The sequence below is a fragment of the Hypanus sabinus genome, chromosome 13 (genome assembly GCF_030144855.1).
Source record: "Hypanus sabinus isolate sHypSab1 chromosome 13, sHypSab1.hap1, whole genome shotgun sequence".
Lineage (NCBI taxonomy): Eukaryota > Metazoa > Chordata > Chondrichthyes > Myliobatiformes > Dasyatidae > Hypanus > Hypanus sabinus.
The window spans coordinates 5,817,116-6,052,154 of NC_082718.1; the positions used below are offsets into that span (position 1 = coordinate 5,817,116).

At 44.1% G+C, this 235,039-nt stretch overlaps 6 protein-coding genes across 17 annotated transcripts; 4 read left to right on the forward strand and 2 right to left on the reverse strand.

Moving 5' to 3' along the window:
* Positions 1-2,232: 2,232 nt before the first annotated feature.
* LOC132403432 (small lysine-rich protein 1) lies at positions 2,233-3,407 on the forward strand. Its single transcript, XM_059986836.1, has 3 exons — positions 2,233-2,294; positions 2,401-2,459; positions 3,119-3,407. Exons 1-3 carry the CDS (start codon positions 2,261-2,263, stop codon positions 3,362-3,364), a joined length of 339 nt encoding a protein of 112 aa, XP_059842819.1. The 5' UTR covers positions 2,233-2,260; the 3' UTR covers positions 3,365-3,407.
* Positions 3,408-5,188: 1,781 nt separating this feature from the next.
* Positions 5,189-61,004, reverse strand: LOC132404298 (carboxypeptidase A1-like). Its single transcript, XM_059988471.1, has 11 exons — positions 60,940-61,004; positions 59,269-59,350; positions 56,207-56,341; positions 55,494-55,592; positions 20,149-20,250; positions 19,659-19,760; positions 17,133-17,243; positions 12,554-12,644; positions 10,490-10,689; positions 7,048-7,132; positions 5,189-5,373 (listed from the first exon to the last, which is right to left on the reverse strand). The coding sequence occupies exons 1-11, from the start codon at positions 61,002-61,004 to the stop codon at positions 5,189-5,191; spliced, it is 1,257 nt and encodes a 418-aa protein (XP_059844454.1).
* Positions 61,005-63,766: 2,762 nt separating this feature from the next.
* On the forward strand, positions 63,767-92,520 carry tmem209 (transmembrane protein 209). 5 transcript variants are annotated; one of them, XM_059987036.1, is made up of 15 exons: positions 63,767-63,807; positions 64,538-64,670; positions 69,399-69,457; positions 71,113-71,244; positions 75,935-76,176; positions 79,475-79,679; positions 81,106-81,281; positions 83,047-83,118; positions 84,450-84,546; positions 85,128-85,253; positions 86,025-86,122; positions 87,531-87,645; positions 89,181-89,278; positions 90,771-90,844; positions 91,324-92,520. In XM_059987036.1, exons 2-15 carry the CDS (start codon positions 64,540-64,542, stop codon positions 91,376-91,378), a joined length of 1,680 nt encoding a protein of 559 aa, XP_059843019.1. In that variant the 5' UTR covers positions 63,767-63,807; positions 64,538-64,539; the 3' UTR covers positions 91,379-92,520. The 5 variants fall into 5 exon arrangements, with proteins under 5 accessions (XP_059843019.1, XP_059843021.1, XP_059843023.1 ...); XM_059987037.1 differs by having other exon boundaries at positions 63,777-63,903; XM_059987038.1 differs by lacking the exon at positions 90,771-90,844.
* A 4,172-nt stretch (positions 92,521-96,692) lies between these two features.
* Positions 96,693-159,351, forward strand: cax1 (cation/H+ exchanger protein 1). Of its 3 annotated transcripts, XM_059987034.1 has the most exons (20): positions 96,699-96,931; positions 105,668-105,802; positions 110,809-110,936; positions 113,373-113,478; positions 114,406-114,522; positions 124,807-124,868; positions 125,657-125,797; positions 127,299-127,484; positions 131,882-131,984; positions 134,255-134,396; positions 143,764-143,947; positions 145,319-145,418; positions 146,298-146,416; positions 147,879-147,913; positions 148,936-149,048; positions 152,454-152,596; positions 153,535-153,629; positions 154,191-154,269; positions 155,453-155,561; positions 156,620-159,351. In XM_059987034.1, exons 1-20 carry the CDS (start codon positions 96,868-96,870, stop codon positions 156,691-156,693), a joined length of 2,235 nt encoding a protein of 744 aa, XP_059843017.1. In that variant the 5' UTR covers positions 96,699-96,867; the 3' UTR covers positions 156,694-159,351. The 3 variants fall into 3 exon arrangements, 2 of the variants coding, with proteins under 2 accessions (XP_059843018.1, XP_059843017.1); XM_059987035.1 differs by lacking the exon at positions 105,668-105,802 and having other exon boundaries at positions 96,698-96,931; XR_009515302.1 differs by lacking the exons at positions 154,191-154,269; positions 155,453-155,561; positions 156,620-159,351 and having other exon boundaries at positions 96,693-96,931; positions 148,936-149,071.
* A 149-nt stretch (positions 159,352-159,500) lies between these two features.
* klhdc10 (kelch domain containing 10) lies at positions 159,501-210,283 on the reverse strand. 6 transcript variants are annotated; one of them, XM_059987044.1, is made up of 11 exons: positions 209,875-210,283; positions 206,690-206,821; positions 192,543-192,635; positions 182,635-182,856; positions 176,141-176,295; positions 174,844-174,992; positions 169,491-169,575; positions 167,435-167,501; positions 166,176-166,223; positions 161,351-161,490; positions 159,501-160,491 (listed from the first exon to the last, which is right to left on the reverse strand). In XM_059987044.1, the coding sequence occupies exons 2-11, from the start codon at positions 206,739-206,741 to the stop codon at positions 160,282-160,284; spliced, it is 1,221 nt and encodes a 406-aa protein (XP_059843027.1). In that variant the 5' UTR covers positions 206,742-206,821; positions 209,875-210,283; the 3' UTR covers positions 159,501-160,281. The 6 variants fall into 6 exon arrangements, with proteins under 6 accessions (XP_059843027.1, XP_059843026.1, XP_059843025.1 ...); XM_059987043.1 differs by having other exon boundaries at positions 206,681-206,821; XM_059987042.1 differs by lacking the exon at positions 206,690-206,821 and having other exon boundaries at positions 209,875-210,282.
* Positions 210,284-215,019: 4,736 nt separating this feature from the next.
* On the forward strand, positions 215,020-234,155 carry zc3hc1 (zinc finger, C3HC-type containing 1). Its single transcript, XM_059987041.1, has 10 exons — positions 215,020-215,172; positions 217,813-217,927; positions 219,445-219,595; positions 221,832-221,915; positions 223,024-223,151; positions 224,947-225,104; positions 226,236-226,479; positions 226,565-226,771; positions 229,551-229,775; positions 233,675-234,155. Exons 1-10 carry the CDS (start codon positions 215,066-215,068, stop codon positions 233,741-233,743), a joined length of 1,488 nt encoding a protein of 495 aa, XP_059843024.1. The 5' UTR covers positions 215,020-215,065; the 3' UTR covers positions 233,744-234,155.
* Positions 234,156-235,039: the final 884 nt, after the last annotated feature.

A 235,039-nucleotide genomic window follows, 5' to 3' on the forward strand; every position in this document is an offset into this window, starting at 1 on the left:
ATCTTTTCTCACCTTTTCCATTTTAACGATACCCGCGCTATAGCAATGTAACCAGTTCTGCCCACGAAATACAAAACATAACTTGGAAAGATCACTCACCAGAACCGTTTCTGCCTTCAATAATGTTGTTTCCAGTGTTTCCCCGCAATACCATTGGGTTTATTTCAGGTTTTCTGCTGCGGCAGAATTTTGCTTTTGTTTTAGGATTATTTTAGCCTTGTAGATCTCATCCACCTAGATGTCCTGGACACTGACGATCTTGCCTCAGGTTCCCTGTGAGCTTGGGTCAGCTGGAAATCAGTTCTGGTCTGATATGGATCAATGTTGATAGCCAAAGGTTTTGAGGGAGGCAAGTCAATGAAGGAGGACAGAACTGAGGAGGCATTCTTCATGCACAATTGAGTGACCTTCTCAAGTATTGGGAATATAGAAGCAAGGCCAGAGCACTGAGTCTTTGAAGCTGGTTCTTCCACCATTCGGGAATCCCTGGGGGATGAAGGGTGGTTTGTAAAAGGGTTCAGACTGAACATGTCCCTGGGGTATGAAGGGTGGTTTCTAAAAGGGTTCAGATTGAACATGTCCCTGGGGGATGAAGGGTGGTTTCTAAAAGGGTTCCGACTGAACATGTCCCTGGGGGATGAAGGGTGGTTTCTAAAAGGGTTCAGACTGAACATGTCCCTGGGGTATGAAGGGTGGTTTCTAAAAGGGTTCAGACTGAACATGTCCCTGGGGGATGAAGGGTGGTTTCTAAAAGAGTTCAGACTGAACATGTCCCTGGGGTATGAAGGGTGGTTTCTAAAAGAGTTCAGACTGAACATGTCCCTGGGGGATGAAGGGTGGTTTGTAAAAGGGTTCAGACTGAACATGTCCCTGGGGTATGAAGGGTGGTTTGTAAAAGGGTTCAGACTGAACATGTCCCTGGGGGATGAAGGGTGGTTTGTAAAAGGATTCAGACTGAACATGTCCCTGGGGGATGAAGGGTGGTTTCTAAAAGGGTTCAGACTGAACATGTCCCTGGGGGATGAAGGGTGGTTTCTAAAAGAGTTCAGACTGAACATGTCCCTGGGGTATGAAGGGTGGTTTCTAAAAGAGTTCAGACTGAACATGTCCCTGGGGGATGAAGGGTGGTTTGTAAAAGGGTTCAGACTGAACATGTCCCTGGGGTATGAAGGGTGGTTTGTAAAAGGGTTCAGACTGAACATGTCCCTGGGGGATGAAGGGTGGTTTGTAAAAGGATTCAGACTGAACATGTCCCTGGGGGATGAAGGGTGGTTTCTAAAAGGGTTCAGACTGAACATGTCCCTGGGGGATGAAGGGTGGTTTGTAAAAGGGTTCAGACTGAACATGTCCCTGGGGGATGAAGGGTGGTTTGTAAAAGGGTTCAGACTGAACATGTCCCTGGGGTATGAAGGGTGGTTTCTAAAAGGATTCAGACTGAACATGTCCCTGGGGGATGAAGGGTGGTTTGTAAAAGGGTTCAGACTGAACATGTCCCTGGGGGATGAAGGGTGGTTTCTAAAAGGGTTCGAACTGAACTTGTCCCTGGGGGATTAAGGGTGGTTTGTAAAAGAGTTCAGACTGAACATGTCCCTGGGGTATGAAGGGTGGTTTGTAAAAGGGTTCAGACTGAACATGTCCCTGGGGGATGAAGGGTGGTTTCTAAATGGTTCAGACTGAACATGTCCCTGGGGGATGAAGGGTGGTTTGTAAAAGAGTTCAGACTGAACATGTCCCTGGGGGATGAAGGGTGGTTTGTAAAAGAGTTCAGACTGAACTTGTCCCTAGGGGATGAAGGGTGGTTTCTAAAAGAGTTCAGACTGAACATGTCCCTGGGGGATGAAGGGTGGTTTCTAAAAGGATTCAGACTGAACATGTCCCTGGGGGATGAAGGGTGGTTTCTAAAAGGATTCAGACTGAACTTGTCCCTGGGGGATGAAGGGTGGTTTCTAAAAGAGTTCAGACTGAACTTGTCCCTGGGGGATGAAGGGTGGTTTCTAAAAGAGTTCAGACTGAACATGTCCCTGGGGGATGAAGGGTGGTTTCTAAAAGAGTTCAGACTGAACATGTCCCTGGGGTATGAAGGGTGGTTTCTAAAAGGATTCAGACTGAACTTGTCCCTGGGGGATGTAGGGTGGTTTGTAAAAGGGTTCATGAGGGTAGTGGGAGCTTGGTGTGTTGAACAAGGTTTGTTCACAGGTATTTGTACATTTACAGTTGACGATAAGCTGCTGTCCATACACTGGAATAACAGGGTCTGACCATGGCACAGACCAGGAGAAGGGTTAAGGCAGAAGGTGGGCTGAACTGGGAGATACAATGGAAGTTGTTTTGGTGATAGAGATTAATTGATTTGGCATTGACTGCAGTGACAGAGACTGTTCAATTACTGTTTCTCTCCAGGATATGATTGTCTCCGATTTGGACTAGAAGGATACTGTGATTCAAACATTTTTATAATGGTACAGTATTAAATAAATTCTTCTTAAAGGACATATAATTAATTAAAGAAGGAAAATGTTCACAATCCATAACATGCCCATTATATCACTAAGTCCTGTGCCTCTGAGGCAAAAAGTAACTCTGAAGACATATCCACCCCCTTTGTTGACCAGTGACAGTTGTGTAATATTCATTTACTGACAGTCTTGACCCTCCACCTCTCTTTTTCCCAGATCCCCAGTAGTGAGAATCCATAGATTCTGATGCCACTTTATGCTGGCAGTGCCTTGGATAATAACCTTATCTGTGCCTCTCATGCTTTTATGAACTTCTGTTAGGTATCCCTGACGTCTGCCCTCCAGGAAACAAAAGTCCCAGACTATCCAATCTCTCCTTATAAGTCAAACCTTCTAGTCCCCGTAACATCCCTCTGAATCTTTCCTCACCCTTCCCAGTTTAATGACACCTATCCTATAGCAGGGCAGCCAGAGCTCTCCATAGAATACCGTACAGAACTTGGAAAGGTCCGTCACCTCTGAGGCGTGGTTGGACAACAACTAAGGAAGTTAACAGATCCCCAAGGTTCTGTTGGGCTAGTGGTGGTGGTGGTGGCTGTAGGACCTTCCATCGTGTGCAGCCATTCGGTGCAATTAACCAAGTGGCCTGCTTTTTGTTGCAGCCTGCCAAGGGCAGCAAGCCCAAGACACAGAGTACAGGAGCCAAGAAGAAAGGTGGCAAGAAGGGTGCAGGCGGCAAGAAGAAGAAGAAGAAGCAGGAGAAGTCTTCCAAAGCCCAGGCGGAAGTGGATATTCTGAGTCCTGCAGCCATGTTCAACCTGTACTACATCGCACACAATGTGCCCTCCGCCCTTGCCTATCGAGGTTACCCCTGGCCAGGGAGACCCAAAAAGAAGGGAAGGAAATAAACTGATTAAATAAGAAAATATAAAGAAAAATAAACATCAGTTATTCTAACATAAGATAATGCATCGTGAAAATCTTCATTTCCCAAGCCAAACTGATTATTGGTATACTTTACTTCACACCCTATCCCATTGTCACTATCAGGCCTGTCAAGAACTGAGAGCTTCCTGATATCATTGTAGAAATGCAGGAGAAAGATTGAGGTTGTGGGCAGGATAAAGAGAGACAGAAAACTGTTGGCAGTAGTGTGTGGTACTGTCACTGTTCTGTTCTAGAGCTTTAATTGTACACTTGCTACTGAGCCACTTGTGAGAAAGGATTCCTGCTCCAACCAGGCAACTAAAGGACCAGATGGCAGCGGATATACAAAGTGACATGAGGCAAACTGAGGAACTGTAGAGTAATCTGACCAGCGTTCATTCTTCAGCTTGTAGCACTTCAGAAAGGAGGCATGGTCATTTGTGCATTTTCCTGCATTAGAGCAGTGACTGCATTTGCCAAATAGTTCATTGCCTGTAAGATATTTTGGGATGCCTGGAGAACACGAAGGGGACAGACTTCTGTTTCTTCTATTCCAGATGGTTGATGCAATGCAATGTGTTGACTTGCTGATTTCCTCTAGCATTTTTGTGTGTTACTCAAGATTTACAGCATCTGCAGAATCTTTTGTGTTTGTGACACAATGCAAGGTCAGTTGTAGAAGGACTTCTCCAAGGGCAGTGGCCATTTTCTTTTATTGTGATTCAATGGGTATCTAATGGGAAAAGGTCACCAAACACAGTTGGGTTTGATAGGAACTAGCAGTGACCTAATGTATAGAAGAACTGGTCCGAGAAGTTGGATGGCCTAAGTTCTTCATCCTAACACAACACATCCTTTTATATAAAATGTGATCTATTTAACTAAATGACCTCCAAGAGGACTGCAACCTTGTTGTGGTTTTGAAGCTTGTGTGCCTCAGTGACCTGGAGAGCTAGTTTGGCTGGAGTCAGGGCTTCATGCTTTCTCTCTTGGTAGGGGTGACCCATGCCAAACAGGTCAAAGGGTAAAGGCCTGACTGGTGTGCTCCATCAGTCCTCCAGGTTCAGGGTTCAGCTCAGGGGTAACCACCCTGACTGATAAAACAAAATTGTTGCAGAAACAGTAATGAAGAATCCTTCAAACAGTCGAATGTGGGTATATTCCTGAGTCTCCACCCAGAATTGACGGTAGTGAAAACTGAGAGGAAGCTACTGACACGATGAAGGAAACCCTGAACACCGACAGACCCCAAGACGGAGGACATTCATTGCTACTTTAAATGCCAACCATGCAATGGGCAGTAAGTAAGTAAGGTAACTAAATGTGGTGAGGATGACCCTTTGCTTCTCTCATCTGAAAAGCAGTGACTACTGGGAAAGCAAGAGGAGAGGAACAGGAGATTCTGCAAACACTGAACATTCCCTTTCATAGCTGCTGCCTGACCTGCTGAGCTCCTCCAGTATATTGAGTGTGTGTGTGTGTGTGCATTTCCAGCATCTGCAGAATCTCTAGTGTTTTTAAAGTGTTACACCATCAGCTCTTGGTTCCTTTTCTGTAATTAAAATCCACATCTCATACAGAACAGACTGAATTCCAGGCATCAGCAGGTTTTATCCCTTTCCGATCTTTGTTTTATTGAAATAGATCTTCTTACATTCCATGACAGAAGCACACATAATACCAGAAGCAACACAGAAGGCTCAGATTATTTGGTTGAAGGAGTAAGTAACCATTGTGGGCCAAGATTGAGCCCTGATCTAAACTCTGCTTCACCCTGTGTGTTTTGGTACCAGTTGGTTGCGAAGTCAAGAGCGGTCGGCAACGTATCCCATGATTGTCTGTATTGCCCTCCAGGTCTCCTGGGCCGTTGGAATTATCTCTCGGGATGGCAGCATGAAGCCATATCTACCCTCGTCACGCAGTTCGAAGGCAAATGAGTACTTGATGCCCTGGTTGTAAGTCCAGTCAATGCTACCTCCACTAGCCTGATCTGAAAAGAAAGAGAAAGAGAAACATTTCAGGCTCTGAGTGTTTTAATATTTGTCTTTATAAATCAAAGAATAGACTTGCATGAATTTAGTGCCCTAGGCTGATCCAAAGTGCTTTTCAGTCAAATGATGTACTTTTTGAAACATAGTCATTGTCATAAATTCTGAAGGGCAGCAAATTTCTGCAAACATCGACATAGCAATGATCAAGTAATCTGCTTAAACGAGGTTAGTTGAAGATTAACCATTAGACAGAATGGGTGATCTTTGCTGTCCTTTCGTGTCTACCTAATATAATTAATGCCAGTTCTTTTTTTTATCCAGTATTACTCTGGGAGTATTGATAAAATCCTTAGAGTGGTCCTTGAACTCACAACAGGAACCACCTGATAATGGTGGAATTCTTCCACCTGTCCTGAGCTGATTCCTGACGGGACCAGTCACACGTGGATCAACCGTGCTCTCATTCAGTAATCCATCTTTCTGTCCTGAGGTGAGATTGACTGATTCAACTGGACACAAGTGCCACGATAGTGAATATGGTCCCGGCTCAGTTTGACAGCGGAAATCACCAGAGACCTATTTTACAGTGGACACCTCATCCTTCACCAGCCCAGATCTGTCTAGTCCCATTTCCCAAGGGAAGTCATCCCCATCAGTGCGGTGGATCAATTTAGTATTGTTACATTACTTTTGGAATTCCTCTATAGTTTCTCCTTCACTATCTCTATAATCTCTTTGACATGCCTTCACTCTGCCAGATCCTGTGTGCTGGTTTATTTCTGGAATTGGGTTGTTATGGTCACCAAGGTACCGTGAAAAGCTTAATTTCCATACAGATAAATTCATTACAACAGAGTACTGAGGTAGTGTAAGGTCAAACAATAACAAAATGCAGAATAAAATGGAATAGCTGCAGAGAAAGTGTAGTGCAAGTCGACGACCAGGGGCACGATCATAACGTGGTAGATTGTCAGGTTAATAGTTCACCTGTTCAGTAGTCTTACAGGAGGTGGTACATGCATTCAGGGGTTTGTATCTTCTGACTGACAGGCAGAGAAAATGGAAGGGAAAATGTTAAGATGCATTGGGTATTTGGTTATGCTGGCTAGTCAGGCTGCAAGAGGTACAGACAGAGTCCATGCAGAGGAGGCTGGTTTCCATGATATTCTGAATTTAAATTGCTTCTCTTCTACAACTGGTCATGCTATGAGCTGTCCAGACCCTAAGGTTAGTAATGTTCTCCAAAAAATCATCTTGCCTCTTCTCCCTATGCTCCTCAGGCCTTTCACCATCTTATGTGGTTTAGGATCAATTACTATTTTGTTTAGTAAAGCTCCTGTGAAATTATATAATATTTTGCTACATTATGGAAGGTGCATAGATGGGGTTATTTGTTGTAAATAGTTATCTATCTGGGTTTCTATCAAACTGAGAACATGAAGACCACAATAACGGAAAGGTCAACTGAAGGAGTAGTCGATCAAGACCGAGGCAAGCAAATGGGGGCCTATACCGTATAAACACGAGCATTCCCAGAGAGAAACATTGACAACTACGCTTTGAGTGACGCATTAACGTCCGCAAGCTAATTGCCAAGCTCTGCAATCACTGCAACATCAACCAGATTTACCAGTATTCACTACCATCTTAAATGACCAGATTACTCAACTTACAGATTATATTACAGATGGTTCCAGCCCTGTAACGTGTTCCATACAGCGAGGTTAAAGACCTGACAGCAGCATTAGCAAGTCCTTCCTGAAACAAAGAACAAACAGAGTCAGAACGAGATCTTACTGCTACAGTCCATTCAAAAAAATCTGAGAATATAATTAAGAAAAGCTGTTCAGCCTTTTCAATTGGTTCCTTCCAGATCAAAAGCCATTAAACTGCTTCCTTCATCCACGTATAATTTATATTAGATTATAAGACATAGAAGCAGAATTAGGCCGTCTGGCCCATTGAGTCTGCTCCGCCATTCAATCATGGCTGATCCTTTTTTTCTCCTCCCCATCCCCACTCCCTGGCCTTCTCCCCGTAACCTTTGATGCCATGTCCAATCAAGAACCTATGAAGCTCTACCTTAACTACACCTAATGACCTGACTTCCACAGCTGCATGTAGTAACAAATTTCACAAATTCACCACCCTCTGGCTAAAGAAATTTATCTGCATCGGTTTTAAATGGATGCCCCTCCATCCTGAAGCTGTGCCCCTTTGTCCTAGACTCCCCCACCATGGGAAACATCACTTCCACATCTACTCTGTCTAGGCCTTTCAACATTCAGATTGCTTTAATGAGTCCCCCCACCCCAATCCTTCTGAATTCCAGTGAGTACAGACCCAGAGCCATCAAACGTTCCTCATATGATAACCCTTTCATTGCCAGAATTATCCTTGTGAACCTCCTCTGAACCCTCTTTAATGCCAGCACATCTTTTCTTAGATAAGGACCTCAAAACTGTTCACAATGCTCAAGGTGAGGTGTTGCCAGTGACTGAACCTGCAAGTTGACCTTTAGGGTGTTCTGCACAAGGACTCCCAAGTCATTGGCAGCTCAGGTGTATGGATTTTCTCCCCATTTAGAAAGTAGTCTGCACATCTATTTCTTCTACCAAAGTGCATGGCCAGAACCATACATTTTCCAACATTGTATTCATTTACAACTTTCCTGTCCATTCTCCCAATCTGTGTCGAACTGTTCATTGGATTCATATACTGTAATCTATGTATTGAGTTACAGTGGATTAGCAATTAACACAATGCTTTGCAGTGCCAGTGTTCAGGAGTACTCTGGAGTTATGTGAACAGAGCAGATATCAATTCAATTAAGAGCCAGTCTTCAGTTTTTAAATATAAATTATGTTAAAAGCACACCTTTACAAATGAACAATAGTGCCTGTTGAGCACAGGCAGACCCACAGACCGAGAAATATGGCTTACATTGATTCAGCAACTGTCGGTTTAAGTCATTTGCACCACTGTAAACAAGTTCACAGAAGGCTACAGATGAGACTGTTGTTACCATCAAATAGCCAACCTCTCAATAGTGGGTTGGCCATCCCATTGCCACTAATTCTGTACACCACTATCATGCTTCAAACCATGTAATGTTTAAGCATTTTTTGCTCACCTGAGATATTATTATGATGAGGGAAATGGTCTGCATGATGGAAATAGCTGGTCTTTATAGAGCAGCAGGAAGTTTAATTGTAGAGCCTTTCAAATTTGGGATTGTAACGGAATATGGAATGAAGAGGAAAATAGGGGCCATATTGATGTGTGGTATTGGTCAGATTTTCACTTTGCATGGTACAGATTTGCCATCAGCAAAACAGCATTCAACAAAGTTTTATAATAATCCATTTCTTTATGTACCATAAGCATGTATTTTGACCAGATGACTACATCATATTTGGGTTACAAAGAATTACCACTGTTTAGGTGGGATTATGCTGAGGGAAGATTTTTGAATCTCCAGTTACTTTCTGGAAGTGCTGGGATTTTGTAGGTAGATGCATCTGCCAAGGTTTCCACTTTTCAATCCCGTGCTGGTGGCAGTTGAAAGATCAATGTTAGCCAAGGGTCAGAACTCCCTGTTTTCCTTCAAAAATGCACCACACAATCTTTCAAATTTAGCCAAAGGACCTTCAGTACAAAGTTCGAAATATTATCGCAGTACATTATATGTCACCGCATGCAGCTTGAGATTAATCTTCTTGCAGGCATTCAGAGAAATACAAAAGAATTGAAGCATACAAGCAAAGAGGGGTAAAACCAATGTGCAAAAGACAACAAAATATGCAGATACAAAAAAGGAGAAACTAAATAAACAATTAATAATGAATATTGCAAGCAAGATTTGTAAAGTCCCTCCTTGAAAGTGAGTCCATAGGTTGTGGAACTAATTCAGTGCCAGGGCGAGTCCAGTTATCCACACCGGTTCAGGAGCCTGATGGTTGAGGGATTCTCAGCATCTCAGCCGAGCAACAACATCCTTGATACTCCAGTACGACATGAATTTGTACTCTGTGTATGTCACTGGAATGGGCCTAAAAACTTCCCAGTTCTTCTAACTTAGAGGCAAAGATAGCCCCAGATGAAACTTGATGTCATGGTCTGTTATTAATAAACAGTCCATTTCATAACATTTAATTTATCTGTGAGGCAGTGAGTCTTTACAGCAACCTCCACTGAAGAGCCTCCAAGAAGACCACAACCTTGTTGTGAGGTTTAGAGGCTTGCGTGCCTCAATGACCCAGAGAGCTAGGTTGATGGGTGTCAGGGCTTTATGCTTTGGCTCTTAGTAGGGTCACTCATGCCAAACAGGTCGAAGGGTAGAGGCCAGACTGGTAGAGGTCGTGGTCCACTGGTCCTCCAGGTTCAGGGGTTCAGCTCAGGGCCAACAACCCTGACTGGTAAAACAAAATTGTTATGGAAACAGCAATGAAGAATCCTTCTGCATCTGAGTGTGATGGTATTCCTGAGTCTCCAACTGGGAGTTGCATCATTGACAGTAGTGAAAACCGAGAGGAAGCTACTGACACGATGAAGGAAGCCCTGAACACAGCCAGAGATGGAGAACCTTCATTGCTGCTCTAAACACCAGCAGTGTAATAGGCAGCAACAATCACTGAAGGTTTTTTGGTAATGCACTAAATAATTGGACATTGCTTCTTCCTTCCCTATCCACTCCAACCCTCACAATAATTTAGTGGGCAAAAACAGCAAGGAGAAACCTCCAAACTGGTCAGCCAGTGGACTACTGGGTCAACTTGTGGTCAAAATTGAGATGACCAACTCCCATGGTATTGGACCAGAGACACTAACATTGATTTCTGAATCTCTGGATTGAGAAGGGGAATGTTGAACAGGTCCATTTCACTGTTTGTATCATGTCTCTTACACAGGATAGGACAACATTGTAATATATCGTTGTATGCTCAGAAGCATTAACTGAGGTATTTAGCCTCACCTAACCAAACCTCTCCCTTATGCTGTAAAAGGCAGTGCCTGACTGGAGAAAGGAGGTGAAGGAAAGATAAAAATTATGGTTTGGTGAGAAAGAAAGATGGGGAATGAAGAATTCATCAATATTTGTAAGGTTTGATATACCAGCTCCTGGTAATCAACGGGTTCCACACACTTGTACCCAAAGGGGACCATGAGGAGCTGAGAGTAACTGTGAATGGTGATGAAGCTCTTGATGTTCTTGTGGTTCTGCACGAAGTTCACAATGGCTGCGACCTCAGGTTCGGAGTTGGCGTGCGGTCCTCGGTATGTTTCCCTGCACGGATTGCTACTGGTCCCAGGACCTGTCAACAGAACCACAGGCATAATAAATCCTTCCACAAATACACGACTCTCAGCCTTACGTATCTCTCTCTCGGCTGAGCATGCCACCACAGGTGATGATGTTCACCATCCATTTGTGTGAACCTGGAACTTCTTGTCTGGTTAATCAACTGCACTCAGTGCGATTCACTGTTTGAATTCCACTACATGCTCATGGGATGTGGGCCAACAGATTTAACGCCCATCTCTAACTAGCCTTGCTTTCTGAAATCAATTCAGAGTCAGACTAGGTGAGATTTTCTTCATATTACTGAATCGTTATAGCAAGAAAGAGGGTATTGAGACTGTTGAATTTCCTTTAGCACATTGCTATTACAACTTGGGGTCTCTATACATCTGTCCTGTGGGGAGTGTGGGTTTCCCTGGGCGCTCCAGTTTCCTCCCACAGTTCAAAGACATGCCAGGTAAGTTAGTTGATCATTCTAGATTGTGCCGATATTAGGTTAGGGTTAATCGGGGCCGCTAAGGCAGTGTGTGGCTCGAAGGGCTGGGAGAGTCAACTCTGCACTGTATCACTAAATAAATAAAAATAAACAAGAACTCTTCAAAATCAGATCTACAAAACAACAATCCAGCTGGTCACACTCTCTTGGCCACTTCCCATAGCTATTCCTGTTATTTCCATTAAGATTCAACTCTCTTTTGACTCTAGCTGGATTGTAGTTCATCTGCAGCTGCACTTGAGTGAGATGAGAAACTGCTCTGGGGTTGTTCTGCAGAAACATGGCTCCAAGCCAACATCCATACACTATCAGACTATAGGCTGTGACACACAGGGACTTCAGCTAGATTAGTATTTGTTTTGTAACTGTTTTTCACCTATCACAATTATGTGTGCAGTATGTGTGACTGTTGGTATTGTGTTTTACACCCTGGTCCCTGAGGAACACTGTTTCGTTTGACTGTAATCATGTGTATGATTGAATGACAATTAAACTTGAACTTTCAATAGAATCTGCCCCCACTGCTGCCCTGGCAATGTGTGCCGGCCCCTGACTGTAACTAAAAAGTCACTATTGTTTCTTCACCAATCACCTTTATTCTATGTCCTCTCGTGCTTGATCCTGCTGCCAATGGAATAGTTCTATCTGTTATGTCTGTACAATTTGTGGTTTGTATCAAATCTCCTCACAGCACCATATGGCCCTGAAGATCTAAGGAGCTTCTCCAGGTTACAACTGAAGTGCCTCAATCTGAGAATCATTTTGACAAATCCTTTCTGCATCCTTTCCAAAGACTTCACATCTTTGCTTGAACTTTTCAAGAACTGAACCGAACCTGTGCTTTCTAATGGTTCACCATGATTTAATTTCTATTGGGCTTTGTGCCTTTGTTTTTAAAGACTAGGATCTTACATACTTATAAACCCAATTTCTCAACCTGCAACATCACTTTCAATGAACAATGCATTTATTATTCAAACTTTGTATGGTTCTGTATCTCTATTCAACTGTTCGTTAAGATGAAGTTCCTCACAATTCTCAGCATTACACTTCTTCTGCCACTTTTCCACCCAAACCACCAGACTCTGTGTGATGTCCATCTGTCTATTAGACGTGCTTTCACAACTATGCCTCTCATTGTTGGTTTAAGCCAGGTTTAGACACAATAGTGATGGCTACAGTGGCCCAATAGCTCTCTAGATAATACTGATCTTGTCCAGCCTTGTTCTTATTTTAAGGCACTTCAAACTTTCCTCAGAACACACTGCAAAAGCATCAGCTCTACTGAAAAGCACATCCTTTAAGTCATAAATGTAGACTTTAACTTGTGGAATAAGGGTGTTGTGGAGCCAAGGATGAGGAAAAAAATCAGCTCACGAACCTCCAAAGCCAGCATCGAAATTCCTGTTGGCATCAACCCCAACACATCTACTTCCAGGAACCTTGGACCTAGTCTTGCGCCACATTCGGTTCTAAAAAGGACACATGGTACTCATCCTATTAGTAAATAGACAGCAGTGTTATAAATTCTATTCTCAGCTCAGAAAGAATACCAACACCCAGCCATCGGGAAACGGTAGTATTTGTCCTTTGACCTCACAGGGATGCTCTGGTACCCAAATTCTCCAGCTAAATGTTCTTAATGATTTTACAGCCTTTTCCTTTGATCTAATGAATCTTCCTCTTGTTTATCAAGATAGCTTAAGTGGATTTTAGTTTTGTTTTCAACCAGTATGACTACATGTAAACAATGCATTAAATCTTTAAAACATTACTCATCACCAGTACAATGTCATGGCCTTTAATGTAATTTTCCATCCTGTCAGACCCAATTCACACCTCAGTAGTTTTTTTTCTATGTATTTAGCAGCTTAGTTTTCAATAGAATTATCGATTTTTCCTTCCGGTGAACAAATTCCCCCTCCCCCTTCCTCTATACCATACTCTGACATCTTCTCACCTGCCTATAACTTCCCCCTGGGGCCCCTACTCCTCCCCTTTCTCTCATTGTCCACTCTCCTCTCCAATCAGATTCCTCCCCTCCTCCTCCCCTTTCTCCCATTGTCCACTCTCCTCTCCGATCAGATTCCTCCCCTCCTCCTCCCCTTTCTCCCATTGTCCACTCTCCTCTCCGATCAGATTCCTCCCCTCCTCCTCCCCTTTCTCCCATTGTCCACTCTCCTCTCCGATCAGATTCCTCCCCTCCTCCTCCCCTTTCTCCCATTGTCCACTCTCCTCTCCGATCAGATTCCTCCCCTCCTCCCCTTTCTCTCATTGTCCACTCTCCTCTCCGATCAGATTCCTCCCCTCCTCCTCCCCTTTCTCCCATTGTCCACTCTCCTCTCCGATCAGATTCCTCCCCTCCTCCTCCCCTTTCTCCCATTGTCCACTCTCCTCTCCTATCAGAGTCCTCCCCTCCTCCTCCCCTTTCTCCCATTGTCCACTCTCCTCTCCGATCAGATTCCTCCCCTCCTCCTCCCCTTTCTCTCATTGTCCACTCTCCTCTCCGATCAGTCCTCCCCTCCTCCTCCCCTTTCTCCCATTGTCCACTCTCCTCTCCTATCAGATTCCTCCCCTCCTCCTCCCCTTTCTCCCATTGTCCACTCTCCTCACCTATCAGAGTCCTCCCCTCCTCCTCCCCTTTCTCCCATTGTCCACTCTCCTCTCCGATCAGATTCCTCCCCTCCTCCTCCCCTTTCTCCCATTGTCCACTCTCCTCTCCTATCAGATTCCTCCCCTCCTCCTCCTCCCTTTTCTCCCATTGTCCACTCTCCTCTCCAATCAGATTCCTCCCCTCCTCCTCCCCTTTCTCTCATTGTCCACTCTCCTCTCCGATCAGATTCCTCCCCTCCTCCCCTTTCTCCCATTATCCACTCTCCTCTCCGATCAGAGTCCTCCCCTCCTCCTCCCATTGTCCACTCTCCTCTCCTATCAGTCCTCCCCTCCTCCTCCCCTTTCTCTCATTGTCCACTCTCCTCTCCGATCAGATTCCTCCCCTCCTCCCCTTTCTCCCATTGTCCACTCTCCTCTCCGATCAGATTCCTCCCCTCCTCCTCCTCCCCTTTCTCTCATTGTCCACTCTCCTCTCCGATCAGATTCCTCCCCTCCTCCCCTTTCTCCCATTGTCCACTCTCCTCTCCGATCAGATTCCTCCCCTCCTCCCCTTTCTCTCATTGTCCACTCTCCTCTCCGATCAGATTCCTCCCCTCCTCCTCCCCTTTCTCTCATTGTCCACTCTCCTCTCCGATCAGATTCCTCCCCTCCTCCCCTTTCTCCCCTTGTCCACTCTCCTCTCCGATCAGATTCCTCCCCTCCTCCTCCCCTTTCTCCCATTGTCCACTCTCCTCTCCGATCAGATTCCTCCCCTCCTCCCCTTTCTCTCATTGTCCACTCTCCTCTCCGATCAGATTCCTCCCCTCCTCCTCCCCTTTCTCCCATTGTCCACTCTCCTCTCCGATCAGATTCCTCCCCTCCTCCTCCCCTTTCTCCCATTGTCCACTCTCCTCTCCGATCAGATTCCTCCCCTCCTCCTCCCCTTTCTCCCATTGTCCACTCTCCTCTCCGATCAGATTCCTCCCCTCCTCCTCCCCTTTCTCCCATTGTCCACTCTCCTCTCCGATCAGATTCCTCCCCTCCTCCTCCCCTTTCTCTCATTGTCCACTCTCCTCTCCGATCAGATTCCTCCCCTCCTCCTCCCCTTTCTCCCATTGTCCACTCTCCTCTCCGATCAGATTCCTCCCCTCCTCCTCCACTTTCTCCCATTGTCCACTCTCCTCTCCGATCAGATTCCTCCCCTCCTCCTCCACTTTCTCCCATTGTCCACTCTCCTCTCCGATCAGATTCCTCCCCTCCTCCTCCCCTTTCTCCCATTGTCCACTCTCCTCTCCGATCAGAGTCCTCCCCTCCTCCTCCCCTTTCTCCCTTTGTCCACTCTCCTCTCCTATCAGAGTCCTCCCCTCCTCCTCCCCTTTCTCCCATTGTCCACTCTCCTCTCCGATCAGATTCCTCCCCTCCTCCTCCCCTTTCTCCCTTTGTCCACTCTCCTCTCCTATCAGAGTCCTCCCCTCCTCCTCCCCTTTCTCCCATTGTCCACTCTCCTCTCCGATCAGATTCCTCCCCTCCTCCCCTTTCTCTCATTGTCCACTCTCCTCTCCGATCAGATTCCTCCCCTCCTCCTCCCCTTTCTCCCATTGTCCACTCTCCTCTCCGATCAGATTCCTCCCCTCCTCCTCCACTTTCTCCCATTGTCCACTCTCCTCTCCTATCAGATTCCTCCCCTCCTCCTCCTCCCCTTTCTCCCATTGTCCACTCTCCTCTCCAATCAGATTCTTTCTTCTCCAACCCTTGACCTTTTCCCCCCACCTGGCTTCATCTACCACCTTCCAGCTGGCCTCTTTCCCCTCCCCCACCTTTTTATTCTGGCTTCTTCCTCCTTTCCAGTCCTAATGAAAGGTCTCAGGCTAAAACATTAACTGTTTACCTATTTCCATCGATACCTCCTAATCTGCTGAGTTCCTCCAGCATTTCGCGTGTTGCTCTGGATTTCTAACATCTGTAGAATCCCTTGTGTTCTCGATGGAATTAATTCACTTTGAATTTGTATATGATATTCATATTGTGATCACTGTTCCCTAATAGTCATCAATTAACCCTTACACAATGGTGGATCTAAAGTACCCCAGTAAAGTCCACGTATTACAGAAATATAAAGCAGCAGATGCCGGAATCGGGAGGGAAATGTAGTCCAGATGAAGGTCTTGACATGAAACGCTGACTGTCCATTTCCCTCCACAGATGCTGCCTGATCTGTTCAACTCCTCCAACAGCTTTTTTTTTGCTCAATATTACAAAATTCTTTTCAATTCAGAGAGGGTCAGTTCAATGAAAAGAAATGAACCAGAATGTTCAGGTCAGGGAGAAACGGGATTAATGCTTCAGGTGAAAAATGAGTGAGAGGGATGCATCTGTGGCAATGGGAAGGTGGAGAGGGCTTTGAACTAAATCTGTTTCCCCTTCCACAGATGTGTCTGACCTACTGAGTGTCTCCAACATTTTCTGTTTTATAATGAATCTTACAGCACCCAGAGCCACAGGGCACTGTATTACGGCTTTGTCTTGAGGCCATCTTGAAAAGGGCCAGTAACATCATGAAGGATCCCATACCTGGTCAATTTGTCCCACTTCATCAGGGAGGGGGCTATGTAGCGTCCACACCAGGACCCCTGGACTCAAAAGCAGTTAGTTTCCCCAAAAATAAGACTGATCAACACCTCCACCACTAGGTTATTACTTCCTGTCAGTCACTGGATATACAGCCTAGTGACACTGTATGGGCATACAACCAATCTGTGTATATAAGCTCTCACATGTATTTATATTTATGTGTGTTCATGTATTTTTTCTTGTGTTCTTTATCTTTCGTGTGTCTTCTTTGTGCTGCATCAGTTCTGAGTAATAACTATTTCGTTCTTCTTTACACTTGTGCACAGGAAATGAAATTAAACTATCTTGAATCTTAAAAGGCAACCAAACAAAAGTTCAAGATAGTTGAAGTTCATGAAAATGCCTGGGCAGAGCAGAGAGAAGAGAAAGAGACAGCGGTTTTCATAGCTTTTACAGGCTCTGAATTTTCCAAATCATTTCACAAGAGTGAGAGCAGTTTCTCTGGAGCTATGAAGACAACAGATAATGTTCACAAGACGAAAGAGTCCTGGCCACATTCACTGGTGAACAAGTGAGAGAGAATTTGTGGCAGCTGCTCTCTGCTCATTTTCTGGGGTCGGGTTAAAATGGGATAAATCACAGGCAGGTGGATTTCCTGAACCCTTACTTGTTTTCATCAGCCTTCATAATCACGATAAGGTGAAAAGGGATGGAGGTGGGGTTGTGCTGGTCTGCCTGCTCCAGGGGTAATTTACAACAAATCAGAAACGATCAAGCAGGAAGCCTGTGTTACTGACCTCAGTGTATGTGTACACATAGCCGTCAGGGTTCACCAGGATCTCCATGTAGATGTCCACCTTCTGCAACAGTGAGGTGATGAAGTGATCCTGGCCGTACTCACTAGAGATCTGTCAGAGAGAGAAGACATGGTGTCTGGTCCTGGGTTAAAGTCAGACTAACACTAGCAGACCCAATGCTCCAGAGGGAAAGGGGCACAATCCTGGCATATACAGGTCTGTACGGTGGCAACATTACACCCCTGTGGAAATTCACCCCGTGTAAGCATTAGTGAGGAACGTTGAACCCCTGTGGAAATTCACCCTGTGTAAGCATTGGTGAGGAACGTTGAACCCCTGTGGAAATTCACCCTGTGTAAGCATTGGTGAGGAACAGAACAGCAGAAAAGAGACACGGACGGAGTAAGGAAAACAGGTAGAGCGGCTGCGTGAACAATACACGGCAAACAGTGAGACTGAACAAGACACCAACAGGAAAGGTGAAGATTCACTTTACTTGTCACATGCACATCTGGCCCCACTGCCTCGCACGCTCCCAATGAGCCGTCTGTTACTAGTCACGCGTGTGTCTGGCCCCACTGCCTCGCACGCTCCCAATGAGCCGTCTGTTACTAGTGACGTGTGTGTCTGGCCCCACTGCCTCGCACGCTCCCAATGAGCCGTCTGTTACTAGTGACGCGTGTGTCTGGCCCCACTGCCTCGCACGCTCCCAGTGAGACGTCTGTTACTAGTGACGCGTGTGTCTGGCCCCACTGCCTCGCACGCTCCCAATGAGCCGTCTGTTACTAGTCACGAGTGTGTCTGGCCCCACTGCCTCGCACGCTCCCAATGAGCCGTCTGTTACTAGTGACATGTGTGTCTGGCCCCACTGCCTCACATGCTCCCAATGAGCCGTCTGTTACTAGTCACGAGTGTGTCTGGCCCCACTGCCTCGCACGCTCCCAGTGAGCCGTCTGTTACTAGTGACGCGTGTGTCTGGCCCCACTGCCTCACACGCTCCCAATGAGCCGTCTGTTACTAGTCACGAGTGTGTCTGGCCCCACTGCCTCGCACGCTCCCAGTGAGCCGTCTGTTACTAGTGACGCGTGTGTCTGGCCCCACTGCCTCACACGCTCCCAATGAGCCGTCTGTTACTAGTCACGAGTGTGTCTGGCCCCACTGCCTCGCACGCTCCCAATGAGCCGTCTGTTACTAGTCACGAGTGTGTCTGGCCCCACTGCCTCGCACGCTCCCAATGAGCCGTCTGTTACTAGTGATGCGTGTGTCTGGCCCCACTGCCTCGCACGCTCCCAATGAGCCGTCTGTTACTAGTCACGAGTGTGTCTGGCCCCACTGCCTCGCACGCTCCCAATGACCCGTCTGTTACTAGTGACGCGTGTGTCTGGCCCCACTGCCTCGCACGCTCCCAATGAGCTGTCTGTTACTAGTGACGCGTGTGTCTGGCCCCACTGCCTCGCACGCTCCCAATGAGCCGTCTGTTACTAGTGACGCGTGTGTCTGGCCCCACTGCCTCGCACGCTCCCAATGAGCCGTCTGTTACTAGTCACGCGTGTGTCTGGCCCCACTGCCTCGCACGCTCCCAATGAGCTGTCTGTTACTAGTGACGCGTGTGTCTGGCCCCACTGCCTCGCACGCTCCCAATGAGCTGTCTGTTACTAGTGACGCGTGTGTCTGGCTCCACTGCCTCGCACGCTCCCAATGAGCCGTCTGTTACTAGTCACGAGTGTGTCTGGCCCCACTGCCTCGCACGCTCCCAATGAGCCGTCAGTTACTAGTCACGAGTGTGTCTGGCCCCACTGCCTCGCACGCTCCCAATGAGCCGTCAGTTACTAGTCACGAGTGTGTCTGGCCCCACTGCCTTGCACGCTCCCAATGAGCCGTCAGTTACTAGTCACGAGTGTGTCTGGCCCCACTGCCTCACACGCTCCCAATGAGCCGTCTGTTACTAGTGACGCGTGTGTCTGGCCCCACTGCCTCGCACGCTCCCAATGAGCCGTCTGTTACTAGTCACGCGTGTGTCTGGCCCCACTGCCTCGCACGCTCCCAATGAGCTGTCTGTTACTAGTGACGCGTGTGTCTGGCCCCACTGCCTCGCACGCTCCCAATGAGCTGTCTGTTACTAGTGACGCGTGTGTCTGGCTCCACTGCCTCGCACGCTCCCAATGAGCCGTCTGTTACTAGTCACGAGTGTGTCTGGCCCCACTGCCTCGCACGCTCCCAATGAGCCGTCAGTTACTAGTCACGAGTGTGTCTGGCCCCACTGCCTCGCACGCTCCCAATGAGCCGTCAGTTACTAGTCACGAGTGTGTCTGGCCCCACTGCCTTGCACGCTCCCAATGAGCCGTCAGTTACTAGTCACGAGTGTGTCTGGCCCCACTGCCTCACACGCTCCCAATGAGCCGTCTGTTACTAGTGACGCGTGTGTCTGGCCCCACTGCCTCGCACGCTCCCAATGAGCCGTCTGTTACTAGTCACGAGTGTGTCTGGCCCCACTGCCTCGCACGCTCCCAATGAGCCATCCATTACCTTCTTCGCCATCCAGATGGCGCTGGCGGGGGACACCCACTCACGGGCGTGGATTCCGCTGTCGATCCAGATGGCGGGGCGCTGGTTCCCTCCAGTGCTGAACTGCCAAAGTGAAGGAGAGGTGGTTACAACAAGAACGGCTGTCCAAGAGGATATTTCAGACATGGCGACGGGGAGCTGGTGCAGCTGAGGCAAGTATGGACGACCCTCTGCATGTCCCAGAGAGGAGACCAACCAATCCTGTTTTCATCTGCCAGGAGTTGGGGTGATGTCCACCAGGGAAATGGAAATGTAGGAATATTTTCCTTTCGTTGGTGCCGGAACATTCTCTGGGAGGGCCTTTTTTTAAAATCACATGAAGGTAGTTGGAATAAGAATCACTAGATAAAAGGTCATCAATGGGGAGGTGATCTGGAATGTCATTGAGCTTACAGGTCTATTGATAAAGTGTGTTCAGGTCACAGCAGCTCGCCGTCAGCCATCCCCATACCTTCAGCACGTAGAGTGGGCGGCCTTCGAAGGATGTCCCAATCTGCAGCTTCTGAACCAAATTGGGAAACTCGAGAACCAAACTGTCCATCCAGCTGTAAATCTGCAACGAAGGTGGGAGGCAGATTAAAAATTAACTACAAAGGAAAATACATTTAAATTCTTGAAGCCAGGTTGTCCACAAGGTATTGAAGCTGGGGAGGGCAACGTAGTGAGGAGATATATTGGCAGGGGTCTGAACAGCTAAACAGAAGGCTGGCTATCCAGGATTAGAATGGAGGCTTGAAATTGGCTATGTGTCTTTACAGTGAGCCAATGAAAACTTCCTAACCGGACGCATTGCATCTTGGTGTGGCAACCAGTCTGCTCACGTCTGCAAGAAATTACAGAGTCCAGTCCATCACAAAGAACTAGCCTCCATTCCACTGACTTGCCTACACTTCCGGCTGCCTCCGGAAGACCGCCACTCTCATCTCGTCCCCTCCCACCGCCTCACCTCACTCTTCCTTGGGGGAGACAATAGAAAAGTTTGAAAGCAGCATCGACCCCGCTGTTCTCAGATTCCTCAATGGCCCTCCCAAACATTCACAAACAAACTCCTGATCTCCCCAGTCTACCTTGTCATGACCCCTGACAACCTGCTCTGCACTTTCTCTGTAACTGCGACCTATACTCTGCATTCTGTCTGTCTTTCTTCTGCCTCGTCGGACCTGCCTGGCTGTCGCAACGTGACAATCATAAGCCAATAACTGAAGCTGGTTTATGGAGGGCCAGGCCCCCAGCTCCCCTCCTCTAGCTGAGCGGGACAGCCGGACCAGGTTACGGACGGAGTTTTCTGTCAGGCAGATCAAACAGGGGCCCGAGGGTGGGTGATCATTTGAAAAGGCTTGGGATGGAATATATTGGTGTGTGGCCAGACATGAGTGTGGGAAGAGGAATGTGCACCAGAGAATGCTTTCAGATTATTGGAGGAACGGAAGGAAATTAACAGGAGAGAAAAACTTGTCCTGGAATCACAGCCTCTGTTGGCTTGGGGAGGGGTGCTATTAGACTTCAGACACTAACACATATTCGGTCCATGACTAAGTACAATGCATTAAGCAGTGGTCTGCAGCGGTCTTCTGAGGATATGTGACAACTTACTGGTAAACCATAAGGCAAGAGAATCAGCTAAAAACACGACTTGTAACTTCTTTCATGAAGCAAATTGTGGTTCACTGTTGCCACAGACTGTAAGGAGGCAGGCGGAGGTGAGGCTGGTTTGAGATGCCAGCTTCGCTAACAGTGTTGGTATTGCTACTGGAGATGGGTGAGTGATTTGGAGAGCAGTCGACGCAGAGGAGTTTTCATGCCCGTCCACATAATCTGGGCGCGAGGTTGGATCGAACGAAGCACTGAGCTGATGTGGTGTGACTGAGACAGCTTTGGGCAGGGCAGTCCAGGCGATTTGGGGCACCAGGATTACAGTTCTAGAACGTGGAACTGCTCGGTGCTTGGAAAATTTCAATGTCGACCCAGACAGACTGGAAGCCCCGAGTGTCGGGTACGGAGACAAGGGACAAGCTAATTTTGCTCCCTCTCCCACGAATGTTCATTCCTTCACTGATGTGAAAACTGGGGACCGAGGCTCGGCCTGGGCCTACTCTGGCTGCTCCACGAGCAAATCTCGGACCCAGTCTGGCTCATAATGCTGTTGGCTTGTTTCTGTTGTTTACACGATGTATTTTTCACTTCTCTCTTTCTCTGTGCTTTGTGGCTGCCTGTAAGCAGACAAATCTTACAGTCCATGATTTATACATTCTTTGATAATGAATGTGCTTTGAATCTTTCCTAAATGTTTTCCGGTGGGGATATACTAATCAATCTGACCGGAGGCTGGCAATTCAAATAGGTAAGTTGCCAGAGGTGTGGAATTTTGCTCTAGGTACCCAACAGAATGCAGAAAAATGAGCTTTGCTGATCGCATTTACATCGAAACATCCTGCTGAACGTGTTGTTTTGCGTCAATGACCGTCACAGTCCAAGGATATACTTGGGGCAGCCCACAAGTATCGCCGTGTTTCTGGCGCTAATATAACATGGCGATAAGTTACTAACCCTAACCATATGTCTTTGAAATGTGGGAGGAAACCGGAGCACCCAGAGGAAACCCACATGGGCATGGGAGAACGTACAAACTCCTTACAGATAATGACGGGAATTGATTGTGAGAGTGGATCTTATGCACCAATTATTTTTACCAGTTATTTAATGCTTTTGTTCCACCTGCTCTGGACTGAAAGGTTTAGGAACATTGGCCAAGCATGGGCACATGGGATTAATTCAATGATGGACCTCGTTTGGCATGGACGTTGGACTGTTCCCCGGTTGTCCAGCTCTATGACCCTGGAGTTTAGCCCTGTTGTACAGCTCTATGACCCTGGAGTTTAGCCCTGTTGTACAGCTCTGTGACCCTGGAGTTTAGCTATGTTGTACAGCTCTGTGAGCCTGGAGTTTAGCCCTGTTGTACAGCTCTGTGACCCTGGAGTTTAGCCATGTTGTACAGCCCTGTGACCCTGGAGTTTAGCCCTGTTGTACAGCTCTGTGACCCTGGAGTTTAGCCATGTTGTACAGCTCTGTGAGCCTGGAGTTTAGCACTGCTGTACAGCTCTGTGAGCCTGGAGTTTAGCCCTGTTGTACAGCTCTGAGAGCCTGGAGTTTAGCCCTGTTGTACAGCTCTGTGAGCCTGGAGTTTAGCCCTGTTGTACAACTCTGAGCCTGGAGTTTAGCCCTGTTCTACAGCTCTGTGAGCCTGGAGTTTAGCCCTGTTGTACAGCTCTGTGAGCCTGGAGTTTAGCCCTGTTGTACAGCTCTGTGACCCTGGAGTTTAGCCCAGTTGTACAGCTCTGTGAGCCTGGAGTTTAGCCCTGTTGTACAGCTCTGTGACCCTGGAGTTTAGCCATGTTGTACAGCCCTGTGACCCTGGAGTTTAGCCCTGTTGTACAGCTCTGTGACCCTGGAGTTTAGCCCTGTTGTACAGCTTTGTGAGCCTGGAGTTTAGCACTGCTGTACAGCTCTGTGAGCCTGGAGTTTAGCCCTGTTGTACAGCTCTGTGACCCTGGAGTTTAGCCCTGTTGTACAGCTCTGTGAGCCTGGAGTTTAGCCCTGTTGTACAGCTCTGTGAGCCTGGAGTTTAGCCCTGTTGAACAGCTCTGTGAGCCTGGAGTTTAGCCATGTTGTACAGCTCTGTGAGCCTGGAGTTTAGCCATGTGGTACAGCTCTGTGACCCTGCAGTTTAGCCCTGTTGTACAGCTCTGTGACCCTGGAGTTTAGCCCTGTTGTACAGCCCTGTGACCCTGGAGTTTAGCCCTGTTGTACAGCTCTGTGAGCCTGGAGTTTAGCCATGTTGTACAGCTCTGTGAGCCTGGAGTTTAGCCCTGTTGTACAGCTCTGTGACCCTGGAGTTTAGCACTGTTGTACAGCTCTGTGAGCCTGGAGTTTAGCCCTGTTGTACAGCTCAGTGACCCTGGAGTTTAGCCCTGTTGTACAGCTCTGTGACCCTGGAGTTTAGCCATGTTGTACAGCTCTGTGAGCCTGGAGTTTAGCCATGTTGTACAGCTCTGTGACCCTGGAGTTTAGCCCTGTTGTACAGCCCTGTGACCCTGGAGTTTAGCCCTGTTGTACAGCCCTGTGACCCTGGAGTTTAGCCCTGTTGTACAGCCCTGTGACCCTGGAGTTTAGCCATGTTGTACAGCTCAGTGACCCTGGAGTTTAGCCCTGTTGTACAGCTCTGTGAGCCTGGAGTTTAGCCATGTTGTACAGCTCTGTGAGCCTGGAGTTTAGCCCTGTTGTACAGCTCTGTGAGCCTGGAGTTTAGCCATGTTGTACAGCTCTGTGACCCTGGAGTTTAGCCATGTTGTACAGCCCTGTGACCCTGGAGTTTAGCCCTGTTGTACAGCTCTGTGACCCTGGAGTTTAGCCCTGTTGTACAGCCCTGTGACCCTGGAGTTTAGCCCTGTTGTACAGCTCTGTGAGCCTGGAGTTTAGCCATGTTGTACAGCTCTGTGAGCCTGGAGTTTAGCCCTGTTGTACAGCTCTGTGACCCTGGAGTTTAGCCCTGTTGTACAGCTCTGTGAGCCTGGAGTTTAGCCCTGTTGTACAGCTCTGTGACCCTGGAGTTTAGCCCTGTTGTACAGCTCTGTGACCCTGGAGTTTAGCCCTGTTCTACAGCTCTGTGAGCCTGGAGTTTAGCCCTGTTCTACAGCTCTGTGAGCCTGGAGTTAAGCCCTGTTGTACAACTCTATGACCCTGGAGTTTAGCCCTGTTGTACAGCTCTGTGAGCCTGGAGTTTAGCCCTGTTGTACAGCTCTGTGAGCCTGGAGTTTAGCCCTGTTGTACAGCTCTGTGAGCCTGGAGTTTAGCCCTCTTGTACAGCTCTGTGAGCCTGGAGTTTAGCCCTGTTGTACAGCTCTGTGAGCCTGGAGTTTAGCCCTGTTGTACAGCTCTGTGAGCCTGGAGTTTAGCCCTGTTGTACAGCTCTGTGACCCTGGAGTTTAGCCATGTTGTACAGCTCTGTGACCCTGGAGTTTAGCCCTGTTGTACAGCTCTGTGAACCTGGAGTTTAGCCCTGTTGTACAGCTCTGTGAGCCTGGAGTTTAGCCCTGTTGTACAGCTCTGTGACCCTGGAGTTTAGCCATGTTGTACAGCTCTGTGACCCTGGAGTTTAGCCATGTTGTACAGCTCTGTGAGCCTGGAGTTTAGCCATGTTGTACAGCTCTGTGACCCTGGAGTTTAGCCATGTTGTACAGCCCTGTGACCCTGGAGTTTAGCCATGTTGTACAGCTCTGTGACCCTGGATTATAGCCCTGTTGTACAGCATGTGACCCTGGAGTTTAGCCCTGTTGTACAGCTCTGTGAGCCTGGAGTTTAGCCATGTTGTACAGCTCTGTGAGCCTGGAGTTTAGCCCTGTTGTACAGCTCTGTGAGCCTGGAGTTTAGCCCTGTTGTACAGCTCTGTGACCCTGGAGTTTAGCCCTGTTGTACAGCCCTGTGACCCTGGAGTTTAGCCATGTTGTACAGCCCTGTGAGCCTGGAGTTTAGCCCTGTTGTACAGCTCTGTGAGCCTGGAGTTTAGCCATGTTGTACAGCCCTGTGACCCGGGAGTTTAGCCCTGTTGTACAGCTCTGTGACCCTGGAGTTTAGCCATGTTGTACAGCTCTGTGAGCCTGGAGTTTAGCCCTGTTGTACAGCTCTGTGACCCTGGAGTTTAGCCCTGTTGTACAGCTCTATGACCCTGGAGTTTAGCCCTGTTGTACAACTCTGAGCCTGGAGTTTAGCCCTGTTCTACAGCTCTGTGAGCCTGGAGTTTAGCCCTGTTGTACAGCTCTGTGAGCCTGGAGTTTAGCCCTGTTGTACAGCTCTGTGACCCTGGAGTTTAGCCCGGTTGTACAGCTCTGTGAGCCTGGAGTTTAGCCCTGTTGTACAGCTCTGTGACCCTGGAGTTTAGCCATGTTGTACAGCCCTGTGACCCTGGAGTTTAGCCCTGTTGTACAGCTCTGTGACCCTGGAGTTTAGCCCTGTTGTACAGCTTTGTGAGCCTGGAGTTTAGCACTGCTGTACAGCTCTGTGAGCCTGGAGTTTAGCCCTGTTGTACAGCTCTGTGACCCTGGAGTTTAGCCCTGTTCTACAGCTCTGTGAGCCTGGAGTTTAGCCCTGTTGTACAGCTCTGTGACCCTGGAGTTTAGCCCTGTTGTACAGCTCTGTGACCCTGGAGTTTAGCCCTGTTGTACAGCTCTGTGACCCTGGAGTTTAGCCCTGTTCTACAGCTCTGTGAGCCTGGAGTTTAGCCCTGTTCTACAGCTCTGTGAGCCTGGAGTTTAGCCCTGTTGTACAGCTCTGTGACCCTGGAGTTTAGCCCTGTTGTACAACTCTATGACCCTGGAGTTTAGCCCTGTTGTACAGCTCTGTGAGCCTGGAGTTTAGCCCTGTTGTACAGCTCTGTGAGCCTGGAGTTTAGCCCTGTTGTACAGCTCTGTGACCCTGGAGTTTAGCCCTGTTCTACAGCTCTGTGAGCCTGGAGTTTAGCCCTGTTCTACAGCTCTGTGAGCCTGGAGTTTAGCCCTGTTGTACAGCTCTGTGACCCTGGAGTTTAGCCCTGTTGTACAACTCTATGACCCTGGAGTTTAGCCCTGTTGTACAGCTCTGTGAGCCTGGAGTTTAGCCCTGTTGTACAGCTCTGTGAGCCTGGAGTTTAGCCCTGTTGTACAGCTCTGTGAGCCTGGAGTTTAGCCCTGTTGTACAGCTCTGTGAGCCTGGAGTTTAGCCCTGTTGTACAGCTCTGTGAGCCTGGAGTTTAGCCCTGTTGTACAGCTCTGTGAGCCAGGAGTTTAGCCCTGTTGTTCAGCTCTGTGACCCTGGAGTTTAGCCCTGTTGTACAGCTCTGTGACCCTGGAGTTTAGCCCTGTTGTACAGCTCTGTGAACCTGGAGTTTAGCCCTGTTGTACAGCTCTGTGAGCCTGGAGTTTAGCCCTGTTGTACAGCTCTGTGACCCTGGAGTTTAGCCATGTTGTACAGCTCTGTGACCCTAGAGTTTAGCCATGTTGTACAGCTCTGTGAGCCTAGAGTTTAGCCCTGTTGTACAGCTCTGTGACCCTGGAGTTTAGCCCTGTTGTACAGCTCTGTGACGCTGGAGTTTAGCCCTGTTGTACAGCTCTGTGAGTCTGGAGTTTAGCCCTGTTGTACAGCTCTGTGAGCCTGGAGTTTAGCCATGTTGTACAGCTCTGTGACCCTGGAGTTTAGCCCTGTTGTACAGCTCTGTGAGCCTGGAGTTTAGCCCTGTTGTACAGCTCTGTGACCCTGGAGTTTAGCCCTGTTGTACAGCTCTGTGACCCTGGAGTTTAGCCCTGTTCTACAGCTCTGTGAGCCTGGAGTTTAGCCCTGTTGTACAGCTCTGTGAGCCTGGAGTTTAGCCCTGTTGTACAGCTCTGTGAGCCTGGAGTTTAGCCCTGTTGTACAGCTCTGTGAGCCTGGAGTTTAGCCCTGTTGTACAGCTCTGTGAGCCTGGAGTTTAGCCCTGTTGTACAGCTCTGTGAGCCTGGAGTTTAGCCCTGTTGTACAGCTCTGTGAGCCTGGAGTTTAGCCCTGTTGTACAGCTCTGTGAGCCTGGAATTTAGCCCTGTTGTACAGCTCTGTGAGCCTGGAGTTTAGCCCTGTTGTACAGCTCTGTGAGCCTGGAGTTTAGCCCTGTTGTACAGCTCTGTGAGCCTGGAGTTTAGCCCTGTTGTACAGCTCTGTGAGCCTGGAGTTTAGCCCTGTTGTACAGCTCTGTGAGCCTGGAGTTTAGCCCTGTTGTACAGCTCTGTGAGCCTGGAGTTTAGCCCTGTTGTACAGCTCTGTGAGCCTGGAGTTTAGCCCTGTTGTACAGCTCTGTGAGCCTGGAGTTTAGCCCTGTTGTACAGCTCTGTGAGCCTGGAGTTTAGCCCTGTTGTACAGCTCTGTGAGCCTGCAGTTTAGCCCTGTTGTACAGCTCTGTGAGCCTGCAGTTTAGCCCTGTTGTACAGCTCTGTGAGCCTGGAGTTCAGCCCTGTTGTACAGCTCTGTGACCCTGGAGTTTAGCCCTGTTGTACAGCCCTGTAACCCTGGAGTTTAGCCCTGTTGTACAGCTCTGTGAGCCTGGAGTTTAGCCATGTTGTACAGCTCTGTGAGCCTGGAGTTTAGCCCTGTTGTACAGCTCTGTGACCCTGGAGTTTAGCCCTGTTGTACAGCTCTGTGACCCTGGAGTTTAGCCCTGTTGTACATCTCTGTGACCCTGGAGTTTAGCCCTGTTGTACAGCTCTGTGACCCTGGAGTTTAGCCCTGTTGTACAGCTCTGTGAGCCTGGAGTTTAGCCCTGTTGTACAGCTCTGTGAGCCTGGAGTTTAGCCCTGTTGTACAGCTCTGTGACCCTGGAGTTTAGCCATGTTGTACAGCTCTGTGACCCTGGAGTTTAGCCCTGTTGTACAGCTCTGTGACCCTGGAGTTTAGCCCTGTTGTACAGCTCTGTGACCCTGGAGTTTAGCCCTGTTGTACAGCTCTGTGACCCTGGAGTTTAGCCCTGTTCTACAGCTCTGTGAGCCTGGAGTTTAGCCCTGTTGTACAGCTCTGTGAGCCTGGAGTTTAGCCCTGTTGTACAGCTCTGTGACCCTGGAGTTTAGCCCTGTTGTACAACTCTATGACCCTGGAGTTTAGCCCTGTTGTACAGCTCTGTGAGCCTGGAGTTTAGCCCTGTTGTACAGCTCTGTGAGCCTGGAGTTTAGCCCTGTTGTACAGCTCTGTGAGCCTGGAGTTTAGCCCTGTTGTACAGCTCTGTGAGCCTGGAGTTTAGCCCTGTTGTACAGCTCTGTGAGCCTGGAGTTTAGCCCTGTTGTACAGCTCTGTGAGCCTGGAGTTTAGCCCTGTTGTACAGCTCTGTGGCCCTGGAGTTTAGCCCTGTTGTACAGCTCTGTGACCCTGGAGTTTAGCCCTGTTGTACAGCTCTGTGAACCTGGAGTTTAGCCCTGTTGTACAGCTCTGTGAGCCTGGAGTTTAGCCCTGTTGTACAGCTCTGTGACCCTGGAGTTTAGCCATGTTGTACAGCTCTGTGACCCTAGAGTTTAGCCATGTTGTACAGCTCTGTGAGCCTGGAGTTTAGCCCTGTTGTACAGCTCTGTGACCCTGGAGTTTAGCCCTGTTGTACAGCTCTGTGACCCTGGAGTTTAGCCCTGTTGTACAGCTCTGTGAGCCTGGAGTTTAGCCCTGTTGTACAGCTCTGTGAGCCTGGAGTTTAGCCATGTTGTACAGCTCTGTGACCCTGGAGTTTAGCCCTGTTGTACAGCTCTGTGAGCCTGGAGTTTAGCCCTGTTGTACAGCTCTGTGACCCTGGAGTTTAGCCCTGTTGTACAGCTCTGTGACCCTGGAGTTTAGCCCTGTTGTACAGCTCTGTGAGCCTGGAGTTTAGCCCTGTTGTACAGCTCTGTGAGCCTGGAGTTTAGCCCTGTTGTACAGCTCTGTGAGCCTGGAGTTTAGCCCTGTTGTACAACTCTATGACCCTGGAGTTTAGCCCTGTTGTACAGCTCTGTGAGCCTGGAGTTTAGCCCTGTTGTACAGCTCTGTGAGCCTGGAGTTTAGCCCTGTTGTACAGCTCTGTGAGCCTGGAGTTTAGCCCTGTTGTACAGCTCTGTGAGCCTGGATTTTAGCCCTGTTGTACAGCTCTGTGAGCCTGGAGTTTAGCCCTGTTGTACAGCTCTGTGAGCCTGGAGTTTAGCCCTGTTGTACAGCTCTGTGACCCTGGAGTTTAGCCATGTTGTACAGCTCTGTGACACTGGAGTTTAGCCCTGTTGTACAGCTCTGTGAACCTGGAGTTTAGCCCTGTTGTACAGCTCTGTGAGCCTGGAGTTTAGCCCTGTTGTACAGCTCTGTGACCCTGGAGTTTAGCCATGTTGTACAGCTCTGTGACCCTAGAGTTTAGCCATGTTGTACAACTCTGTGAGCCTGGAGTTTAGCCATGTTGTACAGCTCTGTGACCCTGGAGTTTAGCCATGTTGTACAGCCCTGTGACCCTGGACTTTAGCCATGTTGTACAGCTCTGTGACCCTGGATTATAGCCCTGTTGTACAGCATGTGACCCTGGAGTTTAGCCCTGTTGTACAGCTCTGTGAGCCTGGAGTTTAGCCCTGTTGTACAGCTCTGTGAGCCTGGAGTTTAGCCCTGTTGTACAGCTCTGTGAGCCTGGAGTTTAGCCCTCTTGTACAGCTCTGTGAGCCTGGAGTTTAGCCCTGTTGTACAGCTCTGAGAGCCTGGAGTTTAGCCCTGTTGTACAGCTCTGTGAGCCTGGAGTTTAGCCCTGTTGTACAGCTCTGTGACCCTGGAGTTTAGCCCTGTTGTACAGCTCTGTGAACCTGGAGTTTAGCCCTGTTGTACAGCTCTGTGAGCCTGGAGTTTAGCCCTGTTGTACAGCTCTGTGACCCTGGAGTTTAGCCATGTTGTACAGCTCTGTGAGCCTGGAGTTTAGCCATGTTGTACAGCTCTGTGACCCTGGAGTTTAGCCATGTTGTACAGCCCTGTGACCCTGGAGTTTAGCCATGTTGTACAGCTCTGTGACCCTGGATTATAGCCCTGTTGTACAGCATGTGACCCTGGAGTTTAGCCCTGTTGTACAGCTCTGTGAGCCTGGAGTTTAGCCATGTTGTACAGCTCTGTGAGCCTGGAGTTTAGCCCTGTTGTACAGCTCTGTGAGCCTGGAGTTTAGCCCTGTTGTACAGCTCTGTGACCCTGGAGTTTAGCCCTGTTGTACAGCCCTGTGACCCTGGAGTTTAGCCATGTTGTACAGCCCTGTGAGCCTGGAGTTTAGCCCTGTTGTACAGCTCTGTGAGCCTGGAGTTTAGCCCTGTTGTACAGCTCTGTGAGCCTGGAGTTTAGCCCTGTTGTACAGCTCTGTGACCCTGGAGTTTAGCCCTGTTGTACAGCTCTGTGAGCCTGGAGTTTAGCCCTGTTGTACAGCTCTCTGACCCTGGAGTTTAGCCCTGTTGTACAGCTCTGTGAGCCTGGAGTTTAGCCCTGTTGTACAGCTCTGTGAGCCTGGAGTTTAGCCCTGTTGTACAGCTCTGTGAGCCTGGAGTTTAGCCCTGTTGTACAGCTCTGTGAGCCTGGAGTTTAGCCCTGTTGTACAGCTCTGTGAGGCTGGAGTTTAGCCCTGTTGTACAGCTCTGTGAGCCTGGAGTTTAGCCCTGTTGTACAACTCTGAGCCTGGAGTTTAGCCCTGTTGTACAGCTCTGTGAGCCTGGAGTTTAGCCCTGTTGTACAGCTCTGTGACCCTGGAGTTTAGCCATGTTGTACAGCTCTGTGACCCTGGAGTTTAGCCCTGTTGTACAGCTCTGTGACCCTGGAGTTTAGCCCTGTTGTACAGCTCTGTGAGCCTGGAGTTTAGCCCTGTTGTACAGCTCTGTGAGCCTGGAGTTTAGCCATGTTGTACAGCTCTGTGAGCCTGGAGTTTAGCCCTGTTGTACAGCTCTGTGACCCTGGAGTTTAGCCCTGTTGTACAGCTCTGTGAACCTGGAGTTTAGCCCTGTTGTACAGCTCTGTGACCCTGGAGTTTAGCCCTGTTGTACAGCTCTGTGACCCTGGAGTTTAGCCATGTTGTACAGCTCTGTGACCCTAGAGTTTAGCCATGTTGTACAGCTCTGTGAGCCTGGAGTTTAGCCCTGTTGTACAGCTCTGTGACCCTGGAGTTTAGCCCTGTTGTACAGCTCTGTGACCCTGGAGTTTAGCCCTGTTGTACAGCTCTGTGAGCCTGGAGTTTAGCCCTGTTGTACAGCTCTGTGAGCCTGGAGTTTAGCCATGTTGTACAGCTCTGTGACCCTGGAGTTTAGCCCTGTTGTACAGCTCTGTGAGCCTGGAGTTTAGCCCTGTTGTACAGCTCTGTGACCCTGGAGTTTAGCCCTGTTGTACAGCTCTGTGACCCTGGAGTTTAGCCCTGTTCTACGGCTCTGTGAGCCTGGAGTTTAGCCCTGTTCTACAGCTCTGTGAGCCTGGAGTTTAGCCCTGTTGTACAGCTCTGTGAGCCTGGAGTTTAGCCCTGTTGTACAACTCTATGACCCTGGAGTTTAGCCCTGTTGTACATCTCTGTGAGCCTGGAGTTTAGCCCTGTTGTACAGCTCTGTGAGCCTGGAGTTTAGCCCTGTTGTACAGCTCTGTCAGCCTGGAGTTTAGCCCTGTTGTACAGCTCTGTCAGCCTGGAGTTTAGCCCTGTTGTACAGCTCTGTGAGCCTGGAGTTTAGCCCTGTTGTACAGCTCTGTGAGCCTGGAGTTTAGCCCTGTTGTACAGCTCTGTGACCCTGGAGTTTAGCCATGTTGTACAGCTCTGTGACCCTGGAGTTTAGCCCTGTTGTACAGCTCTGTGAACCTGGAGTTTAGCCCTGTTGTACAGCTCTGTGAGCCTGGAGTTTAGCCCTGTTGTACAGCTCTGTGACCCTGGAGTTTAGCCATGTTGTACAGCTCTGTGACCCTAGAGTTTAGCCATGTTGTACAACTCTGTGAGCCTGGAGTTTAGCCATGTTGTGCAGCTCTGTGACCCTGGAGTTTAGCCATGTTGTACAGCCCTGTGACCCTGGACTTTAGCCATGTTGTACAGCTCTGTGACCCTGGATTATAGCCCTGTTGTACAGCATGTGACCCTGGAGTTTAGCCCTGTTGTACAGCTCTGTGAGCCTGGAGTTTAGCCCTGTTGTACAGCTCTGTGAGCCTGGAGTTTAGCCCTGTTGTACAGCTCTGTGAGCCTGGAGTTTAGCCCTCTTGTACAGCTCTGTGAGCCTGGAGTTTAGCCCTGTTGTACAGCTCTGAGAGCCTGGAGTTTAGCCCTGTTGTACAGCTCTGTGAGCCTGGAGTTTAGCCCTGTTGTACAGCTCTGTGACCCTGGAGTTTAGCCATGTTGTACAGCTCTGTGACCCTGGAGTTTAGCCCTGTTGTACAGCTCTGTGAACCTGGAGTTTAGCCCTGTTGTACAGCTCTGTGAGCCTGGAGTTTAGCCCTGTTGTACAGCTCTGTGACCCTGGAGTTTAGCCATGTTGTACAGCTCTGTGAGCCTGGAGTTTAGCCATGTTGTACAGCTCTGTGACCCTGGAGTTTAGCCATGTTGTACAGCCCTGTGACCCTGGAGTTTAGCCATGTTGTACAGCTCTGTGACCCTGGATTATAGCCCTGTTGTACAGCATGTGACCCTGGAGTTTAGCCCTGTTGTACAGCTCTGTGAGCCTGGAGTTTAGCCATGTTGTACAGCTCTGTGAGCCTGGAGTTTAGCCCTGTTGTACAGCTCTGTGAGCCTGGAGTTTAGCCCTGTTGTACAGCTCTGTGACCCTGGAGTTTAGCCCTGTTGTACAGCCCTGTGACCCTGGAGTTTAGCCATGTTGTACAGCCCTGTGAGCCTCGAGTTTAGCCCTGTTGTACAGCTCTGTGAGCCTGGAGTTTAGCCCTGTTGTACAGCTCTGTGAGCCTGGAGTTTAGCCCTGTTGTACAGCTCTGTGAGCCTGGAGTTTAGCCCTGTTGTACAGCTCTGTGAGCCTGGAGTTTAGCCCTGTTGTACAGCTCTGTGAGCCTGGAGTTTAGCCCTGTTGTACAGCTCTGTGAGCCTGGAGTTTAGCCCTGTTGTACAGCTCTGTGAGCCTGGAGTTTAGCCCTGTTGTACAGCTCTGTGAGCCTGGAGTTTAGCCCTGTTGTACAGCTCTGTGAGCCTGGAGTTTAGCCCTGTTGTACAGCTCTGTGAGGCTGGTGTTTAGCCCTGTTGTACAGCTCTGTGAGCCTGGAGTTTAGCCCTGTTGTACAACTCTGAGCCTGGAGTTTAGCCCTGTTGTACAGCTCTGTGAGCCTGGAGTTTAGCCCTGTTGTACAGCTCTGTGACCCTGGAGTTTAGCCATGTTGTACAGCTCTGTGACCCTGGAGTTTAGCCCTGTTGTACAGCTCTGTGACCCTGGAGTTTAGCCCTGTTGTACAGCTCTGTGAGCCTGGAGTTTAGCCCTGTTGTACAGCTCTGTGAGCCTGGAGTTTAGCCATGTTGTACAGCTCTGTGAGCCTGGAGTTTAGCCCTGTTCTACAGCTCTGTGACCCTGGAGTTTAGCCCTGTTGTACAGCTCTGTGAACCTGGAGTTTAGCCCTGTTGTACAGCTCTGTGAGCCTGGAGTTTAGCCCTGTTGTACAGCTCTGTGACCCTGGAGTTTAGCCATGTTGTACAGCTCTGTGACCCTAGAGTTTAGCCATGTTGTACAGCTCTGTGAGCCTGGAGTTTAGCCCTGTTGTACAGCTCTGTGACCCTGGAGTTTAGCCCTGTTGTACAGCTCTGTGACCCTGGAGTTTAGCCCTGTTGTACAGCTCTGTGAGCCTGGAGTTTAGCCCTGTTGTACAGCTCTGTGAGCCTGGAGTTTAGCCCTGTTGTACAGCTCTGTGAGCCTGGAGTTTAGCCATGTTGTACAGCTCTGTGACCCTGGAGTTTAGCCCTGTTGTACAGCTCTGTGAGCCTGGAGTTTAGCCCTGTTGTACAGCTCTGTGACCCTGGAGTTTAGCCCTGTTGTACAGCTCTGTGACCCTGGAGTTTAGCCCTGTTCTACAGCTCTGTGAGCCTGGAGTTTAGCCCTGTTCTACAGCTCTGTGAGCCTGGAGTTTAGCCCTGTTGTACAGCTCTGTGAGCCTGGAGTTTAGCCCTGTTGTACAACTCTATGACCCTGGAGTTTAGCCCTGTTGTACAGCTCTGTGAGCCTGGAGTTTAGCCCTGTTGTACAGCTCTGTGAGCCTGGAGTTTAGCCCTGTTGTACAGCTCTGTGAGCCTGGAGTTTAGCCCTGTTGTACAGCTCTGTGAGCCTGGAGTTTAGCCCTGTTGTACAGCTCTGTGAGCCTGGAGTCTAGCCCTGTTGTACAGCTCTGTGAGCCTGGAGTTTAGCCTTGTTGTACAGCTCTGTGACCCTGGAGTTTAGCCATGTTGTACAGCTCTGTGACCCTGGAGTTTAGCCCTGTTGTACAGCTCTGTGAACCTGGAGTTTAGCCCTGTTGTACAGCTCTGTGAGCCTGGAGTTTAGCCCTGTTGTACAGCTCTGTGACCCTGGAGTTTAGCCATGTTGTACAGCTCTGTGAGCCTAGAGTTTAGCCATGTTGTACAACTCTGTGAGCCTGGAGTTTAGCCATGTTGTACAGCTCTGTGACCCTGGAGTTTAGCCATGTTGTACAGCCCTGTGACCCTGGACTTTAGCCATGTTGTACAGCTCTGTGACCCTGGATTATAGCCCTGTTGTACAGCATGTGACCCTGGAGTTTAGACCTGTTGTACAGCTCTGTGACCCTGGAGTTTAGCCATGTTGTACAGCCCTGTGAGCCTGGAGTTTAGCCCTGTTGTACAGCTCTGTGAGCCTGGAGTTTAGCCCTGTTCTACAGCTCTGTGAGCCTGGAGTTTAGCCCTGTTGTACAGCTCTGTGAGCCTGGAGTTTAGCCCTGTTGTACAACTCTATGACCCTGGAGTTTAGCCCTGTTGTACAGCTCTGTGAGCCTGGAGTTTAGCCCTGTTGTACAACTCTATGACCCTGGAGTTTAGCCCTGTTGTACAGCTCTGTGAGCCTGGAGTTTAGCCCTGTTGTACAGCTCTGTGAGCCTGGAGTTTAGCCCTGTTGTACAGCTCTGTGAGCCTGGAGTTTAGCCCTCTTGTACAGCTCTGTGAGCCTGGAGTTTAGCCCTGTTGTACAGCTCTGAGAGCCTGGAGTTTAGCCCTGTTGTACAGCTCTGTGAGCCTGGAGTTTAGCCCTGTTGTACAGCTCTGTGACCCTGGAGTTTAGCCATGTTGTACAGCTCTGTGACCCTGGAGTTTAGCCCTGTTGTACAGCTCTGTGAACCTGGAGTTTAGCCCTGTTGTACAGCTCTGTGAGCCTGGAGTTTAGCCCTGTTGTACAGCTCTGTGACCCTGGAGTTTAGCCATGTTGTACAGCTCTGTGAGCCTGGAGTTTAGCCATGTTGTACAGCTCTGTGACCCTGGAGTTTAGCCATGTTCTACAGCCCTGTGACCCTGGAGTTTAGCCATGTTGTACAGCTCTGTGAGCCTGGAGTTTAGCCCTGTTGTACAGCTCTGTGACCCTGGAGTTTAGCCCTGTTGTACAGCTCTGTGACCCTGGATTTAGCCCTGTTGTACAGCTCTGTGAGCCTGGAGTTTAGCCCTGTTGTACAGCTCTGTGAGCCTGGAGTTTAGCCATGTTGTACAGCTCTGTGAGCCTGGAGTTTAGCCCTGTTGTACAGCTCTGTGAGCCTGGAGTTTAGCCCTGTTGTACAGCTCTGTGACCCTGGAGTTTAGCCCTGTTGTAAAGCCCTGTGACCCTGGAGTTTAGCCATGTTGTACAGCCCTGTGAGCCTGGAGTTTAGCCCTGTTGTACAGCTCTGTGAGCCTGGAGTTTAGCCCTGTTGTACAGCTCTGTGAGCCTGGAGTTTAGCCCTGTTGTACAGCTCTGTGAGCCTGGAGTTTAGCCCTGTTGTACAGCTCTGTGAGCCTGGAGTTTAGCCCTGTTGTACAGCTCTCTGACCCTGGAGTTTAGCCCTGTTGTACAGCTCTGTGAGCCTGGAGTTTAGCCCTGTTGTACAGCTCTGTGAGCCTGGAGTTTAGCCCTGTTGTACAGCTCTGTGAGCCTGGAGTTTAGCCCTGTTGTACAGCTCTGTGAGCCTGGAGTTTAGCCCTGTTGTACAGCTCTGTGAGCCTGGAGTTTAGCCCTGTTGTACAGCTCTGTGAGCCTGGAGTTTAGCCCTGTTGTACAGCTCTGTGAGCCTGGAGTTTAGCCCTGTTGTACAGCTCTGTGAGCCTGGAGTTTAGCCCTGTTGTACAGCTCTGTGAGCCTGGAGTTTAGCCCTGTTGTACAGCTCTGTGAGCCTGGAGTTTAGCCCTGTTGTACAGCTCTGTGAGCCTGGAGTTTAGCCCTGTTGTACAGCTCTGTGAGCCTGGAGTTTAGCCCTGTTGTACAGCTCTGTGAGCCTGGAGTTTTGCCCTGTTATACAGCTCTGTGAGCCTGGAGTTTAGCCCTGTTGTACAGCTCTGTGAGCCTGGAGTTTAGCCCTGTTGTACAGCTCTGTGAGCCTGGAGTTTAGCCCTGTTGTACAGCGCTGTGACCCTGGAGTTTAGCCCTGTTGTACAGCCCTGTGACCCTGGAGTTTAGCCCTGTTGTACAGCTCTGTGAGCCTGGAGTTTAGCCATGTTGTACAGCTCTGTGAGCCTGGAGTTTAGCCCTGTTGTACAGCTCTGTGACCCTGGAGTTTAGCCCTGTTGTACAGCTCTGTGAGCCTGGAGTTTAGCCCTGTTGTACAACTCTGAGCCTGGAGTTTAGCCCTGTTGTACAGCTCTGTGAGCCTGGAGTTTAGCCCTGTTGTACAGCTCTGTGACCCTGGAGTTTAGCCATGTTGTACAGCTCTGTGACCCTGGAGTTTAGCCCTGTTGTACAGCTCTGTGACCCTGGAGTTTAGCCCTGTTGTACAGCTCTGTGAGCCTGGAGTTTAGCCCTGTTGTACAGCTCTGTGAGCCTGGAGTTTAGCCATGTTGTACAGCTCTGTGAGCCTGGAGTTTAGCCCTGTTCTACAGCTCTGTGACCCTGGAGTTTAGCCCTGTTGTACAGCTCTGTGAACCTGGAGTTTAGCCCTGTTGTACAGCTCTGTGAGCCTGGAGTTTAGCCCTGTTGTACAGCTCTGTGACCCTGGAGTTTAGCCATGTTGTACAGCTCTGTGACCCTAGAGTTTAGCCATGTTGTACAGCTCTGTGAGCCTGGAGTTTAGCCCTGTTGTACAGCTCTGTGACCCTGGAGTTTAGCCCTGTTGTACAGCTCTGTGACCCTGGAGTTTAGCCCTGTTGTACAGCTCTGTGAGCCTGGAGTTTAGCCCTGTTGTACAGCTCTGTGAGCCTGGAGTTTAGCCCTGTTGTACAGCTCTGTGAGCCTGGAGTTTAGCCATGTTGTACAGCTCTGTGACCCTGGAGTTTAGCCCTGTTGTACAGCTCTGTGAGCCTGGAGTTTAGCCCTGTTGTACAGCTCTGTGACCCTGGAGTTTAGCCCTGTTGTACAGCTCTGTGACCCTGGAGTTTAGCCCTGTTCTACAGCTCTGTGAGCCTGGAGTTTAGCCCTGTTCTACAGCTCTGTGAGCCTGGAGTTTAGCCCTGTTGTACAGCTCTGTGAGCCTGGAGTTTAGCCCTGTTGTACAACTCTATGACCCTGGAGTTTAGCCCTGTTGTACAGCTCTGTGAGCCTGGAGTTTAGCCCTGTTGTACAGCTCTGTGAGCCTGGAGTTTAGCCCTGTTGTACAGCTCTGTGAGCCTGGAGTTTAGCCCTGTTGTACAGCTCTGTGAGCCTGGAGTTTAGCCCTGTTGTACAGCTCTGTGAGCCTGGAGTCTAGCCCTGTTGTACAGCTCTGTGAGCCTGGAGTTTAGCCTTGTTGTACAGCTCTGTGACCCTGGAGTTTAGCCATGTTGTACAGCTCTGTGACCCTGGAGTTTAGCCCTGTTGTACAGCTCTGTGAACCTGGAGTTTAGCCCTGTTGTACAGCTCTGTGAGCCTGGAGTTTAGCCCTGTTGTACAGCTCTGTGACCCTGGAGTTTAGCCATGTTGTACAGCTCTGTGAGCCTAGAGTTTAGCCATGTTGTACAACTCTGTGAGCCTGGAGTTTAGCCATGTTGTACAGCTCTGTGACCCTGGAGTTTAGCCATGTTGTACAGCCCTGTGACCCTGGACTTTAGCCATGTTGTACAGCTCTGTGACCCTGGATTATAGCCCTGTTGTACAGCATGTGACCCTGGAGTTTAGACCTGTTGTACAGCTCTGTGACCCTGGAGTTTAGCCATGTTGTACAGCCCTGTGAGCCTGGAGTTTAGCCCTGTTGTACAGCTCTGTGAGCCTGGAGTTTAGCCCTGTTCTACAGCTCTGTGAGCCTGGAGTTTAGCCCTGTTGTACAGCTCTGTGAGCCTGGAGTTTAGCCCTGTTGTACAACTCTATGACCCTGGAGTTTAGCCCTGTTGTACAGCTCTGTGAGCCTGGAGTTTAGCCCTGTTGTACAACTCTGTGACCCTGGAGTTTAGCCCTGTTGTACAGCTCTGTGAGCCTGGAGTTTAGCCCTGTTGTACAGCTCTGTGAGCCTGGAGTTTAGCCCTGTTGTACAGCTCTGTGAGCCTGGAGTTTAGCCCTCTTGTACAGCTCTGTGAGCCTGGAGTTTAGCCCTGTTGTACAGCTCTGAGAGCCTGGAGTTTAGCCCTGTTGTACAGCTCTGTGAGCCTGGAGTTTAGCCCTGTTGTACAGCTCTGTGACCCTGGAGTTTAGCCATGTTGTACAGCTCTGTGACCCTGGAGTTTAGCCCTGTTGTACAGCTCTGTGAACCTGGAGTTTAGCCCTGTTGTACAGCTCTGTGAGCCTGGAGTTTAGCCCTGTTATACAGCTCTGTGACCCTGGAGTTTAGCCATGTTGTACAGCTCTGTGACCCTGGAGTTTAGCCATGTTGTACAGCTCTGTGAGCCTGGAGTTTAGCCATGTTGTACAGCTCTGTGACCCTGGAGTTTAGCCATGTTCTACAGCCCTGTGACCCTGGAGTTTAGCCATGTTGTACAGCTCTGTGAGCCTGGAGTTTAGCCCTGTTGTACAGCTCTGTGACCCTGGAGTTTAGCCCTGTTGTACAGCTCTGTGACCCTGGATTTAGCCCTGTTGTACAGCTCTGTGAGCCTGGAGTTTAGCCCTGTTGTACAGCTCTGTGAGCCTGGAGTTTAGCCATGTTGTACAGCTCTGTGAGCCTGGAGTTTAGCCCTGTTGTACAGCTCTGTGAGCCTGGAGTTTAGCCCTGTTGTACAGCTCTGTGACCCTGGAGTTTAGCCCTGTTGTACAGCCCTGTGACCCTGGAGTTTAGCCATGTTGTACAGCCCTGTGAGCCTGGAGTTTAGCCCTGTTGTACAGCTCTGTGAGCCTGGAGTTTAGCCCTGTTGTACAGCTCTGTGAGCCTGGAGTTTAGCCCTGTTGTACAGCTCTGTGAGCCTGGAGTTTAGCCCTGTTGTACAGCTCTGTGAGCCTGGAGTTTAGCCCTGTTGTACAGCTCTCTGACCCTGGAGTTTAGCCCTGTTGTACAGCTCTGTGAGCCTGGAGTTTAGCCCTGTTGTACAGCTCTGTGAGCCTGGAGTTTAGCCCTGTTGTACAGCTCTGTGAGCCTGGAGTTTAGCCCTGTTGTACAGCTCTGTGAGCCTGGAGTTTAGCCCTGTTGTACAGCTCTGTGAGGCTGGAGTTTAGCCCTGTTGTACAGCTCTGTGAGCCTGGAGTTTAGCCCTGTTGTACAACTCTGAGCCTGGAGTTTAGCCCTGTTGTACAGCTCTGTGAGCCTGGAGTTTAGCCCTGTTGTACAGCTCTGTGACCCTGGAGTTTAGCCATGTTGTACAGCTCTGTGACCCTGGAGTTTAGCCCTGTTGTACAGCTCTGTGACCCTGGAGTTTAGCCCTGTTGTACAGCTCTGTGAGCCTGGAGTTTAGCCCTGTTGTACAGCTCTGTGAGCCTGGAGTTTAGCCATGTTGTACAGCTCTGTGAGCCTGGAGTTTAGCCATGTTGTACAGCTCTGTGACCCTGGAGTTTAGCCCTGTTGTACAGCTCTGTGACCCTGGAGTTTAGCCCTGTTGTACAGCCCTGTGACCCTGGAGTTTAGCCCTGTTGTACAGCTCTGTGATCCTGGAGTTTAGCCATGTTGTACAGCTCTGTGAGCCTGGAGTTTAGCCCTGTTGTACAGCTCTGTGACCCTGGAGTTTAGCCCTGTTGTACAGCTCTGTGAGCCTGGAGTTTAGCCCTGTTGTACAGCTCTGTGAGCCTGGAGTTAAGCCCTATTGTACAGCTCTGTGAGCCTGGAGTTTAGCCCTGTTGTAGAGCTCTGTGAGCCTGGAGTTTAGCCCTGTTGTACAGCTCTGTGTGCCTGGAGTTTAGCCCTGTTGTACAGCTCTGTGAGCCTGGAGTTTAGCCCTGTTGTACAGCTCTGTGAGCCTGGAGTTTAGCCCTGTTGTACAGCTCTGTGAGCCTGGAGTTTAGCCCTGTTGTACAGCTCTGTGAGCCTGGAGTTTAGCCCTGTTGTACAGCTCTGTGAGCCTGGAGTTTAGCCCTGTTGTACAGCTCTGTGAGCCTGGAGTTTAGCCCTGTTGTACAGCTCTGTGAGCCTGGAGTTTAGCCCTGTTGTACAGCTCTGTGAGCCTGGAGTTTAGCCCTGTTGTACAGCTCTGTGAGCCTGGAGTTTAGCCCTGTTGTACAGCTCTGTGAGCCTGGAGTTTAGCCCTGTTGTACAGCTCTGTGAGCCTGGAGTTTAGCCCTGTTGTACAGCTCTGTGAGCCTGGAGTTTAGCCCTGTTGTACAGCTCTGTGAGCCTGGAGTTTAGCCCTGTTGTACAGCTCTGTGAGCCTGGAGTTTAGCCCTGTTGTACAGCTCTGTGAGCCTGGAGTTTTGCCCTGTTATACAGCTCTGTGAGCCTGGAGTTTAGCCCTGTTGTACAGCTCTGTGAGCCTGGAGTTTAGCCCTGTTGTACAGCTCTGTGAGCCTGGAGTTTAGCCCTGTTGTACAGCGCTGTGACCCTGGAGTTTAGCCCTGTTGTACAGCCCTGTGACCCTGGAGTTTAGCCCTGTTGTACAGCTCTGTGAGCCTGGAGTTTAGCCATGTTGTACAGCTCTGTGAGCCTGGAGTTTAGCCCTGTTGTACAGCTCTGTGACCCTGGAGTTTAGCCCTGTTGTACAGCTCTGTGACCCTGGAGTTTAGCCCTGTTGTACAGCTCTGTGACCCTGGAGTTTAGCCATGTTGTACAGCTCTGTGACCCTGGATTATAGCCCTGTTGTACAGCATGTGACCCTGGAGTTTAGCCCTGTTGTACAGCTCTGTGAGCCTGGAGTTTAGCCCTGTTGTACAGCTCTGTGAGCCTGGAGTTTAGCCCTGTTGTACAGCTCTGTGACCCTGGAGTTTAGCCCTGTTGTACAGCCCTGTGACCCTGGAGTTTAGCCATGATGTACAGCCCTGTGAGCCTGGAGTTTAGCCCTGTTGTACAGCTCTGTGAGCCTGGAGTTTAGCCCTGTTGTACAGCTCTGTGAGCCTGGAGTTTAGCCCTGTTGTACAGCTCTGTGACCCTGGAGTTTAGCCCTGTTGTACAGCTCTGTGACCCTGGAGTTTAGCCCTGTTGTACAGCTCTGTGAGCCTGGAGTTTAGCCCTGTTGTACAGCTCTCTGACCCTGGAGTTTAGCCCTGTTGTACAGCTCTGTGAGCCTGGAGTTTAGCCCTGTTGTACAGCTCTGTGAGCCTGGAGTTTAGCCCTGTTGTACAGCTCTGTGAGCCTGGAGTTTAGCCCTGTTGTACAGCTCTGTGAGCCTGGACTTTAGCCCTGTTGTACAGCTCTGTGAGGCTGGAGTTTAGCCCTGTTGTACAGCTCTGTGAGCCTGGAGTTTAGCCCTGTTGTACAGCTCTGTGAGCCTGGAGTTTAGCCCTGTTGTACAGCTCTGTGAGCCTGGAGTTTAGCCCTGTTGTACAGCTCTGTGAGCCTGGAGTTTAGCCCTGTTGTACAGCTCTGTGAGCCTGGAGTTTAGCCCTGTTGTACAGCTCTGTGTGCCTGGAGTTTAGCCCTGTTGTACAGCTCTGTGAGCCTGGAGTTTAGCCCTGTTGTACAGCTCTGTGAGCCTGGAGTTTAGCCCTGTTGTACAGCTCTGTGAGCCTGGAGTTTAGCCCTGTTGTACAGCTCTGTGAGCCTGGAGTTTAGCCCTGTTGTACAGCTCTGTGAGCCTGGAGTTTAGCCCTGTTGTACAGCTCTGTGAGCCTGGAGTTTAGCCCTGTTGTACAGCTCTGTGAGCCTGGAGTTTAGCCCTGTTGTACAGCTCTGTGAGCCTGGAGTTTAGCCCTGTTGTACAGCTCTGTGAGCCTGGAGTTTAGCCCTGTTGTACAGCTCTGTGAGCCTGGAGTTTAGCCCTGTTGTACAGCTCTGTGAGCCTGGAGTTTAGCCCTGTTGTACAGCTCTGTGAGCCTGGAGTTTAGCCCTGTTGTACAGCTCTGTGAGCCTGGAGTTTAGCCCTGTTGTACAGCTCTGTGAGCCTGGAGTTTAGCCCTGTTGTACAGCTCTGTGAGCCTGGAGTTTAGCCCTGTTGTACAGCTCTGTGAGCCTGGAGTTTTGCCCTGTTATACAGCTCTGTGAGCCTGGAGTTTAGCCCTGTTGTACAGCTCTGTGAGCCTGGAGTTTAGCCCTGTTGTACAGCTCTGTGAGCCTGGAGTTTAGCCCTGTTGTACAGCGCTGTGACCCTGGAGTTTAGCCCTGTTGTACAGCCCTGTGACCCTGGAGTTTAGCCCTGTTGTACAGCTCTGTGAGCCTGGAGTTTAGCCATGTTGTACAGCTCTGTGAGCCTGGAGTTTAGCCCTGTTGTACAGCTCTGTGACCCTGGAGTTTAGCCCTGTTGTACAGCTCTGTGACCCTGGAGTTTAGCCCTGTTGTACAGCTCTGTGACCCTGGAGTTTAGCCATGTTGTACAGCTCTGTGACCCTGGATTATAGCCCTGTTGTACAGCATGTGACCCTGGAGTTTAGCCCTGTTGTACAGCTCTGTGAGCCTGGAGTTTAGCCCTGTTGTACAGCTCTGTGAGCCTGGAGTTTAGCCCTGTTGTACAGCTCTGTGACCCTGGAGTTTAGCCCTGTTGTACAGCCCTGTGACCCTGGAGTTTAGCCATGATGTACAGCCCTGTGAGCCTGGAGTTTAGCCCTGTTGTACAGCTCTGTGAGCCTGGAGTTTAGCCCTGTTGTACAGCTCTGTGAGCCTGGAGTTTAGCCCTGTTGTACAGCTCTGTGAGCCTGGACTTTAGCCCTGTTGTACAGCTCTGTGAGGCTGGAGTTTAGCCCTGTTGTACAGCTCTGTGAGCCTGGAGTTTAGCCCTGTTGTACAACTCTGAGCCTGGAGTTTAGCCCTGTTGTACAGCTCTGTGAGCCTGGAGTTTAGCCCTGTTGTACAGCTCTGTGACCCTGGAGTTTAGCCATGTTGTACAGCTCTGTGACCCTGGAGTTTAGCCCTGTTGTACAGCTCTGTGACCCTGGAGTTTAGCCCTGTTGTACAGCTCTGTGAGCCTGGAGTTTAGCCCTGTTGTACAGCTCTGTGAGCCTGGAGTTTAGCCATGTTGTACAGCTCTGTGAGCCTGGAGTTTACCCATGTTGTACAGCTCTGTGACCCTGGAGTTTAGCCCTGTTGTACAGCTCTGTGACCCTGGAGTTTAGCCCTGTTGTACAGCTCTGTGACCCTGGAGTTTAGCCCTGTTGTACAGCTCTGTGAGCCTGGAGTTTAGCCCTGTTGTACAGCTCTCTGACCCTGGAGTTTAGCCCTGTTGTACAGCTCTGTGAGCCTGGAGTTTAGCCCTGTTGTACAGCGCTGTGAGCCTGGAGTTTAGCCCTGTTGTACAGCTCTGTGAGCCTGGAGTTTAGCCCTGTTGTACAGCTCTGTGAGCCTGGACTTTAGCCCTGTTGTACAGCTCTGTGAGGCTGGAGTTTAGCCCTGTTGTACAGCTCTGTGAGCCTGGAGTTTAGCCCTGTTGTACAACTCTGAGCCTGGAGTTTAGCCCTGTTGTACAGCTCTGTGAGCCTGGAGTTTAGCCCTGTTGTACAGCTCTGTGACCCTGGAGTTTAGCCATGTTGTACAGCTCTGTGACCCTGGAGTTTAGCCCTGTTGTACAGCTCTGTGACCCTGGAGTTTAGCCCTGTTGTACAGCTCTGTGAGCCTGGAGTTTAGCCCTGTTGTACAGCTCTGTGAGCCTGGAGTTTAGCCATGTTGTACAGCTCTGTGAGCCTGGAGTTTACCCATGTTGTACAGCTCTGTGACCCTGGAGTTTAGCCCTGTTGTACAGCTCTGTGACCCTGGAGTTTAGCCCTGTTGTACAGCCCTGTGACCCTGGAGTTTAGCCCTGTTGTACAGCTCTGTGAGCCTGGAGTTTAGCCATGTTGTACAGCTCTGTGAGCCTGGAGTTTAGCCCTGTTGTACAGCTCTGTGACCCTGGAGTTTAGCCCTGTTGTACAGCTCTGTGAGCCTGGAGTTTAGCCCTGTTGTACAGCTCTGTGAGCCTGGAGTTTAGCCCTGTTGTACAGCTCTGTGAGCCTGGAGTTTAGCCCTGTTGTACAGCTCTGTGAGCCTGGAGTTTAGCCCTGTTGTACAGCTCTGTGTGCCTGGAGTTTAGCCCTGTTGTACAGCTCTGTGAGCCTGGAGTTTAGCCCTGTTGTACAGCTCTGTGAGCCTGGAGTTTAGCCCTGTTGTACAGCTCTGTGAGCCTGGAGTTTAGCCCTGTTGTACAGCTCTGTGAGCCTGGAGTTTAGCCCTGTTGTACAGCGCTGTGAGCCTGGAGTTTAGCCCTGTTGTACAGCTCTGTGAGCCTGGAGTTTAGCCCTGTTGTACAGCTCTGTGAGCCTGGAGTTTAGCCCTGTTGTACAGCTCTGTGAGCCTGGAGTTTAGCCCTGTTGTACAGCTCTGTGAGCCTGGAGTTTAGCCCTGTTGTACAGCTCTGTGAGCCTGGAGTTTAGCCCTGTTGTACAGCTCTGTGAGCCTGGAGTTTAGCCCTGTTGTACAGCTCTGTGAGCCTGGAGTTTAGCCCTGTTGTACAGCTCTGTGAGCCTGGAGTTTAGCCCTGTTGTACAGCTCTGTGAGCCTGGAGTTTAGCCCTGTTGTACAGCTCTGTGAGCCTGGAGTTTAGCCCTGTTGTACAGCTCTGTGAGCCTGGAGTTTTGCCCTGTTATACAGCTCTGTGAGCCTGGAGTTTAGCCCTGTTGTACAGCTCTGTGAGCCTGGAGTTTAGCCCTGTTGTACAGCTCTGTGAGCCTGGAGTTTAGCCCTGTTGTACAGCGCTGTGACCCTGGAGTTTAGCCCTGTTGTACAGCCCTGTGACCCTGGAGTTTAGCCCTGTTGTACAGCTCTGTGAGCCTGGAGTTTAGCCATGTTGTACAGCTCTGTGAGCCTGGAGTTTAGCCCTGTTGTACAGCTCTGTGACCCTGGAGTTTAGCCCTGTTGTACAGCTCTGTGACCCTGGAGTTTAGCCCTGTTGTACAGCTCTGTGACCCTGGAGTTTAGCCATGTTGTACAGCTCTGTGACCCTGGATTATAGCCCTGTTGTACAGCATGTGACCCTGGAGTTTAGCCCTGTTGTACAGCTCTGTGAGCCTGGAGTTTAGCCCTGTTGTACAGCTCTGTGAGCCTGGAGTTTAGCCCTGTTGTACAGCTCTGTGAGCCTGGAGTTTCGCCCTGTTGTACAGCTCTGTGAGCCTGGAGTTTAGCCCTGTTGTACAGCTCTGTGAACCTGGAGTTTAGCCCTGTTGTACAGCTCTATGACCTTGGAGTTTAGCCATGTTGTACAGCTCTGTGAGCCTGGAGTTTAGCCATGTTGTACAGCTCTGTGAGCCTGGAGTTTAGCCATGTTGTACAGCTCTATGACCCTGGAGTTTAGCCATGTTGTACAGCTCTGTGAGCCTGGAGTATAGCCCTGTCGTACAGCTCTGTGAGCCTGGAGTTTAGCCCTGTCGTACAGCTCTGTGAGCCTGGAGTTTAGCCATGTGGTACAGCTCTGTGAGCCTGGAGTTTAGCCCTGTTGTACAGCTCTGTGAGCCTGGAGTTTAGCCCTGTTCTACAGCTCTGTGACCCTGGAGTTTAGCCTTGTTGTACAGCTCTGTGACCCTGGAGTTTAGCCCTGTTGTACAACTCTGAGCCTGGAGTTTAGCCCTGTTGTACAGCTCTGTGACCCTGGAGTTTAGACCTGTTGTACAGCTCTGTGAGCCTGGAGTTTAGCCCTGTTGTACAGCTCTGTGACCCTGGAGTTTAGCCCTGTTGTACAGCTCTGTGACCCTGGATTTAGCCCTGTTGTACAGCTCTGTGAGCCTGGAGTTTAGCCCTGTTGTACAGCTCTGTGAGCCTGGAGTTTAGCCCTGTTGTACAGCTCTGTGAGCCTGGAGTTTAGCCCTGTTGTACAGCTCTGTGAGCCTGGAGTTTAGCCCTGTTGTACAGCTCTGTGAGCCTGGAGTTTAGCCCTGTTGTACAGCTCTGTGACCCTGGAGTTTAGCCCTGTTGTACAGCTCTGTGACCCTGGAGTTTAGCCCTGTTGTACAGCTCTGTGAACCTGGAGTTTAGCCCTGTTGTACAGCTCTGTGAGCCTGGAGTTTAGCCCTGTTGTACAGCTCTGTGACCCTGGAGTTTAGCCATGTTGTACAGCTCTGTGAGCCTGGAGTTTAGCCATGTTGTACAGCTCTGTGACCCTGGAGTTTAGCCATGTTGTACAGCTCTGTGACCCTGGAGTATAGCCCTGTTGTACAGCTCGGTGAGCCTGGAGTTTAGCCCTGTTGTACAGCTCTGTGAGCCTGGAGTTTAGCCCTGTTGTACAGCTCTGTGAGCCTGGAGTTTAGCCCTGTTGTACAGCTCTGTGACCCTGGAGTTTAGCCATGTTGTACAGCTCTGTGACCCTGGAGTTTAGCCCTGTTGTACAGCTCTGTGAACCTGGAGTTTAGCCCTGTTGTACAGCTCTGTGAGCCTGGAGTTTAGCCCTGTTGTACAGCTCTGTGACCCTGGAGTTTAGCCCTGTTGTACAGCTCTGTGAGCCTGGAGTTTAGCCCTGTTGTACAGCTCTGTGAGCCTGGAGTTTAGCCATGTTGTACAGCCCTGTGAGCCTGGAGTTTAGCCCTGTTGTACAGCTCTGTGAGCCTGGAGTTTAGCCCTGTTGTACAGCTCTGTGAGCCTGGAGTTTAGCCCTGTTGTACAGCTCTGTGACCCTGGAGTTTAGCCCTGTTGTACAGCTCTGTGAGCCTGGAGTTTAGCCCTGTTGTACAGCTCTGTGACTCTGGAGTTTAGCCCTGTTGTACAGCTCTGTGAGCCTGGAGTTTAGCCCTGTTGTACAGCTCTGTGAGCCTGGAGTTTAGCCCTGTTGTACAGCTCTGTGAGCCTGGAGTTTAGCCCTGTTGTACAGCTCTGTGAGCCTGGAGTTTAGCCCTGTTGTACAGCTCTGTGAGCCTGGAGTTTAGCCCTGTTGTACAGCTCTGTGAGCCTGGAGTTTAGCCCTGTTGTACAGCTCTGTGAGCCTGGAGTTTAGCCCTGTTGTACAGCTCTGTGAGCCTGGAGTTTAGCCCTGTTGTACAACTCTGAGCCTGGAGTTTAGCCCTGTTGTACAACTCTGTGCCTGGAGTTTAGCCCTGTTGTACCGCTCTGTGAGCCTGGAGTTTAGCCCTGTTGTACCGCTCTGTGACCCTGGAGTTTAGCCCTGTTGTACCGCTCTGTGACCCTGGAGTTTAGCCATGTTGTACAGCTCTGTGACCCTGGAGTTTAGCCATGTTGTACAGCTCTGTGAGCCTGGAGTTTAGCCCTGTTGTACAGCTCTGTGAGCCTGGAGTTTAGCCCTGTTGTACAGCTCTGTGACCCTGGAGTTTAGCCATGTTGTACAGCTCTGTGACCCTGGAGTTTAGCCATGTTGTACAGCTCTGTGACCCTGGAGTTTAGCCCTGTTGAACAGCCCTGTGACCCTGGAGTTTAGCCCTGTTGTACAGCCCTGTGACCCTGGAGTTTAGCCCTGTTGTACAGCTCTGTGAGCCTGGAGTTTAGCCATGTTGTACAGTTCTGTGAGCCTGGAGTTTAGCCCTGTTGTACAGCTCTGTGAGCCTGGAGTTTAGCCCTGTTGTACAGCTCTGTGAGCCTGGAGTTTAGCCCTGTTGTACAGCTCTGTGAGCCTGGAGTTTAGCCCTGTTGTACAGCTCTGTGACCCTGGAGTTTAGCCCTGTTGTACAGCTCTGTGAGCCTGGAGTTTAGCCCTGTTGTACAGCTCTGTGAGCCTGGAGTTTAGCCCTGTTGTACAGCTCTGTGAGCCTGGAGTTTAGCCCTGTTGTACAGCTCTGTGAGCCTGGAGTTTAGCCCTGTTGTACAGCACTGTGACCCTGGAGTTTAGCCCTGTTGTACAGCTCTGTGAGCCTGGAGTTTAGCCCTGTTGTACAGCTCTGTGAGCCTGGAGTTTAGCCCTGTTGTACAGCTCTGTGAGCCTGGAGTTTAGCCCTGTTGTACAGCTCTGTGAGCCTGGAGTTTAGCCCTGTTGTACAGCTCTGTGAACCTGGAGTTTAGCCCTGTTGTACAGCTCTATGACCTTGGAGTTTAGCCATGTTGTACAGCTCTGTGAGCCTGGAGTTTAGCCCTGTTGTACAGCTCTGTGAGCCTGGAGTTTAGCCATGTCGTACAGCTCTGTGAGCCTGGAGTTTAGCCCTGTTGTACAGCTCTGTGAGCCTGGAGTTTAGCCCTGTTGTACAGCTCTGTGAGCCTGGAGTTTAGCCCTGTTGTACAGCTCTGTGACCCTGGATTTAGCCCTGTTGTACAGCTCTGTGAGCCTGGAGTTTAGCCCTGTTGTACAGCTCTGTGAGCCTGGAGTTTAGCCCTGTTGTACAGCTCTGTGAGCCTGGAGTTTAGCCCTGTTGTACAGCTCTGTGAGCCTGGAGTTTAGCCCTGTTGTACAGCTCTGTGAGCCTGGAGTTTAGCCCTGTTGTACAGCTCTGTGACCCTGGAGTTTAGCCCTGTTGTACAGCTCTGTGACCCTGGAGTTTAGCCCTGTTGTACAGCTCTGTGAACCTGGAGTTTAGCCCTGTTGTACAGCTCTGTGAGCCTGGAGTTTAGCCCTGTTGTACAGCTCTGTGAGCCTGGAGTTTAGCCATGTTGTACAGCTCTGTGAGCCTGGAGTTTAGCCATGTTGTACAGCTCTGTGACCCTGGAGTTTAGCCATGTTGTACAGCTCTGTGACCCTGGAGTATAGCCCTGTTGTACAGCCCTGTGACCCTGGAGTTTAGCCCTGTTGTACAGCTCTGTGAGCCTGGAGTTTAGCCATGTTGTACAGCTCTGTGAGCCTGGAGTTTAGCCATGTTGTACAGCTCTGTGAGCCTGGAGTTTAGCCCTGTTGTACAGCTCTGTGAGCCTGGAGTTTAGCCCTGTTGTACAGCTCTGTGACCCTGGAGTTTAGCCATGTTGTACAGCCCTGTGAGCCTGGAGTTTAGCCCTGTTGTACAGCTCTGTGACCCTGGAGTTTAGCCCTGTTGTACACCTCTGTGAGCCTGGAGTTTATCCCTGTTGTACAGCTCTGTGACCCTGGAGTTTAGCCCTGTTGTACAACTCTGAGCCTGGAGTTTAGCCCTGTTGTACAGCTCTGTGAGCCTGGAGTTTAGCCCTGTTGTACAGCTCTGTGAGCCTGGAGTTTAGCCCTGTTGTACAGCTCTGTGAGCCTGGAGTTTAGCCCTGTTGTACAGCTCTGTGACCCTGGAGTTTAGCCCTGTTGTACAGCTCTGTGACCCTGGATTTAGCCCTGTTGTACAGCTATGTGAGCCTGGAGTTTAGCCCTGTTGTACAGCTCTGTGAGCCTGGAGTTTAGCCCTGTTGTACAGCTCTGTGAGCCTGGAGTTTAGCCCTGTTGTACAGCTCTGTGAGCCTGGAGTTTAGCCCTGTTGTACAGCTCTGTGAGCCTGGAGTTTAGCCCTGTTGTACAGCTCTGTGACCCTGGAGTTTAGCCCTGTTGTACAGCTCTGTGACCCTGGAGTTTAGCCCTGTTGTACAGCTCTGTGAACCTGGAGTTTAGCCCTGTTGTACAGCTCTGTGAGCCTGGAGTTTAGCCCTGTTGTACAGCTCTGTGACCCTGGAGTTTAGCCATGTTGTACAGCTCTGTGACCCTGGAGTATAGCCCTGTTGTACAGCCCTGTGACCATGGAGTTTAGTCCTGTTGTACAGCTCTGTGAGCCTGGAGTTTAGCCATGTTGTACAGCTCTGTGAGCCTGGAGTTTAGCCATGTTGTACAGCTCTGTGAGCCTGGAGTTTAGCCCTGTTGTACAGCTCTGTGAGCCTGGAGTTTAGCCCTGTTGTACAGCTCTGTGAGCCTGGAGTTTAGCCCTGTTGTACAGCTCTGTGAGCCTGGAGTTTAGCCCTGTTGTACAGCTCTGTGAGCCTGGAGTTTAGCCCTGTTGTACAGCTCTGTGAGCCTGGAGTTTAGCCCTGTTGTACAGCTCTGTGAGCCTGGAGTTTAGCCATGTTGTACAGCTCTGTGAGCCTGGAGTTTAGCCATGTTGTACAGCTCTGTGAGCCTGGAGTTTAGCCCTGTTGTACAGCTCTGTGAGCCTGGAGTTTAGCCCTGTTGTACAGCTCTGTGAGCCTGGAGTTTAGCCCTGTTGTACAGCTCTGTGAGCCTGGAGTTTAGCCCTGTTGTACAGCTCTGTGAGCCTGGAGTTTAGCCATGTTGTACAGCTCTGTGAGCCTGGAGTTTAGCCATGTTGTACAGTTCTGTGAGCCTGGAGTTTAGCCATGTTGTACAGCTCTGTGAGCCTGGAGTTTAGCCCTGTTGTACAGCTCTGTGAGCCTGGAGTTTAGCCCTGTTGTACAGCTCTGTGAGCCTGGAGTTTAGCCCTGTTGTACAGCTCTGTGAGCCTGGAGTTTAGCCCTGTTGTACAGCTCTGTGAGCCTGGAGTTTAGCCCTGTTGTACAGCTCTGTGAGCCTGGAGTTTAGCCCTGTTGTACAGCTCTGTGAGCCTGGAGTTTAGCCCTGTTGTACAGCTCTGTGACCCTGGAGTTTAGCCATGTTGTACAGCTCTGTGAGCCTGGAGTTTAGCCCTGTTGTACAGCTCTGTGAGCCTGGAGTTTAGCCCTGTTGTACAGCTCTGTGAGCCTGGAGTTTAGCCCTGTTGTACAGCTCTGTGACCCTGGAGTTTAGCCCTGTTGTACAGCTCTGTGAGCCTGGAGTTTAGCCCTGTTGTACAGCTCTGTGAGCCTGGAGTTTAGCCCTGTTGTACAGCTCTGTGAACCTGGAGTTTAGCCCTGTTGTACAGCTCTATGACCTTGGAGTTTAGCCATGTTGTACAGCTCTGTGAGCCTGGAGTTTAGCCCTGTTGTACAGCTCTGTGAGCCTGGAGTTTAGCCATGTCGTACAGCTCTGTGACCCTGGAGTTTAGCCATGTTGTACAGCTCTGTGAGTCTGGAGTTTAGCCATGTTGTACAGCTCTGTGAGCCTGGAGTTTAGCCCTGTTGTACAGCTCTGTGAGCCTGGAGTTTAGCCCTGTTGTACAGCTCTGTGAGCCTGGAGTTTAGCCCTGTTGTACAGCTCTGTGAGCCTGGAGTTTAGCCCTGTTGTACAGCTCTGTGAGCCTGGAGTTTAGCCCTGTTGTACAGCTCTGTGAGCCTGGAGTTTAGCCCTGTTGTACAGCTCTGTGACCCTGGAGTTTAGCCATGTTGTACAGCTCTGTGAGCCTGGAGTTTAGCCCTGTTGTACAGCTCTGTGAGCCTGGAGTTTAGCCCTGTTGTACAGCTCTGTGAGCCTGGAGTTTAGCCCTGTTGTACAGCTCTGTGACCCTGGAGTTTAGCCCTGTTGTACAGCTCTGTGAGCCTGGAGTTTAGCCCTGTTGTACAGCTCTGTGAGCCTGGAGTTTAGCCCTGTTGTACAGCTCTGTGAACCTGGTGTTTAGCCCTGTTGTACAGCTCTATGACCTTGGAGTTTAGCCATGTTGTACAGCTCTGTGAGCCTGGAGTTTAGCCCTGTTGTACAGCTCTGTGAGCCTGGAGTTTAGCCATGTTGTACAGCTCTATGACCCTGGAGTTTAGCCTTGTTGTACAGCTCTGTGACCCTGGAGTTTAGCCCTGTCGTACAGCTCTATGACCCTGGAGTTTAGCCATGTGGTACAGCTCTATGACCCTGGAGTTTAGCCCTGTTGTACAGCTCTGTGAGCCTGGAGTTTAGCCCTGTTGTACAGCTCTGTGACCCTGGAGTTTAGCCTTGTTGTACAGCTCTGTGACCCTGGAGTTTAGCCCTGTTGTACAACTCTGAGCCTGGAGTTTAGCCCTGTTGTACAGCTCTGTGAGCCTGGAGTTTAGCCCTGTTGTACAGCTCTGTGAGCCTGGAGTTTAGCCCTGTTGTACAGCTCTGTGAGCCTGGAGTTTAGCCATGTTGTACAGCTCTGTGACCCTGGAGTTTAGCCCTGTTGTACAGCTCTGTGACCCTGGAGTTTAGCCCTGTCGTACAGCTCTGTGACCCTGGAGTTTAGCCATGTCGTACAGCTCTGTGACCCTGGAGTTTAGCCATGTTGTACAGCTCTGTGAGTCTGGAGTTTAGCCATGTTGTACAGCTCTGTGAGCCTGGAGTTTAGCCCTGTTGTACAGCTCTGTGAGCCTGGAGTTTAGCCCTGTTGTACAGCTCTGTGAGCCTGGAGTTTAGCCCTGTTGTACAGCTCTGTGAGCCTGGAGTTTAGCCCTGTTGTACAGCTCTGTGAGCCTGGAGTTTAGCCCTGTTGTACAGCTCTGTGAGCCTGGAGTTTAGCCCTGTTGTACAGCTCTGTGACCCTGGAGTTTAGCCATGTTGTACAGCTCTGTGAGCCTGGAGTTTAGCCCTGTTGTACAGCTCTGTGAGCCTGGAGTTTAGCCCTGTTGTACAGCTCTGTGAGCCTGGAGTTTAGCCCTGTTGTACAGCTCTGTTACCCTGGAGTTTAGCCCTGTTGTACAGCTCTGTGAGCCTGGAGTTTAGCCCTGTTGTACAGCTCTGTGAGCCTGGAGTTTAGCCCTGTTGTACAGCTCTGTGAACCTGGTGTTTAGCCCTGTTGTACAGCTCTATGACCTTGGAGTTTAGCCATGTTGTACAGCTCTGTGAGCCTGGAGTTTAGCCCTGTTGTACAGCTCTGTGAGCCTGGAGTTTAGCCATGTTGTACAGCTCTATGACCCTGGAGTTTAGCCTTGTTGTACAGCTCTGTGACCCTGGAGTTTAGCCCTGTCGTACAGCTCTATGACCCTGGAGTTTAGCCATGTGGTACAGCTCTATGACCCTGGAGTTTAGCCCTGTTGTACAGCTCTGTGAGCCTGGAGTTTAGCCCTGTTGTACAGCTCTGTGACCCTGGAGTTTAGCCTTGTTGTACAGCTCTGTGACCCTGGAGTTTAGCCCTGTTGTACAACTCTGAGCCTGGAGTTTAGCCCTGTTGTACAGCTCTGTGAGCCTGGAGTTTAGCCCTGTTGTACAGCTCTGTGAGCCTGGAGTTTAGCCCTGTTGTACAGCTCTGTGACCCTGGAGTTTAGCCATGTTGTACAGCTCTGTGAGCCTGGAGTTTAGCCCTGTTGTACAGCTCTGTGAGCCTGGAGTTTAGCCCTGTTGTACAGCTCTGTGAGCCTGGAGTTTAGCCCTGTTGTACAGCTCTGTGAACCTGGAGTTTAGCCCTGTTGTACAGCTCTATTACCCTGGAGTTTAGCCATGTGGTACAGCTCTATGACCCTGGAGTTTAGCCCTGTTGTACAGCTCTGTGACCCTGGAGTTTAGCCCTGTCGTACAGCTCTGTGACCCTGGAGTTTAGCCCTGTCGTACAGCTCTGTGACCCTGGAGTTTAGCCCTGTTGTACAGCTCTGTGACCCTGGAGTTTAGCCCTGTCGTACAGCTCTGTGACCCTGGAGTTTAGCCCTGTCGTACAGCTCTGTGAGCCTGGAGTTTAGCCCTGTTGTACAGCTCTGTGACCCTGGAGTTTAGCCCTGTTGTACAGCTCTGTGAGCCTGGAGTTTAGCCCTGTTGTACAGCTCTGTGACCCTGGAGTTTAGCCCTGTTGTACAGCTCTGTGACCCTGGAGTTTAGCCCTGTTGTACAGCTCTGTGAGCCTGGAGTTTAGCCCTGTTGTACAGCTCTGTGACCCTGGAGTTTAGCCCTGTTGTACAGCTCTGTGAGCCTGGAGTTTAGCCCTGTTGTACAGCTCTGTGAGCCTGGAGTTTAGCCCTGTTGTACAGCTCTGTGAGCCTGGAGTTTAGCCCTGTTGTACAGCTCTGTGAACCTGGAGTTTAGCCCTGTTGTACAGCTCTATTACCCTGGAGTTTAGCCATGTGGTACAGCTCTATGACCCTGGAGTTTAGCCCTGTTGTACAGCTCTGTGACCCTGGAGTTTAGCCCTGTCGTACAGCTCTGTGACCCTGGAGTTTAGCCCTGTCGTACAGCTCTGTGACCCTGGAGTTTAGCCCTGTTGTACAGCTCTGTGACCCTGGAGTTTAGCCCTGTCGTACAGCTCTGTGACCCTGGAGTTTAGCCCTGTCGTACAGCTCTGTGACCCTGGAGTTTAGCCCTGTTGTACAGCTCTGTGAGCCTGGAGTTTAGCCCTGTTGTACAGCTCTGTGAGCCTGGAGTTTAGCCCTGTTGTACAGCTCTGTGACCCTGGAGTTTAGCCCTGTTGTACAGCTCTGTGACCCTGGAGTTTAGCCCTGTTGTACAGCTCTGTGAGCCTGGAGTTTAGCCCTGTTGTACAGCTCTGTGACCCTGGAGTTTAGCCCTGTTGTACAGCTCTGTGAGCCTGGAGTTTAGCCCTGTTGTACAGCTCTGTGAGCCTGGAGTTTAGCCCTGTTGTACAGCTCTGTGAGCCTGGAGTTTAGCCCTGTTGTACAGCTCTGTGACCCTGGAGTTTAGCCCTGTTGTACAGCTCTGTGAGCCTGGAGTTTAGCCCTGTTGTACAGCTCTGTGAGCCTGGAGTTTAGCCATGTTGTACAGCTCTGTGACCCTGGAGTTTAGCCCTGTTGTACAGCTCTGTGACCCTGGAGTTTAGCCCTGTTGTACAGCTCTGTTACCCTGGAGTTTAGCCATGTTGTACAGCCCAGCGACCCTGGAGTTTAGCCCTGTTGTACAGCTCTGTGAGCCTGGAGTTTAGCCCTGTTGTACAGCTCTGTGAGCCTGGAGTTTAGCCCTGTTGTACAGCTGCAGGATTTGATCTACAGTAACGTCACATTCTGACCAAAGGCACCAGAAGCAGCCTGGTGTCAGTACTCTATCTACCAGGCTAGCCCTCCTGAGCATCCCCTTCCCCACTGCAGTGTTGCCATTGTTTAGCAGATAAATATGAAGCAATTTCCCAAGCATGTACACACCTCCTCCAGAGTGTGGTATTGGCCGTAGTTGAAGGTGGTAGAGGTGAGTTCCATCAGCGTTGACTGCTCCGCTTCAATTCTTTCATTGTCGATCATCACCTAAAAGATGAAATGTGGATTTGTACAGGCCTTTCAAACTCTGACACCATGGCACCAAACCCCCAGAAATATTTGTTTGAATGATGTTGGAGGGGAAGAGATATTAAGTACAATATCGGAACAATAATTCTTTTTTAAAGCATCATCTCTATCCCAGCAAAAGTCCAGTCTAATCCTGAATCTGTCCTACACTGACATACCTCACTCTACAACACACCCATTCCCAGCTCACTGAATCACACACCTGATCTGCGTGTGTGTGTCCCACACACACACACACACACACACACACACACACACACACACACACACACACACACACACACACACACACACACACACACACACACACACACACACACACACACACACACACACACACACACACACACACACACACACACTGCTTGTTGTATAGTTCCTAATAGTTTTAGGAACTGTTTATTCCCCTCCATCAGATTTCAGAAAGGTCCCAGCACCCACGAACATTACAGTACTACTTTGAAGCTCATTGTCATTTTTTACGCCTTGCACTGTACTGCAGTACAGTTCTGATTCTCCTTTAGCATTGGCCTCTGGAAATATTTCAAACGGTTTTTCTCCCAGTGCTGTACCTGCAGGTCTTCAATCATTGTGGAATACTCGATAGCATTGTGTTCCAGGAACACCTTGAAGGACTGGAGACTCCCTTGAGGAACACGCACATCCATGGTGAGGTCGGTCCTGACGGGACTCCGCCAGATGTCAAGCTGGGTGCGAGGAAAAACAAATATGGAATTTACATCATAAATATCTTCCCTGGGGTGTCACTATAAGAGGTGAGGCCATCTGTAACCATACCTTGGGCTATATCGACCAGCTCCCGGTATGAGCCACCAAATATCCTTCTGTCAGATCCATGAATGTTTTGATAGTCATGGGGGTGGTTTCAAAATGCAGGGGGGAGTTTAGGACAAGAGGGTACAGCCTCAGAAAAGAGGGACATCTCTTTAGATGAGAGATGAGGAAGAATTTCTTTAGCAAGAGGGTGGTGAATCTGTAGATTTCATTGTCACCGTTAGCTGTGGCATCCAAGTCTCTTGCAGGTTGATAGGTTCGTGATTAGTAAGGATGTGGAAGATTACGGTGAGAAGGCATGAGAATGGGGTTCAGAGGAATAATAAATCAGCTTTGAATTGAATTGACTTTATTTCTTACATCCTTCACATACATGAGGAGTAAAAATCTTCACGTTACGTCTCCATCTAAATGTGCAATGTGCAATTTATAGTAATTTAGTGTGTACAGTAACATAGGAGAGTCAATAGAACACAGAAATACTGTTGTGTCAGAGCGAGTTAATCAGGAAGAAGCTGTCCCCGAGCCTGTTGGTCCTGGCTTTTATGCTGCGGTACCGTTTCCCGGATGGTGGCAGCTGGAATAGATTGTGGTTGGGGTGACTCGGGTCTCCAATGATCTTACGGGCCCTTTTTACACACCTGTCCTTGTAAATGTCCTGAATAGTGGGAAGTTCACCTGTGTGAACTGGCGGAGCAGCCCCGACTGGTCGATTGGCCGAATTCTGCTCTTATATCTCATGATGTAATGAGATTATGCGGCAGCGTTACACGAAGGTGCCAATCCCAACGGGACCGACCAAGCATCAGACGGCGAGTGTAACACGCAGGTAATCAGTTACCACCCTATCCCTCCTGTCAGCTATCTCAGAGGCAACGTGGTTTTGTTTCCTACCGAGGGGGATTCATTCAATGAGATGGCTTCTGGTAGCCTGGCTGGAAAAGCGCTTAAGGACCGATTTCGCCAGGTGAAGAGATCACAACAGATCACATCACCTGACTGTGCGGGTGATGCCTCCCTCCCAGATGCGCTGAATAACTTCTACGCCCGGTTTGAGGCGGAAAATGACGTGGCGGCGAGGAAGTCCACCCCTCCTGCAAATGACCAGGTGCTGTGTCTCTCCGTGGCCGATGTGAGAAGAACCCTGTGCAGGGTCAACCCAGGGAAGGCTGCTGGACCAGACAACATTCCTGGTAGAGTGCTCAGAGGATGTGCAGACCAGCTAGCAGATGTTCTCACTGACATCATCAACACCTCCCTGAGCAGTGCCACCGTTCCAACGGGCTTCAAGGCTGCCACCATTGTACACGTGTCGAAGAAGTCTTCAGTGTCCTGCCTCAATGACTACCGTCCCGTTGCACTCACATCCATCATCATGAAGTGTTTCGAGAGGCTCGACATGAGGCATATCAAGACCCTGCTGCCCCCCTCACTGGACCCCCTGCAGTTTGCGTACCATCCCAACCGCTCAACAGACGACGCCATTGCCACCACCCTCCACCTGGCCCTAACCCACCTGGACAAAAAAGACACGTACGTTCGGATGCTGTTCATAGACTTCAGTTCAGCTTTCAACACAATCATCCCTCAGAAACTGATTGGAAAGCTGAGCCTACTGGGCCTGAACACCTCCCTCTGCAATTGGCTCCTAGACTTCCTGACTGGGAGACCTCAATCAGTCCGGATTGGGAGCAGCATCTCCAACACCATCACACTGAGCACGGGGGCTCCCCAGGGTTGTGTGCTCAGTCCACTGCTGTTCACTCTGCTGACCCACGACTGTGCTTCAACACACAGCTCGAACCATATCATCAAGTTCGCCGATGACACGACCGTGGTGGGTCTCATCAGCAAGAACGACGAGTCAGCCCACAGAGAGGAGGTGCAGCGGCTAACGGACTGGTGCACAGCCAACAAACTGTCTCTTAATGTGAACAAAACAAAAGAGATGGTTGTTGACTTCAGGAGGGCTCAGAGTGACCCCTCCCCGCTGAGCATCAACGGCTCTTCAGTAGAAATCGTTAAGAGCACCAAATTTCTTGATGTTCACCTGGCGGAGAATCTCACCTAGTCCCTCAACACCAGCTCCAGAGCAAAGAAAGCCCAGCAGCATCTCTACTTTCTGCGAAGGCTGAGGAAAGTCCATCTCCCACCCCCCCATCCTCATCACATTCTACAGGGGTTGTATTGAGAGCATCCTGAGCAGCTGCATCACTGCCTGGTTCGGAAATTGCACCATCTCGGATCACAAGACCCTGCAGTGGATAGTGAGGTCAGCTGAGAAGATCATTGGGGTCTCTCTTCCCGTCATTATGGACATTTACACTACACGCTGCATCCGCAGAGGAAACAGCATTATGAAGGACCCCACGCACCCCTCATACAAACTCTTCTCCCTCCTGCCGTCTGGGAAAAGGCACCAAAGCATTCGGGCTCTCACGGCCAGACTATGTAACAGTTTCTTCCCCCAAGCTATCAGACTCCTCAATACCCGAAGCCTGGACTGACACCTTACTGCCCTACTGTCCAGTTTATTATTTATTGTAATGTCTGCACTGTTTTGTGCACTTTACGCAGTCCAGTGTAGGTCTGGAGTCTAGAGCAGCTTTCTCTGTGTTGTTTTTTTACGTAGTTCAGTCTAGTTTTTGTACTGTGTCATGTAACACCATGGTCCTGAAAAACGTTGTCTCATTTTCACTGTGTACTGTACCAGCGGTTGTGGTCGAAATGACAATGAAAGTGACTTGAACAGTGCTTTCACTCACTGGGCGGGACGGGGTCGCTTCACGCTCGGTTGCCGGACACTTGCGAATCCAGCCGCCAGTGAAGATGGCCTTACCTGCAGATGGTCTTGTTCCTCCATGGACATCACCAGGCTGGCTTGTTCCTCATCTCGGAGTGTGATGCGGAGTACCTGGTCTCTGCAAACACACCAAGCAGAAACAGGACTTCACAGTCGCGCCTGCTCTGTTATGAACCACAAAGAAAGAGAGCCTACCATTTTACCGATATCTCCCCCTCCCACCTCTGAACCGCCTCTCCAATCATCTCTCTCCCTTCGTTTGGCCTGTTAAGAGTAATTTCCCTCTCGTGGCCAGTCCTATCCTCAGCTGTGAATATTTAAGATCTGGAATCGTCCCGCTCAAGTCCCCAGCTTCTCACTTCAGTCCCAAATGTCCTCTTTAAGCTTCCTCTTTGACGGAGTGAATGTGTTGTTTTGTGGTACTTTGATGTACAGTGGGGCCACTCCACAGGGTCCGAGGGCACAAGCGTGCAGGTCACCTTCAAAAGGCGATGCCTCAGCATCCCTCGTCAACTTGCCGCCCCAGGCAGGACCTGCCCTCTCTGCTCATCACTACCGTCAGCGAGGAGATACAGGAGCCCGAAGACAGGCACTCAACCCTTTGGGAACATCTTCTCCCCCGCCACCGTCAGATTTCTGAATAGACAATGAACCCTGGACGCTACCTCGCGATGTCTGCTCGCTTTTTGCACTAATTTATTTTGTATACATTTCTTACTGTAATTTATAGTTCGGTTTTAATTATTGAAATGTACTGCTGCTGCAAAACATCAAATTTCACGACATATGTCAGGAACATTGAACCTCGTTATTTCATTATTCAAATTCTTTAAATCAGTTATTCTGGACCAATAAATCTTGCTATGTCTTTCGTTTCAACGCCCCCACAGATAGCCCGCTGGACAAGAGACTGCCCGTGCCCGAACGCAGACAAACTAGATGCTGCAGGAACTGAGCGGGTCGGGCAGCATCTGTAATGGTGGGGGGATTGGACAGTCGGGGGTTCGGGTGGAGACCTTTCGCCCGATCACAATATCAGGGAGAACCACCGTTGTTCTGACCGATGGTCAGTTAGACTGGCGGCCACGGACAACGAGGCCTCGGCCCGAAACGTAAACCGTTACTCAATTTCACAGATGCTGCCTGACCGACTGAGCTCCTCCAGCATTTTGTGTGAGGTGCTTGGATTTCCAGCGTCTGCCGACAGTGAGAGGCAGCCAGAACACTTCTCCCCCCGTGGCCGCCTCCGGCTTCTTGTGGATGAGAGAGAATGATGGCAGAATTACACAGCACGGGAAGAGCCCCATTCGTCCCACCGTGTCTGTTCGAATCCACACTGCAGTGTGGCGCTTGTCTCAGGAATCATTCGATATCTGTTTCCTCCTCTTGCCTTCGAATTTCGGATTGTGCGCCGCAGGATCTGGGCCAGGGGTTCCCAACTTTGCTTAGGCCGTGGACCAACGCCGTTCAGCTAGGGGTCCATAGAACCCAGGTTGGGAACCCCCGATCGAGGCTCTCTCATTCACGCACTGACCACCTGTCTTCCTACATTCCGAGCGAGCCGAGGTCAACTAACTCGGCCAAGGTCGGACATGGGATCAGGCACATTTACAACCCCGTGTCTATCCGCCTCCTTCTAGTCTGATCTGTAAACCCATTGTCAGGGAACGCGTTTGAAAGTTACACTACCACGGGGTAAGAACTCACCCCTCGAAGCCTCCTTGAGCGCGAACGAGCACCAGCAGAGCCGAGAAGAGCAAAAGCATCCTCATGGCCAAGTCTTAGAACAGAGACTCGTGGACAGGCGGGAAGTCCCGGAAACATTTAAAGGGCGAGAGGAGCAGGGGCAGCCTCCTTGCCCGGAGATTAATGACTGACATCAATCTGCAGCAATCTGGAGACATTCCCACACAATATGTTGTATCAAAACTGTTGACTTTTCCAGAAAAAAACCCTAATGGTTCACAGTACCAATACACACCAACATAATGACTTGATGACGTACCAATAAATTGGACACATAGGGGTGTACAATCAATTTATTCAATGATCACTTGGGGGTATTGGATTATCTGAGAACAAATAATTATTGTATATAGCCGTGTGCTCCAGACAGCGGTGCCTCGACTTCAGGCGGAGGCAGACTTTATCGGGGAGTGCTGGCGGGGACCCAAGTCCTTGATTTTTAATCTTTTTAATGGGATTTTTAAGAGGATAAGAACCATTCTCTGCAATTGCCCCTCTAGATTGACAATCTAAGCTCCAGTATCATTATGATAAGCGCGCAACACCGCTCCAAGGCTCGGTCACTGGAATTCAGTCCAACAAAGTTGTGTGGATGGGAGTAGGAAGTCACAACGCCAAGCGGACCTTTCAATAGACAGTAGGTGCAGGAGTAGGCCATTCGGCCCTTCTATCTCCTATGTGGGACTTTATCAAAAGCTTTCTGGAAGTCCAGGTACACTACATCCACTGGCTCTCCCTTGTCCAGTTTCATAGTTACTTTCCTAATTGCCCCTGAACTTATGCAAGTTATTCCTTTCAGGATCAACAATTGAATCAGGATTCACATATAATCTGAGCTGGACAGTTCAATCACCGTCTGGTTTGGAGAGGTCACTGCACAGGGTAGGAAACGCAGCCGGCTCCATCGCGGGCACTGGCCTCTCCACATCTTCAAAAGGCGACATCCATCATGGAGGGTGTCCATCACCCTCTTCTCTTCTCATTTAGGTGGAGGTACAGGAGCCTGATGGTGCTGGTTAATGGTTTATTGTAGGGTTGCATGGCGATATGAGATGATAATTGCTAATACACAATTTATTTCTATCAATATGTCTTAACGTTGTCACTTTTGGGTAAAGACAATAGTGAATTTTATCTTAGAAATTTGTCACGGAAGAATATTTTGCTTTATAACTATAAGACTTAATCACCTTTGTCCCTGTACCAAAGAAGACCAAGGTAACATGCTCAAATGACTGGCGTCCTGACGCACACAGCTCAATAATAAGCAAATACTTTGAGAGGCTGGTCAAGGACTACATCTGCAGCTTGCCACCACCCACACTGGACCCCCTACACTTCGCCTACCGACACAACCAATGGACAGATGATGTAATAGCCACAGCTCTACACACCATCCTTACACACCTGGAGGAGAAGGATGCTTATGTGAGAATGCGGTTCTTGGACTACAGTTCAGCATTCAACACCATAATTCCATCCGGGCTCGACAAGAAGCTCAGAGACCTCGCCCTTCACCCTGCCTTGTGCAGCTGGATCCTGGACCCCCTGTCCGATCGCCAGCAGGTGGTAAGAGTGGGCTCCCTCACCTCCACCTCTTTGACTCTCAAAACAGGAGCCCCTCAGGGCTGTGTACTAAGTCCCCTCCTTTACTTCCTGTGGCCGTGACTGTGTTTCCACCCACAGCTCAAATCTGCTAATTAAATTTGCCGATGACACTACACTGATTGGCCTTATCTCAAACAATAACGAGGTGGCCCACAGAGAAGAAGTCGTCACCCTGACACAGTGGTGTCAAGAGAAACAACCTCTCCCTCAATGTCGCAAAAACAAAGGAGCTGGTTGTGGATTCCAGGAGGAATGGAGATGGGCTAACCCTTATTGACATCAATGGATCTGGGATTGAGAGGGTAAACAGCTTTAAGTTCCTCGGCATACACATCACCGAGGATCTCATTACAGCGCCTCTTTCGCCTCAGATGACTGAGAAAGTTTGGTATGGGCCCGCAAATCCTAAGAGCTTTCTACACCGGCACAATTGAGAGCATCCTGACTGGCTGCATCACTGCCCTGATATGGGAACTTAATCGCAGGACTCTGCAGAGAGTGGTGCGGACAACCCAGTGCATCTGTAGTTGTGAACTTCCCACGATTCAGGACTTTTACAGCGACGGGGGTGTAAAAAGGGCCTGCAGGAGTCACCCCAACCACAGTCTATTCCAGCTGCTACCATCCGGGAAGTGGTACCGCAGCATAAAAACCAGAACCAACAGGCTCCGGGACAGCTTCTTCCAGCAGACTATCAGACCGATGAACTCACGCTGATTTGAGTGTACTCTATATTACACTGACTGTTCTATTTATTATAAATTACTATGATTGAATATTTAGATAGAGAAGTAACGTAAATATTTTTACTCCTCACGTATGTGAAGGATGTAAGAAATAAAAATAAAGTCAATTCAATTCAATTCCTTCCAGTATATTATTTAATTCCTTTATTTAAAGTTCTTTTGGTGTTGGCGGAAGAGTCAGTTATCCGATAACACGTTATTATGCAGCCTGCGGTAGATGTGGGGACTGCCGGGGGGCACGAAGAGAAGGTTTCAGGGTGCAGGCAGCGCGTCCGGCAATCGGACTGCGGGGCCGGTCCCTGTCGTGGATGTGTCCGGGCGGCAGAGGGAGCCCGTGAGCAGCTCCGGCTCCCGCGTTACCGCTTCTGTTCAAATCGCCCGGCGTCCTGTGACGCTGCAGTGACGTTTGCCAGCGGAAGCGTGCTTCACTTCCGGCGGCAAGGCTGCGAGTGTGGGGACGAGAGGTGGCAATTAAGTGAGTGAGTGAATGAATGAAAGGAAGGAGAGAGTGAAAGTGAGAGGTGAATCAGGAGGAGGGCAGAGGGTGGAGGGAATGGAGAGGAGGCAGGAGGTAGGTCAGGCCATTGCTTCCCGCGAACTGCACCCGTTTCCAGGGCAATGGGTGGCGGGTTCAGGTTTGCTGGCGAACCAGAGGGGAAGAGGCACTGTAATGGGTTTTGTTGGGTTTCCGGGAGGTTTCTAATGGCTGCAGTTTCCAAGGGAGGGGGCAGAGCAAATGTATAAGATTTGATGACGGTTTGAAGAGGATGTTCTCTCTTGTAGGGGAATATGGATTTAGGGGTTACAAACATGAAGTAAGGGATTTTTTTTCCCTCAAGTGAGTCATAAGAAATATCAGAATTAACACCAGGAGGAGGTTAGCTCGCCCATTGAGTGTGCTTCTCACTAAGATCATGACAGATCTAGCCCCCTCCACTTTTCAGTACCAACTCGATTTTCATTCCCCTAAAGAAAGAGGGAATGAGGTGGTGGGACCTTGAAGATGTTCCTCAGAGGGGATTGGAAGCTTTGTAGAACTGGAGTGTTTGTAAGCACACTTGCTGTGTGCTTGATTTATGAATAATATCTGCACAGAGTGATTGTGCTTTCAATCTCCAAGCACTTTGTCTTGATGGTTGGATTTGGGGAGTATATCCATTCTGTGATTTATCCTTCACTGATGATGATCATTTTGACATCCACAGAGATGGATCGGGTGCCTGGCACTGTCCTTATTGACCACACCATACAGATGAGGAAGGAGGCACAGACCAGGAAGGTGATACTACTGTGGGGCTTGCTTAATGTAGGTCTCGCAGGGATGGTCTACATGGAAATGTAAGTCATTGTTCCTTTACTTCTGGTTTTCTCTTATAGCCAAAAGCTTTATAATTTGTTGAATAAACTCTTCTGATTGATCCTCACCAGCCTGGTCATGCTAGACAAGCCCAGGCATTGTCCCCGAAGAAGATGGCAGAATTTGTCATTGAAACGTCAGTTTTAGTTGATACTTGTACCTGGCTGGAAGCCCGAGAAGAGTTTATTCATCATATATGCCGGGAAGGCCCTAGATCCTTTTTCAGCTTTATAATTTACACGAAACAGAAAACAGTTACACTTCAATTGCACTTTTCTCAATCTCTGGATATGTCAGGATAATGAAAACATTTTGATGTATATTAATTGTACCATGAGATCAGCAGTTATGCTCTGATATTTGATTGAGGGGAATTATTACTTCAGGACATATACTTAGAGACCACTTTTTTATGAACTTTTCCACTTCAAGGTTTGACGAGTTGGGCCTTTAGAGATACCCTTCTGCACATCACTGTTGTAACGCGTGGTTATTTGAGCTACTGTTGCCTTCCTGTCAGCTTGAACCAGTCTGGGCTTTTTTCCTCTGACCTCTCTTGTTAACAAAATATTTTAGCCTATAGAACTAGGAAGATTTGAGGAAGTAGAAGGGTGTGTTAGTAAGTTTGCTAATGATACAAAAGTTGGGGGTGTTGTGGACAGTCTGAAGGGCTGTCAGTGGTTACAGCGGGACTTCGATAGGATGCAGAACTTGGCTGAGAAGTGCCAGATGGAGTTCGACCCAGGTAAGTGTGAAGTGGTTCATTTTGGTAGGTTAAATTAGCAGACAGAATATAATATTAATGGTCAGACTCTTGGCAGTGTGGAGGATCAGCGAGATCTTGGGTCTACGACCTTAGGACACTCAAAGCTTCTGAGCAGGTTGACAGTGTTGTTAAGAAGACATATGGTGTGTTGGCCTTCATCAACCATGGGATTGAGTTCAAAAGTTGTGAAGTAATGTTACAGCTATATAAGACCTTAGACCCCATTTGGAGTACTGTGCTCAGTTCTGGTCACCTCACTACAGGAAGGATGTTGATGCTGTAGAGTAGTGGTCACCAACCTTTTTAAGCCCAAGATCCCCTACCTCGGCTGTAGTGAAAGGCAAGATCAACCCCAGGTCGATTAGTTACATGCACGCACACCGGGGCAGAAAAGACCAGAAGTAAAACCTTGTAACCTGGAAGCAGAAATAATGTGTAAACACCAGGGGTACCCACCCTTTTTTGCACTGCGGACCTGGGGGGGGGGGGGGGGTAGGGTGTTAAATATGACGGGAATACAGTGATACTCGAAGCAGGTTCCTTATGTCCAGTCTATTCTGCAATTTAGTTTTCGTGGCTCTCGGCACTTAGCTGCTCACCCGCACTGCTCACGTTTTTTCCGCTCACAAAACTCAACGGGTTTGTCTTTAAGCGCAGGGTGCTTGGACTCAGGGTACCGAAGCAGTTTTGAGGGCTTCATTGCCTCATTAGACAGCCTCCCGGCGCCAGACGCCTTGGCCAGCTGTGCTGGTCGTGGGTGGGGTGAGAGGATAAGGTCAGGGCCGGAGGTCTCTGTGCCGGGGCTGCGGCTGTCGCCGTCTGGAGAGAGCGACTGAGCGAGGAGGAATGCAACAGGATGCGTGCCCACCCCCCCCCCTTGTAGGATCTATTGGCCGACAAAAGTTTGTTTCAGGAGATCGCAGCGAGGTAGCTGCTCTGCTACTGACTAAACCCTGAGCCCGAATTAGGTCGTCTGCGAATATTTTAGCACCGGGTTCCCCACGAACATTCGGTGTGGTAAACAGATTCAGAGGCGGCGCCCATCTGTCCGCGCTCCAGGCTGGTAGCAACGGCACTTCCTGCCGGCCGCGTGAGGGTATCACTGCGTTTAGGCGACTGATGACCTTGCGTGGGTTCAAGTTCAACAGTGGGCTGACAAGGAATGAGGAAAGGTGCAGCTGACTCCTATTGTTTCCTTGCGGCTTGGTGGTTGGGGACCACTGAATTACACTGTGTAGTGCGGGGGAGCTACACGCATGCCCACTGGGCAGAAAGAACGGAACCAAAACCCTGCAACCCGGAAACAACCTCTCAACAGTATTTGTGTATTTATTTTTCGGTTTTTTTCGGGATCTACTGGGAAAGTCTCAAAGTCGATCGCGATCGATGGGTTGGCGACCACTACTATAGAGAGAGTGCAGAGGAGATTTACGAGGATGTTGCCTGGATTGGGGAGCATGCCTTATGAGAACAGGTTGAGTGAACTCAGCCTTTTCTCCTTGAAGTGACAGAGAATGAGAGGTGACCTGATAGAGGTGTATAAGATGATGAGGGGCATTGATCATGTGGATAACCAGAGGTTTTTTCCCAGGGCTGAAATGGCTAACACTAGGGGGAATAGCTTTAAGGTGCTTGGAAGTAGGTACACGGTGGGTGTCAGAGGTAAGTTTTTCACACAGAGTGGTGGGTGCGTGGAATGCACTGCCAGCGAAGGTGGTAGAAGAGGATACAAAAGGGTCCTTTAAGAGACTCTTAGATAGGTACATGGAGCTTAGAAAAACAGAGGGTTATGTGCGAGGGAAATTCTAGGCAGCTTCTAGAGTAGGTCTCATGGTCAGCACAACATTGTGGGCCGAAGGGCCTGTAATATACTGAAGATTTGTGTTCTGACTGCCGCTCACTGGACATGTTTTGGTTCTGGCACCATTTTCTGTAAGCTGTAGGGCAGGGGTTCGCAACCTTTCTTGTGTCATGGCCCCTATCATTAACCGGATCTATGGACCCCATACTGGGAACCTCTGCTCTAGAGATTATTGTGCATAAAAATAGGTTGAGTGAACTTGGCTTTTTCTCCTTAGAGTGACGGAGGGTGAGAGGTGACCTGATGGAGGTGTTTAAGATGAGGGGCATCAATCATGTGGATAACCAGAGGCTTTTTCCCAGGGCTGAAATCGTTAACACGAGGGGGTATAGTTTTAAGGTGCATAAAAATCCCAGGAGATCAGCAGTTTCTAAGATATTCTTCCACCCTGTCTGGCTCCAACAATCATTTCACAGTGAAAGGCACTTAGATCACATTTCTTCCACAACTGAACCTCCTGACCATGTCTGCATGCTTTTCTGTATTGAGTTGCTGCCACGTGATTGGTTGACTAGATATTTGCATTAGCATGCAGGTGTAGCTAATGAAGTAGCCATTAAGGGTAGTTTCCCTGCCCTCCCTTTCAAGGTTAATTAAATCTATTTTTATAAAAAAGCAAATAAAAATATTTGTTAGACATCTGAAATATTAAAGGGACAATGGATTGGCACAATGGTACTCTGATAGAGTGGCTGCTGTAGTGCCCGGGACCCAGTTTCAGTCCGACCTGGGGGGATGTTTATTTGCAATTTGCATGCTCCACCTTTGAGTGTGGGTTTACGTGGTATCTCATTTTCAAAGTTCAAATTTATTATCAGAGTACAAACCTGCCACCACATACAACCCTGAGATTATTTTTTGCAGGCATTCTTAGCAAATCTATAGAACAGTGACTGTAACCTGTAAACATCAGGAACTGTAAACAAACTGTGCAAATACAGATATAAATAAACAGCAATAAATAACAAGCATGAAATCACAATATAAGAGTCCTTAAATGAGTGTAGCTATCCCCTTTTGATCAAGATCAAGGGACTGTGGAGCCTGCTTTCCACCACACTCCTTCCGATGTTCCTGGCCTGGCCTCTGCTTCTCTTGACCCTCCCTGCCTGTACGTAGGCCCTCTGTTGATCAGGATTGACCATAGATGCTGCATTCTTGCTGTCTACATTGGTGCAGCGTCATCAGTGGATATGCACACCAGAGCAGTATGACATGCAGAGCAAGCTGTTGCCCATGCAGCAGACTCCCCCTCTCCACACAGCTGATGAATCCAAAGGAACGGCACCGGTAGTGTTGTAGGAGTTGCCAGTCAACATCGAATTCAACGTAGGACAGCCTTAGGGACTCCCATTCTGGATTTTTCCCTCGAAGTTTACTCCCAATGCTTTCACCATGAGTGGGTGTAGCTGCAAGGCAGCGGAGGTTTGAGATCAGAGTTTTCCTTCTCCTAGATGAGCTGCCAACCACGGCTGATGAACTCCATCTGTCTGAAGTGACTGGTTTTAAGGTACCAGTAACCTACTTTTTGCTCCTTCTCCTGTCAGTAGAAACAGTTCTGCCAGGCTCAGTAGCTAAGCCCACACATGACGGCCAGGAGCTTGTCTATTTGAAACGCACACCATTGGGAGCATTTGATAGGTAGTGGGATTTAATCCCCACCACCACTCCCAGCTAAAACAATCTTAACTACACTAACTGTTGATAATTCACAATGTACCAGCATAACCCATCAAATAAACAGGATTCACCACTCAGCACAGGAGAGAGCACTGCTGGAACTCCCTGTACTTACACACTTCCAGTGGCAAATGGCTGATCTGTTAATAGTCAGCTAATAACAGGGGTTTGTAATTTCAAAACTCATTATCTGCTTTCTATATTTACTGAACTAATGATGTAAACGTAATGGGCCAGGAAACTTTCACTTGTGCTGAGTGAGCACATTAGTCATTAAACCCCCTGTCTGAGCCCTGTCAAATTATCCCATTTCCATGTAGAGTGGAATTTTTGGGGGGAAATCAGTTATATTGTGTTTTTTTTTTAAAAAACAATTTTTTGTTTTTAAATCTCATTTTGCAGGACTGGCAAATTGCTGTACAAATTCTACAGGATCAACTACTGGCCCCTGTGGTATATTGGTGAGTATTTCCAATTTCTAATGACCCTACTGCCCCGATTCAATTCAAGAGGGCTGAACCTTGGCATGATGGAGTCGCAGTTAGGCTATGCCGTGGGTTTTGCCTGCATGCTTCAGATTAGCAGCCTTTTCACCGCTTTATTTGAAAATATACAGAATCCTCTTGCATGTCATATGGCTGCTGCTCTGCCCAGGTTCCTGCCTTCAAACTAACCTCTGCTATGAGGTCAATTTATGTCCCAAGAGGCATTCTGTCGTGGTTTTTGCAGCCTCCTGCACTAGACACGGCCTCGTTCCACTTTTTGTATTTATTATTGAAATTATTTACTTAAGTTGATTTATTCAGGATTTGGCTTCCATCAGTAATGTAGCAGTTAGTCTGATGCTGTAACAGCACGAGATGTCAGAGTTTGTACGTCTTCTCCATGGATTGTGTGGGTTTCTTCCAGGTGCTCTGGTTTCCTCTCACTGTCCAAAGATGTACCGGTTGGTAGGTTAATTGGTCATTGTAAATTATCCTGTGATTAGGTTGGGGTTAAGTCAGGGTTTGCTGGAGGCGCAGCTAAAGGGCCTATTCCACACTGTATCTCTAAGTACATAGAAACAAAATTCTGCTTGCTCTTTCCATAAAACATACTGTAGGAACAGAATTGGACCATTTGACCCATTGAGTCTGCTCTGCCATTCGATCACGGCTGATTTATTACCCGTCTACCCCATTCCCTGCCTTTGGTACTCTTACTGATCAAGAACCTATCTACCTTTGCTTTTGATATACCCAATGACTTGGCTCCACAGCTGTCTATGGAATTGAATTCCACAGATTCCCTACCTTCTGGCGAAAGAAATTCCTTATCTCTCTTCCAATGTCTTAGAAGACATTTCTGCCATTAATGACTATGACATTAATGTCATAGGAAGTCATTCCTGCCTGTGGCCATCAAACTTTACAACTCCTCCCTCGGAATGTCAGACACCCTGAGCCAATAGGCTGGTCCTGGACTTATTTCCACTTGGCATGATTAACTTATTATTATTTATGGTTTTATATTGCTATATTTCTACACTATTCTTGGTTGGTGCAGCTGTAATGAAACCCAATTTCCCTCGGGATCAATAAAGTATGTCTGTCTGTAATCTGCCTCTTGAACATCCACTGGCTGATTGTATAGTAATCCAGTGGAAGAACCGGCACGTGATTCTTGTGTCCATGCCTATAGCTGAAAGCAGTCAGCTTCTCACAGACCATGTGATGGATATTACGAGCATTGTGTTCTGTCTATGTTACTTGGAATGTTTTAAATATTAAGAAGTAAAAATTGTACATTCATGTTGATCTCTTCTGTTGCAAGTCTTTGTAATGGCGCCACAGTAGCGTAGAGGTTAGCGCCACACGATTACAAGTTGGGGCGTCAGAGTTCAATCCCAGTGCCCTCTGGACATCCTCCTCATGAAATGTGTGGGGTTTCCCCTCACAGTCCAACGACAAAGCTGGTGGCTTAATTGGTCTCTGTAAGTTGTTCTATGATTCGGTTAGGGTCAAATTGGGGCTGTTGGGGGTTGCTGAGGGAGTGTGACTTAAAAGGACTGGAAGGGCCTGTTTCTCTAAATAAATAAAAAAAAACTTTACGATTTACTTCTCTCCTTTTGTTCCAGAGTTTGGTCTGGTTGTCTTGTTTTGTCTTAATGCCCTGACTGATTTCTGGCGTTACTTCCGGAGTGCTGTAGTTCCAGCCAACCTTGTGATGACCCCACAGCAGCAAATACTACTGGGAGTAAAGAATCCGGGTAAGTTCGACCATAGCTGAGGCACCTTTGAAGGAAAGAGTACTGCTTGGATTAAAGATGTTCTCTTTGTTTAGTGCCATTTGCAATCATGGATGACTGAGTTCAAAGGCGTTTGTTGCCTCTTCTGCTCCGGGTGCTCTGTTTTACTGAGTGGTTAATTGGGCAAACACATTTACTGCTGTGCGTGTGAAGACAGCCGTGGCGTTGTGGTTGTTGTCCTTCTGATGGGGACCTCCATTGGGCGGGGTTGGCGGCGGGTGTTGCATTCTAGCCGTCAGAGTCGATGTGCAAGCGAGGTCAGTACGATATGGCGAGCAAGCTGTTGCCCATGTAGCAGGATCCCCTCTCCTTACAGCTAATGAATCCAAAGGAACAGCAGAGACCGATAGAGTTTGATACCAGCAGCATCGTGGAAACTATCAGTCAGCATTGAACTCAACGTAGGGACTCCAGCTCCAGACTTTTCCCTCAGGGTTTACTCCCAAAGACTCCCCCCCCACCCCCAGAATGGGTACAGCCGCAAGACAGCAAAGGTTTGAAATCAGAGTTTTCCTTTTCCTAGAGGAGCTGATGAGCCCCACTTGCCCGTAATTAGCCTTGTATTGACTACACATGTTGACCTCTTGTACTGTGGACCAGCATTGGGGAAAAAATCAGCTCGGTATTGTTCACAACCAGAGAATTTTAAGGAATGTCATAATGGGATCAGGATAGATCACCTTTTGATAACTTCTGAATTGATACTTCTTTTGACGACACCGATGCCTGTGCCTCATTCAAAGCTACTTTCTTCCTATCACTGCATTCAGTGTCCATGTGAATCGGGTAGTAATCCGTAAGTTACTACTGCAGTGGTTGCTTTAAGCGTTAACTCTTTGTAATTCCCCAGCGACCCTTTACCTACATCAAAGTGACGGCAGCTTGATCTCCTTCGTCCAAATTCAGTTTTCAGCAAATAGCAACTGCAAAGTGTATGTTACCTTGGGGGGGGGGTGGGTGAGGGTGTCAAATGTGTGATAAGCTCTTTATTTCCCCCTCCCTTGCATATTTTAACTTGGTTTGATCTGTAAAGCTCTTTTTCCTTACCACAGTTGAAGGAGTCAAAATTATTTGTCCATTTACAAAGGGATCTGGGAATACAGGTCCATAAATAATTGAAAGGACAGTATTGGGTCCTTTTTCTTAGAAAGGATGTGCTGAGACTGAAGAGGGTTCAAAAGAGATTCATGAAAATGATTCCATGATCGAACAACTTGTCATATGAAGAGTGTTTGATGTCTCTGGGCTTGTATTCACTAGAATTCAGGAGATTGAGGGGTGACCTCACTGAAACCTATCGAATGGTGAAAGGCCGTGATGGAGTGGAGGTGGAGAGTACGTTTATATGATGGAAAGTCTAAGGCCAGAGGACACAGCCTCCGTAGCCTGTTTCTTTGCTGTACTTTTCTATGATTCCATAACTGTAATAAGCTGTTGTTATCTTGAAACTATCCGTGCACTCTAACCCCTATATCACTGCACTGCATGGAAACTCTCGCTTTTTCAAATCTTTTTTTGTTCCCAGCCTTTCACCGTACAAATCTCTACTGCACCTGTCCATTACTTTAATCTCTATCTGTAGTAGAAAAAGTCAAAACTGTACCTAATGATCCTATCAGCATCCTGACTGAAGTTCTACCACAGTATCCTTGTTGTTAATCTCTCTGCTCCACACGTCAAAACTAAGGAAGAAATGGAAGACTAGCAGAAGATGTATTGAGGTGGTGGCTAACGTTGAGTAGTATGGTATCATAGCGGTTAAAGCAACGCATTACCACCAGCGATCAGTTAGGATTCAATTGCCGCCACTGTCTGTAAGGAGTTTGCACATTTCCCCCTGCCCCAGGTGCTCCAGGTTCCTCCCACAGTCCAAAAAGATATGCGAATACAGTTAGTGAATTGTGGGCATACTATGTTGGCAGCGGTAGCGGGCTGCCACCAGTGGGCATGCCATGCTGGCAGCAGTAGCGGGCTGCCACCAGCGCTTTGGCAGACTGTATTGGCCGTTGACACAAATGATGCATTTCACAAACAAGAGAAAATCTGCAGATGTTGGAAGTCCAAAGCAACACTCACAAAATGCTGGAGGAAGTCAGCAGGTCAGGCAGCATCTCTGGAAAAGGTTATAGTCCATGTTTCAGACTGAAACCCTTTGATGGGGCTCCAGTGTGTTTCTTGTACATGTGACAGATAAAGTTAATCTTTAAAGTAAGAAACAAGGGAAACAACCACACATTCTGTGAGGATGCAGGGCAAAGCTAGCGCACGTAGGTTGGAACTTTGAACTAACAGAGAGGACATCTAGTGTTGACTGTTTTAGTACGAAGATGAAAGCCTGGCAGCAGAGAGGCCAGTCTTGGATTTTTGTATAGCTTTTAACCTTGTAACATGTGCCAAGGCCCTTTACAGGAACATTTACATGTGGCATCGGGAGATGAAGATGACAAATAGTTTGGTTTTCAATAAGGAGGCAAAGCTTGCTGAATTTCAAAGCTTCAGGCTCAGGCAGTTACAGTCATTGGAGGGCTGAATTTGAGTAATGTGATCCTGAGGCATGTAGATCTGGAGAGGAAAAGGAGGGGCAGAGTCACGGGTAGAATTAAAAATGATAATTTTAAAATTGATGTGCTTTTGGACAGGGAGCAGTTTAGATCTGTAAGCATAGGTGATGAATGAATCAAAGTCAGTATAAGTTAAGAAACTGAAGGGTGGAAATTGAGAGGTTGATCAGGTTAGGAAGGTTGCTTTTATTAGTCGAGGCATTGAGTTCAAAAGCCAAGAGGTTATGTTATAACTTTATAGGCCACATCTGGAGTATTGCACACTGTTCTGTTCACCCCACTGCAGGAAAGGTGTTGCTGCTTTGGAGAGGGTGCCAGAGAGGTTTACCAAGATGCTGTCTGGTTCAAAGTGTATGTGAGCTGGGATCAACTTGGGTTTTTTCCTCTGGTGTATCGGAGGCTGAGGGGAGATCTGACTGAGCTTTGTAAGATTATGAGAGGCAGAGATAGAGTAGACAGGGAGTCTCTGTTTCCCAGGGTTGAAATGTCTAATACCTGAGGGGGTAGGTTCAAGGGAGATGTGAGGGGTATATTTTTTACTCAGAAGATGTAGATGCTTGGAATGTGGTATGGTGGAAGAGGCAAATACACTCGAGGCTTTAGGAACTGTTTGGATAGGCACGTGAGTGTGAGGAAGATGGAGGGATTGGAGCAGGCATGGGCAAACTACGGCCCGTTAAGCTTTTTAATCCGGCCCACAGAACTTGATGAAATTATATTAATAAACCTTGTTAACGTTTTTTCCCCGCAATTCTGGCGTTTTCCCAATAGATGACACACTCTATATACATTTGTGGCGACCCATTTCCTGGCACATCCGAACCGGCTCACAATTAGCCAACGTTCGGGCTAAGGGAGGTAGCCTGCGGGGATTTGCGAGCACAGAGCTTTGGAGCCTCTGCGCCACGGGGGGGGGGGGGGGGGGGGAGGTGCAGGTTGAGGGAGGCTTAAAAGTGAGGCTGGGGATTTCCAATAAAGTTTTTTTCTTCGACTGCAGTTACCGACTCCGTGTCGTAATTTTAGCGCTGCATGTAGCACACCGCTACACATTGACCTTTGTTGAGGTGCAGCGTATTACTCCACATTTGCGCTTTACTCTTTGTTCGGCTCGACTTGTTTGTGTGAACAGGCGTTCAGCGTCATGAACACCAACAAAGCCAGCCACAGATCCAAGTTAACTGACCAACACCTCAGATCCATCCTGAGAATCGCCACAACAAAACTAAATCCAGACTTTGATGCGCTGGCTAAAAAGGGAGACCAACAACACTGTTCCCACTGAAATTAAAAATAAGTTTCTTCGTTGTGTTATGTAAAAAATGCATTTGAAAATATTTTTTTCAATAAGCCTTACATGTTACATGTCATTTCTGTTAAGTGATGGACATGAGTAGTGCGCAGGTGCACGTACATTCTCAAAATAAAAAATGCACTCCAGATCAAATAACGCGCTCCGCATACTGGCGCGCTGTCACTGTTCTGTCCTTTTGCTGGTCGTTGTTGAGTTTTGGCACAGGGGACAATTGAATAAGAAGGAGCAGGACAAGTAGACCTGCATCTCCTACCGTTTTTGAAATAAAGACAGTCAGGAGGAGAGTGATGATGATAATATCTTGAAGGATAACAGAATTTTCAGTGCTTTAAAATAATAACTATTACTATTTAAAAAAGCTGTATTTTATTCATTTAATTTTCAGTGTTTTAAAAGTCATTTCAATAAATAGCTCAATACCATGGGACTTCAAAGACAGATATTTTGTTGTACTGCATTTGTTCATTTTCAATTGAAATTAAAGCACATGTTTTCTACATATCCCATGATATTTTATATTCTCTTATGAGGTGTATTACCAAAACACTCTGTCCATCTGCTCCTGGTCCAGCCCCCCTGTCAAATTTTAGAACCCTTTGTGGCCCACGTCAAAAAGTTTGCCCACCCCTGGATTAGAGTTTGGGTGTTTTTGATTTGATTTTTAGCTGGTTCAGCACAACGTTGTGGGCTGAATGGCCTGTTCCTGCACTGTACTGTTCTGTGTTCTATGATCGCAGCCCAATTATTAATTGGTTTATCGCCGATCTTCTTTCCTCAGCGATGCAAACGACACCGCAGAGAAAGCCAGCCACCACATCGACCCCCAACAGTTCTCCACCTGGTGCTTCGCAGGGCCAGAGTGTCCTATCCTACAGTCCTCAACGGCCAATTGGTTCCAGCCCCAAGTTCAGCCCTAACTGTGTGACGGGGTTTAGCCCAAACATGCAGACCCCTTCCTTGTCAGGAAGCGGGTCCTTCTCATCCTCTGTGATGTATTCACCGGGCAGCAGTTTCAACACGGTAGGTGGCAATGGGGCAGATTATCCACTGTTACATCTCTCAGTTCATATTTAAAATTGCCATAATGGGTTTAATACTGTTTTCATGTTCCCACAGTTTTGCATTACTGTGCATAAAATTTTCTACAACTTTATAACCACTAAATCATCTTTGTAATTTCTTTGTAATATAAGAAACCTAGAACAAATTTGCACAGGGCAAACCTTTGGAGACAGGAGCATGATGCTGAAAGACTTTTTTGGGATAAATATCAGATGAAGTGGCACCAACCCCCCCCTTAGCTTTATAGTGTTTTGGGAGCTTTTGCGTCCTCTAGAGAGGGGACTTGGTGATTTGGTTGAACATTACGTCTGCAGTAACAGTGCTATGTCCATTCTGACTTGGACTTGAACTTGCAACCTTTTGACTCAAGTGAGCCCTGCTGGCCAAGCTTCAGCTGAGCTTGGCAATCTTGTCATCTGCTCCCCATGCACCCTATGTATTCTGCAGGATTTTGCACCCAGATCTTGGGGCACAGTCCTTCCCACCACAAAAGGCAAAATGCAAATGAAGTTTTCCTTTAAATCCCTAGCACCTGGCTCTAAATGAGGGGATTGTAATTGGAAATACTGTTCAAGGTGTTTTCTTTCCATTCCCATTTTGGCTGACTGGTCGCAGTACCATGTGAAAGTGACAGCTCCTTTCCCCTGGCCTTCGTGGCCATCTGCTCCCTTCACTTGATTTCTCATTGTTGTCGCCCAGACTCTGCTGTTTGTGCTTCCATCTGCCACTGTATTAACACTTCCCCAGCTTCTTGAAGCACTGCCATTCTTGGTTAGAACATATCTTACTGATTCAATAAGTTTTTATCAATGGAGTCTGAATTAACATTCGGGAAGGGCTGATCTCGTCCACTGTAGTTTCTGAGAAGTGCAGAAGGGCTCCTGAGGTGCTTGTTTAAGTGTGTCGGACCAATTGGTATGTGACACCAGTTCTGAGTTGTTACATCAGAGACAGGTTTGTTATCACGGACATACAGTATGTCATGAAATCTGTTCTGCAGCAACTGCACAGCGCAATACAGAAAATACACTCGGGTACACTCCTGTCCCTAATCACAGAGCCACAGGAGAGGAACCTGCCGTGGTCTTCTGCTTCTGTGGCCCATTCACTTCATGGTTTGACACGTGCATTCAGAGATGCTCTTCTGCACACCACTGTTGTAATTGGTGATTACCTGAGTTACTGTTCCCTTCCTGTCAATTTGAACCAGCCATTCTCCTTTTACCTCGTCAACAAAGTGTGCAGCAGAAGTGCCACTCACTGGATTTTTTTGTTTTTCACACCATTCTCTGTAAACTCTAGAGGCTGCTGAAAGTGAAAATCCCAGGAGATCAGCAGTTTCTGAGATAGTCAAACCACCATGTCTGGCACCAACAATTATTCCACGGTCAAAATTACTTAAATCAAGTTTCTTCTCCTTTCTGATATTTGGTCTGAATAACAACTGAGCCTCTAGACTGTGTCTGCAAGCTTTTGTGCATTGAGTTGCTGTCACATGTTTGGCGGATTAAACATTTGCATTAATGAGCAGGTAAACTTGATAAAGTGGTCATTGAGTTGTATACTCTAAATTATAATGAATGCATATTACAAAGTTAAATCATGCAAAAAGAGAGCAAAAAATAGTGAGGTAATGTTTATGGGCTCATAGTCCATTTGGAAATCTGATGGCGCAGGGGAAGAAGCTGTTCCTAAAATGTTGAGTGTGTGCCTTCAGGCTCCTCTCTGATGATGGTAATGAGAAGAGTGCATGTCCTGGGTGATAGGGGTCCTTAAGATAGATGCTGATTATTTTAGCCATTGCCTCAGTGTTGGGGAAGCTGTTGCCGTGATGGAACTGGCTCTGTTGCCTGCAGCTTTTTCCAAGGGTGGGAGGAGGGGGAAAGTGAGTCTCATAATTGGTTTATAGAGTTCCAGTGGTAATGATTCAAATTCTGTAATTCAAAACAAAGCTCTTGACTTTTTAAGATGCAGTATAAGGTTAACGATTATTTTATTGGTCTGGTCCTTTTATTTTTACCTTACTCCCTGCCCATCCCCCATATCAGATAGTGATGAATGGCAATTGCCTTGTGAAGTACAAGCAGGGGTTGAGGGCATTTGACAATTCGGTTATGACCAGACGTTGAGATACAGTTTTCACAATCCCAGGGTCAATTTGCTCCTTTTGAAATGCGATCACGAGTAATGTAGATAATGCTGCAGGCATTCTTGTGGACTGCAAATTGGTGTCATTAGTTTGTCATCTGCCACATCGTCTGACATGAGCAGTCACGGTCTTTCCATGACCGTGATTGCTCTTGGCAAATTTTCTACAGAAGTGGTTGCCATTGCCGCCTTCTGGGCCATGTCTTTGCAAGACAGATGACTCCAGCCATTATCAATACTCTTCAGAGGTTGTGTGCCTGATGTCAATGGTCGCATAACCAGGTCTTGTGATACAGACCAGCTGCTCATACAACCATCCACTACCTGTTCCCATGGCTTCGTGTGACCCTGATCGGGGGTGGAGGGTCTATGCAGGTGTTACACCTCCCCAACAATAACCTGCAAACTAGCACAAGGGAAGGACGGCCTTAGCCTCCTTTGGTAGAAATGTCCTGTCACCCCAGAAGCTGATATAAGCCCAATTACTTTTCCTTAGATTTTGTTTAGGTATGAGGTAAATACTTAACACAATTTTTAGACCTTACTGTATTTAATACTTGCCACAATTCAGGTTTATCATCCAATGATCTGGTGATATTCCATCTTTCTGAGTAGTCAGGCTGCTGCAGTCTAGTCTTATCAACATGATGGCGTCTCTCCATTGGTAAGTTGGTCGGGTAATTACATTTGTTTTTAGGTAATGCCGGCATTTATATTTTAACATGTCAAAGAAATGCTATTGGCTGGAGAGATGAGGTAGTTTCTCAGTTTTTGAGGTCCTTGAATAGAAAAGGTGAAATTGCAATCTGTGACTTCATTATAGTGAATGTATAACGGGAAGGTATGCGGGAGGGGAGAGGCCAAAGGGCAACTGGCTTTTTAAAATTAAAAGTTATTAAGAAAGAAGTAAGGCTATCAATGTAGTAAATAAATCATTATATGAGAAATCAATATCACCCCTGTGGCACTGTCCATTGGCCTTTTGAGACTGACAACACCACAATTTCCATGATGCATTTTAATTGAGGGGTGATTTATTTATTTTTTTGCAAGAGGCGCTGATTCTTTTTAGCTGAGCTCATGGAGACTTCTTTCTTGTGTTGTTCAGGGCTCTGGTTTCAGTCCTCCACAAAATTCCTATGTTTATGGTAATAACATTGCAAGTTCGGAGTGCTCAAGCCTGAGGGCTCGATATCGGTCTGCACCGGTCACGTACAGCGCCCCTCTCACACGAGATGAGTATGTTACAGATATGAAATCTCTGGAGAACTTCCTCCGTTCTGAAGAGGAGAAGCAAGGCCGCAGTCAAATGGGTTAGTTATGACTTTCACTGTTCAAGTTCGTTGTATGAACAGGAGGGACTGTATTTTACGCCAGATTGACCAGGGATGATGGGACCCCATTTATGGATATGAATCTTGACTGATAGGCAAGTGGAACTTTGAGTAAATCTTCCTGCAGTCAGAATACATTTATGTTTAGTGCATAAAAACATTTTGAGTTCGAGTTCCTTCCAGTAATTTCTGCCCTCTCTTCTTTCTCTCCTTTTCCATTCCCCATTCTGACTTCTCTCTCACCCCCAGTCACCTGCCCATCATCTCCCTCTGGTGCCCCTTCTTCCTTTTCTTACATCAGATCCATTCTTCATCTGACCTTTAACTCTTCCACCTTCCCAGCTGCTTACTTCATTCCTCCCTCTCCCAACTAGCTACCTGTAGGTGTTACCTTCCCACTTGTACTGTTTCCCCTCCTTCCACCTTCTAATTCTAGCTTCTTCCCTCTTCCTTTCCAGTCCTGATGAAGGATCTCTGCCTGAAACATTGGCTGTTTGTTCCTCTCCATAGATGCTGCCTGATGTACCAAGTTCCTCGAGCATGTGTGTTGCTCTTTGAAAGTAATAGCTGTGCGAGAAAGAGCAGAGGTGGTGGAATTAATCAGGTCCTCCTGATTAATGAGTTCGCAGGCACAGTGGACCAAATGGCCATGTTCTGTACTGTATTCTGTGATTGGACCAGCTTCTTTTTTGACTTTTTCCAAATATTTTTTTCTCTCATGAAGTTACTGGAGGCCTGTTCTGGAGTATTGTGGCACAGATCTTTAAAAGGGATGAGATGCTGGAGGAGGGGAGTTCTTGATATTTGAGGGTAACTTGCTGTTTATTGTAAATTGGGAGGTGTTGTGCAAGAAGTGGGGAACCTTGTGCAAAGGTCTCCTAGTAGTCCACAGACACTGCTGATAACTGCTGTCCGCAATTTGACCATTCCCCAGCTGATAAGCTCAAGCAGCCAGGCTCTGATCCATGTTATTGGTTCCCCACTGCTGGTATAAAATTGATCACTGCAGTTGGCTTCGGTATTTCTGTGCTTTGAGAGCAAGAGGTGGTGTGTGTTGTCTCAGAACTACATTAACCCTTACTGTGATGCTGTCCTTACTGGCTTTCTTGCCTTTGCATATCGATGAATGAGCACTGGGGTAATTTATCAGGCACTGTCTTGGTCCACAGCTTTGAAGGAGAAAGAGGGGAAAAAAGGGCAAAGATTTATTCCATCAGATTAAGTTGGGAGTGGAGAGAATGTCCCTGCCAATATAAGGTTATAGTATTTTGAAAGAGAGGACATTTTCTATAGGTGATGTGGTGTTTCTCAAAATGGCCTGGCTTAAACCGTAGGAAACCGAATGATATTCATTGTCTGACTTGTACTTGCTGGAAGTGTGAGTTTATTTAATGTGTGCACACAGGAACTCCTGACTGTACATCCAACAGCAGCAGTCCAACGTTTTGGAACTACAGCCGCAGTAGTGTTGACTACTCACAGTCACTGCGCAAGTTTCAGTACCAGCTGGCTAGCCGCTCCCAGGCTCCCTCGGCTCACAAGGATGATACAGATCTGGGCTCCAAGCTGCTCGCAGGAGAGGTATGGTGAATATCTGGCATTTCACTTCAGTAAAGGTGATGGGAAAGGTTATGGTTCCAGCAACCATGTCAGTACTTGGCCATTAATGTTTTTTTGCTGTTCCTGCTTTTATTCTCTTATCCATTTTAACTCACCTGGAGTGGGACCATAAAACACAGGAGCAGAATTAGGCCATTCGGCCCATCAAGTCTGCTCCACATTCCATTATGGATAATTTGTTATCCCCCTGAACCCCATTCTCCTGCCTTCTCTGCATAACTTTTGACACCCTTGCTAATCTAGAACCTATCAATCTTTGCTTTAAACACACACTCTGGCAATGACTTCCACAGATTGACCACTCTCCAGCCGAGGAGATTCCTACTCAGCTTGGTTGTAAAGTGCCGTCTAGTCCTAGCTTCCCCCAGTATAGGAAACGTCCTCTCCACACCCACTCTGCCGGGGGCTTTCGGTGTGCTCACAAACACGACAGGGCCTTCCGATCCAAAGCGTCGCACACAAGGTGCTGGAGGAGCTCAGCAGGTCCAAGCCTCCAGCGTTTTGCGTGTGTCACTCTCAGTATTCAATAGGATTCAGTGAGATCCTCTTGCGTGCCAGTTACTTTCCAAATGAGCATAAGAATGAGAAGAATTTAACCCTTCAAGCCTGCTGCACCATTTGATAAGATTGTGAGTGCTTGAATTATTACTTTGACCTGGCATTGATGTGACTTTAGGCCAGGTTTGTTCTGAGCTCGTGGACATGGCTTTGAAATGTGCCTTACCACCAGTGTTTCTGAATTGCTGCCATGCATCCGACATAAACAGCAGATAGTATAGTATGTAAGTAGGGTGTTTGATGGCTGAATTAACAAGGATGTTTAGAAATACAGTACTGTGCAAATGTTATCTATAACTAGGATGCCTAAGACCTTTGCACTGTACTCTATTTGCCAATGTGGAGCAGAGAGTGAGTTTGTAAATCTGGAGGGAGCAAAGGATGTTGGGAATGGTGAAGGCGTGTGGGATAGGTGGCGGAGAGGCAGTGTCAGGGAGGAGGGTGGTGTGGGTGCAGACATACCCTGCCTCGAGACACCAGGCAAGCCATTTATTTATTTATTTCCCTCCCTCCCTCACCCCAGCCACTCTTATTAAAGGCTGTTGCTCCTATATATTGTTCCAGCGTTTCTAAAATATGAATGAGCAGCTCTTCTGATTATGTTGAGTATTGAACTTGTTGCGCCATTCAGTTTGATCATGAATGATCGGTGCCTCAACTCCCATCTACCAGTTGTACCGCTCGTATTCCTTTCATATTCGATATTCAGCTCAGTAGAGGTGGTGGCCAAGTCATTATAAAACAAAATGCAAGAGCACTTAATTGAATATTGTGGCGTTTCCACCAGCTGGAGTAACATGATGTAGAGGTGAAGGGGTAGAAACTGGAGCTCTGAGTTGTGCAAAATGGCAGTAGAGTTGTTACTGTAGATGGAGTTTGCACTCTACCTTGAAGTACTGTAGCCAGCATTTGCACCCCTCATTGCTCTTACTAGCCTTGCTGGTGTGTGAAGCCTTGCGATACAGTTTGAATGTTTAGATCTGATCACCAAATCTCCTGGTAACTGATATATAAATTGACATTTTCCTGGCATGCATCAGTACCACAGAACTGCATGCTGGCAAGAATCCTTCTGAAAGGAAGTGGGAATAGACTTTGTGAATCTACAAGGGTGGGGGGAGAGAATAATTCAACAGAGTACTTGAATTCTGATGATTGTAACTTGCAGGTGTGGATCAGGTTGAATATGAGTCGGCAGCAGCTGGATCTTCTCGATTCTTGGACGGCTAACCTGAGGAATGTAAGTAAGAGTTATGTAACCCTCAGTGTCTGGCTTAGAAGATGCTTGCCTTACCTGTGAAGAATCCATAAACAAATTAACCTAAATGAACCTCTGCACCTTGACCATTCTCATTACAACATTAGCCTAGTCTGTTTGAATTCTAAGAGGTGTTAGCAGCGATGTGCTGGGTACTCTTCCCATGCCCTTTCGTGGGTGTTGACAGGATTTGCCCACTCCATTCAAAGAGAAACGAGCAACTTCAGTCTAAACGGATAAACCTGCACAAAGCAATTACTTTCACTGGTTACCAGTTCTGCTCACAATAAGACCAGCAGACAGAATTGGGCTATTTTGCCCACTGATCCTGCTCTGCCACTCCACCGTGACTGATTTATCATCCCTCTCAACTGCCTTCTCCCCATCTCCCATATCCTTTGACGTCCTGACTAATCAAGAATTTATTAACCTCTGCCTCTATAGCTGCCTGTGGCAATGAATTCCACAGTTTAATCACAAAGAGATCTGCATTTTAGTTAGGTTGATGGAAACGGCTTGGGATTCCTACTTTACCTTGAATCAGCATAGCTTTTATGAATGGGTCAGTATATTCAGGGTGCTGGCTTGTTAAGGACTAATATTGAAACCTTTGTGAAGGCAAATAGTTGTTCTATTTTCATTTTGGTTGTCCATGTTGGACTCGAGCAGCAGCAGTGGTAGGGATTGTAATGCTCTCTGTATGCGAGTTTCATCTATAGAGAAATTGAAGAAAGCAGTGTTGGTGGTTCAGCACTCTTCCTTCTGCCTTGGGCAGTCTTGGGATAACCTGACTGAGGCTGTTTCAAACTTGAATAATTGAAATCTTCCTGGTATTTAAGGTATTGCTAGTTTTGGTTAAGTTAAGGGAACAAAAGGGCTGTGTGTACACTATTTTGATGTCATTGCCAGTTCGCCTACCTTGTTGCCTTTTAATTCTTATCTTATTTAGCGATGTGGCGCACAACAGACCCTTCTGGCACAGCAAGCTGAGCTGCCCAGCACAAGCCAGATCAGAGGACAATTTACAATGTCCAATTAACCTATTAACCAGTATGTCTTTGGACTGTGTGAGGAAACCTACATGGTCACAGGGAGAATGTACAAACTCCTTACAGATGGTGTCGGAATTGAACTCCATTCTCTGAAGCCTCAAGCTGCAGTAGCGTCACACTGATTTCAGTGCTATCATAGCACCCATAATACATCCTTCATTCCCATGTTTGTCTTCAACTCTATTTTCTTGGAAATATTTACTAATTTTCTTAGATCAAACAGTATAATATCCTTTTGTCTTGTATTTTATCTGTACTTAGTGGATCAATGAAACCATTTTGAATCGTTTGGTCAAAGAGATTGATAGTGTGAACACACAACTAAGGAGGCTGGGATGTCCTGAGCTACAAGTAGGTGGTAAGTATATTCTGTCTGGGAATAATGGCCATTTTTAACCATCAGGGAGGCTGAGTTACAATAACCAGGAGAATTACAGTATGGGCAATGGAATCGGGTGCTACAATTATTCTCAGAGCCCCATTTGTTCTGACTAGGGTTGGATTGGGGGTTGTGTTGGGCTCAGCTCATGATTTTGTGTGATTGGGTTATTCCTGATGGCTCGTCACTGGTGAAGGCTATGGTTTCTTTGCTCTTGTGTTAAGCGAAAGAAGAGCTGAGTATTCCCAGTTCGATGCTGCCCCCTGCCGTCTGTGTGAAGTTTTGCATTCTCCTTGGGGCCTTGTTTTTCTGTGGCATGTTCCAAATCCACCCCCGGCATAATTGGCTATGGTAAATTGCCCCGGTTTACTGTGGGTAGTGGGATGTGGGGAGAAAGGTTTATAGGAAAAAATAGAGAGGGAATGGGAGTGCTCCGTGGGCTAGCTGGATAGGAATGGTCTCTTGTGTTGGAAGGAAATATATGAAAACATTGGGGGTTTTGGGGTGCGAGGTGAAGCCAATAAAAATGGGTCAATTGATTTGTACCTTTTCCCTTCCAGAGACTAGTATCAGCAGCCTAAGGCAAGCAGCCCTGGTAAGAGCTCCCCAACTTCCAACATTGAACATCGTTATCCAATACCTGGACATCACCTCAAACCAAGAGTACTTGGTGGAGAGAATCAAAGGCAAGTGTTACTGTTTAGTCTATTTTTCAGTAGTTTGTGTGTCCATGGTATGAAAATTTCAGACTTCTATCATTAAACAATAAACTGAGATTAATAAGATCCTGGGAACGAAGGGGTTAGTGTTTGAGGAGTGTTTGATTGTTCCGGGTCTGTACTGCTGGAGTTTAGAAGAATGAGGGATGAATCTCATTGAAACCTATCGAATATTGAAACGCCTACATAGAGTGGGCGTGGAGAAGTAGTGGTGGAATCTGGGACTAGAGGGCACAGCCTCCCTGCAAGAATGTCCCTTTTAAAACTGAGGAGGAGGAATTTCTTTTGCCATAAAGTGGTGAATTTCTGGAATACATTGGGTAATTTAAAATGGAGGTTGATTAGTAAGGGCTTCAAAAGTTATGGGGAAAAGACAGGAGAATAGGAGTAATACATCAGCCATGATGGAATGGAAGAACAGAATCGATGAGTTGAATGGCTAATTCTGCTCTTATGATAATATGCAGTGGATTCCATTGCCCTGTGTTGTGTTATTGGGTTGGGGGATTTTGCAATCCTGCAATAGTGTGCAAGTTTTCTGGTGCATCTGACTGACTGCACTTGCCTTGCTTCCATTGGGTGCTTGCAATAGAAAATATTCCATTCCTTACCATTGACAACCCCAACCTGAACTCGTATGCTAGATCAAAAGTCATTGCATTTGCTCAGACTATTGCTTCACTGGTGGTTAATAATTTCCTGTACAGGATTTTCCTTACTTTTCTTGGTTTGTTGCAGAGCTTGCTCATGGTGGTTGTATGAGTGCTTTCCGATGGAGTGGAGGAGGAGAATTCAAGTCCAGGAAATGGGATACTGATCTTCCCACTGATTCTGCGGTGAGTGCCTAAAGGGTGAGAAATTCGAGCGGGAATTTATTATTAAAAGTAAATTTATTATCAAAGTACGTATATGCCACCACATTCAAACCCAATATTCATTTTCCTGCGGACATACTCAGTAAATCCAAAAACCATCATAGAATCAATCCAACAGGACCGACAAACAGCTTTGTGCAAAAAGCAACATATTATGCATGTACAAAAGAAATGATAAATAAATAAGCAATAGATATGGATAATATGAGATGAAGAGTCCTTGAAAATGAATCTATAAGTTGTGGGAACAGTTCAGTGTTGGGGTGAGTGAAATTATTCCTACTGGTGGTTGAGGGGTAATAATTACCTGAACCTGGTGGTGTGAGACCTGAGGCTCCTGTACCTTCCTAGTGGCAGCAGCAAGAAGAGAGCCTGACCTGGGTGGTGGGGGTCCCTGATGATGGATGCTGCTTTCTTGTGACAATGTTCATGTAGATGTGCTCAGTGTTTACCTGTGAAAGACTGAGCTGTGTCCACTACATTTTGGAGGATTTTCTGTTCAAGACCATCGGTGTTCCCATACCAGTTTGTCAAAATTTTAGACATCATTCCGAATCTTAGCAAACTTATAAGGAGGTAGAAGCGCTGTCGTGCTTTCTTTGTAATTGCAATTGTGTGTTGGGCCCAGCAGAGGTCCTCTTAAATAATAACACCAAAGAGTTTGAAGTTGCTGACTCTCTCCGTCTCTGATTCCCCCAATGAGGATTGGCTCATGGACCTTCAGTTTCCTCCTCCTCAAGTCTGTCGAGCCTATTCTACCATTTATCGCTGATCTAATCTTTAACCTGACATATATTTCCCTTCCCAATCCCCAGATCTCCTGATTCACCTAATGGCTGAAAAATCTGTAATATCAGTACTGTATTGGTACATTTCTAGGCATGTTTAATATCTTCATAAGTCTTCCAATCTACGTGTATGTGAAGAAGCTATTAAAGTATGTCATTCTGTTTACTGAACCGTTGAATATAAACATTATAACATTTGTGTGTTGAAACTTGTACATGCAAAGCATTGTCCATGTGTCAGTTTTCACAGATTGGGAAAATAAAGTTCAATATGGAGAGAGATTAAAAAGTGTTCAAAGGTTGTTGAAAACCTGGAATTTTAAGATGCTTTGAAATAAGAAACAGGAGATTAATGAATCAAGGAATTATGAGGTCTTAGGAATTGGCCTATAGGCATCTGAATGCTTTGCTACTAACGTTCAGATGAAGGAATGTGTAGGGTCAAAAGTGGTGTGTTTGACTGCAGAAATCTAGAAACAGTTGGTGGGCCAAATTCAGTGGATGGTTTCACTGAGGCTCTGCAGTAAGAACAGGATCAGAGATGTGATTCTCTAATAGATGTTCTGCTTCCTGTGTTTCAGATTATAACGCACATGTTCTGCACTTACCTTGACTCCAGGCTACCTCCACACCCCAAATATCCTGATGGAAAAACTTTCACTTCTCAGCATTTCATTCAAACTCCAGATAAACCTGGTGAGCATTTATCTGTACTTGCCAGCAGCAATACCAGTATATTTGTTTAATAAGTGCAGTCACACTTTAACTTAGAACCGTGCCAAACCGGGCCATTTGGCGTCCTTGGGTCTAGGTAATTCATTCAGAAAAGGGTCCCATGCAGGCAGTGGGTTGAACAGTATGCATCTGTTTTTTAAGGAGGGAGGATTAGGGAACTTCTAACATTATGGTTTACTACAAAAGGACCTTTCTCACTGTGGTATCAGTGACATAAATGCCTCTGGCTCGAATTGAAAGCTTTGTAAACAGGTATCAAATACTCAGTGAAACATTCGATAGCCAAGTCTGCTCCATTTGTCATTTTTGCACAGATGGGAGCAAGCTGCTGCATCCCGGGTAGCTTGACTACTGGACAAAGGAAATTACACCCTTGTATTCACTTCAACTCGCTATAGACCAATTATATTAATTGATTACATGTTGAATAAAACTAATAATTAAGTGTTATGCATTGGTGTAACGAACAGTTAAGTTAAAATAAGTAGTGCAAAAGTAACAGAAATAAGAAAAGTAGTCAGATAGTGATGGGTTCAATGTCCATTTAGAGGGGAAGAAGCTGTTCCTGAATCACCTTCAGGCTTCTGTACCTCCTATAATAGTGTGCAGAGGGTGGTGGGGATCCTTAACAATGGACGCCGCCTTCCTATGGTACTGCTCCTTGAAGATGCCTTGGGTACTATGGAGGCTGGTATCCATGACAAAGCTGACTAATTTTACAAGTTTCTGCAACTTATTTCAATCCTGTGCAGTAGCTCCCTCCCGCACCCCCCTGCACTGTCGTACCAGGGAGTGATGGAGCCAGTCAGAATGTTCTCCACAGCTACAAATGTACTGAGTTTTTGAGTGTGTTAGTTGTCAAACCAAATCTCCTCAAAATCCTAATGAAGTATAGCTGCTATTTTGCCGCCTTTATAGCTGCATCAGTATGTTGTATCCAAGTTAGGTCCTTAGAGATCTTAACACCCTCTCTGCTTCTGATCTTAACACTCTCTCTGCTTCTGATCCCTCTGTGAGGATTGGTTTGTGTTCCCTAGTCTTCCCCTTCCTGACGTCCACAATAGCTCTCTGGTCTTGCTGATGCTGAGTGCAACTAACTGGTATATTTCATTCCTGTACACCCTTTCGTCACCATCTGAAATTCAGCTAACAATGGTTGTATCTTCAGCAAATTTATAGATGGTACTTGCGCTGTGCCTAGCCACACAGTCATGGGTGTAAAGAGAATAGAGCAGTGGCTAAGCACATGTCCCTGTTGAGCTCCAGTGTTGATTGTTAGTGAGGTGGAGATGTTATTTCCAATCCACACTGACTGCGGTCTTCCAGTTCAGAAGTTGGCAGAGGGAGGTACAGAGGCCCAGGTTCTGTAGCTTTCTGTTCTGGACTGTAGGATTGATGATGTTAAATGCTGAGCTATAGTCAACAAACAGCATCCTGATATAGGTACTTGCATGGTCCAGGAATCTAATTCTTCTGCTTTCTAATTCGTTTTGCAGATACTACAAACGAGCATTTATTCTGTATACATCAGAGTAACATCAACCCTCCACACTACCAGCTCATCTACCAGGGGCAGGTGTACAGTTTGCCAAAGGTACCCACAAGAAATATCTTGATTTTTAATTTTCTTCTTTCTCATTATCTCTGGTCCTGTGAAAGGTGTTGATTTGCATTAATAGATTGTCTCCCCAACCTGTGTCTTCAAAGATCTCACAGCTAAAGGATTTTTGTTTCATTTTATTATGGAAAGAAATATAGTTGTATAAAGTACTAGAAGCAGCATTCTGGGAAGTAGCTCCTCTTTCCTCAGGAGTCTGCAGAGATTCGGCACGTCATCAAAAACCTTGGCAAATTTGTATAAATGCGTGGTGGAGAGCGTATTGACTGGTTGCTTACAGCCTGGTATAGGAACACCGATGCCTTTGAGCGGAAAATCCTACAAAAGGTAGTGGATTCGGCCCAGTACATAATGGGTAAAAGCTCTCCCAGTCATTGAGTACATCTACATGAAATGTTACCTAAAAATGCAGCGTCCATCATCAAAGCTCCTCACCGCCCAGGTCATGCTCTTTTCTCCTGCCTATCCCCTCTCTGCTTCCCCTCCCCCACCCCTTGATCTTTCCTCTGATTGGTTTTTCACCTGCCACCTTCCACCCTCCCCCCCCCACCTTCTTTATAGGGCCCCTGCCCCCCCCCCTTCTTCAGTCCTGACAAAGGGTCTCGGCCCAAAATGTTGACTGCTCGTTTCAACGGATGCTGCCCGACCTGCTGAGTTCTTCCAGCTTGTTTGTACGTGTTGATGCTCTTCTCTCACTGCTGTCATTAGGTAGAAGGTACAGGAACCTCAGGACTTGCACCACCAGGTTGAAGAACAGTTACTGCCCCTCAACCATCGGGCTCTTGAACAAAAGGGGGGTAACTACACTCTCACTTTCTGGTGTTCCCACAACTGACAGTCTCATTTTAAGGACTCTTTCGTATTTCATGCTCTCAGGATTGCCGTTTATTTATATTTGCATTTGTACAGTTGCCGTTCATTGATCCTGTTTACAGTTACTGTCCTGTAGATTTGCTAAGTATGCTGGCAGGAAAAAGAATCACGGGGTTGTATGTGGTGACATGTATGTACTGATAAATTTTACTTAGAACTTTGGGGTTATGTTGACTTGTAAGAGAGTGGAGGTGGGACATGTGTGGTAGGCTGAGCTCGAAATTGCACAGAACTGGATGATGTACTTGTTGGTAGTTGGGATTTGGTCAAGTGAATTACAGCCTACTTCAGTGGAATCAGCAATTGTAAAATTGTTAGTGGATTTATGCTGGAGTCACCAAAAATCAGAGATGTATATAAATTTTGTATAAATGTGTTGGTGTTGCAAGCTCTGCATATCTCAACACACTTTCAGAATTTGTCCACACCATAGAGTGATGATAATGGTCATATCATACATCGTTGAGGTTGGTTGTGGTTGAAATCTTGATTTAGATGCTTTTGCATTTGTTCAGGGGGACAGCTTATTATTTGATTGAATACAACAAAACTGAAGTAGATTTCATGTTCCAACTTGGAATGATTTTTTTTCCAGGACAGGAACAACATGTTTCACACTATCCTGATGTTTCTGTACATAATCAAAACAAAGGAGTCTGGAATGCTGGGGTATGATGTTTTCAGTTTTCAAACTTTCTTCGTTGTTCGATAGAATGCAGTCTGTCACAGTTACAGCAATTCTAAAATTTTACTTTTTATTGTACTTCATTCCAATGTTTTTGTTCATATTTTCCTTTGACTTCATTTACCCAGAAGCAGTGTAAATAGATTAATCTGTCATGATTAAGTCTCCACTGCCCTCTCCAAATTGGTACCCACCACTTTTTGTGTCATTCTTTCTGGAACTCCAGCCTCCTTTCTTCAACTTAAAATGCTAAACTTTTAACTTTTTCTAGTTTTGATAAAAGGTTATCAACATGAAGCATTAACTCACTATCTTGGTGAATGCTGATTGGCTTGCTTCTTTGCAGAGAGCAGGAAATTTAACCCAGAACTGAGACTTTTCCTGGAGTGAAATAGCATCAGTGAAAATTTTAAGTTGATAATATCTTTGTAGTACTTAATGTATTGTTCTTTTTTTTTTACAGACGGGTAAATTTGGGCTTGTCTGGAGTGAACGTTTTGTGGATTTTTGGAGATTAAGGATAAATTGCCAGGAAACTTATCTCGTATTTGTATTGAGATCAAGCAGAAACTAAATAATCTCAACACCTGAAAACTACCTGCCACCAGCTCACATTTTCCTTGATCTCATACTGATACGTAATGGAGAAATGCAGGCCTTTGCAAAACAAGCTCCCAAGCTAGCATTGTGCCAAATCTTTGTGACTTTATCACTGTACTGAGTACCTGACTGTAGTGCAGTTCTTCCTATCAAGATTTTTTTTTTGTCATTTTGAACCAATTCTTTCTGTCCTGTTCAGTACCTATTAGCAATGAATGGAAGCCAGTGCGTACATTTGAAGCATTGTGTCTGAGTTTACCAGATTTTGATGGAAGATTGAATATCAGAATTATGGAATTCTTTGAGGAGCAGAGAGACTACCCACACGATGACAAACATCGAACTGAAACAAAGTTCCTATGGTGACTCCTGTTTCTCCTGGACTTAATCACGTGTACATTGCTGGATTTATATATTAATTTATGATGTACCCTGAGCAACCTGGTTCTGAAGTCCAGCAGGAAGGACTGTCTTTTGACACCCTGTCCCAGAAATGATGTCTTCAGAGTGGATGTTAATGGAAGTGAAAGGTCAATGGATTCATCAGGGAGGGAAGAGGATGAGGACAGATCAATTAATACTGATGAAATGCCTTCCAATGTCTGCATCCAAATAAGTGATCTGACCAATGTCCACCCAATTCAGGACACTTTTTAAAATAAATTGTGTAATAAACATTGTGGTGCTATAGCTTCATAAACTATTGGAACACACCATGGACAGAAACAATGATCTGTGACCTGTTCCTTACCCTGGTGATAAATGGACCTTTCTTCATACTACTGTTCTAAGGAAGTTGCATCATCTTTTGTATTGTGAGTTAATGATTTGATGAATGTTTTATCTATTTTAACTTTTAATATCAAATCAGAAAAATCCAGTTCAGTTTTGTGATTCAGTTCATAGGATGTATTAAGAAGCTATTCTATTCAACATAACACTTGTGCCTTTGTCTCAATGCTGGATGTGGACCCCGAATGCCAGCAGAGCTCCAGAACTGTTCAGTCATTCAGCTTTCTGTGGGCTACTTAATAGTTCACTCTGCCTTTAAGAGAGCTGATAAAACGTCTCATCCTGAAATGTTGACTCTTTATTCCTTTTCCGTAGATGCTGCCTGACCTGCCGAGCTCCTCCAGCATTTTGTGTGTGTTCCTCTGATCCTGTCTGCTCCCCAGTGGAATTCGCTGAGGATTGGAAGCGGGAAACTGACTATTCTAGTTCTGCTCTGCAAGCTGTACAGCTAACTGCCATGACTAATGAGTTGCTTAGAGGTTCCATGGATTTATTTAGAGATACAGTGTGGAATCGGCCCTTCCGTCCCATTGAGCTTCACTAACCAGCAAACCCTGATTTAACCCCAGAGCAATAATGAGAGAACTAACCAATATGTCTTTGGACTGTGGGGGGAACCTGGAGCACCAGGAGGAATCCTACACATTCCATGGGGAGGACGGACAAACTCCTTAGAGATGATGTTGGAATCGAACTCCAGACTCAGCCATAATAGCACCACACTAACCACTCTGCTAGCATGGTGCCCACAGTTGAGCTGTGTATAGCAGGAATGTGTCCCTGAACTTGCTCCTCAACTATCCCACTCTTTCTCATCTTTCTCATACCCTATTTTCAACTTGAAATTGACTGCTGTAGCTAGGTTACAATGAGGAATTCTCTGCTGCCACAGCAGTGACTTACTAGTCCACAGCCTCCCCTACCCATCAAACTAGTATGAGTGAGTGTGGACAGAACTAGGGGCTGGTATGATTGTTGTCTGCCTACCGTATGTAGTCCAACAATGAATGGCTACTTGGTGTCAGCACAGTCAATGCCAATGGAGAATCAGGTGAATCGAAAAGCTGTGGAATGGATTGATACAAGGTATTGACAATTCTTACTGTTGTGGCTGGGGTAGTTGTTTCAAACTCGGAGTGGTTATGTGGTGAATAGCTTTGTTAGGTATTTTACACCTCAGTATCTGAGATGATGCAAAAATATTTGATTTCATATTGTTAAATGTTTGCCTTGCTGGGCCAAACTTTACCTCTTTTAATAAGTTACAAAGCTGTCATTCAGTTTCAGCTGTTGAGATGACTACAGTTCAACACACAAACATTCTTTTTTGGGTAAGCACAAGGTCAGTCTCATTGATTTCAACTTTGCTTGGTAAAATGTTGTCTTAATGTTAAGGATATTTACTCCCATTTCACCCCAGGAATTCCTAAATTTTGCATTGACGTCAGTAGATTTTAGTGAAGTACATCGCCATTTCCACTCTCCAGTTTCCACCATATTACCAATTAATGTGACCATACATCACAGAATTAGTTTAACCCGGTGGCTGCTGGTACTGATGTATTATAGACCCATTCTTGTAATGGCTTCAATTGTCCCGGACAAGTCCTCCATACCACCTACTAGTATTGTTGGCTCCAAAGCTGAAGATGTAGAATGCAGTAACTCATATAGCTCAATATAATGTTAAAGAGAGCAAAAGAATCAAATATACTCTTTAGAAGATCAATAGCAGCCCAAATTTGATACAAAAGATTCTCTCTAAAGTGCAGAGTAGTTGTACCCTGCCAACTTTTCCTCATCCATTAATAAGCTCAGTGGTGCTTTTGTTACAGGACATTACTGGGTACAAAATGACTGCTTTGTCTGCATAGGAACTGCACTTCAATAGTAATCCATTCGTTATGAAGTGTTCTACAGTATCATTTCTATGGCATAAGTTGGATAAAGGTAAGCTAAGTTGGTTTGTTAATCATTAGTTTGTTGATCATTGTGATCTGAAGAGCTGGGGTGAGTTGGACAAAGTTAGTCCAATCAAATTGGCAGCCCTGTGTACATTCTCACCAGAAGAAGAACTTCTCACCTATCCTAAGGAAATCAAAAGTAAAACACAAAACCTCAGTGCTTCTTAACATCAGATGAAGAAGCATTTTTCTCTTGCAGTTTCCAATGTAGCTGAAGAGTTTGATTAGACTGTAACTGTTTGTTACAATTGTTCAGCCAGGAGGACAGACAAGGCCTATCCTTCCTCATGTTCTTGTCTAAGGACGGTAGGTCATTCATTAACATTTTCAACTTTAATTCAAGCAACATAGGTTTTACATATTGAAATATATCCCCATTCCTATGTGTTACATAGAAAACTTATGGCACAATACAAGCCCTTTGGCCCACAAAGTTGTGCCGGACATGTCCCTACCCTAGAAATTACTAGGCTTACCTATAGCCCTCTATTTTTCTAAGCTCCATGTACCTATCCAAAAGTCTCTCAAAAGACCCTATCGTATCCGCCTCCACCACTGTTGCCAACAGCCCATTCCAAGCACTCACCACTCTGAGTAAAAACTTACCCCGACATCTCCTCTGTACCTGCTCCCAGCACCTTAAACCTGTGTCATCTTGTGGCAACCATTTCAGCCCTGGGAAAAAGCCTCTGACTATCCACATGATCAATGCCTCTCATCATCTTATACACTTCTACCAGGTCACCTCTCATCCTCTGTCGCTCCAAGGAGAAAAGGCCTGAAAAAACTATGTATAAAGAACACTACATAGTCTGCATTAGTTCATGAAACGATCTCATCGCACTTTCTTAAGGCCAATAATGATTGAGAAAGGTTTCTGGTATTTTTGTGATTGGAGTATTAAATCCAATTTTATTTACCGATTTGGTGAAGGATATTAGGATTTTAAGATTTATTTTGATAGAAACAAAGTTCAAGAAATATTTACCAAGTTCAGATTTTGGGTCAAAACCTGTTTTCAGAACTGAGTATTACTAGTATTTTACATCAGCTGCACTTTTTGATACATAGTTTAAGGACAAACCTCTGAACCACAGCAGCTGGGGCCCTTAAACCAGTGTCTTAAAAATACATATTTTAAGACTCTGGAATTCCTTTTGGGGGCAATAGTGAGCCAAATATGGTTTTACTATAAAAACTATTTAACGTAATTTTAGGCCTCCAGCTGCTGTGATTCAGAGATTTGTATTTTAGATTACTAAATTAGTGATTTAACCACTCTGTGACCATACCCCATGAACTGACATTGAGCAATGAGGGAACACAGAGGCAGAACTATCTGCATTTCTGAATATCTTGGGAGATTATTCTGAACTGAAGCAAATGAAGACTGCCCTTGCAGAACTGTTTCTTCTCCAGTTGAGAAACAGAGCCTGGAGGAGTGTGGAAATGTCTGTATGAATATAAAAATGAGTAGTAACTTTCATAAAGAATTGGGTATATAATTAGAAGGGAAATACTAACAGCGATTTCAGAGTACATGCTGCATTCCAGGTTATTTATATTCTTTGCCCATAAACTTTTGCACAGGGAATTCTATTCTAGGCATGTCCACAGCAATTCATAATAAGCTGGTGCCTAGCATGGAAATTTATGATTTTTTTTACACTACCATGGGCTCAGTGTTAGTGAATTAGTTCATTGGACTAGTTTTCTAGAGGCTAGAGTTCAAACCACATACTTAACAGCTAGTTTCAGCAGACTGTCAATGAAAGTTCTCGCAAACACGAGGAAATCTGCAGATGCTGGAAATTCAAGCCACACACACAATATGCTGGTGGAACGTAGCAGGCCAGGCAGCATCTATAGGAAGAAGTACAGTCGACGTTTCTGGCCGAGACCCTTCGTCAGGACTAACTGAAAGAAGAGATTTGAAAGTAGGAGGGGGAGATCCGGAATGATAGGAGAAGACAGGTGGGGGAGGGATGAAGCGACGAGCTTAAAGGTTCCCGATTGTTATTGCAACCCCACGTATTTCACAGTTTATCGAGGGGAGGGCAAACTAAAATCCTAATCCTCTCTGGCCTATATGCAACCTCAGTCCTAGACCTACTGAAAGTTAATAAGTGACCAAATATAATTCTCTACTGGACGCGTCACCTTTCCCCGACGATAATAAACCCTCGTAATTCCATTTTATCAAGTGCCGTTAGTTAGCATTCAACGTTTTTAAAAACCCCTAACTGTTGAAGGAACTCGGAGGGTCGGGGAGCTTATATGGAGAAACTGGGCAATCGGCTTTTTCTTTATAGTATTTTTTGTTTCAGTTTTCCAGAGTTCCCATTTTTATTGCAACGAACCACTTTTTATTTCCATTTTTTAAACAAATCGAGGAGGAGATTTTACGCCCCCTCTATTATAATTAGCACTCTAAATGCATCGGGACTGGGAAGTTGTAGTTTTTAAATAAAGCGTGAAAGAGGGGTCGGAAGCGACGGAGGACTACAGCTCCCAGAGAGCATCGCGACTGCGCGTCCTCGGCGATCGTGCTGTTATAAAAGGAGGAGAGGCGGGGTTCAGCCGGCTGATGAGAGTTCGTACGGGCGGCCGGTCGTCCCTTGCAAACCGCCAGCTGCCACCCTCCCTTCGACATGTCGGAGATAGAGCAGGAGCCCGAGCTGGGCGTACGGAGACGGAGCACCCAGGACGCGTTGAGTAAGGAGCCGATTGAACTGTGTCATAGGGCCGCCCGAGCCGGCTCCCGGCACGGCACCTGACCTGCCCCTGCCCCGTTACCGCCTCCGCCGCACCTCCACTCACCTGGCCGACGCTCTGCTTGCTGCCAGAATCGGGCACTCATTCTTCATGCCTGTTCCTCGCCCCACCCACGATTCCCAGTTAATAAATGATGTTGGGATTTTGGGGACCTGGAGGTGGTGAAAAGGAGTTTCAGAAACGATTTAGGAGGTTCTTGGGATATTTGGGAGGAGGCGCTGGGGCTAAGCCAGATGATGCAGTGTCTAATCATTGCATCCAGCATCAGATGCAAAGTGGAATGTTTCAAGAGGGAACGTGTGGGAAAAGTCCGGAAAGTTAGAGCGAGCCCTTTCAAAGAGGTGGTATAGTCACCATCACGATGGGCTGAATGGCTTTCTAATCTGTATCATCCCTTACAGTTGGGTCTTATGGAGGGGACCGATATTTTGCTACCTACTTATAATAGCTCAGCATACAATGTGAAATGTAAAATATCAAACTTAGACTAAACTATTTTAGTGGTTTCCATTTAGCTAATGACTTCAACTTCCTGTTTCATAATTTAATGCTGTTAAAATGTGGACAGTTTGCGCACATTTTAAATATTGGGATGACTGCAATTTCCTCCTTTCTCCTTAGGTCAGTTGATCAGTTGTAGTAGTAGTGATACTCGAATATTGTTTCTGTCACAACTTAGACTGTGTGCTGTGTAGCCTAATGAGTCATTATGGCTGATTCTGATACCTCTGACAACTGGAAGGATGTGGCTATAGTCTTCAGCCCTAATCACAAACTGTTTCTGAAATTGAGTTGGCGACTTAGCAATCATGTTCTCAGTCTCTTCTCATCTCTTGTAATGTTGCCTGAATCTAATCCTGCATTTTAAATCCATTCAGCACCTCTCTTAATTCCAGATTTACTTATTCAAAGTGCCCGTGACTGCTTCATCTTGATGCACTGTCCATAAACCTGAGGTCAGACACAGTTGCTCATGTATGGCTTTATGTCTGCAGACTCCACATCCTGGTTGCCAAGTCTTTCTATGGCTTTGCCCTTCCATTTCTTCGTAAACTATACACTTCTGATATCATTATTCTTTTAATTCGAACCTCAGCTGTCTCTGAATTTAATTACTGCACTATTGCCATGCTCTCTGCTGCCAGTGCCCTTTCAAACCTTATCTCTGACCTCCTCTTACGACAATGCTTAAAAGCTAACTGTTGAGTGAAGTTTTATGGTAAAATAGTGTGTAAGTTTATTTGGGGATGAGTATCTCTTCCAGCCTTTTGCAAACTTTAATGTATTAATGCTAAATAAACAAGGGAATAGAAAAAATACTTCACTTTTAAACTCATCCTGTGAATAAAGGGATACCACACCTCTGTAGTGCCTTTGACAGCATTTCATTGGAGGGATGCTTTTGTAGTAATGCTGTGGAGTGACACCCAGAACAGATCAGGCTCATTGGACCATGATGTTGTGACAACCTTTTAGCCCACTCTAAGGTCAGTTGAAGCCTTCCTCTATTTTTCTACCATGCACATGGCTTCTGTAGCTACCTCTGCCACTAACCCTGGCAGGGCGTTCCCTGTGCCCACCATTCTCTGTGCTTAAAGCAGCAGCATCTTACATTGCCTCTATACTTTCTGAGCCTTTTCCTTCTGGTTTGGGGCATTTTCTTTGGTTTAATATCTGCTGGAAGAATCTTTTAACATCCTGTCTGAATGAAATTATTGAATGCCAAAGCACAGAAAGAATCGTTATTAGCCCAACATATGCAGTACTTTGTTTTAAGATCATAAGCCATAGCAGAATTAGCCCTCTCGACCCATTGAGTCTCTCTACTATCCCATCGTGGCTGATTTATTATACTTCTCAACCCCATTCTCCTGCCTTCTCCCCATTACCTCTGATACCCTGACTAATCAAGAACCTGTCAACCTCTGCTTTAAGTGTACCCAAAGGCTTGGCCTCCACGGGCGTCCATGGCAATGAATTCCACAGATTCATCACTATCTGGCTAAAAGAATTCCTCTTCATCTCTGTTCTAAATGGGTGGGCCTCTATTCTGAGGCAGTCCTGCACATGGACAGTCCCGAGCCCGGCTGTGGAAAGAGGAAAGAGGAGGATTGAGCATGGGCCGAGCAACCCCATCCCTAAAAACCCAGGGCTACAGAAATACCAACCGATGCTCCAAAGACCTTATCCCCAGGAGGGGAAGGATCTTCACCTTGGAGATGTGGTGAAAGCCTCAGCCTACCATCCAGGAGAATGGCCCAGGACAGAGGATGCTTGCAAGATCCCATCAGCAGACTATGCCCCAGTACAGGAGATGGGCTTAAGATCAAGGCTTTTGTTTGACTCACTTCAGATGAAGAGTTTAAAGTCGAAAGTACATTTTGAGGTAGTGCAAGAAGAACTAGTCTTTTTATTTTTAGAAAGCAGAAGTTCATTGGAGGAACCTGTTGCATGGAGGTGAAGATTTGAATGGGTGGCACATTTCATCAGGATAATGGGGAAGCGTGTTCATAAAATAGTGACATTTTCTTGTGCAGAAAAATGCTGCAACCCCTTGAGTTAAAAAGCTCTGCACTAGCCGAATTGAGGCACAAACCCCACCTTCCTTGATAGATGGGGAAATTAGCCTTCAATGTGCATGATCTCTGGCAACATCTTGGATGAATGTTTTAAATGGCTGAGAATTGAGAGCTTTGGAAGTTGTAATTCACCAAATACTTTGAGCATGTTTCAATTGTGCAATTCTGTTTTCCCAATTATTTATTGAACAATAGGTATGTAACTTTTTGTTTGGATCTTCGAGGAAGGGTTATGTGTTTCTGTGCCTCCCATCTGTGGAATGTTTGTTTATTCCAGATACAGTGATTCCCTCAATTCTGATCTTACTTTCCGAAACCTACTTCCCACCCTTTGCTGATTATGACTGTTTTTAATTTTGATAGTAAAATTTAGAGGGCTGGCAAAGTATAGCAGTTAATCACCTGTTCCTAATAAGGTGTACGGAAGTGGTGAGCTTTGACTGTGGATAGGAAGCTAATGAAGAAGAGGCTTGCATTTCACATAACACTGTCAATATGTGGCGGCTGAAATATTGACAGTATTCATAAGCAGCTCCCAGTTTTGGTAATCTGATGAGGACAAGATCATCTGATATTTGGAGAGATAATAGGAGGACATGAAAATGATCACAGAGGGAGACAGAATTTACTAATGTCACTTTGGAGAGATGATACTTCCAGCGGTGCAATGCTTCCTTGTTACTATACGGTGGAATTTTAACTTGGGAATGATCCGTATCCATGGCGTACCTCCACTGCTGTCTGAGGTGTTTGATAATGGGCTGCTCGCTGAGCGTGCAGACGTTTCATTGCCTGTCAAGGTGACATCATCAGTGTGCAGTTGTTGGTGTTTCTTTCTGGGAGTGTTTGCTTTTTTATCGCGCCACTTTCCTCACACCTGATTATTTGGAGGGGGGGGGGGGCAATATAAACATAAGTTGTCCCCGAGAGAAACACCAACAACTGTGGGCAGAGTGTGTCACCTTGAAATGTCTGTAAGCTAATTGCCCCGCACAGCGAACACCGCAATATCAAATGCTTCAACTTGAGCTATCAATATTCACAACCATCCTAAACTATCTGAGATGACTTGTTTTAATAAAACTATAAATTCAGCCCATTTTGATTTCTTGCCCATTCCTGGAGAACATCTCCTGTAAATGAAGATGTCTCCGGTAATCTACTCTGTAAGGGGAGGCTTTGCCTGTCAAAGACCATTCTTGCCCGGGCTGTCTGCACTCTATTTGCCTGGACATTTCCTTACCCTTGCCTTACTGCATCTTCCACACAGCACAGCTGAGTATTGGTGATCAGCACTGTGCTGAAAATGCAGAGCAGGTCAGAGAGCAGCCACAGAGAGAGAAATGGTTAATGTTTCAAGTTGTTGGCCTTTCTTTGGTGAAAGATCGTTATCTGAACCAATAACTTTGTTTCTGTCCCCACAGATGCCACTAAGCAGTTCCATGTTTTCCATTCTTCTTTCAGATTTCTGGTGTTTGCAGATTCCTTTTGTTTCACTGCTGCAGCGAAGAATTGGCCCCTGTAGTTAATACCTGTTGAAGAATGATTTGGGTCCAATAGACAGCTTCTTTATTCGTGAGGCTGAACTGTACAGAACTAATTTGATCATGTAGTTAGTGACTTTGATGTAATAAACTCCACAGAAGTGTTACCAAATCTTTGGTTCAGTATTGGACACATGATCTACTGGACAATTTGGCGCTGGTCCTGTGACATTAGTCACTGCCTCATGTGATGCTGTAATTGTCATGGATATTTGAAGAGAGGAGACAGACCAGTGTTCACCAAATCAGTGTATCACTGTGTGTTTTCAGTGCATTCTTTTTATAGTTGTCATCTTAAAGAAAATAATTCATTGCAGTAACTAGGACAAAGAATAAAGTTAGAAGTTTATCTGATGTGAACTTCAGCCTAGGTGAAGGGTCTCGATCTGTTTCCCTCAGCAGATGCTGTCTAACCCACTGAGTTCCTCCAGTAGTTTACATTTTTACTGTTTCTCAGTAAGTTTGAGAGCAAACTCTGGATTGGTGCTTTTTAGTTATAGGTGTGGCTTACTGTTGGCTAAATAGAGCAGATGGCTTTTGTATGTCTACCATTGTCTTTATCTAGTGAATCGAGGAATGTGTTAGAGGTTTGAATGGGTAATGCCTGATTGTCTTTTATGCACTGAATGTTAAGTTGGATGTGAATACGGAAAATGTAATATAGCTGGGCTATAAATTTTTCTTTATTTTGTATGCCATTATTCTTTTAAAGTGTGACCCTTGGTTCTTGAGTTGTTTAGCTGTATGTTGTGGATCATGATATTGGAGATCCATCAACCTTCTCAACCAGCTAGTTTCTGAGGAGCACACTTCATCCTCAGTGAAAAGGAAAATGGAGGATTATCGGCTGTGTAACAGGAAACGGCCGAAGAGCTCATACTGTGCTGTTCCATGTTCCATCTTCACCGCTCTAAATGTGGTTGAAAGTCTTTATCCAGTAGGCCCATCACTATCTCTGGTGGATTCCAGAATTGGCCACAATGCTTCAATTGTGCCCTACACTCAGTGCCACCTCCTGCATTTGTATTCCTTTAAAATGACCGGCAGAAGATAATGGAGAGAAAAAAATAAACACTTGTCTTTATGTAAAATGTCTAAAGGATGATGGAGGTAGATAATCACCAGGAAAATAATTTATAAAGATGTGGAGAATCGCCAGGAATGGCTGCTCCACAGATACCTGAAGAAAAACAGAAAATGCTGGCAACCCTCTGGTCAAACAGTTAATGCCTGAGGTCAGCGAACTTCCATCAGATCTAGAAATGAAAGTGGTAGAAGGAACAGCGGAAATGTTTGCCATCGGGTGGTGACCAAGCAAGACTGAATGGTACAAACGATGATGGTACCATCTGAAAGAGGCTGCAATTTGTAAATACACCAAGTTGTGTATTCTTTTCAGTCCATCTGACTTTTAGAATTTGAAAAATATGTTGAAAGTGTTATGGATTCCATGCCATTGACGTTCCTCGTGAATCGTGTTTTGTCCTTTATCTGAACCTAGCTTTGAGAGGTAGAAGTTGCTGTGATCCAGTTCTCATTTTGTGTACCATTTAGGTGATGAGGCACTATCATCAATACATTCCTTTCAGACCATAAAACATGGGAGTATAACTAGACCCTTTGGCCCATGGAGTCTGCTGTGCCATTCCATCATGGCTGATTTATTATCCCTCTCTCCTGCCTGCTCCCCATAAACCTTTCCCTTAATAATCAAGAACCTATCAATCTCTGCTCTAAATACTTGCAATGACTTGGCTTCCACAGCTGTCTGTGCCAGTGAATTCCACAAATTCACCACCTTCTGGCTAAAGAAATTCCTCCTCATCTCTGTTCTAAAATGACGTTCTTTTACTCTGTGCTTTCTAGACTTTCCCACTGTAGGAAATGTCCTCTATGCATGCATTCTACCTAGACCTTTCAATATTTGAATTGATAGTGAAATAATTTATAAACACAAGGGATTCTGCAGACGCTGGAAATGCAGGTCAACACATACAAAGTGCTGGAGGAACTGAGCGGGTCAGGCAGCATCTATAGAAATGAGTAAACAGTCAACCTTTTGGGCTAAGACTCTTCATCAGGATTGGAAAGAAGTGGAAGATGCCAGAATGAAAAGTTGGGAGGAAGAGGAGGACAAGCTAGGTGACAGGTGAAGTTAGATGGGTGGGAGAGATAAAGTTCTGGAGAAGAATGAATCTGATAGGAGAGGAGGGTAGACCATGGGAGAAAAGGAATTGGGGGAGGGGGCATCAGTGGGAGGTGATATGCAGGTGAGGAGAAGAGTTAAAAGGCCAGAATGGATAATAGGAGAAGAGGGAAGGGGGGACAGTAATCAAGAGGGGGTAAAATTACTGGAAGGAAAATGGGTGTTAATGCCATCAGGTTGGAGGTTACCCAGAAGGAATGTGAGGTGTTGCTCCTCCACTCTGAGAGTGGTATCGTCCATGGACCAATATATCGGAATGGGAATGGGGATAGGAATTAAAATGGTTGGCTATCAGCAAATTCCGTTTTTGACAGATGGAGCAGAACTGTTCAAGTTTGGGTAAACCAGTTTTTTGTCATGTATCTCATTCTATCATCAAGTAAATTTCATGAAGACGTGAAATGGTTCCATGGACTCTAATTAGAAGAAACATTCAGGTTATGGACTGCTGTAATGACCCCACAAGCTGCAGGTCGGCTCCACTGTTACATCCAGCAGTGGTGGTGAACAGTGAGACCATGTATGTACATGATAGACAAATGTGAGATCTGTAGCTGGGAATCTGAAGTGAAAGATGCATTTCTGCTGTTCCTGAGATTGCAGTCTTCAAAAAGCCATCTTCAGACAATGTGATGCATATCACCTGCTGTCAAGAAACAACAGCAGCCACTGAACCTGTGGACCCCAACTACTTGGCTGTAGTAATGTATATCTTTTTAAAAAAGAAATTGTTGTTGAGTTGCTCACACTTTGTGCCTGACGGAAAGGGTCTGGGGTTCACTTTCTGCTCTCAGCTGGTACTTATGTACACAACTGAAACGGTGTTGCTCTGTTGGAGTTGCTGTCTGTTGGTTGAGGCGTCATCCTGAAGACGGTGCTCTCTCGATTGTCGCTATTTTAAAACAGAACAGGGAAGTTACTTAGTGGAGTTTTGGCTAAAAGGTATCCCCAAGAACCCCACTTGAATGGATCTCCCTGGACATTATCACAGTGCTATTTGTGAACACTTGTGCACTGCGGAAAGAGGCTAGCTGATTTCCTACAGTTCGTCTGTGGCTACCCCCCCAAGTCCCTCTTTATAGTTGCAAGCTGCTTTGGCATGATTGTCTTTCTTTCTGATCTTGTGTACAGGAACTGTCTCTGCACTAAAGCAACTGAAACACTAGCTAATATTCAGCAGTAGAATGTTGGCTAAATGTGTCCTGCCCACAAATACAATAATGTCTGATTTAGTCCATCTACAGATTCTTCCTACCATCCAGATGGCATGGCTTGGGAATTAGGTGGAATGTTGTTCATTTACCTACGTGTTCAATTCTGTCAACATTCAAACCCTGACATCAAGGCAAAGCCTATCTGAATATCTCTGTACCACCAACCATGGTCAGAGTATCTGATTTGCATGGGGTATCGCAGCACCTTCCACTCCCAAGACACTGCAGAGTTTCAAAAACAACAGATGCTTGAAGGAAGCAGGGTACTTAGGATGAGTAATGAATACTAATCTTGCCTTTGGCGCCAGCATCCTGGGTTATAGATTTGTGCTTCTGTGTCGGCGCTCTGATCTTCCTGTACAATGAATGTCTCTTTTCAGGAGGTCTAAAGAACTCCTCCAAGCACCTGAACTAGATCGTACCAGCCTAGACCATGCCTATTTTACCCAAAAAGACAATTGGCATATCTAAACCCTGAACCTGAACCAAACTGTCATTCCACCTATTTTGTTTACAAGTTGTATTCCAGTTTTATTTTAGCTCCGCTCTCATTTTCTCACGGGCATTTGGCTTCTTGGATGTTTGAGGCATCATTTTTTAACCTCTAGCTACAAAACAGAATCTTTTTATAAATGTATTTTTGTGACCTACTCTTGACGGTTTTGACCCAGTCTCTAAAAAGTCATTGACAATTTGCCCTGAAATCTTGCTTCAGTCCCCAGGGACAAGCTTTTCAAATGCAAGTGAATCTGCTGAAAAATGACTGAGTGTGGGACAATTTTCATTCCCCATCATGCATTCTGTTGAGTGCACTACACTGAACCTGATAGCTCTGTAAACCTTAAACTCTATGGATTAACTGGCAGTGGATTTCCAAGCATTAAGCAATATTGATCAAAACTCCATACGGTGAGACATCTTTGATCAAAATTCCATACAGTGAGACGTCTTTGATGAAATTCCATACCATGAGCTCCTTGCCTAAGGTGAGACAACTTTGTATCCAGCCAATAAGATGCGGCTTCCTTGGTTTTGGCAGTCCAGCAGTTTTTATTGTGACTTTATATGGGTATAACTTAATGTAGAATATGAAACCACCATCTTATGGAGGATGTTTTGGTTTTTGTTTCCAGTGATAGACTTTGGGAGGGAGAGTTCTGTAAGGGCTGAAGCAGCTCCTCTGACTCCCTGGGACAGGCAGAGTGAACCACATCTGCAGACTGAACTGATGGACTTTCCTTCACCACTTACACCAAAATTGAATGCAGGTTAGTCCTTTCGAACTAGTCATCTATCATGCCTTTCATGTTCATTCCCCTCTGGAAACCATTGCATTTACACGGTGCTTTTAGATCCGCTTTTGGAACGGCCTGAAATGCTGCCTGCCCATTTCCCTCCATAAACGCTGCCTGACCTGCTGAGTTTCTCCTGCATTTTGTGTGTGTGTATGTGTTGATCCAGATTTCCAGTATCTGCAGAACCTCTTGTCCCTTAGTTTTATTAAGAGTACGGAAGTTTAATGTGTCTGACTTTGCTGCCCCCCCAGCACCCTTCTAAGACCCAGTGATCTTCACCCCAAGACTTTGAAATATGGCTGTGGTGGGTGTACTAGTTTTCATCTTCTAAAATTCCAGAAATCCCAATATTGTTTTCACAGTAATGAATGTAAACCCAAAAATTGGGCAACAAGGCCAAATGAAAATGAGAACTACATCAGTAGCAGTGGGGATTTGAAAACTCATTGGATTATAATTGGCACGTATACTGTACAGACAGTGACAAACTTGCTCTGTGTTCGGTCTACACAAATAAATTCAGAGCATAGTACATCAAGGTGGTACAAAGAGGAAAGCAAAAACACAATGCAGAATATAATGTCATGCTTAGAAAGTGCCGTGAAGCAGGTCCAAGGGCCAAGGTAGATTGCAAGGGTGACTTCATTATTGAACTAGAATTATCAGTGTGATTGCAGATCAGATTTAACATGGATTTCTGAAAGGAAAATACTGTCTGATAAAACCTTAGCTGTTTAAGAATGTAATTGGGTAGAAGGAAGGGGAGCCAGAGGCTCTGGTGAAGTTGGCGTTTCAGTAGATCATGACGATGGTAAGTGAGGTAATTAAACCCAATAGGAGAATGTAGGATCAGGGTTGCTTTACAAGTAGGGAATGAAGATTGGTTAATGGACAGAAATCAGTTGAAAGCATTCGATTTGGAGTCCAAATAGTAGAGGCACAGTTATTCGGTCTACAACAGTCTGTTTATAATGCAAATTTGCCAGATTGGTTTCTGGGATGGCAATTTGCCCTGTGGAGTGAAATTGTCTTCTGGGTCCACATCTCGAGTTTAGAAAAAACAGTGGTGATCTTATTAAAATAAAGAAAGTTTCTTACTCGATTGACTGAGTAGATGCAGGGATGATGTTTCTCTGGGCTGAAGTATGTCGGAGGAAGTGACAATTGTAATGGGGGACTTCAGTATGCAAGAGGATTGGTGTCAGGTTGGTGTCAGATCACAAGAGGGAATTTGTTGAATGCCTATTGAGCTGGTTTTTTAGAGCAGCTTGTGCTCGAGCCTACTCAGAGAAAGACCATCTTGGATTGGGTGTTGTGAAATAACTCGGATCTTATTAGGGAGCTTAACATAAAGGAACCCTTAGGAGGCAGTGATCATAATATTACTGAATTCATACTGTAGTTTGAGAGAGGGAGAAGCATAAGTCAGATGTACCAGTAACGCAGTGGAATAAAGGGAATTGCAGAGGCATTCGAGAGGTGCTTGCCCAGGTGGATTGGAGGAGGATACTGGTGGGGATGACGGCAGAGCAGAGATGGCTGATGTTTCTGGGAATAGTTCAAAAGGCGCAGGTTAGGTATGTCCCACAGAAGAAGTAGTTCTCATGTGGCAGGGCTAGGCAACTGTCACTGACAAAAGAAGTTAAAGACTACATATAAGCCAAGGAAAGGGCATATAAGGTAGCAAAAGCGAGTGGGAAGTTGGATGATTGGGAAGCTTTTAAAATCCAACAAAAAGCAACTGAAAAGCCATAAGAATGGAAAAGATGAAATATGAGGGCAGACTAGGGCATCAAAGTCAGCATGGTTTTTGTAGTGGGAAATCTTGCCTGACTGTTAGAGTTTTTGAAGGAGGTAACAAGCAGGGTGGACAAAGGAGAGGCAGTGGATGTCATTTACTTGGATTTTCAGAAGCCGTTTGATAAGGTGCCACACATGAGGCTGCTTAACAAGATAAAATCCTATCGCATTTCAGGAAAGATACTAGCATGGATAGAGGAATGGCTGACAGGCAGGAGACAGCAAGTAGGAATAAAAGGGGCCTTTTCTGGTCGGCTCCCAGTGACGAGTGGTGTCCTTAGGGGTCAGTATTGGGACCAATAATTTTCACATTGTTTGTTAATGGTTTGGATTGATGGCTTTGTGGCAAAGTTTGCTGATATTACGAAAATAGATGGAGGGGTAGGTAGAGCTGAGGAAGCAATGTGATTGTAGCAGGACTTAGACAAATTGGAAGAATGGGCAAAAAAGTGGGAGATGGGATACAGTGTTGGGAAATATATGATGAGGCATTTTGGTAAAAGGAACAATAGTGCAGACTATTATCTAATTGGGGAGAAGGTTCAAACATCGGGTGGAGAGGGACTTAGGAGTCCTTGTGTTAGACTCCCAGAAAATTAATTTACAAATTGAGTCTGTGGTGAAGAAGGCAAATGCAATGTTGCCATTTATTTCAAGGGGAATAGAATATTAAAGCAAGGAGATAATGCTGAGGCTTTATAAGACACTAGTTAGACCACACTTGGAGTATTGTCAACAGTTTAGGGCCCCATATATCAGGAAGGGTGTGTTGTCATTGGAGAGAATCCAGAGGAGGTTCATAATGAAGGAGTTAACATATTAAGAGCTTTTGGCAGCTTTAGACCTGTACTCTCTGGAATTTTGAAAAATGCCGAGGCATCTCATTGAGTGTTGAAAGGACTAGATAAGGTGGATGTGAAGAGGATGTTTCCTATGGTGGGGAACTTGAGGGCACAGCCTCAGAATTGGGGGGGGGGGGCGACCCTTTAGAACAGAGGTAAGGAGGAATTTTTTTTAGCCAGAGAGTAGTGAGTCTGGAATGTTCTGCCACAGACAGTGGTGGAGGCCACGTCCATGGGTATATTTAAGGCGGAAGTTGATTGTTTCCTGATCGGTCAGGGCATCAAAGGATATGGCGAGAAGGCAGGTGTATGGGTTTGAGTGGGATCTGGGATCAGCCATAATGGAATGGCAGAGCAGACTCGATAGGACGAATGGCCTAATTCTGCTTCTGTGTCTTATGGTTTTTTTGCTGTAAAGTCTCAAAAAGGAGCAAGTAACTAACTGAAATGGAAGTCAGTTTCTTCGAAGTTCAAAGTACATTTAGTATTGTACAACCTTGAGATTCGTCACTTTACAGGCAGCCAAAAACCAATGAAGTCCACAATGAACCCATTTTAAAAAAGACCATTGAACAGCCATTAGGCAGAGAGAGAAAAAAATCATGCAAGCAATAAAAGTAAGCAAATAGCACTCAGAACTGCAGTTTTACGTAGCCAGGCATCACTGCAGCCGGAACAGTCCACAGCCTCAGTTCATCGCAGAGCCGAGTAAACATCGCAGAGCAGTGAGTAGAACTGGCCTGCCGCTTAAATTGATCAGATACTGGGACTTCCCTCACTCCACCCACCTCCACTCATCTAGCTTTGCCTCTGCTTGCTTCTCCACTGTTCGCAGTGATTGTTAATAATGACGTATTATTTACAAGGTTTTCAGTAATTTGTTTGTGTATTTTGCCGCTGATATGTAGGTGCTGGGCATCAGCAGCACCATCCTAAACTGGGTCATGTTCTTCTGCTGAGGTAATGCATTCCACGATGACCTCAGTAGCCCAGGGTGCTCTTCACACAAAGGGCTGTATAAGTTTAGTTAGAGAATTGCAAGAACTGCTGAGTGTATTCAAGACAGATTGATTGGCATTGGGTTATTAATGATGTGAGAGACCATTCCGTCCATTGCGTTCATGCTAACTCTTGGTGGAGAATTTACATTACCTTTTAATTTTCCTTCTAGCTCTGCCATGTTTTATCTCTTGCATGCCTTTAGACTTTGATGATGTGTTTTGGCATTTGCCTGCACTGTGGGATGTTGTTGAGATATGGATGGAGGCAGAGCACCAGTGAAACCAATGTGGTCACTAGTGGAGACTGCAAAGTTCATGCACTCGATGTTGGGATTGAACCATGAGGCAGCTGTGCAGTTTCTTTAACCCTGGGCTTTTAATGCTTCCTTTTGGAGTGAGTATTCTGCTTGGCGTGATGTGGATCACACGTCCTGACACAGTGCCTCCATCTGCTGAGCAGTAATGTCAGCAGTTGATATTTGGTTGCTCATTTTACATATTTCAGGTCATTGTGCAATGTATTACTTCAGTAGAACAACCACTGTGTGGTGACACTCTCAATCTAGACTTTGATCAAGAGATCACAAACTTGATGTGATTAAGTACATTTTTTTGCGATCTGTTCCTTATTTCTATTTATTTATTGAGATACATCACGGAACAGGCCTTCAGTCTTTTGAGCCACGCTGACCACCTTTGCTCAGGTTTAATCCGAGTTTAATCGTGGGACAATTTACAATGATCAGTTAACCTTACAACTGGTACATCTTTGGACTGTGGGAGGAAAATGGAGCACCTGGAGGAAACCCAAACGGTCACAGGGAGAATGTACAAACCCCTTACAGGTAGTGGTAGGAATTGAACTCTGGTTCCCTGTACCGTAAAGCGCTGTGCTAACCACTGCACTACCACGCCAGCCTCAATGGTCTGATCAATAAAGAAATCATATGACAATGTATAATGGATTTTTTAATATATATATATATACATACACACACACTGCCATTGTTCTTTTGAAATATGGTGGTCAAGGTAAGATTTGTTTCAAAATATGTTACTTGCTGAACCAGAGATATGACTTTATTTTGTCACAGTTTATATTTTGCATCCTGTGAAGTTTTGTATTGGGAAAAGTGTTGTTCCTGTTTATGTTTTACAATATAACTCTGACCCTCGCAATTGAGTGACTTGGGAAGGTCTCTTGTGTTTGGATGGACAAATTAAAAATGGTACAAACCACTAAGATGTTGATTCTTGTCCTATTTGTAAAGTCTGTGGTAAGGGTTGAATCATCACTCATTTTCTTAAAAATAAGTCTTGATTGATTTTGTTACAGCGACCTGTTCAAGTCTGACGCAAAATCATTCCTGCGAAGGAATCACGTGTCCGGGCTGCTTGATGACAAAGACCACACTGTTGGCAGAAAATGAAGTGGAGGCCCATAAATTAGCCAACAACTACAAGGTTAGTGACTCAGTCCAATTGTACTCCGGTATTGTCAGTTTGGATGTGTATCTCTTGCTTTGATGGTTCTGGGTCTGTATTCACTGGAATTCTGAAGAATGAGGGGTGACCTCATGAAACCTGTTGAATAGTGAAATGCCTTGACAGAGTTGATGTGGAGAGGATGTTTCCTATGGTGGGAGAGTCTTAAGAGTCCCAGACTAGAGGGGTGTTCTTTCAGAATGGAGATGAGAAGCTTCTTTAGCCAGAGAATAGTGAATCTGTGGAATTTTTTGCCTCGGGTAGTGGTGGAGGCCAGGTATTTGGGTATATTTAAACAGAGGTTGATAGATTCTTGATTGATCAGGACACGAAGGGTTATGGGGGTGGGGAGGCAAGAGATTGGTGCTGAGAGGGAAAATGGATCAGCCATGATGAAATGCTGGAGAGAACTTGATGGGCCAAATGGCCTAATTCTGCTCCTATATCTTATGGTCTGGAGACAAAATGCTCTGTTGGACAATGGAAAAGTGTGGTCTTTAACAGAGTCCAATGCGGGAGTGGTGGAAGCAGTCTCCATCAGGGCTTCCAAAATCCAATTTAGATTCTGCAGCTTGGTTGGAGGGGGAGGTAGCTCTGCTTTTCCTCCTTCTGTGATTGATCCTCGGAAAGGCAACTGAAAATCTATATACTGCCTGCCTCCAATTACAATAACATCAGAAATAGGAGCAGGAGTAGGCTATCTGGCCTGTTGAGCCTCCTCTGCCATTCAATAAGATCTTGTCTGATCTGACTGTAGACTCTGCTCTGCCTGCCTGCCTTCCCCATAACCTTTAATTCTCCTGCTATGCAAAAATCTATCTAACTGTGGCTTAAATATATTTAATGAGGTGACCTTTCTACTTCCCTGGGCAGAGAATTCCACAGATTCACTATTCCCTCTGAAAAGCAGTTCCTTCTGATGTCCCAAATCTATTTCCCTGAATCTTGAGACCATGTCCACTAGCTCTAGTCTCACCTATCGGTGGAAACAACTTCCCTGCATCTTTCTTATCTCTCACTTTCATAGTGTTATACATTTCTTTAAGCTAGCTTCTTTTTCATCCAAATTCCAGTAAGTATAGTCCGAGCGGACTCGATCTCTCCTCGTAGGTTAGCCACTCATCTCTGGAATAAACCTGGTGAACATCCTCTACACCACCTCCAAAACCAATCTGCCTTTCCTCAAGTAAGGAGATCAGAATGCGTGCATTTCTCTAGGTGTGGCCTCACAATACCCTGTACAATTGCAGCTTAACCTCCCTGCTCTCAAATTCAGTCCCCCTAGTAATGAAAGGCAATATTCCATTTACCTTCTTAATAAACCACAGAGGACTGTGAGAATGGCCAGGAGGGTCATAGAGATGTCGCTATCATCTATCGGGGACATTATCAGGAGCACTACGTACACAAGGCCCTAATATCATCAAGGTTCCCTCCCATCCATCCAGCATCCTCTGACGTTCTACCATGAGGCATGAGACTCCGATAGTCAGGATGGGAAACATCTTCCTTGCTCAGGCCATTTAGCTTCTGAACTCCCTGCCGCATCGCATTCAAAGTGTCACTGAATAATGTGTACTGTATCCTACAATATTTAATTTGACTGTGTGTTCATTTGTAGATGTAAATTTTACTTTCTGAAGTTATTGCGTGTTATGTGTATTACTGTGCTTTACACCCTGGTCAGGGTGTTTGGTGATATCCATGTATATAATTAAATGATCACAAACTTGACTTGACCTACAAACCAACTTCCTGTGACTCGTGCACAAGTACTCCCGAGTGTCTTTATACAACAGCATGTTGCAGTCTTTCATCATTTTAATAATATTCTGATCTTCTCTCTTCCCTTCCAAAGTGAATGACCTCGCATTTACTAACTTGCATTCCATCTGCCAGACCATTGCCCACTCACTATACCTCTCTGCAGACTCTCCACATCCTTTGTACAATTTGGTTTTCCACTCAGTTTAGTGTCATCAGCAAATGTAGACATGCTGCACTTGATCTCCTCTTCTGACTGTGCAAGTCTTTAAAGTAAATTGGCTTATCACCTGTAGATTTAAAAAAATTTAGCTAGCTTTTGATGGGAGTTTGGCACAAAATTTCCTACGGTTAAGTCTACTTTTTATCACTGCTGTTGGCTAACATGAAGTAAAATTAAAGTACGATCCTTGGAGAATGTATGTCTTGGCAAATGCATTTTTATGCCATGTATAATTGAAGGAAGTTTGATTGTCATCAGTGAATGTGACTGACAGAAGAAATATTTCCCTCTTAATATCCACCAACGCGCCTGTCTAAGAGTTTATCCCGTCTACTATTCCTATGTAAGTGTGGAGGACAGGGTTTATAAAACAAGCAGTGGTTGGTTTACCTGATCCTTTTTGCAATCTGCATTTGTAACTTCCGTAGTTCGGATTTAAGAAATGGAAAAGTCATGTGACCGAGAGACCCTGGGAAGACCGTTCTGCAATAGTGAAAGAACTCTATTCTGATCTCAACGTCATCAAACATCCGGGTAATCTTGCAAGAAGTATTTTGATATTTTGTCCCTATGTATGTGATGAGATATTGAGTGGAAATTGGATGGTCTTATTTTTGAATATTTTTCATATTCTAACATCCCAATCTGTGTGTGTGGGGTATTTGAGGGGTGGGTGAGGCAGATTGTGGTGTATTAGTAAATGGAGCATTGCAAACTATGTAATTATGTCAAAAAGTTTTATTTTTCAAAAACATTAGTTAAATTTGCCCTGTGTTGTAGATAAGTAGAATCCTTGAGTTAAAATGTACAGGATTCTGAGGACTTGAAGTTAAGGCAGTATTTTCTGTATCATGAATTTAGAACCTGGGATCATAATTTGAATAGAGACCAGTCATGAGGACTGGGGGTAAAACCAAATAATTTATCTAATTAAAGCAAATGAAAGAATATTGGCCAGGTGGAGAAGGACGGAATGTGAATGACGAGCATTTAAACTTGCCAAGATTGTATTTGTATGTAATCTAGCTCACGTCATATGGAATAGAATTGATAAGCCTTTTACAGCTGGTTGTCTTTTGGGACATGTTAGTTATGTTAACAACCGAAAATGCTGTTATTTGCTGCTGTGCTTTTTTCAACATTGTGATTTCAACTTCCTCAGTGGTTGAGCTCGGGGAAATTAAATTTTAAGCTTGTGACTTGATGTACCCAGATGCCCATTTGATCTACTAAATTCAAATTCCAGCTTCTGTTAGCTCAGTGGCTAGCAGCTGATGTGACAATCCATATCACCAAGCATTCAGTTTTGATTTGTTACTTTACCACTGGGGATACAGAAGTGAATCCTGTTTAGTTCTGGAAATTGCTTCAGCATTCCTTCCCTAAAATGGAATGCACCCAACAAACTTTGGACAGCATGAAATCCAGTGACTGTATTATAATGTATTCACTGTCTTTCAGGATCTCTGGTGACCTGTGACAATGTGTTGTATGTGCTGCTGTTCGGCTGGTGGATCTCCCTGCTCTACCTTCTTGTTGCTCTAGTTATGTTTATTTCCATCGTGGGGATTCCTTATGGTAGGTACTGCAGCACTTTGGAACATCGAGCGTGAAGTAATGAATTGCATCTGCAGTACCATTGTTGTCTTTAAGGAGGGATGGTACTTGTTACGGTCTAACATTTATTTGATCTAACACATCAGATGGCAAACTGTCTTAGTTCTTTTTTAAATAGGTAATTTGAAAATTGGAAAATGGATATTTATCTCCTTGCATGAATTTTGTTAAATTCTAAATTAGTTGAAAATGCAAAATTAATTAGCTTCATGAATCTATTTCCTTGCAAGGATCTATAAGGTGAATTGGCTTTTGAACACTTACTCTTAGTTGTGTGCTAGATACTTGTAATTCCTGCAGTTTTGATATCACTAGACCATATCAGTTGGCATCTTGGTGAGGTTGGTCCTCCATTTGGCAAGTCACGCGTACGTGGTCTTAAATCCAATTTCATTGTGACTAACATGGAATTTTCTGCACCAAGTTGCAGGTGAACTTTCCAATTCCTGCACTGTGTTGATTTGGAGAGCTGATCTATTAAACATTTGATGTCTCTGTATCTTAAGGATACTTTACCACAAAATCTAATAATTCCAGTAGGTTTTGTTGGGCCTGTTGCGTCTGATGAGTTTGCAAAGCCTTTTTCGCTTTGTACATTAATAGAATTACACAGCACAGAAACAAGCCTGACTCATTCACACTGACCAAAATGCCTATCGTTACTCATCTCGTTTACCTGTATTTGGCCCGTAGTCCTGTAAATCGTTCCTATGGATCTATCCAAATGTGTTTTAAACAATTGTATCCATCTCTGCCACCACTTCTGGTAGCCCCATCCACATACCCACCACCCTCTGGGGGTGTGACTCATTTCCATTTAAATCCTTGTCACCTTACTTATTCCATGTAGCTTTTGACTTCCCCTCAATGGGAATAAAACTGCACTATCTATCCCATTTATGACCCTCTAACAGGTCTCTCCTCGGCCTCATTCACCTTGGGAGTCAGTTCCAGCCTATGTTGTCTATTGTTGCAACACACCACAGCAAATTCCTAAGACACAAACATGTATTTGGTGAATAAAGTTGATTCTTGATGATCATCTGTTTTAATACTCCATCCTGTAGTGCACAGAGAGTGTGTGTTCCTTTATTTTTATATATATACAGTGGCATGCAAAAGTTTGGTCACCCCAGGACAAAATTTCTGTTACTGTGCATAGCTAAGCGAGTAAAAGATAACCTGATTTCCAAAAGGCATAAAGTTAAAGATGACACATTTCTTCAATAATTTAAGCAAGATTACTTTTCCTTGTAAGCGGAACAAGTGCTACACCTGCCCTTACACTTCCTCCCTCACCACCATTCAGGGGCCTAGACAGTCCTTCCAGGTGAGGCGACACTTCACCTGTGAGTCGGCTGGTGTGGTATACTGCGTCTGGTGCTCCCGGTGTGGCCTTTTATATATTGGTGAGACCCAACGCAGACTGGGAGACAGTTTCGTTGAACACCTAATGCTCTGTCCACCAGAGAAAGCCAGTGGCCACACGTTTTAATTCCGCATCCCATTCCCATTCTGATATGTCTGTCCATGGCCTCCTCTACTGTCAAGATGAAGCCACACTCAGGTTGGAGGAACAACACCTTGTATACCGTCTGGGTAGCCTCCAACCTGATGGCATGAATGTTGACTTCTCTAACTTCCGTTAATGCCCCTCCTCCCCCTCACCCCATCCCTGATTTATATATTTTTCCCCTTTTTTCTTTCTCTCTCTCTGCCCATCACTCTGTTCTCTATCTCCCTCTGGTGCTCCCCCCTCCCCCTTTCTTTCTCCATAAGCCTCCCATCCCATGATCCTTTCCCTTCTCCAGCTCTGTATCCCTTTTGTCAATCACCTTTCCAGCTCTCAGCTTCACCCCAACTCCTCCGGTCTCCTATTATTTCTCATTTCCCCCTCCCCCTCCCCCTCCTACTTTAAAATCTCTTACTATCTTTCCTTTTAGTTAGTCCTGACAAAGTATCTCGGCCCGAAGCGTCGACAGTACTTCTCCCTATAGATGCTGCCTGGCCTGCTGCGTTCCACCAGCATTTTGTGTGTGTTGCTTACTTTTTTTATTTCCATCTTTTACAGTTTCAAAATAACAAAAAAGGAAAAGGGCCTGAAGCAAAGGTTTGGGCACCCTGAATGGTCAGTACATAGTAACACCCCCTTAGGCAAGTATCACAGCTGGTAAACGCTTTCTGTAGCCAGCTAAGAGTCTTTCAGTTCTTGTTTGGAGGATTTTCGCCTATTCTTCCTTCCTAGTTTTGAGATTCTTCGGCCATCTTGCATGCACTACTCTTTTGATGTCTATCCACAGATTTTCAATGATGTTTAGGTCAGGGGACTGTGAGGGCCATGGCAAAACCTTCAGCTTGTGCCCCTTGAAGTAGTCCATTGTGGATTTTGAGGTGTGTTTAGGATCATTATCCTGTTGTAGAAGCCATGCTCTTTTCATCTTCAGCTTTTTTAGAGACGGTGTGATGTTTGCTTCCAGAATTTGCTGGTATTTAATTGAATTCATTCTTCCCTCTACCAGTGAAATGTTCCCCAAGCCACTGGCTGCAACACAAGCCGAAAGCATGATCGATCCACCCGCGTGCTTAACAGTTGGAGAGGTGTTCCTTTCATGAAATTCTGCACCCTTTTTTCCCAAACATACCTTTGCTCATTGAGGCCAAGAAGTTCTATTTTAACTTCATCAGTCCACAGGACTTGTTTCCAAAATGCATCAGCTTGTTTAGATGTTCCTTTGCAAACTTCTGATGCTCAATTTTGTGGTGAGGATGCAGGAAAGGTTTCCTTTTGATGACTCTTCCATGAAGGTTGTATTTGTGCAGGTGTCACTGCACAGTAGAACAGTGCACCACCACTCCAGAGTCTGCTAAATCTTTCAAGTGGGGGTTTTGATTTGCCTTTCTAGCAATCCTACAAGCAGTTCTCTCTGAAAGTTTTCTTGGTCTTCCAGACCTCAACTTGACTTCCACTGTTCCTGTTAACTGCCATTTCTTAATCACATTACAAACTGAAGAAATGGCTACCTGAAACTCATTGCTGTCTTCTTATAGCCTTCTCCTGCTCTGTGGACATCGTTTATTTTGATTTTCAGATTGCTAGGCAGCAGCTTAGAGGAGCCCATGGCTGCTGATTGTTGGGACAAGGTTTGAGGAGTCAGGGTATTTATAAAGCTTTGAAATTTGCATCACCTGGCCTTTCCTAACGATGACTGTGAACAAGCCATAGCCCTGACAAGCTAATTAAGGTCTGAGACCTTGGTAAAAGTTATCTGAGAGCTCAAATCTCTTGGGGGTGCCAAACCTTTGCATGGTGCTCCTTATTTTCACTCTAAAATTGTACAAAACAAAAATAATACACTTAGCTTGCTTAGAATTGTTGAAAAGAATGTTTCATCTTTGACTTTTGGAAATCAGTTCATCTTCTACTCACTTAACTATTGACAGTAACTGAAATTTTGAGCAGGGGTGCCCGAACTTTTGCATGCCGCTGTAGATCTTCCTTGAGCTGACTGGTAAGTTCTCCCTTGCATTTTGATCCTCTTTTGGGGAAACGCTAACCCTGTTGTACAGATGAACAAATACAAATTTATCATTCAATTCTTTCTACAGAATATTAACCTGCTTTTCATGTTGGATATAGTATGCTATCTCACCCATTATGTCCAGATTTGGAAGAGTATGCCGTCTTTTTTATTCTTCCCCACCCCTCATGATTTAAGACAATGGAAGAACAGCTTCTCGAGTCCAGTGGGCGTTTGCTAGTCTCCAGATATAAAGCCTAGATTTAATTCCCAATTTACCTTGTTCTGAAAATTCCGAGTTCTGAAATTTGTCTATTCTGAGGGAGTGGTCCAACGCAGTACCTTGAAAATTAATCCTCATTTCTCTCTAGCTCTTATGCAAATTTGGCTTGATAACTGAACACAGCATTAAGATTATTGTTCCCTTTTTAAAACCCCCCGTGGACTGTTGTTCCTCTTTTTATGGTCTCTAGTTCTGTTCCTAATTATAGAATGCAAGCTTTAATTGCCTCTGAAAATGGATTTCCCCTTACTTCATCTTAGGTTTGTATAACATTATATTTGACTTGTGTCTCAATGTAGACATCTTAATGTGGTTGGCGTCTTCTAAATTTAGTAAAGCACTTGGCCTCTAGCCTCCTGATTAATTTGATAATACTTCTTTCTTTAATGTTCTGTTATTAGTTTATGTTCATTTGATTAAAAGGCAAATTTGGATGAAGGCTCCATCCTCAAGTGCAAGCCTACATTTTCTGTGCCGCGTGTGGCTTGCCTCCTCCATCCCTGGTCATTCGCTTCAAATGCCAATCATCTTTGTCCTTAGTACTATCCGCAGTCACAGCTGGAAGTCTGTGCTGTTGGTTGAAGATTTACAGTGCCTTGTAAAAGATTCCACCTTCATCCCTTTGTCCACATAAATGAGTATTATAACAGGGATTTACCAATCTAACTGAGAATTTTTATTTGTGAATCACATAATCCTTTTTTCCCCAGAAGTAGAGCCCAAAAAAGGGAAAATTTTAAAGCAAAAATACTAAAAATTCAAAAACGGAAATGTCAGCAATTCAAAAGTATTCATCTCCCTTTGCTCAATACTTAGTCGAACCACTTCTCACAGCTATTGCATTTTCTTGGGTAAGTCTGTATTAGCATTGCAAAATGTTGGGGAGCAGCGGTGGACAGCAATCGAGGTCTTGTCAGAAATGCTTGATTGGGTTAAGATCGATACCCTGACTGGGCCACTCAAGGATATTAATTTTCTTCATCTGAAGCCATTCCATGGTTGTTCTGACAGTGTGCTTTGACTTTACTCCCCAGTGTAAGCTTTCTGGCAGAGGCTGTAGGCTTTTATCCAGGATCTGGAAAAGCGGTCAGTGAGTGATTGGGCCAGTGAAGGAGTGGAGATTTGAGGCTTTGACTCGAGAGATTCTGGCAGTTTTGGCAGTTGGACTGTGCAATCAAGTAAATCAAGATTTGAATAGCTCAGCAGAAAGCTGTTGATTAGACAATCAAGATTGGAATAGCTCAGACTCAGCAGAAAGCAGCTGATTGGGCAGTCGAGGTCAGGTGACCAAGCAGTTTGAAAAGCTCAAACAAATAAATAGAGGGTTACGTCAAGCGGAGTGGCCTGTAGAAAGCGGCCAGTGAGTGAGTGGGCCAGTGAAGGAGTGGAGATTTGAGGCTTTGACGAGAAGAGGTTGAGGACGAGCTTCACTCCAAGTGAGTTAAGGCCGGGTAAGTTCCTTTCAAAGGAGAAAGTTTTAAAAGTTGAAGCAAGTATTGGGTAGGTCATGGCAGCTGAAATCGGCCCCGTGGTTTGTTCATCCTGCAGCATGTGGGAAATCAGGGATACTTCCAGCGTCCCTGACGACTATGTGTGCAGGAAGTGTGTCCAACTGCAGCTTCTGGCAGACCGCATTGAGCATCTGGAGCTGCGATTGGATTCATACTGGAGCATCCGCGATGCTGAGAAAGTCGTCAATAGCACGTTCAGTGAGTTGGCCACACCACAGGTAAAGGCTACACAGGCAGAAAGTGAAGGGGTGGCCACTAGACAGCGTAGCAGTAGGCAGGTAGTGCAGGAGTCCCCTGAGGTCATCTCCCTCCTAAACAGATGTACTGTTTTGGATACTGTTGGGGGAGATGTCTCATCAGGGGAAGGCAGCAACAGTCGAGTTCATTGCCCCATAGGTGGTTCTGCAGCACAGGAGGGAAAGAAAAGGAGTGGGAGAGCTATAGTGATAGGGGATTTGATTGTAAAGGGAATAGATAGGCGTTTCTGCGGCCGCAAATGAGACTCCAGGATGGTATGTTGCCTCCCTGGTGCAAGGGTCAAGGATGTCTCTGAGAGGCTGCAGGACATTCTGGAATGGGAGGGTGAACAGCCAGTGGTTGTGGTGCACATAGGTACCAATGATATAGGTAAAAAACGGGATGAGGTCCTACAAGGTGAATTTTGGGAGTTAGGAGATAAACTAAAAAGTAGGACCACAAAGGTAATAATCTCTGGATTACTACCAGTGCCACGTGCTAGTCAGAGTAGAAATAGGATATTTCAGATGAACACGTGGCTTGAAAAATGGTGCAAGGGGGAGGGATTCAAATTTCTGGGGCATTGGAACCAGTACTGAGGGAAGTGGGACCGGTATAAACAGGACGGTCTGCACCTGGGCTGGACTGGAACCAATGTCCTAGGGGGAGTGTTTGCCACTGCTGTTCAGGAGGCTTTAAACTAATGTGGCAGGGGGATGGGAACAAGTGCAGAGAGACAGAGGGGTGTAAAATGAGAGTAGAAGCAAAAAGTAGTAAGGTGAAAAGTAAAAGTGGCAGGCAGGCAAATCCAGGGCAAAAAGCAAAAAGAGCCACTTTTCAACATAATTGTATAAGGGCTAAGAGTGTTGTAAAAACAAGCCTGAAGGCTTTGTGTGTCAATGCGAGGAGCATTCGTAACAAGGTGGATGAATTGAATGTGCAGATAGTTATTAATGAATGTGATATAGTTGGGATCACAGAGACATGGCTCCAGGGTGACCAAGGATGGGAGCTCAACATCCAGGGATGTTCAATATTCAGGAGGGATAGACAGGAAAGAAAAGGAGGTGGGGTAGCATTGCTGGTTAGAGAGGAGATTAACACAATAGAAAGGAAGGACATTAGCCTGGAGGATGTGGGATCGATATGGGTAGAGTTGCATAACACTAAGGGGCAGAAAATGCTGGCGGGAGTTGTGTACAGGCCACCTAACAGTTGTAGTGAGGTTGGGGATGGCATTAAACAGGAAATTAGAAATGCGTGCAATAAAGGAACAGTAGTTATAATGGGTGACTTCAATCTACATATAGATTGGGTGAACCAAATTAGTAAGGGTGCTGAGGAAGAGGATTTCTTGGAATGTATGCGGGATGGTTTTCTGAACCAACATGTCGAGGAACCAACTAGAGAGCAGGCCATTCTAGATTGGGTATTGAGCAATGAGGAAGGGTTAGTTAGCAATCTTGTGTGAGGCCCCTTGGGTAAGAGTGACCATAATATGGTGGAATTCTTCATTAAGATGGAGAGCAATATAGTTAATTCAGAAACAAAGGTTCTGAAATTAAAGAAGGGTAACTTTGAAGGTATGAGACATGAATTAGCTAAGATAGACTGGCAAATGATACTTAAGGTGTTGACGGTGGATATGCAATGGCAAGCATTTAAAGATCGCATGGATGAACTACAACAATTGTTCATCCCAGTTTGGCAAAAGAATAAACCAGGGAAGGTAGTGCACCCGTGGCTGACAAGGGAAATTAGGGATAGTATCAAGTCCAAAGAAGAAACATATAAATTAGCAAAAAAAAAAGCAGCACACCTGAGAACTGGGAGAAATTCAGAGACCAGCAGAGGAGGACAAAGGGCTTAATTAGGAAAGGGAAAAAAGATTATGAGAGAGAGCTGGCAGGGAACATAAAAACTGACTGTAAAAGCTTTTATAGATACGTGAAAAGAAAAAGATTAGTCAAGACAAATGTGGGTCCTTTACAGTCAGAAACAGGTGAATTGATCATAGGGAACAAAGACGTGGCAGACCAATTGAATAACTACTTTGGTTCTGTCTTCACTAAGGAGGACATAAATAATCTTCTGGAAATAGTAAGCAATCTTGTCATGTGAGGCCCCTTGGGTAAGAGTGACCATAATATGGTGGAATTTTTCATTAAGATGGAGAGTGACATAGTTAATTCAGAAACAAAGGTTCTGAACTTAAAGAAGGGTAACTTTGAAGGTATGAGAAGTGAATTAGCTAAGATAAACTGGCAAATGATACTTAAAGGGTGGATATTGAGCAATGAGGAAGGGTTAGTTAGCAATCTTGTGTGAGGTCCCTTGGGTAAGAGTGACCATAATATGGTGGAATTCTTCATTAAGATGGAGAGCCAGTGGATGTGGTATATTTAGATTTTCAAAAGGCTTTTGACAAGGTCCCACACAGGAGATTAGTGTGCAAACTTAAAGCACACGGTATTGGGGGTATGGTATTGATGTGGATAGAGAATTGGTTGGCAGACAGGAAGCAAAGAGTGGGAGTAAACAGGACCTTTTCAGAATGGCAGGCAGTGACTAGTGGGGTACCGCATGGCTCAGTGCTAGGACCCCAGTTGTTTACAATATATATTAATGATTTAGACGAGGGAATTAAATGCAGCATCTCCAAGTTTGCGGATGACACGAAGCTGGGCGGCGGTGTTAGCTGTGAATAGGATGCTAAGAGGATGCAGGGTGACTTGGATAGGTTAGGTGAGTGGGCAAATTCATGGCAGATGCAATTTAATGTGGATAAATGTGAGGTTATCCACTTTGGTTGCAAGAACAGGAAAACATTCTTATCTGAACGGTGGCCCATTAGGAAAAGGGGAGGTGCAACGAGACCTGTGTGTCATTGTACACCAGTCGTTGAAGGTGGGCATGCAGGTACGGCAGGTGGTGAAAAAGGCAAATGGTATGTTGGCATTCATAGCAAAAGGATTTGAGTACAGGAGCAGGGAGGTTCTACTGCAGTTGTACAAGGCCTTGGTGAGACCGCACCTAGAATATTGTGTCAGTTTTGGTTCCCTAATCTGAGGAAAGACATTCTTGCCATAGAGCGAGTACAGAGAAGGTTCACCAGATTGATTCCTGGGATGGCAGGACTTTCATATGAAGAAAGACTGGATCGACTAGGCTTATACTCACTGGAATTTAGAAGATTGAGGGGGGATCTTATTGAAACGTATAAAATTCTAAAGGGATTGGACAGGCTAGATGCAGGAAGATTGTTTCCGATGTTGGGGAAGTCCAGAACGAGGGGTCACAGTTTAAGGATAAAGGGGAAGCCTTTTAGGACCGAGATGAGGAAAAACTTCTTCACACAGAGTGGTGAATCTGTGGAATTCTGTGCCACAGGAAACAGTTGAGGCCAGTTCATTGGCTATATTTAAGAGGAAGTTAGATATGGTCCTTGTGGCTAAAGGGATCAGGGGGTATGGAGAGAAAGCAGGTACAGGGTTCTGAGTTGGATGATCAGCCATGATCATACTGAATGGCGGTGCAGGCTTGAAGGGCTGAATGGCCTACTCCTGCACCTATTTTCTGTGTTTCTATCTCTGTGCATAGCAGCAATCATCTTCCTGTCAATCCTGACCAAATCCCCCCTGCTGAAAAGCATCCCCAAGCACGATGTTACCTCCACCATACTTTACAGTAGGGATGGTGTTACCTGGCTGATGTGTGGTGTCAGATTTCTGCCACACACAATGCTCAGCGTGAGGCCAAAACGTTTCACACTAAGCTCATCCGACCACAAGACCTTCTTCCACATCATTACAGTATCTTCTAAGTGATGTTTTTCAAAACCTTTACAGGCAAGAATATGCTATTTTTAAGCCTGGGGTCCTTGCCACTCTTCCATAAAGACCCTTTTTTTGCAAGGCCTTGGAGATTGTGGAGCCATGAACTTCATCTCCAGTTACAGCCACTGGCTTCTGGCTTCACAGTCGCCTCTCCTACGAGTACCACTCTTCTCTGGTGACTAAGTTTAGTGGGGAAGCCTCCACTTGGCAGCGTGGCTCTGGTTTCAGATTTTTTCCACCTCTTCACAATGGACTGCTCTGAGCTGAGGGATGTTCAGTGTCTCTGAGATGGCCTTGTACCCTTCCTCAGATTTGTGCTTCACTATTACCATTTCCCTGACTTGTCTTGAATGTTCACTTTGGTTTGGTTTATTGAAAACAGGTGACCCTTCAATTTTCTGCATCAACAAATTGGGTGGGTTTGTAAGGTAATACAGTCTATCACAGCCAAAGAAAGTTAGTGTAGTAATTACAAAGGGGATGAATACTTCTTCAGTCTCTTAAATTTTGCTTTTAATTCTAGTAAATTGTTGACAGGTTTTGGAATTTTTCTTTTGATTTAACATGATGCATAATGATTTGTAGATTAGCTCAAAAATCCTACAATATATTTTAAATGTCGAAAACAAGATATTAAAATGTGGAAATAGTTGTGGTTGCTGAATACTTTTTCAAGGTGCTATACCCCAGTTAAAAGCTGATCTAAAACCGTTGGTATTCCTTTTAGAGCCGAGTGGTATTTTGTGTACGCCTTTGCCATCCTCCCCCACCCAGTCGCCTGGTGCTTTGCCTCTGTTCAGCCCTTGGTGGGGAGAAAGGTGCCATTTTAGGAAAGTAATACATTTCCATTTGCTTTCCAGGTAAATTGTGCTGCTGTCTTGCTGGATATTATTTCTGGCCATTTGGGAAGATAATTCAAAAGGTAGGAGCAGTTACTTATGGTGAACAGTATGAGCTGTTTTCAAGTCGTGTAATCCATAAAACCTGAATGCTTACAGGTCGAATGTGAACCAGGACGAAGTGAGGTGATTTTTGATTAAAATATTGTACAATGCATTTGGTTAGTTTGCATGGTATTGATTGTACTGAGTATTGTGTAGTCACATTACGGCAAAGTTCGTACAGTAAATGCAGGCATTTACAGGGGAAAAAGAAATAAAATAGAATTTTATTTAAAAAAACTGCATAAACAAAGACTGATGAACAACCAATGTACAAAAGAAGGCGAACTGTAGAAACAAATTTAAAAAAACTGAGAACATGAGTTGTAGAGGGCCCTTGAAAATGAGTCTGTATGTTGTCGTAAGAATTCAGAGCAGTGAATGTTGACATTAACCACGCCAGTTCAGGAGCCTGCTGGTTAGTAACTGTTCCTGAACCTGGTGGTGTGGGACCTGAGGTTTCGGTTCCACATGCCTGATGGTGGGAGTGAGGAGGTAGCGTGGCCTGGATGATGGGGTATTTGGTAAAAGATGCGCTTCGTGTAAATATACTCAGTGGTGGGGAGGGACAGGAAAATAGAGAGAGTGCAGAAGAGATTCAACAGGATGGAGGCTGCAGTTATCAGGAGAGTCTGGATAGTCAGGGTTTATTCTCAGTGTCTCTGCTGATACTATTAATGGTGGGGAGGGATGTGTATTCCTGTGCACTCAAATATAATTGGTAAGTTTTCAAAGTGGTTTCTGAGCTCCTTTTGTTTCCTTTTCAAAGCCATTCGTGAATCAGAGGAAAAGCAGTGTGCGATTTAATGGCGAGAGCACTCCTGAGGCAACTGCAGTGGAGACAACATCACTGCTCGGTGCCGTGGAAAGGACTCCTTCAGAGGCTCCGACAGTGGGAACAAAATACTGGGTAGATTGCCGTTAGCCTGCTTTTCTTACTCTTGTGAACCTTTTTACTTGGTTCTTGGATATGGATAAAAGTTTACACTGAAGTTCTACACTCTATTAGTTACACCTGTACACCAGCTCGTTACCGCAAATATTAAATCAGCCAATAATGTTTGCAGCAACCCAATGCATAAAAGCATGCAGACATGGTCAAGAGATTCAGTTGTTATTCAGACCAAACATCAGAATGGGGAATAAGTGTGATCTAAGTAACTTTGACCATGGAACGATTGTTGGTGCCAGACATTTCTCAGAAACTGCTGATCTCCTGGGATTTTCACACACAACATCACTGTCAGTAGAGTGGTGCAATAAACAAAATGAAACACCCAGTGAGTGGCAGTTCTGTGGGTGGAAGTGCCCGATAATGAGAGTAACGCAAGTGACCACATTACAACAGTGGTGTGCAGAAGAGCCCAACACATCGAACCTTGAAGCAGATGGGCTTCAGCAGCAGAAGACCACGAATATATGCTCCGTGGCCACTTTATTAGGTACAGGAGGTTCCTAATAAAGTGGCCGCTGAATTTTCCTATTTAACATGTTAATGTGTGTAACTCCGTATGAACTTGTTTTTAATGCATGGAGTCAGGAGATGATGTTGGATGTTTATGCAGCTTGAACGTTGTTTGACTGGACGGTAGAATGTCCAAGATAAGAGTTGAGCTGAGCTGTTGGGAAGGGGCACCGTTAGGGAACATTGTCAAGTGGTGCATCTCTCCAAAATGGAAAGTCTGTTCCCTTGTGAACATTTCAACCTGCTTTATTTATTCATCGTGGAACCGACCCTCCCGGCCCAACGAGCTGCACCGCCCAGCAGCCTACCAATTTAACCCCAGTCGAGCCACAGGACAATTTACAATGACCAATTAACCTGCTAACCGGAACGTCTTTGGACTGTGGGAGCAAACCCTGTTACAAGGAGGATGTACAGACTCCTTACAGAGACGTCAGAGTTAAACACCAAGCTCTGCCCCGAGTGCTAATAGTGTTGTGCTAACTGCTTTACTTCTGTTAGTTCCAATGATATGACACGTTGCTCCTTGCTCCTCTCCGATTAAAACAGTTGTTTGAATCTCTGCAGCTGTTTTCAGAATGTGTGTACAGCTATGCCGTGCTTTAACTCGCTTCTTTTTAAGCATGGACGTACAGTTTAGTAGTTGATGTTGCATTTGAGTCTTTTTTGTTAAGCCCATTATGCCTGCTGGGGTGTAGGCTGCCAACGGTAGCTAGCTAGAGCCCTCTGCCCTGGGCCAGTCATTCAGGCATTCCCAGGAGTAGCTCATCTGCTTGGTCTTCTGGAGCTTCTGCTGGTGTTGCTGTAGCACTGGGTTTTTACGGAATGCGGTTGCTAGCCCCATGTCCAACCCTGCTCATTTTGCAGCTGGGCTTGGAACTGTCCATAGCAGAGTTTAAATTCCATTACTTGACAAACTAATTTCTTTGTCTTGATTCACTTTCAGCACCGTCCTAGCACCTACGTGTGGCTTCTCCTGGGGTATCCACTGCTCACACTTGCCCATGGCCTGGCTTCCTTCATTGCCTGGATTTTGGTTGTCACCATCCCAATAGCCAAGCTAAACGGCAGAGCCATTACTGTCATCTTGCTAATACACCCCGAGCAGCTTCAGATCAGAACTTCCAAGAGGGTAAGAATCTTGTTGGCAGTGCACAGTATCTCTTTGTCACCAGGAAATTTACATGCTGTGTCATTTAACAACTAGAACTTAAGGCAAAAGGAGGAGCTTTAGGGAACATCCTTCGTATTTAAATAAGAGTCTGCAGGTGCTGGAAATATGAAATGGCATCCTGATGGAAACTTGCAGCAAACGTAGAGAAAGCCAGTTACAGTCTCAGGTCCATGACCTTTTATCAGAAGCAGGAAATGAGTAGTTGTGGAGAACTAAAGGGGGGGATTATGCAGATAGTGGCGTGAAGGTTCTGGGGGAGGGTTGGGTTGGAATGTGAATTAGGCTGTGGTGGGGTGAGCCCTGGAACTGAGATGCACGTTGTGCTGTGAGGGCAGGGCAGGGCTCCATCTCGTGGTTTCAGGGGAAGATGCTGAGAGAAGGGATTGCTGTTTATGGAGATGGGAGAGTGAACCAGAATGTTGTGGAGGGGGTTGGTGGGCAGTCCCTTTGGAGATGTTAAAATAGCCTATTTGAAGACGGAAAGAGTTCACGCAGAGTCTGAGCTTTACCTTCAGAACAGACTTTCTCTTTTTTACAAGCTGACATCAACAGGGGAGTTGGTTTTCCTGGAATGAATACTCTCTGATCCAAAGTGTGCATTATTCTGTTTTCCCCTGTATCTCTACTCCACCTTTGGCACCAGAATATGTGGTGACACTTACAGGCTGTCCCTATCACACTGTTAATACAAACGACACACTTCACAGTATATTTCAATGTACATGTGTTAAGTCAATAAATCTGAAGCTATTCCACAAGTGCTGTGTGTACAAAGAGCCCCTTGCAATGTCAGGCTCTGTACCTGAGTGTTCCATAAGCAGTCACTGGTTTTACCCTCATGTACACAGGCAAGCTTCCACCCTGGAGTTTATGGGGTGGTTGTTGGCCGGTAACCAGATGTGGGTTTCTCTTGGCTCACTTTAGCCTGCAGTGTGTGGTTCATCCATGTTCAGACTTCCTCTCCCTGGTGCAGAGTTCCCCCCCACCTCTCTGTTACAGGATCACACCCCTGTTCTCTCCTACAGTGCTACAGAGTCCAATCACTCCTCCCTACTACACTGATCATGGCAGTTCTTTCAAGATGGCAGAGATTGCAGACGGAAATCTCAACATCAAATGGGCAGATCAAAGCTGTAACTAGGAGAAGCAATGTGGGTCGTAACTATGCCTGTCTGTTAGTGGGATATGTGAAATTGTCCTTATTTCATTCGTTCTTTCGTGCAATATTCCCCTTCAATATTTGATGACTCTTGGGCACAGCTTACTGCTTTCGCACACAATGTGGACATTTTACCACCTTTAGCTGCCAGTTTCCAGCCTGTGCTTGCAACCTTTACTCTAATTCTTTGTGTTCTTAACTGCAACAGTTCCCAACCTGGGATCCACAGACCCCTCAACTGAGCTAGGGGTCCATGACATAACAAAGGTTGGGAGCCCTTGTCCTAAAGTCTCTCTCTAGGTCAGTGACCAACATCACTCAAAGCCCTTTGACTCCACAGCTGCATTGACTGTGACTCCCATCCTCCGTCCAGTACGGAATCCGTTCCATCTTACCTGTTCTGATGACATTTTCTGGTCAGTGCTCCTGTGACGTCTTCCATTTCCCTTAACCATGGCTATGTCACCTCTGCCCTCACCACACACTATAATATCGAATTTCCCTTGCCCCCTTCTTTACCCTTCCACTGTGCAAGTGAAGCAGTGACGTTTCAATTTCTAATTTAGTGTGTGTTGACTTTGCTATTTGTGATTTCACTAAGTAAAAGAAGTTTTGATGATTACTTTGCAGAACTCATTGCTGTTTGAATTAACCATGGTGACATGAAGCGTCTGGTCGCCTGTCAGTTTTGATTACCTTTCCCACTCCCGCAATGATCTGCCTTTTACCTCTTGTACCATTCAACTGAATCCAGCAGCTTCTCATGTCATGATAGGCACTGTCTCAGTTTCCCAATCTTAGTTCCTGCTGCCCTGACCTGAACGTTAACTTTGCTTCTCTCTGCATTTGCTGCCTCATCTCCAACATTTTCTGTTTTATATTGAGAGTTTTCCTCTGTCTGTGCCAGTGTCCAACTCAAAAGAAATAAGTGACCCTGCAGACTGTAACATCAAAACAGCGAGCTGTTGGTCTCCCCTCTTGCTGTGGCAGGAGCGTTACCTCTCTTTCCCCCCCCCCCCCCCCCGTGATGTCAGAGTGTTCAGATGGTTGGTAGTTTTTGATCATCCTCTCTTGGAGGCTTGTTATTGTGTGATGGGGGGGGGGGCTGATGCGTTTGCTGATGTTTGTGTGTGGGAGGAGGGGTAAGATTTTTCTGTCTGTAATTCCTTGTGTGGGTTTTTCCTTTGTGGTTGTCTGTGACAAGTAAGAATTTCAGGTTGTACACTGTATACGTTCTCTGATATTGTGTTGAACCTCTACTTGGGTGACTGATTTGGCAGTAGATGCGGTGTTTGCACTGAGGCAAATTAAATCATTGCTTTTAGATGTCAGCAGAAAGTTTGCTCGTATTTGTATATGTGGTATCCAGTATCAGCTGAAGTAATGGCCCATCTGCTCCTGAATTTACAGATTAGTATGGTTGTTTCTGTAGAGTTGGCCAGTCTGTTTCTGATTGTCTATTCAACCTAATTAAGAGCAGGTAGCAAACAGCATCTTGTTAGATCTGTGCATTATTTTGAAAGTTTGACTTTTAAGTTTGTTTAAATTAGCTCGTCTACCTTTCCTGATCTGTCTCACTGGAGCTTTCTTGAAGTTACAGAGATTTCCAATGGCTCTGAGCCAATTTAGCAAAAAGCAATTTATTCAGATCTGTCGATTAGCTTCATTGAAAGTTGTATTTTCCATTAGTGTCTTTAATACAACAAAATGCTTCAGGGTGCATAATGGAACTACTTTAAAATATTTTGACAGGGGAGCCATATCAGATACTGAGTTAAGTTAGGCAGTGGAAGATTTTAAGGAGAATTAGGCAGCAGGGTTAGTTAGATTTCAGAATTTGGAGTCCTCACATGATGAGTTGAGTGAAGCCAAGGTTAAAATAGATTTTGTTACACTGGGAGGCTGGAGAAGGAGGGAGAGATACTTTGATGGTTTGGAAATTGATTTTTAAAATGAAAGCTTCAACACTCATGATCCCTTCTGACTGTTGGAACAACTGGTTCTGGTCTCTGATATTATCACCAAACCCGGACTAATCCAGGACCCTTTTGGCTACAGTTGGTCCAAAATCAAATGGCAGCTATTAGTGCAACAAAGTCCCTGGTTGCTGGTCCCTGCTAACTTTATGTAAGAGCAATTTGCCTGGTACAGCTTCGTTATCCTCTCCCTGTAGTCGTGTAATGTCTTTGCTTTCAGATATTCATCTGGCTTCTTGTTCTATACTGGCACTGAATCTGCCTATACAGTGTACTGTAGACCCTGTCACTGGCTGGGGAGCTGAGGTGAGGCAGGGCTGGGATTTTTTTCCAGTGTTGTTTATGGTTCTTTTACTAATCGCAATCCTTTAATGACCTTTAGTTCTGGATTCCCCTGCCGGTGGGAGAAATCCTATTCTGTTGCCTATGTTTTACCTAACACTTGTGTGGGATTCCTTGAAGGTGATCTTGCCGGTTGAGTCGGGTACGGAAAGCAAATGTAGTGCTAGTGTTCATTTTGAGAGGACAGGTGTGATGCCGAAACTTTGGCCAAACTGCACTTGGACTATTGTCAGCAATTTCGGGCCCCTTATCTAGAAAGGCATTTGCTGATGTTGGAGATAGTTCAGAGGAGGTTCATGCAAATGATCCTGAGACGGAGAGGGTTGTTATATGAGGAGAGTTTGATGGCTCTGGGTCTGCACACACTGGAGTTTAGAGGAATGGGGGCGGGATTTCATTGAAACCTACGGAATATTGACGTACCTAGATAGAGGGAACATGAAGAGGATGTTTCCTATAGTAGGGGATGTTAGGACCAGAGGGCACAGCCTCAGAATATGAGGACGTCCCTTTAAAACAGGTGAGGAGGAATTTCTTTAGCCAGAGGGTGATGAATCTGTGGATTTCTTTGCCACAGATAGTTGTGGAGACCAAGTCATTGGGTATATTTAAAATGGAGGTTGATGTGCTCGGGATTCGTCAGGATGTCAGAGGTTACAGGGAGAAGGCAGGAGAATGTAGTTCAGAGGGATAATAAATCATGATGGAATATCAGAGCAGACTCAATGGGCCAAATGGCCTAATTCTGCTCCTAATCTTGTGGCCTTATGGCTTAAACACATAACAAGAGGTACAGCCCAGTATGGTTGATACAATAGATATTTGTGTTGAAAGGTCCATCTGAACTGATTTTCTGTTGTCCCACTCCCCACCCTCAGACTGATGTCTCACCGGATGGAGAAGTGGTCCTTTGTTGTTACCGCGCTATGAATCTTTACTATTACAAGTATACCGTGATTGGTATGAATGTGTTTGCTGTGAGTATCCTTTCATTCATTAAGGTCAGAAGAGTACCATTGCTGAATACTTTGAAGTAGAATTTCTTTCTTTCTTTTTAAATATTTTTATTAATTTTTGAACAAACATAAGAAGAAAACCAGCAAATACAGAGAGCTTGAGAGTACATAATTAATAAGGCTGGAATGCAAATACAAACAGTTAATAACACAGATATAATAATCTCCCAAACTCATACTGTATTTACAAAAATAAAACCCCCTCCGCTCAAAAAAACAACAGCTTACCTAACCGACTTGGGCTATTGTATTATATCAGGTATACACAGTAGTGTCAATAACGCCACACCTCTATCCAGATAACTAAAGGTGATCAGAAAAAGGTTTGGGAAAGGTCAGTTTAACTCATGTTGGATAAATGGTCTCCAGATTTCTTCAAATTTGACTGAAGGGTCAAAAATGACACTTCTGATTTTTTCTAAACTCAAACAGGATATAGTTTGGGAAAACCATTGGGGGATTAATGTCTTTCCAGTTCAGTAGAATAGATCTTCAAGCCATTAGTGTGACAAATGCAATCATCCACTGAGCTGAGGGGATAAACAACTGTTATCCACCATTGGTAAGCCAAAATTTGCAGTAATAGGATGAGGTCGCAAACTAATACTCAAAACTGTTGAAGTGATACCAAAAATATATTTCCAGTGTTTTTGCAAGCAAGGACAAGACCAAAACGTGGGTCAAAGAGGCTACTTCAGAATGGCATCTGTCAAAGTGAAAATAGAATCAAGCAAGTTTGTCCTTGGACGTATGGGCCCTATGTACCACCTTGAATTGAATTGCATGTTTGGCACAAATAGAAGAGGAGTTAACTAACTGTAAAATTTTCTCCCATTTCTCTGTAGGTAAGGGACATTGAAGTTCTTTTTCACATTCATTCTTAATTTTATCTGACATCCCTGGCTGTATTTTCATGATCATATTATAAATGACGGCTATTAAGCCCTTTTGATAGGGATTTAAACCTAAAAAATTTTCCGTAATGTCAATTGGGCATGAATTTGGAAAGGACTGTAACGTATTATTCAAAGAATTTCTAATTTGTAAATATCTATAAAAATGGGCTCTAGGCAGATTATATTTATTAGGCAACTGTTCAAAGGACATGAAACAATTATCTAAAAATGTCACAAAAACATGTTATACCCCTCATTTTCCATAGCACAAAGGCTTGATCCGTAACAGAGGGCTGAAAAAGGAAGTTAGATATAATAAGGCTTGATAAGATGAACTTATTCAAACCAAAAAATTTATAGAATTGAAACCATATTCATAATGTATATTTAACTATAGGGTTAGTCATTTGTTTATTCAGTTTGGAGAGGATAAAAGGGAAGCAAAGATCCAGTAGAATTTGAATTACTTTGAGCTGAATGCTAATTGTGCACATTTAGAGTCCCCAAATTATCCCACTCCATTGCTTAGTGTTGGCCAGTAAGCCGGTCAGCACAGTTGATCGGTTCAGTAAAATTCATCGACCACCACCCTGGGGAGGTAATCATCAAACTTGTTCAAACTATGTGCTGCACTAACTTTTTTGGTGAAAAATATTATCTGCACAAGTAGAAATAATCGTTTCATTAATTTTTTTTTACTGAGATGAATACTCTGTGATCAAATAAGGAAAACCCCAAATGGTTTTAATAAAACTTGAAGCCTAGCAGTAGTTTTGGAAAGCTTATGAGGTGAGTTTTGAGAAATCTGTTGCCTTTTTACTGCTAAGGAATGCCACTGGCCACAGTGGCCAGCTGTTGTTGGGGAGTGGCTCTCTGTCGATGTTCAGAACTTTTCCTCTATCGGAAGCAGATTTAAGTCTGTCTCTGCTCCACCACAATATGATTCATCACTTTGAGAGACTTTTTATTCTTCATTCTATTAATAAAGCAGTAAATTGTGCAAGCATGCTGCACGGTCAAGCCTTGCAGCTTACAGCTTGCACTGCTTGTGTAGTCTAGGTCTTACAGTTTAAACTGTACACAGCTTGAAAAGGCTCAACTAATTTCCATTCAGCTTCTGAGTACCATGGTCAGTGATTAATATCTATAGATGACTGTTTTTCTCAGGCTTTCTTGTTGCCGAGAGATGCCACCAGCATCACTCTACTCGAATTTTAGAATCAATTCTTAGTTAGAAGCAAATTTGAATCTGCCTCCATGCCACTGAAATGTGGATTCTTGAATCTGAGAGACTTTGCCCTGTTTATTTATCTGATTATTTCCTTAACTGGCTCTTCAGATCTGCTTCCTTTAGTAGTAGTTGCTCTGGTTTTGGGGTATGCTGACACAGAGAATCACTATGCCAGTTCACCGGTCAAGTTTGCTCTATCGATCCTGGCAATAATCCCCCTGTCCTACTACATTGGGATGGCCATCGCCAGGTAAGCACAACTTTGTTTTACTTTTGGTATCTCCTCCGAGGAACAGGCCATGTGGGCAAACCTGTCCCATTCTGTTTCATATTACCCCTCTTGCGGCCAGTTTCCCCCCAACCTTCCCCAACCCCTCTCCTACATCATCCCTGGTATTCCCTCTTTATCTGCACGTTCTTCCGCATAAATCAGGAAGATTGGGTGACTCACAGAGTGGCTGCTGTTCTTTATGGGAGAGCTGTCATAGACATGTTTGAATTAACATACAAATAATGTAAATTGGTTATTTGGTTTTGGAATATTAAGTATTCAGAGAGTGACTATTAGATTCAAACGTCACAAAGCAGGCACGGCAGTGATTGTACTGTTAGGAGTTTGATCAGGTTTGGTATGTCAGGAAGGACAGTAAATTCTGCAGCTGTACAGTGGAGAGCAGTCAGACCGGCTGCATCACGGCCTGGTATGGAGGGTGCAAAGTGCAGCATTGATGGAGGCTCTAGGCTCAGCCAGCTCCAGCACAGACTCTGGTCTTTCCACTGTCCAGGGCATTGTCCAAAGGTGGTGCCTGAGGAAGAAGCATCCATCTTGAAGGCTGCCCACCATCCAGAGCATACCCCCGATCACCCATGTTATCGGAACAACAACTTCCCCTCGCTGAACGGTCCATGAAAACTACCTCAGTATTCCGCTTTTGCATTACTTATTTATTTCATTTTAATAGTAACCCACAGTATTTTTATCTTGCTTTGTACTGTTGCCACAAAATAACAAGTGCCATGAGGTACATCAGTGATAATAATTCTGATTCTGAAACCCGGTGAGCAGATGGTGCAGATTTCTAAGCTGTCCATCTACTACCTTCCCCAACGTCTTAGAAAGCATTTTTTCCTTGGGTAACTTGCGGCTCATCCTGGGACTGCCTGCAGAATGAGTGTGGGAAAGAACGTGCTGGGGTAGGATGGAAAACCACAATGGATAAGATGAACTCCTCTCCGGTTTCTTGCCACAGTGGAAGTCATTCAGAATAATAAACGTGAACAGCTAGAAACACTCAGCCGGTCAGGCAGCTGAGGAACAGATTCAGATTCAACGCCCGTCGTTAGAACTGAACAACAGAACAACTGTTGTTTTCCAGTAGCTGACAAGGTAAAGAGGAAGTTCAAAGTAAGTTTTTTTTAACATCATAGTACATGTATGTCACCATATACGATCCTGAGATTAATCTTCTTATGGGCATACTCAATAAGTCTTTAGAATAATAACTAAAACAGAGGATGCAGCCAACCGTTAGTGTAGGAGGGTCTCACAGAGACACAAGTCAGGGTGGTGTGGTGGCCGACTGTTGGCTTTGGATCAGTGCTGGGCACTGAATGTAGTTGCTTCTCGAGGTGATCGACCTGTCTCAGTTTGGTTTATCCGGTGCAGAGGAGACCACAGTAGGACCACAGAATGGGTTACACAAGATTGAAAGAAATGCAGGTGAATCAGTACCACATCTGAAAGGTTTGTCTGTGTTCCTGGATGTTGGGAAGGGAAGGGACGGGGTTAAAGGTTGGGTGTTGTACCTCCTCTGGTTGCATGGGAAAGTACTGTACGACGAAGAGTGGCAGGCAGGGGAGCAATACTGCTAGGTAGTGGAATGTGGCTCAGTAATGTATGTCTCAGTGTATGGGACTGGGACAAGAAGCTGGAAATGATTTGTCCCCCTTCTGTCTGTGTTCAATAATCTCTAATAAAGCCTGACATTTGAAAGGGTGCAGTCAGGATCTTATTATTGTCGGTAAAATCTCCCAACGCTTGTTTCCAGTTACAAAGTATATATTTTTTAAAAACCCTCGATTTACACCCCCAGTGCCAATCGAAGAACTGAAGGGAGCATTCCTTGGGCGTCCTGTAGCAATGCTGTCCGCAATGAGAAGATGCATTGGGAAGACTGGATTGATCACTTTTCAAACATAATGGAAACTCTGTGAGAAGTCCAGCAGGAAGTCAGAACACACTGTGTAACTTTACAGTCTTTAATTCACATTGCCTCACCTGTCCTGATTCTGTCAGAGAAAACGCAACCATCACGTCCTCTTCCATGATATTTGCTCCACAATTAAAGTGAAGCTACCTTACTCCTTCCTACCATGGAAATATTTGTAAATGGATCTAATTTCCAGTGACGTCAGTGGCTGGTTTTTTCGCCAAAGGTTTTTTCCTTGCTATCACTTTCCAGTGGGCTAGTTTGGGAATTGCCCAAAGAAATCTCAACACCCCTATTTCAACCGGTTTAAGATCTTGTGGCTTGTTCTCTGGCTTTCTTGGAATCCTCTAGACTACTCTAGGCCATGGAGGGGGAGATGATATCACAGTACTAGTCTCTGGCAGTCCTGGCATCTTCTAGAATCTATTCTAGGCCATGGAGGAGATTGTATGGATCTATTTCTTTTAAATCAATAACCCCCCCCCCCCCCCGGCACTATGTATTGATCTGTTGTCTATGCATGTGTATTGTTCTCTGTGTCTCTCTCCCCAATGTGAAGACACCAGTTAAAACAACCTCCCGCGCACGAGCCTTTCTGTGCTCAGATACAACAAATTGGTAATGAGTACAAACCAGAATATCAGAAAATACCACGAAATGCACCGACAGTTATGGGACGCAACAGAGAGAGTTAAACTATGCGAGAAAGCTGAACGCCCCGTGAGTAACAGTGAGAGACGTGCTGAAGTTAAAGTGAAAATAATGAGGCAATGGCTTCATTTCGGGAAGTTGACGAATTTGATAACACTAATGAAGACTGGAAGAGTATTGTATATCAAGAGGTTGAACTGTATTGTCATGCAGACAATGTGGAGCCCCTACACTTCTTAGCTTAATGAGCCCAAGGACGTACAATCTCTCACAACCTAGTAAACCCTGCAAAGCCAGCAAGCAAGACATTTAACAAAATTGTTACAATTTTTTAAAAATCTACTTTTTATTATTTATTCATTTATGGGATGTGGGTGTCACCAGTTAAGCCAGCGTTTATTGCCCATCCCTAATTGCCCTTGAGAAGGTGGTAAATAGCTGCCTTCAGTGCTGTTAGGGAGGGAATTCCATGATCTTGACCCAGCAGCAATGAAGGAACAGCGATATGTTTCCAAGTCAGGATGGAGAGTGACTTGGAGGGGGATTTCCAAGTGGTGGTGATCCCAGGTATCTGCTGTTCTCGTCCTTCTAGGCGGTAATGGTTGTGGGTCTGGAAGGTGCTGCCTTAGGAACTTTGGTGTGTTGTTGCATTGCATCTTGTAAGTCGTACACACTGCTGAGACTGTGCATCGATGGTGGGGGGATTGGATGCTTGTGGAAGGGGTACCAATCAAGGGAGCTGCCTTGTACTGGATGGTGTCAAGCTTCTTGAGTGTTGATGGTCAAAATGACAATAAAAGTGACGACTTGATGGAGCTGCACTCATCCAGGCGAGTGGCGAGTATTCCATTACAATCCTGACCTGAGCCTTGTAGATGGTGGACAGGCTTTGGGGAGTCAGGAGGTGAGTTCCACGCCACAGGATTCCTAGCCTTTGACTGCTCTTTTTACACCTCTAGACCAGTTCAGTAGCCTGTCAATGGTAGCCCCCAGGATGTTGATAGTAGAGGATTCAGTGATGGTGATGCCACTGAATGTTGAGGGACAATCGTTAGAGCCTCTCTTGTTGGAGATGGTCATTGTCTAGCTTGAATGTTACCTGTCACTTATCAGCCCAAAACCCAGATATTGTCTAGGCCCTGCTGTGTTTGGATATGAACTGCTTCACTGACTGAGGAGTCACAAATGGTGCAGAACATCGTGCATCCCCACGGAAAGAAGTTCATGGATGAAGCAGCTGAAGATGGTTCGGACACTTCCCTGAGGAACTCCTGCAGTGATGTCCTGAGGACTTGAGCCCTAAACCACTGGTAATAGCTGAGAGATTTAGATTTTACAAAAGGAACCAGTCAAAAGATTTTTTGAATACTTCTGAATACATTGCAGAACTACACAGACTTCCCCGTACTGTGACTTTAGAGATGGGCTTTCTGATAATGGGACAGGCTTGTATCTGGCATACTTAGTCAAAGCACTCACAAGAGGCTACTGTCCAAAAGAGATCTAACCTTAGGACAGGCATTGACATTGCAATATTGTTAGAGACTGCAGCAAAGGATGCAGAACTGTGAAGTGCACAAAATGTCCCTGAATGGTGTGAAAAGCCAAAAATGTTATTGATGTGGCAAATCCTCCCAGGATGCAAGTGACTGTTGGTTCAGAGAAAGGGTCACAGAGAGAGTGAGAAAGGCAGACAAAAAGCACAACTGAGTGAAAAAGACTCAAACACAAAACTAAGCACACACATAAAAGTTATCGAATGTAAAACAGAATCAGACAACAGAGTCTGACAAAGGTGAACTGTCATGCCTGGAACTGCATCGTACAACTCAAGCAGATCACAAAATCACATGGATCACAATAGATCTGTCTGGTGTTAAACTGAAAATGGAGCTGGATACAGGTCTATAATTCCAGTGGCCGACTACAACAGACTGGTTTCTAAGATACCATTAGAGAAGACCTCAGTGATGCTAAGGACTTACATGGGTGAAAAAGTGTCTCCCAAAGGCAAACTGAAAGTAAATATTACTTTCATGGCAAAGAGTACACATTGACTTTGTTGGACATTCATGAACTCCATGTTTCTGTTTACTGTGGATGCTCATTTGAAGTGGCTGGAGGTTATACCAATGAAGTCAACTACCTTAGCAAAGACTGTCTCCACCCTGAGGACTCTCTTCACCAGAAATGGCTAACTAGAACAAATTGACAACGGACCACAATGCATGTCTGCTCTTCGGACTGTTCATGAAGAAAAATGGCAAGTCAGCTCCTCGCTACCCAGCAACGAAGCAAACCTTCAAGAAGTCCATTAAAAAGCAATGGACAAGGAGGGCACTTCTCTACAGCACAAGGTGGACAATTTCCTTTTTGTGTATTGTAACTGTTCATGTAACAACAGGTCAAACACCCGCATTGCTGTTCATGAACAGAGATCTGGGATCTTGTATCGACCTCCAGAAACTGGATCTATGGAGGGAAGTGCAGAATACACAGATCAGCCAGTTGCCAAGTGAAGCAGCAAGGAGCTTTGATATTGGACGGGAAGCCTAGTGAGTGATTATTGAGAAGACAAGTGGACACCTGGTAGGACAGCTACAAAGACTGGACCACTGATGTACACAGTGGATCAGACATGGAGATGTCATGTGGACCAGATACTAGATACTCAGCCGAAGGACACACCTGAGTCAACCTCCTCCAACAAGTCGAGCACATTATAGTCACCGGACTTGGCTCTCAGTGATGATGTCACTGACAACAACATCACTCCGTAAACCAAGAACGTTGTCTTAGACAAGACACCGACCAAGCCTGATGCCACTCCACAAGTCCAGAGGTGCTATCTTGCAAGAAACAGAGAGCGCCACCCTAAAAACTGAACCTTCAGAACAGTGAAGTTAGTTATGGACTGTTATTATGAAAGCATGTTTATTTGGAATATGGTGGGTTTGTGGAAGGGAAATTAAATGGTTTGTACATTAAAAAAAAGTTGCATTAATCTAAAGGGAGAGGGAGAAGTGTAATGTATGAATCTATTTATTTTAGAGCAATGACCCCCCCCCCTCCCCGGCACCCCTCTCATGTCCCATCCCCCATAGTTGTGCAAGGATACAACTGAGATGAAGTCACAGTGTACTCTCTGGCCTTCCTGGAATCTTCTAGATAGACTCTACTGCAGGCCATGGAAGAGGAGATGAAGTCGCAGTGTACTGTCTGGCCATATTGATGATTTGTCTTCATTGACATCCTCCCTTGCCTGATGGGTTCCCTCTGTGGTGCATCTAAGCCAGTCACTTTGAACACAGGTTGTGGTATTATGGCCTCAAGTTTTAACACTTTTTACATAAAATTTCCCCAGGGTAAGTTTTATTGGACTGATTAGTGACCACTTTGAATGTGGTCCTAGTGTTGAATTCTCTTAAGAGATTTTGGCTTTTTCAACATTGTCAACCCCTTCCACAATTATAAAATCATTGGGTCACTCAGCTCTGGGCTGAATCGCTGCTTTGTGATGGTTAACTTCTCATTGCCCCATCTCCATTGCCCTTGCATCCTTACTTGTCAGAACTATGAGTGGGAAGGTCACACATCCCACTGGAGAAACTCAGTGGCATCTTCAGCAGTGGGGGAGAATTGTTGACATCCTGGATCAATCCTGTATCAGAACTGAGTGGAGAGGAGAGGTGCCCAGTATACAAAGAGGGAGAGCGTTAAGACTGGAGGTCTGGAGCTGATTGGTGGACAGGGCAAGGATAGACAATCGAGCCAGATAGAGGAGGGGGGAGTTGGGAGACAAGGACAGATGGATGATAGATAGAGACAAACGCAGATGCTGCCTGACCCACTCAGTTCCTCCAGTAGATGTTTTGTTGCTCCGAATATCAGCATCTGCTGCCTCCTGTGACTTAACAAATAAGTTGGACTGGTTAGCCTTGCATGGGAAACAAAAGAGGGGTGTTCAGTTTTCAAATTTTAACTTGAATTTGAAAGCAAAATGCATTGTATGTTCCTTCTGTTTGTGCTTCACAATGTGACCATTTGCTGACATGCTTTACCCTCAGAGACCAGCTTGTGTTTGATTTTATGTAAGACCTTGGTTGACAGCAGCATTATGAGTGTTACTCCAAAGGATGTATTGCAGCTTCACCCTTTAGCAATATCACCATGTAATAACTGTGATACGCTGGTATTTGCGGAATGTTAAAACCGTGATTCCTCTGTACCCAGGAATTCCTGTGTGCTAGGTTTCTCGTTATTTTTGCAGTCATGGCTACAATTTGATCTTTAGACCATAAGACATAGGAGCAGAATTAGGCCATTTGGTCCTTCGAGTCTGCTCCACCACTTCTTCATGGCTGATCCAATTTTCCCCTCAGCCCCAATCTCCTGCCTTCTCCCTGTATCCCTTCATGCCCTGACCAATCAAGAATCTATTAATTTTTACTTTGAATAGACTTGGATAGACAGCTGCCTGAACCAAAGAATTCCACAGATTCACCACTCTCTGGCTAAAGAAATTCCTCCTCATCTCTGTTCTAAAATGACACCTCTCTATACTGAGATTTTGTCCTTTGGTCTTAGACTCTCCACCTCTCCACATCCACTTCATAAAGGCCTTTCACCATTCGATAGGTTTTAATGAGGTCACCCCTCATTCTTCTGAATTCTAGTGAATACAGACCATCAAATGCTCGTCATATGAAAAGCCATTCAATGCTGGAATCATTTTTGTGAACCTCCTTTGGACCATCACCAGTTTCAGAACATCTTTTTTAACCTGCTTACAATACTCCAAGTGAGGCCTCACCTGCGCTTCATAAAGTCTCAACATTATGTCCTTGCTTTTATGTTCCAGTCCTCACAGAATGAATGCTAACATTGCATTTGCCTTCCTCACCACAGACTCAACCTGCAAATTAACCTTTAGAGAATCCTGTACAAGGACTAGCAACCCCCCTTTGTACCTCCATTTAGAAAATAGTCAATCCTTTCATTACTTCTACCAAAGTGCATGACCATACACTTCCCAATACTGTACTATATTCCAGCTGCCATTTTTTGCCCGTTCTCCTAATCTGTTTAAATCCTTCTGTAGCCTCTCTACTTCCTCAAAATCACCTGTCCCTCCACTTGTCTTCATATCATCTGCAAACTTTGCAACAAAGCCATCAATTCCATCATCCAAATCATTGATATATAACGTAGAAAGAATTGGTCCCAACACAGACCCCTGTGGCACACTGCTAGTCATTGGCAGCCAGTCAGAAAAGGCTCCCTTTGTTTCCAGTCTTTGCCTCCTGACAATTGGCCACTGCTTTATCCATGCTAGAATCTCTCCTGTAGCTTGTTTAGCAGCCTCATGTGTGGCACCTTGTCAAAGTCCTTCTGAAAATCCAAGTACACAACATCAACAGATTCTCCTAGTTTATCCTGCTTTTTATTTCTTCAAAGAATTCCGACAGATTTGTCAGGCAAGATTTTCCCTTGAAGCAACCTTCGTCCTTAAAATTTAACTCCAACGTCTTCCCAAACACTGAGATCAGACTAATTGGCCTATAGTTTACTTTCTTCTGCCTCTCTCCCTTCTTGAAGAGTGGAGTGACTTTTGCAATTTTCCAATCTTCCAAAACCATTCCAGAATCTAGTGATTCGTGAAAGATCATTACTGATGCCTCCGTAATCTTTTCAGCTCTTTCAGAACCCTGGGGTGTACACCCTCTGGTCCAGGTGACTTATCTACCTTCAGACCTTCCAGTTTCCCAAGAACCTTCTCTCTAGTAATGGTAACTTCACACACTACATGCCCCCAACACCGGGAACTTCCACCAGACTGCTAGTGTCTGCCACAGTGAAAACTGATGCAGGATACTTATTTAGTTTGTCTGCCATTTTGTTGTCCCCCTCTGCAACCTCTCCAGCATCATTTTCCAGTGGTCCAATATCCACTCTGGCTTCTCTTGTACACATTATGTATCTGAAGAAACGTTTGGTATTTTCTTTAATATTATCGACTTACTTTTGTATTCCTTATTAATGACTTTTTAGTTTCCTTCTGTTGGTTTTTAAAAGCTTCCCAATCCTCTAACTTCCCACTAATTTTTGTTCTATTATATGTTCTCTCTTTGACTTTAATTTCTCTTGTTAGCATGGTTGTGCCATCTTTCCTTTAGAGTCCTTCTTCCTCTTTGGGATGTATATATCCTGTGCCTTCCAAAAATTCCAGCCATCGCTGCTCCGTCATCATCGCTGTCAGTGTTCTTTTCCAATCAGTTCTGGCCATATTATGATCACTTCCCCCAAGGGTTCTTTTACCTTAAAACTCTTAAATCAATTCTGGTTCATTGCATAACACCCTGTTGCATTCTGAAACCATTAAAAATTTAACGATTAGCTTGATTTGTCGCATGTACAACAGAACGAAACGTGCATCATTTGCGTCAACAACAAATGCAGCCTGAGGAGGTGCTGGGGGCAGCTTGCAATTGTTGTGTTTCTGGCGTGCCCACAGCTTCCTAACGCAAAACCATGCATTTGGAATGTTGGAGGAAGCCCCTGTGGTTCCGGGAGAGCCTGCAAACTCCTTACAGACGGGGAATTGAACTCAGATCTCCAGCACTGTAAGACCTTATGTTAGCCATTATGTTGCCTTTTCACTTGTGATTATCCCTCCCTGCCTATTGAAAATGATTGAATAAGGTTTAATTTTAAATGTTCTAGCGTACAGTGATTTAAATCTGCTCTTGTCTTCAGCATCTCAGCACAAAGTAACTTTGCAGTAGGTGCAGTAGTGAACGCCACGTTTGGCTCCATCACCGAGTTGACCTTCTACATCACCGCTCTGATCAAAGGCAGCCATAAGGGGAACAAGTGCTACGAGGAGGTGGTGAAGAGCGCTCTGACTGGAACCTTGTTGGGATGTGTCCTCTTTATCCCGGTGTGTTACTCGAGTTGCTTGCTTTTGCCTGGCTTATGAGGTGCATTACCGACCATTGCTGGCTGGAGTTTACAAGAATGAGTGAGGGATCTCATTGAAACCTACTAAATAGTGAAAGGCCTAGATAAAGCGGAGCTGGGAAGGATGTTTCAGATACTGAGACAGTCTAGGACGAGGGGGCACATTCTCAGAATAGAAGAATGTCCCTTTAGATCAAAGATGAGGATTTTCTTTAGCCAGAGCAATGGTGAATCTGTGAAATTCAAAGGTTCAATTTAATGTCAGAGAAGTTTATACAATATACATCCTGAAATGTTTTTTCTTTGCAAAAATCCATGAAAACAGAGGAATGCCCCAAAGAATGAATGACAGTTAAATGTTAGAACCCCAAAGTTCCCCCTCCTGCGCATAAGCGGTAATGAGAAATAATCCCCCCACCAGCGAGAAAAAAAGCATCGGCACCCGCCACTAAGCACTCAAGCGTGAGCAAAGCAACAGTAAAGACACAGACTTGCAGTTACCCCAAAGACTTTGCGTTTCACCTAGTATTTGACATACCGCAGGTTCTCTCTCCCTAACAAATGTCTCCATTTTCCCAGCGAGCAGGAAGACGTAACAAACAACTCGCTGGTTTACAACGTTATAAGTCCATTATGTTGCTTTTTTTCCTGAGTGTACAGGATTATCTGATTTTCTGGACTTTTGGTTGTATGTTTGAGAGATGCCTGTCTGACCCCATCTGACCGATTAACCTACTAACGCACAGATCTTTGTACTGTGGAGGTACCTACGTGGTGTTAGGGAGAACGTGCAAACTCCTCACAGACAGCAAGGGACTAGAACCTGGATCACTGGTGCTGTAATTGCATTACGCTAACCACCATGCTACCATGTTGTTCCTAAGCCAACTCCATGTTCAATCTGACCCTTCCCTGCTACATTGCCTGTTACCCTCCATTTTTCTTTCATACGCGTGCCTAAGAGTCTGTTAAGTACCCCTGTTGCATCAGCCTCAACCACCACCGCAGTCACTTGCCCCTCTGTGTATTAACAAAAAAATACCTCCTGACGTCTCCCTTCAGTCACCTTAAAATTCGCAGAATGCAGATTCAGGTGGTTCCCAGTAAGTTACAGGACCTGCTGAAGTTGGGTTTGCAGATAAACTAGGGGCTTTTTTTGACCTTTACTGTTGTGTTTATGTTAACTTTTTTTTATAGAGTTGTAATGCAAGGTGTGGGTCGTGGAATATGATCCAGTGGAGTAACACTGCTACTTCCTAAATTTTAAAGAGATTCTGGAAACTGCTAGCTTTGTAATCCCTGTGGTTTAGTTCATTTTGGAGCAGAAACTGATGGGCAACTTGTCCTCCAGGGTATCTCCATGGTGATCGGAGGTTGCAAGCACCAGGAGCAGAGGTTCAATAGCCGGTCAGCTGGCATCAGCTCAGCGTTGCTCTTCATATCCGTGGGAGGTAGGTGTGGAGGTGGGCGTCTGATTATTCTGACATCACAACTGTGTGCTCTAGACAGAAAACGCCTACTAAAGTTACCACTTGGAGACGGTTCAAACTCAAACATAATATATGAGATTCACACCATGTTTCCAGTCTAATATACTCATTTGTGAGGGACCAGCTGTTGTCATTAGCTGGAATAATGTTTTTTTCAAATTCAAGGCCAATGTTGATGGGGCATTGCTTGGTCTTGGTATCTCAGCGAATGGATCAGGCTGGATGATGTGCAGCCTCTTGATTCGACAGTCATCCAGTCAGGTTACAGCAGATCAATTCCATTTACCCATCAATGCTTCATATCCATTGGTTCATTCTGAATCAAAAATTTACCACACTATTTTAAATTCTGTCTGGCCTGTAGTCATTGAGGAGATGAAATACTAGGTTCTTTTTCTTTTTAATATATTTCAAAATTTCTTCCTGATCTCATTAGATCTCAAAGTGTCTCGCAGTACACTTGGTTCCTGCTCTAGAAAAATGGGACTTTAAGTTGGGAAATAGCCATCATTTCCACACCAAATAGAAGTTTTTGGATGACTGAGGATCGGGACTTGCTATGGGCATTGTAACCATTATAATCTAGTGTGTGGATCTGGTAATTAGGATCATCGTTCTATTGGCCAGAATTTGTGTCTGTCTTCAGGGAAAAGTTGCTTTCAAAATCGGTCATACATAACCGTTGGGAGCAAATCTGGTCAACAGGCCAAGATCTGAATTTGTTAAAGATGTCGCATGCTCTTGCACTGAAATTGCAGGGACAGTGATTTATGTGGCTATGGGTGACCTGTTAATGAAGATAACGTGTAGCTGGTTTTATTTTTATTTTTATTTCTTTAGGTGTGTTTGCACCAACTCTCTTCTCCAAAGCCTATGGAAACCTAATATGTCAAGGCTGCACCAACTCAACACAGAATGAATCTGGCCCCTTTGAATGTGATGACTGTCACTTCAGTGTGGTATACTTACTCTCTTAATTACTGCTATGGTCTCAAGTTTGCTGTCTTGCCCAATTAGTTTCCTAGTTCGGAAATGTTGAGTTGTGCAAAAATCATTTGGGGAGAGGAGTTTATGGGAAAATGACACAATAACTCCCGGGAGCCTCTCGGCTTGATGGTCATGACTCTGTTTTGAGGTGTGCACTTTACGGTCCCAGTTGCCCCTGATGTGAATCCATTACCTCTTGTCTGCTAGTGAAGACGAGCTCAGTTTTTCTGTTGGGGTTGGACAACATCTTGCCCAGATCATTTAGATTTGGGCCCAATTGACAAGAGAGGTCTACTGCATTTTCTGTTCTTATTTCCAATTATCAGCATTGTTGTTTGTATGTTTATTTTTTATGATTTTTAATCATAAAAGTTATTCAGAAACACGAGAAAATCTGCAGATGCTGCAAAATGCTGGAGGGACTCAGCAGATCAGGCAGTCCCGATGCAAGGTTTTGGCCCGAAACAATAACAGTGATTGCAACAGCTGCAACAATAACAGTAACTTTTCCATCTATGCTGCCGGGCCCGCTGAGTTCCTCCAGCATTGTGTGTGTGTGTTGCTCTAGAGTTATTCTTTATTTTATTTTTTAAAAAATCTCCTCTTGGTGTCCAGTCATTCTTCCTTCTGTAGTATCCTCTCCTGGGTCCCAGGCACAGGGTGTTACAAAGCTCTGTCAGGACTTGCTGTGTGTAACTAAGTGTGCTTAATGTGCACAATTAATATCCCTGGACGAAGGACCATGTTTCATTGCCACCTGGCAAGTTTGTTTTCAGTTCTGGTCACTTCGTTATAGGAAGAACATGGAAGCTTCAGAGAGGGTGCAGAAAAGATTTACCAGGATGTTGCCTGGATTAGAGAGCATGTCTTATGAGGACAGGTTGAGTGACATGGGGCTGTTCTCTTTGGAATGAAGGAGGATGAGAGGTGACTTGATAGAGGTCTATAAGATAAATAGATAGCTAGTACCTTTTCTCCAGGGCGGCAATGGCTAATACAAGGGGCATAACTTTAAGATGTTTTTTATAAAGGTATAGTGGGGTGTCAGAGGTAGGTTTTTTTTAAACACAGAGTGGTGGGAGTGTAGGATGCCCTCTCTGCCATTGATGGTGGTAAAGGCAGATACATTAGGGATATTGAAGAGCCATGGAGAGCTACGTGGGAGGGAAGAGTTAGATTGATCTTGGGATAGGTTAAAGGTAGGTATAACACTGGGCCGAAGGGACTGTTCCGTGCTCTACTGTTCTATGTAATCACTGGTTTGCAGTACAGTGTGGTAAATATTTTGACTTCTGCTACCACCACTCCCTTTGCCAGTCCTGTTCTGCAAGTTGAGTGCAGTCTCAGTGATGCTTTGCAGTTATTGCATTGATGAGGCAATTGGAGGTTGAAGCGGCTGATGAATTTCACCTCTCCCACTTTCCTTCCTCACAGCTACAGGACAATGCCTTGTTTCACAGTCACGTCCAGTAAGTACATCGGAGATTACGTGGGGCCTTGTAACTGCTCTGCTACGACAGAGTGGGGGAGGGGGGAGATTACTGGTGATGATGAAAGAGGTGGTGGGGGTACAAGAAGAATACGTATGGAAACAGTCAGATGGTGTCCTAGTAATTGATAAAATAAATAACTAAAATGGCTGGAAATGTGTATGAACAGGTTGTTATTCTCCTAACTACCCAACAGTAGAAACTGGGCTCTGTGTATGTGGGTTATATTCCTTGCTACCACTTCTGGTGACTCATTCACTAATTGTAGATTTATCTGGTATTAAAGGAGTATGAGAGCAGGGTATTCTCTAGTTAAATATTGGCAAGGTGAGGGTGCATTTCACATTTCCCGTCACTAACTCATTAACTCCATCTTCCTCCTCAATAGCTATCGGACATGGGATCAAATATGTCACTGTTGGTGTTGGTGACTCCAGCCTTCTCCCAACTTATTTGCAGTTATTACCTTGTCTTTTCCCTTGACTATACTGAGGTAGTCCCAACCTACCCCCTCACTCTGACCCTTAAACTTGACGTGCTCCAGATTCCTCCTGGCAATATCCTTTGCCCCATTTACCCATAGTGCCTCTGCCAGATCCATACTGGCTCCCAGTTAGGCAATGCCTCTTTTTCTAAAATACCCCTTGTAGTGTTTTTTAAATCAGCATATGATCTCATTTATCTTGTTTGCTCTGTCTGCCCCTCCCTCCTCCATGTGGTTCTGTCTGTCCAAAAATCCTCAACTCCACTCTCTGTTCCTTGTCCTCCGTCCCTCATCTCTCTCCACACGTTGTGTGTGTCACTCTCCTGCCTGTGCTCTCCCCTGCCTTTTGCCTCGCTGTTAGTGTTCCTTCTGTTGCTTTTTAGAGGTTCTTGTGATCTTTGGGTAGAGTGAAAGCTATAATAAGGCACTGTTGATATAAGATATTATTTATGTTATGCTACAGAGGCACCACATGAGAGCTGTTTCCTCTAACGGTCATTATTTCTTTGTCCTTTAGGCCTCTAATCCACACTGTGTGTATACTTCTCCCAGCATCGTATGTGATTGGTCTCATTTTTGCTCTAAAGACTCATACCCACATCTATGATATTCATATCAGCGACTGTCATGGTATGCTGCTCTTCACGACTTCGGTTAAGTTGTGTTTTTTGTCTTGGTTGTCCATTAAAATAATGTGTTGGCAGCAGGGAAAAATCACTTTACTTGCACACTGCCCTCTCCTGGTTAAAGATATATCAACCCACGTCATTTCACTTGGCATATTCAGTGAGATGGTATGAATCGCATGATTGTTGTGCATCCTGTTAGTACCACTGATAAAGATCAAACAGTACAGCAAACAACAGACTCCCCGGCCCAGGATGTTTTGCAGATCTTTTATCCTATCTCAGATCAATCTAACCCTTCCCTCCTACATAGACCTCCATTTTTCTTTCACCCATGTGCCTAAGAGTCTGATAAGCAACACATAAACAAAATGCTGGAGGAACTCAGCAGGCCAGACAGCATCTATGGAGAGAGTACAGTCAATGTTTCAGGCCGATTCTCCTCAGACTGAAGAATCTCAGTCCGAAACGTTGACTGTATTCTTCTCCATAGATGCTGCCTGGCCTGCTGAGTTCCTCCAGCATTTTGTGTGTCTTGTTTGGACTTGCAGCATCTGCAGATTTTCTTGTTTGTAGAGTCTCTTAAATTTTCCCAATGAATCTGCCTCTACACACACCACTCCTGTTCCATTTACCCACCACACTGTTTAAAACAAACACTACACCTGACATTTATCTCTCCCCCCCCCCCCAATTGCTTTCCACCAATCATCCTAAAATTATGTTTGTGAGAAAGTCGCTGGCTAGACACTATCGATGCCTTCTGTCATTTTGTATGCTTTATCAAGTAGCCTCTCGGCACCCTTTGCTGAGAAAAATTCTGGCTTACTCAACCTTTCCTTATAAGACACGAGGAAAATTAATCTCAGGATTGTACATGGTAACATGTATGTATTTTGATAATAAAATTTACTTTGAACTCTGAACATGTTCTCTAATCGAGGCAGTATCTTGGTAAGTTGCTTGTTCAATAGATGGTTGCTTGTTCAAAAGGTGATCATTTGCATTCTGTTGAGGTGATAGTTTATGTTAATGTGAACCAACCAGGTTTCAAATGTAGAGATATGAAAGTACCGTCCCTCAGGGTGATGTTTCTCGATGTGGCTCAGCGCGGTGGGGGCAGCTTGAAACAAGTGATGGTCTCTTCTATTCCTGAATTCCTGGCTGAGGAAGCAAACTCCATATCATCATGTCTTCATGGGTTGTGTTGAGCCGATAGGTTCCTGCTCCTGGGCCTAGCCAGGATGGCCATTCAGGAGTCCAGGAGGTGGGCAGTCACTGGCTCTGCCCAGGCCCAACTGGGTGCCCCTCTTCAGGGGAAACGTTCATGACCGGGTGTCCTCGGAGAGGGAGCACACAGTCACAATGGAGGATTTGTAGGAATGGTGGCTCCCCTCCCCCCAGGGAATTGACTGTTTTATAGGTAGTAATACTCATGTTTTAATTTGAATTTGTTCATTGTCTTGTAAGTACTTAATGTTTGCATTTTGTGAATTTTTGTGTGAATAAACTTTTGTAGATTTATATATATAAAAAAATAGATTCTTGCTTGGCTAGAGACGTGGTGTCTCCAGTCTAACTGTATAATGCATGGTGATTTTCTATAGAGCAGAAGTCCAGAAGTGATATGTTTGAAGAAGATAAAAATTTATTATGTGTTTAGAAAGGGTAGATTGCGAGAAACTTTTCCATATCAGAGGTAGATAAAGCTCGAGTTTGTGTACTTGGTAAGAGTTCGGGAGTGGATCTGTAGGATCCTTTATTCCCCCCACTGTGCAGTGTGGAACACACTGCCTGTGAGAGCGATGGAAGCAGCTGCCGGCAGCATTCTAGATGAACACTTCACACAACAGGGCTGTGGGCCAACTACTGCAAGATGGGATTAATACCAGTTGGTGCCCACTGGTAAGTGTAGACATAATGAGCCAAATGGCCTGTTTCTATGCCGTATGTTCTATCAGAATCAAGTTTAATACCACAGGCACATGTTGTGAAGTCTGTTGTTTTATGGCAGCAGATGTTGCAAAACGTTATAAAGCTATAAATGAGTTAAGTAGTACAAAAGGAGAGGAGCAAAGATACTGAATATCCAGAAATTCCATTCGGAAAATCTGTTCCGAAATCTGTTGATGGAGGGAAGAAGCTGACTCCTGAAACATTGAGTGTGGGTGTTCAGACACCTGTACTTGCTCCCTGATGGTAGCAGTGAGAAGAGGGCATGTAGTGGGTGATGGGGGCCCTTAATGATGGATGCCACCTTTTTCAGGCATCACTTTTTGAAGGTGTCCTCGATGCTGGAAAGCTAGTGCCCATAACATTTCAACTACAGTATTAAACTTAAATATATGTAGCTGACGCTGTGTTTATTCAAGTATTGATGGTGACTTGAATGTCCCAGCTCAGATGATTTTTCAGTATTGAATCACTGACAGTGGCATTGGTGTTCATGGTGTTTCTTGAGAAGTCAGTAATCTGACTTTGTGTGTCTTTTTTTAAAGGCAGGTCACCTCAACAGCCACACCTCCAATTTCATCTCATTCTTTGGAACACCTGACTCCAAATAACTTTTGACACTGGTGAGATGCTTGTCGAGGGTCACCAGCTCAGTGTCCGTGGCCCGACTTGTCAAGTACACTTGGGCCTTTCCTCACTGTAATGTCTTCAGCCTGAAATTCTCCCCTTCCATAGAAAGGGTGATGGCTTGTGCATGAATCCAACTTGACATTAGGTGTCTTGAATTGTTGGCCTTTGTTGACCTTCAGGGACTTACTGAACAATAAAGGATAAACGATAAATTTGCAATTTAGCATGTAAAATGAGCTATCTCTGGTAGAGAACTAGTTACTCCTATTCCTTGCATAGTAAGATTCTGCAGCGGATAGTGAGGTCAGCTGAGGAGATCATCAGGGTCTCTGTTCCTGCCATCACAGATATTGACGCTACATGCTGCATCCGCAAAGGGAACAGCATTATGAAGGACACCATGCACCCCTCATACAATCTCTTCTCCCTCCTGCTGTCTGGGAAAAGGCTCCGAAGCATTCGGGCTCTCACGACCAGACTATGTAACAGTTTCTTCCCCCAGGCTATCAGACTCCTCAATACCCAGACCCTGGATGGGTATGACTCCTTGCCCTACTGTCCTGCTTATTATTTATTGTAATGTCTGCACTGTTTTTGTGCACTTTATGCAGTCCAGTGTAGGTCTGTAGTCTAGTGTAGTTTTGTTTTTTTTATTACGTAGTTCAGTCTAGTTTTTGTACTGTGTCATGTAACCCCATGGTCCTGAAAAAAGTTGTCTCATTTTTACTATGTACTGTACCAGCAGTTACGGTTGAAATGACAATGAAAGTTGACTTGACGACTTAAAAGCTTGTTGGCCTAATTTGTGTTGTCTCTGCATTTCCAGGGCACAGCCACAACGTGGTTATTCACTGGTCACGATGGAGGGCTGTCATGCTGCTCATTGTAGCCACTGTTTGCATGTCTGCCTGTGCAGAGTTGGTATCTGAGCACATTGACCCCTTGTTGTCCAGCTCTGCAGTTTCACCGGTGAGTCTTTATGCATTCCAGTCCCTTTGCTCAATGTTTCAGGGCAGCATCTTACTGATGAGTATCTTTTCTGAGAATCTCAAGGTGGTTATAGTGTGGCAAAAGACTAGCTGTTAATATTCTCCTCTTTCCCTCGTCTTTACTCCCCCCCCCCCCACCACCAAAACACACATGCACATCCCAAACTTGGAGAAAGTTTGGGCATAGAAAAAAGGACAGTAGATGAAATCAGCAATTCAGCAGAATCAAACAACACACAAAATGCTGGTGGAACACAGCAGGCCAGACAGTGTCCATAGGGAGAAGCACTGTTGACGTTTTGGGCCAAGACCCTTCGTCAGGACTCCCGTCCCGTCGACAGTGCTTCTCCTATAGATGCTGCCTGGCCTGCTGTGTTCCACCAACATTTTGTGTGTGTTGTTTGAATTTCTAGCATCTGCAGATTTCCTCGTGTTTGCTTTTTAAATTCAGCAGAATGTCTAGATTGCTTCATGTGAAGGAAGGTGATGCTGGGGTGAGGCTGATCAGTGAATTTTCTTTTGTGAAAGGTTTTGCAATGGAAGCAGTGGTTCTACCTAATCATTTATATTTGCACATTTTGGCACATCCCTAGCTTTGATTATAATGGGGAGGAAATCTGAATTACCTAGTGGCTAGCATACCACTTTACAGCACCACTGATCAAGGTTCAATTCCCTCTGCTGTCTGTAAGAACTGCGTGGGTTTCCACTGGGTACTCTGGTTTCCTCTCACATCCCTAAGACCTACAGGGCAGGGTTAGTAAGCTGTGGACAAGCTGTGTTGGTGCCAGAGCGTAACAGTTGTGGGCTGCCTCCAGCACATTGATACGAACAATACATTTCATTGTATTGCTATATACATGTGACAGATGAGCTAATTTTTATATTTTTTCTCGTGTGTTTCTCTATCCCATACAGTACTTCCTTGGTGTAACTGTCTTAGCGATGATCCCTGAGCTTCCTGAAATAGTTAATGGGATCCAATTTGCATTGCAGAACAACATCAGCCTCAGGTAGGTAACTGATGGGGATGGCCACAATATGATCTATGACTATTGATGAGCTGCCCATGCCCAGCTGAAGGAAGATTTTTGGTTGCATTTAGAGCAGAAGATACTGGAGCAGAATTAGACCATTCAGCCCATTGAGTCTGCTCTGTCAATCAACCATGGCTGATTTATTTTCTCTCTTCACTCCATTCTTCAGCCTTCTCCCCATAACCTTTTCCACACTTGCTAATTAAGTAACCATCAACCTCCACTTTAAATATACATAACAACTTGGCCTCCACAGACATCTGTGACAATGAATTCCAGATTCACCACTCTCTGGCTAAAGAAATTCCTCTTCATCTCTGTTCTAAAGGGACGTGCTTCTGTTCTGAGGTTGTGCCCTCTGGTCCTAGACTCTCCCAGTACTGCAAACATCCTCACTATATCTTTTCTATTTAGGCCTTTCAATTTTGGGTAGGTTTTGATGAGAAATGTGTGCTTACCATAAAGTACAAACCTGCTGCAAACCTGTTAGGGTGAGACTGTGATTTTTGGTTCATCCACCTTGATTTATCTCCTCAGCCTAGAAGTTGGAAGCTCCATTGCTGTACAAGTGTGTATGCTTCAAATCCCAGTGCTGGTGCTCTTCTCAGTCATTTATGTAAGTAGTTAACTCCTTGGGGTAGAGGGGGGTGGGCTTGTGGAAGTGCAGTAAGGCAAGGGTTAAAGACAATAGCCTGGGGCAGTTACAGTCAAGTGAGACTTTTGAACAGAGACCGCTGGAGTCATCTCTGCTTACTACAGATGAGATAGACTGCAGAAGTGTGTACTCAAGCCAAATGAGTGAGGCCTCTGTCGTGAGACTTCTCCGACATCCCTTTACACCAGGGGTGGGATGCCGGATACAGATGAGATAAGAGTAGTGGAGGGATGTGAAACATACCCAACAACTAAGGCTCTTTTGTCTTTACTAATTTCAAAATATCACTAGCTGGCCACTCGAAGTTTCAATTGACTTTATCCCTTGTATTTTGAATGGCGATTAATCTTGCGAGTAAGGAATCCAAACATATACAATTTACAGATATCAGTAGCTGTAACTGGTAAGCTAATTATTTATTAAAAAAAATAGCTGTTTTCTGTTCAGACTTCAGACCAGTGTGTGTGACGGGGGCCCATGCTGTTTCTCTTGTGCCCAGGTAAAATGTAAAAAGAATGGTTGGGACACGAGTGCACGTGCTCTGGGCCCAGTTATTTTATTGTCAGTAACAACAGTTACTTCATCATGCTGATTAGCTGAAATTATTGCAAATTGCCTGAAACCCGTCAGTGAAGCTCCACTCGTTGAGCAGAGGTTGGGGGCAATCTTCACGATTGCCAGTTAGCTGGGTGTGATGTCTCCTCTACAGCTTCAGAACTGGTGGAGGGAACTGGAGAAGCAGGGAGAGGAGTACTGTACCAGTTTATGGGATGTGATGAATAACTGAAAGAAATGGTAGAAGATGGTGTAAGAATTCATACATCTCCCCCACCCCCCCAAGTAAAGAAATCGAATTAAGTATGGGGCACATTGAAAGTCGCAAAACATGTTCATCGGGTGAAAGAGGTGGAATTTGAGTAAATTATCGTGCAGGATAAAGTCTAGAAGGTATAAGCAGAAGGTGATGGAAGAAGGAAGGCTGTTGTATATGTGACCTTTACTCAGAAGCTAAAGACCTTTGCCAACCTTGTTTTATAGAAACAAGCATGAGGACTGGATTTAAAATTGATTAAATTAGTAATATTATGCCAAGGCAGTGGTTTCGGCCCCAGTACTGAGCAGGAGCTGTTTGTTTTGTATTTAGCCTGTAGGTTTCAATCTGCTCTTCAGTGATCTCCATCTCTGGGCATCAATATTCAGTGTCATTTTAATGAACTACATCTTCATGGATGGCAAGAGTGACTACTTCCAAGGTAGGTTGCCTCGCATCGCTGTTTAGATGAACAATATAGTACACTTTCATGAAGATTACATTGGTAACTTGATGTCAAACAGAAGTTTTGCGGAGTCTCACATTTGAAAGAAGTGAAGGCTGTTACATATTGAGATGCAATTAAATGTTCTTTTCCATGTCGGGCTTTGCATTTATTTGATTTTTTTTCGGTCACTGAACATGTGTTTTAAATAGTATAGAGTTTCCACAACATTATCCTTAGCATGTTCCCCACTTAGTTTGAGAATTGGGCATGAGTTAAGTCAGTAACCAACACAAGCTGTGTTCTGCTGGTGGGCATCTGTACAAGTTGATCCTGATTACTTATCTATGAAGGTTTCCTTTTATACATTCGGAAGCATCCCAAAGTGGTTTACAAGCCGTGAAGTATTTATAGACTACCCACTTGAGCTCAGCAGCTGAGTTGTACAGAGAGCTTTCACACCTTTAGCCAAAAGCCAATTGTTCATTGTGGGCCAGGACAAAAGATAAATAATTGTAAGAAAGATTTTACTGGTCTGTTTTTGTATTAAATAAGAGCTCTGATTGATGTTTCTTTTTGGTTTAAGTTGAATGGAAACAACATTAATTCAACATGCAACACACAGCTGGATGAACTCCAGTCAGGCAGCATGAAAGGAAGGGAATAAAGATTGGGCATTTATGGTGAATGGTCTTGAACCAAAACATCGACTGTTCATTCCCCTCTATTGATGCTGCTAGCTGAGTTTCTCCAGTATTTTGTGAACGGTGCTCAAGATTTTCAGCATCAGTTGAACTTCATGATTAATTAAATGTGATTTGGTTTGTGTAAAATCCCAGAGGAGTGGGAATTGATTTTGAGCTAAGTTCCAGTAGCACTCAAACCAAGCAGAAACCTTGAATTGTAGAATTTAGATCAGACACAGACCCTTTGACCAAATGAGCTACATGTGTGAAGCTGAAAACAGTAATTCTTTCATTCCTCAGCACAGGCTGGTCTTTGCTTTAACTAATCTTCTGGAGTGCACGTTTGCTATCATTTGCTTGTCTTTGCAGGCACAGCGCTGGTGGTAGTCTACCTTATCATCATGGCCATGTATTACTTTGCTCCATCTCGAAGCATGTGCTGAGGATGCTTCCAGCAAATAGTTCGTCATTTCGGACAGTTTGATTGAATAACTCTATCGTTATCAACAGCCAAGAATTCTTCAGAATTGTCATTTTCTGCTACTGTCTAACAGTACTCAAAACAGCATTGTTGATGTAAGGATTCCTGCAAGTACTGAAGTGACTGACAAACACAATTTGCAGTCAAGCTGTGGTATATTCATCTAATTTGGATCTTGGTAACAATCTTCCTCTTCGGTTTGGAGGGGAGAATTTGGGTAAACTACTTCTCATTCTTTTATGGGAGGTTCTGTTTTGCAAGCTCCCCAGTGAAACAAGTGTCCAGTGAAGTCTGAGAACTCTAAACTACCTTAGCTAGCAATTCCTGGCCATGATTCCATTGGCTGCTATTTGATCTAGATGTAATTTCCTGTTATTTTTTGTGAGATGTAAATATACATACTAATAACTTGATTTAAAAACAATGAGAAAATTTGCATTTCTTAAATAACTTGCTCTACAATTGAAGGACTATAAGTAGCCAAATGTATTTATATAAGCAAACTTGTTTATTTAAAATAAAATTTGTATCTCTATTAACAACTGAAGTTTAACACTTTATTTACAGGAAACTAAGCTAAAATCTTCTGGAAAGCCTATTACAATAATTGTCACTATTCCTGGGTTTAGACAATGAGCCAGAGGAACAGAATTACACAATTCTGCGCCAACATTTGATCATGGGTGATGTATTTCCCTTCAACTTGTTCTTCTGCCTTCTTCTCGTAACCTTTCATGTCCTGACTTATCAAAAACCTGTCAACCACACCTAGTGACTTGGTCTCCACAGTTGCCTGTGACAATGAATTCCAGAGTCACCACCTTCTGGCTAAAGAAATTCCTGCTCAGCTCTGTTCTAAACATTCCCTCTATTCACTCTATCTAGGCCTTTCACTATTTAATACGTTTCAATGAGATTGACCCTCATTCTTCTGAATCCCAGCCAGTACAGGCCTAGATCTATGAAACCCTCCTCATATGATAAGCCTTTCATTCGCAGAATCATTTTTGTGAATCCCCTTTGAAACCTCTCTAATGTCAACACAACTTTTTTTAGACAAGGGGCCCAAAAGTGCTCACAATACTCCGTGAGGCCTTACCACTGCCTTATACAGCCTCAGCATTACACCTTTGCTTTTATATTCTTGTCCTCTCGAAACAAATACTAACTTTGCACTTGCCTTCTTCACCTCTGACACAAAATGCAAATTAGGACCCAAGTCTCTTCACATCTCAGATTTTTGAATTTTCTCCCCATTTCAGAAAATAGTCTATGCTTTTATTCCTTCTCCCAAAGTGCATAACCATACACTATTCCATCTCGGGAAACAATTTTACAGCAGCTTGATTAACAGACATTTAAGCATTCTGCCTAGATTCACAATATCACCTCCCAAATATTTGATGCACTCAATGCTTTGCAACTCTGGGATAGAGAGATCACATTTTGTGCAATTGGAGGTGATTTTCTCCAGTTAATTGGCCAGGTACGGGTACTGAATAATGAAGTTGTACGTGGAGATGAGATGTGGATGGGGTTTTGCTAGTTTTAAGTTATTTTTACATGAAGATGGTAATTCAACATTTCCAAGCAGGTGTTGCGACTGAGAGAATGTCTAACTGCATGCATTCAGATTTGCAGCGTCCGATAATCCTATGATCTGTCTCGGAAGCAGGGTGAACCCTTGCAAGGCAGCAGGGCCCAATGGGTACCTGTGTAAATTTCAGCCAAAACTGGTTGATTGTAGCTGGAGCATTTACTTTATCTAAATAAAAAGGCCAAGCTGATCCTACAGCGACATGGCATAACACTCAATGTGGCTGCCTTTGAGCATTCAGAAAGCAATTATTTTGTTGAAGTCATAACAGCCTATGAAGAGTGATGTGCTGTAATAATGTAGAAATTTCACTGTTCTTTGCATTTAAAGTTTACCATTAAATCATAATTTTAATATGCATAAGGCATGGTAATTACTGATCACAGTCAGCATAGGCATTGTTGTCTTTAGAGTTGCTAAGGTATATTCATAAACACTGCTTCACTAAAAATCTAAGGAGTGAAAGATCTGGTCCTCAAGATTAGCCATCTAAATTGCCAATGCCAGTTTAGTTTATTTGCACTGCTTTATGTTATCCTAAAGACACATTTAAAATTGTACAGCAGTCTGCACCATGTAAATTAACCAATTCAGCATGAGGTAATTCAAAACAGAACGAGAAACTTCTGGAACAGAGGTAGAACCCTTAAGTTCAAGACCTTAGACCAGACCAGGACATTAACCTGAAGATTCAAAATAGAAGATGATTTATATCATGAAGTGGATCACATCAGTGAAACAGGATGGGAAAGTTAGCTTGTGATTTAAATTATACAAGGAACATCAAGTTTAAATGAAAAAAATACAATTAGACAGCTATTGATACAGTGTATAATTCTACTATTCAAGTCAAATCAGTAACTGCCACTTTATCTCTCCACCTCAGTCCCAGTGTGATCCAAGTTTACTTTGCTTCAAGTGAAGACAGCAATAATTAACAAAATTGCTCAAGTACTGAAAACACACTTGTACTCACAACTACAAGAACAGTTTGCTTTGAAGTTGTAATGATCAATAAAATTCCGATAATTAACAGCGGCAGAAGGAACTCATCCAGGCCAACTGTAATAGTTTGACATAGCCATCTCTTTCCAGGTGACTTGTCCCATTTCCCAGGTACCTGTATTCTACAGGTCACATACAATACTTTAAATGTAGTGATAAACACTTAATTCAATTAATTCAATCATGCTTTATTAAATTTTACAAAAGGGAAAAGAAAACCTTAGATTTAAAAAAAATTAAATCTGGTCATCTAAGCAATTTAAAAAAGGAACAAATCCACATTTTGATCCCTTCATTTTTAAAATGAGTTTCTTGGGTAAAGCCTGACGCAGCTCAGCTCAACTTCGAGCAAGAGTTTAAAATTCCAAGTGTTCATTAAATCACTGCACCTTTCAGGGATGCCAATTGCTTCAAGACTAAAGCAGGAAGAATTCAAAACATTCAGAAAACAACAGATTTAAAGCAAATCAAAAACAAAACGGTGAAGATTGTGGTGGGAAAGGAAAAGGTAGATATCCAAGTACAAGACAGAAATATTTGACATACGCAGGTCTGACAGCAATTGAAATTAGAATTAAAAATAACATCTGCAAAAATGCAGTGCACATAGGAGGGAAAAGCAGCCATCACCAATAAATAACTAATAAATAACTGGGCTGAAATTTTAGGAATTTAAGCAAAGTCCATTTAGGGGCAGGGTGAAAACTGGAGTAACCACGGGGCAAGGACAAGTTTAAAATCAACATTTTAAAGCAAGTTCCCTAGGGTTGAGGAAGAGAGAAAATTGGGATCAGTCAGTGGCACTTGATGCAAAAGTGACAGGATGTTTAGAAATAACAGGCATCCAACACTTATGGCAGATAAGGCCTTGAGGAGTATTCTTTCCAGCAGCTTCCTCCAACATCACCCATATTGCAGAATGGTTTCCCTCCATCCCCTTACCAGCAATCACTTAAGTCTCTCCACAAGTCCTTGTGTGAGTCCAAAATTGAGAAGTTGTGTAGTGGAGAACCGTGTTAACTGCGGGAGGCTTTTCAGTAACCTCTCCCAACAAAGTTCAAACAGGCTGGGCACCACTAGCCAGATTTTATACAGCGAATCAGTCCGCTTGTTCTCGTGAATGTTGACCACTCCACCATGTACATACATACAGCCAGCCTGCAAGACAATGATAAAACTGTTAAATCTTACCAAGAAAAAAAATCCCTACAGCATTACCTCAGGATTATCTGCATGCATTTTCACTGCTGCAAGATTTTTATCTAGTTCCCTTTTCATCGCTGGTGTCAGAGGAATGTACTCTGCCCACTTTACTCCAACCTTGCTGGTTTAAAGAGAGCAGAGTTTGTGGACTGTAGATTGAAACGGTGATCAGGGTCAGACCAGTGCAGACAAATTCAAGAGCAACTCATTCCAGAAGAGTGGAGAACAAATGGCTATGTATTGTTAAAGTTAGGCTAGAAATATCCTGCAGTGAACAAGGTCTGAATGATGCTAGAGTTCATGCAGACACTGGAATTTCTCAGAATGACCTCTTGCAAAATGGATTTAAAATCATTGAGGGAAAATGGACCTCAATGTTTCTTAACTTAGTGCAGTATTACAAACGGCAGTGAATGATGGTAGGAAGCTAAGATGTTAACTTTCTCTCTACAGAGGTATCTACACCTGTTGAATATTCCAGTAATTTGTCTTTGTTGTAGTAAAATACATTTGATTAGGACCACTCAAGGGTATCTGCACATCATAGGCTCCTAAATTCGTAGCTATCTGCAGCTGTGGGTGTGCAAGTCATTCCAAAGCAAAATATGAGATCTTAAGGTTAAATTTAACAACTTAATGAATCTCAGCTAAAATGACCCATGTCCAACAGGCAAAATAAAGTTCCAATTACTATTTTACATCAGTGACACCCAAAGGATAGTGGAAGGGATGGGTGTTGAAGGTGTTTAAAACCCAACCCAAGCCTTGGTAATGCCACCTGTAATACAGTTGGTATTAAAGTTTATTTACTCACCGGGGTGACTGCTGCAGTGTGAAAGTAAGCTGGCTCAGGCATTTCTGCAGGCAGTTTAACCCACTGGAAAGTTTGTAAACTGAGCTTCCACAGGTCCCCTAGTATCACCTCACCATTATATCCACCACAGACATACACATCTGTAAAAATTGATCAGATTAAGCTCATCTACTAATTGCCAAATCAATAACTCCATAACATGAAAGAAAAATGGAAGTTGATAACATGTCTAGGTCAATACACAGCTTCAGTCAACACAACTACAGGCAATGTGGCTCCCAATCTCTCGGCGGGCGAGCATTTTGCAGCGTGACCAGCACTCCCTGACCTTTAACAGAGACTTGGAAGCCTTGGGCGGGGACAGGGACACACAGGATGGGAAAGTATTTAACTGGGAAGGGTGATTTATAATTCTATTAGGCAGGAGCATGGGAGCATAAATTGGGAACAGATGTTCACAGGAAAATGTACAACAAATGTGGAGACTATTCAGCAAGCAGTTGCATGAGGTTCTAGACAGCTTTGTCCCACTGAGGCAGGGAAAAGATAGTAGGGTAAAGGACCCACAGTTGAAGAGAAGTGGAACACCGAGTCAAGAGAAAGGAGGAAGTATAGTTAAGGTTTAGGAAGCAGGAATCATATAGGGTCTTCAGACAGCCAGGGACGAACTCAGCAGAGCTGGAAGAGGACATGACAAGGCCTTGGTGAGCAGGATTAAGGGAAACTGCCAAGGCATTCTATACACATGTGGAGAACAGGATGATGACTGGATTGAGGGTGGGACCAATCAGGAATTAAAAAGGAAATTTGCCTAGAGGAGCAGTTGGTAGGGGAGGTCCTTAATGAATATTTTGCTTCAGTATTCACCAGAGAGAGGGAACTTGACAAATCTGATGTCAGCATGGAACAGGCTAATATGCTGGAACATGTTAACGTTAAGGAAGATGAAGTGCTGGAACTTTTGAATTTGGATTGACAAGTTCCTGGGGCCAGACAGGATACACTCCAGGTTACTATGGGAAGCAAGGGAAGAGATTGCTGCACTTTTGGGTTATGATTTTGCATCCTCACTGGCCACAGGAGTAATACCAGAAGATTGGAGGGTAGCAAATATTACTCCTTTCTTCAAGGTTGTAGGGATTATCCTGGAAATTATAGACCAGTAGTGAGCTTTACAGTGGTAGGCAAACTACTCTCAGAGACACAAATTCAACATTTGGAGAAGCATCATCTGATTAGGGATAGCGAGGGTTCTGTGAGGGACAGCTTGTGCCTCACGGGCCCAACTGGGGATAGTGAGGGCTCTGCGAGGGACAGGTTATGTCTTTTTTTAAATATATTTATTAAATTTTTAGAAAATTACAAAGAATAAATGTAATGATAAAATAGTACAAAAGAGAAAAAATAATAACCCTCCCCCCTCCCCTTAACCCTTGTTTAAAGAAAGAAAGAAGAGAAAGATTGCCTGGATATCGGAGGATCCCCACATGCACCATGGAGTTCAAAATAATTTTTATTTTTATTTTTAATTTTCCCCAATTACTTTATAATTTTATCTTCGAAGGACCTATGTATTTAATTCTATCTTTTGTAGGTATGGGAGCCAAATTTTTAAAAATATATCATATTCATTTCTTAGATTGTATGTAATTTTTTCAAGTGGAATACAACTATATATTTCATTATTCCAATGATACATAGTTAAATATAAATCAGATTTCTAAGTAACTGCGATAACTTTTTTGGCTACTGCCAATGCAATTTTTATAAATTTTTTCTGATACTTACTCAATTTAAGTTTCAGTATTGTCCCTTCAATGTCTCCTAATAAAAATAATATTGGACTATGTGGGAGTTGTACTCCAGTAATTTGTTCCAATAAAAGTCTTAGATTTATCCAAAATGATTGAATTTTAAAACACGACCAAGTAGAATGTAAAAAAGTACCAATTTCTTGATTACACTGAAAACATTGGTCAGACATATTTGAATTTAATCTATTTATTTTCTGTGGTGTTATATATAATTGATGTAAAAAATTATATTGTATTAATCTGTCAAATATTTATTGTATTTATCATACTATCAGAACATAATCTTGACCAGCTTTTTCCATCAATTTTAATATTCAAATCAGATTCCCATTTTTGTCTTGACTTATGCATTCCTGATTTAATTGTCTGATTTTGAATCAAATTGTACATACAAGATGTAAATTTTTAAATTTTTCCTTTTTGAATCAATTTCTATTTCACTGGGTTTTGGCATCAACATTGTTCGACCCAGCTTTTCTCATAAATAAGCCTTTAATTGAAAATAACAGAAAAGAGTGTTGTTTGATATTTTATATTTATTTTTTAATTGATCAAACGACATCAATATACCTCCTTCAAAACAATCACCTATATATTTAATCCCTTTTTGGAACCAATTATGTAAAAGTTTATTATCCATTGTAAAAGGAATAAGCCTATTTTGAATTAAAGTTCTTTTTGCTAATAAAGATTTCTTTATCTCATCGTCCATATTTACCTTATTCCATAAATCAATCAAGTGTCTTAATATAGGAGATTCTTTTTTTTCCCATATCCATTTGGATTCCCATTTATATATAAAATCTTCTGGTATGTTTTCTCCTACCTTATCTAATTCTATTCTAATCCATGCCAGTTTTTCTTCATCAAAAAAAATGCAATAAATCTAAGTTGATTTGCTTTATAACAATTCTTAAAATTTGGAAGTTGTAACCCTCCTAAATCAAATTTATATGTCAATTTTTCCAATGATATTCTTGACATCTTTCCTTTCCAAAGAAATTTCCTTAAATATTTATTCAGTTCTTGAAAAAACTTCTCAGGCAATTGTATTGGTAAAGTTTGGAATAAATATTGCAATCTAGGAAATATATTCATTTTTACAGCATTAACTCTACCTATTAATGTTATTGGTAACGTCATCCATTTATCAAGATCCTCTTTTTTTAATAATAGCAAATAATTTTGTTTATATAAATTTTTTACATCATTATCAACTAATACCTAAATATTTTATCCCATTTATTGACCATCGAAATTGAGTTACTAATCAACATTGGTTATAATTTCCTTTGGTAAGGGGTAAAATTTCACTTTTATCTCAATTTACTTTATACCCTGATACTTTCCCATATTCTTCCAATCTAAAAGATAATCTTTGCAAAGATTGCAATGGGTTTGTTAAATAAATCAAAACATTATCAGTAAATAAATTAATCTTATATTCTTCTTGATTAACTCTAAAGCTCCCATGTCTGAATCTGTTCTAATTAATTCAGCTAATGGTTCTATTGCCAATACAAATAAAGCAGGTGATAATGGGCAGCCTTGTCTAGTTGACCTTGTTAAGCAAGACAGGTTTTGTCTAAGAAAGTAAGGAGGCATGGGATTTTTGGAAACTTGGTTGCATGGATTCAGAATGTACTTGCCCATAGCAGGCAGAAGTGGAAGTAGCTAGAGTGCATTATGTCTAGAGGCTTGTGACTAATGTTCCACAAGAATCTGTTCTGGGAGCCATGCTCTTTGTGAATTTTAGAAATGATTTAAATGAGGGTGTGTTAGTAAGTTTGCATATGACACGAAGGTTGGTGGAGTTGTGGATAATGTAGATTGATGAGGGTTACAAAGGGACATTGATAGGATACAAATGGGCTGAGAAGTGGCAATGGAATTCAATTTGAAGAAGTGTGAAATGATTTATTTTGGAAGGTTTATCTTGAGGTTAGGATTCGAGGTTAATGACAGAATTCATAGCAGGGTGGAGGAAATGTCCATTGGTCCCTCAGAGTTGCTGCACAAGTTTATACGGTGGTGAGAAGACAGGGATTGTTGGCCTTCATCAGTTGGGGGTCAAGTTCAAGAGTCGCAAGGCGATGTTGGTCACCTCATTACAGGAATAATATGGAAGCTTCAGAGGGTTTTTCCAGAATGCTGCTTGGATTAGAGAGCAAGTCTTATGAGGAATGGTGCAGTGAGGTAGGGCTTTTCTCTTTCAATTGGAGAATGATGAAAGGTGACTCGATAAAGATGTATAAGCTGATAAGAAGCATAGTTAGGGAGGACGTACAGCACCTTTCTCCCCCAGAGCAGCAATGGCTAATATGAGGAGGCATAGTTTTAAGGTGACTGGAGGAAAAATGTGAAAGGGATTATTTTTGTTTATAGACGGAGAATGGCAAGTGCATGGAACGCATTGCCAGGGTGATGGCAGATGCTGATACGTTACGGACATTTAAGAGACTCTTAGATAAGCGCATGGATGAAAGAAAAACGGAGGGCCATGTGAGTGGAAGAATTAGATTTGATCTCTGATTCAGCTGAAAGGTTAGCACGACATCGTGAGCCAAGGGGCTTGCATTCTGCTGTACTGTTCAATGTACAGAGCACATTCCTACAAACTGATCAATTTTATAGTGATGTGACAAGAGCAAATGTTGGCCTCCATTCTTACATCATCCCTGCATTTCTTAACTATCAAATGGAGTTTTTTTCACACTACTCAAGTTCAGACAAGGTTTCAATTTAACTTCCCAGCTGAAACTTAGCACCTCTGATATTATTGGACTTCCTTAGTATTACGATAGACATCTGAACCCATGATCTGTTGACTGAGCCACAAAAAAAACAGCTTTCTTTTGAAAACTCAAAAGGTTTTCAATGTCACAGTTATTCAGAAAAGGAGTGAGACACAAAGCAAGGAGCTACAAGCCAGTTAAGCTAAGCACCTAGCATTGGAAAACATGGAGAGAGGATTGTGGAATTGAGAGAAAATACTAGGCTGCCACACTTACCATGTCCTATTTGTACACAGCTATGACATCTTCTAGCTGCCGGGAAACCTACAGTTTAAAAACAAACCTGGTTACGACCTAACTATGATGAAGGAAAAAAAGAGGGAAGGGACAAGAAATCAACTAGAACCATACAGCAGATCCCTTAAGGCTATTGGGTCTGTACTGACCACAAAACACCCATTTCACACTGATCCCTTTTTTATTTTCCCTACCTCGTAGATAAAACCACCAGAAATTTATCAATACACCAAAAAAACCAATATAGTGCAGTTAAGGATTTCCCTCCAAGTAATGCAAACACAAAATAGCTGCAGTAAACTCATCTCCATCAGTAATCTGACAAAGCAATCAAAGCTGCCTCTTCATGTAAAAAGCACCCATCCTCCCATAGCCTGTTGATCAAATATTCCTTCATCTTCGAGCTCCGTCCTGGTCTTGCTCCACAATCTCTTGCAACTTTATGATTACTGCTGCTCCATTTGGAACTTTCCTTCTTCACTGACATCTCTCCTTCTAACCCCAGTACTTGCAGTCAAAACAGCAGCTTCCATACCCCCACATGGGCTTTCCGGATGATCCAGACTCTCAAAGTTCTTCCTGAAACCCAGCTTTTTAATAAGCTTCTAGGTTTTTCTCTGTCTCCCTCTGCGGCTCAATGTCTATTTTTGAAAATATGTAACTTGCGCTAACGGGGCAGCACAGTAGTGTAGTGGTTAGCACAGTGCTTTACAGTACCAGTGACCCGGGTTCAATAACTGCCACTGCCTGTATGTTCTCCTTGTGACCACATGAGTTTCCTATGATTCCTCCCACAGTCCAAAGATGTACGGGTTAGTAGGTTAACTGGTCTTTGTAAACTGTCCTGTGATTATGCTGGGTGGTGTGGCTTGTAAGGCCTACACAGTGATGTATGTCAATAAATAATTAAAGCAGCTGATTTTACTACATGGTTTCAAACACATTTTAAACTGATCATTTAAAGGGGATTGATCCCATAAACAAATTTAGCCTCTCACTATGCCTGGGTTCCAATACAGTTGAAGATGAAGTGTCACTTGGGCAGTGTTCAGCATCTGTATGAACTGAAGACCAAACAACGAATGGGATGTTTGGGTCGGAGGTGGGTAGTGGTGGAAAATTAACAGGGAAAGGACAGAAAACTTGAAAAAGCAAACCTAAAAAGCCCTTAAAACTGTACCAGCTTTATTCCTGTCTTTTATCTTTTTCTAATTATTTACAGTAGATTCCAGACTTGCCTGTTCGCTCCTGTGGTTTTGTTTGTATCTCCTCCCATGTATTAGTTTCCAAGTTATAGGCATGTATCTGAAAATCAAATAAGCAGACAGTCTTAAAAGCATCACTCCTTCTAAGAGCTCCCTGTACTTAACCTAGCATAGGTTCTGTCAGTCCTATAACCATATAACAATCACAGCACGGAAACAGGCCATCTCGGCCCTCCTAGTCCGTGCCGAACTCTTAATCTCACCTAGTCCCACCTACCCGCACTCAGCCCATAACCCTCCACTCCTTTCCTGTCCATATACCTATCCAATTTTACCTTAAATGACACAACTGAACTGGCCTCTACTACTTCTACAGGAAGCTCATTCCACACAGCTATCACTCTCTGAGTAAAGAAATACCCCCTCATGTTTCCCTTAAACTTCTGCCCCCTAACTCTCAAATCATGTCCTCTCGTTTGAATCTCCCCTACTAATAGGAAACAGCCTATTCACGTCAACTCTATCTATCCCTCTCAAAATTTTAAATACCTCGATCAAATCCCCCCTCAACCTTCTACGCTCCAATGAATAGAGACCTAACTTGTTCAACCTTTCTCTGTAACTTAAGTGCTGAAACCCAGGTAACATCCTAGTAAATCGTCTCTGCACTCTCTCTAATTTATTGATATCTTTCCTATAATTCGGTGACCAGAACTGTACACAATATTCCAAATTTGGCCTTGTACAATTTTAACATTACATCCCAACTTCTGTACTCAATGCTTTGATTTATAAAGGCCAGCGTTCCAAAAGCCTTCTTCACCACCCTATCTACATGAGACTCCACCTTCAGGGAACTATGCACTGTTATTCCTAGATCTCTCTATTCCACTGCATTCCTCAATGCCCTACCATTTACCCTGTATGTTCTATTTGGATTATTCCTGCCAAAATGTAGAACCTCACACTTCTCAGCATTAAACTCCATCTGCCAACGTTCAGCCCACTCTTCTAACCGGCATAAATCTCCCTGCAAGCTTTGAAAACCCACCTCATTATCCACAACACCTCCTACCTTAGTATCATCGGCATACTTACTAATCCAATTTACCACCCCATCATCCAGATCATTTATGTATATTACAAACAACATTGGGCCCAAAACAGATCCCTGAGGCACCCCACTAGCCACCGGCCTCCATCCCGATAAACAATTATCCACCACTACTCTCTGGCATCTCCCATCTAGCCACTGTTGAATCCATTTTATTACTCCAGCATTAATACCTAACGACTGAACCTTCTTAACTAACCTTCCATGTGGAACTTTGTCAAAGGCCTTGCTGAAGTCCATATAGACTACATCCACTGCCTTACCCTCGTCAACATTCCTCGTAATTTCTTCAAAAAATTCAATAAGGTTTGTCCTGATACCAGATTTCTGTATACAGTACCAAGAAGATCATCTGATCCATTGAGCTCTGGCAGCCTAGCATCCAAGTGCTGTTCACTCTGAAAAGCAGTTTCATCCTGCATTCTACATCTATACACACCCGATTTCCATGCCCATTGGGTAACTTCTGATTGTTGTTTCTATTTTCTCATCTGTCAGTATTTGATTTTGTCTGTGATAGCTCTGAAACTTAATAAAACACAGTGATCCGCAGAACCACAAATACAAGTCACAATATGCATCTAACTCTTGATTCACAGGTATTCATTTGGCATTTCTTCTAGCCCAACTCTAGCCTTTCGAATGATTTAAGCATCACCTCACTGCTGCCCGATTCTGGCATGGGGGATTCAATTCCAAATTTTGTTATTAGTTTAATATTGATCCTGGAATGATTCAAGTAGAACTTCCCCTGTACATTCTAATCCCCACCATTTGCCTTTGAATAGTAATCAACACACCTAGCTAGACCTGTCAGACATTTTCTGCAAAATGTATATATTTATTACAACAAAACAGTTTCAGAACAACCTTCTTTTGTAACCTTACAATTTCTTTACCCCTATCTGCTTCCATGCTCAACTTACACCCCCCACCCCAACCACCCAGGACTGACTTATAGCTGGTATCTCCTACCTTATTTAGTGGATAAGTTGTCCACGATGTTCCCCCACCCAGGATATATATCCTCTGTCCATCGTGTGCAATTTCATGTCGATACCTGAAAACACAAATTGTTCCAAACATGTTTATTTGGCTGTACTTCCAATGCCTTGAATAATTCCTAATTTACTTTCCTGTCTCCAAAAGACTTCTGCATCTTCTTCCATTAAGCTCTGGTGACTGTCCTCTTTCATCCACACTCTCAGTCAACACTTAAAGTCCTGCCCATCCTACTCCAATTCCTAGGAACATTTCTTTATGCTTTGTGAGATGGCTGAGGAGACATCTTCCTTCTGATTCGGTTAGTCCTGATGAAGGGTCTCGGCCTGAAACGTCGACAGTGCTTCTCCCTATAGATGCTGCCTGGCCTGCTGTGTTCCATCAGCATTTTGTGTGTGTTGTTGTTTGAATTTCCAGCATCTGCAGATTTCCTCGTGTTTGTTCCTTCTGATTGGGTCACTTGCCTTGAGACAGGAATACATATCTAATCTAACACATCCAGGGAGTACTGCACTCTTGGGGTTGTGTCTGAAGACACAAGGAGAAACAACTTGTGCTTTTGAAGTATCTCCAAATAACTAGTTCTTTATTCCTAGTGGATCTCTACAGCATCATCGAAGTCCTTCGTCCTTCTTAAAATCTGGTGCCTCGAACTGAACAAAATGCCAAAGTTTCAACATGACTTCCTTGCTTTCTCTTGAACAGTAAAAGGCAAGGATCCTTTTTGCTTTATAAACATGTTCTGCCACCGAGTCATATTATACGCTTCTGGATCTATTTTTGCACCCATTTAAACTTCCCAACACTGAACTTTATTTGCCGTGTGCCAATCTGTTTCACAGCCTGTCAATGTCCAACCAAAGTCTGTTACATTTCCAAATTTGCTGTCATCTGCAAGCTTCAAGAATGACTTGCATTCCCAGAGCTTGTACAGTGGAATAACAAAAAATACTAGGTAGCAAATAAAAGAAAGCAAATCTTTAGCCAGATCCACAGTATTTTCTGATCCCACTAGATCTGTGGTACAAATAGGGGAACTGGTTTCATCCTCTCGAGATTAGGATCAGATAACAGGTGAATACAACCACTACAGCAAGGTTGAAGGTGCAAAAAGGAAGAAGTGATCGCCGGGTTCCCAATTTGGAGCTTACCCAAGCATTCTTGATAGGTCAATGGTTCCTAATGGCACTACAGAACTAGTTTATTATCACTGGTACTTGTTGTGACATTTATTGTTTTATAGCAGCAGTACAGTGTAAGACAAAAAAAAAAATCAAGTTTCAATAAAAATAAGTAGTGCAAAAATAGTGAGTTAATGTTCATAGACCACTCAGAAATATGATAGCAGAGTATGGGTTTTCAGGCTCCTGTACCTCCTCCCTGATGGTAGTAATGAGAAGCGGTTTGTTCTAGATGGTGAGAGTCCTTAATGATGGATGCAACCTTCTGTAGGCACTGCCTTTTGAAGATGTCCTGCATGGTGGGAAGAGTCACGCCTGTGAGGGAGCTGGCTGAGTTTACAACCCTCTGCAGCTTCTTTTGTTCTTGTACATTGGAGCTTCCATAATTCCAAACAGTAATGTAACCAGTCAGAATGCTCTCCACAGTACATCTGTGGAAATTTGCAAGAGTCTTTGTTGATATACCAAATTTTCTCACTCTCCGAATAAAGTATAGCTCCTGCCGCACTTTCTTCATGATTGCATCAATACGTTGGGCCCAGAATGGATCCTCTGAGATGTTGATGCCCAGGAACTTGAAGGTGCTCAACCTTTCTCTACTGCTGACCCCTCAATCAGGACTTATTTCTGTTCCTCTGACTTCTCCTTCCTGAAGTCCACGATCAATTCCTTAGTCTTACTGATTTGGAGTGCAAAGTTGTTCTCACACCACTCAACCAACAGATCTCTCTCACTCCTGTACGCTTCATTGCCATCTGAGATTCTGCCCATAGTGGTTCATCAGCAAATTTATAGATGGTTCTTAAGCTGTGCCGAGCTACACGGTCAGGAGTGTAGAGAGAGTAGAGCAGTAAGCAAAGCATATATCCTTGAGATACAGCATGCCCGAGGAGATATTATCAGGATATATTTGCACTGACTGTGGTCTCCCAATGAAGAAGTCAAGGACCCAGTTGCAGAGGGAGGTACAGAGGCTTACTGATTAGTATTGAGGGGATGTTGGTATTGAATGCTGAGCTGTAATCAATAAACAGCAGTCTGGCGTAGTTTTCTTGTTGTCCGGTGGTCCAGGGATGAATGGAAAGCCAGTGAGAATGTAAACACTGTAAACTTGTTGTGGTGGTACCCAAATTACAGTGGGTCCAGGACCTTGTTCAGCCACAAGTTGACTACAGCCATGACCAACCTCTCAAAGCACTTCATTACAGTAGCTGAGAGCGCTTCTGGGCGATAGTTGCTGCGGCAGCTCATCCTGTTCTACTTGGGCACTGGTATGATTGATGGCCTTTTGAAGCAAGTGGGATCTGTCAACTGTAGTAGTGAGAGATCGAAGATGTCCTTGAACATTCCAGCCAGATAGTTGGCATAGGTTTTCAGTACCCTGTAAGGTACACCATCAGAGCCCGATGCCTTGCGAGGGTTCACCCTCTTGAAGAATGTTCTGATGTCAGCCTCCAAGACAGATTATTGGGTAACCGATACCATGAGGATTTGCACTGATGTAGTTTTATTGTCCCTTTTAAAGTATGATAAATGATGTTCAGATCGGGGAGTGAAGCATCACAACTACATAGGCTGTTAGGTTTCACCTTACAGGAGGTAATAGCATGCAAACCCTGTGTCTCTAACTTCATACAGAATTGCCTTTGCACTCTAATGATGGTCTTCTGTAAATCATAACTGGACTTCCAGAGTTCTGGATCATTGGTCTTGAGCACCTCAGCAGGCTGTGAATCTCCTAGTTCATCCACAGCTTCTGGTTTGGGCACATCCAGGCACATAATCATCTGGCAGATCTTGATAAAATGCTGATGACTGTGCCATATTTATTCAGAACTTAAGATCAATCCCTGAATATGGTCCAGTCCACCAATTTACAGGAGTCCCTTAAGTGCTCCTCCACATTCCTTGACCAAAATCTTAATGGTCATCACCACTAGTGCGTGGTCCTCAGTCTCTGGCATTCTCCTGGCAAACAGGCAAAGTGTTAGCATAGGATGGCACAGTAGCTGTTCTTGATGATGGGTGTATTAGTGATCAAGTGTTAGCTTCTATGGTTCTACAGGTGACTTGTTAAGACTGGCCTGGTTGAAGTCCCCCACGATGTTCTGGAAGCATCAGGGTGCGCTGTCTTGTTAGTGAAGATTATGGTACCCAGCTCCTCTACAGCTAGAGTAGCATCAGCTAGGGGTGGATGTTCAATGCAGCCAGGATGATGGCAGAAAGCTGACTCAGCAGACAGAACAAACGAGACTTGACTACCAGATGTTCCAGGTTAGGGAAGCAGGACTGAGACAGAACCACCACATCTGTGCACCACAGTGAGTTAATCATGAAGCAAACACTGCCATCTCCGCCTTTACCTGGCATTGCTGTCCGATCCATGATGTGGAAGATGAAGCCTTCGGGCTGGAATGCTGGGGGTGAGCCATGTCTCTATGTGCAGAGTACACAACAGTCCCTGATCCCTCTGTTTCTGTAATCTTGCTCTGAAGTCTTCAATTTTATTTTCCCTAAGGCTCCACATTAGGCAGGAAGCTTGTAAGGAGCATGGACTTTAGGGCCCTACATTTCAGCTTTACTTCAGGTCCAGCCCAATGGCCTAACTTGCTAAAACAATGGAGAGGAAGTTTCCAGCAGCTACACTCACTCACTGCGTCGCCTGCAGTCTGGAAGCTGTGGATTTTTAAACATTTTTTTTAAACAGGTAAGTGTTAAGTTAAACATGGCAAAAAAAGGATTAGATTGATCTTGGAGTCGGTTAAAAGGTTGACGCAACATCATGGGCAAAAGGACTGAACTGTTCTATGTCCTAACCAAAAATGGACTGGCAGACCGGTGCAGAATTATTCACACCAGTACACTCAAGGCCTCGTAGCAAACTTGAATGGAGCAGGGCAGAAGCACAAGGTTGAAAGAATGTGAAATAAAATTAAAACGAATAAGCAGCATCTATTCTATTTAATAAAGTAGCAAGAATGAAATGTTAGACTCAATTTATTGATTTTTTAATATAGAGGACTCCTTAAAGGGTGTGGCATGTGGCCAAGTGGTTAAGGTGTTGGACTAATGATCTGAAGGTCGTGAGTTTGAGCCCCAGCCGAGGCAACGTGTTGTGTCCTTGAGCAAGGCACTTAACCACAGACTGCTCCAATCCACCCAGCTGAAAATGGGCACCGGCAAAAAGCTGGGGGTTAACCTCGCGATAGACTGGCGTCCTATCCGGGGTTGGGGGGAGTCTCGTACTCTCAGCCGCTTCATGCCGCGGAAAACGGCATTAGCACCGGCCTGATGAGCCTATAAGGCTCAGGACTGACTTTAACTTAACTAACCCCTCATTCATATATAGTTTAATGTATACTCTATCTCACTCGGAAAGTCATTAGTCACATGCAAACTACCAGATAGATACTTCATTGTGGATTGCAAACCAGATCATGAAAGAACTCTGTCACAAACACAAAAACCAGGCATTTACACCTTAATAGGTCACTCCTGAGTCATGTCACCATCATCTAATAACTAAACTCATGCAATGATGCATCTCAACTTGATATGGCAACTCCTTTGCACATGACCACAAGAAACTGCAGAGAGTTGTGGACACATTTCAGTATGTCATGGAAACCATTCTCCCTTCCACTGACTCTGTCTACACTTCTCACTGCTCAGTAAAGCCACCAACTTATCAAAGACCCACCCATCCCAGACATTCTTTCTTCTCCCCCCTCCTCCCATCAAAAAAAATACTGGTCTGAAAGCACAGACCACAGGCTCAAGAACAGTTTCTATCCTCCTCTTGTCAGACTATTAAATAGTGCCTAGTACAATAAGATTGACTTTTTACCTCAAAATCTGCCTCATTATGAACATAGCTATCATTTGTCTACCTATATTGGAATTTCTCTAACATTTTATTCTGCAATGTTGTGCTTTACCTTGTACTACCCCAGAACACTGTTGTAATGAATTGTATACAAGACAATTTTGCACTGTACCTCAGAACACATACCATATTTGTTCATTCATCGTCCTCTCTTTAAAGATAGATAACCAGAATCATTATAATTGTACTCAAACCCAACAACATCAGAAGTCTTGGGAGTTACAGTATCTTGACTAGAAAATATTCCACAATTGCTCACCTTTCTTCTGGTAAGTCACTAGGAGGGTTATGTGGTTTTAGTTGTATCCATTCTCGGGCTCTAAGGTCTAATCGGTGCAAGTCTGTGTTGTAAACATAACCAGTTGTTCCACCAAATATATACAGGTAACCATTTATGATCACCATTGCCTGTAAATTCAGAGCAAAGAGAAAGTTGAACAGCTAAGACAATTCTCCAAATGATTTTATGGACATCTTACAGCTCTAGCTAACCAGTCTCAAAGTCATGATATTTCGTATTTCTCTGTTTGAATTAAACAAAACTGGCAATTTGCATATGCTGCCTCTTAACTACCTAAGGGCGCTATGGTAGCACAGTAGTAAGCGTGACACTATTACAGTGTGAGGCATCGGAGTTCTAGCGTCATCCATTAGAAAGTTAGACCGTTCTTCCTGTGGGCGCATGGGTTTCCTCCGGGTGCTCCGGCATCCACTCACATTCCAAAGACATGCTGCTTAATAGGTGAATTGCTCATTGTAAACTATCCTGTAACAATGGTTAAATAGGTGGGTTACTGGACAGTGGCCAGAAGGGCCTGTTCTGCTCTGTATGTGTAAGTACATGCATATGTGTGTATGTTGCAAGCATTGATGGATAAATTGTAAATCAGAATGCCAAGAGCTGCTCTGTGAAGCAGCTCCCACGACGGGTGGGCAAGTAAATACCCTGTTGCAGAGGAGATCAGATAGACTTGTATTGTTCTGTGCCACAAGTTTTCTACGTTGCTTAATTTAATTTTTTTTACTGCTCACTGATACGTTCTGATCTGCATCACTGAATAGCAGACATTAAGACAGACAAAATATCACTCATCAACTTCCTTACTCTGAAATTTGACAAATCTGAAATGATAAGACTTCTTCTTTGTTAAAGAACAAAGAACTGCTCCAAATGTTTGGCCAACTTTTATAATTAAAGCAGAGTGCTGGAAATTTTTATTCAAAACTCAACACTATTATTATAGTTTTTATAATTATATTTTATCACTGTACACTCTAGACACCAAATTTTGAATAAGTTAGAGGAAAGAGAAAGCACCATAATTTGTATGGTTATAAAATATGGTGATAAGAAAATCTTCTTTATTCATCTGAGGCCAAACTATTGATTAAAACCCTAAGATTATGAGTGGCAATGAGGACAAGATGCAGGTTGGAAGACAGAGTGAGAAAGGAAAACCCTTTTAAGTGATGAGGGAGGATCCCTTTTGAAAGGTGAGAGGAAAGAATGAATGCTTATTGTGTCAATGGTCATTCAATGGCAGAGAATCACTGACCTGCCCATAGATGGGATTAGGTTTCTCCCCTCGACAGTTAAGCAGTGCCCATCGTTTGTAGTTAATGTTGCACACATGTACATCATTCCCACTGCTCTCGCCAAAGGGGACGCCAGTGCCTCCAAACACCAACAGATTATTACCATGTAAAACAACTGTAACAAATACAATATAAACATTGCTAATTTTAGTATTCATAAAAAACTGGACATGACTTTGCAAATTTATGAAACCCTTATTCTGTATCTACCAACAGAGAGCCTACTCAAAGAAGCTCTATACCTAACCCATTAAAAAAAAGTAACAGAAAGCCTGCTGATCAGATAGAGAAGGAAGATGTACTTGTTTTGAAGGATTCATGCCCAGGGGTAACCAACTGTGCTAACCTCTCTCCTCAGGATAGGCATTATTGAAACTTCCAAAACTATCACTTCACATACACAATGTACAGCATGAAACTGAACTCACTCAGATCACATTGTTTCTATCTTTTTTCTGCTCACAGTTTAGAAATAATGAGATTACTGGTTTATCATATCCCATGGTATTGTTTATACAATAACAAACAAGGTCAGAACACACGTCACCACTTTATTAGGTACACCTGCTCATTAATGCAAACATCTACTCAGCCAATCATGTGGCAGCAACTTGATGCGTAAAGCATACAGAGTCAGTTGTTGTTCAGGCCCCATCAGAATATGCATGTAGTGTGATCAAAGTGACTTTGATCATGGAATGATTGTTGGTGCCAGACCAGGTGGTATCAATAGAAGCTGCTGATCTCCTGGGACTTGCACACACAATAGTCTGTAGAGTTTACAGAAAATGGTGTGAAAAACCGAAAAACATTCAGTGAGTGGCAGTTCTGTAGGCAAAAACTCCTTATTAATGAGAGAGGGCAGAGGAAAACAGCCAGATTGGGCCAGGCAACAGTAACTCAAATAACCACAGGTTACAGCAGTGGTGTCCAGAAAAGAATCTATGAATGCGCAACATGTCAAAACTTGAAGCAGATGAGCTACAGCAGCAGAAGAGCCCATTGGGCTCCACTCACGTATCTAATAAAGTGGCTGCTGAGTGTACAGTATATACTCAGAGAGGACAAGAAACAGACTGAGTAACAGGCTGACTGCAAGGATGAAACATTTATTGAAAATGACAAAGAAAACATGGGTTTTACAGGGATGAATGTCAAGATCATATAGTAATGAATTAGATACACTGGTCAAACACTGAACTGCATGGAATAGTTGCCACAAAAAAAAAGGACAAACAGGAGATTGCAATTTGGACAAAATGAATTTGGCAGAAGCCAAGTAATGGGTGTACAAATACAAATGTCATTAAATTCAAAACAGAACAGTTGGGGGGGGGGGGGGGGAGCAAACCAAGCAGATGAACTGGAACTGGGCTGGATTGGGTGTTTGAAATAATGACCCAGATTTGATTAGGGTGCTTAAGGTAAAGGAAACCTCAAAAGCCAGTGACTGTGATATAACAAAATTAACCCTGCAGTTTAAGAAGCAGCTAAAGTTCAGCTGTAATAGTATTATAGTGGAATAAAGGGAATTACAGAGGCATGAAAGAGGACCTGGCTGAAGTTGATTGGAAGGGGACACTGACAGGGATGACGGCAAAGATTGGAGTTCCTGAAGCAATTTGGAAGGTGCAATAAAGATAAAGATGAAGTATTCTAAAGGGAGAATGAGGCATCCTTGGCTGACAAGGGAAGACAGCATAAAAGCAAATGAAAGGGCATATAATTTAGCAAAAATTAGTGAGAAGGAAGGATTGGGAAGCTTTTAAAAGCCAACAGAAAGTAACAAAAAAGCCATAAAGAGAGAAAAGATGAAAATTGAAGGCAAGTTAGCCAATAAAAGAAGATACAAAAAAAGTTTTTCAGATATATAAAGAATAAAAGGCAGATGAAAGTGGATATCACATCACTGGAAAATAATATGAGAGAGGTAGCAATGAGAGACAAAGAAATGGCAGACAAACTTAGGTATTTTGTGTCAGTCTTCACTGTGGAAGACACTAGCAGAATGACAGATATGAAAGAGTGTCGGGGGCAGATGTGAGTGCTGTTGCTATTACTAAGGAGAAGGTGCTTGGGAAGCTGACAGGTCTGAAGGTAGGTAAGTCGCTGGCACTAGGGTTCTAAAAGTAGCTGAAGAGTTTGAGGAGGCATTAGTAATGATCTTTCAAGAATCACGAGATTCTGGAATGGTTCCGGAAGACTGGAAAATTGCAATGTCTCTTCACTCTTTAGGAAAACAGGGAGGCAGAAAGAAGGAAATTATAGACCAGTTAATCTGATTTCAGTGGTTGGAAAGATGTTGGAGTCCATTATTAAGGATAAGGTTTTAGGGTACTCGGAGGCACATGACAAAAATCAGCCATGGTTTCCTTAAGGGGGAATTTTGCCTGACAAATCCGTTGGAACTCTGAGGAAATAACAGGTAGGATAGACAGTCAGTGGATGTTTATTTGGATTTTCAAAAGGCCTTTGACAAAGTGCCATACCTGAAGCTGCTTAACAAGATAAGAGCCCATGGTATTTTAGGAAAGGTACCAGTGAAGATTGGCTGACTGGTAGAACGCAAAGAATCGCAATAAAGGGGCCCTTTTCTGGTTGGCTGCCTGTGACTAGTGGTGTGCTGCAGGAGTCGGTGTTGGGACCTCTTCTTTTCACATTCTATGTCAATGATTTGGATAAAGGAATTGATGGGTTTGTGTCCAAGTTTGCAGGTGGAAGGGCAAGTAGTGTTGAGGAAGAAGGACTTAGGCAGATTGGGGGAATGGGCAGAGGAGTGGCATATCAAATATAGTGTAGGTAAGTGCAATGTCATGCACTTTGGTAGAAAGAATAAAAGGTGTGGACTATTTTCTAATTGTGGAGAAAACTAGAAGTGCAAAGAGGGTTGGTAGTCCTCATGCAGGATTCCCTAAAATGTAACTTGCAGGTTGAATTGGTGGCAAGGAAGATATATGCAATGTTAGCATTCATTTTGAGAGGAATAGAATATAAGAAACAAGGATGTATTGCTGAGGCTTTAAAAGACCTCATTGCTGGAGCTTGATCAGATTGTACTTGGTGTATTATGAGCAGTTTGGGGCCCCTTATCAAAGAAAAGATGTGCTGGCATTAGAGAGGGTCCAAGAGGAACTTCACAAGAATGATCCCAGGAATGAAAGGGTTAACATACAAGGAGCGTTTGATGACTCTGGGACTGTAGACACTGGAGTTTAGAAGGAAAGGAGGATCTCACTGAAGCCTATCGAACATTGAAAAATCTAGATGGTTTCCAAAAGTGGGGGGGGGATCTTGGACCAGAGAAGCATAGCCTCAGAATAGAGGGACATCCATTTAAAACAAAAATGAGGAAAACTTTCTTTAGCCAGAGGGTGGTGAATCTGCGGAATTTATTGCCACAGATGGCTATGCAGGCTAAGTCACTTGATATATTTAAGGCAGAGGTTAATAGGTTCTTGATTAATCAGGGCATAGGTTATGGGACGAAGGCAGGAAAGTGGGGTTGAAAGGGATAATAGATCAGCTATGATGGAAAGGCAGAGCAGACTTGATGGGCCATTTGGCCTAAATTTTCTCCCATGTCTTAAGCTCTTAGGAATTCACTTCTACAAAGAAAGAATGGAATATAAACAAAAGTCCATGAAACCAATATTCAAGCTTTGCTTGGACTTCCTTGAAGTACCAGGCAGTGTTTTGGTTGTCACATTTTAACAAGATATTTGGAGACATCAGACAGAGCAACACCCAAGATGCAAGAGGAACTGTGCAAGTCAGGCAGCATCTATGGAGGGGAATAAAAAGTCGATAATGCAGGTCAAGATTCTTCATCGGGACTGGAAAGGAAGGGGGCAGAAGCCAGAATAAGGTGGTTGACAGAAAGAGAGAAATGCAAGTTGGAAACTGATAGGCGAGCCCAGGTGAGGAGGGGGGGGGGGGGGGAAAGAGGGGATGAGGTAAGAAGCCGGGAGGGAATAGGTGGAAGCAGTACAGGGCTGAAAAAGGAATCTAATGGAAAAAAGGGAAGGATGCAGGTAACCAGAGGGAGGTGATGAGCAGGTAAGAAGGGGTGAGAGAGTATTTAAAATGGGGAATGGAAAGGAGAGGAGAGGGGAGTAATTACTGAAAGATTTCCAGCATCTGCAGGATCTTGTGTTTATGATTTGGAGACATTAAAGTGGATAGAAAAATAATTTATAAGGATGGTAGAAATGCAAATGTATAACTTCACAACAATCAAATCCCTGGGTACTTCTCCTCTAAATGACAACCTTTTAAATATTTAAGAATCTTAATCAATAGGGCACTATGTTTCCACTTGTGGAAGAAGCAAAATTAACAGCCATCAATATATTGCCACTAAAAATCAAAATTATTTAGAAACTGGAATGTACACAGTCAAATATCACAGGCAGGTAGCACAGGTGCATTTGCAATGAGACTAAATAACTGTGGGAGAATACAATGAAAGATTACCTGCACAGAGTTAGACAAGGACGTTGCAAGGTTGCTTTATTACAGCCTAAACACCACAACCTTACCACTACTGCCTTTGCTTCTGACTCCATAAAATCTTATCTCCAAAGACGAGGAACCCCACCCCTCTCACTTCCCAATCATTTTATGCCTTTTACAAACTATCATTGGCTATTCAGCGTCTAACATTCTTTGCCAATAAATCTGCACTCAAGGTATTTGCTTCCAATCTTCCAACACTGACACATAAAAAGGTGAGCAGAAGATTGTTTAGCTGAGATATCAGCAGTATTTAAAATGTCATCCAATAGGATTCAAATGCTTAACTTTATGCTCTGCAGTCTATAGAGGTTTTCCTAATTGTTGGTGTATTACAGAAATTACTGAAACTTTGAGCACAGATTAAGATACTCAATTTCTTGAACACATCCTCGTCCAGCTGATGTTTTTAATTCCACAACTGCAAATGTAAATACACCAGAGAAGTCTGGCCTGCAAAGATCTGTTCATTAAATCCAAGTCATTTTATTTCACTAAATAACAGCATCACTTGTATCTCACACATGGCAGTGTTCAAAAAGACCATTCAGCCCATTCTTTCCTACTTTAAGCAAAAGGGAAAAGCTGGAAACAAGCAGCACTTACGGAGAAAGTATGAAACAAGCTGATGACAACTGGAAAGGTCGGCATTTCAGAGAGCTAGCTCTTCTAATCTTTTATTTCCTTTATTGCCCTCTATAAAGGGGGAAAAGGAGTAGAGGAGTTGGCAGTTGAAAGTTTGAGAAGTGAAGGTGTGGGGGAGATGTGGCCTTCTGTCTTTGGAGATAAGACCTATACAGCCAAGGCAGTTAATGGTAAGTGATACTGTAGACTGTATTGTTTAGGTTGAACCTAAGCAACTTTACATCATCCTTGTTTTCATCCAAGTAACCTTCCACTGTTTTCTCCCACACAGCTATTTAGTCTCACTTCAAATGCATCAAGTCATTTAGCTACCATTGAAGGATATTAGTGCCATTCACTTCCAGTGGTAGGAAATTCCACATTGAAGATGCTCAAAGAGCCTGCCAGAGGTGGGACATGAGAGCCATGGCTCCTGCACTCTATTTCAAAGGCAAAGATATAAACGTTCAATGGATGGCAAAGACATGCCAGGCAGCAGCAAACAAATCCTAAATTGTAACCTCTTTGGTATTATGCAAACATGCATGGAATTATCACCTTTCCATGAGTCACAATGGCAAGCTTGTACAACTAATCCAGAAGCAATAAACATTTTTATCCAACTTGATGGCATATTAGTTTGACATGCAAATATTTCTTTATTAAACTCAAGTAATTTTATTTTATGGTAGCCTCCAACCTGATGACATGAACATTGATTTCTTAAACTTCTCATAATTGCCCCCCCCACTTCCCCTTCACCATTCCCCATTCTTGTTTCGCTCTCACACCCCCTCTTCATACCTGCCCATCACCTGCCTCTGGTGCTCCTTCCCCTTCCTTTTCTTCCATGGTCTTCTGGTCGTCTCCTATCAGATTCACCTTTCTCCAGCCTTTCATCTCTTTCACCAATCAACTCCCTAGCTTCACCACGTCCACCGGTTTCACCTACCACCTAGTACTTCTTCCTCCCCTCCCCTCCCCCTCCTCCTTATTCTGACTCATTCTTCCTTCCTTTCCAGCCCTAAAGAGGGGTCTCGGTCTGAAACATTAATTGTTTATTCCCATCCATAGATGCTGCCTGACCTGATGAGTTCCTCCAGCATTTTGTATGTATTGCACTAGATTTCCAATTTCTGCAATACCTCTTGTGTCTAACATTTTTCTAATTAAAGTGTTCTTTGGAAAGACAAATCTAAGAGTTTAATGCTGTGCATTTCTTCCTGCAGCAAGTCAAATAGGTAATATCCAAAAGTCCTAGATCCCTAATTGTGTTTGAAAGCAGCTTGAATGATTATGAGTGAATTGCTGGCAGTACCTGACATCGACGCAAGCTCCCTGGGCATGAATCCTTCTGTACCAACTTGCTGCCAAATACCAGAGGCAAAGTTATATCGCCAGAGTTCACGGAAAAGTGGGTAGGCTTCATTCTCAGGACCGCCAGACTCTTCATAGTCTGGGTTGTAGCCTCCAAATACATAAAGGTTTGAATTATCTGCAACACAGCGGTGACCACTTCGAGCGGGTGGAGCTACGTGACCTGGTGGAAAGGTGGTGAGGGGGGCAGAAGATGAACAAGGAAAAATAAAATTTTAGCCATCTTGGCAAGATCTGCTCATGGAAATCATAGAAACATTACACAACTTCCAAAAATGCAAGCATCTTAAAAAAATGCTACGTCTTTCACAGTCTTAGAGGGGCTCAAAGTATCACCCAATTTTCATTTGGTTGCTTCATTTTTGAGTTTGTATCCTGCAAAACAAATACAACATAAAATCGAAAAGGTATACAAGTATATTAGTTTCAACTATGAGTAGTAGGGGCTATAGGCAGATAGAAAAAAATGTTGCATCACTAGCACAACCACTACCCTGGAAAGTGAAGGTGAAGCTGGGGGTGGGGGGGGGGGGTTGATGAAAAGGATGCTGTAACACAGAAAATGCAGCAACCAATCGCTAAATTTCATATTAGCAATGTGCTTATGACCAAATAATCATTGTTTAGTGATGCTAGCAACAATATATACCAGCAATAACTTACTCTTCCCATCCAAGGCTTGAAAGATAGCAGCACTCCCTGAATACAACACTGAGGTGACAGCCTGAATTTGCTACTCAATTCTCCAGAGCAGTTCTTGCATCCACTCCAAAGTTCAGAGTGAACAGCAATACCAAATGAACAACCGTATCTTAAAATACAACATAAATACAAATCCTACTTTAGAAAGGCCATACATCTGTGTGCAAACCAGCAAACCTCTGAGCTACACTTCACAGAATAAAGCAAGCATCTCAATAAATTTTCAGAGTGACAGCACATATTTTCTGGTGACTTTCAGAAGTCAGTTGTTGCAAAAAAGAATTTAAATATAAAATAAAAATCAGTTATCAGTCTAAACTTTAATTCGCTCAAGGGGTTGCCTCCGGACAATTAGCTAGTAATTTCCTTAGCCAGAGAGTGGCGAATCTGTGGAATTCATTGCGACAGGTGGCTGTGGAGGTCAAATCTTTAGGTATATTTGAGTAAGAAGTTGATAGATTCTTGATTATTTGGGAAATTAAGGGATGCAGGGAGAAGGCAGGGGATTGGTGTCGAGAGGGGAAATGGATCGGCTATGATGAAATGGCAGAGCAGACTTGATGGGCAAAAATGACCCAATTCTGCTCCTATATGTTACAGACTTAAAACAATGACACAAGTGACTCATTAAAACAACTCATGTCATTAAGATTAATACAATGCATATTCATTGTGTTTCCTGAAAGCTGCATGCTAATTTCTGAGTAATACCATACAAATTTTGCTAGCACTCATTAGCCTTAAGTACATCAGAACTATGTAATTACTGATGGGATACTTCTACACCAAACCACTTTCCCTAATCACAGTAAAACAAGTAAGGAATGGAATGGACATTTTCTATTTCACAGGTACAATTCCCAAAGAAAGAACTGCAATTATACTCAATGAGTAAACTGGGGAGGAAGATTATGCTTAATTAGAAATAATAATGTGGTTTAGAAATTACTAACAAAACATTCCAATATACAAATTATGCTAAGTTTCAAATCTTGGTTAGGCCCCTTAGAATTCTGTGCACTTTGAGGTTCCTTTTATTATAATAATAATAATAAACAGTGGAGATGTTTGTAGAATTGTTCAAAGATGGGAAAGGATAAAGCCTAATACTCTACTCTTACACAGAATTGTTGTTTTTCAAAATAAAAGAAACTATTCCTACTTATGGAGTAAGAAAAATTTCAGGCCATTAAAACAAATCAGTCATCAGGAGCACAGACTTCCTCATTAATTAGCATAGGCCGAGTAGACAGTCATAGAATGCAGGGTGAAAAGTATAGGTACATTTTCTTTTAAAAACACAGAGAACGGCAAGTGTGTGGAACACTCTGCCAGGGGCAGTAGTAGAGGTAGATACATTTGGGACATTTCAGAAACTCTTAAGATAGGCACAAGGATGATAGAAAAATAGAGGACTTTGAAGGAGGGAAGGGCTAGATTGATTTTAGAGTGGGTTAAAAGATGGGTACAAGAATGAATGCAAAGTGCAAAGGACCAAGGCTCCAAATCAGATTTAATATCACAGGCTATTTCATGAAATTTGTTGCCCAAGGAGAGCAGGGTGAGCTGCCTCAACTATCATCCAGTTGCACTCACATCTAAGTGGTGAAGTGCTTTCAGAGGTTGGTCATGGCCAGAATCAAATCCTGACTAAGCAAGGACCGAGACTCACTGCAATTTGTCCACCACACAACAGGTCTACAGCGGATACAACCTCACTGGCTCTTCTCTCGGCCTTGGACCACCTGGACAACAGCAACACCTAGTCCGGCTTCTGTTTATTGATTACAGTTCAGCATTCAACATCACCACACCCTCCAAATGAATCAACAAACTTCAAAAACTGGGCCTCCACACCTCCCTCCGCAACTAGATCTTTGGCTTCCTCATTGGGAAAACACAGCCTGTGTAGATCGGACAGAACATCTCCTCCTCACTGACAATCAACACCTGCACACCTCATGGATGGGTGCTTAGCCCACTGGTCTACCCCTTCTACATCCATGATTGAGCCTAGCTGCACAAATGGCCAATGCCAACTATTGTTAGCAGAATTTCAGATGGTGACAAGAAAAAGGTACGGGTGTTGAAAGCCTGGAAGAGGCAAATGTCTCGTTTGAGTGTGTCCGAGATGGGGATGCACGTGGTGCTGAACCTGGTAACGGAGCTCAGAAGAAGTCTGCGGTATCTGATTCAGTGGAACGGGGCGGCCGTCCTTGTGGATCAGATAGACTTGGTTCAGTGGGAAAAGGGTTAACCTTGGTAACCGGGGGAAGTGTGATTTACGCCCCTGTAATAATAAACAGTGGAGATGTTTGTAGAATTGTTCAAAGATGGGAAAGGATAAAGCCTAATACTCTACTCTTGCAAAGAATTGTTGTTTTTCAAAATAAAAGAAACTGTTCCTACTTATGGAGTAAGAAAAATTTCAGGCCATTAAAACAAATCAGTCATCAGGAGCACAGACTTCCTCATTAATTAGCATAGGCCGAGTAGACAGTCATAGAATGCAGGGTGAAAAGTATAGGTACATTTTCTTTTAAAAACACAGAGAACGGCAAGTGTGTGGAACTTGAAACGAGAAACATCAGCTAGTTGAGTGGTGTCGCAACAATAATCTTACATTCAGTGTCAGTAAGACCAAAGAATTGATTGTGGACTTAAGGAAAGGGGCATCAAGGGACACACACTAGTTCTCAAGCTACTATTCATGCACAAACAGGAGGCAGCTAGTTGGCAGGCTGGCAGCTGTAAAGTACGAAATTAATTTCATCTTGTATCATTACAAGTCCAGGTCTAATTTAATGGCTCAATGACAACCAGTTTTACCTGTGCCTTTAATACCAAGACCCTTAAAGGCACCACAACAAAAACAGAATGAACTCAGCACCTCAAGCAGCACATTTCACCTGAATATCAGATGCTCCTTGACCCAACAAGTTCTTCAAGCACTTTAGATTCTAGCATCTGCAATCTCTGACAAAGGGTCTCAGCCCGAAACGTCGACAGTGCTTCTCCTTATAGATGCTGCCTGGCCTGCTGTGTTCCACCAGCATTTTGTGTGTGTTATCTGCAATCTCTCTTGCCTTTGATGTTTTTTAAAACCTAACTTTTTGACCAATGCCTTGGTTATCTACCCAATAATTCAAAATGATTAACATCAATTTTTGCTTGAAGACACTCCTCTGAAAAGCCGGGGGACAAAAGCTGCACATATATCCTTCACAATTACAAATTCTTTTGCAGCAAGTACAAAGTTGTGCAAGCCTCTTTGAACAATAAATCTATCCTTTTCCCCCTTCACAGCCCATAATCTTTCATTTTCTTTCATCCATGTGCCCATGCAAGAATCTTTTAAATGCTGCTATTATATCAAGCTTGACCACTGTCCCCAGCAACGCGTTTCAGCCATCCATCACTTTCGGCCTTTGCGACCCTAATAACAAAGGTGCAGGCCATCTGCTCTATCTATGCCTCTTATAATCTTAAGCACCTCCGTCAAGTTGAATTTCATCCCCCTTTGCTCCAAAGAAAAATGCCCCAGATCCCTCAACCTATCCTCATAAGATACGTTCTTTAATCCAGACAGCATCCTGATATATCTCCTCTGTACCTCTCTAAAGCTTCTACATCCTTCCTATAATGAGGCAACCAGAAATGAACACAGTATTCCAAGTGTGGTGTAATCAGAGTTTTATATAGCTGCAACATAACTTTGTGTCTTTTGAACTCAACCCCCCAACTAAAGAAGCCAACACACTTAACCACACTATCAACCTGCGCAACAATTTGAAGGATCAATGGATTTGGGCCCCAAGAGCTCTTTGTTCCTCCACACTGAGCAGGGGCCCCAGAACAGATCCCTGCAAAATACCATTGGTCACTGACTTCCAGGCAGAATGCATTCCATCTACTAAGGTGCTCTACATTCTGTGGGCAAGCCAAATCCTCATGGACCCCATGGCCGAGCCCACCACGGGGAGCCTTGTCAAATGTCTTACTAAAATCCAAATACACTACATCCATTGCTTGATCTTCATCAATTCGTTTTGGCACCTCCTCGAAAAACTCAGTTGGGTTTGTTAGGTGTGACCTGCCCTTCCTAAAGCCACATTGACTATCCCTGATCTGACTATGCTTTTTCAAATAAATTCCATTCCCATGAGTACTCTCCAATAGTATGCCTACCACTGACGCAAGACTCACTGGTCTATAATTCCCAGGATTATCCCCATTACCTTTCCAGAGCAATGGAATATTTGCCATCCTCCAATCCTCTGGCACCACTCCTATGGCTAGAGAGGACACAAATATCTTCATTAACACCCTAGCAAATTATTCTTTCACTTTCTGTAGTAATCTAGGGTACATCTTGTCCAGCCCCTGTGTCTCATTTATCCTAATGATTTTCAGAAGCTCCAACCCCATCTCGACATGTTCCAGCACATTAGCCTGTTTGATACTAATCTCACATTTGTCAAGGTCCCCTCTCTAGTGAACACAAAGCAAAGTATTCAATGAGAATCTTCTCTACCTGTTCTGCCTCCAGGCACGTTTTCCCCCTTTAAACCTGAGCACTCCTACCCTCACTTAAATCATCCTCCTGTTCTGAGGATGTTCTGAATGCCTTGGGATTTTCCTTAATCCTAATCCTTGATTAAATATTCCACCTGGAACATCTGGACAGTGAAGATGTATACATCAGGGCGCTCTTCAATGACTACAGCTCTGCATTCAATACTATCACCCCCTCAAAACTAATCAATAAGCTTCAAGACCTTGGCATCAAAACCTCCTCATGCAACTAGATTATTGATTTCCTCATCTGCAGACCCCAGTCAGTTTGGATTGGCAAAAACATCTAATCTACAATCTCCATGCTCAGCTCCCCCTCCCCACTCACTTTATACTTATGACTGTGAGGTTGAGCATAACTGCAATGCTACACTCAAACTGCTGACCACACCACGGTTGTTGGCCGAATCAAAGATGGAAATGAATCAGCATATAGGAGGGAGATTGAAAATCTGGCTGAGTGATGCCACAATAACCTCTCACTCAATATCAGCAAGACAAAGGAGCTAATTATTGATTTTAAGAGGAGGAAACTGGAGGTCCATAAGCCAGTTCTCATCAGGGAAATCAGAGGTGAAGAGGATCGACAATTCTAAATTCCTCAGTGTTATCATTTCAGGGTCCAGCACCTAAGTGCCATTACGAAGAAAGCACAGCAGTTACCTCTACTTCGACATTACAAAGATTTGACATGTCATCTAAAACTTTGACAAACTTCTATAGATGTATGACAGACAGTATATTGACTGGTTGCATCATGGCCTGGTATGGAAGCACCAATGACCTTTAATGGAAAGTCCTACAAAAAGTAGTGAATCAGCCCAGTCCATCACAGGTAAAGTTCTCCCCACCATTGAACACATCTACATGGAGCGCTGTCATAGAAAAGCAGCATCCATCATCAAGGACGCCCATCATCCAGGCCATGCACACTTCTCTCTCCTGCCATCAGGAAGGTGGTACAGGAGCCTCAGGACCCACACTACCAGGTTCAATAACTTATTACACCTGAACCATCAGGCTCTTGAACCAGAGGGAATAATTTCACTCATTCTATCACTGAACTGTTCCCACAACCTACGGACTTAATTCCAAGGACTCATCATTTCACTTTCTAGATATTATTGCTTATGTATTATGTATTTATTTATTTATTATTACTTTTTCTTCCCTTTTTGTATTTGCACAGTTTGTTGTCTTTGTACCTTGATTGTTTGTCTCTCCTGCTGGGGTAGTCTTTCATCGTGTTTCACATATTTACTGCAAATCCCAAAAGAAAATGAATCTCAGAGTTCTACAGTCCATGATGTAATACAAGATACCTTTGTACACTTAAATGATTATTACAACCAGGGATTTTTATCAATTTAACTGAGAATTTTTATTTGTGAACCACATGCTCCTTTCCACCTCTCCCCCCACAGTAGAGCCCAAAAAAAGCAGGGAAATTGTAAGCATGAAAGACTAAAAATTCAAAAACTGAAATGACAGCAATTCAAAAGTATTCATCCCCCTTTGCTCAGTACTTCCTTGAGCCACCTCTCGCAGTTATTACAGCCAGTCGTTTTTTTGGACAAGTCTCTACTAGCTTTGCACAACATGTTGGAACAAGATTTGCCCATTCCTCCTTGCAAACTTGGTCAAGCTGATTAGTTGGGGAGCAGCAGTGGCCAACAATTTTGAGGTCTTGCCAGAAATCTTCGATCAGGTTAAAGTCTGGGTTCTGACTGGGCCACTCAAAGACACCAACTTTCTTCATTTGAAGATACTCCATGCTTGCTCCAACATTGTGCTTTGGGTTGTTGTCCTGCTGAAAGGTGAACTTCCTCTCCTTTCTGGCAGAGACCAACAGGTTTTTAAAATCGCTAAATATTTTGCAGCATTCATCTTCTCATCAATCCTGACCAGATCATCCCCATAGCACGACTACCTCCATCATACTTTACAGGAATGATGGTGTTACCTGGCTGATGTGCAGTTTTAGATTTACAACACATGTACCGCTTAGTGTTAAGGCCAAAAAGTTCCATTTTAGTCTCATCTAGAAACATAGAAACATAGAAAATAGGTGAAGGAGTAGGCCATTCGGCCCTTTGAGCCTGCACCGCCATACAGTATGATCATGGCTGATCATCCAACTCAGAACCCTGTACTTGCTTTCTCTCCATACCCCCTGATCCCCTTAGCCACAGGGGCCATATCTAACTTCTTCTTAAATATAATAGACAATAGGTGCAGAAGTAGACCAATCGGCCCCTCGAGTCTGCACCGCCATTCTGAGATCATGGCTGATCATTCACTATCAATACCCAGTCCCCAAGACTTATGCTACATATTTATAGTATCTTCTAAGTGATGCTTTGCAAAGTCTTTACAGGCAAGGATATGCTTTTTTTCCCCCCAAAAAAAGAAGCCAGGGCTTCTTCTCTGCCACTCTTCCATAAACATCCCTCTTGTACAAGGCTTTAAAGATTGTGCAGCCATGAACTTCATCTCCAGTTGCAGCCCACTCAGCTTCTGCAGACTTTCCTACAAGTGCCATTCTTCTCCGGTAACGAAGTTTAGAGGGGCAGCCTGAACTAGCCAGTGTAGCTATGGATCCATATTTTTTCCCACTTTTTCATAATGGACTGCACTGAGCTCCGAGGTATGTTCATGTCTTTGAGGTGGTCTGTACCCTTCCCCCGATTTGAGCTTCTCCATTATCATTTCCCTGACTTCTTTTGAATACTCTTATCTTCATTTTGGTTTGGTCTGTTGAAAATATACCATACTGTTGGACCTTAGAGGGGATATTTATTCAGGTGATCCTCCAATTTCCGACAACTAATTGGGCAAGTTGATAAGGTAATATTGCACCTGAGGAACAGTAGCGTAGTAATTACAAAGGGGATGAATACTTTTTCAGCCTATTTTGGTTTTTAAATTTTAGTAAATTATTGACTGGCTATGGAAGTTTTCTTTTGATTCAATATGATGCACAATGTTTTGCGGATGAGCTCAAAAAATCCTACTTCAATATTTTAATTCAGAAAATGAGACAGTAAAATGTGAAAATGGTTGTGGGGTGAGTACTTTATCAAGTCATTGTATGCACTCTGATAATAAATTTACATTGAACCTCAGACACCGGGAAACCACATTAATACTCCTGATGCCTGCTTAAAATGGCAATAATCAGGAAATGATAACCGACTCACTTGTTCAAAGGGTTTGGGTAGTTAAAGCATTGTTGTCAGTTAAAGAACCATTACCATCAGGATAACAAGATATTCGTTTAGTCTAGCACACATCAAAATACTAAATTTTCCACATCTACACAGCTTTGGATTAAGTAGCTTCATTACAGAAGCTCTGCTCTTTGTGTACATCCCCATCTTCTTGAAAAAATATTGAACAGGCAAATTGTTCATGATAAAGCATTCAAATATGAAATTTCCAGAAAACACAAATTTAAAACTCAAAGCAATGAGTTAGGATTCATGATCCAAGCAACACAGGGTGATACTTGTGAAAGAGCCCATCCAACACAAATCACATTGAAATAATTCATTAATTGGTCTCAGCATCAAACAGATAAGTTTTAGGGGACAAAGAAGAGCATATGTGGGGTCAATGCAGATACTGGGCTTAATAACCCATTCTTTATCCTAAACGGGAATCTTCATACAGTCCATCTCCGGGTTCTGAAAAGATTCTGTTTTTAAAAATGTTGAAGAGACACACAGTACAGTTGCTCAGTAACTTAGTATGGTACCTATACTTCCAGGATATTGTAATGAACAGCCTCAAAAACACATGATTGACAAGAAATAATGACTAAAATTAGGGTAGGGAAAATAGTTAGTCCGCAGAAAAAGAATCTCAGGGTTGTATGTGGCCACATATATATACTGATAATAAATTTTACTTTGAACTTTGATAGCTCTGTTCTGCTATTTGTAGGAACATATTAAAGGAATGTAATAATATTATTATGGGAACTTGATTGTATGTATGGATGTCCATGAGTCAGACATTATTAACCCAGAGGAAAATGCCAAGTGAAAATAGTGAGCTTGGTTGTTGGGGATTGAACATTAATCATTGCTCAGGAATTGAGCCTGGCAGCTGGTTACATGCTCACTATTTGCAGCAAACCTATTTTCCTTAAATTCTAGGCAGCTAAAGATTTTCAGAAACAGTAAAGTACCTGACCTGAAGAACTTGCTGATTTAAATGATGCTCATGGAAACTAAAAATAAATATATTTTAAATGTTCCCTTATATTTGAAGTCAGATACCCCACAGCCCTTTCCCCTGATTCACCAAAAATTATGGTCCTCAAAATAAAGAGATAAACAAATAAATATTGTTGGAAGAGGAGCAGTATTTTAGTTTTCATTGCAGTCATCTCTAACACACTTACTAAACATAAAACAGATACAATTTATTACAGAAATATACAAGTTATAAAATCTTTTCAGCAGTAAGGAAGTAGAGGAGAGCATAGAGAAAAGAGGAAGCAAAAGTGGATTGACAGAAGACAAGTCTCATCAGCTACATACTGTGACATCTGCCATCTCCACCCACCTGTCTTTAAAAACCTGTAAGGAATCCTGAGACTGTGACAATGATGGGCGAAGAGTCTCCTAACGGGGAACCATCTGATTTTCTTCTGAGAGCCTGTCACCACAATTACCAGCAATGAGTCAGTCACACACAGCAACTTAAACAAAATGGGATTAAGACATACAAAACAAAGACAATGAGGAATATATGTTTTCAGCCATATATCTGCATTGTAAACAATGGAAGACATTTTACCCACACCATCTCTTTGTCTGCACCTAATTTGATGGAGTAACCAAAAGAAAATAGCATAAAGGGACACAGGAACAAACTCTGAAAGGCTTTTTTAAAATTACTATTAGATCTGCTCCTAAAGAAAGGAGGCAGAGGAATACAACTGACAGGAGTGATGTGATGTGACAATGGGGATGTGCTGCAATCTTCAGTCAGTTGAAACAATTTAAAAGAGCCCAAACAGAACAAGTAGAAATTTTTTTTTAACTCTTCAAGAGAAGTGCTTCTGTTGCATAACCTGAAGGGAGTTGCTTCCCAATTACAGGGAAAGTACAATCAATTCATGAGAACCCATCTCCTCAAACCCCAAATCACAATGATAGTCTTTAAATCAACTTCCCCTTCACGCTTTGGCCTGTTATTCAATGATTTGGTGAGCCAGCACAGGGGAATTGTTCCTCTGAATGATGCACTTGGGCCTGTTTAACCAGAGCAAAGTGGCTACACCCTCAGGATGAGAGTTAGCTTGTGAATGTTATAATCACTTGCCTCATTCCATCTTAGTTACTACGTGAAGACTGGTTTCAAAAGCCAATCTTTTCCATAATAGTTTACTCTTAGATCTTTAATGAAAATAACTAGGAGCATCATGACAAAATATCTTTTTAGCAAGTTTATCTAACAGCTACAGAGTTGAGAAAATGGATCAGGCACAGCCGTTTGCAGCAATTTAATTTCCCTGCTGACCAAGGACAGCTTGAGAGTCTAAAACTCAACTTGTACAACATGACAGATCATGCTTTTTCCATTAATGGATTCACAATGGTCCAGTCAGCATCCACTGGGGAAAAAAACTTAATGATCCATTTGCCATTATTCACAATGATTCTAGAGGCCAGGAATGAAATAAGCAGCATGGAGTTGGTGCATGTTCCCCATCTATTTAAAGAATAGCAGCTGGTTTGCTGTTTCTCTTTTAGACTCATGTTACTAAAAATAATGTACAAAATGGAAACTAGGATGTTTATTTAAATGGCATTTGAATCTCAATAAAAGGTAGATTTGGGAAACCGAGGCTCCAGGGAAAATGGAATCTATTGACCTGAAACTAATCGATATCTTCACCAGTCATCACCTAACGATAGACCAAAATAAGTCTGAAATAGTAGCACAGATGAGTTATTTAGCATGAATCATATGCAGTCCACAGTGGAGCCAAATGTCTTGTCAAGGTACACTTATATGCACTGGACAGTGACAAAGACCTTTGTCCTTTCCTTCGTATAGAAAGGGAACCCAAGGACTAATCATGACATTTAAAATGGAATTAGCCACAGCAGAAAATTCTATCTTCCTTGTGCTACTATTTATTCCCCATTTTAACTTCAAATTGGGGGGGGGGGGGGGGGCAGAAGTGGTTATCCATGGGGAGTGTTACATTTTGAAGGCACCTTCACTTTTTGATTACTCATTACACTGATGCCTCATATACTCTCTTGTCAGGACATAATGTTATTTCAAATGAAGCTATTCCATAACACTATTTCAAAAAAGAGTAGGATACTTACAATAGCTGATAATTTTCTCACAACCAATGTATTTAAATAAAAAGCTCACATTGTTGTATCAGGTGTGCAAATTGGTTGGCTCATCTCCTACATCAGAGCCGTGTCTACTTGCCACCACAACCACTTCCCTGCTGAACTTAGATTCTTGAGTGACCGAAAAGTACTAATGACATTCTTGTGGAAAACATTAAGTAATTGTGGTGCAGTAGAAAGAAAAATCAGGCTCATCATCCATATAAGCATCAGTGACTGAAAGCATTATCCTCATGACATCCTTCAATTAACTTACAGCCATTAGCTCTGGCACATGATGAGACACCTGAAGAAAATCACACGCTCTTTTGAGTCCAATTAATATATGGCCCAAGCAAGCAGTGAAAAACAGGTATTTCCCTTTTTTTTTGAAAAAACCTTCTTGTATACACTTCACACACATTATGTAAAAATCACAATGACTGAAGTACTAAATAAACAGCTAAGCTATAATTCTGAAGTCTGATCAGTACACTCTTCCTAATTTGTGCCATACTGATCAAACCCCAAGTCAAACAGTTCACTCTAAATGAAGTGAGAAGTGCACTAAATATGGAAAGGAAACGAATCATACCTCATAATGCCACTTCTAAATCATAGTTGGGGAAAACAAACTACTCTAGGGCAAATTGGCTAACAAAGTCTAGACCTATTGTGCTCCAGGTTAAGAATTTTCCTCTCTTATCTGTCCGGACCCACAACTTAAAATTCGCATCCCTCAATTTTGGATACTTTGGACAGGAAGAATATCAATTCAACATTTAAGGTCTCATGGTCTCTGAAGTGTGAAATGTCAGGAGGATGTTATGAGACTGCAGGGTGACTTGAACAGGTTGGGTGAGTGGGCAAATGTATGGCAGATGCAGTTTAATGTGGATAAATGTGAGGTTATCCACTTAGGTGGCAAGAACAGGAAGGCAGATTACTATCTAAATGGTGTCAAGTTAGGAAAAGGGGAAGTACAACGAGATCTAGGTGTTCTTGTACATCAGTCAATGAAAGCAAGCATGCAGGTACAGCAGGCAGTGAAGAAAGCTAATGGCATACTGCCCTTTATAACAAGAGGAATTAAGTATAGGAGTAAAGAGGTCCTTCTGCAGCTGTACAGGGCCCTGGTGAGACCCCACCTGGAATATTGTGTGCAATTTTGGTCTTCAAATTTGAGGAAGGACCTTCTTGCTATTGAGGGAGTGCAGTGTAGGTTCACAAGGTTAATTCCCAAAATGGCAGAACTGTCATATGTTGAAAGATTGGAGCGACTGGGCTTGTATACACTGGAATTTAGAAGGATGAGAGGGGATCTGATTGAAACATGTAAGATTATTAAGGGATTGGACACACAGGAGGCAGGAAACATGTTCCCGCTGATGGGCGAGTCCACAACTAGAGGCCACAGTTTAAGAATAAGGGTAGGCCATTTAGAACAGAGATGCGGAAAAAGTTTTTCACCCGGAGAGTGGTGGATATGTGGAATGCTCTGCCCCAGAAGGCAGTGGAGGCCAAGTCTCTGGATGCATTCAAGAGAGAGTTAGATAGAGCTCTTATAGATAGCGGGGTCAAGGGATATGGGGAGAGGGCAGGAGAATAGAGACGTAACCCACTTATTCTGGCCTCATACATTAAACCCGCCTTCACTGCATTCCTTATTAGAAATATGACCTTCATGGAGCATGGAACCGGACATGTACATGTTAATCATCAGGTTTCCAAATGGTTAAAGATTGTATTTTCACTCATGCTTCTGCAACAAACACACCATTTCCCATCCTTATTGTTTCCTGAACAATAGCAAATTTCTGCTATTGGTATTACAAATTTCTTTATGTATAATGACATCTCAGCCCTTCTGAACATGATCATCTTTCAATTTCACCAACTAAAATACATTGCCTTTTTATCTTTATTTTTACCTCGCACTTTCTATCTGTTACATTCCTATCCACTCACTTAGCTTACCACCCCCATGCCCTCCAAAGCCTCTCTGCATCCTTCTCAGAGCCCATAAAGGTATCAAGTTATGCACCATCAGCAACTCCCCTCATTTAAATTCCTTTACATTGGTAACAGCTGAGGTCCCAGCACTGTGGTAACTCACTGGTCATACCTTCCCAATCCGAAACCAACTATATACAATATAACAACTATAGTGAGCCAGATGTTGAAGGGTGCATGGGAAGAGAAGTGATGCAATTACTATTAGAAGGGAAAAGGTACTCAAAAAGACCTAAGGGTACACAAGTCATCCGGACCAGATGAATTACACCCTAAGGTTCTGAAAGAGGTAGCAGTAGAGAATGTGGTGGCATTCGCAATGATCTTTCAAAAATCATTGGACTCTGGCATGGTGCCAGAGGACTGGAAAATTGCAAATGTCACTCCACTCTTTGAAAGTAGGAAGGCAACAGGAAGGAAATTTTAGACCAGTTAGCCTGACCTCAGAGGTTGAGAAGATGTTGGAGTCAATTGTTAAAGATGAGGTTATGGAGCCGTTGGTGATACAGGACAAAATAGGACAAAGTCAGTATGGTTTCCTTAAGGGAAAATCTTGCCTGGCGAACTTGTTAGAATTCTTTGAGGAGGTTACATGTAGGATAGATCAAGGGGATGCAGTGGATGTTGTATATTTGGACTTTCAGAAGACCTTTGACAGGGTGCCACACATGAGGCTACCTAACAAGTTAAGAGCCCAGGGTATTACAGGAAAGTTACTGGTATGTTTAGAGCACTGGCTGATTGGTAGGAAGCAGCAACTGGGAATAAAAGGATCCTTTTCTGGATGGCTGCCAGTTACTAGTGGTGTTCTGCAGGAGTCGGTGTTGGGACCACTTCTTTTTATGCTGTATATAAGTGATTTAGACGATGGAATAGGTGGCTTTGTTGCCAAGTTTGCAGATGATACAAAGATTGGTAGAGGGGCAGGTAGTGTTGATAGGGTGCAGAAGGACTTAAGTTAGGAGAATGGGCAAGAAAGTGGCAAATGAAATACAATTTTAGAAAAGGCATGGTCATGCACTCTGGTAGAAGAAATAAAATGTGCAGACTATTTTTTAAAAGGGGAAAAAAATCCAAAATTCTGAAATGCAAAGGGACTTGGGAGTCTTTGTGCAGAACACCCTAAAGGTTAACTTGCAGGTAGAGTCAGTGGTGAGGTAGGCAAATGCAATGAATCAGAATCAGGTGTATTATCACCGGCATATGTCATGCAATTTGTTAACTTTGCAGCAACAGTTGAATGCAATACATAAAATAAAAGATAAAAAATAATAATAAATGAATCAATTACAGTATATGTATATTGAATAGGTTAAAAATTGTGCAGAAACAGAATATATATTTAAAAAAGTGAGGTAGTGTTCATGGGTTCAATGTCCATTTAGGAATCAGATGGCAGAGGGGAAGAAGCTGTTCCTGAATCTCTGAGTGTGTGCCTTCAGGCTTCTGTACCTCCTACCTGATGATAACAATGAGAAATGGGAAAGCCCTGGATGCTGGGGTTCTTAATAATGGATGCCGCTCCTTGAAGGTGTCCTAGGTACTTTGTGGGCTAGTAACCAAGATGGGGCCGACTAAATTTACGACCTTCTGCAGCTTCTTTCTGTCCAATGCAATAGTCCCCCCATACCAGATAGTGATGCAGCCTGTCAGAATGCTCTCCACAGTACATCTATAGAATTTTTTGAGTGTTTTTGTTGACATTCCAAATATCTTCAAACTCCTAATGTAGTTGCTCTCTTGCCTTCTTTATTACTGCATTGATATGTTGAGAGCAAGTTCAGTCCTCAGAGATCTTGACACCCAAGAACTTGAAAGTGCTCACTCTCTCCACTTCTGAGAGAGATGACTGGTATGCGCTCCTTCATCTTACCCTTCCTGAAGTCCACAATCAGCTCTTTTGTGTTACTGACATTGAGTACAAGGTTGTTGTTGCGACATCACTCCACCAGTTGGCATATCTCACTCCTGTACGCCCTCTCATCACCATCTGAGATTCTACCAACAATGGTTGTATCACCAGCAAATTTATAAATGGTAGTTGAGCTATGCCTAGCCACACAGTCATGGGTATAGAGAGAGTAGAGCACTAGGCTAAGCACACACCCTTGAGGTGCACCAGTGTTTATCGTCAGCGAGGAGGAGAAAATTATCACCAATCCACACAGATTATGGTCTTCCAGTTAGGAAGTCGAGGATCCAAGTACAGAGGCCCAGGTTCTGTAACTTATCAATCAGGATTGTGGTGTTAAGTACTGAGCTATAGTCGATGAACAGCACCATGACATAGGTGTTTGTATTGTCCAGGTGGTCTCAGGCTGAGTGAAGAGCCATTGAGATTACGTCTGCTGTTGACCTCTTGTGGCGATAGGCAAATTGCAATGGGTCCAGGTCCTTGCTGAGGCAGGAGTTCAGTTTAGTCATGACCAAACTCTCAAAGCATTTCATCACTGTCGATGTAAGCGATAGTCATTAAGGCAGCTCACATTATTTTTCTAAGGTACTGGTATAATTTTTGTCTTTCTCAAGCAAGTTGGAACTCCTGCCCATAGCAGTGAGAGGTTGAAAATGTCTTTGAATACACCTGTCAGTTGATTGGTACAAGTTTTCAGAGCCTTACTAGGTACTCTGATGGGACCTTCCGCCTTGCGAAGGTTCACCCTCTTTAAAGATAGCCTAATTCATGCTATTGGGCTTCGCTATGTAGGAAATAACATCTTGCAAACCCTGCCAAAATTGTCATGCATCCAACATCACCTCCAACCTCATTCAAAATTGTCTCTTCGCCCTTGAAATAGCCCTCGTAAATCATACAGTTACCTGTTTTCTGGTATTTACCTGGGGTTAACAGACTTGAATGCCATAGATCTAGCCTTCAACAGACGACGTACCTCCTGGTTCATCCACGGCTTTGGTTTGGGGAATGTACAGCAAATGTTTGTAGGCACACACTCATTCACACAGGTTTTAAAGAAGTCAGCAACAACTGCAGCATACTCATCTAGATTCTTTAGCATTCATTTCAAGAGGTCTAGAATACAAGAGCAGGGATGTGATGCTGAGGCTTTATAAAGCATTGATGAGACCTCACCTTGAGTATTGTGAACAGTTTTGGGTTGCTCATCTAAGAAAAGATGTGCTGGCATTGGAGAGGGTTCAGAGGAGGTTCACAAGGATGATTCCGGGAATAAAAGGGTTATCATACGAGGATTTGATGGCTCTGGGTCTGTACTTGGTGCAATTTATAAGGATGGGGGTATCTCATTGAAACCTTTCAAATGAAGAAAGGCCTAGACAGAATTGATGTGGAAAGAATATTTCCATGGTGGGGGGGGGGGGGGGGAAGATTAGACAAGAGGACACAGCCTCAAGATAAAGAGCTGTCCATTTAAAACAGATGCAGAGAAATTTCTTTAGCCAGAGGGTGGTGAATTTGAGGAATTTGTTAACGCAGGCAGCTGTGAAGGCTAGGGGGTTGGGTGTATTTAAGGCAGAGCTTGATAGGTCCTTGATTGGTCACGGCATCAAAAGTTATGGGGAGAAGGCTGAGGAGTGCGACTGAGGAGAAAAAAGGATCAGCCATGATTGAAAGGTGGAGCAGACATGATGGGCCGAATGACCTAATTCTGGTATGTCTTATGGTCTACATTATTTCCACCACTTCCTCTCTCCATTAAAATCATCATCATTACTTACACATGATTATATAATTCCCAGTATCAAGAACTCTTATTGTTTAGTTATTCGTGGCAGGCCATATTGAAGGACAACGTGTAGAGCATCAATTGTTTTCTTTCCCTTACCTACACTGCTGATTTCCCCAAATTACTAAACAAAGCTGGAAATTTTTTTTGGAAAATGTGATTGCCTGTTAATGATTAGTTTGAATATTTATAGAAAGTAAAATTAGTAAAAAAAAAATGACAGGGTAGATGTGGGTAACATCATAGGTTGTCTGCTTGTGGCTGACATAATCAAGAAATGCTTCAGACAATAAGTTTCAAAGGCAATCTCAATGTTGGGAGTAAATATGGGGAGGGGAAGTTGAGGATAGGCAGGTTAAGATAATCACCTCCAAGCAAGAGGGGTGCCTCTTTGTATACTGGCATGATATCAGATGCTCAGTAGCAGGTTTAGCAAGCAAAAGCAGAGATTGATAGGTTCTACCATGTAGCCATATGTAGCAATGAAAGGTAAACCATTTGTCTTGCTTGTACTTGAAATGAAGCTGGCAGCCAGAGGTACATCAGGATGAAAGAGTATGATTTTGAAGTCATTAAGAATGAAAAGTCATCTACTGCAAAGGCAGTGGAAAAAAAAAAATTCAAACATTGTTACTTTCTGCAAACTATTTACTTTAAAAAATTGAAAACTTGGAACTGCTAATTCAGGTCCTATTTGTGCATGATTGAGTTTAAGCACTTAGTTTTGAATAGTTACAGATAAAATAACTTTGAAAGTATCTATTACTTCATTGTAAACCAGCATGGGAGGAGAAACAGAGAAAAAAGTTGAACTAATAAAGCATTGATCTCACAGAATTATTTACTCTGCAGCAATGGACTCAGAGAGCAGCTGAATGCAGAACATGGGTATGCAATTATATTATGAATATATACTTACAACAATATCATGCCTTTTGCTGAGATAGCGTTATTAAATCGACAAGTCATTTTTACTTAAGATCTTTCACTGAAACCAGCTGGAAACTGATATGGATATGAGAGTGGGAGGTGCTTGAACACTACTCCTGAATAAATTTGATCTTTATTTGTTAGAATAAAAGGAGCTTTAGTCAGCATATTAACAACTGTTGCGTCTGGTTAGTACAGCATGTGCTTCAATCACATTCCCTGAAACAGCTGCCTACTCGCTGATATTTTGACCTCATCCACCGTATGATTTTGGCTGTAAAGTGACCCATTTTTCCCCAGAAATACTTTCCCGTTTTGGTACTAGAAGCATTTGATAGCAGCTTTCAATATTTCTGTATTAACAGAAGTATAATTACAAAGCTTTCCCAAGGTATTCTTTCTCTTCTTCCCTATTAGCATTCCCACCCCCCACCTTCTCAGTTCACATACATTTAATTAGTCTATTTTAACACTGCAAAATGCCAGTTTTGCATTCTCCATCAGCAATGTTCTTCAGTAAGGAAACTGATCAGTAAATGATTCGTTCAGTTGTTTTGTAATGGCCCCTACAGCCTCATTTAATGGATCATTAATACACTTGTCAGTGCTCTGTAACTTCAACTTAGTTTGTTAACTCATGGTAAATCAGAACAAATATGAATGGAACTTTTGGGGCAAAGGAGATTACTGTTACAAATATTTAAGAAATGTTTAACAACACACACCAGTTCTCGTGGAAAGGGTGAGCAATTTCAAGTTCCGAGGTGTCAACATCTCCAAGGATCTATCCTGGACCCAATTTATCGATGCGGTAACAAAGAAGGTATGACAGCAGCTATATTTCATTAGAAGTTTGAGGCAATCTGATATGTCATCAAAGCCACTTGCAAATTTCTACAGATGTACCATTGGGAGCATTCAAACTGGCTGTATCACCCTGTGGTATGGGGGCGGGGAGAGATACTGCACAGGATTGAAAGAAGCTGCAGGAAGCTGTAAACTCAGTTAACTTCATCATGGGCACCGGCCTCCCCAGAATTGAGGAACGATGCCTCAAAGAAGGTGGTATTCATCAAAGACTCCCATCACCCACACATGCCCTCTTCTCATTGCTACCATCAGGAAGGAGGTGCAGGAACCTGAAGGCATACACTCAATGATTCAGGAACAGCTTCTTCCCCTCTGCTATCAGATATCTGACTGGACCCATGAACACTACCTCACTACTTATTTAAATATTATAATACAAATATTGTGTGTGTGTGAATACACACATATTTATTATATATGTGTGTGTGTGTGTGTGTGTGTGTGCGCGCGCGCGTGTGTGCGTGTGTGTGTGCGTGTGTGTGTGCATGTTGCAATGTACCATTGTTGCACAACAGCAAATTTCATGACATACGCTGGTGATACTAAATCTGATTCTAAATATTATACCATCACATGGGTTACAATTCAAGAATATAACTTGTCCCAGATAAACACACCAACTCCTGGAATAATCTCCCAAACAATTTCATTTGTAATCCAAGTGCATAAGATATTACACCCAATAACATTCCTTCTCTTAATTAAGTTTTCCATATAATTCAAGTTAACTTAGTTCTTGCGTTAGAATGGTTTGAATATAAAGCAACATGTAAATCCCATTTCCTCATGTCCTTTCCATGATGTATTCCCACTCAACATTTTTAAACACAAGCCTGAACATCCCAAAACACTTTACCACAAAAACAGAAAGAAACTACACACCACAAAGGAGCATAGTGGTTGCATTTCCACAGGATACTGGACAAAAAGTGCCCCACCTCAAAATTGATTATATTATCAACACTAGAGAAATGTACAAGTATTAAGTTAATTCTCATTTCTGAAATGCTAAATGCTAATCTGTCAGATGCAATGACAGTTATGAAGAGTATAAACCTAAGAACATATTGCAAATTTTCTATTTTGTCCTTATTGTTACCAGAGTCCCACCACCTCAAAAAGCTTTATTTCAAATTAAAGATTTGAAGACAAAGTTGGTCAATATCCCAAAAAAAATTAGAGACTTCTGAAAGAATAATAGTTTTCCAATTACCTCCAAAACACAACATTTTGCACATTTTAATTATTACTAGAAGTAACTGCACTTTTAGTTGCTTCAAGTCCAAGTACTGGAATTACAAAATAACATGGCCTTTTAATTTATCGTTCCTCCTTTGAAATACTTCAAAGACTGCATTAGTCTGAAACATTGGCTCTATTATTTCCTCTATTAAAAATACAAGTGCTGCTGCCAAGGGGACAGAACTAAGAAAGAATTACATAAGCTAGCTCAAGTCATAAAGCAAGCAATGGCATCTAAAATTGACTAATGAATAAGAAGCCGTGAGCACCTGCTCAAAATAAGGAACCAAAGCAAACCAGTGTAAAACAAGATGCTGTGTGATTTACAACTAAAATCCTGATTGGATAATGAGCTATTTCAAAGGGTTTTGGAAATGTGCTACAGGAGGAGAAAAAAGACTCCCATTCATATCCACCCTCCACAAAATTTTAATGTCCCAACATGCTTTATAGTAGCTTGTGTTTTCTGAACTATAGTCAACATTGTAAGGTAAGAAATCTTTAAATGGTTCTAGTAATTCCAACATCATTTTGTATAACACAGAATATCACTTCGGTTACATAATGGATTTCAGCAAGGCTTTTAACAAGGTACCACATGCAAGGCTTATTGAGAAAGTAAGGAGGCATGGGATGCAAGGAGATATTGCTTTGAGGATCCAGAACTAGCTTGCTCACAGAAGGCAAAAAGTGGTTGTAGACGGGTCATATTCAGCATGGAAGTCGGTGACCAGTGGTGTGCCTCAGGGATCTGTTCTGGGACCGCTGCTCTTTGTGATTTTTATAAATGACCAGGATGAGGAAGTGGAGGGATGAGTTAGTAAATATGCTGATGACATAAAGGTTGGGGGTGTTGTGGACAGTGTGGAGGGCTGTCAGAGGTTACAGTGGGACATTGATAAGATCCAAAACTGGGCTGAGAAGTGGCAGATGGAGTTCAACCCAGATAATTGTGAAGTGGTTCATTTTGGTTGGTCAAATATGATGGCAGAATATAGTATTAACGGTAAGACTCTTGGCAGTGTGGAGGATCAGAGGGATCTTGGGGTCCGAGTCCATAGGACACTCAAAGCTGCTGCACAGTTTGACTCAGGGGTTAAGACAGCATATAGTGCATTGGCCTTCATCAATCGTGGGATTGAGTTTAAGAGCTGAGAGGTAATGTTGCAGCTATATAGGAACCTAGTTGGACCCCACTTGTAGTACTGTGCTCAATTCGAGTCGCCTCACTACAGGAAGGATGTGGAAACTACAGAAAAGGTGCAGAGGAAATCTACAAGGATGTTGCCTGGATTGGGGAGCATGCCTTAAGAGAATAGGTTAAGTGAACTTGGCCTTTTCTCCTTGGAGCGACAGAGGATGAGAGGTGACCTGATAGAGGTGTATAAGATGATGAGAGGCTTGGATCGTGTTGATGGTCAAAGGCTTTCTCCAGTGCTGGAATGGATAGAACGAGGGGGCACAGCTTTAAAGTGCTTGGAAGTAGGAACAGAGGAGATGTCAGGGGTAAGTTTTTTACTCAGAGGGTGGTGAGTGCGTGGAATGGGCTGCCGGCAACGGTGGTGGAGGCAGATACGATAGGGTCTTGTAAGAGACTCCTGGACAGGTACATGGAAGTCAGAAAAATAGAGGGCTATGGGTAACCCTAGGTAATTTCTCAGGTAAGGACATATTCGGCACAGTTTTGTGGGCCGAAGGGCCTATATTGTGCTGTAGGTTTTCTATGTTTCTAATCCATCTGATGCTATATGAATATTGGTAAATTTTCCTTGCAAGTTAATGAAGAATCTATAGATATTAGCTTTGATGAAAATGTAAACATCGTTAATTCTTTCTTTATTGTCCCTTATAAATGGGAGAAAAAAACATTATAACCAATCAGTACATGACAAATGGTATTTAGTGATACCAGTAAATTTTATGGCCATGTCTTCACTAATTTTAGAAAAATATTTTAAATAACTGGAGAAATTGGTTACTGCAAGCAAACACCACAAGGAATTGCATATTATTAGCTTATTTGTAAGAGACCCATAAAGGCGATTTCTAAAGCAAATTTTGCTTTATCTGGCTTTACATAGTGGGTAGAATGCACCGTTGTTCAATTAGCTAGTCCCATTACACAGGAATAATTCCAGATCGCTCAAATCTCAAAAGTGGTGTGCTGTTCTCTCACCTAGTCACCACAACACTATTGCATAATTTCATTGTTTACGTAAAATGCTTATAAAAGGGATTCAAACTTATACAGGATGTTGGCAGAGAGAATAAACTGCTACCAGCATGTTAGTCAAAACTTACTATATGTCTTTAAAGAACAATCAAATTTGACCCATTCAGCAGCATTATTTTCCTTGAGTTGAGTTCAGTTTCTTTTTTGTTTTTCAAAACAAGCATTTGTTTCTTCCTGCTTTTAATTTAAAGACATATAGTAAGTTTTGACTAAAATGTTAAGTATGTTTTGACTAAATTAAGTATGTTTGACTAAAGAGCAAACATACCTTTAATGATCCCAAGGAGCTTTTCCTGCACTATTCAGTACTGCTCTTTTTCATGTACTCCCATCACCCTGGCCTCAAAAGACTTGCATTCCAAATTTAAATTTTTTCAAAATCAGTTTAAATAGTTGATTGTGGTGAACTTCCTTAACACTGGAAGAGTTATCAGAAACACTTTATATCATACTGACTACAGTTTACATGCCATTACTTCCAACCACTGAAAGTTTCAAAGCCATAACATGCACCTAGTCAGCTTCTCCACTGCTCTATATCTGAGTAATATTGTTTGACTGAGCATGCTCCTTTGTTTCAATAATGCATTACAGGTTATATGTCTTGCATAATCATGCCATCAAGTCATAGGTGCATGCCTCACTAAAGTAAAAACAAAACTAAGAGTACACAAGTTTATTCCCGGTTCTGTGTTTTCCTTAGATGTAGCTGAGGTCTACCTGGAAGAATGGAACTAGAGTTCAAAGTGCTTCTCACCATAAACACACACATAAACAGCTTATTTTTGGAGTAGCACCTGCACCTTCCTCTGGCAAAAAGCTATGGATCAGGTGCTGCAAGACTGCCAGTCACTTTTGTTACCTGGATGAGATCATTGCTACCAATAAGGATGGCAAGGAACATCTCCAAAATCTCAAGACAGTGTTAAAAAATTAGAACAAGTCCTGCAGAAGGGTTTCGGCCCGAAACGACTGTACTTTTTTCCCATAGATGCGGCCTGGCCTGCTGAGTTCCTCCAGCATTTTCTGTGTGTTGTTTAGAAGATTATGGGCTCAAAGCATGACACAACAAGCCTGAATTCTTTAAACCATGCATCGCTTACTGTATCACACCATTGATGCACAAGGATTACCACAAGTGAGTTGAGAAAAGTCAAGCAGTGGTGGATGCCCCAAGGCCAAAGGACATGTTACAGTTACGGTCCATTTTAGGATTTGTCAATTACTATAACAGGTTCTTGCCAAACCTGGCTTCTGTGCTCCACTCATTACTACAGATGGGGAAGAAATGGCAACGGACAAAGCAGTGTGAGGTAGCTTTCCACAAGACAAAGGAAATGGTGATGTACTCACTGCACTCACACATTATGATCCACATTGTCCAGTGAAGCTTGCCTGTGACACCTCGCCTCATGGTATGGGTGCAGTCATGTCACTTGTCATGAGTGATGGAAGTGAACACCCCCATAGCCTTTGCTTCATGCTCCCACACCACTGCAGAGAAAAATTACACAGATTGACAGAGAGGTCTAGCTTGGGGTATAAAATGTTTACTAGTATCTGTATGGGAGAGAGGTCACCCTCATTACTGATCATCAACCACCCGTGTTCATTTTCAATCCAGAGAAGAGTGTTTCAATGACAACAGCAGCACAAATTCAGAGGTGGGCTCTGTTTCTGGGAGGACACAATTATAAGATCAAATTTAAAAGGAGAACTATTCATGGAAAAACTGATGGATTGTTTTATTTATCCTTGGAAAAGGAAATATCTGAAAAATTTATAAAAGGGGACACTTCTCTTGCTGTATTCTCCCTATAATGGCAGAGATGATTCAAAGGGAAACAGAAAATATCCCACAGCAGAAATTCCAGTTTTGCCATTTTCACTAGCACCAGGATGAATTTGCCTTTGACGGGAATTGTCTTACATGGGGATTGAGAGCTGTTGTACAATCCAAGCTGAGAGCTAAAGTGCTAGCGGAACTGCATGCTGGTCATCTAGGTGTGGTCAAAATGAAAGCATTGACTTGAAGCTTTGTCTGGTGGCTTGGGATAGATCAGCAGATTGAGCAGCTAGCCATGCAAGGTTCAGATGTCAACACGTCCAGAAGAAAGTTACCCAGAACCACTGTCAAAACCACTTCCTGCAGTCCCAAAGTCAACTCCCACAAGCACCCTGGAGGAGGTCCCAGAACTTGAGACTGCTTCCACAGCCACAAGTCTCACCCTGTGACCCTTCACCCTCTTGTCAGTAAAGATGTTCCAACATAAGAGTAAGAAATCTTCCACAATGACTAACTATTTAGGACTGAATGGAGTTTATAACTAAGCAGGGGGAAGTGTTGTGTATTTAATATTTCAGTAGTATTTGAGTGATATTATAAATATTGTTTTATTAAGTATTCTTTGTTTAAATAATTCATTACAGGTTATATGTAAAAGTACGTGAATGGCATACATCATCATGCCACCACATCATGTGTGTGCCCCTCACTAAAGTAAAAATGAAAATAAGAGTACACAAGTTAATTCCCAGCTCCATAAAAGTAATTGAAAGAAAATCATGTTTTGGAGTCACAAAACATAACAGTCTTCCAGTTTCTCAAGACTTCTAATTCCCCAACACACCATGCTCTGCATACCTTTTACCTCCTCCCCCTCAAATAAAGGATTGAATTTTGAGAAGGTGCAAAGCCCTTTGAACTTGCTCTTCTAGTCAGCAATTGTTTATCTGATTTGAAACCTCTTCTCCCAGAAACCTTTCATATCCTTGCTCATCAAAAAATTAACTTTATATTCAAAATATTCAAAGACTACTTTCACTGCTCTTTGAGGAACAGAATTCCAGAAAAGCACAGCCCCCAGGAAAAATTGTGTCCCATCCATTTTAAGTGAGAAATTCCTTATTTTAAAATAGTGACCACAGGGTTTAGATTTTCCCACAAAAGAAAATATTTTTTCACGCCTAACTTATCAAGACTTCTCAGGGTCTTACAGTTCAATCAAGTCCTCAAACTCTAGCAGATAGAAAGCAAGCTTATGCAACCTCCGTAAGTGCCTAGAATTAGCTTGGTAATTGTTCTCTGAATTGCATCCAATATATTTAATTCTCCTTAAAGAAATCAATACTGTACACTGCACTCCAGACGTGTTCCCAATCTAGGTGATGCATATCTAACCAATTGTCTTCAATTCCTCTCATAATAACCACATTGTCAGCTTTCCTATTAACTTGCTACACCTGCATTACATCTCCGCTTCTGAGAATTGCACCTTCAATTAAGTAGTGTGTAAATTCTGTTTATCTCCTTCCTTCTCAAACAAAATTGTTACATTCGCTAGTGATCAATCTAATTGAACCTTTCCCAGTCAACAGCATTCTAGAAGATCAAAACTAATGCATCTCCCTTGTCTTTTATGATCTTAGGAAGAAGTGCATCTGGGCTCAGAGACTTGTCACTTCAGTCCTGAGAAGTTGTTTATCCTGCTTTGCGTGAAGCATTGGAACTGGTGGTCTCTATCCATGCAGGTTTATATTTTAACCAATACTAAGAAAACATGGCACATTTTAATCATTTACTGTCTCGATCTTCAACTTGTAACAACCATTCCTTTTGCACTCACCACCGCTCTCCATTCATAACAATGTAAAACATTTAAAGACTCTATATGCTCTTGTATCAACATTGTGCCCAGCCATCAGCTTGACAGACCTCCCTTACTAGAACAACACACACAAAATGCTGGTGGAACTCCTGCTGGAGTAATGAGGGTTAACTCTAGAGAGCAAACAGTATCAATGGAAATGAATAAACAGTTGACATTATAAGCCAAGACCCTTCATCAGTCCTGAAACATCCATTGATACTACCTGACCTCCACAGTTCCTCCAGCATTTTGTGCGTGTTGCTCTGTATTTCCAGCATCTTCAGGATTCCTTGCGTCCACCATTATCAGATCCACATTCTGAACCCATGGTGGCATGAGACCAGTCAATGTTACTCTTAAAAATACATCAAGATTAACAGAATAGTTCCAAGTACATAACATACATACTTAGGTACTTTAATCACTGATACCTTCCAACAAGAACTGGGCCAGTCGCAGGTATCACTTATACTTTCTCAATTTATATATATAGATATAATGAATCTATTGCCCACAAGAAAATAAACAACCGGCTTGTGGATGAAAAACATCCTTAAGTCGGTTATTATTACTTTACAAATTATCTTTATATTGGAATTTATAACAATACGTTTATAAATAACTTGATTATATATGGACCGCGCTAATGGATGGGGTTGTAGAGCCAGATTAAAGGCTTGTTAGGATGGGAATACTAGCTACAGACATTTGTAATAGCCCAGGGTGTGCTATATTGACGGGGATGAACCATATAACATGAAAATCTAATAGACGAAAGCCACTAAGGGGATCCTAACTTTCTAAATGTGGGGTTCGCCTGCAAGTTGTGTATGATTTATGAGAATAGTTCTGCGGTTTGATCGGCAGGGCTGTGTTGGTGCACGATCCACCACTGACCTGGTGAGCCGGCCTGCAGCCTCCCCGTTACCTTCACGAACTGATTGAGAAGAGTTGGTTCCGACATTCCCGCCGAGTGGCCGCAGCCGCCAAGCGACCCGACACACGGGGCAAGCTTGGCGCCACGCCACACTGTTACTGCAGCCACCTAACAACCAGGCTAAACTACATGAACATAAATAAGCCAGCAGCTCACCGCCGACTAAAAAAGGCCGCAGCTTGACGACCAACTAGACCCCACATCCCGCTCTCCGCTCACAACAAACAGACGGTGATCACAGCCAATCATCACTCTACGCTCCAAAGCTCGACCAATGGCCATCCGCTTTATTATGAGGTGAGCAAGTTTAGGCATTGCCAATCGAGCTCCAAGCTATCTCACTGTCGCCGTTAAAGGGATAGGCAATGCGATCTGACACCGATATCGTCGTTCGGCTTTGTCCTTGAGTTCAGGATGGGCGGTTGTCAGTCTTTCCAAAAGTGCACATGTTGTCAATTAAACATCAAACGTGGCTGGCATGAAAGGCACTGAGATTAACGTGCGATGGAGCAGTCAGCTTGATGGTAAAATTGCCTTTTTCATAAAGGGTTAAGTACACAGGTTCCTCACAAATCACCCATACAGACCCTCACGCCTCCCCACCTTTTAATAAAAATCACATTTGATCTCCCACAAAACCATTTCTTACTACGATTATAAAAGGTCTTTATGAAACTGCACTCGTTGGATTGGATGTCGAGGCTTTGGAGAGGGTGCAGAAGAGGTTTACCAGGATGTTCCCTGGATTAGAGGGCATGTGACATACAAATTTGTATTCCCTGGAGTGGTGGAGGCCGAATGAAGATTTATAAGATTACGAGAAGCATAGATAGAGTCGACAGAGGGTATCTTTTTCCCTGGGTTGGAATGTCTAATACATGTATTTGAGGTGAGAGGGGGTAATTTTAAAGGAGAAGTAAGGGGCAAGGTTTTTTTTTTACACAAAGTGTGGTAGCTGCCTGGGGGGAGGTAGAGGCAGATTCTGTACATTAGGGACTTTTCAGAGAAGTTTAGATGGGCAGATGAATGTAGGATATGAACATTGTGTAAGCAGAAGAGATTAATATAGTTGGTCATTTGATTACTAATTTAATTGGTTCAACACAACATTGGGGCCTGTCCCTGTTCTATGTAAAATTTGGTTTGCTTGGCTAAAAAGGATGTAGTTACTGTGGCGGGAGTGAGTTGAAGCTTTATCAGATGGGTGTCTGGGATGGCACATTGGTCACACAAAGTCAACTCAAAGAATGAGAAGTGACTTCATTGAAATACGTAGCATGTTTCAGATGGCTCAGAATGACAGATATTCCCCCTCCTCCCACCCTGTTAAGAGTCCAGGTCTTTTGGATATTGGAGAGGCATAATATGATTAGGAATTTTGGAGAGGCATAATATAATATGATTAGGAATAGTCAGCATGGCTTCGTGAAAGGCAGGTCGTGCCTTACGAGCCTGAATGAATTTTTTGAGGATGTGACTAAACATATTGCCGAAGGAAGAGCCATAGATCTAGTGTATATGGATTTCAGCAAGGCATTTGATAAGGTACCCCATGCAAGGCTTATTGAGAAAGTAAGGAGACATGGGAACCAAGGGGGCATTGCTTTGTGGATCGAGAACTGGCTTGTCCACAGAAGACAAAGAGTGGTTGTAGACGGGTCATATTCTGCATAGAGGTCGGACACCAGTGGTGTGCTTCAGGGATCTGTTCTGACACCCTTACTCTTCGTGATTTTTATAAATGACCTGAATGAGGAAGTGGAGGGATGAGTTAGTAAGTTTGCTGATGACACAAAGGTTGGGGGTGTTGTGGATAATGTGGAGGGCTGTCAGAGGATACAGCAGGACATTGATAGGATGCAAAACTGGGCTGAGAAGTGGCAGATGGAGTTCAACCCAGATAAGTGTGAGGTGGTTCATTTTAGTAGGTCAAATATGATGCCAGAATATAGTATTAATGATAAGACTCTTGGCAGTGTGGAGGATCAGAGGGATCTTGGGGTCCGAGTCCATAGGACACTCAAAGCTGCTGCACAGGTTGACTCTGTGGTTAAGAAAGCATATGGTGCATTGGCCTTCATCAATCGGGAGATTGAGTTTAAGGGTAGAGAGGTAATGTTGCAGCTATATAGGACCCTGGTCATACCCCACTTGGAGTACTGTGCTCAGTTCTGGTCGCCTCACTACAGGAAGGATGTGGAAACTATAGAAAGGGTGCAGAGGAGATTTACAAGGATGTTGCCTGGATTGGGAAGCATGCCTTATGACAATAGGTTGAGTGAATTCGGCCTTTTCTCCTGGAGCGACAGAGGATGAGCTGTGACCTGTTAGAGGTGTAAAAAACTAATGAGAGGCATTGATTGTGTGGGTAGTCAGAGGCTTTTCCCCATGGCTGAAATGGCTAGCACGAGAGGGACAGTCAACGTTTTGGAAACGTTTTTCCGAAACGTTGACTGCTCCCTTCAATGGATGCTCCCCGACCTGCCGAGTTCATCAGCTTGTTTGTATGTCTTGATTTGACCACAGCATCTGCAGTGTACTTTGTGTTTAGCATGAGAGGGCATAGTTTTAAGGTGCTTGGAAGTAGTTACAGAGGAGATGTCAGGGGTAAATTGTTGTTTTTACGCAGGTGGTGGTGAGTGTATGGAATGGGCTGCCAGCGACGGTGGTGCAGGTGGAAACAATAGGGTCTTTTAAGAGACTCCTGGATGACAACATGGAGCTTAGAAAGCTAGAAGGCTATGGGTGAAGAAAGAAAATATTGTTTGAGTAGACGATCAACCATAATTTTGCTTCAAGGCAGAAAAGGGTAGAGGGGCAAAAAGAGCCACTCCTGTACCTACATCAAATGCTCTATAACAACTATAGAACATCCCAATGTACTTAACCACCAACTAAATACTTCTCACTCTCCTGCAACCTGCAAGTGCTCTGTAATAACTGTAGAACATCCCAAGCATCAATTCGATACTGCTCACACACTTACTTACATAATGTAGGAAACTCAGCAAGGTCTCACGAGCAATTAATTTTTTTCTGCTATTAGCAGAGGGAATATTATCAATCACAACAGACACAATAACACATGCATGACTCACTATCTCCAGTTGTATGTCTTTTCGAATGTGGGAGGAAACCGGAGCACCTGGAGGAAACCCACACAGCCACGGGGAGAACGTAGGAACTTCTTACAGACAGTTGTGGGTATCAAACCCTGATTGGCGGTTACTGGGGCTCTAAAGTGTTGCACTGATTACTACACTGCCATGCTAGCCTAGAGTTCCTCCAATTCACGAGTTCCACCATCTGCAGAATCTCTTGCATCAACCAGAAAACTAAGCCAACTCCTTACAATCTTTTGCTAAAGTAGAGACAGGTACTTTGTATCTCAGAGAACTAACAGGGGTTCGGGTCGGTACGTTAATCAAGTCATAGCACTTCAAAGAACAAAGGAATTTGTCAAGAGTACATTGAACAACTGGTCTGCATCCCTGTTTAAGTGTTTGGAGTTCAACTTGTTTCTATAACTTTCTGTCTCAGGGCAAAAATGATAATTCGGAGTTATGGCTTGGATAGAGAAATTGGGCCTCAAGAATAAGTCTTAAATAGTAATAGTAATAAAAAGTAACAAGTCATAAACCAATTACATATTCTCCAAATGCACAGTATTTCTAATTTGATTTTTTTCATTCTTTTCTTCATTATCTTCAGCAAATATTGATAAATGTTGATATGCTCTTGTATCAGTCATGTTCACCATCCTAAATCTTTTACATTTATTATCATAATAAAGTTTGTAATGCTCAGTACAACGGTGAACTGTTTCTAGTTACCTTGTTCATAATCGATTGTAAATAAAATAGCGCCAGCTTTCTGCAACTGAGCATGTGTTTTTTCATAGCAAGCAAAATCCTGCTGAATTAGTCTCGCATTACCTTTCCTGCCATCCTTCTTAAAACGTGGTTCATTATTCTGCACAATATTCCATCAGTGTCCTTGATAAGGGTAGTTTAAACAGCAACACCATGATCTGCAAAGCCAAGTTGGTTGAAATATCGGAGTTTTAATCTAACGCATGCGGAGATGAAGGGAGCAACACACATTCACAATGTTGGATGAACTCGGCAGGTCAAGCAGGTTTAACAGGGGAAAATGAACAGCTGATGTTTTGGACTGTGATCCTTCATCAGGACTGGAAGTGAAGAGGGCACAACACCTAGAAGAAGGAAACCAGAGACCGTACATAAAATCTTGTTTACACATCTTGCCAAGAAAGGATCTGAAGTCACGACCACGGGATTGCTAAGCAACTAACATAATTCTGTTGACACTTGCTAAGTCACCTTTGGTACCACCAACAATGTCCCTGTACGCATTGGCTTAAAAATCACTTGCTATTAAATAGACTTTTCATGACCTTAGGAAGTTCTGAAACATGTACGACAATATGCTGTAAGTGTAGTTGGTGCTCTAATACGGCAACTGCAAACGCCATTATCCTCACGGCACACTCCCCCACATAGCAATGCGACAAATTTGTTTTTGTGATACTGAATGAGAGAGAAATATTGATCAAGACACTAAGGAAAACTTGCCTGCATTTCTTCTGTACTTTATATGAGGTCTGTTATATCCATGTCAGTCTGACAGGGTTGCTAATGTCTAAATCAAACTAAACAGACGATAATTACACGACTGACAAATAACATTTATTTTTATAACTAATAAAGTTTTCAAATAAAGCAAAATTTAAAAGAAAAACTACTTGATTTTTTTCCCTGGTAGGTCGCTCGATAAAATGCCCCAGAGATTAATCTGCACATCTGGGATGAAAGAACAGCGTTTCCAAGGAACTCAGTAAGAAAGAAGTCAACTTCCTTCCTCGACAAGCGAAGGAGGAATGTACCCCAAATTAGTTCCGCATCAGCTTGGACTCGGTGGTTTGAACAGAGGCTCAATTATCTGCGCGACGATAAATCAGCATGTAACTCTCTCGTTTGCAGAAGAAATAATACTTCAGCTAAACCGCTTTTGTTGCTCTCGAGTGCGCTTTGCTGACCTGTTTGCTTGGGGCGGGGGTAGCACTTCGAGCCCCGGAACGTTTGTACAGAGTTTGTTGTGAGTGGGACGCTGATAACCGTAGGATCAAAGATGGCGGCACTAGGGAGTGAGTGTGATCATCCTTCACCAAGGACCAAAAGTGTGTCTGAGACTCCGCAGAAAGTGCGGCAACTCTTGTCCGACAGCATCGCAGAGACGTAATTTCAATGCACCTTAGGGTTATTGCTTCTTGCCGATGGTATTTCCGCGCGATGCCCTTCTGGGCATGGGAATGAATGGGCCCAGCGTCAGTACTCCGTCTCCCGACTTGTGTGTCTAAGGATTGTTCCTTGCTGCAAACTGTTTGGGACAATCCGTTTTTAGCGTTTATCAATGAGAAGTAGTTGCAAAAACGAGCAGCATACCCAATTGCAGTCCTGGATCTCTGTGTGCATCCCCATTTCAATTGTACCATTGAGTGATTTGCTTGTGAGTTCATTCCAATCCAGAGATTTCATCGTATAATCCAGTGCTATTATTCAGGGATAATTCAATAGCACATTGATGTCCAGTTATATTTGTTCTCCTCTATTTACTTGGCCGGGGAATAGAGGTCATGTCCCTCTTCAAGTTGGTGTCACATGATCCTCGTAGAGCAGCGAGACGTTCAGTTAACTCGTATAGAATGGCACTTAACAGTGAAATGCTTTTTAAACAGGATATTTGAATCGTTAAGGCACGGGAGGCCGTTCAATCTATTGAGTAAGCAATTCAGCTAATCAGATTCTCCTGTAATTTTCTTTCTTATACTTATTAAGCTCTTTTTGAATATCACGATTGTATCTGTTTCTACTACTACCTCGGGCTCTACATTCTAGATGAGTACTATTCGTTGAAATTTCTTTTCTCTAACTCTGTACAATATTCCCTGGTCTTGACACCCAACAATTTTGCTTTTATACTCTGTCTACATCCTTAATAATTTTAAATACTTCTATCCAATTGTTTTTTAGCCATTGTTCCAAGTAGAACAGTACCAATTTATCCACAAGTCCTGCAATCATTTTGGTTAACTAATTCTCCACCCTAGATAAAACAAAACTTCTATGCCTTTCCTAAAATGCAGTACCTGCAGCTGTTTTCTAATTTATTAAGATTTATTTTTTCTTGAACTCTCTCTCTATGTAAATCTCAGGATGCTTGTACTTTAAGCACTTTCTCAGCCTATCTTGCAACTTTCAACAAACTATGCACACAAACTTCCAAATATCTCTGTTCTTGTACCTATTTTAATAACTTTTTAAATTCAGGTTTTGGGCTCTGGGCTTTGCCAGTCAAGTATTTATTGCCCTGAAGAATGTGGTGCTGAGCTGCTACCTTGATCTGCTGTAGTTGTACTTGTAAAGGTATTCCCACAATAATGTTGTGTGGGGATTTCCAGAATTTGGATACCTTTCATTTCACGATGGTGTGTGGCTTGGAGAGGAATCTACAGTTCTTATACTACTTGGTGCCAAAAAGTCACAGGTCTTGTGTACCCTTGGTGGTGTGCATTTTGTGAACTGATAAAGGAGAATGAAAAATATTTATTATACTCTTGACCTGTGCTCATAGAAAGTAGAACAGATGGGGGACATCAGGAAGCAAACCTATGGCCTGCTCTTGTCACCACAACATTTATATGGCTGATCCCATTGAGATTTTTCCCATGGTCACCCGTGGTGCTGATGGTAGGGGACTGAGCAATGACAATGGCATTGAATGTTAAGGGTAGGTGACAGATTGAGCCCATACAGCATGTCTGACACAAATACTACTGTCGCTCATCAGCCTGTAGTTAAATATCAAATCCTTGCTATCTGCATTATTTATTTAGACAGTACACTCCTTCAATTCACACCACCTGACAACAGCCAATTTTACCTTTAAGTTAATCACAGGACAGTTTACAAAGACTAATTAACCTACTAATCAGTACATCCTTGGATTGCAGAAGGAGACTGGTATTATGGTCCTGATTTACAGCTCATAGAAAGTGGAACAGATTTGGGACATGTCACAGAAGGGTAGGAATGGACTGATTCATTGTTGAGGACTTATAAACAGATTTGGACATTATGCAGTGATGACTACTTCAGCCATTAGATTGTTTTTCCTTTGATACTGATGAACTTCATTTAAAGTAGGCTGTCTTGTCATTTAGCTTGTTCAAACACGACCTTTATGTCGACGGCAGCAGTCTTGCCTCACTTCTGGAATTCCGCTCTTGTATTAGTGTTTGAAACAAAACTGTGATGAGGTGTGAAGCCAAGTGGAATAACAGAGCACTGGGGTGCAGCAAAACCTATTCAGCACTTCCTCGTCAGAGTACTGAACACCAACGTTCCAATACCTCCAGAAGCAAGCTGCTCTGGAACAATTATAAAATAGGCATTTACTTGACAATGTGGAAAACATCCCCAGATATGTCCTGTTCTTAGGAGAACAAATCCAATCCACCCAATTACCCCACAATCAGCCTACTTTTAACATCAAAGTGATAGAAGACTTTGTTGACAGTGCTATCAGTCACTAATAACCTGCTTCTGATGCCAGTTTGATTTTGCAAATTCCACCAACAGGTAGATGGCAGATGAAATGTTATGTATGCATCTTCCTGTATGCTATTACCACCTTCTTTGGCATGTATTATAAGCCTGGCTTATATGCTCAAAACTCTGGAGTGGAATTTCAATCAACTATCTGATGATCACTAACATGTTGCCTAAAAATAAACTGCTTACTTCCTTTTGCTCTGCTAGTAATAGATTGATCTGTAGAGTATTGATATCCAAGTGTTATTTATCTTTGTTTCCTAGTGATCAGTCAACTTCCACCCTTGAATCACCAGATGACAGTGATTTACCTGGATTGCCAGTTCCTTGTGATGCAGCTAACAAAGAAGCTTTTTTCTCACGGGTTGAAACTTTCACAATATCCTTCAATGTTGTTACATACTCAGAGACTCGCATCTCAGAGATCTCAGTGTTCAGTTTTGCAAACAGTAATGCCCAATTCTACAGTAGAATATTACCTGTACCAAGTAATGGAAAGTGAAGCACTGATGCTGACAGGTTCTAGGTCAACTTCGAGGTATTGAATTTCAGTTTCAGTGCAGTAATGCTTTTATGATGTAAATATTGATTTATTAGACAATATAAAAGAGATAGAGGTCAGAAAGCTCCAGATACTTATAAGGGATAAGACTAGGGCAGATATGAATGGCAAAACAATAGCGTCCTGGTCAATAGTCTCTTGTTTTCACAAGGTAAAGATTCAAGATTGTTTGATGTCATTTCCTGTACACAAGTGTAAGGAAAATAAAATAATTTTTACTTTGGATCTGATGCAGCAGGAAAAAGAAACACTACAAAAGCGAAACTCAATAATAATTTAAAAATGCAATAAATACAAATATTTAAGGTGACTTGTATACGATACACAGTTTGATTGTATGCCCATAAAGTGTCGCTAGGCTACACATAAGGTGACTGACAGGAAATAATAAAGTAGTGGTGGAGTTAGTGGGTGGAGGTGTTGATCTGTTTTCCTGCTTGGGGGAAAGTAACTATTTTGAGTCTGGTGGTGTGGATGCTACATAGCCTCTTGGGACAAATAGACCATGGGTAGGGTTTGTGGGTCCTTTGTGGATACTGGCTCTGTTCCAGCACCTTTCTGTATATATGTATGTCCTTGATGTGGGTAGGCTGGTGCCAGTGATGTGTTGGGCAGTTTGGACTCCCCATTGCAGAGCCTTCCTGTCTGCCGCAATGCCGCTTCTGTACCGTGCAGTGATGCAGCTTGTAGAATGATGTGAGTTTGGGAATTAATTTATATCTAGAAGAAATGTTAACATGAAATTGAATATTAAATGCTAGGAGGTAATGCAGGGCTGCATCACAGTAGTCAAGTTTCCACTGGTGATTCATGAACTTGTGAACTCCTGTGCTTTGCTGGGTGGTGGCAGCTGTACAGATATCTGCAGTGTGATTCACTTCCAGCACCCCACATGGTTGGATTGCTTGTCCCTACCAATATGTAGGTGCACATGAATGAACATTTATTCAATTTTTCTGAAAGGTGCAATGGGTCAACAACCTCACAGAGTATAAGAAAGAGAATCTGTGAAGGAACAGAAAGAAAAACTTTGTACAAACTGCATAATCTCAGGTCTCTGGCTCTTCCTTCCCAGTTCCCTCTGCACATAGTTGTGGAAGGAGCTAGAGCTAGCAATGTTCTACCAAACTCAGCTGATGAGAAGTGATACTCCCACCCCTCCCCTTCATGCCTGATTTTATGGCATTAAAAACATGCTCCTCCTACTCTGCATATATTAATGGCCATTAATGTTATGGCAGAGTGAGGATAAATTAACATAGCAGGAATGTTGTGTACCAAGTTGAAAAAGCTTCTGATGAATGGACTAAGCACTTTTTTCTTGACAAAGATACTCATTCAAGTGGGCTGGCATGGCATTTGAGCTCTCCCCTTTACACTGTGCCAAGTATGGCTGGACTAATGTTGAGTGTGATACATTGAAGTGTTCCAGCTGCCAAGCTTTCCTGTGTGCAACCCTGCACCCCTTATTGGACATCAATAAATGTAAGATGTATGTTTTATATTGATTCCTTTTTAAATTGTCATTATTTGCCTTTTCACCTCCCAGGTCACTCTTTTCTCTCATTAAACACACATGCTTGTTTGTGTTTTACTTACTGTCTGTTACGCCACTGGCTTTTTGGGCAGCAATGAAGGTCCTGCATCTCTGGCGGTGCTCAGGGCTTCCTTCATCATGTCAGTAGATTCCTCTCGGGTTTCATTACTGTCACTCATGCAAGTCCTGGGTGGAGACTTAGGAATACCATCACACTCAGATGTAGAAGGATTCTTCATTGCTGTTTCCATAACAATTTTGTTTTACTAGTCAGGACTGTTGACCCTGAGCTGAACCCCCGAACCTGGAAGACTATTGGACCACTCTTAGTTTGTCCTCTACCCTTTGACCAGTTTGGCATGGATGGCCCTGCCAAAAGCCAATGCGTAAAGTCCTGACTCCAGCCAACACAGCTCTCTAGGTCACAGAGACACGTAAGCCTCCAAATCCAACGACAAGGTTGTGGTCCCCTTGGAAGTTCTTGTGTTTTGTTGAAGGCGTAAAAACTCTAGGAACCATGGAATATTTGGATCTGATTTTGGCCATCACTAGCTAAACTCTGCTCCCATTCAATGCTGTATGATTAAGCTCTCCAGAAATATTAATTTCCAAAGATAACCATACAGGAGAAAATATCTCATTGAACCCAGCAGGACCATGTCAGTTGTTAGGTTCCACCTTATTTATTTCAACCCAATCAGCAAGATTCCCTTTCTTCCCCCAGGTCTAACTGTATTTCTCTTAAATACATCCTCTGTGTGAGATTAAGTCCACATACTACTTGCTAAGTAAATTTGTAATGTATATTCCTCATTGAAATTCATGTTGGCTTTCTCATATTTATGGCCTCGATTCCTGGAATGATGCACAATCGGAAACCTCATCTCTACAGGTGTCTTCTTAAATCTCTTCCAAATTTTTAATTAGGCCATGCCTTAGTTTACAGAGAAGGGAACAACAAGCTGTTTGGTGTTTCTAGAGAGTTATCACATTAGAACTTTCTTTTGCAAACACAAGAAAATCTGTAGACACCTGATAGAAGGTGTATAAGATGATGAGAGGCATTGATCGTGTGGACAGTCAGAGGCTTTTTCCCAGGGCTGAAATGGTTGCCACAAGAGGTCACAGGTTTAAGGTGCTGGGGAGTAGGTACAGAGGTGATGTCAAGGGTAAGTTTTTTACTCAGAGAGCGGTGAGTGCGTGAAATGGGCTGCCGACAACGGTGGTGGAGGTGGATATGATAGGGTCTTTTAGATAAGTACATGGAGCTTAATAAAATAGAGGGCTATGAGTAAGCCTAGGTAATTTCTAAGGTGGGGACATGTTCAGCACAACTTTATGGGCTGAAGGGCTTCTGTTGTTCTGTAGGTTTTACTATGTTTCTATGCTGGAAGTTCAAAGAAACACACACAAAATACTGGGGGAGCTCAGCGGGACAGGCAGCAGCTATGGAAAAGGGTAAACAGTCGATGTTTTGACCTGTTCTGATGAAGGCTCTCAGCCCGAAACGTCGACTGTTTACTTTTCTACAGACGCTGCCTGGCCTGCTGAGTTCCTCCAGCATTTTTGCTCTACTGTTCTCTTTTTTGCTATTCTAATCCCATTCATGACCCTCCTGAAAAATGGAGATGAGAGCTGTGCAAAATATATCTTTTCTGTTCTTCTCCCTCAATCTGTTGTGTCTCTAAGAATCAAGATTATTTAATGGCATTTCCAGTACACAAGTGTGAACAAGAATGAAATAATTGTTGCTCCAGATCTAATGGAGCACAAAAAAATGCAATAACATATATAATACAACAATTAAAAAACAGTAAAAATAAATACATAAGATAGCTTATATACAGAGATTAATTGTATGTCCATAAATGTTGCTCGGGACAGGAGTGTCTGTACCTAAGGTGAATCCGAAAAGAAATAATAAATAGTCTTGGGGGTGTGGAAGGGTGGATTAGTAGGTGGAGTTGTTGATCAGTCTCACTACTTGGGGAAAGTAACTGTTTTAGACTGGTGGGCCTGGCATCTGCCGTGTCCTGTATCCTCAGATAGTGACATCTACCTTTTGTATTAAAGTTGTGATGAGCGATCAATTGTTCAGCGCTTTCCTCAGCTGGTTTTTTGCTGAGGAGCAATTTTACATAAAATGTGCCTCATTTATTTGTTTTTCCAACTTTAACCTTTAAGATAAAGAAAGGATAACTGTGCTGCAGGATAGTCTGAAAACGGCACACGAGAAGTTCTGCTTCTGGCCTGACAGTCCCTGTCCAGGTGAGGTGGGAGGAAGTGTGTTAAATCGTAAACATAATTTTCACCTCTCCCCCTTCCCTCTTCCTCCATTCCCTACTCTGACTTTCCTCTTACCTCTCCTTTTCTCCTTACCTCCCCTGGTGCCCATCCTCTTTCTCTTTCTCCCACAGTCCACTGCCCTTTCCTATCAGACTACTTCTTCTCCAGTCCTTTACCTTTCCCACCTATCCCCTCTTAGCTTCTTACTTCATCCTGTCCTGCACTTACCTGTCACCTTCTAGCTTGTACTCCTTCCCAGTGCTGATGAAGGCTCTCGACTCAAAACATGAACTTTTTATACATTTCCATAAATGCTGCCCGACCTGCTGAGTTCCTTCAGCATTTTGTGTATGTTGCTCTGAATATTATTAAATCTTTTGTGTTCCTCACTGTGCTTATAAGGCTTGTATCTGCATATACTTTCAATCTATTCTTCCCTATTTCCTACTTACTTTCTTGTCCTGGAATGTACCTTGATAATCTCAAACTTTGGTCTTTAAGTCCTAAGAATAACCATCTGATTTCATTGAAGCTGAGTGTGGTACTCCTAGATGAGCATTACATGATGAAGTTCACTTTGCCTCTTTCATTGTTTTTTTTGGGTAATGAATGAATTTTTAAAAATCTGTCATGAGAAATTTATCCTGATTGAATTGAAAATGTTTCCATGTTTAAAAGAACTGGAGCTAAATTTATCAAAACAGAATCTAGGGATAGTTTGATTGAGTAGCTATTGAGAGACTTTTCCATGGTTGGTGTTCAAAATTGTGTTCCAAGATAAATAATTTGTCTTTGCACTGCAATGAAAATAAATCTTCACCCAAAGCGAATGAAATTCTCTATTCTAGACATGAATGAACTTTTGATCAAAGATCAACCACAATCTTATTGAGTGCCAATTGGACAGAAGACCTACCCTTATTCAGGCAAGATTTCCCTTTACAGAAACCATGCTGACTTTGACTTATTTTATCATTTCTCTCCAAGTACCTCAAAACCTCATCCTTATTAATAGACTTTAAGTGAAGTAGGTCAAGAATTGGATGACATCTATGTGGGTCACTCCATTTTCCTTCCATTTTACTGGCAGATCATTTCTGGGCTTTACCTCTAAATGAACCGGCAGCTCTGCTTCACGGGATGGCGGAGAGGTTCAAGAGTCTGTGCTTGCTGGATATCCAGTTACCAGTCCTCCGACAGGATGACCTCAAAGACATGGTGAGTTCAACAGATCGACCACCCACCCAAATCTGCTGGGGTCTCTTCATTATGCTGCTTTCATCTCAATTCTGATGACAGGCAGCAGTTTTGACACAAGGTCTCATTTATTTTTCATCTTATTCACAGAGATACTGGTTAAAATAAATGACTTTATCCAGGATACAGGAAGATGAAGTGACTGCATGCGTCGTCAGAACAGCTAGAGAGAATTTTCCACACTGAGCACAGAGGAATAATAAACAGTAAATGTAACTCTGCTAAGTGGGCAGCATTGTAGCGTAGTGGTTAGCACAGTGCTTCAGAGTACAGGTGACCCAGGTTCAATTCCTGCCACTGCCTGTAAGGAGTTTGCACATTTTCCCTATGACCATATGGGTTTCTTCCAGGTGCTCTGGTTTCCTCCTACAGTCCAAAGGTGTACTGGTTGGAAGGCTAATTGGTAATTGTAAGTTGTCCTGTGATTAGGCCCAGATTAAATCGGGGGGTTGCTGGGCAGCATGGCTCGAAGGGAAGGAAGGACCTGTTCTGCGCTGTGTCCTGATAAATAGATAGATGGATAGATAGATACCCTTTGAGCTAAATATTTTTTCTCTGAGAGATCAAAGTGAGATGCAGTACAAAGGTATTGGAAAAGGAATGAAAAGAGCTGATGAAAATCCCACTGTAGGTTACTCTGGAAAGTCAAACCAGCATAGGACAATGAACGGTAGACACTGGGAAACGGGGGGGGGGGGGGGAACCAAGGGGTACAAGTGGCATGACAAGTTGGCACGATAGTGGAAAAAGTTGTTGAGCATGCTGGCCTTTATGGTCAGGGTATTGAATATAGAAGTTGGGTTGTTATGTGCTGTTGTTGTGATTGGTGAGGCCATTCTTAGAGAACTATGTACAGTTTTGGTTTAGGAAATATGTGATTGAGCTGGAACGAATGCAGAAAGATTTATGAGAATGTTGCTAGGATTAGAGGGCCTGAATTATAGGGAGAGGTTGGCCAGGCTAGCTCATATTCCTTGGAACACAGGAGAATGAGGGGTGACCGTATAGAAGTGTTCACAATTATGACAGGCATGCAGAAGTTGGACAGTCACAGTGGTGGGTCAGTGCCAAGCTATGGGGCATAGATCTAGGGTGAGAGGAGAAATAATCCAAAGGGACCTAAGAGGTGACTTTTTCAAGCAGAGCGTGTTGAGTACATGCAGATGCGATTGAGGCAAGTACAATAGTATTGTTTAAGAACGATTTGGATAAGTATGTGGGGAGGAGGGAGGGTGGGGCTGGAGGGATAAGGGCTGAACATAGGAAATTGCAACTAACTAGGTGGACAATGTAGTCAGTGTGGACTTCTTGTCCCAAAAGGCCTCTTTATTTGTTAAGCATTACTCTATGATGCAATAAATCTCGTGTTAGTATTGGAACTTACAGAATGCAATGAGTTTTAATTTCGATTCAGACAGCAAGAAGATTCAAATCTTTAATGTATTTAGTAACTTCTTGTCCTCGTTTGGTGGTGGAACAGTGTTCTGCAGCTCATTAAGGGCTGGTTGCCAGACAGGTGTTCTTTCTAAAACTTCATTCACTGGTATATATGCTCCTCAAATTCATTTAGATGACTTGTCTCCTGTCCTTCTCCTTTGTGTTTATGTTACCAAGTTGATTGCTTGAAAATCTATTGGTGCTCTGGTCTTGGATAAAACAATGGTGAATTATGGGTCCATTATACCAGAGTGAACTTTTAAAAATTCAGTAGTGACAGTTTAATGGATTCAGCACTGACCTTCCTCCTCTCAAACAGACCATCATGGAAGAAACCATCAGTACCCTGTTGCAGTTGGTAGAAGATGATTTAAAGTGTAACACTACGGGTGACAGTCCTGTGCTGAAGATCAGTGGAGATGTCCTCTCAGTCCATGTTTCAGCCTGTATCCTTGCTCTGTCTGGCTGGACTGCTGGGTAAGAATCCAGAATAAATTAGCAGTTTCTGGACACTTTCAGGGACTCATTGGTTACCTGGAATCACTGGCTGGACCTTGAAACAACATTTCATTACTGTCTCCTTTACCTCTCACCACACAATTTGTTTCTCAGACAGAGAATCTAATGGTTTATCACCCATATTGTCCATGACCTTTCAACCTACATCACCTCCTGCTTTCCCATCTCCTCAAAGGTTGAGGTCATGGGTTGCGGGTGAAAGGGGAAATGTTTAAGCAGAAGTTCTTTACACAGAGGGTGGTGAGAGTGTGGAATGATGTTCCAGAAGAAGTGATGGATGCAGGTTCAATTACAGAATTCAAGATAAGTTTGGGTAAACACTTGAATGGGAGGGGTATGATCCTAGTGCAGGTCACTGGGAGTAGGCAGAATAATAGTTCAGCACGGATTGGATGGGCCAAAGGACGTATAAAATACAGTTCCGTAGACAATAATTATCTTCTTTCACGCAAAACTTTAGCCATTCCTCTAGCATGGATAGATAGTACCAGCAAGTGTTTTAGTAAATGTACTGAGTGTTTCTCCCACAAAATAAGCTGGCCAATGGTGCACTGGTGTCGGCACCGGACTTTGAGGTGAGTGGTCCCGAGTTTGAATCCAGCTGTGCTGGGTTGAGTGTCGAGCTAGCCATTCAGCCTCGTAAAAAACGGTCGAATGCAATGGAAATTGCACAAATGCTGCCTGATGTGCCACAAGGCACAAGAAAGAACAACAACACTCCCACAAAAAGAAATATGCAAATGTGATAGAGGGATGAATAACATCTAGGAGAGCTCCCAAAGTACAAGGTGTAGTAGTGCCATGGAATCGTTTCCATCGACACATGAGGGTTGATAGAATCACTGTTTGACATCAGACAACCAGTAAATTAGACCATGCTGGAATTTGTCCCAAATTGTGTTAAGATCCAATTATGGATACAAAATACTAGGCTGCATCTATGTATTGTGATGTGAAAAGTGAATTTCATGTAAAAAGGATTGTCTGTCTGTCTGTATACATGATACATCTCCCATCTGAGGGGCTCATGGTGTGGGGAATCAGAATCACGTTTATGTAACTGTCCCTGCTTTATTTCCCATTTGCTAGACCTTCCTCCGATTTGCATCAACTGCCTGTTATCACCTGCTCCTACTGCATGAGGAGAGCAGGCCTGTGGAGCTTTCAGCAGATTGATGCTGTTCCCTCGGCTAATGATCCTGACAACCCTGTGTGTGGGACCTCCCCACGGGACAGCAAGCCAGAATTATCAACGCCAACACCCCCTGCCACGTCTCCCCGCAGAATGATCACACGGAGTCAGGACGCTGCCCAGATACAGGGCACTGAACTGGTACTATAATCTTTACTTCAGTTTAATTCTATCATGTTCACACACTCCTTTGCTAAAACTATATATCTTTCTTTCTTTTAATCAGCATGAAACCAGTCCTTCGCCTATTGGGGCACGGACTCGGAGTCGAGATGCCCACAGCCCCACTCTGGTCGATCGAGGTGAACCAGAAAGTGTTAGTCCACACCAGCGGAACAAGCGGCCTGTGACGCGAAGCATGGGGCAGGGCGATGTGCCTTCTAGCCCTCAGAGGAAGCCCAAACGTCCGCGTCTGTCTTCATCCACCAGCTCCGTAAGTAGCAGCATGAGGTTAGAGGATATCTGTGCCACTGAGTTCCACAGCAAACCACAACCATCCGGCAGTGTTAGCAACAGAACTGCGTATCACAGTCATTTCGCTCACAGTCATACCCCTGATGCTAAAGTTTTTTTTCATTTCAGTCCTCTGCAGTCCACTGCTGGTAGACATGTCTTCAGATGGCTGGGGCCTGGGCTCAAACGTTTCTTCCTCAAGTTGCTTGATCTCTCTCCTCCCTCTCCATGAGGAAGCTTAAAACTTACCTCTTTGGCCCAGTCTGTGAGGTGAAGCCATTCAAAGTCCAGTTAAGAAATAGATTCATGAAGGTGGAGGTTGATGCAATTCATGAAGTGAGATACCATACAAATATTTGAATTAAATCTTTAACAAGGAAGACAATACTTGATTTTCAACAATAAATGATCTGACTGAGATTCTGGTAGATTAATGCTAATGTAGGTGCCAGAGAAGTTAGCTGCATATTAAATGCATAGAACAGAGATCAAGAGACTGCAAATACTGGACTCTGGAGTGACAAAACAATCTGCTGGAGGAACTCAGCAGATCTAGCAGAATCTGTGGAGTGGTGGAGGGCAGAGGAATTGCTGATGTTTCAGCTCCTGACGCTTCATCAGAACGTTTTCAGAAGGCATTTGATAAGGTGTCTTACATGTCTTACAGTCAAACATAGACTGTTTGTTTCCACGGATGCTGCCCGACCTGCTGAGTTCCTCCTGTGTGTTGTATGTGTTGCTTTGACCCCAGCATCTACAGTATACTTTGTGTCTTACATGACGCTGCTTAACAAGATAAAATCCCATGGAGTTACAGGAAAGATACTGGCATGGATAGCTGAATGGCTGACAGGCAGGAGGCATCGAGTGGGAATAAAAGGGGCCTTTTCTTGTTGGCCGCCGGTGACAAATGGTGTTCCTCGGGTCAGTACTTGTCACATTGTTTGTCAATAATTTAGATAATGGAATTGATTGCTTTGTGGCAAAGTTTGCTGATGTTACGAAAATAGGTGGAGGGGTAGGTAATGCTGAGGAAGCAATGCGATTGTAGCAGGACTTAGACAAATTGGAAGAATGGGCAAAAAAGTGGCAGATGGGATACAGTGTTGGGAAATGTATGATAAAGCATTTTGGTAAAAGGAACAATAGTGAGGACTATTATCTAATTGGGGAGAAGGTTCAAACATCAGAGGTGCAGAGGAACTTGGGAATCCTTGTGCAAGACTCCCAAAAGGTTACTTTACAGATTGAGTCTGTGATAAAGAAGGCAAATGTACTGTTGGCATTTATTTCAAGGGTAATGGAATATTAAAGCAAGGAGATAATGCTGAGCCTTTATAAGACACTAGTCAGGCCACACTTGGAGTATTGTAAACAGTTTTGGGCCCCATATCTCAGTAACGATGTGTTATCATTGGAGAGAGTCCATAGAATTCAAGTGCTGGGATGTTATACTACAATTTTGCATATCGTTGGTTATGTCACACTTGGGGTATTTGCTGTTCTGGTTGCCACAGTACAGGAAGAGTGTAATTTTCTGGAGACGATGCAGAAATGATTCATCAGGATGTTGTGTGTAATAAAGGGCTTTAGTAATAGGGAGAGATTGGATAGATTGGGCTGACCTTCCTTGGAGTGAATCAGAGTCGGGTTTGTTTTTTGTAGCAGCTTTAGCAAGACATAAAGAGTTACAGTAATTTACCAGCTAAGGGCTGACCTGATAGTGGATAGCACAACGCTTTACAGTACAGACCCGGGTTCAATTTCTGCTGCTGCCTGTAAGGAGTTTGTACATTCTCTCCATGACCAGGTGTGTTTCCTCCAGGTGCTCTGGTTTCCTCTCAGAGTCAAAGTTGTATATTGTCCCATGATTAAGCCAGGGTTAAATTGGAATTGCTGGGCAGAATGGCTGGAAGGGCCTGTTTTGTGTTGTATCATAATAAAATAAAATAAAGATTATGAGAGGAATAGATGAGATAAATAATCAAATTTTTCCCCTGTGTTAGGGTTATGAATAACTAGAGGGCATAGGTATAAGGTGAGAAGGAGGAGATTTAAAGAGAATCCAAGGAGAAAGTTTTTAATTTGTCGAGTGTGGTTGATATCTGGATCTTGCTGCCAGCGGAGGGACATGAATTATTTAAGTGGCATAGAAGGATGCTGTGTTTATGTGAGCCTATCGGATTGGCACAGATGGCCGTGGCAGACTGAAGGGTCTGATTCTGACTGCAGAATTGCAGGGTGTGCAGTTAAACAAAATAACTGCTCGGCAGTCAGTTTAACCTCAGTGACAGGTAAGTTCCAGAAATGATAATCAGGGACATAACCAGCAATCATCACATTAGAGGAAGAAGTGTGGGGTAACTGAATACTGAGCATTAGCTGATTTGCAGAGAGATTCATTAGGAAACAGTACAAAACATATATTGTAAAGGCAGGCATATGGACTAGGTACAGATAAACTGTGAACTGACTGAATAAGAACATGCTGAATGGGCATCTTTTATCCTAAAGTCAGTTCACTGCCCAGCAAATAGAGGTAGTGGGCAGAAATGCCATAACTCTATGAAACTGGCATAATAATGACCATTATTTTGGCACAAGGAAGTATTCATAGTTGACGGAATGACACTGTGCCGAGGAACATTTCTGAGGAGGTAAGTGGATGTAGAGGATGCAAGTCCAAAAGGTATGTTGCTTAACCCTAAGCAGGCTGTTCAGGGGAGTTTTGTTTGATTCCATTTTTAACTATTTTACAGGATAGCAGCCGGGCATACTTTAACCCTGTCTCCCAGCACAGGGATTGGTGTCCCTGGATTAGAAGAGGACTAAATCCAGAAGATAAGGTACACAGCCCAGAGCCTGAGGAGCAGGGCTTGACCTTTGGGTCAGCTAAAAAGACAGAGCCCGGGTGGAAGGCAGTACTTGACGTCCTGTTATCATTGAAAGGACCATCCAGCCCAGATGAGGGCTTGGGCAGTTTTGTAAGTACCCAGATTTGCTCTTCAGCAGGCAGTTCATACTCTTGTTTCTCCTGTTTCCTAAAAAGGATTAATTCCTTTCAGATTGTGGTTCAATTGACAGGAATCCTAAATAGTGATTGGAGTTGAGGATAAATAAATAGAGATTTAAATAAGCTGTTCTAATTAGGACCGGTGACATCTTGTGGCAGGAAATGGGTACAGTGCCTGTTTTTACTTTTACTCTAATTTGTGTATCTTCTGAGCATTCTGAGGTCTGGCCCGAGCATCCATTGCACTGCCAGACGCTGGCAGCCTGTTGCCAGTCTCCTTTTTAAGGAGCTGGATGCCGGGACTTGGAACCTTTTGTCAAGTTTTAACAGAAGGAGGAAGAGAGAAATGTTTATACTTTGCCTGCTTTGGTCTCCTTCCACACTCAGAGCTGTTACGTATTCAGGCAACAATAAATATATGAGTCCAGCAAGGGATTTTATAACAAACAACACTGTTATTAAACACTGAAAACAAACCCTCCCAAAAGTAAACAAACACTAACGTAACCGGAAACAGCTGCTGTGCTGCAGCTTAAACAGTTCTTAAAGTGATGCACCTCAAACAGTTCTTAAAGTGATGTTGCAAAAACAATTCTTTAAAGTAGTATTGCCAAAAGTTTAATATGCTTACAGTCCATTTAAAAAAGGAGAGACTTTATAAGACGATTTAAATTCTCTTTCACGTCGTTTTCCTTCGATCCCCGACATCGAACTTTTCCCACGAAGAATTTACGAAACAAAACGGCTTAAAGGCACTGACCTTTCCTTTATCACACTGTCCTCAATCTTCTGCTATCCTGCAGAGATTAACACGAGAACAATCAACGAATTCCTTTCCGAATAAGGATTAAATAAGGTCGAACCCGTTTCACCATCGAAAATAGATTCTCCTCAATCTTTAATTCCCGAACTCCGATCTTCACTCTCCACTGATTCTCAAACTAGCAGTATTGTAAAGAACCTGCTGGCAATGACCTTTTAAACTTTAGGCATTAGATAAAACTTCATCCGTCAACTAAACTGCATCATCACATTAAATCACGCAGTGGCATGAAGTCAACTTAGCAAATCCAGCCACGAACTGCCCCTCCTCACAGGGTGGGGTCTTCCTTTTATAACCTGTAAAAAAAAACCTGTCACATGATCTCTACTGGCGGGAAAATGACATCACTCCACCATCACAAGATCATTACCTCAAGTCCAGTATAGCTTCAACCCTAGTCACGTGACAAGGGTACCACTGTCATGTCATGAGTACGTAACAGGGCAGAAATCAGTACCATGGTCAGACGGCTCAGGGTTGCCCGTTCATTCAGACAGAATGGTGTATTTGCCTCAGGGTTGCCCGTTCATTCAGGCAGGATGGTGTATTTGCCTCAGGATTGCCCGTTCATTCAGACAGAATGGTGTATTTGCCTCAGGGTTGCCCGTTCATTCAGGCAGGATGGTGTATTTGCCTCAGGGTTGCCCGTTCATTCAGATAGGAAGGTGTATTTGCCTCAGGGTTGCCCGTTCATTCAGATAGGACAGTGTATTTGCCTCAGGGTTGCCCGTTCATTCAGACAGGGTGGTGTATTTGCCTCAGGGTTGCCCGTTCATTCATACAGTTAGGTGTATTTGCCTCAGGGTTGCCTGTTCATTCAGACAGGATGGTGTATTTGCCTCAGGGTTGCCCGTTCATTCAGGCAGGATGGTGTATTTGCCTCAGGGTTGCCCGTTCATTCAGATAGGACGGTGTATTTGCCTCAGGGTTGCCCGTTCATTCAGACAGGATGGTGTATTTGCCTCAGGGTTGCCTGTTCATTCAGACAGGATGGTGTATTTGCCTCAGGGTTGCCTGTTCATTCAGACAGGACGGTGTATTTGCCTCAGGGTTGCCCGTTCATTCAGACAGGATGGTGTATTTGCCTCAGGGTTGCCTGTTCATTCAGACAGGACGGTGTATTTGCCTCAGGGTTGCCCGTTCATTCAGACAGGGTGGTGTATTTGCCTCAGGGTTGCCCGTTCATTCATACAGTTAGGTGTATTTGCCTCAGGGTTGCCTGTTCATTCAGACAGGATGGTGTATTTGCCTCAGGGTTGCCGGTTCATTCAGACAGGATGGTGTATTTGCCTCAGGGTTGCCCGTTCATTCAGACAGGATGGTGTATTTGCCTCAGGGTTGCCCGTTCATTCAGACAGGGTGGTGTATTTGCCTCAGGGTTGCCCGTTCATTCATACAGTTAGGTGTATTTGCCTCAGGGTTGCCTGTTCATTCAGACAGGATGGTGTATTTGCCTCATGGTTGCCTGTTCAGTCAGACAGAATGGTGTATTTGCCTCAGGATTGCCTGTTCATTCAGACAGGACGGTGTATTTGTGCTCACAGTTATCCTTCAGGTTGCCATTCATTCCAAAGATCAAGGATCGACTTTATTTCCCACTGGAGTTCAACCCGGAGAAGTGTGAGGTGGTACACATTGGAAGGATAAACTCCAAGGCAGAGTATAGAGTATATGGCAGGATACTTGGTAGTGTGGAGGAGCAGAGGGATCTGGGGATACATGTCCACAGATCCCTGAAAGTTGCCTCACAAGTAGATAAAGTAATTAAGAAAGCTTATGGGGTGTTAGCTTTCATAAGTCGAGGGATAGAGTTTGAGTCGTGAGGAAATGATGCAACTCTATAAGACTCTGGTTAGGCCACACTTGGAGTTCTGTGTCCAGTTCTGGTTGCCTCACTACAGGAAAGATGTGGAAGCATTGGAAAGTGTACAGAGGAAATTTACCAGGATGCTGCCTGGTTTAGAGAGTATGCATTATGATCAGAGATTAAGGGAGCTAAGGCTTTACTCTTTGGAGAGAAGGAGGATGAGAGGAGACATGATAGAGGTATACAAGATAGTAAGAGGAATAGACAGAGTGGACAGCCAGCACCTCTTCCCCAGGGCACCACTGCTCAGTACAAGGGGACATGGCTTTAAGGTAAAGGGCAGGAAGTTCAAGGGGGATATTAGAGGAAGGTTATTTACTCGGAGAGTGGTTGGTGTGTGGAATGCTCTGCCTGAGTCAGTGGTGGAGGCAGATACACTAGTGAAGCTTAAGAGACTACTAGACAAGGTATATGGAGGAGTTTAAAGTGGGGGGGGGGGTTATATGGGAGGCAGGGTTTGAGGGTTGGCACAACATTGTGGGCTGAAGGACCTGTAATGTGCTGTACTGTTCTATGTTCTATTTCATTCTCTTACTAAATTGGATACATACAAATACAAATACAAAGCTGACTACATAGTTTTGGTTACGCAGCAAACAATGCAACTTTATACTCAAATTACTACAGCCAATGACTTGACAGTTTGCTGTAGTTTGGTATATTGTGGGAGGATGCTGCACCAGACCAGACAGTAATGGCTGATGTGAGGATGCTCTCCAGAATGGTGACAGTTTGAACCTAGTTTGAAGCATTCAACAGAAACACACACACACAATGCTGGAGGAACTCAGCACATCAGGCAGCATCTATGGAAAGGAATAAATAGAAATCTTTTGAATAAACTTTCAAAAGAAATCTGTGTTGGACGAGATCCTGTCGTAGCAGAGAATATGATGCCTTCATTGGTCTTTTGTGGAGGATACCACACCCCCACCCATGAGGGGGTATTCTCCTTCCTTTGCATGAGTATGTTTCTAGTCACTAGACAGGTCGACATTTCTCTCTGCAACTGATGGGAGATGCTATGAAATTCTGTGCTGACCTTTCTCATCAACTACGTAGTAACCTGACTTTTAGGAAAATGCTGCATTATAGTTCAGGAGGAGGCCATTTGGCCCCTGGTCAATACTCCAAAGAATGAGTCCAGCAAGCCCTGCTCATGATTTTTTTTTGTGATTAGTCTCTTTCAGAAAAATCGAACAAAGTGTTTCGAATATTCCGACAGTGGCAAGTCCCACGTTCGCTATAGCTGATGTCATCCTTTAAAGCTACTGGAAGTACAGCATCCTGAACAGAAAAAGCGAGAAAGAAATGTCTAGTCTTCGCCTGGTTTTGTCTCCTTCCATTTCCTATGGATTGGGTTGATGGCATTTTTGAATGCTTACAGTCAGGACAGGCTTGAAATATCTTTGTACCAACCGAAAGATACGTGAACTCCAGGGTTTGTAAAATCCCACAAAGGTCTTTTCAAATAAAATAGCAAAACATGCAAAAGAAAAGTGGGAATGGTCCATGTGTATCATGTCCTTTGCTCAGTTAAAGGGTCCCACCTTTGCTGATTTATGTCTCTGCTTCATTTTCTGCTATGTTTTGCATAAATTAAAATGCCACAATAGTTTGTGCTAAGATTAAATAAAAACCTTTGTAAATTTTGTTTTCTGTGGTGTGGTCTGGGATGAATTAATTCTGTGATAAATATTGTAATTACTGTCTGTTAACTCCACCATGGATGGTCCCGGCCCCAGATGTGAAAGAAGGGTTGGACAACCCCATCCCATGAAAACCAGAAGCTGCAGAAACGCTGTCAGAAGTTCCAAAGGCCTCACCCTTCGGAGAGGAGAGAAGCTGATATCAGGAAGGTGGGAGCAACACAACATGCTAGAGGAACTCAGCAGCCCAGGCAGCATCTATATAAAGGGGTAAACAATCAACGTTTCGGGCCGAGACCCTTCATCAGGACTCAGCTGCCTGGCCTACTGAGTTCCTCCGGCAATTTGTGTGTGTTGCTCTGGATTTCCAGCATCTGCAGATTTTTTCTTGTTTGTGACCAAGAAGAGGGGCAACCTGAAAGACTGGCTCCAGACTACGGACTCTGGTGAGCTGCTGTCGGCGATCTACTACCAGGAGGGGGTGATAGGCTTAACTAACTAACTTAATATTGTGAGGGAAGAGATGTGGCATGAACATCAAACACAATTTGGTCTGGGTGTGATGGTAAATTTTAAGAATGGAGAACCAAAATTCTTCTGTTCCTTGAATACATTTTGCCATTCAGTGACATCAGAGCTGACAACGCAGATGAGTTATAATAAGTTTAGAAAAAGACCCAAACTAATTAATGCCATATCCTATCCCATTACATCATCATTTTGACATGGCCAAGACTGTGGAATAAAGACAGGCAGGCTGAGTAACTCCCCCACTCCCCTCTCCACACTACCACCATATGAGTCACAAAAATACTGTGTTAATGATGGAGAAAAGACTGGTGGAGTTTAGGATATCAAAACCATATTCTAATTAGAAGGGAACAAGGCAGGGAAAT

Coding starts and splice junctions, on each gene's coding strand:
- klhdc10 (XM_059987042.1), bottom strand. CDS start 209,941: ATGTCGGAACCAACTCTTCTCAATCAGTTCGTGAAGGTAACGGGGAGG. Junction 174,993..176,140: donor CTAATCCCATCTATGGGCAG/GTCAGTGATTCT, acceptor CTGAATTTACAG/GCAATGGTGATCATAAATGG. Junction 166,224..167,434: donor AAAACCACAGGAGCGAACAG/GCAAGTCTGGAA, acceptor TTTAAACTGTAG/GTTTCCCGGCAGCTAGAAGA.
- LOC132404298 (XM_059988471.1), bottom strand. CDS start 61,004: ATGAGGATGCTTTTGCTCTTCTCGGCTCTGCTGGTGCTCGTTCGCGCT. Junction 59,351..60,939: donor GCTCAAGGAGGCTTCGAGGG/GTGAGTTCTTAC, acceptor GTGTGTTTGCAG/AGACCAGGTACTCCGCATCA. Junction 12,645..17,132: donor ATGTGTACACATACACTGAG/GTCAGTAACACA, acceptor TGTCCTTTTTAG/AACCGAATGTGGCGCAAGAC.
- LOC132403432 (XM_059986836.1), top strand. CDS start 2,261: ATGGCACAGACCAGGAGAAGGGTTAAGGCAGAAG. Junction 2,295..2,400: donor GAGAAGGGTTAAGGCAGAAG/GTGGGCTGAACT, acceptor GTTTCTCTCCAG/GATATGATTGTCTCCGATTT. Junction 2,460..3,118: donor ATTCAAACATTTTTATAATG/GTACAGTATTAA, acceptor TTTTTGTTGCAG/CCTGCCAAGGGCAGCAAGCC.
- tmem209 (XM_059987036.1), top strand. CDS start 64,540: ATGGATCGGGTGCCTGGCACTGTCCTTATTGACCACACCATACAGATG. Junction 71,245..75,934: donor ACTGGGAGTAAAGAATCCGG/GTAAGTTCGACC, acceptor TTCTTTCCTCAG/CGATGCAAACGACACCGCAG. Junction 76,177..79,474: donor CGGGCAGCAGTTTCAACACG/GTAGGTGGCAAT, acceptor TGTGTTGTTCAG/GGCTCTGGTTTCAGTCCTCC.
- zc3hc1 (XM_059987041.1), top strand. CDS start 215,066: ATGGCGGCACTAGGGAGTGAGTGTGATCATCCTTCACCAAGGACCAAA. Junction 215,173..217,812: donor TCCGACAGCATCGCAGAGAC/GTAATTTCAATG, acceptor TTTGTTTCCTAG/TGATCAGTCAACTTCCACCC. Junction 217,928..219,444: donor CACGGGTTGAAACTTTCACA/ATATCCTTCAAT, acceptor TGACAAAGATAC/TCATTCAAGTGGGCTGGCAT.
- cax1 (XM_059987034.1), top strand. CDS start 96,868: ATGTCGGAGATAGAGCAGGAGCCCGAGCTGGGCGTACGGAGACGGAGC. Junction 105,803..110,808: donor TACACCAAAATTGAATGCAG/GTTAGTCCTTTC, acceptor ATTTTGTTACAG/CGACCTGTTCAAGTCTGACG. Junction 152,597..153,534: donor CCAGCTCTGCAGTTTCACCG/GTGAGTCTTTAT, acceptor TATCCCATACAG/TACTTCCTTGGTGTAACTGT.